This window comes from Balaenoptera musculus, chromosome 5, assembly GCF_009873245.2.
Source record: "Balaenoptera musculus isolate JJ_BM4_2016_0621 chromosome 5, mBalMus1.pri.v3, whole genome shotgun sequence".
Classification (NCBI taxonomy): domain Eukaryota; kingdom Metazoa; phylum Chordata; class Mammalia; order Artiodactyla; family Balaenopteridae; genus Balaenoptera; species Balaenoptera musculus.
In genome coordinates this window covers 71,728,889-71,972,681 of record NC_045789.1, presented here as the reverse complement: position 1 = coordinate 71,972,681, position 243,793 = coordinate 71,728,889, and the positions used below count along the sequence as shown (strand labels likewise).

The window sequence follows — 243,793 nt, the reverse complement described above, 5'->3', positions numbered from 1 at the left end:
AACTACCATTATTTCAAATTAATACTCTCATTTTAAAAATATGTTTTTAATGACATATTAAAAGTAACTTGGTTCTATTACATCTATCTATTACATTGGTGACACTCTACTTCATAAATAACGTTCCAAAAAATTTCCAGCATGCCCATGTTTTCTTAAACAAGTTTAATATATATATATATATATATATTTAAACATACATTTATATTTTATATGTACAAATTGCTATTGGTCGTTCATATCACATTATGTGGCTTTCATATCATGATGCTTTATAACCCTTCAGGGACTTCACTCAGTTCTTCAGTATATGACCTGGTAAAAGGATGAAACATAGCAGACCAATAGATAGATAGATGATAGATAGATAGATAGATAGATAGATAGATAGATAGATAGATAGATAGATAGATGATAGATAGATAGATGATAGATAGGTAAGTAGACACACAGACTTTGTTTACTTGGTGTTCTAAACAGTTGAACTCATATCCATGAATTAAATCAGAAGCCACTTGAAAGTGTTATTTGAAGGAAGTGTTCAACTGACAAAAACACAGAAACTGAAAGTTAACTGTACACAAGCTAGGACCCTCTCCTCATGAAAGCTCCTTTTAAGAATTATTTAAGGAAGTTTATAAAGTATTTTTCCCAAGTATTCCAAGTTAAATGCTTGGTGTAGTTTTATCTGCCTTAAAATCACTTGGTTGTTAAGATTTACTTATGAGGTTTATAGGGTAATGTTAATCCAGATAATCTTTTTTCTGATAATAAACATGATTTGGTCAAGTTCCCACTATTAATTCACACAAACACAACCTTCTAGCAAGGAGAATAAAATCACATAAAATAAAACTAGATTATAGAAAAAGATCAAACTGAATATTCTCTCCATTCTGGAATTTGAGCAGAATCTGTGCTGAAAATAACAGTTTGGGGGCATATTGAAGAGTTTAATATCAATTGATCTATTTCCTAAAATTCTATGTTAAGAGTCTCTCAGTCCATCTTAAGTCAGATAGAATAAACAACACTGAACAGAAACAAGCTGTTTTAATGTTTGTAGGTATAAGGTCCAAATGTACATTGAGATTAGGCCTCATTACCATCTCTGCTTCATCTAGAACTAAAACTTTGATGAATACATGAACTATTGAAAGTATACTTCTTACCAGCACTATCTAGTATCAACAGTGTACAGAAGATATGAGAATCCTTTGGCAGGGGAGCACCATGGACACCAAACTGCAAATTCTGGGGGAGATGGCACTCTGTATCATCTCAACAAAACAGCACACATGACTAAGCCAAATCCTACATTTGTAATAGCCCCACTGAAATGCAGCTTAAAAATTAGGGAAGCATTTTCTCATATAAGTACTCTTCATAATTCAAAAACAGGGATTCCTTGTAAACAGGGTCATCAGGACACAGGAAATGCACTCTCTAAAAGGTGTGCTAATGCATGCAGACACTTTAGCTCTCATTCAGGCTTCAGAAGTTTCCATCAACATTCAGTTTGCTAACTCAGGGATATAGGTAGACATTCTGCATGAAAGAGAAACACCTAGACAGAATGTGGTAGTCAGAAAGTATCAATATAGCTTAAAAGTCAGAAAATATTATTGTTCACATAGCAGGGAAGTCCAGGAATTGATTGTTTTCAGAGAAGGGAAGATGGCTTAGGATATAATGGTATTTAAAATAGTGTTTGCAGATAGTAATTACTGCAAAGTGGAGGTTAGTAGATGAATTTTTAAAATATTTCCTATAAATTTTAAGAATTTTTGTCAAAGTTGTTGAAACAAACTTTCTTTAAAATCACAACAATCGCAAAATTGATATTACTGTGAAATGTAATGTGGATTCAGTTCCGCTCAAAATAGGTTTATTGAGTCCTATTAAAGAAAACCCAGAACTGGACAGCAGTTAAAACAGTAAAAACATATTTTACTCAGGAACTACTGCAATAGAAGAAAAGAGACCTCAGTATAGAACCAGACTCATTTCCGAATACAACAAGAACAAGTAGGGATTGATAGCCAAGGATTGGGGTGGTGGTCAATGGATGGAAAATTACTGAGAGGAAACATCAGGGGTAAGGAAGGATTCTGGCTAAACCAACTTAACAGGATTCTTGCTGAAGGCAGGCCAGGCTGATCAGATATTACCTGGGAGATAGTGGGGGATGAGGAATTTGATCAGCTATTGAAGGTGATCAGATATGGAGGGTAAGGTTCTGGCTAAACTGACAGCAGGATTTTTGCTAAAACTTGGCAATGCAAAGAAAAACAAGGAAGCCCAAATGTTGGGACTAGTTGAGAAGATGACTCAGAGGATCCTGTCTAAAATATGGTCAAGGAGAGAATCTGTCAACACATACCAGATACAATGTAATAAAACAATTGCAGTAAGAGGTAAGAAGAAAAATAAGTTATGATTGCTGCACAAAAGAATCTAACACTGAAGCAGGGGAGATATGTCACTTATTTAAATATGGTCATTAGCTCTGGACCAAAACTATCATTAAAATCATGTTGCCATAATGGTATAAATCACCAAGGTCCTAAAACCCCACCAAGTTGGATGGCAAACTTGAGCATGACCCGCCAAGGATTTCTTCACCATTGTCTCTAGTGAGTCTCTACTAGAGGTGGTCCCTGCAGTTCCAGAATCTACAGAGTCCCAGCATCAAATCTTTTCCTGATGGCCTCCAGTAGTTCTGAGAGCACATGATCTTCTTCAAGCCTCTATTATGGTTACTACATAGCTTGGGAGGGGTGTGAAGAGTCTACACTTACATTCCCATAGCAGAGCTCAGCTTAACATTTCATGAGACTTCAAGGAAGCTTTAATACCAAGTGTAGATATTCTCAAGCCCGCAAGCCCAGTATTCACACAGCACTTCCAGGCTTGGCTAAAGGCTGACTTCATGTGGCAGGGACCAGTGTAATTCTACCCCAGGTACACCTGCATGTACTAACATCTTTTGTGAAATGTCAGATCATACCTTCCACATTTATCCTTCCCACCTGAAGGTCTGCCTTCCAAGTTCTTATTTCTTCTCCTACCTTATGCTTTTTCCAGGAAAACTTACAGAGGACTTATTTGCTCTATTCAGGCAAAATACCACCCCTCCCATCATCAACAGTGTGTCCTGATTCTCTCTCTACAACTGGATAATCACTTGAAAAAACGATTCAATTGTCCATTTTCCCAATGCAGAGTCATTCACCTTATGTAGATTATCAGCAGTTAATCCAGTTTGAGTTACCACAAACTCAATCTTTTTTTGGTATAATCTCTTTTTCTTTTCTTCAACACATTCATTTTTTTATTGAAGTATATTAATTTACAATATTGTATCAGATGTACAGCATAGTGATTCAGTATTTTTGCAGATTATACTCCATTATAGGTTATTACAAGATAATGGGTGTAATTCCCCATGCTATACATACTATCCTTGTTCTTATCTAGTTTATATATAGTAGTTTATATCCATTAATCCCATACCCCTAATTTGTCATCCCTGCTTCCCTCTCCCCTTTGGTAACCACAAGTTTGTTTGTTTTCTATATCTGTGGGTCTATTTCTGTTTTGCATATACATTCATTTGAATTATTTTTGAGGTTCCATATATAAGTGATATCATATAGTACTTGTCTCTCTGTCTGACTTGTTTCACTAAGAATAATATTCTCTAGGTCCATCTATGTTCCTGCAAATGGCAAATGGTGGTATTTCATTCTTTTTTATGGCTGAGTAATATTCCTTTATATATATATATATATATATATATATATCACATCTTCTAAATCCAATCATCTGCTGAAAAGTTGCTAGAAAACAGTACGATGACACTAATATACCCTACATCTAGATTTACCTGTTAATATTTTGTCACATTTTTTCTATCTATATACAATTTTTTTTCTTTAACCATTTGAGAGTTGATTGCAGGCAGTATATAACTCTTCATTTCTAAACATTCTGGCATATACCTGGTGAGAACAAGGGCATTCTTCAACATAATCACAATGCAGTTATCAGCAGTTATCACACATGAACATTTGACAGTCTGTGTTAAATGTTGCCAACTGTATCAATAGTGTTCTACATAAAGCTTTAAAATTTTGATTTATGATCCCGCATTGCATTTAATAGTCATGTTTCTTCAGTCTCTATTAATCTAAAACATGTCCTCATCCTTTTTGTGTGTTTGGGTGACTTTCTTGAAAAGATTCCAGGCAGTTATCTTGTCAGAACATTTTTTTCACACTCCCTTCCGTAGACTGGGGTGGAGTTCAGGCCCATGTGTCCTTCTTGGCATCTGGACTTCTTATCCCTTTGTGAGCACCTTGTTATCACACGCCCACACAGATAAACATCACCATACGAACAAGCAACACTTTATACGTGGAGTGCACTCCATACCCGCACAGGGGAAAAATAGAAAGAAAATTCTCTTAGTTCCAAATTAAGCCCCCAACATCAAAAAAAAAAAAAACCTACCAAGGCAAAAAGGCAGAGCTTCAGTTCATCCAAACAAACAATTTGCATCACAGAAAGATAATTTTCAGTTTAAAAGGGCTTCATACAAGTGACTTGTTGCTTTAGTTTTTTTACAAGAATTATAGGTGGGTACTGCCTGCCTGCACAGTTATATAAATAAAATACTTATACTGATTACTAACCTTTTTTTCTTTATTAAGGATAATTTGTTTTAAAAGATTGTTGATGCTTCTAGCTCTTGAAAGGCAGAAAATGTTTATGACTTCATTTTTTCCCAGATATTACTCAAAGTTTCCCCAAATCTGTGGTCAAATTTCAGCCAAGGTATCCCATTACCAAAATTTAAATAAGACAGGATACACTGAGAAATCCAGAAGAAAAAGAGACTGAAAAAAACTGGGATGGAAAGATAGTACAGGGCTAGATATAAGGATCCAAGAATCAGAAGTCACACTCAAATGACAAATAGGGGGATTTACTAGTTCATAGAACAAGAAGCTCCAAGGAAGTGAAATTCTAGGGTTATTAATCTAGCAGCTCAAAGTTATCAGTAACACCCAGGTTTTTGCCATCTTCCCACTTTGCCATAATCAGTTAGTCAGCTTACCTCATAGTAATATGGCTATGGTTCCTGATATCAAGTATTCCCATGCCAGTGAAGGGGGCGGAAGAAGTGACTATCTTTCTTTGTCTTTGTGCTTAAAGAACTCAGAAACTTTTCTCAGAAGTTTTCAGACATCTCTTCGTATCTCCCTGGCCATATTTGGGTAACATGCCTAAACCAGAATCCATCATCGGCAACATTTATGGGACCTGATAACTGGCTTAGACCCATAAGGATTTACCAAAGCACACGGGGAAGTGTGGACATAAAACCAGAACAAAATTTAGGTTCTACCCACAGAGAAAAAGTTGGGAATAAGTGTTAGGTGAGCTACATCTTACATCCTCTAAAATGTGGTATTCTAGACCTCATATGTTTCTAACAATATGATTATAGGAATTTATCAATCCATTCCCCATTCTCCTCTCTGAAGACATGGGAATTCACAAAGGAAGTCAATGTCTTTCCAAAACAATCCAATCTTTGACTACCAACCAGGTAGAAAGAAACTTACCTTTTTGCTGTGAAGTTGAAAAGATAGAACATCAAAAAAGCAGAATGGGGCTTCCCTGGTGGCGCAGTGGTTGAGAGTCTGCCTGCCAGTGTAGAGGGCATGGGTTCGAGCCCTGGTCTGGGATGATCCCACATGCCGCGGAGCAACTAGGCCCGTGAGCCACAATTACTGAGCCTGCGCGTCTGGAGCCTGTGCTCCGCAACAAGAGAGGCCGCGATGGTGAGAGGCCCGCGCACCGCGATGAAGAGTGGCCCCCACTTGCCGCAACTAGAGAAAGCCCTCGCACAGAAGCGAAGACCCAACACAGCCATAAATAAATAAATAATTAAAAAAAAAAAAAAGCAGAATGTTCAGAAACCAATCTTTTACTTAACACCTGGCAAGTTATACCAATTGTGCCAGCTTTAAAGCCCAGTAGCAGAGAGAGAAAATATGGCATACTTTTTAGATATCCATACTCTGGAGTCAGTCTTCTATTATACAGGAGTGTATAAGCACTGGCTCCCCTAGGCTTGTGAGAACTGATGGTTCTGGTGGAAGTGCTCTACAATGATATAATGACGGGTTACAGGGCATCCGTGTTCAGCTCAGTGGCACCACATTTGTAGCTTGGAATCAACCATCATGAGCGTATTAATGCCACAGAAATAACCAAATGCTACAGCTCCAGGCTTCCCTCTCCCTCCGGAGATCTGATCGTTAAACATTCACCAGAGAACAATTTCTTATTCAGCTCCCTCATTTTCTTTAGCTGGATAACTTTGAGCAACCTATCCACATATTCCCTTATTTGCCTTATCTGTTGGTACTAAAAATACCTACCTCATAGATGAAATATGTTTTATAAAACACCTAGCCATCTGTTAGAGATATCATAAATACTCAATAAATATACATTACTTTTTTATTACTACAATTATAAAAGTGAGGTTGTTTGTTTTTTTTTGGTGGTCATAGTGCAATGTGAATAAACAACATACACAGCAGACACAGTCCCTTCAAACCCTGAACCTTCCAACAGTGCTTGTTCGATCCTACTAAAAATATAGAGGCAAATACACTCAGCAAGAGCATTAACAGTTAGTGCTTTTAGCTTGCATTTTCTGCTTTCCTTAGAATTCAGGCACCATAGAGACTATTTTTCTAGAAATCCAGGTTTGGTGCCATAGCCCAATTATGAAGCATTGATTTGGGGTGGGGAATTTGGTTTAGTTAAATGGGATTGCTTGAAGGCACTTGAAAGGAATATAGGAGACCTAGGTTCTTTTTTTTTTTTTTAAACATCTTTATTGGAGTATAATTGCTTTACAGTGGTGTGTTAGTTTCTGCTGTATAACAAAGTGAATCAGCTATACATATACATATGTCCCCATATCCCCTCCCTCTTGCGACTCCCTCCCACCTTCCCTATCCCACGCCCCTAGGTGAGATCTCCCTGTGCTATGGAGCAGCTTCCCACTAGCTATCTATTTTACATTTAGTAGGGAATATATATGTCCATGCCACTCTCTCACTTCGTTGAGGACACAGGGAGGGGGAAGGGTAAGCTGAGACTTAGGCTTATGCATATTAGCATAAGGCCTGGTACATACAGGGCAGGTAATACATACTGTGTGGTTTTCTCACTCATTTATTTACTGCCTGAGAACATTTTATTTTTTATTTATTTATTTTTTTTATAGAGTTTTTTTTTTTAATTATTTGCTTTATTTATTTATTTTTTCTTTTTTTCTTTTTTAATTTTATTTATTTATTTATTTATCCATTTATGGCTGTGTTGGGTCTTCGTTTCTGTGCGAGGGCCTTCTCCAGCCGCGGCGAGCAGGGGCCACTCCTCATCGCGGTGCGCAGGCCTCTCACCGTCGCGGCCCCTCTTGCCGCGGAGCAGAGGCTCAGCAATTGTGGCTCACGGACCCAGTTGCCCCGGGGCACGTGGGATCCTCCCAGACCAGGGCTCGAACCCGTGTCCCCTGCACTGGCAGGCAGATTCTCAACCACTGCGCCACCAGGGAAGCCCGCCTGAGAACATTTTAAATCAAAATGCAAAAGAAGAATGATTCCTAACATTTACTGAACTCCTCTGTATCCTGGCAGTGTTACATGCATTCTTTAAGCATTATCTCAAGTATTCTTCACAGCAATATAAGTTGTTGCCATTTTATCTTCCAGTTGGTAATGATAAACATTATCTGCATTTATGATCCACAAGAGTGGAATGACTGGGTCAAAACATATGAACATTTTAAGGCTCTTGACAAAAGTTGTTAAACTGATTTTTAGAGAAGTTTGTAATAATTTACACTACTACCACCGCACACCCACACAACTGTTAACATTCATTTTTATCTTTGCTAATTTTAAGGGTAGATGTAGGACAGTATTGCTATTTTAATTTGTTAAATGTAATTTATTTGGTTACCAATGAGTCTGAAGGCAAGGTCCTTGGCTATCTGCCCTGCACATGTCTTGTCTCATATGCCTCCATATGCCCCTACTTCTTCGCAGGAAGTTGCCAAGAAGCCTCCAAGAATTCGTGAGTGTTTCAGCACCATCTTACAGAAAGATCTTAATTGTGATGGGTGCCTTAAAATTGTTCAGGAAACTCATTTTATTTTTAGTTAAAAATGTATTTGCACAAAATTCTTCAATAACTCCTGATGACCTTCAAGAGTAAGCCCAGACTCCCTCTTACAGTACAGAAGTCACTACCTTTGCTAGCCGCCACCTCACGTCCAGGGTCATCTCTCCCCATCCCTGCTTCACACTTTATGGTCCAACAACACCCAGCTGCCTGCAGGTCTCTACACGACAGTGCTTCTCATTCCTTTCTCTTGGCTGACGATCTCCCCTCTCCCTTGGCTATGTTAGCTTTCCTGCTTTTCCCTTTCTTATTTTCCTCAGCCTCATTCTATCTGACAAGACCCCATTTCTATTCAGCATTATTCAACAAATTTTTATTGTACTGTTTTTCTGGGCCAAGATATCACCCTCTCTGTAAGTACTTCACTAGTGACTAGATTGAGAGACCTTCCTTCCTCTGGTTCCCTATAGCAGCCTGTGGTTACTTCTGAGTTAATTATCCATCTGCTCGTGTCTCAAGGTTAAGACAATGAACTCCTTAAGGGCATAGACCAAGTCTTCATCTTGTATTCTCAGGAACTAACACAGTACCAGTGATAATAACATGGTATAGATGTTTAATAAATATGTTTAAATAAATAGGTGAATTAATGCCTGAGTAAATGAACAATTAACCTTGAGCAGGAAATATAACATTTCTCCCTGGGAAATGGAAGGGAAAGAAGAAATACTAAAACAAAACAAAACAAAACAAAACAAAGAAGAAGAAATACTAAGTATGATGAGTATCAGTGAAGTTTCGGAAGGAGCAAAAGAAAAAACTCTCAGAATTTAATGTGGGAAAGGATTTAACACAGGGTATTAGATCCCAGAGAAGCAAAGACTTGGGGGGTCGGGGTAGAGTCAAGCAATCAGGAGATCAATTAGGACAACAGCCAAACTGAAAATAACAGTCAAGACTTTATTCACTTGCTGTGACAGTGTAAGCAAGGGACAAAACAAGACATTGGCTCCCCAATGTTTCCATTTTTCCCCATGGAGTGGCACCAGCAGGGGTCAGGCATGGATGGCAGGAATCACATCACTACTGAGGAGTCCAGAACAAAAAGCTCATCCTTCTTTATGGGTCCATGAGCTGGCAGGAGGGACTCAGAGAAGAGGTCAAAGTCAAGTAGAGGAGTGCCTTAAGCAAAGTTCCTAATAAGGAGCAGGAAGTGCCTTGAAGTGTGAAGACCCCAAAGCCCCTGATAAGGTGACCTCTGATATGTATATGAGTGTGGCTGGACCACAGGAGCCTGGGTCCTTGGACTGTCACTCCCTACAGAGAGCTTCAAGGCCCTGGCTGTGCAACAAGTCTGCTGTGTGGAGTGCTTCCCCTCAGGAGGCCCGCTGGGCAAAACCTTGTAGTTGCCTGGGGATCAGCCTGAAAGGTCAGCTAGGATTCTGACCTGGAGCTGAATTCCTCTGAGGGAAGCCATTAGCATTCAAGAGTTCAGTTTATCTGGAAATTGTAGGAAAATGCCAATGCTAATCACTTGCCTGTAGCATCAAATTGGAAGATGGGTGAGAGAATATCCAGAAGGTGAAAAACCTCCTATTTGCCTTCTGCCAAAGCCCTTGTTTGCCCACCACTTAGGAGGAATAATGGTTTCTGCTTCTCTTCCACCTGCTACCCCTTGCGTGAAAGACTTATTGGAATCTTACTTGGAATTTTGGTAGATATAATTGCCAGGTTTCTATGCCATGTGATACAAAGTAGCACACAAAAGGAAAGAATGATTCTGAGTTGTCAATAAACAAACAAACACAGTGCGTAAGACAAAATGTTGGGATGGAGGAATATTATTGCTAGATAGATGCAATTGTTGTCAATTAGACAAGTATAGAAATAAAAATTGGAATGGGTGACCGCTAGAGGACATTGAGAATTCAGAGTGACTGGGAGGAATGGGAGAGTGAGATGACCAGGAAAAGTCCAAGTGATCACTTCTAAAATGTGACTAGGAAATTCATAAAATAATAGATAACAGAAACTTATAAAGTGAAACATTTAATCTTATCAGTAATCAAAGAAATGAAATAGACACACACAATGTTTGGCCATTTAAACTTACAAAAGCTTGTAAATGCTATCAGTGCTACTTTTATATAAGCTATTCAAGGTACCAAGTAAGTTATTCTTACTTCCACTATTATTGGAATCTGTTCTCAATGTTCTCAAAGATTATTTGTCAAAGTACATGCAGAACCTCAAAACTTATTTTCTTTAGCTCCCAGGTTCTATCTTTAGAAATTCACTCTCGAGAAAAAAAGTTTGAATTGCTGGTCAGTAACAACCTAAATATCCAGCAATAAAGGAAAGTTAAAAATAAATTGCAATGTGTCTAAAAGGGGGAACGTTATGAAGCTACTAAAAATTAGGCATTGAAAATAAATTCCATGACGTGGACTAATTTCGTAATAGTAAGGGGCATTTTGTAAAATAATATGCATATTTTGTCTGTTATTTATATAGAAATGAGATTAGAAGGAAAAGCACCAAAATCTTAATGACAGTTTTTTCTGTGATATTATAAGTGTCTTTTCCCCTCACACTGTTATTTTTTGTTTGCTTTCATGAGTTCTATAATGAACATGTTTTACTTTTATAAAAATTGAGGTGCTCTGAGAACCCATTTGATATTTTAGTTTATAAACTTGAAATCAAACAAATCAATATTGTTATACGATTCTCCAGTTTTCCAGCAGCTCCCATCGGACCACGTAGGAAATTAGGAAACCAGGAGTTTATATTAATCTGAGGTTATATGCAGTTTAGCAAAACAAGTTGGGAGAAAGACAAAGGGCTTAGAGAGTTGAGAACGTGAGACACCATGATATCTGACCTGGATAGAAACAAAAGTTAAATGTCTTGGGGGTGGGAAAAGAATACTGGGGAAAAAGGAAAGAAGGAATTGAGGAACTGAGAATACTAACGAAAGTTTTCTCTTGAGATGGATCAATTCTCGAAAACAGCAACGTCCAGAGTGTGGCTATGGTAGTAGGATGGGAATGGAGAAGAAATAAAAGCTGCTGCAGTCATCAAGGATCTCAGGATGGAGTGCAGGATACGCCATCCACACAGATAAGCAGGACCCTTGTGAAAACAGCAGGACACAGTAAGGACCCCAAGTCCTCAGTGGATCCAAAGGCGTTCCCTGGAGGAGGGGTGACAAGAAAGAGGGTACAGACATGGCCTGAGAAGCATGAGGAAGTGACAGGGGGGGAAAGATGAGAATTACAGCATTGCCTCCAAGTTTGAAGTTCTCAGAATGTTTCTATTTTTAATTAAAAAAAAGAAACTTTGATTTTTACCATTTTTAATTGTCATCACTCCTTACAAAAATGTGTTCAGATGTAACCAATTTTCCTGTGGTACCTTTATGATTACTTAGCTTCTGAAGGGGAAAAATTTATAGTATCAGTTAATTTACTTCCCAGCTATCATTGCAGTGATTAATGACTGGCCACACGAAGGAGTGTGCTTTTAATTTTTTTTCTCATTAAAATTGTGCAAGGAATGTTGACAGTACCAATTGTACCTTAACAGGCATTTCAGGTTCAAGAATAGTTGAGAATCATTCTGTGGATGGTTGCTCCAGTGAATAGATTTCAAATTATGTGAAATTGGTTTCATGTTAAAAGTTGCAAGAGTTTGGCCTAAAAATACATTAATCTTATTAAATTGTTTAGTGGCTTGGAGTAGCGGCTTGAAGTTCCCTTTGGACAGAGCTAGATAAGGGTAAGGACGAATGAGAAGACTGCTCTCATCACCTACCCTATGTCCTGGGATAATGCAAAGGAATTCTCTAAGGCAGTGATCCCCAACCTTTTTGGCACCAGGGACCAGTTTCATGGAAGACAGTTTTCCCACGGACCCACAGACCGTGGGGCGGGGCAGGAGGGGGGGGGTGTTCAGGCGGTAATGAGAGTGATGGGGAGCAATGGGGAGCGGCAGATGAAGCTTCACCCGCTTGCCCGCCGCTCACCTCCTGCTGTGCGGCCCAGTTCCCAACAGGCCGTGGACCAGGGGTTGAAACCTCTGCTCCAAGGTTATGGTAAACTATCCAACCTCAAGGTGGTAAAATGGGAACAGGGCTTCACTGAAGCCAAAGGAGCATAAAGTTAGCTGATTCTACTTCTAGCTAGAGTTCCCATCAACATATTCTCAGGTAGGAGCTCTCTATCCAAGACGTCTTCCTCACTAACATTTCTAGCCCCTTCGTGTTCCTCCGTGGGCTGTCTTATTGCAACCCAGGAGCCTGGACTTCTTACACAGTGGCTCAAGGCCTCAAAACCCAGGCAGGATGTAGACACTGTACAGAGAGGGAAGGAACTGTTGGCAGCAGCCGTATTTCCTGGGGGTGGACGTGGGAGGGTGGAGGCTATGTCATAAGGGGTATAGGAAATAGTTGTTCTTAGCAGATTGAGGAAGAAATTACAGAATTACTTGGAAAAACAGGTGATATGATATAAACAAGCATTAACTCTGTGGTGAGGATATAAAACTGATTAGACATGAAGAGTGTTACGAACTGAATTGTGCTCTCCACCCCCCCCTTCCAATTTATATGATGAAGTCCTAAACTCCAGTACTTCAGAATATGACTGTATTTGTGTATAGGATCTTTAAAGAGGTAATTAAAGTAACAATGTGGTCATTTGGGTGGGCCTAATCCATTATGACTGGTGTTCTTGTAAGAAGAGGAGATTAGAACATAGAAGACACAGACCAAGGAAAGAACACGAGAGGACACAGGGAGAAGGCAGTCACCTGCAAAACAAGGAGAGAGGTCTCAGAAGAACCTTAACTTACTGACACCTTGACCTTGGACTTGTAGCCTTCAGAACTGTGAGAAAATAAATCTCTGTGGTTGAAGACACCCATTCTGTGGTACTTTGTGATGGCAACCCTAGCAATCAGTATCAGTAATACAATCAGTATCCTCAAGATACTTAACTCCACTGAAGGTGTAGACAGATAAATAGGGGTAGACACACGATGCTATGGGAGCATATGAAATAAATAGGCATTGTATTCTCTTGGTTTGTATTTTGTACTTGCATAATGTCTCATTGCTTTTTCTGATAGTAAAATGAGACATTCTACATAAAACCCTGAAACATAATAGATGCCCACTATATATTAATATTTGTTCTTAGATACTTCCTTCATGCCTATTGTATAGACACATAATGTTTTTTCTCCTTCTACCCATGGAAGGAAAAAAATGTAGAACGCAAGAGTGGAAGAGTCTAAATTAAAAAAATTCCATTGACCCACACCTCTTGGCTTTATACCCAGAGTATGGTGACCTGGCCTGGGTATGTCTGGCTCATGTAAGAGAGAAGCCTTTCACAACCAAATGGCTGCTAGTTCTGAAGTTCTATGAAGCTGCGTGCATGATCCAGAATGATTCTGATGATAATCTTAAAATATTCTGGATTAGTACATTCTGCTCAAGTTAAAAAGCACCTTCTCAAGATTAAACTATGAAAACAAAGATTAGTAAATAGAATTTCTCATTATTTTTAAATAATATGAAAATATAATGTTTAAGCAAATTCTAAAGGCTATTTAAGGAATCTATTTCATCAAAGTTTATAAATGATGGAAGGTTTATTGAAAAGAGTTTATGCCGAAGGGAATTTATCCTGGGAAATCTTTCTAGAAGTGTTATATCTAATAAGATCAAGTAAGTATTAATGCATATCGTTCATCGGGGAGAAGTTATTTATATTTCTGATTTCTTGTTTTAATTTAGCATTGTTTCTTAATAGTACTTATGACTCAGGGCAGATAAATAGGGTACAGGTTATAGGTATGCAAAATATCATACCAGGCTCAATGACTCCTTACAGAAGCACAAGCCCAGGGTCATGTCCAAAAAGATATAAAATAAATGCTTCTGTAGTCAGTGTTTACAAAAATTATGCTGGGAATAAAAACGTCCTTGCATATTTTATATATTTTTGGACTTGCTCCAGCAATCTCTCTGGGCAAATGAAGAATATAAACACAGAAATGCTAAACAGCATTTTGAGGTCTCCACAAACAATCACACTCTGAGAAAATCCAAGGAATTTGAAAGAATTCTATAGAAGTTCCTCTAATACACTTTTTTTTTTTTTAATTTTTTTTTATAGCTACTTTTAAAATTTTTATTTATTTATTTATTTTTGGCTGTGCTAGGTCTTCGGTTCGTGCGAGGGCTTTCTCTAGTTGCGGCAAGTGGGGGCCACTCTTCGTCGCGGTGCGGGGACCGCTCTTCATCGCGGTGCGCGGGCCTCTCACTATCGCGGCCCCTCCCGTTGCGGGGCACAGGCTCCAGACGCGCAGGCTCAGTAGTTGTGGCTCACGGGCCCAGCCGCTCCGTGGCATGTGGGATCTTCCCAGACCAGGGCTCGAACCCGTGTCCCCTGCATTAGCAGGCAGATTCTCAACCACTGCGCCACCAGGGAAGCCTCTAATACACTTTTGATCTAAGAAAAACATTGCTTGTACTTGTACTGGTTTCTCTCACCTCGCCTATTCAATAAATTACCCCTCCAAGGGAAGTTCAGAATCGCTGTTTATCTACAAGGCCCACACTTTTTATTAAGTAAGGATGATTCCCCTAGTTACCACATTTTAAAAGGCAAGACAGGCTGAGGCGATGTGCACTCCTCACTGGTCAGTGGGAGGACTTTGGGCTGGTGTTGTTTCTCTCTCCTTCTGCCCCTGCCTGCATCCCACCTCTAGGAAATATTTAACGTGGTCTTCTTCACGTTCTGCATCTATTCTAGCATGGCGCCTCCCTCTCTACTACATTACACACCATCAAATACAGTCTCAGAAGGTTTGCTGGTGGGACAGATAAAATCCATGTTCTTAATTTATCCCCAGAGTTTGGGAATTACACTTTAGTTACCAAAATCCTCCCCTCAGATTACATTCAGTTTCAAGTGCCATTTTTTTGGTATTGCTTTGTGTGATGATACCTCCACAATGACAGTTTAGGTGTTAAGCGTTCTACACGTGACAGCTACATTCAGTACAGTCATCTTCTTGGACGATGTAGAGAGTACATTTATTTAAACCCTCCATACTATGATAACCTAATTTATACTCCAAAGGTTTGGTAATACTGAGAGGAAATACTCACTAGTTTACTAATTCCTTCGAGTTCTTGATTGCAAACAGCAGAAATCAACTCTGGTTAATATAAAAAGAGAATGGGATTTATAAGAAAGACATAGGATTGATCATAGAACCAATTTTAGGGCAAGAGAACCAAGCTCGTGAAAAGAGCATAATTCAAAAGAGGCCACGCAGAGAACATAGCTCAGGTCTGGTCAGAGAGGAAGTCTAGTCTAGCAGGTATTAACCCCAGCTACATATTCCCTGCTTCTGTTTCCATGAGTATTTCTAAGTGTCCCTCTGTCCTTGTATCACTTTATCAGCTTTCCAAGTACTGAACCAGAGGATCTAATTGGCTGACCTTTGTTCACATGCTACTAGCTTCCAAGAATCAACTGCCTACTTTGTTTTCTGCTTTGGGAGATGAAGAACACTATCAATATAATAAGGATGTTCAGATGCTTGGGAGCCAAATAATGAAACTTCAGCAAAGACCCTCTTTCAAATTCATAAAATTGTGTTAATATTTGTAATAACACAAAAAATGTTTAGCTGGCTTTGACATGATCTCCTCACCAGTTGCACTACTATGCTGAAATAAATGTTTTCCACTAAGTATGTGTATCAGTTAAGGTCATCATTCTTTACTTATAATTTCATTCATGATATATGGAATAGCAAATAGTATTTCTTATAATCTCATCCCAGAGGATCTATTACAGCTGTGGTAACTTTCCATTTATTGAGTAACTACTATATTCCAGGCACTAGGCTAGGTCATTTATCTGCAGCATCCTATTTAGTCCCCAAAAGGACTTTGCAAACTCTGTATCACTCACTTCATTTTTTACATGAAGAAAATGAGATTCAGAAAGGTACATAATGGTCTCAAAGTCACTAAGCTCTTTACAAGTAGAGCCAGGACTAGAATCTGATGCTGAAAGCTCAGCCTCTGTGCACTGGTACCAAATCAAATCTTGGAGACAGTTTTGGGTGAAGCAGAAAAGAATAGCTTTATTGCTTTGCCAGGCAAAGGGGAACACAGCAGGTTCCTGCCCTGAAAAATTATGGGTCCCAACCTGGGAGGATTTGATGAGGAGTTTTATAGCAATAGTTCAAGGGTGGGGTTGCTGATAAGATTAAGGTGTGTGCAGGGCCTCCACTCCTCTAATCTGGTCTCAGGTAATCTTATTGATGAGTTTCTCTGCTTCCTTTAATGTAGCCTCAGGTGGTCTTTCTCAGGTATGGAGAATGCTGACATCTTAAAGAGCTTAAAGACATTGTTTATGTGTATCCCTTGAGGTGGAACCAGGATCCTGCCCCAAGTTTGCACTATTGTTTCCTGGCTGCCCCTCGCTTGTCTCTGCATCTCTTCCCTTCTCAGATTAGTAACGGTTAGAATCTGCCCTTTGGAACTCAGGGAAGGTCATGGGGCCTGGAGTCAAGAAACAGAGGGGCAGAAAGGCTTCCACGCCCAGGACCCCCACAGGGTCCTGCTCGGTTTCAAACATAGGATTTCCTTCCTTCCTTCCTTCCTTCCACTTTTTCTTTCTCCTACATCAAAGTCCTTGTTCATGATATTTTCACTGCTTTGCAGTGTAGAAGCCTGTGAATTCCACCTTCATGAAAGAAGTCTTTTTTTTTTTCCTGAAAATATATATTTGGTTACCATAATCATGGTTACCATTACTGTTCTGGGGCCTGGTAGGAACTGGGCCTCATGGCAGGAGGTGAGCAGCGGGTGAGAGAGTGAAGCTTCACCTGCCTCCGCTCCCCATCGCTGGCATTACCACCTGAACCGTCCCCTCCCCACCACCCCCGTCTCTGGAAAAATTGTCTTCCACGAAACTGGTCCCTGGTGCCAGATAGTTTGGGGACCACTGGTGGACTGCACCCCACAGACCTACAAGCCCTGTGCTTGACCAGTTCCAAGACTGAAGAAAGAGCCTAGAGTCAGCAATAGAGACATTAATGGTTTAATGAATCGGGGGAGCATTCATATCTGAAGCAAGGTCGTGGAGCAACACCCCACCGTGTGAAGTGGACGGCAGGCAGGCCATGGTGGCAGTTGTTGCTCCTGGGGGAAGGGGAGATGGCCAGTTACAGTGGGAATTGACATCAAGTTGGCTCATTGGTTACCAGGGAAACTAGCAGAGGGGCCCATCCCTCACAGCCCCTTTAATAGGAACAAGCTGGGCCCTGGGGCAAGTATGTAGGAAGGTCAGTCATGTGATTGGGGTGTAAGTGAAGCAGGCACTGGTCAAGTAGGGGATGTACAGAAAGCAAGAGAACAGCCATCTTGAGTGTCCTAACTATACACGTATAGTCTGGTTGGCTTTTTAAACTTTAAAAAAAAAATCTATATTGTGATTTATAAGATAGATAGAAGATAGATAGATAGATAGATTCGGTCTTCATCCCCATTTTTAACACAGAGCTCCTGAAACCTTTGGAATTTATGAGTGCAATAAAAAAAAAAAAACCTTTGGAAGTGATAAGTGCAATTTGTTATGCTAATTAGGTGACTTTTGGACCTCACCTAAGCTGGTTGCCAGGAGAACCAACCATGTAATTAGAAGGGTGTAGCTTTCAGTTCTGCCCTCCCACTTCTGGGGAGGGGAGAGAGGCTGGAAGTTGAATCAGTCTACAATAGTCAATGATTTAACCAACCATGCCTATGTAATAAAGACTCTATAAACACCCAAAAGGATGGGATTCAGAGAACTTCTGAGTTGGTAAACACGTGGAGATTTGGAGAGAGTGGCACACTTGGAGAGAGCATGGAAGCTCCTTTTCACCATACTTTGCCCTACACATCTCATCCATGTGGATATTTATCTGCATCCTTTATCATATTCTTTCATAATACACCAGTAATCCAGTAAGTAAGATGTTTCTCTGAGTTCTGTGAGCCACTCTAGTAAATTAATTAAACCCTAGGAGGGGGTCATGGAACCTCTGATTTATAGCCACTCGGTTAGAAGTACAGGTAAGAACCTGGGCTTGGGGCTGGCATCTGAAGTAGCAGAAGGGGCAGTCTTGTAAGACTAAACCTTTAGCCCGTGGAATCTGATGCTATCTCTGGGTAGATGGTGTCAGAATTGAGTTGAATTCTCAAACTTCCTGCAGATGTCCAAGAATTACTTGTTGGTGGGGTGGGAAACTACCCCTCCCTCCATACATAGAAATTTGGGTCCCAGATCACTCATTTAAAATCATTCCAGACTTCCACTCAGAAATAAAAACTGATTTGAAAAGTTATAGATCCTTCATTATGTCACTGAAAAACAGAGCAGACCCCACCGTGCTCTAAGAAAAAGTGGAGCAGGAGATTGTCAGTATGGTTTTATAGTTGGCTTTCCTTACTGGGAACCAGATCAGAGTAGAAAGGCATCTGTCATCAGACGTCACAAAGGCCACTGCCCTAGTTAAACTGTTGTGAACTGGAGCACTTGAGTCTCAGTAATTCAGGACTTCTATTTTCAGCACACGTCCCCATTCATTCTTGTAGAAATGAAGGCCAGCTCTTGACTCCAAATGTGCCATTTACCTTTCACATATAATCTGTAACTTTCATCCAACCAGTAAAAACAGAAAAGTGAAAAAAATGTTGCATTCTCAGATAAAAGAAGTTGAAAGTGTTTGAGTGAAAGGGAAAGGGAGAAAGTTTGCTAGTGTCTATTCAACCAAAAAAATACATTTCTAGTTGTGTACCCTAAATGTGCTTCCTTTCGCTTTATCATTTTTTCTGTAACGCATCCTACTGACCATAAACAGATATCACCATTAACAAAGGAAAATACCTCCATTCCATACAAATGCACATAACGCAAACACTACTTGCAATGAGGGAAAAGGCCTATATTTTGCAAGATTTTTCTATTCAAATGCCACCTAGATCTGAATCTGCATAGCTTATTTCAACTAGAGTTCAGAAATGGACCCAGGAGTCATGCAGGTATCTCTTTAGTCCTGTTAGATACTCTGGATTCTTCTTCTATCTTATTATTGTATTATTTTTCCCTGGCAGGTAAAACTCTTTGCCTCTGTCCAGTATTGGCTAAGGTCAAGGGAAAAGGATGATCTGAGTAGAAGAGGTAGTAGACATGTTGACGGCCATGGGAAGATGCAATTAGGTTTTTGCTCAGTAACAGGAGGGTTATGTTGTGGTTATGGACACAGGAATCCAGCTTTCCTGATTCAAATTCTGGTTTTTGGCTGAATAACCTTGGGCACGTGATTTAGCTGATCTGTAACTAGTAGCCTCATTTGTAAAACAGAGGTGATGATGAGAGCACTTCATAGAGGTATTGTGAGGATTAAGTGAGTTAATAAAGTAAAGCATCTAGGTCAACCCCTAGTAAGTCTTCAGTAAATATCAAAATTATGCAAATTTCATGCATACATTTTCTCTTGTTATCATTCTTCCAAAATATTTTCATGTAGTTACCTAGCATTCAACCATAGAGATAAACAATAATTGATTTAACTTACTGCCTATTGTAATATATTTTTGGATTGTTTCAATTTTTCACAGTTACACCTTTGCCTATTTTTTTCAGATTAACATTAAAGTCACTTTGTATTAAAGTATTTAAAGAAAAATATTCCTGGAATTTTAACTGGAATTATATTAAGTCTATACATTTATTTGGGGCACAATATTTTACAATGTCCAATTTTCTCATCCTGTGATTTAGGATATCTGTCTACATATCTAGTCTTCTTTAAAAGTGCCTCTAATATTTTATAATTATTTTTATAGAGATCATCTATATTTATTTTTACATTAATTCTTAGATATTTCATAAGTCTGCCATTATGAACTATTAAATGAATTTATTCCTATTTCTTACTCTTATGAAATATTTAGTATTTTGTTTATGGGGATTTTTATACAGATGTTATAATTTTTCATAGTAAAAAAATCAAAACTTTTTTGGGTATAACTGTTTTTATGCACAGAAAAATAATGTCAACCTACATCCTGAATTTAGAGCAATATTTGCCTATAATTTTCTTTTAATTAAAAAACTTTCTAAAAGGTAAAAATTTAAATCCATAATGTAAATGTACCTCTAAGAAATAGGACTATATACCACAGAGAAATCACTATAATAAACAGCATTCTTGCTTCATTTCCCTTAAGCAAAGGGTAAGAAGACCATCTTAGTCCAAATAGAAAGAGCAAGAACTTAAGGAAACTCCATGCTTTGTTAACAGGTTAATTAATGAATTATAAAGTACAGAAGTCTAACATTTACCACAGTGCTGCCTTCCTTTCTACACATTCCTCTTTAGCATTCTTCTCATACTTCTGTAATTATCTTGTTTATTTATTGTTTACTAGTTTATTGTCTATTTTTTTTCCCACTCCCAAAGTAATTTCTATTAGGGCTGCAGCCATGGTTGTCTTATTTACTACAATTATCAACATCCACTGCACAGGAGGAAAGATTTTTCTTTCTTCCCTTCTAGGTTCTTTGGCTGGCCAAATAATTAAATTGACATAAGATAGATTAACAGGAGAAAACAAATTTAATTTCATACACACAGGAGCCCCAGAGATATGAGACCTAAAGACAAGTTGAGCAACTGAGGCCTATATGCCATCTTGAACTAAGGAATGGGATAGGGGTCTGGAGCTTCAAAGGGGAGGAGGGTAATTCACAGGACAATCACAAGAGCAGATGTTTGGTAATTAGATACTTTCCTTGCCATATGGACAGGTCTTTCAAATAAAAAGTTATCTCTGTTAATAACTCTATCACACATTCCCCCTTGTCACCGTCTCCTTTCTTCTCCACATCCAGCCCCTGCACCTGCGTAACCAGTGTTTTCCTCTTGACCTATTATTCATAGCAGCACATAAATATCTTTCCATGTTTCTTACCTTAAAATAAAAATCCTTTGATTCAATATCACTCTTCAGTTATGGCCCATTTCTCTGGCTTTTAAAGGGGGAATGTGTGTGTGTGTGTGTGTGTATATATATATATGCACATATGCATACACACACGTCTTTATAGATATATACATGTATCTATAAAGATGCATGTAGGTTGATAGATCTGGTGATGGGAAGACACACTTTTTTTCTAGATGTTTCTTTCTTTCAATAAAGTAAGAAAGGTCATCAACTAACAGTAGGAAAGGAGTATTGGAGATTTGAGCAGTGAAGAAATGGTGTGAAACTATCGTCTCAGAAAGTGCAAAAGTGAATTTATCAATAGTAGGGTAATGTAATAGGACTCAAAATGTTGATGTAGCCATATAATAAAATAGAAACAAGTGGCATTTCCTCCAGTCACATTCATCTATTCAGGGAGCAAATGGCAAGGGTACTGAGGATATACATATTCAAGGGAGAAATTATAGTAATAGACCATGGCATCTAAACTAAGTAAGAAGGCAGTTAGGGCTTGAAAAAGTGGTGAGTGAATGCATTGTTCAAATGGGACCAAGCAATAGTTGTGAAAGTAAATGAATGGAAAGGCAGGAGATTCTTTGACTCTCAGGTGAATAAAACCCTAAATAACACCTCCCCGTGAATCTCCAAAGGTCCTGGACAGTGTGACTTAAACAACTTGTACACAGCTTGAACTGTCATAAAGATTTCTCAAAAGGCTCACTGTAGATTTCCTCTACCCAGTCAGCATATGATTTTATTTACCTACAATTTCTCAGAAATACATCCATTGAGAAAAGCAGGGTCCATCAGTGCAACAACTATATCCCTTTTTATTTTAAAGTATTTTAAATTGTTTTAATGCACCAACCAAAAAGCAAATCATCATTCAAACCAAACAGCCTATTAGAGCCCCATCCTTAAGTGCTGTTTTGTCTCTGCTTATTATTCTCTCAACAGTGATAAAACAGAAATCATATGACCAAATGTGAATGCCAATACATTTCCAGGATAATATGAGCGACAGACAAATAGAATCCTGTAATGCCATCTCAAATAATCTTCAGAAAACTGTTAGGAGGGCAAAAAGTCCATAAAGTAAGGCGCAAGGGTAGGCAATTAGAAGCTGCTGTCCTTCCATGGCCAAGGCTGAAGTGACAATTTTGGAGGCTGAGAGACTACACCAGCCAATGATGACCAGTGCCAACACAGTTCCAAAGGTGCCCCTAGAGCAAAGGCAAAAGAGATGGTTATCTTACACCAGGAGAAAAAGAGGTTATTGAATCACAGCTGCCTCTGAAATGTCCTTGGTACAATATTTATAACCACTTTCTCAATTTGTAAAATGAGGGTGAGGAACCATAGGAACTCAAAGGCCTCAGCTATTTAGAAAATTTTTGAGTCAAGTTCACCATTAGAAGCTAAATATTTTATAGGTTGGTAAAAACTCAGATTATTGGAAACGGAAGAATTGACCTGCTGTCACTCTCATGAGTCAACATTCAAATCCCAACTTCTGAAATTCTTTTACATAAACTATGTTTAGAGGCTTCTTTTACAGCTACAGATTTCTTTTCCCCACTTTCTTCCTAAATTTACCCCCAGTATGAGCAGAAAAATGACTGGACCCGCATTCCAGTGGGGTTCCTACTCCCCAGCGCTCCCAGGTCCATGTCCTGGGTTTTTGCCTGGGACGGCAAAGCCTGACACAGCTCAGGGAGGGCACAGATGAAGCAGTAAGGCACAGATGTGTGTGGCCTCCCACCTCATTGCTGAAGATCACTTTGGCAAATAAAGGTGTGGATTTTTATAATATCGAAATGGATTTGTTCAAACTGGTGTCTTCAAAAAGTAACTGTGGAGACAGTTGGTTCTTTAGGAAGAAATGGGAATGAAGCGACTTAAAAAAATTGCAAAGTGAAATGGTCATTAGGTCAAGAGCTGCTAACTACCAACATATTGTTCTAGTTACTGTCAAACTATACTGTCTCACTTGATCCTGGTTGAATCTGAAATTGAGAATTGTGTTTATTATTTGTGAGAATGACAGAAATACCTGCTTTTAATAATTGAACCAAAGCAAAACAAGTGAAGAAGTGTACAATAGAGCTTATAATGCCTTAGATTATAAACAAACCAAAAATATTTTAAAACACTCTAGTAAATATTACATTTGTTGGTTTACTTAATATCTATTAGAAGTAAAATTTAGAGTGATTCAATTTACAGGTTTTGGTGAACAAAAATGTGAGATTATATATAATTCATTTGAATGTTATAGTAATATGCCCAAAAAGGCAATTTCAGTTTAATGGTCTTAGGTGTCAGATAGCTTATTCCCCATTAATATAATTTAAAGGATTTCTAATTCATCCTTTACATTTCAGAATGAAAATCTAATGAAAAATGTCCGGACCTCTGATGATTCTCAAAATTCAAGAGTTGTAGTTTTTATTTTCTTTCCCTAATAATCTGGAGTCATTTAAGATACCCCAAAGCTAAACTTTGATGGAAATAATGTCTAAAACCTAGAATTTTTAAATGGTTGATCATTATAGTATTCTTTGGCAAAAGCATCTGACAAAATGGAAGTTGTAAAACTGAACTCTGTAGTAACTTGTCAAACATCTGTACCAAACAACTTAGTAAACAGAACAGCTTGCTAAGGAACAGGATATACAAAAAGTGGAATTTTTCCATGGACAAGACTCAATAAATACACCTCTAACTCTCATTGTACTTATACATTCAGTTTCCATTTTCTGTTGTATTCCTCTCTTTTAAGTGTTAAGCACTCGCTGATAAAGTAAGAGTTTGCTCTGTTATTCTCAAGACTATTGCTTTCAAAATGAAACCATATTAAAACAAAAAAAGCATTTCCATCTATGTCATTCTCAATAACGTTATGAAGAAAATATCTGAGATTATATCTAAACAAAAATATTGAAGTCTTTCTAAAATGTTTATCTGGCATTGGCAAATTCTGTATGTAATATCCTATCCAGTATAGTGTTGATAACCTAAAACTTGGATTATCCAAGAAAAAAAATGTGAATTGTGTCTCCTTTGGATGTGGAAGAATGAACACTGATGGCAAATGTTTATTTCTAATTGGATTTGGAGCATGGCAGGTGACAAAGGACTATGTAATTACTTATACTCTTCCCAACCAAAGTGGTAGTGATATGCACTGCCCTGGGAAAGTGCCCGACAGAAGCATATCTACTGAATCCTCATTAATATTTTTGAATTGCAAATACTATCTGCCCAGGAAGGAAAAAAGAAAAAAAAATTGACTGAGCATATATGCTATAAAGTTCTCTAGCAGTAATATCCTCATTAGGGTTCCTGGGAATTCTGCAGTGCAAGGAGTCCAGCTGAGAAAGAACACTTGCTTCCCTCCTAGAAGGCAGAGTGCTTGGGAGCTGAAGCAATTTGTCAGTGTGCACCAGGCACTTACTCTTCGTAATTCAAACAAGTGAATTTTCTGTTGTTGGTTATATTACCCATGACGATAGTTCATACTGAACAATGTGACAACTTACAAAGTGCCAATTTTAAAGATAACTTGGTTTAATTTATTTTTTAAAATCATCGAAATGGGAACAGCACCTGAGCCAAAACCGACCTACTTTCCTGAATCTGTATGTAGCTTGTAATAGCCAGTTTCCCCAATCCCACTACTAAAATGATCAGAAAGGGGCTAACTGTTGTACTGGTGTGGCAAACCCTAGCGACGATCGTGCATGTGGGGTCAATTAGCACACACAGACACTTACTGCAGTGAAAAGAAGATGGCACAGCTGGACAGGATGACCATGGGAAGCAGGCAGTATCCCAGAATACTCGCCACACAGCCATAGGACACCCCTGAAGAGCTCATCAAGTTTAGTAAGGCGTGAATACCTCAGCAGCCAATGGCACTCGTGCCATACACGTAACCAAACTGGACTTTTCCTGCCTGAAACAACGGGAAGAAAACGGTTTGAACATAGAACAAACATCCAGAAGAAATCAGACTGTCAACAAAGCAGAGAGCATTTTCGAATCAATCACCTCAATGCTGTTCATGTCTTTGTAGTGTAAGTCTCGAGACTGGGAGTTCTGGAAAAAATACTGCCTGTAATATGGATTCCGGTCATGAAAACAAACACCACCACCTGCCCTCCTGGAGCTATACGTGAGATGGCACAAGCGTGCTTATATTTCCAGATTTATATTTTTTTATCATAGATTGCCTACTGGGCAATAGGTACTAGGCATAGGTAAGGATATATTTTTCTCCCCATATTTGTTGAACAATTAAGTGAATGAATAAGTTAATGAAAAAATTCCAATTTAGTCTTGGAGATTTGCAAAACATATTAGTAATATTAGCAAACATCTGTCAGATTTACTATGTTCGGTCCTATTCTAAAGATTTCACATATATTAATTTATTTAATCCACACAACATAATTAGTTGGTACCATTGTTGTACCCATTATACACATGAGGAAACTGAGGTGCGGGGAGGTTAAGGAACTTGCCCAAGGTAAAATAATGGTAAGCGGTGGAGCTCAGCTTTGAATCCAGGCAGTCCAGCTCTAAAATTTAGGTCTTTAACACCTGCAGGAGCTCGAACAAGTCCTAAACAAGGGGACTTATTTAACCTTATTTAAGCCAGTATACCCCAAACTTATCCGACCCCAGAATCCTTTGTTTTCATAATGCCTATTACCAGCTTAACTGAACAGACTTTATGAAAAACTGATTTATATAAACCAACTGATAGCAAATCACAAAAGAGGTATTGTTAAAGGAAGTCAGTAGTGTTCAGGATAGACCGCTGACCTGAGGATTCATCAAAATAGCCATCACCCACAGAGCACTAGAGACTTGTTCCTGAACCAGCACAGTTAAACTCATCCAGGGAAAGTCACAATCTACTACTGATTCAACAGAAGATATTTTAATGTTTGCTACCCGAGGATGCCAAAGCTCCAGTAAAGAATGCATGTCATTTTTATATATACATTAAGCTGGTTAGAACTTCTAGAGAAAGATTGAGGAGGCTGACTCCGGTTTTCATGGGAATTATTTGAAAACAACAAAGGATCTGGTAAGTTGATTCAGAGAGAGAGCTTTTTAGCTGTCCTTTTTTCTGCTCCATAGCTGTCCTTATGTCTTACAGAATAAAGAGATATTTATTTTGTAATTAGTTAATGGAGAATATGACCATTTTAATGTTTAAAATTGTCCAGCTATTTTGAAATTTTCTTCCTCTGCAGTTGGGGAAGTTGATCACTACTAAGTTCTTTCACAAAATGTCCCTGGGCTATGTTGCAGAATTCTCTGCTGCATTAGCCATAATAAGTCCTCCTGGCTATTTTGTGAAATAATGCCAATAATGCTAATGGACATGCTAAAAGAAACACATCAGTTATGTACTGCTCTATTGGGTGAGTTTGCTCCACTTGGAAAATAGTGACAATTTCAAATCACTTTCATGTATTAGAGAAACATTCTACTTAATATTTTAATTGGGTGGGATAATTCTGAGGTAGGAATAGTTGTAATGGTGAAACACAACTTCCCTGTACCCCAAAGGACACATAGCAGGACCATGACCCTAACCAGTTTTGTGCATGGGGTAAATAGAGGGTGGATAAAACTAATTTGGTAGTAAAATTGTCCTTTTCCATATCAGTTACTGACCTCTCTCCTTATCTCTTACTCTTGTTAGTTTATCTAATTTGAGGTACAATTCCATCTGGCAGGGCCAGTCCCATTTTTTTAAGTTGTTTCAAATTCTAACAAGGACTTGTAATTGAAATGAAAAATAAATGTTCAATTTCTTTTTAAATTCAAAAAATTTTAGGTCAGCCTTGTACCACCCTTATTACTACATCTTTACTTGAAATACTTCTTATTCTTCTGATTATGCTTTTATATTGGCCGTGCATGTTCCTTTTCCAGATCACACTCTTAGCTCTACTAGAAAAATTAAATGGAGCCATAGCTTTAAAACGCTTGTGTTCATGGTTTGGGGGGTGAAAATAATTTTAAGAGGAAGAATAAGTAAAATTAAATTTGTGTTGAGCGTTTGAAGCAGTTCTTTTTAGTTTGCTTCCTTCAACATGAAGAAAGTCCACTAAAAGGTGTTGTGCCTTATATCATTATAAATCATAAAAGTGATCAGTATGTGACTATGGATCTTACACCTCCAGAGATAATGAACAGATTTGAATATTGTTTCTGGATTTAGTTTTGCTTTCTCTAGTACAACGCATATACCAGCCCATAAAATCATCTTCTACATTTTAATCTTAGCTATCCAGGGCAGGGTTAACAGTCTCAAATGGACTCTAAGTTAAATTTGGCTTTATTAATATCCAGTGGAGTTTTTCGGTCCTTATTGTTCTCCATGTATCAGAATCAATTCTGAAGTAACCACATCTAATGGTAAAGTTGAAGTGAAATTATTTGCCTAAAAAGTTTGAGAAAATATGCACTTTTACACATTCCCTAAAATTTCACAACTGAAACGAACCTTAAGAACCACTTATATAAACCTCTTTTTTGATCTTCAAAATGAAAAAAAATGAAGGCCAAGAAATAGGAAAAAAAAAAACAGGTTCAGGATCACACCTGGAGGCAAAGTTAGGGGCAGATCCAATTTTTCCACTTTCAGTTGAGTTCTTTGCCTGTATTGCTTTGCACTTAAAACAAAAGAGAGGATATTTAAATAATTCCAACTAACATTATGCACCCAAAAAAGATCTTAATGGGATTAATGCTTTCCTTTAAGAGATGGTAATAGTAATATTTTCTACAGAAAAACAAACAGCTGTTATATTACAAATTACCTGAAAAAGAAAGATGAGTTAATATATTAAATTGATTGTTTCTGACAATTTGATTAATTGACATGGTCTTACTTAGCAGCTTAATCTAAGATTATCAAATTACTATGACCAAGACAGAAGGGATGTTAGAGACTAAATTAAAACTCTGGTTGATATAGTGTTAGATTTGTAGAGTATTTGCATTTGCTGTAGTTCAAAGGAAGAAATAAGACGCTATAACTAAGTACAATTGTATTGGATAAATATGATGTGATTATTGACCACACTACAATGCAGAAATTAGATTTCTATCAGAATTTCGACTAGTATTAGGTAATTAATAATGAAAAGTGAAGACTCATTTAGTTGCAAATACATTTTACAGCTACTTTTGAGAAGTATAGCTGCATTAGGGAAGTGGATAGCTGTAAGAAGGGAAAGTGAAATGAATAGTTATTTTAAGGACTTTTCTTAGAATCTTTAATTTCCTATATTACCTCTCTTGCCAAGTTTAGCTCTTTGTGCCCTAATGAAACTGTACTTGTCAGACTGGCTTGACTATCTTGTTCATCCTCTGTTTTTAATGTATTGTCATAACCTCCTTAATACAAAATCATAGACCTTTCTCATTTCTTCTTTTTCTTCCCTTTTTTGGGTGGAGAAATCATTTTTCTAAACTGTAAGCTAGAATACCTTCTAAACTTAACCTAGGTGGAAATATGTTTTTCTTTTTTGATGACTGAATATCATTACTCCCAGAGTTAAAGAATGAAAGAGGCCCATACACAAGACAAATGGAGATGTCAGGGGAAAAATGGCCTTCATAAAAAACAGAAAACTAAAATGATAGGGGAAATATACAGGTTGAATAAACAAATCACTGCTTATCGTTGCAAGTCAATTTATTCATAATAGCCTAACCAGAAACAAGGAGACTCATCTCATACCTAACAGAATATTTGAAATAGTCTAGAGATAGATACACCCCAGCAATGAAAATGATGAGTAAATAGAGAGGATTTGTCAAGTGTCACAACAGAAATCTCACAGAAAACAAGAAATAAAATTTCAGCTCTCTGTTTCCCAAATCCATGTGTTCCTCCAACTTTTTCAGATTGACAGTCTTCTCTAAACAACAAAAAAGACTTAATTACAAGAAAATCATTTATATGATTTCCTGCTTTGTTGAAAATCTGTCTTGGTGACCTGATTTTTGAAATTCTATTTAAATTTACATTTTTTATCTGTTGTAATACATGATGGCAGTTTCTCTTTGTCATTATGGTTCCATTAAATATGTCTCTCTCACCAAAAAAAAAATGTAGTTATGAATTAAACAAACAATTTTCACTTCATAAAGTGATATACTTTCTTCCGTATTTACAAAGACCTCTTCAAAATGACATTTGAAAGGACATGCATTAAAATCTGGTACTTGGCTGTGGTGTATGCAGAAGTAGAAATATAATGCTGTAAACATGAAACTTAGATAAACCAATGTTAGCTAAAAAAAAGAAAAAAAAAGAAAGATGTAGTGCTTGCTTCTGTCCATTACCAGAAGTAGAGCAGCTCCTAGCACCCCACAGAACAGGATGGGCCCAGTGAGGTCTGTTTCATTCATAATGCTGCCATCTGCTGGCTTCAGTGGGTTTAACACTGTCAAAGTTTTTTGCCATATGTGATCAAAGTTAATTCCAAGTTCTAAAAAGAAGAAGGGGGAGGAGATAATATAAATATAGAAAAATAAACATGAGTAATATTCTTTAATTAAAGTTAACAAATATTATTTATTTATTTAGCACTTTAATCTGATTGTTATACCTTCATAGTTTAAAGTTCTATGTAATATATAGCAACCTTAAAACAAAAGACTTTTTTTCCCCACACAATGAGCTGAAAGATATATGTTAGAGAAATAATTCCATCAAGGAAAAATTTCCCTACCTTCTGCAGCAAATATAAGCTTAAAATGCAGCCAAAAATGAGGAAATGGACGTTATACAGTAAAAACAAAATATAATGGTAGCTAACAAACCAAAAGTCCCATCTTAATGCCCATTGAGATAGTTCTTTCTCCTGCATTTTCTATTGCTAACACTTTTGAAACTTGTCCAACCAAACATGCATAATTTTCAGTTAGCAGTGTTATCTAATCTAAAGACACTTAGCCTAGGTCTGGGATTTTACTTATACTCTGCCTGATGAGAAGAGCAATAACATGCTAGCCGCCTGAAACTCCACAGAGGAGAAAAGGCAATGGCTCATTCAGCAAGTAAAAGCAATCATGGCGTGCATACATATTTTAATAAGGTCAGTGCTCTGTGTTGTTGAGTCTGTGTATTCAGAGATTAAATTCTTGAGACAATTAACCTTTCCCTTTTATGAGTGGTGATGGTAGAATAAAATATCCAAAAGCAGTGGGGCTCCGTGTCCATGAGTCTAAACTCAATTAGAAATTTCTAAATATTTCTCCAATGCCTTGTTTTTCAAAGAATTCTGACTGCCCTTTTACAGACCCCACTGCTAGATTCTGCTCCTCTTATATCTTTTTCATTAAAAAGAAAAAAAACCCAGCCGTTTGACATCCACTGAATATAGAAATAAATGCCAACATCACATCAGTTACTTTTCTCACCACTCCTATAAAGATTAACTTTAAGATGCATCTGGAGTAGAAAAAAAGGACATTCACAAAGGAGAATATAACGTCACTACTTAGGAACCAGTAATCAAGCTGATTACCCTCCTTCTCTCATTTTAAATTTGAATACAGGTGAGGTGGAGGTTAGGAAAAACTGGAGCTAAACTACTATAAAGTACATACATTTGAGCTAAAAAGAGTGGAATTCTTTTCAACTGAATATTTTTACAGAATTTTGCTGTAAGCCTTACAAGATTTACATGTGTTGGTCTTACTGACATGCATTGAGGCTGGTACTGTTATTTTATTCCTACTTTGTGCATCAGATGGCTGAGGTTTGGAGTGATGAACTTTTCCAAAGTCACAGAGCCAGTAATAGAAAACTAAATAAATAAAATAGTCCAATTAAAAAATGGACAGAAGAACTGAATAGAAATTTTTCCGAAGAAGACATACAAATGGCCAACAGGTACATGAAAATGTGCTTAACACCATTAATCATCAGGGAAATGCAAATCAAAACCACAATATCATCTCACACCTGTTAGAATGGCTAACATCAAAAAGACAAGAAATAAGTGTTGGCAAGGATGTGGAGCAAAGGGAACATTTGTGCACTCTTGGTGGGAATGTTTATTGGTGCAGCCACTATGGAGAACAGTATGGGGGTTCCTCACAATTTTTTTAAAAATAGAACTACTGTATGATCCAGCCATGCCACTTCTGGGAATATATCTGAAGGAAACAAAAACAGGATATCAAAGAGATATCTGTACCCCCATGTTGAAAGCAGCAACTGCCAAGACATGGAAACCACCGAAGTGTCCACTGATGGATGAATGTGTAAAAAAGTTGTGAGATATATATATATATATATACATACATACATACACATTGGAATACTATTCGGTCATAAAAAACAAGGAAATCCTGCCATTTGTGACAACATGAATGGCCCTTGAGAGCATTTTTCTAAGTGAAATAAGCCAGACAGAGAAAGTGAAATACTGCATGGTATCACTTGTATGTGGAGTCTAAAAAAATTTTGTTAGGTCAAACTCATAGAGTCGGAGTAGAAAAGTGGTTGCCAGGGGCTAGGGATAGGGTACAAAACAAGAGGGTACAAAAGAAAAAAAAGAATGCTTTTAATCATATAGCTGTGGTCGAGTCAATGTGCATCTAATCTCATAAGGTTTGTATTTTTTTGAAGTGAGCCCAGTTCTCCCATGTGAAGGATTGTCTCCCTAAATCATTGGTACCTGCCATTCAACTTCCCTTCCCAGGATTTAGTAACCCTCTTTGGTCAGAGACAGGGTATAATTCAACTTCTTTTATAGTTGTGTATACCACCTAAACACCTTGCAAAGCTGACATTCTACACACAGAATACCAGGTGAACTTTCAATGATCGCCATGACATAGAGTGACCTTGCTCTAAAGGGGCCTAGACATTTTTAGAAGGTCAGCCAGACATTGCCCAAACTAGGATAGAAAGTGGATCTTTCACTCTTTTCACATCCAGGTTGACAATTGCTAGCCAACCCAAGCTTGAAAAGAAAGAATTTGGATTTAATTTGAATTAAATTAATAGTGAGCAAATCATTTACGTTTCAACTTCCCTTTTTATTTTCACAGTGTATTTATATATCTCTTAATGAACATACACTTTGGAGGATATGAGTAGTTCACCAACTTAAAATAGGTTAGAATGTCCAATGTGATTTTTAAAATAGCAGAAGATTTTAAAAATTGAGAAATGCTATAGTTAAATTAATTTCAACTGAGGCTTATGTTGTTTTCAAACTTTATTTTCAATTTATATATTTACGTTAACAATATGTTTTCAGTATTTACCACAATAAAGTGGCCTTTAATTCAAAATACCTTTCTCCTCAAAAAGCATAATCATTATTCCTGAAGAAACCCAGATGAAAATGCTTTATGAGACATTATTACTGATATCAGCCATTTATTTGATGGCATAATTAACTTTTGCATGTTTCAACATGGAGTCATGAAACAACGAATGAACATAAGACCTACTAAATATTTTCATAAGAAAAAATATTTTATGTGTTTTTTACCAAAATACATCTCCATAATATTTTGTTTTCAAATTTATTATAAGGTATGCAAATGAGATACCTATTTATCAATTGTAGATACCCTAATATAACAAATTATTTTACAAGATAAAAAAAGATGAAACTGCTGTGAAATTTGAATGCAAAATTTATTGTTTTGCTGTCATCTAGTGGTAGTAAAGTATACAATATATATGTTATAAAAATGAATTAATATGTTTGTTTTCTATGCAAATTGTGGCATTGGCCTTTCAAATATAAACATCAGGCTATGCTACAAATGTAAATACCAAATATCACAGTAATTTTTCTAGTCTGACAGATTTGAATTGACTATTATTCTTCAAGATGCATTTGTTAACATTGATTATACACGATCAGATAGCAAAGGTTATCATTCTTACATAAAACGAAACAAGTCTTTTAGACAACAAAGTACTTAAGGAATAAACGAGTGCACATTCAAATAGCATGTTTTTGTGCAAGGGATGTTAATTATTATAACTTCATAATTTTTAGGCTGTTTTGGTGTACGCTCAATAAAAACTAGCAAATGTCTTTTATCATCTTATCCTAGAAATCCTGCCTATGGTCTTTTTATATCTTTTAGACAGATGAGGCTTGAGGCTTTCACAAAGTCACCCAGCCTGAAGAACATATTGGATCAGAGTCTAGAAATTTCATAGACTCAAAATGCAAAATTATATCAGATACTCTCTCTTCTAATATACTATATATTTGGTGGGGATAATCACAAAGAGAAAACAAAACAATCTAGGAATTTCTCTGAGATGTAGTAGGAGGGGAAATCTAGTATATTTCCTATTTGAAATTTAAGAAGACATCATGGGAGAATGTATTTGAGTTTAGAATATCAGAATGGAGGCATCTGAGACAAGTAGAAAAGATTATTTTCAGTAAATGTTACAGGAAAAATTGATTAATCATTAAAGAAAAGAAACAAAGTTAATTCTACTTCATGTACTAACTTAAAACAATTTTCAATGAATCAAAAATTTAAGTGAAAAACAAAAAATAATTCAAAAATTTAAGAATCTACCAGAGGATATAAGCAGTATCTAGAGCTGGAGAAATATATTCTAAACAAAAGAGCAATTGGAAAGAAAAGTTACCAAGAGAAATATTGTGGAGTTAAAAACATAAACATGATTAATAAAATGACTATATGCCCTAAAATCCCATAAACAAATTAGATGGCAAGCACAACCTAGGAAAAAAAAGCTTGAAATACATATTCCAGACAATAATTAATATCTTTACCATATAAACATCTCTATAAATAAAAAAGGAAAGGAAAAATCTTAAGATTCCAATAGGAAATCTGGCAAAGAACTTGAAAAACAGAAAGAAGTAAAAACATGTGAAACAATAAACATATGAAAAAAACATATAAAACTGTCAATAAACATATGAAAAAAGTGTCTAACTTTTCTAGTAACCAAGAAATAAAAAGTATTATTTTTTGCCTTTTTGCCTATCAAATTAACAAAGACATTTCATATTCTACTATGGAGGTCTGTTGGCTCATTATTTTTCTAGATAAGCCTGACAGTGTAAATGACTTTTGACCCAGTAATCCCAATGTTATAGTTCCATCCTAAGGACAGATTCTGTACAGGTCAAAGTTTTTACTATGATATTCACCAAAGCATTATTGATTATAAAGAACGACCTCTATGGTAGATTTAAATTATGGTACTCGTATATAGTAAAATATTATGAAGTCATTACATGTCATATTTTCAAATAACATTTAATGACTTTAAAGAATGCATGTATAGAAATGCTTATGATATAAAGTAACTTTAAAAAATACAAAACTTTATGCCCATAGTATGATCCAACTTTTATTTTTAAGTATTTACCAATATCTTCATAGTCAAAGAAATATAGTATTTCATTTTTTAGTGTATATATATATATATATATTCACAGAAAAACAGAATAAAGGATGGAAGAAATTACATCAAATTATTAATGATAGTCATGTCTCAGAGACAAAATATTTGGTGATTTTTTAATATCTTTATTCATATGTTTCTATATTTTCCAAATTTCTATTTTGAATATAGATTACTTTTATAATTAGTCAATTGATAGGTTTTTTTTACGTAGAGATGTTGGTGGAGTCAAGGAAAATTCTTGATGCGAATAGCTTATACTTTTCAGGTGTTAGATATCCGATGCAGAGGCAAATTAGAATGAATTGGTTAAGCGTAATTGATCCAAAAACTTAACTGGCTTCTAAAGAGCCAACAAATCGATTATATAAATCTCTGTGCTTTTCTGAATGGTTTAAATCTTTCCTCTTTTATTAATTTTGAAGGCAAAGAGAGAAGAATGTTTTAATATCAGGTGGCTGTCTGTGTTCATAAGAAGCAAACAATGATCTTTTGATGTAAAATATTGGGAATTTTAACCTATCCCTTTTCACTGGACTACATACAAAAGAGTTAGAGCAGTTAGCCTGTGAATATTTCTCCTTGGCTTCCAAATTTAAATCTCCTTGAACTTTAGTTTTCTAGCATCATGTTGACATTCCTTAAGAACAAAAGCGGCAGATATAAATTGGCTGGATTAAAAAAAAAAAATCAATGGATGGAAGATGCCTGAAATCTTTGGAGGCCACCTTTAACTGCAAGGGTCCCCAGGTTTCCTTGCCACCAAGAGTGCTATTTACTGGAATCATATTCCTTCCCACTTAGTCGTATCTAGCTGAGATGTGCGGGCTCACATGAGCCAGGAAGGGAAAAAAACCTGTCTTTTCTCCATGACAACAAAAAAAGAATATTGAGAAACTACCCCCTTTGCTCCCAGGCAAACATAGCAGAAAATAGTAAGATATGCTGGTGGTTACTCTGATATAATCACTCTGCCAAAATATGTCTTCACTGTTGTCTAGATATGGTCAGGGAGTCCGCATTCAAGAAACAGTGAAGAAACATTTAAAAACTGCAAGACTAGCACAGCAATAGCTCGTATCTACTTCCAATCGTCCCCACACATACAGGAGACAAACTCCCAAAGGCTTAAGTGTGTTGGTCTGGCAGACTCTTGTTTATATGTGGAATAATCACATAGAACACTGTGTGCGGCAGGCTGACAGCGCACATTAAGAGCTGATTATTGCTATTGTTCTTTGAGCTGTACACACATTAATAGCACTGCCTTAACTTATCTTCTAGTAAAGGAGGCTCTTCATCAAAACTGTCAACGTAAGAAGATGGTGAATAATAATCCTGGTTGGATGCTGGCTGAAAGAATTGTCCCGCATAACTTGATGACACGAGCATCTCTGGTGGGACGAAGGCAGGCTGAGGCCGCTCACTGGCCTGTTGTCTAGAAAAAGGAAGATACTGATATTTACACATCTAAGAAAGGGATATTACGACAAATCAAGGAAGGAAACTACGATTTTCCTTTTATGATTTCTCCTAGTTTTTATGACTATTTACCCACGAAAGAATTAACTTGCTTGACGTTTAAATTTAATCAAAAAAAGAAACAGTAACTAATTGTGAGAAAACTCTCTAGAAGAATGATCCACATTGACTAACATGTATTGTTAATTTACAATGTGCTGGACACTCTCCTTCACATTTTCTCACGTAATTAAAACTCTGCAAAGTAAAAACCGTAGTTTTAATCCCATTTTACCGAAAAAGAAATACAGGTTCATGGAGACTGAATGACTTGCCTGGTAACACACAGTAACATTCAGGTGTTGGACTGTGAACTGAAACTGTCTTTCTGAGCAGCGCCCTGATCCCTACACAATGCTGCTTTTTCACTGATTTTCAGGGACATTCACCAAACAGGACATTCCCTATAAATCCGTGGAGGCAGCAAGTAAAAAATCATAGTCATACTAAGTGAAGTCAGCCAGACAGAGAAAGACAAATATCATATGCTATTGCTTATATGTAGAATCTAAAAAAAAAAAAAAAAAAAGATGCAAATGAACTTATTTACAAAACAGAAATAGACCCACAGACATAGAAAACAAACTTATGGTTACTAAAGGGGAAAGAGGGGGAGGGATAAATTAGGAGTTTGGAATTAACATATACACACTACTATGTTTAAAATAGATAATCAACAAGAAGAACCTACTGTATAGCACAGGGAACTATACTCAATATCTTGTAATAACCTATAATGGAAGAGAATGCAAAAGAAGAATATATATATATGTATAACTGAATCACTTTGCTGTACACCTGAAACTAACACAACATTGTAAATCAACTGTATTTCAATAAAAATTTTTTAAAATCAAAATTTTAATAGTAGTCAATTCATAGGAAAAAAATAAACACATAAACTGACCGTTGTCCATCAAGGAGTAGACTTTTTAGCTCTGGCTATTCCCAGACAGTTACTGACAATCAAATTATCTTTGAGAACCTGACTTAAAAGTCTTCCATAATTGGCTTCACTGTCCGTCTTTTGAAATGTGCAATTTAGTTTTGTTGAAGCACCATATTACAATATTTCCTTGATTGTGCTTTTATTTGGTTTTTATTTCACCACTTGTGTGAGAAAGTTGGAAAACAATCTTAGTACATAACTTCTTGCAGGAAGAGAAAGGAAGGAAGAAAAAAGGGCTCATCTGTGAGGTTATTTGGTCATTTCAAATTGTTTTTACCGAAAGGAAAGGGAAGGGAAGGAAAGGAAAGGAAAGGGAAGGGAAGGGAAGGAAAGGAAAGGGAAGAGAAAGGAAAGGGAAGGGAAGGGAAAGGGAAGGGAAGGGAAGGGAAGGGAAGGGAAGGGAAGGAAAGGAAAGGGAAGGGAAGGGAAGGGAAGGGAAGGGAAGGGAAAGGAAAGGAACATGAAAAGTGGTCCTTGATTTCCTTGATTACAGAGCATCTTAATTAGCTCTTTGAGAAGGTAAATACTGAAATTTTGATGATTTCTAACTCAACACATGATTCCAAATTTCAACTGAATTAGACCAAAATAAACACTGGACTCTGGCTGCTAGGATTTAAATATTACCTTTGTTAACAGGCATCTCCTATTCCTGTAAAAAATCATTTCAAATAACTGTGAAGTGAGTGCAAAAGCCTCCTTTAGAACGACTGGCAACATTCTTGGTCATATTTCCCTTCTTTTGCTTTCCAACTCTATGTATTATATTTCTGCCTGTAATGCTAGTCCCATCGTAGGGTGTATCCTGAACCAAGTAGAGTGTTTAGCAAACAGGACTCCTGGAGTCCAACTGCCTGGGTTCAAATCCCAATTTTATAATCTTAGGCAAATCATTTTACATTCTGTGCTTCAGTTTCCTCATCTGTAATATGAAGACAATAATAGAACTCATAAGGTTATGATGAATTAAATTAGCTGAAATAAATAAAGCACTTAGGTTAGCATGGGGCACACAAAAAGTGATCAATAAGCATTAGCTAAGTATATGTCTGCTCTTCTCTTCCCGAGACTGACACTGAAGCATTCCAGACACCTTCCTCACACCCTGGAACAGCATCTTCTATATTTGCAAATAGTTGTCTCCCAGTCTGCCACTTCCTCAGAGAAAACAACATTAATAGGAAGCCAAGAGTTTGTATCCCTTCTGTGCTGATCATCTCTAGCTTTTTCCCATTTTGGTTTCCCTGGAACACCTAGACTGACTTCGACAACATCCCACCCACCCTGTGTTTTCCTACCAGGAGAATCTCCACTACACTCATGCCTGGCTTTCCGTCTCTAAGCCATGAAGCGATGGCCACACCTGGCCCATATACAAACCCTCTGAATGCTCACTAATTCTTCAATATTCCCCTTTTCACCACCTATACATGGGGTTATACAGTTCCAACCAGCCTGAAGAGGCTTGTCTTTACTTAGATGATATTGTGTTAAGATACGGCATGGCCTCCAGCTTGCGAAAAATATTTAACTGTTTCTGAGGCAACAGGACTTAACATTCACCTTCCAATGTAAATACAGAAGATCGCTGTTAGAAGACTCAGTTATAATTTCTGTGGTTTCAGAATTATGTTTGTTGCACAGAGTCAGTTTTCTGTCGCATCACATAATCAATAGGTACATATTTTATTAGAGGCTTTGTTTTTCCAAAACTATATGGACTTCCATCATGAGGGTCAATTGATGCTCCTTTCCTTTGTCAGTCTGATCCCTGGGGGAATGGGCTTGTATGACATTCCCAGATCCTGGCTCAGCCAGCGGGTACACATAATGATGTGGCATTGACAGTGCCATTAACTATGTTTGAAACACTAAAGGAAGATCAGGTCTAGAGATTCAGAAAAGCTGATGATTCAGTATCTATCTGTTAAAGTCCCACTGAAACATTCAAAGGGAGTTTTCCATTTGTCGTCACCTTTCTGCAGAAACAGCTATTTCTTACTCTAAATAATTGGAATAGATTTCCCATTTCAAAAGTTGGGAAACTGCAGTGGGAAAATATAGCCTAGAAAACTGGCTGCAGTCACTGGAAATAACGCCTATCTGAATGACTGGATAGTTAAGTTGTTTTTTGAATGAGAAAACTCCATCTTGTTCATCCTAAAATAAGAAAACTTGTTTAAAAATATAAATATCTTCATTCATAATAAGCACAGTCAACCAGCTTTCAGATCACTATGTCATTCATTGAGCATAACAAGTGTTTTAAAAATGAGCTCTCATACTGAGGAGGAGGGAATGGGGCAGGGGACAGGGAGAGAGAAAGAGACTAATCGATTATAACTAGCTACTGGATTCCTATGTCTTTTGCCAGTATGATGAGCATCTTATTCTGATTTGGGGTACACTTTAATTGAACTATTCACTGTATGAATAAAAGATCAAGTTTCTGGAGTTATTTGATGCACACTTGTAAATCACTGACCTGACTCCATGTTTTACGTACCTCATAAAAGTACCACAGCTAATATGCCCTTTTCTAATTCCTGAGACTTGCAGTGTGGGTTGGAATTTAAATGTTACCACATCCAAATCAGGACTTGGATTTAAATGCTAAGCATCTGAAGTAGGCCAGGCCATCAACCTGATGCAATATAATCATAACTTGCCCTCACTTGGTTATATTAATTTCCACCTCCTTGTCATCTCGATTTCTGGTCAACATTGATATGTGCAATCAAATGGAGAAAGAAAACTGGGTGGGCTGGGGTGGAGGGAGAAGGCTGTGGTTTGAGTCCCTGCTTAAGGAGACAGTTTTGTCTCTCTCTTATTGGACTTTTCAGTTTCGTTTAGTCTGAAAATGTGGATTGCAGATGCTGCCCAAGTGCTTATTCCATCTGGAGAAGAGAAGGGAGAAAAGAAACAGCAGGCCACTGGAGCCTTTCAATAAAACAGGAGCACAGAGCTGAAAAATCCTATTAGATAGCTTTCATGTGGATTATATATTTTGAGTTACCATCCTGTAATACCTTCATGCTCAAACTACTCCCTGGGCCATCATACACTTTTCTGTTTTTTCTCGACCTTCCAAACTGTAAATCATAAATGAAATAAAATTAAGTTCTTTTTCTGTTGTTGGATTCAGCAATGATTGAGCCAATTCTAGACAGCTTTATCCTTTTCCCCCATTTTTCTTATAAATATTTTAAACACATTTAATTTGCCTGGTGATAATATTCAGATAGATAGGTAGATAGAGGTATGGATTGCTTTTCATTTTAAGAAGTTCTTATGGCAATTTGACTAATGCTAGACAACAAAGACTAGGGGCATGAATGAGATAAAATTCCAGATATTTAATTTCTACAGTTTTAAAAACATTAGTTACCAATGCCTTTCCCTATCGCTTTAGAGCAGTGGTTCAGCACGAGTAGTTAGGATGCAGCTTGTGAAAACGGCGCCTATCTGCCTGTGTCTGCAGGAGTCATCAGCCCATAAAAACAACGTCCAAATTGTCTTACGGTGTAGTTGGAACAGAAGAGTCCCCACTGCCTGTTGTATTTATTCTGTTTTTTCCTCCTTATTCTGGAGTTTTCAAGATACTTATCTGTGTTCGAAAAATAAACTTCAAGAATTAATAAATTTGAAGTATTTCTTATGTGGTTATTTGCCCTAAACTTGTTGGAATGGCACAGTAACCACACATCCCAGTTTGCCTAAGATGATCCAGTTTATTCTTATTGTACCAACATTGTTATTAATAGCACACATTTTACTCTCAAAAATGCCTTGATTTTACAATAAATTATATGCCCCTTAGTCTAGTCCAACAACCTTGGACTAGCCTAACCCCATTTTTTACTAGCTGTGTGACCTTGGAAAAATTCCTTAATTTCTCTGTCCCTTCTCACAGTTCACTAATCTAAAAGAACATCTAAAGAAGCAACTGCGTAACCAAATGCACGTTTAAGTGACTTGGCAACAGTGTCCATTGCTTCTGCAAACTATAGTTATATGAAAAAATAACATATATATTATAATGGTTTTACTTCAACACACACTTTCCTGCACATTACCACAATTGTTCTTCAGACAATTCTCACGAAGTAGGTATTATTAACATCCTTATTTCTCAGTTTAACACACTCAGTTGGGGAAGTTTTCTTTCCCAATGTGACAAAAAACAGATGCCAGAGCCAGAACTTGAACCAAATCCTTCTCATTCTAACTGCCCTATTTGGGGCACTAGTAGAGGGTAAATACTAAATTCTTAATCATTTTTAAAATTTATTTTCAACTCAAGTTGAATTGTCAACTCAAATAACTAACACATTCTGAATTATGTTTATCTCGATTTCAGTTAGGAATTGCCACACTGTATTATAATAGCATATTTAATTGTCCCCCTCTCCAACATAAATTTTTTAATTTTGTGAGGGAAAAGATTATGGATTTCTTCTTTATTTTTGGGTTTATAGTGCCTTTCTTAATTTCTGACACACAAGCAGGCACTCAATAAATATTTATTAAGTTGAATACAATCGGTTTCTTGAGCAGTGTCCTGGAAAATATCAGGTAAAAGGAAAATGTTTTCTGTCTGTCCAGGGCCTGTATTCATGCTCCCTGTTAAGTGATGTTTTGAAAAGAGGAGACAAGTCTTTCACCTATAAACAGGCCTGAGGCGATCAGGGGCATTCATGGAAAACTGAATTCATTTCTCTGCCCTTTCCTAACATTTCTTCTTGGGCATTTTACGGAGATACAGCGGGGAGAGGTTTTGCTTCCCCCAAGGGAACCTCCCTACCTGAAACCCCCTGTCAAAATATTATGACTTCTTAAAATGAGAACATATTTTCTCAATGTCAAGTACTTACTTTCTAGATCCATAAAGATTTCCATAGGCATTAGAATCATTATAACTCTGCTCCTGATTATCAATGTTATAATTAGATTGGTAAAAGTCGGAGTCAAATTGTCCCAAGTTTGACATCCTGAAAAATAAGAGTGAAAAATGCAGAAGTTTAGGAGTCAATGAAAGTTCCTTTGAGGTATTTACGATAATAAACAGATGCTCTGATTATGACAGGATTCCTATTAGAGAACAAGGTAGTCTTTGAGTGGGGAAAGGGTGTGGAAATGTATGCTAGAAAGTCATTTACAAAACCTATATCTTCAACTAACTTTTGTGAAGTTTTCACTCACTAGGACTGTGACTTTGACTAAATTGACTTTAACTGATCTGAAAAAAACCATTCTTCACCTAATACCTTATTCTCAGCAGTTTAAGAGAAAAAGTTTAAAAGTTGGTATACATCTAGAAAGTTTTCCCTTAAACAATGTTAGTTCCCCACTTTAAGAATATATATATAGAGAGATAGATATACATATATATATATATATATATATATATATGTGTGTGTGTGTATCTATCTATTTATATATATATATATATATCTTGTTGCAAGGCCAGAAAGCAAATAGCTAATAATAATAATATTTGTTTGATTTTCTCATAGAGCTTTAAAGCGTGCTAACATCCTCTCTTCTCCCCAAAACATAGACAAAACTCTAAAAACTAATCTCCTAGTTCTCCTTTATAATTCCTAAAAGGTGTTCAAAACATTTTCCTTTTCTCTTGCCCTGCCTGCTGCACCTGGGCTTATGCTAAGTCAGAGGGAGAAAGGCTCAATTCTGCTACAGGAACAGAGTCTATCTTTCCATACACTATCTACATAGTTTTTATTCACTTCTGGGAATGAAGAGGAGTGCATGATCTTGGTATAGACCTAACGGCTTAGAATAGCAGAGGGAAAAAGAAAGACTTGACAGGAGGAAAAGGTGAGGGAAGAAAACAATAGCAAAGTGAGTAATAGTGTCTCTTTGGATGAAAATTAGAGAATGGAGTAAAGAATCTTTTCAACCTGACAGATATGGTTTTCAACTCAATACTTTAACCTTTATTTTTTCTTTGAAAAGCTTTCTATTTCAAAAGAATGAATTTAAAAATCACTAGCAGTAATCCATATAATTATAATAAATCTATGGGATACTACTTATAATAAATTTCAAATGAAACTGCATAAACAGCCTTAGCTCTAAGGGCCTCATTAATCAGAAATATTCAAGTAACAGTTGTCAAATATATCAAATTTTTTTCAGCTCAGTAAAAATACAGAAAGCTTTTCTAAAATTAGATTCATACATCTGATATAATAAATCAAGATTTTTCATTAGTAATGTGTATAAAAGTAACTATGAATTATATAAACTAAAATCAGGACTAGGAGAGTGTTAAATCTTTTAACAACTTATAATTTAAAGAATTTAAAATTTAAGAGCAGAACTTTCTCAGTCCATGAAAATATGTTATTATAAAGCATAGAGAGTAATATTACTGGAAAATACAGTAAGTTTTCAGAACATGCAAAGCTTTATGTAATATGACTATAGGTATTAAAGTCCTTACATAACCCAGCTTCATATTTTGTTTAAATGCCAAATTTTTTAGAAGGATCAGACACATACCTTTATATTATTTTAGTCGAAAGATCCTCCAACAAATGTAGCTTTATTTGAGAAATTTTTAACAAATCAGCTCATGAAAAGATGACCTGCTGGCTATATATATAAGCTTCTAAATTTGTACTCTGACACTCTGAACAGATGCTACAGCCAAAAAAAAAAAAAAAAAAAAAGCCTGCCAAAAGCCAAACACAGTAGCTTGTAATACTTGTTAAAGTGTATAAACACAGTGAATGGTGTAGAGACAATTTGGTAAAGTAAATGGTGGATTCAGTTTCCTTCTGTGACTAATGTACCCTTAAACAATGATTTAAAGTCATTTATTTGAGGCAAACAATAAAGAGGCCTTAACACTCCTTCTGCTTTTTAGCCTATAAGAGTATATTCACCCTAGACAAGATTTCCTAATAATATGTAGTAAAAATCAATATATGGTACACGATCTTAGCATGACAATCTTAGCAACAATCTGAAAATGAGTGTTATCAATTTTATCCAAATCTGAACCATTCAATTTATATAAACAACGTTTAGGAAGACTACCCATGATCTACCTCTGATATTTTTCCCTACTTCTTACTTCCCCATCACAGCCCCAAATGGATACACTAATGTGATCTAGGAGCACTCCTCATTTATAGGGCATGTTCTCTCTCATTTTTGAGCCTATCTTGACCACTGAAAGGCACGTATGATATTGTGATTTATAAGAAAAATATATATCTGGTCATTCAGTTGACCAAAATACATTTCTCATATATATATTTGGTCTTTGCTCATGGTTCCTCACTCATAGCTCCCAAAACCCTTGGAATTTTCTAAGTGTTGAGAGTGACAAAGGTGTCTCGGTATGTTAATGAAGTGATTTTGGGACGTCACCTAAGGATGGGGGCTGGCTGCCAATGGAGCCAGTAATGTGATTAGAGGGTTGGAACTGTCATTCCTATCCTAACCTCTGAGGAGGGAAGAGGGTCTAGATGTTGAATCAGTTGCCAATGGCCAATGATTTAATCAATCATGATTATATAATGAAGCTTTCATAAAACCCCAAAAGGATGGTGTTTGGAGAGCTTCTGGATTGGTAAACATGTGGAGGTGCTGGGAAAGTGGCATCCTTGTGGAGAGGGCATGGAAACTCTGCACCCTTTCACCATACCTTGCCCTATGAATCTCTTCCATCTGGCTGTTCCTGAGTTATATCCCTTTCAAAGTAAACTAATAGTCTAGTAAGTAAATTGTTTTCTCTGAGCTCTGTGAGCCACTCTTGCAAATAAGTTGAATCCAAGGAGAAGATTGTGGTAACCTCTGATTTATAGCCCATGGGTCAGAAGTACAGGTAACAACTAACAACCTGGTCTAGCTACTGGTATCTGATGGGAGTTGGGGGGACATTCTGTTGGGACTGAGCTCTTAACCTATGGAATCTGACGCTATCTCTAGGTAGATACTGTCAGATTGAGTTGAATTGTAGGGCACCCACCTGGTGTCCCAAGAATTGCTTGGTGCTGCATGGGAACCACCCCCCTGCAACATGTTGGAATTGGTACCACAAATAATTCAGCATCAGATTAATTTCCATCCCAGGAAACCGCCTGAATTGGTTCCCTTTACATCTGAGGTTTACTTCCAGGAGGTTTCTCTCTAGTTCTGACCCAGGTACCCTGGCTAATACTCCCAACACCTATCTGGATCTGGTGGTTTTGTCCTTAATATCAACATCATGGCTGGAGGTCAAGTTCCTCTGCGATCTGCTTCTTGCTGACTTTCCTTTATAGAACGTGAGACTTCCCATGTATCTGGATCTCAGTAACTGAAATCCACTGTTCAAGGATAGATTATGTGGCATTTTAGAACTTTCAACCGGAGCCAACGGCAGAATGGTAAAGTAAATTTTTCCACATTATTTTAAAACATTTGGAATTTGAATTTCTTTAATCAGAGGTATCTTTTGCCAGGTCACCAGTCAGGTAATAATGAGTCATGCATTTTTTGAGGATCTATTGAATACCAGACTGTATTCTAGATGTTGTAATTACAGAAGTGGATGAACAAAATAGACCTGTTTCTGCATGTAGCCCCCTCCCTCTGATTGTCAGGGGTTGGGGGGGGTGGAATCGGCCTTTGGACGGGAGTCCCCCCCTCCCCACCACCATGCCGGTTGCCGGCATCCAAAATAAAGCAAACTTTCCTTTCCATCAACCAGGTCTCTTTATTGGCTTTTGAGCAGTGAACAGCAGGACTCCACTTTCAGTCACAGAAGGATGAATTGAAGGGGTCAGGACCAGAGCAGGTGCCGAAGTAAGGAAGAGAGCTCATTCCAGGGAAATGATGTGAATGAAGTTGCCTGAACTGGGGAGGGTCCAGTGCAGGTGGAGAGGACTAAACAGGTACAAAAGATATGTGGAAAGAAGATTTTATAGGGTTTAATTTCTATTAGATAAGAGGGAGAAGAGAGGGATAATTATTGAAGATGATTTCTAGAATCCTGACAACTTCCCCATCCTAGTGTATCAACATTATGGAGAAAGGCCAAGTTGCTATATGGTAGCCAAATTTAGATCATCATGCTTTCTATTCCTCCTTTCAAAGTTTTTTATGTGAGAACATAAGTCCCTCCCTGTAACAGCAAGGACTCAGAGTGCATTCTTTTTTCTGACGTACAAAGTCATTGAAGAGTTTGCCAAAGATAATATTTTCAATCTTAGTGCATTTAGTTAAATTTTAAACTTACTTTGTGGTTTTGTACTTTTCAACTTAGTTTTTCTTCATGAAAAACCAGCTTGATTAAATGAATTGCAGAAAAATGAGAAGCAAAAATGGCATATAAAAATGAAATTAATCTAAGGCTCAAGTGAACTGTAAGGCATGAAACATTGAAGACCAAATGACTTCATTCTCCTGACAAGTGCTTTAATGGACCATTAATACAGGCCAGGATACTTTGAAGCTACTCTTATACGTGTAACGCTGTATCTGTATAAAACATACATTTAAATATTTATTTCCATTAATGAATTACCCAATTGTTATAATGTATGTTGAAGGACAGAGTTGAAATTGATATTATAAATAGTCAGCCTGATCAATTGATTAATTTAGCTCATGTACTTAAATAATTATTTCTGGGTTCTGAATGATCAAAAAGACTAGATAATATGAATAAGGATTCTCACCCAATGTAAAGGGCACCATGTTCTACTCACAGCCACTTTCCTTTCCTTTCCCTTTCTCCTTCCCGCCATCCTTTTCTCCCTTTTCTCTGTCCTCTCTCTAAACTCTCTTCTGGGGTGATCTCATCCCTTCCCCTGGCTTTATAGACCATCTCTATAGAGAGAGTTCCTGAAGTCACATATGTAGCCCTCGCATTTTTTCTCAGCTCCAAACTATTCATATCATATAGACAATTCAAACTTGACATAATCCAAACTGATTTTTTTTTTTTTTTAAATCTCTACCTTCCCCAACCCAACTCTCTCTTCCCCATTTCAGGAGATGGCATTACGAACCACTCATTCAAATCAGAAATCATCTAATCCTTCAGTGAATTGTATTGATGCTATCTGTAAAATATATCTCCCACTAACTAATTCTCTCCATCTCAACGGCTGTCACCCTGGTGTGTGCTCCTGCGTTCTCCCACTTAGACTTCTGTTTGTAACTATTCAATAAAGTGAAATACTCCTTTTAAAGTAGCAGATCCAGTAGGTGGTCATACAAGTGTATGTAATAAAGACTGTAAAAATCATACCATTAATGGACAGTGATTTGCCAAATCAGGAAAAGGTTTCTTTTGTGGCGGTTGACTGCAATTTGCAGTGGGAATAAGGAGAAGAATCCCCATCTGTAATTTCTTAATCTCTCTCTGGTGATCTGTCAAGTGTCAAAAGATTGTAAATTGATCAACAGCTGTATCTGAAATAATTTGCCCTGTACCTGACAATTACGCATACATATTTTTGTTAAATTAAAGGATTAGGGGTTAGATGGTTGGATGAATAATCACTACTATTAATTTCGCCTACTCAAAAACCAGTATTTCAATTGTGTCAGTCTCTCTAAGAATCACATAAGATTATGACATCCATGACTGTAATCTTTCGATATAAAAATAGAGGCTCCGAGAGGCTGACTTCTGCACAGTCACACATCTAATATGTGACAGAGCCTAATCTGGGAAATCAGTTCTCTCACTCAGCCCCATTTCCTTTCATAACTCAGACTGTTTCCCCAAAAAGACTATCAATGGCTGTCTGAAACACTAGTTTTAGGATGTACCTGTTTGGAAATACTAAAGGATATTTATTCACAGTCTCCAACAAATTATTTTCAGCTGAACAGAGCTGCTAGTGAACCAAGAGAAAAATATGTCATCATTTTCTACCTCTGCCGAAAGACAAATGGGTTGTTTGTTATCAGTGTTTATCAAGTAATTATTTTGGCAGTCTGTATTGCAATTTAATGTGCGTTATACTATAAATTACTACTCTTATTAAGGCAGAAAAAAATACATGTTGTGTTCCATTACTTTTTAAAATGCATTTTGCTCAGTGTTCTCTACATGCTTCTTTTGTTAATACCACATAAGATTTGTTCCTGATCATCTGCCCTTTAAAGACCATGCTGCTTCTATTTTATAAGCCTGAAACTGCAGCCCTGAACGTTACACAGCCACATGAAAGAGGACATAAAATTCTGTTTCGTTGCAAGAATTTTAAAGAGTTCTATGTGTCCTATGACAAGAAAAGAAAAGAAAAGAAAATTACAGGGTTTTCTTTCATTAATGCTAACATAATTATCCCTGACTTTTAATTTGGCTATTTCTTGTTAGCTTCTACTTTTGTCTTAGAAGAAAAAATTGGAATCTGGCAGAATTATTACTGAACAGGTACAAGTTTTTAGTTTGATAGCAACTAACTGTTAGCAAAATATAATTTACACCTGAAATTATGAAAATTGATATGAGTAGTAGTTAATTTGTACATTCTTAGTAGCCATATTATTATAATACCCATTTTAAAGTGTAATAAATTAAATTTACATACAATATAAATTTAGCATACTGATATAACTAATTTTACAGGAAAATTTTCCTAGGAATTACATAAATTCCTCCACAAGTTATCTAACCACACAGATCCTCAGCTCCCTCATTCATAAAGCAAGAATAAAATTTTTTCCTTCCTCGTAGCTACTATGTATTTTATCTTTATCTCATGAACTTAATTTTATTTTTCCCTGTGTTTCATAATATACCTAAATTGTTAATCAGTAGATACATATATGTAATTTATATATGTGTATATATGTACATGTATAAATAAATTTGTGTATAAAATATGAGGATTAAACAGGATTTTGAACAGGAACAATTAACACAGGCAGGGGCAAGTTGCAAATGCTCAATAAATGTTATCTGTTATGATTATGATGATTACACTTGTCAACAACAACAACAAAAACACACAAAAAGCTGCAAATAAGAGAAAGTTTACTTGAGGTTTTAAGTATTGCAATTCAGGAGGCATAGATTGGAGTAGCAACTCAAATGTGCTCCGAGGTAAATGGAAAATGGCGGGGGTTTATAAAGACAACTTACAAGACTTTCCACAGAAGGTTATTTTTACAGAACTGTGATTGGTGTCGCAGGCATTCAGTCACTTGTTGGCAGCAGGTTGGTTGCTAAGCTGCCATCTCTAGAGAGTAAAGAAAACAAGTCCCAGGTGGTCTCAGGATGGCCTAATCAAAAGTTTATGTGGCGTCCAGATGTGGACATGTGTCAGTTCCACTTCCCTAATGGTCTTCCAGCTCCATTTTGACATAAATGACTCCATTTTTTTTTGTTCATGGCCCATAACTTCTAGGTGGAAAAGAAGTTGGATCAATAGAAGGTGCCTGTATTTACTCTTGTGTTCATTATTCACAGTCACTCAACACATAAATATTTTTAGTAAACTCTACTTTGATAGCACACAAACTTATATGAAAAATCCATTTTACCCAGAAGATGGTGGTGGATGGGAAGAGTACTTACATTGTCATGTAGACAGGTTGTGATTACTATAGACATAAAACATTTCTTCAGCATGCATCTCTTATTTTTTTATAAAGAAATAAGGTTTCTAATAACAGAAAGGCTAAGAATGAACTTTATTGCCAAGATACCCCTTATTATTTTGACTAAACTCCCTTAGGCACCAATCAGTAAAGACAAGCATATACTGGCTATATTGCTTTCATCAGTGAAGGGCAAACTCTTTCCCTATGCTCTGCCATAATTATACCTTTGCAACTGTACCATTACTGAGATTTTTTTCCAAGATATTCCAAGTTTAAACTGAATATTTTATTATATTCACTGGGTGAAGGTAGTTACAGAATTTTAAAAAAATTATCAGACATGGCCTATATCTAAATGTAACTGTCAATGCACAAATTCTATTTCATAAAACGATATGGCCACCTTCGTTTGGCATGAGGACCTCACGAACTACTAACAGCTTAGAGTTTTAACTTAATAGGACGTTTACTCAAACATTGCCTTGATACAGAGGAGCCCTATCAAGGAAAACTCTCTTCTTTGCAGTATTTATATTTTCATTCACAAACATGAGCTGGGGAAAGTAGCTACAGAGTAACAAAATAATATTTTGAATACAACTTTATTTTCTTTTAAAAAAATCTGGAGTCTCTTGTTTAAAATGGCACTAGGCTACAAAATTACTTCACAATTCCCAGCAGAATACCTATGGGGGTTTAGAAAAAAGATCAGTATTCCACTATCTGAAAATACTTGGAATCACCTGTTGCCGGAATCTAGGCAAAATTTCTATGATAAAGCTGAGGACTCTGTAGTGGGAAAAATTTTTTTTTGGTTTTTTTGCCCACGCCATGCGGCATGTGGGATCTTAGTTCCCAGACCAGGGATCGAACCCTGGCCACCTGCAGTGGGGCACAGAGTCCTGACCACTGGACCACCAGGGAATTCCCAAGAAAAATGATTTTAACCATTGAGGAACAAGTGCACAAGGACAGCCCACCCATAGAAATGACTTAGGAAGTTTCCTGAGACCCTTGGAGATCTAGATTTTACACCAATGCTGTGGCTGGACTGGCCCTTGGCATTCTTATGTTACCAGATGCCCTCAGCAATAATCACAGGAAACTTTGAAAGAAACAAGGTTTATTACTTACAAGTTCTGGAAATTACATAGCGCAACTGGGGCCACACAGAGAGATAGCAGGTAGAGAGAGAGAGAGAGAGAACGTGGGCCTGGGGTTCTACCTTTATTGGGGTCAAGGGTGGGGGACTAAGGAGTCATGAGCCCACTTTTTATTGGTGAATTTAAAACATTAGAGAAGGACTTTAAAGTGTGGGAGGAGAAAAAAAACAAGTGGCCCAAGTGGTCAGCTATCAAAACCAACTAAGGTCTCTGAAACAAAAGAGGGGATCAGGCATGGCGTGGCTCTTGAACTAATCCTGTGCCTGGCAATGTGTTTATTTGAGACAGCCATCTTTGACGTGGAAGCCTCCGCATTCAAAGCTTAAGTCAGGCACTTGCATTACAAAAAAGAAAAGACCCAAATGTCAGGGCTTACACTACAGTTATAGACTCTCTCAATTAAACTGTAGGGATTTTAGGAATGTTAATGTTCCACAGCAACCACATGAGTGGCCCAAGTGAGAAAAGGGACTGTAGTGGGAAGAAATATTGATTGTGAGGTTAGTTATAAATTGATCCATAAAAGACTCAAAAAGGGAGGCAGCATATTCACTGAGCAGATACTTCTCTGTTCTTTCAGTGGAAGTTGGTACAATTTTTGGACAGTAAGAATTCTTACACAAACTTTGCAACTAGCACATGTTCTTTTTGTTGCAATATGTATATTTGTAGTCGCTTATAAAAAGTGCATATGTGTGTTAGTGTCGTCTCCTTAATCCTAAATCTTTCACACCAGGGAGGAGACATCATTCATGAGAGGTGAGAATTACTGGGCTTCAAATCTTAAACTTCAAACCTAAAAAGGTACATTTGACCAAGAATGTTGCAGAGAAATCTATATGCAAGGCAGAAGATAATTGGAAGATTAGTTAGTGAGGTGGAATCAGAGCCTGGGGACTTTATTTCAGCTCTCTATGCTTCCATGTCTGGCCAGCAGATAAAGTTCTTGGTTCAAGGAACTCACAGCTGTGGACCCTGTAAAGGCACTGTCAACCTTTGCTTCTTGAACTCTTTCTTCTTTTTTCGTTTCTTGTTTATCTTCTTTCTGATGGACGCATGTTTTTCTTCAGCTATACTGAAACCATTTATTAAGTTATACCAACCATTCTGACCTGTACACCATTCCTTTTTCTTGAAGTGGTTTTGGATAGTCACGATCTCATCTCTTACAGACAGATTTTAGGCTTTAAGAGAGCAATGTTTTGGCTCTGATTTCCAAAACTCGGAAGGAAACAACAGAACCACTATTGTGATCATCAAAGTGAGCACAGAATTTACTGACTGGCAAAGCAAGAGAACACACACCTGTGAAAAATTCAATGAATAGTTTTCTGAGGGGAAACTGCAGGAAGCATTATGAGCTAGGGAAGTGGTGGGAGTTCATGGTGGTTATGTAGATGAGGATTGGTGTTTACTTTCTGGATAAAGCACAGGGGTACATAAGTCTCTACAAGGTTAGTTAAAAATAAGCCCCATGGTACATTGGTCAGGAAAGGGTCTTTCAGTTGTGCCCAGTGTTAAAGAGAAAACCACAGGGCCAAAAGGATATCACCTGTACTATAGCTGGTGAAAGTTCAGTGCACATGATGGCCTAATAGCTTCAGTTGGTTAGAAGCATTTGTGGTGAAACACAGAATTTAGGCTAAATATATCATAGACAATTACTGCTATAAGTTGAAAATCTTTCTTTTACGTATCTCATTACAGCCATAATTTACCACTTGCCCTAATTATATCCAGGGCTTATATTCCATCCTGGGACTATACTTTAGAGATTATTTACATTTGTATTTCATCATAGTATATAGCACAGTACCTGGATGCTCAATGAAAATTGTTGAATTAATGAAAACCAAATAAGGTAACTGAACATTTTTGTATCATTTTTTAGAATTTTGTCAAGATTAATGGATATGCATTATGAATAAAAATTGTGTAACAGGATTTCTTAACATTTTATCAGAGTAACATACTCTAAAATGTCACATAACATAGTGAAATCCCCATCAGTCTTAACTTTTCTCTTTTCTCAGTCATTTCCAATTTTCAGTTTATTAAAACTTTCACTTATATGTTTACTTCTCTGTGCTTCCAATTAACTGATAAATTGATTCAATGATAAATGGAATATCCACTATTCTTGTTCACAGCATTTAACAAAGAACACTACTAATGAATACACTCCCAAATTCATTTGACAGAATTGATTTTCAGGACTGACCATTTAAAATATATTTCTCACATCATGTAATGGCCTTTATAACTTACATGAGCTTGTTTTAGTATATATATATATATATATATATATCATGTGATATATAGATCACGGAGTTAGAAACAGTAATAACTCATAGTAATTAGCAAAACTGATAAATTAATTGATAACAGCAAATATTAAAGACAAACATTTCTATTAAAAATTAGATGCATCACACTCCTTGGTATTTACCCAAAGGAGTTGAAAACTTATGTCTACACCAAAACCTGCACATTGATGTTTACAGCAGCTTTATTTGTAACTGCCAAAACTTGGAAGTAACCAAGATGTTCTTCAGTCTGTGAGAGGACAAATAACTGTGGTGTATCCACACAATGGAATATTATTCAGTGCTAAAAAGAAATAAGTGATCAAACTATGCAAAGACATGTAGAAATATTACATGCTTATTACTAAGTGAAAGAAGCCAGACTGAAAATGCTATATCCTGTATGTTTCCAACTACACGATATTTTGGAAAAGGCAAAACTAAGGAGACAGTAAAAAAAAACAGTCAGTGATTGCCAGGGGTTGGGAGGAGGAAGAATTAATTAATATGCAGCACACAGAGGATATGGGAAATCTCTGTACCTTACTCTCAATTTTGTTGTGACCCTAAAACTACTCTTAAAAAATAAAGTCTCAAAAATAGATACAATTCAAATGTCATTAATAATTGTTTGATTAATTTTTTGGTTGGAGAAATAAGAAATTGTAGGTTATAAATGATTTCTGGCATTTATTTATTGCCAAAATAAGTATGTGCTTTAAATACAATAAAATCATCTGCCAAATCTTCCTTTTACTTTCCATTGCATCAGTGTTTCTGTATGGAAATCTGCTAAGCAAGTTTTTAGGCTGTGAATGTTAGGCTGTGGATATCACACTATGGTTCTCATAGAATAACAGTTATACCAACAGGCCTTTTTGGAAATGCTGCCTTCTAATTGTTATAGGCAGCATCTTACATGGCTCCCATTGGTTCCAGCATCTTGGTGTTCATACCTTGTACTATACCTTCCCTTGAGTGTAGTCTGGACAAGCAACTTGGTTCTAATTGGTAAAATATGGCAAAGGTGATGTGGTGTTATGGCTGTAATTAAGTTATTCTATCTTGCTAGGAGACTCTAATCTATTGCCTTCTTGATTTACACACTTTGATGATGCAAGTTGGCATGTGGGAGAGGCCCAGGTGGCTTGGAACTGGGAGATTTCCAGTAAACAGAGAGGTAGGAAGTGAGGTCCTCAGTCCAGCAGACAGGATCTGACTGCTGCCAACAATCACTGAGTGATCTTGGTAAAGGTTCCTTTCCCAGTTGTGACTTTCCATGAGACTCTAGTTCAGATGAAATCTTAGTTCAACAGCTTAATTGCAGCCTGGTGATAGGCTGTGAAGCAGAGAATCCAGTTAAGGCATCTTCACAAATCCCATGCACATATTCTGCATCTCTCATTTTCTAAGAAGGTCAGATAATTTATCTGGCAAGCCAAACCCGTACCCATTATAATGTCTCCTCTTAATGTCAGATACACTATTTCTCCCTAAATCATTTATTTTGACAAAGAAGGGAAATAGGAGACATTACATTCATCCAATGAAATGATACCAGAGAACCTACAGCTCATCTTTTTCTGGAAGAACAGAATCAAGTTTCTCCACTAAGACAGCCACTGAGTTTCGTTTCCGAGATTTCCCTAGCAATCATTTCTGCAAACCTGTAGGCTTGCATCCAGTAACACAAGCTGCCTTCTCCCCACTGTTTGACCTCAGTCAATTTAATTAGCTTCTTTGGATCTCAGTTTTCTCATCAATAGAATGAAGTTTTTGGACTGTATGATGTATAAAAACATCTCCTATAACTACTGAGATATTGCAGGTAAGTGTACCTTAAAAAATAAATAAATAAAAGACTACAATCTTAATGTATCCACAGCAGAAGCTTCTGATGGCAGACTATTACCTGTGATGCAAAGCTGTTTGATAGACAGCCTGAATGTGCCAACAATTTCTGCTCACATATTTTATTGCAAACTTAAATCTACTGCAATCTGCAGAGATGCTTTTCAGTAGAGCCCCTAGGCTTTTTTTTTTTTTTGACAGTTGTTTACTTTTTTCATCTTCTTAGTGCAACTTTAAAAAAGTTTATTCTTCTTATTCTTTACTCTAGATGTGACAATTTCTTTCCTTGGGAGCAAGAAAGAAAGAAGTTCTACAACTGCCAAAGAGAAATAAGCACAAAATTTTGGAAATGATACTGTCCCTAAGGTAACTAACTCCCTTTCAAATAAATGAATATTTATGTGAAGAGTTTAATAAATCTAAAACTAACATTAAGAATCAAAGCAATTAGAAGAGGACAAATTAATCAGCAAGTAATGATTCACAATGAAAGAATAAAAGATGTCAGGGAAGCAAAAAATAAAGCAGGTAAGAACTAGATGCTAATGTGGTTATCTAAGACAAAGTCACAGAAAAATTAATTCCCTTCAGGAATAAATATCTATTTTCCTTGGCATTTGTACACTTAGAAAGGCACTTCGCTGGGTTGTTTACGAATCCTTTCATCCCTGTAATGAACATTTATTGTTCCCCAGTATCCATCTTCATTTTTCTCTCCTATCAGCACCTAGTTTTTCCTTTGAAGAAGACCCTGCTGACTTTGTGTGAAAGCCATGTGATTCTGACCAGAGTGACAGTACACCTTCTGGTAGAAACATTGTAAGAGCTAATGTGTCTTTTATTGCTGTCTCTTATTTTGCTACTGTTGTACTTGTTGGGTTGGATACTTTTTCAGTTTAAACACTTCTAATTCTAATGCCTCCCCCCATTTTATGAAGCTAAAAATTATACATCAACATCCATATTAAATTACTTATAAGTAATTTAATTTTTTATAGCAAAATCCATCGAAACTCTTAATGAAGTCCTCTTAAATGAAATACAGTTGCTCACCGATATAGTTTTGGAAGAGGACATAACTTTCACCTTCTTCCTAGTGAAGCTGTATGCTCCCAAACATACGACAGTCCAAAGAACACTGGGCTTTCCCTTGGGGTTATAGAAGTTAGTTGACTGAGAACCAAAGCTCTGGGCCATTCGTGTGTGACTTACTTTGATGCAGGAGTACCCCATCGTCTCAGCAGGTCAAAGACTTTACACTGGGACATCAAACAGGTTTCTATACACCCCAAACAGTAAGAGTAAGAATGCCAAAGACAAGTCATTTTAGTTATTTCTAAATCCCTGAATCAATTTCTCATTGAGAAATTTGTGGACAATAAGCTTTGCTTTTAAGGATCTTTTTAAACCATAAAGACCTATATTCCATGAAGTTAGAAAGTAATCGGGTTGGTTTTTATCTGACAAGACCACCACAAAAGTTTCAACAGCGCAAAACGGAACAAAATGCTGCTTTTTCCCTTGTAGTCCTAGTGAATTTTTTAAACCAGTAGATAACACCTGTGATGAATGAAAATCAGAGACCAGTTGATACATTTCAAGTGTGAATCACGGACAATTATACTAATCATAGGATTGTTCTGAGGATTGAGGTAATATTTATAACATGCTTAGAAGAGTATGTGACAGATAGTTAGCTCTTTATAAATGTATATAAATAAATCATATCTATTTCATGTTTGCATCCTCATGGCTTAATACTGTACTCTTGGATACTTAAGGAAATTCCTGAAAAATGTCAACACACACCATACAAGCTATTCTGTGACTGTAAGGCTTGTTTTTCTTATTTCACAAAAGGATACCCTAAGATATGGCAAGTGCTTTTCTCAACTATTTTATTTTCTACTCTCTGACCTCAAAAACTCACTCAATACCACTGTTTTTGTTTTATTACCTTTTTATACATGGTTCCAAAACTCTGGCCCTGAACTTTTTCCCAAGCTCCATTTACAACTACCTGTGAGATATTTAATATCTATGCTTCACATTTTGGTAAACAGCAATTACATTCTCCAATCTAGCAGAGTTAGAAAATTTGGATGCCTCCCTCTCTCTCTACATCAAATTAACTCAGTTAATTCTATCTCAAGATGTCTACCAATCACTCCTTCATCCCTATTTGCTCCAGTGACTCCTTCAGGCCCTTACTGTGTCTCACCTAGATTATAACATAGAAGACTCTCCTCTCTCTGCCTCTGTTTCTCTCTCATTACTTCATCCACTTTCCTCTTCAATTCATTTACACACCATTGTCATAGTAGGCTTCCTAAGGAAAACCTGTGTTATTTCCTTACAATCACTTCTGCACAGAATGATAGTGAAATGTAAGTAGCAAAGACCCTATCCAAGGTCCTTCAGAAACTTGGCTGAAATTGTTCTTTCCATATATAACACCAACCAATTTTTCTCCTCTTTTCCCCAGATACTTGCTATTTTCTGATATAAAAATATCTATAAAGCCTTAATTTATGTGCACAATTTGAAAAAAAATATGAAACTCAAAAAAATAAATCACAGAAGACTTAAAAAACTAACTGAAATGTGAATTCCAAGCTGTATTTTCCACTGTAGACATGTTGGGGCACCATTTTATCCTGTTAATAGCAACTCTGGAGATCCAGATCCTTTGTTAACATCATGTGAAGTTGCCCTAAGTTTGTGTGTGTACCTGTGATAACTATTGAACTGATATTAAATATTTATTAATGGTATTACTAATGTTAAAAATGCTCCAACATATCAGTAACTTTGAAACAGAATTTAGAGGTGATAAAAATTATTGTTTATATATATAATTTTTAAATTTATTATTCCCTCTCTTATGGGCTGAATTGATATTTAAAGTTCACATGTTGAAGTCTTAACCCCTAGTACACCTCAGAATGTGACCCTATTTAAAGATAAAGTCTTTAAAGAGGTAATTAAGTTAAAAACAGGTCATTTGGGCTTCCCTGGTGGCACAGTGGTTAAGAATCTGCCTGCCAATGCAGGAGACACAGGTTCGAGCCCTGGCCCGGGAAGATCCCACATGCCGTGGAGCAATTAAGCCCATGTGCCACAACTACTGAGCCTGCGCTCTAGAGCCCACGAGCCACAACTACTGAGCCCGCGTGCCACAACTACTGAAGCCCGTGTGCCTAAAGCCCGTGCTCCACAACAAGAGAAGCCACTGCAATGAGAAGCCCGCGCACTGCAAGGAAGAGTAGCCCCCACTCGCCGCAACTAGAGAAAGCCCGCATGCAGCAACGAAGACCCAACACAGCCAAAAATAAATAAATAAATAAATAAATTTTAAAAAAACAAAAAAAACAAAAAAAAAACAGGTCATTAGAGTGGGCCCAAATCCAATATGACTGGTGTCCTTATCAGAAGAGGAGATTAGGACACAGACAGGTATTGAGAGAAGACCATATGGAGACACAGGGAGAAGATGGTCATCTATAAGCCAAGGAGGAAGGCCTCAGAAAAAACCAACACAGCTGACACCTTGATCTTGGACTTCTGCTTTCCAGAACCGTGAGAAAATAAATTTCTTTGTTTATGCCACCCCCTCTACTGTACTTTGTTCTTGCAGCCCTAGCAAATCAATAGACCCTTCAAATATGTTTAAAAACATAAATACAATAGTTGAAGATGACTGTACTATGCAAGAATGTAACTTCCCTATTATACATTCCCTTCTACGGGGAAATGAGCCTCCATTTATATGTTTTTAATTATGTGTGCTCTTCAGAAACCCTTGCCTCAAGTAAAATGCCGAGGCTCTAATCTTGGCCATTCTCCTCTTCTGAGCATTAACTCAATGTCATACCTTTTTACTCATTTACCCTCGCTCAGCAGAGTTTAATGGAGTGGTTAAGGGACGTAGACTCTGGAGCCAGTCCACCTGGGCTCACAGCCCACTTCATCACTAACTCTGTGACTTTAGGCAGTTACTTAAAAAGCCTGGGCCACATTTTTCTCAGATACGTGTACAGTAGAAACAATCATAAGGTACCTGCATTAGAGGGCTCTGTAAGGATTGAGTTGGTATATACAAAGTGTGTAGAATAGTATTGGGAACATAGTAAGTACAATTATGCTGGCAATGATCCCTCTGTTTGATTAGGCTCCAGTTATCTCTTTCAGAAAAACTTTTTATCCTTCAAGGCCCAGAAAAACAATACCTCAACTTTGAAACTTATAGTGACTCCACTTCCCCTTTCTTCCCAGGTTGAATACTAAAAGGTATTGTAGAGGTATTGTCAAAGGTATTGTAGAGGTTAGAGCTTTGGTTTTTAATCTGAATTCAAATATAGACTTTTTCCATTTACCTATTATACAATTTCAGACAATTTGCTTAATTTGTCTGAGTTTGCATATCTAGTACATTACATGACAGGCATGCTCAGTATTTTTCTAATAAATACATATTTCATCTTGGGTCTGGGAGTATAATGTCAACCACATAAGATATTGCAGTATTCCCAAAGTGTGGGACTAATGGAGGTACCAAGATAATTTTAGGTTGAACATAGACATGGCATTAAGGACACTGAATCATACAGGAAAAATTCTTCTCCTTTCAATTTTACTTCAATACTGCTGATTAGGTCAAGAAGAATTATCTCAGTTTGGTGCTATGTTTTAAAATTCTTTAATGCTTATTCATCCCCATTTTTAATCAAGAGAGATTCTGAGCCTTTATCAGGTAACATTTATTTAGAATTGAATCACATTTATTATTAATTACACTTATTTTTACTTTGAAATTTAGGACAGGTCACAGTGCTTTTTCCATTTATAGAAAATGATACAAATTTTTCTTTTAAAATAAACTCATTCAAGTATAAAAGGTAAGTTGATTTAAAGAAAAATATCACGTATATAATAGCGGTATGATGACATGGTGAAAATCATTGAGGATAATATGCAAATTATTGAAATTTGGGCAACACTAACTTATATGAACTATTAGAAACGATTGTGTTCAATACATTTCAAGGTAGCTATTAAGTTCATTCTGTAAGATGACAGTAGCAATTAGTGATGTATCAAGTATTGTTTTAATTTACAGTAGTCCCAAGAAATAACTAGAAACAGTACAATGGTGAACTCAATACAGCCGCTGCTTTTCTTCTGCACCAAACCCTGCATATTGCAGAAATGTCCACGGGAGATAGTGGGAGACAGACACTAGATGTGGTATACAGGTCTCATTATCTCTTATCGTTATCTTCCACCTTAGAGCTCTGCCCGCCCCACAAGGTAAACACTGTTGAAGTGGTAACCCGAAGGTGATAGAGACTGAGGGCTTTCAGGATGTAATTTTTTTCCACCTTCACTTCTGGCCCAAACTTTCCTAGGATACATTATTGCAATAAATTTTACTGCCCGTTTCCATTCGGATGCACTTCAATACTAGCGATACCGCAGACAACATGGAGAATACACCTCAGCTTCTTTAGCGATATCGGAGACAACATGGAGAATACACCTCAACTTCTAGATTTTAAAAGTTACTCTCGTACTTTGCCATTTGGTAGGTTAACCCCCAAGGTTTCGCTAAGAGCACAAGTAACACTGCCCGCGAGAGCTTCCCTCACGTGACTTCCTTACAGCTCCGCGCGGAGGCACGCTGACGTCAAGACGTCATGCGACGTCCGGACGTCAGCGAGTCGCGGAGCGTCTTGGGCGTCCTGTCGCGGTCGCTGGTTGGGTGGTGCTTCCCAGCTCAAGTCTTCCTCCCTGCTTCCGAAGGCGTGTTTGAATCCTGCCCTTAGCGGGGGCGTCTTGGAGGAAACGGAGGCGGGGGTGATGGCGCCGTCGCTTCTCGGGACCCTCTCCTGACGATTCTGTCACGCGGGGAGATGTGGACGCTTGCGGGTCAGGGCTGCTGGCGCAGATGCGCGCTCGCGGCCTGGGCCACCCGGGCGGTGCGTCGGGGGCTGCCCGCGCCTCGCCCCGCGCCGACCCGGGGAGCTGCAGCCGAGTCCAAGCCTCCGGACAGGAGCTACAGCTCCGCGGACCGCAAGGTGACCGCCCCTGAGTTTCTCGTCAGCCAAGTTTTAAAACTTGGGAGGGGGCTCCTGGCGAATTTGGGAATGTGTCGGCCTTCCTAGGACTACCTGTGAACGGAGGCTGCGCTTCTGTGAAGGGCGCGGGCTCCGCTCGGGTTTCTGACTCCGTTGCTCACCAGTGTGACCTTGGGCAAGTCACGCCCTAACTTTCCTCACTGGTGATATCAGAACTCTTTTATTGTTTATGCGAGGTGCTGGTCTCAGCATGTATTTAATTTTAAAAGCCTACTGGGGAAGCTGCTCGTTCCATTTTCGTGCAACTTTTTAGCCGTGGGACTTGGGCAGGTTCCCTGACCTTTCTGTGACTGTTTCTTCCGTTGTTAAATGAGATGCTCATAAAACTCCGAATGGCTGTTTGTGAGGCTTGCACGGTGTAAGGCACAGACCTTTTCGCCCAGTACCTACACCGTAAGGAGTGCTGGGTATACCGTAGCTTCTGTTTGTTTTGCTATTTCGTTTTGCCTCAGCCGGAGCAGGCTTGTGCAGTTCTGACTGTATTCCTGTGGTTGGAGGAGGTGGGACTTCAGCGACTCTAAAAACTATACTGTCTGATAACTGTGAAGAGATACAGTTTAGGCAGTAAAGTAACTGAACGCAAGTTATGAGTAACTGCGGATTAAAAAGACTATAATTATTCGGTTTTACCCTTTTCTAAAATGCCTGTGGAATGTAAAATGGATTTATGTTGCAATTCCCAGATCTTAAAAATGGTGCAGGACTGTATATCTTTCGAATTGAATGGTGGGGGGGAAATCCACGGGGCAAATAAATCAGGTTTAGTTTTTTTGCAGAATTTCTTTCAGGCGTAGTTGCACTCTTATTGTGCGCCCTGTATTGGAGCACTTACAAAAAAAGGAAACTTAAGCTCATGAGAGTTGTGTATTTCATTGTAATTTCACTTTTTTTTTTTTTTGCTGGTAGAAGATAAAAATTTGATTGGAAAAATGAAATGTTTTGAGTACAAAAAACTGACATATCTACTTAAATACCAGTTTTTAGCAATTTGCAGTGAGTCTCAGTAAAACAGTAAAGCTGTATGCAACTAAAAATCAGAAGTTAACTTTTCAAAATACTTTAAGAATTAAAGTGATAAATAAGAGGCTTTTTTTCCTGATGTGATCTTTTTTTTTTTTCCTTCTCTCTCTCCAAAGAAGTTGTCAAATAACAAAATCATCTAAATTGAACTTTTGAAGGCTCTACTAGGAGCACAGATTTTTAAGTAGACTGTTGATTAAATATGTGATGGGGGCGAAAACTTTTCCTTTTATTCTTTCAGCTTCTCTGTAGCTTTTTTGTTTCAAGAGATTTTGTTAGACCAGGTGCTCCAAGGCAGTGGTAGCATTGGTCTGAGGCCTGTTAGGAACCGGGCCGCACAGCGGGAGGTGAGGGCCAGCGGGGGGAAGCTTCATCTGCCGCCCCGCATCGCTCCCCATCACTCGCATGGCCGCCTGAACCTCCCCCTGCCCCCCATCCATGGAACAATTGTCTTCCATGAAACTGGTCCCTGGTGCGAAAAAGGTTGGAGACCGCTGCTCTAAGGCTGTAGAGGAGTTCTACGTATCTTGTGTTCTCCATTCATGAAAATACATTCAGTTCCTCATTGGCCCTCGAGTGATGGAAATATTATGAGACTTATTTAGCTATATGGTCACCTTTGACAGTGAAACCAATGTTTTTGATGGTCCTGTTGTAATCCATTGCTTGTAATACGACTTTAGCCATACGTCTCTTTACTGTCAGAGGAATAATATAAACAATATAAATGCTATAAATGAAATTGTTCTAAGAAGACTAAAAGAACATTCTTTAATTTAGTATACTTGTTTCATATTTTGCACAATTTATACTCATAAATGTAATATGTCTCTCCCCTTTCTAGGAAAAAATTGATATGTCTAGATTCCCTGTTGAAAACACTAGAAATTTCAGTATCATTGCACATGTGGATCATGGCAAAAGTACTTTAGCCGACAGGCTCCTGGAACTAACAGGTATTTTCATTTTATATTCTATACCTAATTAATGGCAATGAATAATTGATAATTTTACCATGCTTTTTAAAAGTTTGGTTTTAATTGTATATGCAGTATTGTCTCTTTTTAAAAGCTCATAGAAATATCAATAAACATTTCTATTTATAGGGGCAATTGATAAAACAAAAAATAATAAACAAGTTCTTGATAAATTGCAAGTGGAACGAGAAAGAGGAATCACTGTTAAAGCACAGACAGCGTCTCTCTTCTATGATTATGAAGGAAAGCAGTACCTTTTAAATCTCATCGATACACCGGTAAGTTTAATATCAATTTTTTCTCTATTATTAATTAAGATCAGCCTTGTATTAATACTGCAAACAAATCCTGTTTTCAGTTTTTGAACTGAACATTAAACACCTCACTTTGCTTTTTGTTTTCTCAGTGTTCTTATGTTAGTGTAAGTTGTTTCACAAGCACAGGCTAAAAAAGAAACCTGTTAACTTTTTATCCAGTGGAGTCAATAGATTTACCATAATGCCCCTCCCTAAGAAACATTTAAACTCTAACATTTAGAGGCATTAATATTTTTTGTTTCTCAGGGCCATGTTGATTTTAGTTATGAAGTATCCAGGTCACTCTCAGCTTGCCAGGGTGTTTTACTTGTGGTGGATGCAAATGAGGTAGGTACTTTAATATTATATGACGTGATATGCTATTTGGTTGTTCCAGGGTTTTCCTTAAAATGCTTTGGGAAATAGAATTTTTGTGTTTGAAGAAAATAAGATTTATTACTTAAAGTTATGTTTTGGTCCTGTTAATTTGAAGTTTTATTACACTAAACTTGTCTGTGAAGTTGACTAGTTCATCCTTTTAAAAATGTTAAGCTGCTCAGAGGAATTGTTCAAGAGATTTTTGAAGTGTGTCATGCTATATATACATCCTACCAAAAAAACCTCAATTTTAAGCAGTTCTTAATCTGAGGTTTCAATTTTTTTAGCAGAACTTGAAAATAAATCTTTATTTTTGAGGTCATTTTGGGTGTTTTTAAGGTAATAATTTGTAAAGTGTTAGGCTTAAAGAAACATTGTCAGTAACATTACCAAGTTCTCTGGTATAAACATAACCATAAAAACATATTGAGATGAGAATATAAGACCTATGATATACTATTTAAAGTAAGCTTTTGATATATTTCGGTTTCTCACAGACTCTTCATTCAAAACCCAAAGATTTTTTTGTTGTTGTGTTAAATCTTCCCTGAGCCTGTCAGGGAGAGTCAGCCTCTACCTTACATACGTATACTGGGCTTTACAAAATGTGTCACAGGAGTCCTTTGGGAGGCTTAGAGGTCCTTAAGGATCTGTGTTTTACTGCTTTGTCTCCAAAGCGTAACACAGTGCCCTCTAAAAACATTTCCTGAACTGAAAGAAATTTTCACAGGGAATGATCCAGATGCATGGAAGTATGGATACCATAGTTTGCCTTGTACCTTTGCTTTTGATGAGGATGTGTGGAATGGTCTTGAATTACAACTTTTGCCATAAGTGGTAGAATGATCATCTTAGTGTCTTGTGTCTTGGTATTTCCAGGGTATTCAAGCCCAAACTGTAGCAAACTTCTTTCTTGCTTTTGAAGCACAGCTATCGGTAATTCCAGTCATAAACAAGGTAATTTGTTAGCACAACAATGCTATTTATTATTTTACTTTGTAAACTATATAAAGGAAAAGAAAAGTCAAAAATCTGCGTGTAACTTTTGGCTCCCCACAAACTTAACTACTAATGGCCTACTGTTGACCGAAGCCTTACCAGTAGCTTAAACAGTCTCTTAATACATACTTTGTATGTTATATGTATTGTATACTATATTCTTACAATAAAGTAAGCTAGAGAAAATAAAATGCTAAGAAAATCATAAGGAGGAGAAAATATGTTTACAGTACTCTATTTATCAATACCCTAAGTTTATGTCATCTGTTTATAAGGTGAATCATCTCTCAGTACTTACATCAATATTGTCTTAGGTGATACAAAATACCGTAGATGTTATATGTATTACCGACACTAGACATCAAAAAATTAAAACATAATGTGAAAAAGAACTTCATATTTATTTGCAGGTGTAATGATTCACGCATTGATAATGATGAAGCAGAAATATGATTGCTTTATAGTATGATACTGTATGTGATTCCTTAGTGGAAACCCAGCATATACACTAATGAATGAATCCTTATAAAGTTTTTATGGCATACAGTATTACAGTCACATTCATAACGGTATTGGAAACATTGCTACGTTTAAAAAAATATGCTTATATATAATTATAGGCTGATATGCAGTTTCTCCAGTTATGAGAAGCATACTGTATGGTAATGTAATTCTTTGAAAGCAAAGTTATAAAACAGTAAGAAAACCAACACATTATTAATTTTATGTTAAATATCACTCATCTTATGCCTTTGCTAGGGATAGGCTATCCACTCAATACAAGTCTTGCACATGATGTTCTACAAGTGTATTTTTACATATTTATTGAAAAAAAATCTGCATACAAGTGGACCTGTGCGGTTGAAACTTTTGTTATTCAAGGGTCAGTTGTATATTGGTGGGATTTATTTCTTTGAATTGCATATGATAAAATTGCAACTCAAACTCCTATACCCTGGCATGTAGTTGAGAAGATAGTCTCCCTGAATTACATGGAGTGATGGGGGGCTGTTTCTGTAGTAAAGGGCAGGGCAGGCACAATAGTGTGTTGGACTAAACTATATAAAGGAAAAGAAAAGGACCTTATGAACTAGGATGAAACAATGTAACACAGGACACTTAACAGTTAAGTGCTAAACTGAGCACTATTGATAAAGCTTAACTTTTATATTTTAAAATTAATAAATTAAGAGTCTTAATTAAAAATCTGCATGGCATTCAGTTTTATTTTTTGATATTGAAGTTAGGTTTAAAAGAAGCAAGGTTGCTTATAGGTAAGACAGTTTGTTGTTATAAGTTACATCTAACTTATAAAATCGGTTTACATGGTGTTATTGAACTCTTCTGCCTTGAATAGCTAAAGTTTCATGCTTGCTCTGCTGTCTGCCTATTTTCAGTGGCCATGCTTGTTAAAATTATATTGCCTTTTTCTAGATTATTCTTATTTTAATACTTTTGAAAATAAAATCATAAAGGGGTCAGTTAGTTTAAAAGCAGGTATGCTTTCATCTATCTCCAAATACCACTAATATATAATACATTTTAATTTAATTATATTAAGACATAATGAATTTTTTTTTTAAGATAGATCTGAAGAATGCTGATCCTGAAAGGGTTGAAAAACAAATTGAAAAGGTGTTTGATATTCCAAGTGATGAATGCATTAAGGTAAAATACTTTTTTTCTTTTTTTTTAGAAGACTTGGTTTTACTTTCAAAAATCTCAGGTAATTGGCCTAAGTATATTATTATCTTACAGTTCTACAAAGTTCTTTTTACTGATATTTCATTTGATCTTTGCCAAAAATCCCTATTACGTGGTTAGGACAGATAGAAATTACTCTTATGATACAGTTGAAAGGACTAAGAGTCAAAGATTTTATCACTTTCTTAAGGTTATAGATCTAGTTAGCTAATGTGCCGGGACTAAAATGTAGGCCTCCTGCAACTCTGCATAGTATTATTTCTTGTATGCCATTTTGCCTCTATGGAAATATTCTCTTTGAAGAGCAGGGCCAGACTAATTTCAAGGCATATGTACATATCATTCTTGGAAATAGATTTTATTTATATCAAAGTTGATACTGTTTTAAATTTGAATTTTTAAATTTGCCTTTTAAATGGTGCTTTGGGTGTTAAATAGCCATCGCTGAACTGTGCTGTGCTATGTGCTTGTGTAGTGAGTCTGTCAGTGCAGTAATATAATGTTTAGCTTCCACTTTCAATCTTGTTTGAGTTTTGAAAAAGCAAGTTTCAGCTGATGAAGTGTTTTTTTTAAAAATTTTAACACATTGGATGATTATATAAACTTGGTAATAACTAGAAAAAGCAATAATTTTTTTTCTTGGATATATATGTAGAATTTAATGGTTTTTATTATGAAGAGGGACCTCATTGTAAGGCAGTTCTGAAATTGTAGTATCATGACTTGGATTATGTTATATTGAAGTATAATTAACTGTTCAGATTTTAGTAAATTTTTACAAAATTCATTCATATACTTAATTTGGTGTGTGCCGGGTAGGGACAACAGCAGTGAACAGTACAGGCAAGACCTCTGTCTCGTGTTTATATTCTGCTTGGGGAGGCACTCACTGAGTAAGTAAAAAGAGAAGTAAGTATAGTAATTATTGAATGAGACACATGTTATCAAGGAAATACATTCAACAGAGTGTATTGTTCCAGGTGGAATTACCATACTTAACAATGAAAAAAGTCTTTTTCTCAGAGAGGAGCAGTGATGCAGAGTAACTTAGGGAATTCTTCTCTGATGAACTGAGACTTGAAGAAATGAAGAGTTGGGAGAAATGCATTTCTGGAAGAGGAAGGAGCAAGTGTAAAGGCTTGGCATGTTTGGCAAGGTTTGGCATGTTTAAGGAACAGAAAGAAGGCAAGTTAGATGAAACAGCTTTGTAGGATTAGGCGGGAATCAAGTCATTCTGGGACTCTTGCTGTGCTAAAGCGTTTAAAATTTTTAAGATAATGAAAGAATTTTAAAGCAAGAGAGGAAAATAAGCTGATCATTTAGGTTGCCTTATAGAGAATGGATTAAAAAAGGGTAAGAGGAGATACGGGGAAACCAGCTTGTAGTCGTAGCCCAGGTGCAAAATGGTGGTGGCTAAGTATGTGCTGCTGATGTTGAGGAAGTGGGCAAATTAGATGTGTATTTTGTGGATACAGTAGATTTTGCTGGTGTGTTATGTGTAGGGAAGTGAAATAAAGAATCATGGAGGGTTTGGATTTGAGCAACTGGTTGAATACTGATATTTGTTAATATGGAGAGGACTCGGGGAGGAACAGACACAGTGGGAAAATGAAAAGCTGTGTTTTGGACATAGTGGGTTTGAAATGTCTGTTAGACATCCAAGTAGAGATATTGAATAAATCTACAATTCTGGCATTTGTGGAGAGGGCTGAGTCGAAGATATTTAAGAGTCTTTGGCATGTATGTAGTATTGAGGCCACGGAAATGGATGCCGTTTCCTAGGGAGGAAGTGTAGGTAGAAAAAGAGGTCCTAGAAGCCAGACTACATTATTATCAATTTGTAGGGGGTTTTGAATAAGAATTTGAGAAGGATTAGAGAGTAGGATTCAGAAGAGGAGGATGCGAGGATTGAGTTTTCAGAGAGGTGAGAATACACATTGTAACAAGAGAGAAGGCAAAGAGTTTGTGTATACAGGTGCAGATGGATTTGTATGTTTGGGTAAAGGAGTTTTTGATGTTTTCTGTTTCCTTAAATGAAGTAAGAGGCAAACGTATCTGAGAGTGAATTGGCCATAGGGAAAATGTGTAGATTGAAAAGGAAGGTGGTGTGAATTATCTTAGTGAGCGACAATGTGAATTTAGTAAGGGATGTGTCCTGGGACTACCAGGAAATGTTAACTGCACATTGAGATCTGTGGTCATGAACTTACAGAAACCAACCAGACCAGTTACTTGACTTTTCTCCAGCAATGTTAAGCTGCTCTGATTATAGGCATAGAAAAGGCACATAGTTGGATGCAGTCACAGTTGAGGTTTTACCAACTGCTTATGATAGAGAATAAAAAGTAGTTAAACAGAGTGATTACAAACAGTGGACCTTTGGAGTCTCAGCTGGGAAAAGAGGCAGGGGGCTGAATGGATACTGAAAAAAAAAAGTAGCCTATTCAGTGGATTAGAGGTTGTGATCTTAAAGGATTGTTGCAAAGAATGTACTAGAGTCTAAAGCAGTGGTTCTCATTAGGTGGTAGTTTTGCCCCTCAGGAAACATTTGGCAATGTCTGAAGTCCTTTTTTGTTGTCGCACTGGGGGATGGATGCTACTGGCATCTTGTGGGTAGATGAGAATCCATGGATACTGTTAAGCATCTTACAGTTCAGAGAACAGCCCCCCAAACAAAGAATTATCCAGCCCAAAATGTCCTTAGTGTCGAGTTGAGAAACTCTGATCTAGAGGGACTTTAAAGGGTAAGAGGAAGTATTCACGGAATTGGGTTTGAAATAAAGATTTCAGAGATAGTTCAATTACTGGTAATGACAAAGGTGAGTCAGATGCACATGTGTTTTGAGTCTTCTGTATTTTCAGTGTGAGAACAAGAGTAATAATATGCCCTACAGTTAACCTGTATGATATCCACATACATTGTTTATTCACACAGCAACCTTGAGGTTTAGGTAAAATATGAATAATCAGTTCATTTATCAGATGAAGAATTTGAAGCTTAAAGAAATGTGTGTTGTTTGAAGTCATTTATTACATGTGGAGTGATGATTATAACCCAGATTTTTTTGAACTCTTAGTCCACTGTTCTTTCAATACCATAATCAGAATGCTTTTGTAATTTAATACCAGAGAATCACCTAACTGTAATGGAAGGGCAGTTGTTGATACATAATATGCTTTGTGCTTCCTTTTACCAAGTTCTTCAAGCAAATTGATAACTTTTAGAGTTCTTTTTCCCTTCTAATTATAAAGCTCAGTCACAAGAATAGAAAAGTGAAGCCTTAACTTTTTCAATGTTTGTTTCACATACATATTTTTAGATTTCTGCTAAACTTGGAACGAATGTTGAAAGTGTTCTTCAGGCAGTCATCAAAAGAATACCCCCGTATGTATTTTGCTCTTTTTATACTATTTGTTTAACAGTACAAGGTCCATCAATTTGATCTGCTATTTTAGCTTAGTAGCTATGGCAAATGTACTCTTTGCAGTTAGTGAGAATAAATTTTTAATTTATTTTTAGTAACATACAGAAGGCAAATACAGTATAGAAAAATAAAAGAAAAAAGGATGATAGGGATCTCTTAACAATTATTGCAATAGACTTGAATACATTGGTAATTATTGTTTTTTTCTTAATCCTGAACAAATATATTTCATCAGTTTCATAAGTAATTTAAAAACAGTCATTTAAAATGTATTTAAAACTTGAGGTCGAATTAAAACTAATATAGGCATTATACCTTATAGAAAGGTCCTTTTATTTTGGCTGTCAGTTAATCAACCTTTCTCAAGTACTAGAATAAATTAAGCATAATATTTGAGTTAAAAAGGCATTATATTAAGATTTTAGTTTATTTATTTAATTTTAATTTATTAGTGTTTGTTCTTTACTTATTTTTAATAGTCCTAAAGTGCATCGCAAAAATCCCTTGAGAGCTTTGGTATTTGACTCCACCTTTGACCAGTATAGGGGTGTGATTGCCAATGTAGCATTATTTGATGGAGTGGTTTCCAAAGGAGATAAAATTGTATCTGTGCATACTCAAAAGACATATGAAGTTAACGAAGTAGGAGTTCTGAATCCTAATGAGCAGCCAACTCACAAGCTGTAAGTAATCTGCATTAGTAATTAAAAGACACTTGTATGTGTTTCTGTCACAGCCTTTCTTAACTTGGTGCGCTTAGAATGATCCCAATTTGGTAACTTAGAAAAAAAACAAAACCTGATTATTGAATGCAACTACATAGTGAATCCTCTTTCACAAAGAATCTCATGTGTGAGGGACAGTAGGAATTTGATGTATTTTTTTATTCCTTTTGACTAGCCACAAGTAATTTTATATTCTGGTTGCAGACTGGGTCCAACATTGATGTACTTGATGAGACAGTGAAAGAGATAGTTCTCTCATCCATATCCATATCCATACTGGGTATCAATTTTTGACATTTAATTTTTTTGTAATTAGATTTTTCAACATAAAATAGTGAAGAAAATTCGATAATTGTTTTCTTTAGTGTGGAACTCATGGTAAAACTTTGATTAACAAGAATTTATGGAGTGTGAGGTTAGCAAGGTAGTGTACATTATAAAACTGAGTTCTGAGTTCATTTATAAAACAAATATTTATTGAGTGCCTATTCCATCAGTACCCCAGATACTAAGATAGATTACCTTGGGCACATAGTTTTCGAAGGTCTTTGTTTCATCATTTGTCAAATTCAAGATATGAACCAGGTGACTATATAGGTCACACTTGATAGTTTAATGTTTTATGTCTAAAACTGCACTATTTTGTCATTTTTTATGTAATTGAAAGTCATAAAGTCTATTGTAATTTTACTCAAATATTTCTAAGATGTGTCTATATTCTTATTTAAGTATAGTTGATTTACAGTATTATATTAGTTTCAGGCATACAGCATTATGATTCAGTATTTTTATAGATTATACATTAAGAGTTATTGCAAGATAATGGCTATAATTCCCTGTGCTATGCAAAGTCTGTCTATATTGTGTCGCATATATATTGACAATTACTGCATCTTTAGTAAAGATTTTTGTACCTCATCCTAAATGGAAATTATCATTTAGGAAGTTTGCTTTAAAAAAAAAAAAGCAACAACTCTGAAATCTTGGATTTGCTCTTTTCCTGCAAGAGGCACATCAAACAGATAATCAGATTTGTTGAGAGTTCACGTTTTTTTGCTTGGTTAAAATTGTTCTTTTTTAAAGGACATTTGTAATATAATTCACTAATAAATATTACAAGGAGCGTTTTATGTTTCTGCATTTATCAGTTTCACTGTTGTTTAATATGCAGAGGTGGGCAGAGTCATTAAGAAGGTCCCTAGGCTTATTGTATTGCAGAGGTCCTTGGTAATGGATTCTAAGGCATGGGATGTTCTTCTGCTGACGATTCTTAGAGTTGAGAATTGATATGTAGCACTTAGTTTCAGTTTGATGAGGTTTTGTTTGGAAAGTGTGATCATTTCCTAGAAGAGTAGAGCTAATTGTGAGTATGCACATGAAACATTAAAACAGTAAATATTTCCATATAATAATTTTATTTAGATATGCAGGACAGGTGGGCTATCTGATTGCTGGGATGAAAGATGTCACTGAAGCACAAATAGGAGATACATTATATTTACATAAACAACCAGTGGAACCCTTGCCTGGGTTTAAATCAGCGAAGCCAATGGTATTTGCAGGTGAGGAGCGCACATATTCAAAGGATAAGGCCCAGTTTACTCTAAATTGAAATAAAAATTATTAGAAATACTCATTTTAAATAGCAGCTAATTCCTGTTAAAGTAAGTTACTCTGTTTTTTCTTAATTTTTTTTTTTTGTGGTTGTGCTATTTACATACCAGTTAATTGCATATGTATGGTGAAACTTTATGTGGGAGACAATTTCCTAAATTTTTTTTAGGACTTCTTAAAAATTAACCTTTTAAGCAAGCCCCCTGATATATTGGAAGAGCACAGTAATATGAACTTCCTTCTTGTTTCACTAGAGAGTAGGTCATTATATTTGAAATACTTTTCTCATTAGGATGTTTTTATTACTAAGTATCAGTGGACATTTACTGAGTGCCTTCCCCATAGCTGGCCTTTCTTTAATACTGTATTATACTAGTGTAGACGTGGCAGAGAAGAGTGTCACCTCATGTATGCAGAACTTCAGAACCTCTTATTTCTGCATTATATCACATACATTTGAAAAAGGAAGACCTGGTTGAAGGTCATCTGGTTACTCTGTACTGGGTATCCAGTCCTTGTTTTCTCCCTTTTGTATCTCTCATTGGGAATTATAAATGTTGTTTAACTCTCCCTGCCCCTGTTAAGACAAAGTCAGTCATTTGGATTTTGAAGTACTTAAGAGGTGAGGACTTGGGTTTGAGGTGAAAGAGAATCTGATGAATCAGTAGTTCTTGTTTTCATTTCTACCTCTGCTTTTTATCTGCTAATGGAATTTCATTTGTGGTTGTGGATGTCTTGCACTTTTGTTTCTTAAAATAAACACAATGTATTTTCCTAATAGGCTTAATTCCCATGGTTCTTTTTTGTTTTCTCTGTATTTTTTGCAAAAGCAAAAACATCACTTTAAGTGTGAATGTAGTGGTAAATTCAAAGTTTATGAAACTTGCAAAATACTTTGAAGCCAATTTAACTTAATATTTATAGTTTTCTTAGCAAACCAGTATTTTGGTCAGTGAAATACAGAAAGTAATTTAAAAGCTAAGCGATTAATTTTAAACTTGGCAGCAGCGCATATTAGCTTTTCTAGGCAGCGTTTCACATGTGATAATTAGAAATCATTGTGTCCCCAGGAATGTACCCTATAGACCAATCTGAATATAATAACCTGAAGAGTGCTATAGAAAAACTGACTCTAAATGATTCCAGTGTGACAGTTCATCGGGATAGTAGCCTTGCCCTAGGTGCTGGCTGGAGGTAAGATTCAGTTATGTTGTAGTGTTCCATTTTTATTGAAAAGTAAAGTTTAAATGGTTTATTGCTCTTTAACATTTCTGAAGATAAGTTCATATTAGTGTAAAATGAACTAAACAATGTCTGCCTATTTCTCACTGTGGATTCATATTCTGTGGGTAAGTTTTAAAGCTATTTTACCAATGGAAGATTTTATCTTATTTAATGAATTTATGTTAGCACTTATTATGATGTGATAGATTGAATGACTCTTTTGATTCACTCCTCCCCCACAAAGTAGCAGTATATTCATCAAAGAAAATACAGCCCGTGGGACATAAACATTTTGGAGTTTGTCTTTTTCTCCCCCAGGTTAGGATTTCTTGGACTTTTGCATATGGAAGTTTTCAACCAGCGACTTGAGCAAGAATATAATGCTTCTGTTACTTTGACAACCCCTACTGTTCCATATAAAGCTGTTCTTTCATCAGCAAAATTGATAAAGGTACTGTTGTGAGTCAGCATACAAAGGAAAACTCAATAAACGTATGTGTGTGTGTATGTGTGTGCAGAATACAAGAGAAATATTTTAGTACACCAGTAGCTGAATAGCTATTAAAACTAAATATTTCTTGATTAATAGTAATAAAAGTTGAATTACCTTATGATGGAGAAGTTACTTGAGAACTAATTTATGCAGTATTTTTCTTAACCTGATAAAACCTCCACATTATCAATACTAGTCTGTTACTAAGGGTAAAAAGTAGAGTTAGTTCTGAAAATACTGTTCTAAATTCAGCACAAAGATTAAGAGTATAATTTCGGTCATAAGTAATTCATCTTATGAAAAGTAAAGCATTCTCTCCTACGTGGTTGTAGGAAATTTTAGATTTCAAGTTAACAGTAGAGACAATATTGTATTCAGTCTAAGTGGCAATCTGTTCATTTTAAACAAATATTAACTTTGGCATCTGTAAATATTTTCCAACAAAATTAACTTGGGAAACTACTTACAGTGCCTTATAAGGGGCAGATTAAAATGTATTCTTCCATCATATTTTTCTAAGTGGTGTATACAATGTGTTTAGTAAATGTCAATAACCAGAATATAATAATGATGGTTATTAATGTTAAGGATTACAGTTGGAGAGTTTTTAATCTAAAGTGTGTTAAGATAATATTCTAACCTTTAAGAATTCTTTTGTTTTTATTCTAACACATTCAATAACAATAAATTCTAATATATATTATAAATAACAAATTTAAAAACATTGTAATTATTAAGATTTCTTTTTAACTATTGGTGATTTTTCTTATTTTTAGGAATACAGAGAAAAGGAAATTACAATCATCAATCCTGCACAATTCCCTGACAAGTCAAAAGTAACAGAATATTTGGAGCCGATTGTTTTGGGCACCATTATCACACCAGATGAATATACTGGAAAAATAATGATGCTTTGCCAGGTATAAATGTAATACTGTTTGATACAAAAGTAAACTTTAGTCTTCTCAAACAGTGGTACCCAGCTTAGGTTTTGAACTGTTTCTCTCGGCAGTGCACATTGAATTTAACAAAAGAAATTTTCATAAAGATCTATATCTTTATATATTTTACCTCTTTATACATGTAGATATACATATATATAATTACAGTATTTTGATTTTTAAATAAGAAAATAGAGCCAGAATTTTTGATCATCTGTGTTAGTTTATTTTAGCCTAAAGGAAAGGAATTTGATGCCCTTTTAACTTGAGTAGCTAAAAGTATAATTTCCTCTCGCCATTTGAGTATTTGAAATTGAGTATCATTTGAAAGATAATTATAATACTTTAGAGACCTTTGTTTGGAAGGTACTCCTCAGTTTGCTTTAGTTCTTGCCACATTGTAATAAATGATTTAATCCACAAATTTGATATAATCATAGTCCTTAAAAAGTACATACTTGAAATATTCTGACATATATTGAAAAGAACTCTCAAATGATGACTAGTGGACTTGAATTTTAATTGTCTTGTCACAAAAAAATTTAACTTTAGTCACTTAATTTCTCAGGGCCTAAATTTCTTTTATTTGTAAAATAAGAAATTAGAACTTTGACTTTATCTGTAGCTAATTTGATTTATTGTTAAATGAAATACTGTATAATTAAAAAAGACGAAGTAGTTTGATAAAGACAAAGGATTAAAAGCTTTGGTAGCAAGTATATTGTAATTGAGATACAAAGTGGTTCTTCCTGTATTATAAATATTGGTCACATGTTTTTACTAGACCATTAAAAAAATATTCCTTCATTTTGCCCACTCTTTAAAGTTGATAATTGACATCTTTCTATATTCATTAAATAAACCATTATTTGAATAGGTTATCATTCAATACATTTTTTATTCCCTTTTCAGGCTCGAAGAGCAGTTCAGAAGAATATGATGTATATTGATCAAAATAGAATAATGCTTAAATATCTCTTCCCTTTGAATGAAATTGTGGTGGATTTTTATGATTCTTTGAAATCTCTGTCTTCTGGATATGCTAGGTAAAAATTTAATGGGAAACTCTGATACCTGGACAAATTTTTTTGAAATATTGACCAGCAAGTGTTTACTAATACTCCACTTATTTAATCTCAGTGATCTTGAAGATGGTTGAGAATCACACTGTAAGGTTAGAAAAGCTTGGAGCAACCTTATAGGTGTTACAGAGTACTTGTAATTTGCTTAATGGAAGAATGAATTTCTTTGATTCATCAAACTATTACTCCTCTCTTAATGGCAACAATTTTAGTGCCCTGTTCATGAGAGTTGTACTCCTGTATGTCGATTAAAAATTATAATAATTTGAAAAACCTACTATGACCTCAGTGACACTTTTAAAATGTATTTGTATGTTATGTAATCCTAGGAGCATGTGTGTACATTTGGAAAATAGAAGTACATATTTAGTCTGTAAAAAATGCTGCGTGTGCCCCTGTATTTGTGAACACTTCAATAACTTGGTCTTCTCAGGAATAAGTGGTCTGCATCATGAAAACCATTATCTTATCCCATGAAAGTACATGGAGGAACAGCCTGGTAAAACTGAAGGAAGAGTATAGCATTGTGAGAGTATTTTTTGTTAAGGCAAATAACTCTAGGTGCCCTTAGTGTCCTAAAATCCTACATTACTGGATAGCATATACTAGGATATAAAGGAAATGTAAAATATAATGGGGAAGTTGATGGAAAAGTGAATGTTCACATCTGTAAAACTTGCATGAATGTGCATTCATACTTAAAAACAAAGGAAACCAGTGAAAAGGATGAGCAGATAACTTTACTGAAGGAGGACCTTGATCAGCAAAAGAAGAGATTTGAATATTTAAAGGGGGAAGTGGAAGATAAGAAGAGCAAGATGGAGGAAAAGGAACGTAATTTACAGATGGAGTTAAAAACTCAAACAGCAAGAATTGTGGAATTAGAGGAGCATGTTACTCAGAAAACAATTGAAATTGAGTCCTTAAATGAAGTTCTTAAAAATTACAATCAACAAAAGGATATCGAACGGAAAGAAATGATTCAGAAACTTTCAAAGAAAAATCCCAGCGTTTTGAAGAACATGCTACAGTGACCTGGAAGTTTACTTTGTGAAATGAGCTTTTCAGTGAAGAGAGTCAGCATAACTCATGATACAAAGGAATCTTCTTTGTTTATTTGTATTGAGAATTTATTTTTTCTAATACATCACCGAATTTTTTTCCTATGTCTTCTTTCAGACAAGAGCTTGAGCAAATAAGTAACAGTGTAATTTAAAATAAACTGAATTGAGGCAGCAAGTTGTTAAACAATTACTATAATTAAAGAATGATTACTAAGTGTTATAACACTTTTAACAAAAGTCTGTGAATTCTAGTTTGCATTTGGGTACCACTTTCTGAGTTAAGTGGTCTTAAAAATCTTTTAGCTTGGAAAATTAAATATATTTCACATTAAGTGAGAGAACATGGTTTATTTTGAACTATGTAAAAATAATTCCAGCTTCCAAAATTAAGGTAATTCTTACGTGCAGAAATGCATGTGGATAATTTTTCATATTCTAAAAAATTGAAATTCTAAGATTTTGGAGCATAGAAAATTATAAAGCTGTAAACAAGGTAGAAAGTCTAGGGACTAAGTCTTATGTCTTATCTCCTCTTATTCTGCATAGTACTTAACATAGTACCTTTATATAGTATATGATTAATGATGTTTGTTGAATAAAGAAAGGATTTTGGCAACACTTTAGACAGTAATCAGGTTTTAGAGAGTATTAGTGTCACTTAATGACCTTCCTGCTGAAAACCTTTCGAAGCCAAACATTTGCAACTCTAGGCACCGGTTTGTTTTAAAATTAAGGCAGGAGGAATACACATGTTCTCGTCCATAATTGCAAAGACATGAAAGCATAATTGAAATTTTCTTTCTCATAAGACATCAGTTTTGTAAGTTAAACCTGTTCTGATTAGCACTTTAAGCTTTGACCATATCGTTAATAGAAATAGTTGACACTTACTAAATGCTTATTGTGCTCAGCTAGGCTCTGTTCTTAACACTTTTTATGTACTAGGCTGTTCAAGTGCTTTACATGTATTAACTCATTTCATTCTCAAAAAAGCCCTGTGAAGGTTCACACTGAAGAGCCATATATGAAGTCCAGAAGTCTCATTTATTAATGGCTGCTTAGCACTGTCATAGCACTTATTTAACTGGTAATAGAAAACTAAAAAGAAACCCAACTCATGAGTCTGAGAATGACTCACTAGAATATACTGTTGTCTACAGCCAGCCAGCTGCTAGGAGGGAACATTGGGTAGGTGACATTTTCTTTCAGTGATCCATTTTCCTAGCCTGGCTTCACAGTTTTTTCCCCTTCCTTCAGTAGAGCATGTTCCCCTTGATTTTTGTACCTAATTTCATAAATGCAAAAAGATGAGGAAGTTTGTTCCTTACCGTGGTCATGTAGATCCATTCATCTGAAATTTATATGTAACATTTTGTTTGAAAGTTAGATCTTTTGGGAAGGATATGGCGGGAGGTATAAAAAAGATATTTGAAAAGAAAAAATATGTAATCTCTTGGGAAATATAATGTTTATCTATCACTTGGACATTTTTCCTTGTTAGTTTTGACTACGAAGATGCAGGCTACCAGACTGCAGAACTTGTAAAAATGGATATTCTACTGAATGGAAATATTGTAGAAGAGCTAGTAACTGTTGTACACAAGTAAGTTGAATAGAAACTAATCACAGAATGTGAAAGTACCCACTTTTTGACATGTTTTCATTTAATTATTGGTTGCTCATTTTTATTTGACAGCTACATTTTGAAAACTTAAAGGTAATTAAATTTCCATGTACTAGTTTTTCCTTCCATTCTTTTTCCATGCTTCTCTTTCCAAACTGTTAAAAGGAGAACAGAATTACAATAGCCAAAAATAGTAGTGTCATGGAAAGAAGTGTTTCCCTTACCACATGAGACAAAGTAAAAGAAAATGTTTTTTAAACTATGATAAATTTAGAATTGAGAACAAAAAGTTTTTTATTTTCATTAAAACTTTTATAATAATGAAAAATGAAATCCCCTGTATCTTCAAGAAATAGTGGATTGGTTAAAATAAATTATGGGGCACCCATATAATAATCTATTAAGCCATTAAAATTATATTGTAGAGTAATATTTGGTGATGTAAAAAAAATGTCTATTAAGTAAAAAAGGTAGAATATGTCATAAACACTGTGATCCAAACTGTAAAAAACAATTAAATATAAATATGTATGCAGAAAAATAACTACAAGGATGGATATATGTTTAACAAACATTCTAGAATGTTTTACAGTGGTATTCTATGGGTGAGGGAAGCCCATCAAGGAATGGTTATTATTCTCTAATGTATGTTTTGCTAGATTTTCTGTAATAGATTGTTAGTTTTGCAATCAGAAAGGTCACATATGATTCAGAGATTAAGTGATGCTTATGTTAAACAAGTTCCATTTGTATCTCCTTAATAGCCTTTACATTGACTATGCATATTAACTAGAAAGCTACTTTAAATATTCTTATTTAGGATATGTGAATAACTGCATTTTTTCTATCTCAGAGACAAAGCATACTCTGCTGGCAAAGCCATATGTGAACGTCTGAAGGATTCTCTTCCTAGGCAGCTGTTTGAGATAGCAATTCAAGCTGCTCTTGGAAGCAAAATCATTGCAAGAGAAACGTGAGTTGAAATTCATTTTTGTTCCCTGGTTGGTTTTAGCAGTGATATACATAGAAAATGAAAGAATATTAAAAAACTTAACATTGTCCTAAAATTTATTCCTACTTACATTAAGAAACATTAATCTCTTAATTGTACTAAAGTGATGACTGTTACTTTGAATTACTTATACGACACTTTTGGGTGATAATTATTTAGTTATTAGTATATATGCTGTGAGGAGTTTTATTTCCACTTATTTTATTCAGTGACCCCACTAAATTTCATGGTTACCGGATTTCTGTAAAGTTTTTATGGTTTTATCCCTTTAAGTAGATTATAAACTAATAGGAACTGGAATTAAAAAGGTTTTGGAGGTAATTCTTCCAAAAGACAAAACTAAATTATGATTTTTACTTGAAGCATTTAATATCACTTCCTCAGAGCTAGTCAGGTTGTAAATTGTAAAGGTGAGAGAGGAATGCTGGTATCATGTTAGGCTTCAGGGGTGTGCAGTAGTCTTGGGATAAATTGTAAGCCTGTATTTGCAGTGAATTTCATTTCCTAACACCATTTTGCTTTAGTTATTTTGTGTTTCATAACTGCCCAGAGATTAGGCAGAGTGAAGTTTATTTATAATAAGGGAACATCCAGGAAAATGCAATTTGAAACAGTTAGCAAATAATCATTCAAACATAAATGTGCTGAGGTAGAGAATACCTTAAAGAAAAAGAAGACTTTTATATCTTCCTATGGAATACAAAAAAGTGGAGCTATTTTCAAATTTTGATCCTCCAAATTTCTCAGATACATTATAGAAGTAGTTTATTGCTGCTTAAATGACTATATTAAAATTATTTCATTTTCCCTGAAATGGGTTTTATAAAATATATTGTTCTTTATATTCCTAGTCACTCTTGACCCACATTCGGTAGAGTTAGTAATGAGATAATAACCATTTTAGTTTTTTTGGTAGTGGTAGTAGTAGTAGTATTTTTAGGTTGAGCTGGAAACGACCTTTTATAATTGTTGTAATCAAGCTCACACCATGCTTAAATTTGACCTCAAGACTGCCCACAAGCCTTGACCTTTTTTTATTCTTACCAAAGTTTGTGTTGATATTCATGTTGAATTAATTTTCTACTTTATTCCAAATACATGAAAATAAATACAAGAGCATTTAAGCTATCTAATTATTTGCTTACGGCAATTTTATATAGGTGTGATCTGATCTTAATATCTTTACTAAAGGGGAGATTGATTTTGAAAATAAGTACTTTTAAATAGTATAAGTTATGTACTTACACAAAACTTTCTCGTTTACAGTGTGAAAGCCTATAGGAAAAATGTTTTGGCAAAATGCGTACGTATCTACATGTGTTCTATTTTGTAATAATATATCTATTTTATAAGTTTAGAATCAGAGGGGGTATAAATACATTGGTTTCCATTGTTGGTTTTTATAATACCCTTTATCTCATCTCCACGTTTTCTTTTTAAATAGGTAAATTTCAGCTTGACTTTAATAGCGTACTCATTTAGATCACATTTTCCCATCTTTTTAAAATTTTCCTTATGTGCAACTATCTAAGAACATTTTTATAACAGTTATGATCAGGATAATGTTTTATTGTTTTAATTTATAAGGACAGATTTTGAAGACAATGACTGTGTCTTACAATGGGAGTTGAAACAAATTGAAATCCATCTCTCCTGCATTACTTTGCCAAGTTTGCTGTTTCGTCCATTAAAATAAAAGATTAAGTTTTTATGAGAATTAAATGATAAATGCTTTTTCTAAATCCTTAGCATAGGGACTGACACATTTAAGCCTATGTGAGTCTCTGTGTTAGACTACAGCTATATAATCTAAAATTTCAAGCCCTTGAATCAGTAAGGAGATGGGTAACTTTTCCTTGACATGCATAATGTTGTACTGGGTTTCCTTGAGGATCTTCATCTCCTTCCAAAAACAAATAAATAAAGCCTTTATCATTCTTTTGAGAAGACAGTAAAATTAGGATCTGCTTGGAGGTAACTTTGGAAGTTACCCTTAGGAAGACACTTTGCAGGTGTCTACTTCATGGATAATAATTGTAAAGTTTTTGTAATTGTATTGATGTCTCTAGGTAATTGTAGGATTATTTTTCTGTGGAGTGATTTGGACTTGTAGTTTTTAAAAATGTTTTTCAGTATGGTGGTGATATTACCCGAAAAATGAAACTTTTGAAGAGACAAACAGAAGGAAAGAAAAAACTAAGGAAAGTTGGCAACGTTGAAGTTCCAAAAGATGCTTTTATAAAAGTTCTGAAAACACAATCTGATAAATAATTGGTGGGAAAATATAAGGAATTTTCATAAATTAAAAATTGTGTATCTTTTAATTTTTCTTCGTAATTTATAATATGTTGAACACAACAGAATGAAAATTATAAAATTTGCTTGTTATTTTCCAGGTTTACAGTTTTAAATAACCTCTTGGCTTTTCTTTGAAAGAGAGTCATCGGTGGATAAGAGCATAGATTCTGAAGCCATATTGCCTGGTTTCAAATTTCTGTTTCACCACTCACTAGGCAAAGTGACGTTGGCCAAATTACCCTCTCTTTGTCTACTTACTCTTTAGTAAAATCAGGATTATTACTATTACTTACCTCCATAGGCTGTGAAGATTAAATGAAATATGTTTAAAATATTCAGAAGACTGCATGACACCTAGTCAGTGCTCAGTGAATCTTAATTTTTCAAGCATATTCCTTACTCACACTAAAAGGCCCCATACTTAAGATTCTATCTAGTTTCAAGCCCAAGATAAAATATTTTCATAATCACCTTAAGTATCAATTTGTTAGATGGATATATTTAGATGAAATATATGAATCTGTTATTAAATATTCAAATAACATAGTATCTAGACATGTGCTCTAGTTTTTCATAAAATTTTTACAAATGTTACTTTGAAACTAGACAGTTTACATAAGCATATAAATTAAGGATAGGGGCTGTCTTATGCTGAGAATTAAAATGCACTTGTGCAAAGTGATAGATGTTTGATATTAGCAGCAGCTGTTATTAATGACAGTTTAATAATTACTGCCTAGATTTCATAATTGAGGAGACTGAGTAAATAACTTACTTAAGGTCACATAGCCAGTAAACGGTTGTCTTACTTTGAAAACATGTCTACTCAGTCAATAAACAAACCAGAGGGCAGATTGTATTACAGTAAGATAAAAAAGACTATCAGTGATAAATTTTATACAAGGTTGTTATGAGATAATTATAAATTCAGATAGTGGGGATTTACCTAAAATTGTGTATGGAGGTTAAATAACCTGTGGCTTAGTCCTAGTTACATAAATTAATCAACTGTCTTCCCTATTTCTTCTAGCTCTGGTAGAACAGATGAATTATGAGATCTCATAACAGAAGTATCAATATTTTAGAAAATGGCAGTATTTTTGAAACTAGAAAAGCATTTTAATATAATTTCTAAGACAAGATGTTCTACCATTATTGCCAGGGGAAAGTTACAAGTTGGTACCTGGCACATAATATGTTCGGTGTGTCTACTATTTAGTATTTGTGTCTTATTAGTATGCTTACAGTTTGGATACTTTTCCCCTTTAACCTCTAACTTTTTAGGAAAGTTTTACTTGTAGTAATAGTAGTACAGAGTATTTTCCAGATTTTTTAGCATACTCTTAAGTTCTCTCCCCTGGCCACTCTCCTAAACATGACTGAGAGTTGTGTATCCCCCAGAGGACCTTATATTACTAAGATTTTTGTGTACGTTAAAGTAACATAAACTATTAGCATTAGAATAGCCACCATTTATTGAGTTTAATATGTGACAGCCACCGTGCTGAGCTCTATAGACAATTCCCTCATTCAAACTACATGGCAGTGGAGGTACAGGCACCATTACCATCCCATTTCACAGGGGAGGAAGCTCAGACTTGTGTATCAGTATTGTCCAACAACATCACAGCTCTTGACAGCTGGGATTCGAACAGTGGTTTCTTTCTCCAAACTCCAATTCTTAGCTACCATGCTTTATTGCCTCTTGTGGAAATATCTTCAGTAGACTTAGTTTTTTGCTTAACAGCAGCTTAGCTCCTGAGTTAGGGAGTTAAAGTGGCAGGAAAGCAGTTTGCTGTGGACCTTGAGTATATGGACTTCAAACTTAAAGGGCAGTGATGGAAAGGAGATTTTAGACTCTGTTTCAGCTAGCACATTTAAAGCACAGAAATAACAGCTGAACTGTGCACCAATCTTTAGCTTTTTCACTAAACTATATGACCTTCTAAGGTAGTTTGCACTAACCAATACTTTATTACCAGGCGTGGGACTGGGAGATAATACTGATTTCACTTACTGTTCAAAAACCATTTATAATACTTAAGGCTATTAGAAGTTCATTATCTAGAATTAAAGCAGCCTATTTTATCCTAACAGTCCTATTTTTTATTTATTTTTAGATTTCCTATTTAAATGTTTTAAGGAACTGTAAATACGTTTCAGTCACATAGGCAATTAAGCAGGTATGTAAGTGATGCTTCTACTAGGTGGACTTATAAAAAGCAAAATATGCAGAGAAAAGGAAGCATATTTCACTCCCCAAGGAGCAGAACTAAGAATGAATTATAGGCAGAGACCTTGTCCTTTAATTTAAATCTAATTGCATAATGACAACAAATAAAAAGTAAACGCAAGCTCATAGCTACTGTTAATTTGTTAGAATCTTTCAGATGTATGTGTTCAATTTCACTGTTGGAAATAAAATTTAGATAACTTACATTTGTTTATTATAAGCTTTATTTGAGTTAAAGATAGAAAACAATATACTTTTATAAGTATACTTTTATACTTTGCAATTTAATAATGCAAGTTGTTATGGCAATCTAAAATAGTTTACAGTAATTTCTTTTATATTATACTTCATCAGATAATCCTTTTAGACATTATATATATGTAAGGAATAAAGCTAATCATTTATGAAGTTTAACGATAATCAGAAAATTTTCTTCAAAAAAAATTTCCTTAAGTGTGTTGCTAGGTATAAAGCTCCTAATTGCCAAAATACTTAAATTAAGTGCATGAACCCAAGTCATTAAATAAAAATAAGAGCACATTTGTTTAAAAAAGTGCTACAGAAGGTGGTGCACAAAAAACATGCACTTATACATATTTTCCAAAAGGACATAAACTGTACTTTTAGGCACTGCCGTCTCTTCAAATTTTCTGTACCAACAATATATAGCAGGACTTTTGATGTCCAGATGCTACTGCAGGAAGATGACTAAGGCAACCACGTGCAGAAAGCTTGTGCAAAGAGAATATAGATAGCATTCCGGAAGTAAAGGCTTGCAATGATAGTGGTTTGATACGTGAAAGGCTTGGAGTGTCTTCCTGTGATTAAAAAATTAAAATCTAATAATGCCACTGGAGTCATATAAATTGTACTTTATGTACAGAATTGTCGCCTTTACAATGACTTAAAATTTGTAAACAGGCAGACATTTCATTTCTGTGCTATGTTATAGAGTGTGGCTTCTGTAACAACTAGCTGATCAACTGTGAGAGCCAATTACGTCTAAACCCTAGTATAAAATGGACACATTGTAAATATGGAATGTTTAACATATAGATATTAGACTTCAAAAATGACAATATTCAAAAATTCCCCAAGTTTTATCATATTGCATAGCTGAAAATTATCTATGTATAAAAGTGTTCTGTTCATTCAAGCAGAATTTTGATCCAGTCTCCTTCAATTTGCTTCTTTCATACTGTACAGTGGATCCACAAGTTTATTGTGCACATGCATTAAACCTTAAAGAAAAAAAGCACAGTTCTAGTTGTATTTCTGATTTTGAACTATATCTCATTTAGAAAACAAAAGATTTAATATTAAAATACAAGTATACTGGCTCCCATCTAATACAAAATAGTTAAATTTATTGGAAAAATGCAAATAGAAATGTTTCAGAATGTTTAGTTTTAACTACCTAGCAAATATCAATTTAGTTATTTATGAAACCATGGATCTGGAATGGGTACAGGTTCTTTGTGAGTAACCAGAAGTAGGGGTAGTTCTTGTCTTTAGAACTTCCTTCAGTATGACAAAATAACAAATTTGAATACTAATTACATCTAAAAGTCTGTTGAGTTTGACCCCCTGCCAGTTAATCTAACAGACTCCAACAAGGGGCTCAGAACTGTTGTTACATTAGTTCCCTAATATATTACCCTATCCATTCATCTGGCAAATTATTTTCTACTATTTTGACATGTGTATTTACAATAGGGGTTGATTACAAGCCACACAGAGAGGTTTACTAAAACAATAAGATAACCTAAATATCAATTTCCAAGTAAATTTAAATTTCATCTTATAATTGGTATGCTTGTAAACTGTCCTTAATTTTATGAAAGCTTCTTGGGAAATATATTCCAGTTACTCATGTCTTAACGCACATGTATCGTATTTCTTTGGGGAAATAAATTGTCCCAATTAATGAGCTAAAGATTTTATATTTTGGAGGTTAAAGAAATCAGTTAAATTTACCAGGTTGTTAAGAACATGGAGGTTGGGAAAAGGGACTCATAATGTGGTTTTCTTAGGAAATGGGATTACTGGATCGAGGAGACAGGGTACTTGTTAGTAAGAAGGTGTTCTTTGTCAGAAAGGCTGCAAAAGCACTCTAAAATCCAAACTGTGAAGGCCCACTTTTAAGAGATAAGCAAAGGGACATGCAAAGAACACTAAAGTATACATGTAGTAGGAGAAAAACCAGGAGTGGAACAGTCTTAAAAGGAGGAGAGAGAAATATTCACTCATGAAATTGAAAGAGAGAATGCTAATTAACTCAACAGCCCACTTCAGTGTCTAATCAGCACCTCAAACTTGTTAACAACATCCAGACCCATTTTCCCCTTCTAAACCATTTCTTTAAAAATATTGGTATATTGTGTTACCCTTTGATGAGCTGCTAAAGCCAGACAACTGAAGTTCACTGTTGATTTTTTCCTCTTTCCTTTTTAAATTCAGCAGCAGGACTGGTGGGCACTACTTTCTGATTACCAACTCAGCACCCTACTTTCATCACTTCCCATTGTCCAATTTTTCTAAAAACAGAAGCTAGATTATACCATTTCCCTACTTAAAATTCTCCAATTGCTCTGGTCACTTAGAATATAATTTAGATTTTATTCTGTTGTCTTTGTTTATCCTTCTGATCTCATGTCCTCCCCACTCTCCCCCTTTTGTGTTACACTCAACCCTGGCTTTGTTGCTATTACCTCAGAAAGGCTAAGACTGGTTATATAGTACAGGGTCCTTATATTTGCTGTCTCATTCAGCGTGGAATGCTCTTCTCCCTGAGCAAAGCATGATTATCTCCTTTTGGCTTTTTGGGTCTCAGCCCAAATGTCACCTTATAATGAATTACTATTTCACTTTCTTTAGAGCAATTTTCACTCTTAGAAAATGTTTTTCCTACCATGTCTCCAACTAGAAACTGAGGTCCAGGACCTTAAATTTACTGCTCTAAGTCCTGGGTCTATAAAGGTCATGATACATGGTGGAAGCTCAAGAAAAATGTACTTTAAAAAAATCTGTGAAGATTCAGTGAGATGGTCTCTGGAAGCTTTTTTTTAACTTAAAATGAATCTAGAACATATATTGTTAAAAAGGAGGCAGGAGAAAAGAAGGGAGCAGAGACCAAGATTCTGTAGTTCAAGGTCCTGAAGACAAAAGTATCAAGGGCACTGGCAGAATGGCTAGACATGAAAGGAAAGGATGCTTAACGATTAGGATAAATTTAAAATCTTGGAGGTAGGACTGTGGAGGGACTGAAGTTAAGCCTTCCATGCAGCTGGAGGGACAGAAGGGTCAAAAGGTTAAAATAAGTAATGGGAAGAGTTTGAAAAAAGCAAAACAAGGAGCACAGCTAACCCAGGAAATGAAAGAATTATGGATAAAAAGTACCAAACTAAGCATAAAGGCACTTGATCGGTTCTGCCTCCACCTCAGGTATATGGCAGCCATTTATCCATCTGGCCTTATTTATAAAATGGAGTAACCTCAGCTCAAAAATTCAAAAAAGAAAGCAACGTACTCAACATAGTGCATAAAAGTCTTATAATGATGTTTGGTTTATATGTCTGAGATAATGTAATCTCTGATACTTGAATGTTTCTATAGTGACAGTTCCATAAAGTTATATAACCCTCCCTTCCATGCTTACCAGTGCGGACAAAAAGCCTGTGATAAAAATCCGTGAGTATGTGGACAAACCAACAAATACTTCATTCATTGGACTGTTTTATGCAGAATATCTCCGAGGCTGGATTTGAAGCACACTGATTTATTGGCATTTGTTCTTTGCTCAAAAAATGTTAATACATAAGAATATTTTTCTCAGGGCTAATAACCCCTCCCCCCCAATACCCTTTTGAAAGGCCACTGATAACGCAAGCCCTCATTTGCCTTTTCACTCTTAATTTTGTTTTTAAAGTATAAGCTAGCCCCATTTTATCGGTATACTTTGTTCTCTATTAAGAGGAACTTTTTCTGCTACTGTGCTAGCTCATCCTTACACCTGTGCTGTTGATTATGGCATTTTCTTCAAATCTAAATGTTACCATCTTCTACAGCTCTCAGTCCCATCAGCTCAATTCAAGTTTTCAACAACTACTATCTATAAAAATCTCTCCCTTAACATCCCCTGGACTTCACAGTGATTTACATAATTTAGCACTTAAACTGAAATGCTTTCAGTGTCATGTGTCATCCATCTACCTGCCCAACTACCTAGAATTTACCAAGTGTCTCCAGTGTACTAGGTAGGTACCCTTTGAGATGCTGAACTATTGCAATGAACCAAAACTAAAGTCCCTACCTTCATGGAACTACATTTTATTTTCTCGAATCACTTAATGAGCCAGTTTTATGAAGAATGCCAACTACTTTCAGGCAGGGATACTTGTACTTCTTTCGGGTATAACAACACATGAGACAATGTACTTGAAGGCACTGTAACCCATGTTTCTTGGCTGATGACACTAACTGGAAAATATAGTTTACATTTACCAAAAATAAACATTAAAGGGTAATTTTTTTATACTGTGAAAGGTATCTGCTAATGAAAAATATTTACCAGATAATTATCTCTAAATAGAACCAATCTTATTTAAAACAATATTTAACTGAAAAGTTTAACAACCAGTATGTAAAAAGCAGCAAAATGGAGATTGGAGAGACCCAAGAGAGGGGACAACAAAGACACTGGTAATCTCAGCCATGTGGTTTAGAAGATGTACCTCTTCCAGGGAATCAGCTCTTTGAGGATCATTCTACTTGATATAATTCATCTATCATTCGCTTAAAGCTTTGATCATGGAAAGAAGAATACATCAGAGCTTAAAAACACGCAACTTAAAACATCAGGATAAACATTAAAAATCCAACTCCTTTGTAAAGTTTTTTTAAAACTCAACACTGGGGCTTCCCTGGTGGCGCAGTGGTTGAGAATCTGCCTGCTAATGCAGGGCACGCGGGTTCGAGCCCTGGTCTGGGAAGATCCCACATGCCGCGGAGCGACTGGGCCCGTGAGCCACAACTACTGAGCCTGCGCGTCTGGAGCCTGTGCTCCGCAACAAGAGAGGCCGCGATAGTGAGGGGCCCGCGCACCTCGATGAAGAGTGGCCCCTGCTTGCCGCAACTAGAGAAAGCCCTCGTACAGAAACGAAGACCCAACACAGCCATAAATAAATTAATTAATTAATTTAAAAAAAAAACATATACGTCACATTTTCTAAAAAAAAAAAAAAAAAAAACACTGGCTGTAACTTGTACATAACATAAAGCTAGTTCCAAACTAAAAATAATTTTGGAAATTTTAGTACTTGCTTTCTGAATAATAAGAGTTTACTATGACTAAAGGTAAAAACTGACAACGTTCTACACAAGAATGTGATAAAAATAAATAATTGCTACTTAAATCATAAACAGAAGTAAATTCTAATGAGTATTGATAAAAATGCATAGACTTCTGATGTTGCTTGAAGAAGAAAAGTTAAATATAATAGATTTTATAGTTGGGTTCAATCTGAATTCATTCAACCTCTATCAAGCTATTGGAGCTATTGGAGTAGGGCCTAAAAAGGATAAAACAAAACAAAAAAAATGTTCACCATGATGATGATGTCTTGAAAATATATTATCTCAGGACATAAAACATAGGTTTTATTTTTTAAAAAACAAAAAACTAGAATAAAACATTATTAAAATGTTTTCCTGTGATTTACTTATATCTTTCAAAAGATATATACTGAAATAAACTTCCATATGCTAATGATCTTTATTGTTTTAGATGCAGTTAACCTAGACTTCAAGAGCTAAATAATTAGAACCCTTTAAGATTCCTGTTGACACTTTTAAAGGGATAGCAGAAGAAAGAGTAGTGATGTGAATGGTATTTGAAGAATTACAGATTATAACTAAGGGATTCATTTCCTCCAGTATATCTTGCAGTGATATAATAATAAGGATTTGGGAAATACATAAAACTACATTTATAACGTATAAATTTATGAAGTCATTCTACCTAATATAAAAATACCTTACTGTAAAATGAGGTCTATATATAGCCCAGAACAATATCGCAAATCCATTTTTCTCCATATTGAAGGAGGCATCCTGACAGAGGCTGATGTCCTGAATCTCTTCAGAAATATATACAACTCCACTGGAAAATAATTTCTAAGTGACTTTAACATCCCTACTAAGCCTGTTAATTCACCTATAAATGGGATTATAAGAGTACCCATGTCATAGAGTTGTGAGATTTAAGTAAATCAGTAAGTATAATATGCTTAGAATAGCACCGGGTCAAATAACTATTGGCTATTTATTAAATGTTTACTTCACTAAAATGTAAAAATTTTCTGATAAAAACCAAACTGACAAAAATCAGACAAGTATAGGGGTTTATCTGGGGATTACTGGTGCTAGAAAATGGCAATGTTAAATGAATCTCCTCAAAACTGTTATTAAAATATGTGGATAATGACGATTCCTTCTATTAACTTTTTCAAGGAATCTAATATTTGTGACGAAACCTGGACTATATGGAAATATATGGGTAAAACGCCATCTAAGGGCTGTATCTTATTCACAACCCAAAACTGAGCTATTCTCTGCTTTTATCTGTCAAATTACTAACAAGCTAACAATTTTCAGTTTAATTTGGTATATTTGTGACTTGGTAAAAAACTGGTAATTTAACTGATAAAAATATAAATGACTGGAAGTAATCTAAGTGCTTAACACTAAGGAAACCTTTAACACCTTTTATTAGAGTAAAAAGATTTAAAATGTATTTTCATTCATAATATCAGTAGTACACTTATTACATACTTTGTGAATTACTGAACTATATATATGACTAATTACATATTTTCATATCAGCTATATAAATACAGGCGCTTTGTAAAGAGTACCTATTTATACAGCTTGTTTATGTGTATGTATTTATATGTGGAGTTGACTCAAGCAGGGAATGGCTTCTAAACTGGGTGTATTCAAGTGTCCTTGAAAATCTCTTAAACACCTATCACAGCAAGTATATATGGTTTTATATATTTTTATATATATATATACACACGTGTGTGTGTGTGTATATATATATACATGGTCTGGTAAAGTTTAAAAATTACTGAACTAGACTGTAGGAAGAAGCAAAAGGAAGATAAATATGCAGAAGTCTGGGCAAACTCCTGCTTACTTGCAGTTTATTCCACAGTTTGACATTTAGCAGAATTTATTGTGAAGATTAAATGAGATAGTGGGCAACCCATCTTATCCCCGATTTCATTCTAAACATAGCTGAGAGGTTAGGGTGGGACAGGTAAACACGAAAAAATTAGAAAGGACATATATACATTTCCTTTTGGGCTATTTAATCTTGTATATTCAATATGAAAGTAAAATATTTAATTTTGGATTTCAAGAAACATCTTGTTTACTGAAAATATAGATTGAAGAGGTTTTCTTCAAGAAAAAAATATTAGGAAATTACTTTGAAAGCTAGTATTATCTGAAGTGAGACATTTCTAATCCTCAGCACAGTGCCAGTTTTCATTAGGCCACAATGCAGGATGTAACTCCCCAATCATACTAAGTTTTAATTGTCATCTACGATGGAACATTCTCCCAGTCTGCTTTTGAAATTTCAGTGCTCACCTTTAAAGTATTTCACAGTTTTAACTCTTAATTCTAAAGTAGCATCTTCATCACATACAAAAATAGTTCGGGGATGTTGCTGGAAAGCTGAAACAGTCCACATGTGATTGACTCCTTCTTCTATTGCTTTGTAGAGAGCAAATGCCTTGTGTGCACCTGTTATGAGGATCATTACCTGAAAAATCGTGAACATTACTTGTCAATTCTTAAAACATGTTCCAAATGACTAAGAAGCTCTATTTTTTTTTTTTAAACAAAGAATTTAGCACCAATATTTTTCTGAGGGTTAAAATAAAAATAAACAGCTCCATATTTCTTCATAGTTCAAGGTATTTATTGCTGCTCTTTAAGGTAACAGGCAAGCACAAAGTGTATCTCTACTTCTGGCTGAACAAAGTAAAATAGTATCTTGTAATGGAGTATTATTGAATATACCATAATGCCTATGATAATTAACACATTAAATACTGATGTGCAAGAAGAGACCTGGGAGAATGAAGAAAAAGAAACAAAAGGGCTGTTTTGCAAAAGCAGAGTTACAGATCAACAAAGAATTTATATAACCAGGAATGATATACGAAATTGCTCTAGTCCAGATAAGCAATAGATATTACTTTGGAAAAGCAAAAGACTCTGAAATAACAGATATTTTAAAAGTAATCTAGAGAAATAAGCCTAAAGATTGTTTCATTGAACAGGTGCTATCTAAAGCTGTTTTGGAACAAAACTAGATTTAAAGAAGGGTTCAGAATCTACTTAAATGCAGGAACTGTCCTTTAAACACACATAACTTGAGACCATCCTTAGGTACAGAAAATCCAAGCTCTTTGTCCCAAATCCCTGATAGCCTATGAGATAAGTCAAAGAACGTGTGCAAATGTGAGTGTATAGGTGTCTGAATGAATCTAATCTTTAACATTTTTAGCAGTAAATCAATCTTGTTTTTACAAGTTAAACAGTTTATGTAATATAATAAATCTTTTACCATGATTTTTTTCATTATAATTTAAAAAAATGAATGTTAAAGTGGTTGTAATTCTAAAATACCTGTAACAACGTAAAAATTCTGTATTTCACATTTTATAACCAGACCTTCTAAAACAGGGAGGAAATTAAAGATTAATGAACCAGATATTACTGTATTTCTTTTATCAAGATCATTACTTTTCATTTTGAAGCTATATTTGATTAATATCAAAGCCCATGAATGAAATAAGATATGTATGAATTCCTACTGTTTTTATTGATACTTCTTGTTCTTAAGTATAGAGATCTAGGCTCAGTGAAGAATTAATATGCCGTCACCTATAATTAAAAGCATTTTTTAAAAATTAGCAATGCTTGATATAATAAGGTAAGCACAGCACTGATTAATGGGTTTATTAGTTTTCCTTACTGGAAATTAATATTTTTTTCTTAAGACTGATACCTGTTACAGAGGAGTTTGAAAAAAAAAACAACAAAATATTCAAGTTCTTTGCTCCATCCTGTCTTCTAATTCAGAATCTTTGGAATTAGGACCCAAGAATCAGGGTCCCTTAAGTGATTAGTATGCAATCTGGCAGAAGTCCTTATACTAGCACTTGAAAAGGCTTTTTAAAACTATTTTAACACACACTACATTAAATGAGAATATGTAGTGATTGCTGCACGATGGATATTTTCTGAAGTTTAATTTATTTCAAGAGTTTTAAAATGTGATTTGGTGGTTTCAAAGTTAAACACTGAACTTAAGCACTTTTCGTGAATTATCTCATTTAACTACCCACATCAACAGCGTGAGATAAATACTATTCTTACTCATATTTTACAGATAAGGAATGAGACACAGATATTATGTAACTTGCCCAAGGTCTTGGTAAGGCTACTATATAAACAAGAGGTCTGATTCCAGCATCCATATCCTTAACAACTACAATAAGACATATATAACCTTTAATTGAGAATTAAGAAGAAATATCTGGAAAATCAGAAATTGAAGAAAATTCCTCTTGGAATATAATTTGATGTTGATAATACGTGATTATTTCTACTCTATCTGCTCCACTATTCTCAAGGAGAGTATTTCTTGTATTGTGAAAAAGCTTAAGAGTAGCCCTATCTGAAACCAAATCTTAAGGATAAGCAGAAAAGAAAAGGGGGCATTTCAGAGAGTTATGGGGTGGTCACTAAAAAGCTAGAAATTTGGTAAGGCAGGGCATAGGGAAATGAAATGGCTGAAAACTGAATTTTGATAATACAGAGCATTTTATGCCCAAGATCATCTTGTGATGAAGCAGCCAGGAATCAGAGACTCTTCATTACATGCATGAGTAATAACTATGTTTTTGAAAAAAAAAAATTCAGGCTGTAATAGAGAACAGGAAAGGTAAAGAATGGAGATAGCCATGATTTAGGATGGGTTTGCAATAATCCTTAAAAAACTGATATAGACCAGAAGTAAGGCAGTTCCGATGGAGGGCTGGATCCTTATTTATCTCTAAGTTAAATGGAGGAATGTGGTGACTGATTAGATGTGAAGAAGCTGAGAATGACACATGTTTCAAGTTCAGATAATTTTCATGGAGGGTATTGCTATTCACCAAGGGAGGGAGACAATTTTGATAGAAAGATGAATTTAAATTTTGAACAGTTTAAGTATAAGGAGTCAATTGGAAATATGAAATCTGCAGCTTCAGAAAAAGAACTGGCTAAAGATATGTACTGGTAGTTATCACTGTATTGAGCATAGTTGACCTTTTTAGAATAGTACTAAATCTACCAAGAACAGGGTTGCAAAGTGTGACTGCTATTGATGTGTTAATTAAAAAATAACAAAAACACGCACACAAAAAAGGTCACTGCCTAGAAGTATGCATAGTGAATATGCAGTGCTAGGAGATGACACCCTAGGGAACAACTATATTCAAAAGGCAGATGGAGGAAGAAGAGCCAGGGAAGCATACTGAGAAAGAATGGTCAGAAAGAAAGAAGAATAATGGTAAAGGTTTATGATGGAAGAAATAGTCCATAGGAATAAATGATGAAAAGAGGCCCAGTAGGATAAGACCTGTAGAAAAGATGATGATCTTAACAATTAAGAAATCACTGGTGACTTCTGTGACATTCAGTAAGTCAACAAAATCAAAAGATTTTTAAGTTTTACTGGTTTTTCCTTATGTCATCACAAGAATAAACATTCAAATTATATATAATAAGCAATTCTAAAGACGCTATAGTAATTAAAAACAATTTGTGTCTTTTCTTTTGAAATTACCTTTAAAATATAAAGCATTATCTTTAAATATATCTCAGTAAAAACAAATTTTAATCCTTTGAGGGTAAATTTGGCTTTCGTCAAACAGCCAAAAGTCAATAAAAATCAGATCTGGTGGTTCAGGTAGATAGCCAAGCTGTGGATAGAACCAACTTTGTCCAAAATGAATTATGGGCAAAAGTAATTATTCAAACTATTCTCAACAGTTACTGAATACCTATTATGTGACAGGCAGTGTACTGTGCTAGATATACATGAGTCATAAACACTTGGAGATTATAAACTAATGAGGAAAGGTATTAAACAATGAAACATACAAAAACAATTACAAACTGCAAGAAGCACTATAAACAAAAACTGTGGTAAAAGAATAAAAGAAAATAATTTTGATTATAAGGATTATGGTCAGAAAATGGAACTCTGAAAGCTGAAAACTGGTGCCATTTTAGCTAAGCAAGGGCTAGAGAAGTAGAACATTTCACAATTAATTAACATCAGCGTAAGGCCTCAAAGCAAGGAAGGAGTGAAAATTGAGGGCAGTGACTTGTGTGGTTCATTACCTAGTGGACAATTCCCAAGTCTTAAGAAACCTATAATAACTTCTGGGTTGTCACTTCCAGGGTGTGTACAGAAGGTCCTCATTATCTGAGTTGCCAAAATGTGAAGATACTTATTGATGCACTGACCACTTAAAGATTTGTCTCCCATTCAAACCTACTTTCCATTCAACAGTGGCATCTGTCCCACACATGGATTTAAATTTTAAATATATTTGCAGTTATTGAAAATGACATTGAAGAACAGCTCACATCACAGTTAAAACCACTGGCAGATGAAAATCTGTACACATGAAGCCCATTAAAATTGAAGATAAAGAAAGTCATTAAGTATAATCATGTGATACTTGTTTCAAAAGAATGCTATGAAAAATCTAGCAGCACTATTTACAATAACCAAGACAATGGAAACAACCCAAGTGTCCATCGACAGAGGATTGGTTTAAGAAGATTTGGTACGTACACACACACACACACACACACACACACACACAAATGGAATATTACTCAGCCATAAAAAAGATCGACATACTGCCATTTGCAGCAACATGGACGGACCTAAAGAATATCATACTAAGTGAAGTAAGTCATACGGAAAAAAACAAATGCTATATGCTATCACTTATATGTGGAGTCTAAAAAACAATACAAGTTAATCTATATAAAACAGAAAAAAACTCACATAGAAAAGAAACTAATGGCTACCAACGGGAAAGGGGGTAAGTTAGGAATATGGGACTAAAAGATACAAACTACTATATGTAAAACAGATAAGTAACAAGGATTTACTATATAGCACAGGGAACTATTCAATATCTTGTAATAACCTATAATGAAAAATAATCTGAAAAAATATATATATAACTGAATCACTCTGCTGCACACTGGAAACTAACACAGTATTGTAAATCAACTATAATAAAGCACTAAAGTCCTTGGGAAAACTACTAAATAATAAAAGTAGTTTTGCCATAATTTTCTTTACAGTCATGCTGGGAATGAATACTGTGAGGTGAATAGCATCATATAATTTTGTTGGAAAAATCAAAAGAAAAAAAATCAATGTTTGAATAATTCTGTTAATTCTAAGAATTAGCATAAGAGTTGCACTGTAACTTTAATTTTGTTATATGTAAGAAATCTTTTTGCATAACTTTCAGTTTCATATTTTAGAACTAAGATTGCTCTAATTTTTTTTCAATTTATTTACTTGAAATTTCAGTCTTTAAAGGGTCTTTTCTCATAAACCAATTATCTTTAGATGAAAAACTCCATTTTGAATGACAGTTCTATTTGTGCATTCAAGTCTAGATATATTTACATTAAGATCAGTTACTTATTCACCATACCTTGTCTGTACTGTTTCCTCTGAACCTGTCCAATCCTGCTGCCAGAAGGGAATGGAGTTTTGGGTTTCCATATAATTTAACCACTTATAATCATGAGCTGACTATAATTTGGTCTGTTATTCTCAGGGCAGGAAATGACAGCCCAATTAAAAACTAAAAAATTTGAGTCTACTGTTCAGAACTCTTGCCTTCTTAAACATACCAAATTTAGAACAGATCCAGCCCTAAAGGGGTTCTTTTTCCACTGGAAACCAACTGAGCTATCCTCCTACAGTCAAGAATCACATTACACTAAATTATTCTAAGCCTCCAAAAGCAGTTTAATGTTAATTACGACTGCATCTTTGTTGCAACAGTCCTGTCACAAGACTATATGATCAGTGTGATTTTAGAACCTCAAACTGTTAAACAAGAAGAGGCAAGTAAAGCAGTACCCCAAAAGAGATGGTGCCTAATTTTTAGTTTCCAGCTCCAAAGACTTAATTTACTTGAATTCTAAACATGGCAATGAGCCTGACAGAAATTACTGAAAGCTAGACAATTTATACTGCAAATAGGATTAACCCAAAATAGCACTTATTTGACACCACAATTTCTCCAAAGTCTATAGACATCAAAGGAAAAACATCAAAGAACATTTAATTCTTACTTCTCTAGCATCCATCACTGTCCCCACACCAACTGTTAGAGCCATAGTTGGCACTTTTGATAAATCTCCATCAAAATATTTAGCATTTGCCAAAATGGTGTCCATTGCTAGAGTCTTTACTCTTGTCCTTGATACTAAACTGGATCCTGGCTCATTGAAAGCAATATGACCATCTGGACCAATTCCTTTCAAAAGAAATACATATACACACACATATATACATAAGTAAATAAGGTTTCTCAAAGTTCAACATGATTTAAAGACCAAAGAAATAGTCATAAACACGCTTACCTTGTTTTATTTGATAGCTGAATTTCTAATGCTGCAGTAAAAGATTTGTTCCTGTATTTGATTCAACAAGTATTTCAATGTTTTCCATATGCTTAGCATTGAGCTAGCATAATTCTAACAGCAAAATTAAGTTATCACTTTATAATAATATTTTATAAAGCAATTTCACATGCATCCTCTCAACAACACATATATTTAACCATCTTGTGATATAGTCAGATTAACCATATCTATTTACCTCATCTCCCCCTTTTTTTAAGCTCAAAAGGAAACTTTGATGCTAAAGGATAATATATGATTTGTTCAAGGTAATAATTTAGTAAGTACTAAGACAAAACTCAAATCTAAATCTTCTGATTCCTAACCCAGTGGTCTTTATATTCACACTTTAACTTGCTTGGTTCTAGTCTAGATGGGGCAGTTAACTACTGGACCTCCCTGTAGTATAGTTTCCTCACTTATAAAAATGTTTAGATTGGACAAGATATTATCTAAGGCAGTAGTTTTCTTCAAACTTTTTTGACTGCAACCTACTGCAAGAAATACATTTGACACTGCAATCTAGTACACATATAAATACAATTAAAACAAGAATTGCATGAAATAATACCCTTACGAGGAGCCATTCAAGCTACTTTTGATTACATTTGGTTTCATTAACAAAACGTACAAAGGGAAATGGTGGATGTGACTGACCATATTGAGTTCATGACCTAATAATGTGTGACAGCCACAATTTGAAAACTCTGCTTTAAGGAGATCTACTGCCAGCTGAAATATTCTAGGACTGCCTCTAAAATATAGATAAGAATATGACATTTCTTATTTGAAGGAAATTGGAGGTAAATCTTTTCATAAAATCAAGAATCTTTCTATGGCATAAGTAAATCAAGTTTTATATACATGGACCCTACTTGCTAGTCAGATTTCTGGCAACTTCAATCAAAAAAATAAACCCACAAGTTCTCTGGGTCAAAATACCTGTTATACTTATATTCTGCATATTTAATGATATATAGGTGTATCTTATTGGCTCTTAACACACAATTCTAACAACTTTTTCCCAGGCTACAACAAAGTAAAATATGACAAAGAGTAACCTGGTTTTGAATGAAGAAAGAACTGAAAACCTTAGGAAGCAAATATGAACTACCAAAGCACAATAGTCTAGGAATTTTTAACAATATAGGATTAATTTTTAATCTAGTACATAAAGCCAGACCTATATGTGGTTAATATGTATGGTTTGTTTCCACTATTAAGTATATATATGCTTGTCTATTTTAAATCATAGATATGCATCTCTCTCTAGATTTGTAAAACTGTTCTGCTTTTCCTCTTAAGTATACATCTGCCTAAATATTTTTATTTATATTTCTCTATAGAGGAAAGGATGGAACCAGGAAAATAAAGAGTTCCAGAAAAAACAGGAGGTCCTGTTAGTGGTCTCACCAGTGATTTGGGTCACACAAAAGTGTACAGCAAAGCTGAAATTATCAGGAATGGTTCATGATGGAGAAGGGTCAATACATTCCCTTACTATCAGTAACTATCAAAAATTGAGCTTTTCCTGATATAAAATTATATTTTAAAAATGTTCAGAATGTTTTACAAAGCCTTATAAAAATTTTCTTAAAAATAATCATGAACTCTAAACACCATGGTTAATTCTTATTCAGTCTTTTTTTTTTTTTTTTAATTTTATTTTATTTTTGGCTGGGTTGGGTCTTCGTTGCTGTGCATGGGCTTTCTCTAGTTGCGGCGAGCGGGGGCTCTCTTCGTTGTGGTGTGCAGGCTTCTCATTGCGGTGGCTTCTCTTGTTGCAGAGCACAGGCTGTAGGTGTGCAGGCTTCAGCAGTTGTGGTGCGTGGGCTCAGTAGTTGTGGCATGCAGGCTCCAGAGCGCAGGCTCAGTAGTTGTGGCTCACGGGCTTAGCTGCTCCGCGGCATGTGGGATCTTCCCGGACCGGGGCTCAAACCTGTGTCCCCTGCATTGGCAGGCAGATTCTCAACCACTGCGCCCCAGGGAAGCCCGATATCAACACCTTTATGAAACATCCCTAAAACCTCTGAGTCTGGATTGTGTGTCTTTCCTGTGTCTGTAGTTCTGTGGGCTAGAAGGTAAACTTCATGAAAGTAAGACTTTCTCTTCTTCATAACTGTATCCTTACTATTTAGAACACATGACACACAGGAGGCCCTCAATAAATAATGGTTGAATAAATGAATGGATGGTTGGTATTCTTCAGAACGTTCAGTATAGTTTTTGCCCCCTTCTACCCTGCTCTGCTCCCCTCACAACAGGGGCTAGACCAATCATAACACCCTATATCTCATATCGTTTAGGCAGAACTGTTGTGATCTAAGGACAAGTACTTAGGCCAAGCTGAAACAATCAGAATTTCTCTCTATAAATCTGAAACTTGACCAGGAACACAGAAAGAAAGAAGGCATCTAGAGCTGAGGCATTTGATGACAGCACTGCAGGAGAGGATCAGGTGAGTCCCTGCTTCAGTGATCTGAGGCTCCTGGTTCTTGTTCTTCTAAAGACTTGTTTTTTCCAACTCTGATATCAATTCTGTAAGTTACCCCAGAATCATTCCAATAAATTCACTTTTGGTCTCATTAGTAGACTACATTTACTTGCAAATCAAAGAATCTAATCGTGTAACCAAAGTAGAGGGTTAAAAATTTCCCCAGTGCCTTATTTCTACCTTTTAAACACAAATTATCTTAAGATAATTTTAAAGTTAATAATGCTTTTAGAGTCTATTTATAGATTTCCATGTTTGTGTACTTTATTGCTGGGTATGGATCAGGAACTGCATGATACACATTATTCTTTCTCCCAACAATTTTGTCATCAGATGAAGAACTTCTGAGTATGTATTTCCTCCTTTCTCCTTTCTACAGAGGGAAGGGAACTCTTGCTCCATTTCCCAGGAGTGAGCAATGGTGGATTAATACTCTGGAGCTCTTCTCTGGTCTTACTATTTCCAATTCAGGGAGGAGGAGTAGGAAACCCCATTCTGGCCTCAAGCCCAACCTGCAATCTCTAATCCAACTTTACCTTTAATAAAGCTGACATTTTGATCCCATTTGGCTCAGTTCTTAGTGTTTTTATTAACCAAACCCTGGAACAAAAGAAGGGTAAGTGGTAAGACCCAGATACCAAGCCTCATCTTGAATATCCAATGATAACAACCTAGATCAACGAAGGCGAAGAATCAAATGAGATTCTTTCATGAGACAGATCCAATATTAGGGTATCCCAAACAGGGAAAAGTTCAAAGAAAATGTAATAAGCCAACCCTCTGTTCCCTATACACAATTATGTGTCCCTTGGATAATAAATATAAACTGTCAGACCCTGGATTAGCTCACGACTACAATGAAGGTGTTAATGGAAGAGGAAAGGAAATCCTGTTAAATTTTTTTGCAAGGGGAGAACTACAGGAATTTTAAGACAAAAATTGGTTAAAAAACAAAATAAAGTTCTTTTTAGTAGTAAGAGTCAGTGATAAACATAAATAATTATGATTATGCTCCATTAGTTTCAAAGGTAGAACTAAGGTGGGTTATTGTGAGGAAATGCACTGAAAAACTTTAGCTACAAAGAAACAAGAAGTGGCTTAAAGCTATGGGGAAAGAAGAAAGTTTATTATAAATCTCTATAAAGGGAGATTAAACCTTAAACATTACGTTAAGCTAAAATATTTTCTGGAAAAAGTAGGCAAAAGGACAAAATGGAGTTAAAGAGTTCTTATCAGTTTTTTTCCCCCCAAGTAAATTCTACTTCCTGGCATTGAGACACCAAGGGATTTGTCACAAGAATCCTTATGTAAGGTCAATAAATTAACAGGAAAAAATAAGTCCTCAAATAAAGAAGTAAAAAAATACTATTTATGTTATCCATTCAGCCATTTTTAATACTAAAGTTTTAATAATTGCCATATCTTTTTGTATAATGGTAAATGAGTGAAAATATTTCTTGATAGAACTAAGATAAACAGTTTAGGTATATTATTTTACAGTAATTCTACTTGATTTTGGTAGAGTTTAGAAAATCTAAAGAATGCATGGGTAGCGCACACTCCTTAAACATTTTCAAATATCTACTGCCTTGGCCTTGATATTGGTAGGCACAAACAGTAATTATCTCAGAATTGAGCAATACGGACAAAACTGGAATGCAAATGTTTTCCAGGAATAGTGAAGTAATATTAGCAAGTTTTATTTAAAAAATAGATACTTTCTATTTTGAAAAGCAAACTAGTCTAACCATCCTGTCTATTTAAGAAAGTAATTGATATTAGTTCTGCTAGGTAGAGATAACAATTTCCTCAAAGAGAAAAACTTCAGTCTTGCTGGATACCCTTAGAGGTAAATCAGTAAAAGAGCAGGACATTCAATGAACTAAGGAAAAATTACTTCAGAAACTACACCTCAGAGACAGAGTGGAGTAACACTTAATGGATTACCAACTACATACCAAGCACTGCACAAGGCATTTATACATGTTATAATGTGGTTAATTCTCATCAATTCTGAAATGGTTAATATAATGCTGTTTTACAAATAACTTAATTATATTGAATTAGTATACTGAACTAATTTACTGAAATCAATACATTTCCTAAGATCTTACAGATAGTAAGTGGCCAAAACAGGATGCTAATTTTTGTCTGACGATAAAACTCAATTTTCTCCAAAGGCAACCAAACACCTCAACAATACCTGGCCACCTCAACCATAAATTAACCTCAGTACAGGTCTATTGAAGATCTAATTCATATAATTTTGAGCAGTCTTCTAATAAATTAATTATAAGATATACCTAGATCTAATGGATATATCTATCTCTATATATCTAATGTTAATTTAGAGCTTTAGTATGTTTAGTTGAATACTAAAGAATCTGGCAAAAAACAATTTGGTTTCAGTTTAGATGATGTACTATTCATATGCTTCACACTGATGGCAGAAAACCGTATTGTCATTACAAAGGAAGAGATTCTTTCACCTCTTTTCAATGGTAGATCATGAACACACAATATACATACACATATGTATGTTTGTGTGTGCACGTATATATATAAATTTCAAGTGGAATTTAGTTAATTAAACATTTACTTTAGAGTTTATTAAGACAATTATACAGCTTAATTCATATTAACTAAAGGCTGATGATAAAAATCTTACATTCTTAACTCATTTCTTAGTGAAATGAAGCAATATGAATGATCAGTAGAGAAATGTTAAAATCCACCTGTTCCACATGCAAACTTTCAGAGATTTAACGCTGTAATTTGATAAGAAAGCTGGGTTGGGGTTTTAAAGAAACAGTAAAAGAATAAGAGTATCATTTAGGAAAAGAAACATATCACTCGTCTTCTAAGATGTGGTAAACTATCAGTTCTAAAGAGGTAATTAGGCAGGGATTAGGACCTATTTCTCAAGCCATAATTTAAACAATTGCAACACTTGCAACATTAAGATTATTTTTTGATGAAAATAAAGTAAAATAGAAATCAATAGCTGAATAAATGGGTATTACAGACAGTCAACAGATGTTCTTTACATTACACGAAGGTAAGTTTTGGGGTTTTTTTATAGCACCTAATCCAAATATTAATAAATGATTAATGACAAAATGTTTTACGTACCTCCAACAAAAAGATCAATTCCTCCAGCTTCTTTTATTTTCTTTTCAAATGCATCACATTCTGCTTGTAAATCTGTAGCATTCCCATCAAGGATATGAGCATTATTAGGATCTATATCAATATGCTTAAAAAAGTTATTCCACATATAAGAATGGTAGCTTTCAGGATGATTTCTGGGAAGTCCTAAATACAAAGTTAATGAATAAAAATGTAACTATTTCCAGAAATAAATCTAAAGTTTACTTTTCTGATTAAGCCATAAATGCTATTTAAAATATGTAACATTTCTATACCATATTCAATTTAAAAGCATTTTTATATGGAATATATGCTTATTATGTGCCAGGCATTATTTTAATCACTGTACATGTACGTATTAACTCAATTAATATGTACAACGTCTATGGAAATAACTATTATCAATCTCATTTTATAGATGAACAGAAACAGAGAAAAGTTAAATTAACTTTCCCAGGGTCACAGAGCTCACAGAGGGGCTGGAGCACAGAAGTCTAGTTCATGTGCATGTAATCACTATATTACCCTTCTCAAATACAAAATTTTAACCAATAAAACTGATTTATGTGTTAAATTCAACATAAATTAAATGGTCACACAACTGAAATCTTGATCTACGTTCTTCCTCTGTTATTCCTATTTACATGCAAGGTATACTAAATTACAACAGTTCTTTGACAATGGCTCAGGCTACCGTTAAAAATGTGTACCTATAAAATTTAAATTTTAACACAGAGTTTATATGTATCACTGATCATTCTAGTTAAGCAAGGTCACAATCAATAAATTATAAAAGCTTCAAGGCTACAAATATAAATAGCCTTATATTTAAAAAATATTTTACTAATTACATACATATTAATTAATTTATCCCCACAACAACACTGGTTTTAACTTTGCCTTAAGAAAAAAAGAAAAAGAGAGAATGAGAAATGTGAATGAATTGGCTCAAAGTTGATGGAGCCAGGACTGGTAAGTGCCGTAGCTGAAGACGAATGCAAATCTTCTGATTTCTAGTCTCATGGTCCTTCTACTATGTCATGCTGTCATTACAAAAATAGTTTTTTTTATATAAACTCCCAACCCCACTACAAGGTAATACATTATACTCTAGAAATATATTCATATTACATTCAAAACAAATTTAAATAATGTTAATATTCTCAATATATTAATTTTATTTAAAATATAACATATCCAAATAATATATTCAAATAATATAGCTTACCTACATACTCATCCATGTTAAAGGTCTTCACATATTTAAAAGAAAGGTCTCCATTCTTGTGATATTCTATTAGTTTTTTATAACATCCTAAAGGTGTACTCCCTAAAACAGATAAAGATTCCATTTTCTAACATAACTTGAAAATCTAATTTAAAAAAACGTTTATATTAACCTTATTCTCTTCTTACTTAATGGTATTTTATATTTCTAATTTATTAGGCAAACAATTATTAATTTAAATACACATTCAATTAACAAATATATGTTGAATTAGTCTCTCTACAAGGTAACCTAAATTTTAGTAAACTAGAATTTGCTGAACAAAGCTGGGAATCTGTCAGCAGAAATTATAGCTTGGAAAATTATTCTTGTGTCATTGGATATTTGGAATTAATGGTGTATATTCCAGGATTAGAAACTTCTAGAAAGCACATGTGAATTAGAAGAAAAATAAACGTCCCACCTTTAGAGAAAAAACTTTATTTAGAGAGGGATTTGTAGCATAAATGATACATAAATAGGTCAAGTATTGACCATTCAGTGAAATCAAAAGGGAAACCAGAGCTGAATTTAAACACTGCCTCTACTTTCAAAATAGAAAGTGGCAAGGATTGAGTGAGGAGGCTTATCCTTTAAGTTTTTAACTGGAGCTCCTGTTTCTCATTTTGTGTTATTTTCAGCATATATCAGCTAAAATGTATAAAGTAAAATGATTTCTAGGAAATGGGATCTTGGCTTTGGATACTTCATCTGAGTTCTTAATGTTATTGTTTTATAAATGTGATTCTTTTATGTTTTATAAAATTAAGATCTGCTTGATAATGCTCCATGAAATGACACAATAAAGATAAATGAATTTAGCCACTTGAGGATGGCCTCCCTTTGTTTTTTAAATTTGCTGTATTTTTTCACTTTAACTACAAATTCGAAGACTAGATTGACTACATTCTTACAACAAGCAACCTGGCCCACACAATCCTGGTCAGAGTACTGGTTTCTAGTCCACCCACCATCACAAAACAAAATAAAACACCCAAACACAAAATTTCTACTCAAGAGGCAGGGAGAAGTATGGCAGAACTAAGCAGTCTCTGGCAAAAAAAAACACACCAGAAAAACAAAAGAACAACAAATACAAAAAAAATCTAGAGTAGTAAAAAGACTGACTCTCATTTAAGATGACAGAATAATAGAAGTGGCTAAATATCACACAGACAGGTTCACAGAACAGAAGACTAATAGGTTTTCTTGAAGTTAAGCACACATATTGTTTTAAATTGTCATTAATAATTTAAAATTTATGTGGTCAAACTTTACAATTCCTTCTCAAAGAACTATAGCCCACTAACATGAAACCTGGATAAAAGATGGATAAGTATGCTCTTCTTTCTTTTCTAGAAGCATAACAAATTTTCTGTGTGTATCTTTCAGTGTCAAGAGAATAGTTATAGGACTCCCTCCGTAATTGAAGGACATATGAATAAAAAAAGAAGTTGTCACAATAGTAATAAAAAACACATTCATTTTCTACTTTTTAATCAAAGTGGCTGAACAGAAAAAAAAAAATGGAAGATATGGTACAGGGTGAACTGGTAAAAGAAACTTCATTTTAATATATTTGCTTTGCAATACTCATTTACTAACATAACTAATTTAGCAAGTGCTTACTATGATTCACATATGACAAAGATTACGACTGTTTCTACCCTAAAAGAACTCACAGAATACGGATAGACAAGTACAAAGTAACTATAACACAAGGAAAAATATAAATATCCTATAAGAATTCCGGAGCAGTATAGTGAATCAAAGAAGAACACACTATAGTCTTGCTTGTTGGAGGAAGGATGAAAGATGGCATTTCAACTGAGTCTTTGAAGAAGTGAAATTCCCATAATCAAAGAATGGGTTAAGCTGTAATTGAAAATAGAAAAAAGATGGGGGAGGAGGTTCAGAGATGACACTTGTATGCCTACCATGTGCTAGATGCTATGCTGGTGCTTCATACATTAGCTAATGGAAATCTCACAAGTTTGGGAAATTGGCATTATCTTTCCCATTTTGAAGTTGGAAGAGTTGGGGTAAAAAAATTAAGGAATGTGCCAAATATCACACACACGGAAGTGAAGCCAGATATTCAAGAGATTCTGCCTGGTTCCAGAGCTCATAAAGTTCTTATTATACAGTATGCTAGCAACATGAGTGAAAGTAGAGCCAGCAAGTTCAGGTCTGTTCTTTGAACTACAAGCAGTGTAACCTGCCTACCCTGATTCAGTGTAGAGGAATAGTGGGAATAAGTCTGGGAGGCAGGTTGGGTGCACAGCATGCAGGCCCTTAAATGTTAAGCTTGTCAACATCACTTCAATAAATATATTACTGAACAGGGCTTCCCTGGTGGTGCAGTGGTTAAGAATCTGCCTGCCAATGCAGGGGACACAGGTTCGAGCCCCGGTCCGGGAAGATCCCACATGCCGCGGAGCAACTAAGCCCGTGCGCCACAACTACTGAGCCTGCACTCTAAAGCCCGTGAGCCACAACTACTGAGCCCGTGCGCCTAGAGCCCGTGCTCCGCAACAAGAGAAGCCACCGCAATGAGAAGCCCGCGCACAACAACCAAGAGTAGCCCCCGCTCGCCACGACTAGAGAAAGCCCACACGCAGCAGCAACGAAGACCCAACGCAGCCAAAACATAAATAAATAAAATAAATTTAAAAAAAAAGATATATACTGAACAGATATTCCCCAGAATTGTGTTTGGTGGGGCGTAATTACAACATAGCATGTTGTTTACAGAAATGTATGTTCAAATTTCAAAAGCATGGGGTGCGGGGAGGTAAGGATGGGGCATGATTAACACTGTCATTGGTCAATGAAGGAGAAAAGTAGAAAATGTTAACAAAGGTTTTCCAGAGATATACCCTTGGCAGATGTATTATTAGGCAGTAATACTATCCAAAATAAAGCAGAAGAATTGTATATCAAAATACACAAAAACATGTTTAGCACTGCTGGCGTTTATGGCTCTGAAGCCTTTCTGCTCCCATACTCAAATTACTGTTTATTTCTTCATAATTAAGACAAAGTGATTAAGGCAGCTAGTCTGAGCATGGCCCAGGTTTACAGAAGGCAAACTGATACAGAGGCCATGTTCAACCACTGGGGCTCACATATCAGAACTGTGAGTGCTGAGGGGGCCCATTTCTGGTGTGCACAATTTAAAAAAATTCCTCTTTGCCATTCTTACCAAGACCTACTGCCATGGACCGAAAAACAAAAAGCAAAACAACAAACAAACAAAAAATCAACTTGGTGAGCTAACAGTATCTTTCATGGAAATTATGCAAGTGAAAAACAATCATGATTGTAGCTTTTCTATAGTTGACATGTATGGGGGGAGGAGCAAGAGGAAAAAATACTGTTTAAATAAAACACACTTATGAGAACCTTAAATTTACATAGTGTTTACAGTATACAAGGGACTTGCTCTTATTTGAGGTTCAAAACAGCATTGTAAGCTATTAATTTCCTTATCTTCCTTAAAAGTAAGGAAAACAAGAATTATGGTGTAGAATAAATGCCCTTCAGTCACCAAGAAAGTAGCAGCTCTGATTCCAGGTCCAATACTCTTTCCTATGTAAGTCAACAATATCAAAGTACCATGAATCAGTGACACCACTTGGTTATTTTTTAAGAAAAACTTTAACCGAGAACTAAATCCAATAAAGTGTATAATTAATGCTTATGTTCATTCTGTCATGAAGACATACCTGTCTTCAATTTTTCACCTGTAATACTTCTAAAATAGAAAATAATCACAGAAATAGCAAAGGGCTAATAAGATAATATGAGGCATATGAGGTAAAATTAAGAGGCAGCTGTACATATTTTAGGTACCTCTTAATGATCAATGAGAAGGCTAATCTCCCAAGAAACTGCATGAATAGTGAAAGCAACATCCCTAAATACAAACAAAAGACTACTAGAAAAAGTCACAAAAAATATCATGACCATGACCTGAGCTATATTTCCTTTTCCATTCTGGAGTGGTAGGTGAGACAGAATTTTCACAAATAGTAATGAAACTTAGATACCAGATATGTCTGTATCTATGTATTTGACTTTATATCCTAACATGTTAAATCAGTGATACGTCAAGAAATAAACAGGAAACATATTTTACTAAGAAAAAGCCTTCAATCCCACAGCCTTGAGTACCTAACATGGAAAAAAATGGTGCATTACCTGTTGGCAAACCCAGTGTAAAATATCTGTCCTGTCCAGGTCTGAATTGAATGATGCGATTACAGATGTATTTGGCTGCCCATTCACTAGCCAAGTCATAGTTATCAAGAATTACAAGCCTCATTATGGTGATGCACAGCTTCCAGGACAAGAAGTTCAAACCTGAGAAAATTCCATCGTAGAGCACTTTAAGTAATTTACAGTCAAAGAGAAGTACAATACATTGATGACTTTAAAAAGGACAGTACTTAAGAAAGACATGCATGTATAAAAATACAATCTGTACTTTTAAAATAGTAATAATGGCTGTTCTCTTTTGAACGAACTTTGGGTTCTGGGCAGTGGGCTAGGTCATTTAAGTACAAATATTAATTCTTACAACAACCTTCTGAAGTACATACAACATCCAGTTTTAGATGAGTAGAGGGACTGACATAATTCGACTGAGTTCACACAGTTACTAAGTGACAAAGCTGAAATTTTTATCAAGGCAAATTTACCATAAAGACATCACACTGCACTATCTCTACAGGTACACTATATAAAGCAACATAAAACAAATCTAAAGGCAAACAAAGCAGCACTCATTTATTGATTGCAAATTAATGGTAGTAATGATTACTCAGCACCTTTTGGGTTACTTACTAAAATCCAGAACTCTCCCTATGAATGATGTAATAACCAAACCTCTCTTCTGTATAAAAGTGATACCTGCACTTTAAAAAATTTCAATCAATACAGAAAGATACAAAGAAGTTAAAAAAAAAAAATCGACCCAAATCCTGCCACTCCGAAATAATGCTCATTACTATTTGGTATACATCATTCCAGGTATCTATCTAATGCACACATATAAATAGGATGTATAGAAATAATTTCTAACAATGGGATCATACTAGACATGCTATTTTTAACAAAAAGCATAACGAATTTAATTCTTTCTGCATTAAACAGAAGCAAAAGAAAATAAAGTGAACTAAAGAAACTGCTGATCTCTGGGGGACAAAATTCTTCACAAAAAGCAATTTCAGTTCCTAAAAGAATATTCTCAGGTTAAGAAAAAATATTATACAAATATTAGGAGATCAGCATCATTTAAAAACTATATGATTCCATTTTACACAACGTGGATTGACCTACTACCATGAAAGATGTGAAAATTGCATTCTTACACTTCCTCCCACCCCGATTTCTGTAACATGTATTATTTTATACTGCCAAGATTTATAACATTTACAATGTGTTCTACAACCATAATTCCCATTTTTTAATTCTTAGTTTTATATTTAAATGGATTCGTTACCCACACCAATCCTTTCACAAATGGCTTCAGCAGTCCTGAATTCTGTACCCACAAACCGTACATACAGAAGTAAGTCAAAATCTTTCCATTAGTGGGAGTAGGAGGTCTTATTACAATGAAAACACTGAATCTAAATATGTCCTTAAGAACATGATGATTTAGATTCTGGCATAACAAAAACTTACGATCACCATGATCTAGAGTTATGGCACAATAACAAGAGATAAATATCATTTACAGACAATAATTTACACAGTAAGTCATAAATTCAGTCCAACAGGTGGACTTGGCCTCCATTTAAATTCATCAGTAATCTAATGGCACAAACAATTTCAAAGTTACACCAAAGAATCAGAAACATTTCCTGGCTGTTTTAACCATCAAGAGATATACTTATCTCTAATAAGAGTATTCAGCAAAATGACTACTGATAAAAAGAGAAAAAAAAAATCCTGTAAGGTGAGGAGGAGGAATGGCATTAGAGCTTTCCAAGTGTCTTCTGTGTTTTGGGGCATGCTATTTCTTTTCTCAGTTCAACACACTTGTGAGGGAGGGCCTATTAAATGTCAAGCACTAAGCTCTGTAGACACAAAAATGACAAAGATAAGGATCCTACTATCAAAGGGCTTAGACTCACTTAATAGTCTCTGGGGCAGAACTTATCCTCATTTTTCAGATAAAGAAAACTGCAACTCACAAGTTTATTACTGAAGTTATAAAGCTATTAAGTGGTGGAGGGTCTATCTGACTGAAAGATACATGCTTCCCAAAAGTGCCATATAAGGAAGAATCACTTAGGATGCCTGTTAAAAAGATTCCCCGGACCTTTCCCTGGACATGGTGTTTCAAAAGATATGAAATGAGGTCCACGGAATCTGCACTTTTACAAATATCACAGGTGATTCTCACAATCAGGATAAATTTGGAAAATAACATCATACAAGATGACTTCATGGCACAGAGGTTCAAGTAAGTCTCTCAGACCAAGGACAAGCACGTTTTGCTTTCTTAAACTCTTCCGCGAGTCCAGAGTTCGGTTCCAAAGGTCCCAAATGAATCACCTCACCCAGAGAAAAGTAGAATGTCACATGTGTTCAGATTTTTAAATGTGTCTTCTTCCAGTTTTTGCCAATCCTCACACATCTGAACTGCTGCTGTGGTCGACCATTCTCTGACAGCTTGACCCGACAACACTCAAAAAATGACACAGCACCACCCCTGCCCTCATCTTCCTCTGGTGCTGATTCATTTGGGGTGTGCGTCCCTTGGACAAAGAGCTGCCAAACACAAACCTCAGAACTTTAAAGCTGGATGGGAACTTCTAGACGACTTGGGTTACACAACTATTTTAGAATCTGTACTAGAATCTGGAACCTTGGCTTCCAGAATCCCTGCTCTGCGCTTTTTCACTACAACACACTACACCTGACCTCAAAAGATTCCTGAAGCCCGACCAAGAAGGGGGCTCTCAGAGCAGGGGTCCAGGTCAGGGTCCCGACGAGGGGCGAGAAGCAGCAGCGAAGGCTGTGGTCCCTGCCCGGAAGGCGAGGGCTGCAAACTCACCTCACCTGCCGGGCCGCTGGGCCCGTCTCTCCGCAAACCCTAACGAATGCAAATGAGGATGACTACTACGAATTTGTAACAAGTGTCAGGAGAAGACCGCCAAAGAGCAGGGGCCAGGGAAGCCCCGTCCCGAAGAGGACGACCAGTCAAGTTGGAGGGGAACAAAGCTGGGGACACCACGGCCCCCGCCTCGAGGCTCCCGGGACCCCCATCCGCCCCGCGTCCCCGTCTCCGCATAGAGCCCACCGGTGGGTGCAACGACCAGCCGAGTCCCCGCCCGACTCCCCTTCCTGGTCCTTCCCGTGGACTCACCCGCGGACCCACCAGCTCTTCCGACGCTGGAACAGCGGGAACAACCAACAGCCAGTCAGCCCGGAGAAACACCAGCCGGCGAGAGGAGCGTGAAGCCTAAGGACCCGGATGTAAATCTAGGCGCTGATGGGAAGGCGGAGCGGCCTGCCGGTACTGCGCATGCGCGCGGATGCTGAGCATGCGCGCGCCTCTGGCTCGCTGGGGTGAGCTGCATAGAGGTCCTTGTGAGTGGCGCGAGACCGGAAGTCTTTACTTAACGTGAGTCTCAAGTTATTGGGCCATCACCTCGACTGTGTTCGTTTTTCATCTCTCAGAGGTTGAATGGCGGTAGATTCTTTGGGTTTATGAGATTTAGCGTGTAGGACTACAGTGCTCATACATAAGCATTACTTTAGTTGCTGCTTATAATAGCAATATGAATTCATGTCTCTCTACCCCAAGCTATTGAATGTCTACTTTGCAAGCACAATGACAACTAAGCGCTTTTTATCAATAAGCTCATCAAAGTTAAATTTAACATGCTGCAGAAAGGCAAATATTGGAGCGGCTCAGTAAGCATAAACTCTAGAAGGAAATTCTGACGAGATACGAACTTGTGCTGAGATTCTAGGAAAGGGGTAGAGGAAGCAGAATCTGCTTTGAACTGAGTATCATAGATCTTTGTTCATGAGGTGGGTGGAAGGAAGCAGGGCTGGGGAAGTTATTGTTAAGAAAGCAGCAGTCACTCAAAGGAAGGGTCGTGTGGCCTCACCAGGTCCCGTTAGAAACACTGTTTAGAGTTCTGTTAGGAACTCAGTCTGACTACCAGCATGGGGTGAAAGGCAGACTCAAGTTTCCTTGGACACTACAAAGTTAAGATAAATGTGTAATGCTATGATCCCAAATTCCTTATCTGAAGTTCTGCACCGGGGTTGTAAATCCATCCTGCTTCTCTGGATCAAATGAACCCCCCGGGCTCACATTTTTTAGGCAAGAGTAGAATGTTCCATTCTCAGATAAAACTTCAAACAGCAAAATTTCTCACAAACTGGTACTAGGGGACAGTTTTTTAGCACTATAGCTTTGAGTTAGTTTGCAAAGACAGTTTTAAATACCACCCCAGTACTATAATTTATCATCTAACAAAAATCTAGTGTGCATCTACTGTAGTCAAAAAGACCTGCAAATAATAAAAAGAGCCTTGCAGGGAATATTATTGGAGCATAGAGGGATATTTGTGAAATGTATTCTTTCTCAATGGTTTTACTTCTTCATGTGTTTCTGACACTAGAAAAATAAGTTCTGTCCCTGCTATAAGTGCTGACAATGGTTAATTCTGCTTTGATTGCACTGTTTCATGTCCTGTCTTCCTTTTCTCCCAAGTTGGTATTTCTCACCTCTTGCAGCCCATATTCCATGCTTTGTATAAGATTAAAGCAAGAAATTACTGCCATCAAAAGCAAAATATTTAATACTAAACAGAAAAAAATTGTTTTTGACAAGGACAGGGACAAGTATGCTGAGTCACTCATTTTTCCATTCAATAAATATTTACTGATTATGTGTCAGACACCAGCATGAGGAAAACAGACACACAGTCTTTGCTGTCAGTGAACTAAGAGTCTTGTGGGGATACAGACATTACCCAGCAAATCCTAATAAGGGAAAGTAGTCTCAGTCATGAGACTCTAATTGAGATATTCCTTTATGTTTGGGGATGACCTGAGCATAGAAAGAACCTGTGTCTTGTCCTCCAGATAAAGCCCCAAGGAATGATAAGATTAACAGAAAGATCCTCTGAACCAAGGTTTTAGATGAAGAGTTTGGTAGGAAAATTTTAACAGGCTATCACCCAGGGAAGGTGACAGATTTACAGTGGCATAAGAGCAGTACAGTAGAGGTAGCTAGGTAGGTGACAGTAAAATATGCCTGATGACAGCCCTGGTCTACTACAGATCACAAAGAGAAGCATCAAACAGCAGTCATACCCTATTATCCTGATAGCTGGCACGGAGCTGAAGGTAGCTGATACAGAGCCTGAAATAGTGCTTCAGTCAACATGTATCATGCAGATGGAGGCCGATGGATGCAATGGTCCAGCCACCGCAGGGGATCTTCCAGGTCCCAACGGAGAGGGGTAAGGGACTGAATAGCACCGTGAGTATGGGGTCAGAAGGACCAAGACAACTGATGGTTGCTAGGTACTTTATTTAGAATTTACTGAATCTTATATAGACAGAAGAGGAACTCATTATTAGACAATAATCCCATGGAATTGCTTATCGTCTCAGTTCAGTCACTACCACAGACGTCAACAAGTTTACAACAACTATCCTTGAACATTATCTTCCCTTAACCAGGCTCACACACAGCCCCCAGCCATAGGGAACAACCAGGACTCTCAGTTCCCTGAGGTCTCCTGGCTTGAGATAGCTTTACTAATCTCTTTTACATTCCTCAGGCCTGGGAAAAAGAGTGCATTCCAAGGTAAGGGCTTTGCTTTTTGTGAGAGACATACTGTCTCCTCCAGGAGTTACCTCCGGCTAAGACTGCATGCTTCCCACAGATGGACAAAAGATGTTTCAGCAGACACCAATGGGGATATATACTGAAGACCAGAACGCAGAGGAAGAGATACCTATCCATTAAGTGGATGTCAGAGAGGAGAAAATGGCCCCATAACAGATGCCTTCACTGATGTAGATGCCAATAGCCTCCCCACCTTAGATGCCATCCTAAGTCAAAGGTGGGGAAGAGGGATAGAAATGACAGAATTTACATTTGAAATGACTAAGGAAACACTAAAACAATTAAATGAACCTGAAAGATAACTGTTTTAAGTTTCCTGCTCTCGTGAGAATGGGGCTTGAGGGAGAGATTTAAGTAAAAGTTACATTAAAGCTGTATATTATATAGAGATATTACAGAAAAATAAGAAATGTCACATTGGAATTTATGACCTATGCAATTTCTATATGCTACAAAAGCTTTTAGCAGGGTATACCATGATCAGATTTGTATGTAAAACAAAAATTACCCTGTATGCCTGTAAAGAATAGACTGAAGTTGGGTCAGGAGTAGATCAGGGAAAGCTGGATTTTGCCAGAATGAATACAGAGGGGGATACTGTAAGCCCAGGAAATAGTTTGCACAAAGGTATGCAGGCAGGAAAGTAAAAGGCATATATATGGAATTCTGAATGACTACCAAGTGGCTAAGATAGGATGTATTTCAAAAACTAGAGAAAATGAATCTGGAAGGCTATGCATAAAAGTTGGACTTTGTATTGTAAGCAGTGAGGAACCACTTAAGCTTTATGAGTGTAGTAAAAGACTAGCAGATTGTGTTTTAGGAATAAGGAAGTAGAATGGGTGGGGATTGTATGATAGCAGCAAAAATCCAGACACAAAAAGACTCTAGGCTCATTTTGTATTTTCCCTGCCCCAGCTATAGTACTAGGCATTTCACTAATCGCTGAGAGTTTTTGGTTTTGCTTTGTTTTATTTTGTTTTTTATCAAGAATGTTAGGTTTTACCAAACACTTCCTGCATCTATTGAAATGATGGTGTGGTTTTCCATTTTAATCTGTTGGTGAATTATGGTGATTGATTTTTGAATATTAAATATACCTTGCATTGCTGAGATAAAGCTGACTTGGGCATGGTTTTTCTTGTCATGGTCATGGACTTTCAGTCAGAAGCAACTAAACATTTGCCTGGATAGTTTTTGACAAATGACTCTTTCCCCAAGAGTGGCTTTAGTACTAGGCAAGAGTTCTGAATTAAACAAAATAAAACAAGCCTTTCAGTGGCTTCTTCCAAAGTTCTTCTGTCTTAAAGAGAGAGGTAAAATAATAATGGCTGTTTTGGGGAATGAGGGTTTGAAAGTGCTCCAGCCCAGTTTTTCTCCCTATAGTACTTGGAATGTAAACTTTTTTTTGTTTTTCCCAAGGCTACCATAGTTCTGGGAACAGGGGATGGGATACGGGTAAGTTAAAACAAACAAAACTGACTGTTCTTATTGATAGTCCTCCAACTTTCATGAAAAAGCCTCCCAGGTTGCTGAAAGACTTTCAGTAGTCTTCACAGTTTTCAGAAATGTAGATTTTTATAGTTTGTCAGTTTTCTTTTTGTTTTTATGGGGGGATAAATTTTTGGATATCCTTACCCTGCCACTTTTGCTGGAGTCCTCAATTGATTACTTTTTTTTTTTTATAAATTTATTTATTTATTTTTGGCTGCGTTGTGTCTTCATTGCTCCGTGCTGTGCGCGGGCTTTCTCTAGTTGCAGGGAGCAGGGGCCACTCTTCGTTGTGATGCACGGGCTTCTCATTGCAGTGGCTTCTCTTGTTGCAGAGCACAGGCTCTAAGCACGCGAGCTTCAGTAGTTGTGGCAGGTGGGCTCAGTAGTTGTGCCTTGTGGGCTCTAGAGCACAGGCTCAATAGTTGTGGCGCACAGGCTTTGTTGATCCGTGGCATGTGGGACCTTCCTGGACCAGGGCTCGAACCTGTGTCCCCTGCATTGGCAGGCAGATTCCCAACCACTGCGCCACCAGGGAAGCCCTTGATTACTTTTTGAGTGAGCATTGACAGTTTGTCTTTCAAGGATTTTTAAAATTTATGTTGCCAAAATTATCGGCATAACACTGTAACATTCCGTTGTTATCTGTGCAATCCTTAGTGATTTCACCGCTCTCATTTCTGATATTGGTAAATTGTATCTTCATTTTTTTTCTCCCTAATCACAGTGGTAAGATGTTTATTAATTTAATTGATCTCTTCAAAGAACCAAATTTTGGATTGATTGAGTTTTGCATTGCTTTCTGTTTTCCATTTCATTGATCTCTACTCTGATCTTTACTATTTCCCAAGGTCTGCTTACTTTGGGTTGAATTTTCACTTCTTTTTCTAGTTTCTTAAGTGGAAACTAAGATTATTGTTTTGCAACCTTTGTTATTTTCTCATATATACTTGTAGTGCTGTATATTTCCCCTCTTAGAACTGCTTTAGTGGCATCCCACAAATTTTTATATCTTGTCTTTTCATTTTCATTCAGCAGAAAATTCTTTCTAATTTAGTTTTTGATTTCTTTTTGACCCACAGGTTATTTAGAAGTGTATTCTTAGTTTCCAAATATTTGGGTATTTTCCAGATAGCTTTCTGTTTTTTATTTACTTCATTTTTCTTCAAAGAACATCCTTTGTATGACTTAATTCTTTTAAAATATATTAAGAATTTTGTGGCCCAGAATATGGTATATTTTCAAGTTCATTAGAAAAAAAGATGTGAATTCTATTTTGCGGTGGATTACCCTGTTAGGTAAATTAGGTGAAGTTGGTTGATAGTGTTCAAATTTCCTATATCTTTACTGATTTTATGTTACTAATTTTATGAATTAATGAGAGAGTAGTGTTGAAATTACAGACATTTGCGTATTTTTTGTTGCCATTTTATCAGTGTTTGGTTCATGTCTTCTGATGCTCTGTTATTAGGTATGTAAACATTTAGGTTTATTATGTACTCTTGATGAATTAAATACTTTATCATTATGAAAGGATCTTCTTTATCTGGAGTAATGTTCTTTGTTCTGTAATCTTCTTTGTCTGATATTAGTATCATCATTCCAACATTTTTTTGATTAGTGTTTGAATGGAATATATTTTCCATTCTTTTAACTTATTCACATCTTTATGTTTAAAGTTTAAGAAAAAACAGATTTATTGAGGTATGATTGGTATATAAAAACTGCACATATTTAAAGTGTACGAGTTGATGAATTTGGGCATATGCATACACCTGTGAAATCATCATCATAATCTAGGAAATAAACATACCCATCACCTCCAAAAATGTTCATATGTCTCCCTCTTGCCTTTAGTTAACATGAGATCTACCCTCTTAACAAAAATTTTAAGAGTGCAGTACAGTATTGTTAATGTAATAGGCACTATGTTACACAGCAGATCTCTAGAACTTGTTCATCTTACATAACCGAAACTTTATAAACATTGAACAACAAATTCTATTTTCCCTTGCCCCTAGCTTCTGGCAACCAACAATCTATTCTCTGCTTCTATGAGTTTGGCTATTTTAGATACCTCATATACATAGAATCATGCATTATTTGTCCTTCTATGACTGGCTTAATCACAATGTAATGTACTTCTAGTTCATCCATGTTGTTTCATATGGCAGAATTTCCTTCATTTTAAGGCTCAATGATATTTCATTGTATGTGTATGTCACATTTTATTTTTTATCCATTCATCTGTTGATGAACATTCGGATTGTTTCCATAGTTTGAATATTGTGAATAGTGCTGCAGTGAACATGGGAGTGAAGGTATCTCTTGGAGATCCTCATTTCAATTCTTTTGGATATATACCCAGAAGTGAAATTGCTGGATCATATGGTAGTTCTGTTTAATTTTTTGAGGACTCTGTTTTCCATAGCGGCTACCAGCAATGTCCAAGGGTTCCAATTTCTCTATATCCTCACCAATATTTGTTGTCTTCTTTGTGGGGGTCGAGGGGATGATAGCCATCCTAATTGGTGTGGCAGGATAGCCACTGTGGTTTTGATATGCATGTCCCTCATGATTAGTGATATTGAGCACTTTTTCATTTTGGTCATTTTTATGTCTTCTTTGGAGAAATATCTATTCAACTCCTTTGCCAATTATTTGAGTCATTTGTCATTTTGCTATTGAGTTGTAGGAGTTCCTTATATATTTTGGATATTAACCCCTTACCAGATATGTGGTCTGCAAATATTTTCCCCCATTCTGTAAGTTGTCTTTTCATTCTGTTGATTGTCTCCTTTGCTGTGCAGAAGGTTTTTGGTTTGATGTAGTGTTGCTTATTTATTTTTGCTTTGCTACCTGTGCTTTTGGTGTTATCTTCAAGAAATCATGGCCAAACCAATGTCAAGAGTCTTTTCCCCCATGTTTTCTTCTAGGATTTTTACAATTCAGGTCTTATGTTTAAGTCTTCAATCTTTTTTGAATTGATTTTGGTATCCATTTCATGATTTTGCATGTGGATATCCAGCTTTCTAAGCACCATTTGTTGAAAAGACAGTTCTTTCTCCATTGTGTACTCTTGGCTCCTTTGTCAAAGATCAGTTGACCACTTATACTTGGGTTTATTTTTGGGTTCTCTATTCTGTTCCATTGGCCTATATGTCTATCTTTATGCCAGTTCCATACTGTTTTAATTACTATAGTTTCACATTATATTTTGAAATTAGGAGGTGTGATGCCTCCAGCTTTGTTGTTCTTCCTCAAGATTGCTTTTGTTCTTTGGGGTCTTTCTGGCTTAATATCACTTATAGGTTTTTTTTTCTATTTTTGTAAAAAATACCATTGGGATTTTGATGGGGGATAACATTGAATTTGTAGATTGCTTTGGGTAGTATGGACATTTTAACAATATAAGTCTTCCAATCCATTAACGTGGATGTCTTTTCATTATTTATGTATTCTTTAATTTCTTTCATCTGTTTTTTGTAGTTTTCAGTGTTTTCTAGTTTTCAGTCTTTCATCTGCTTGATTAAGTTTATTCCTAATTACTTTATTCTTTTTGGTACTATTGTGAATGGGATTGTTTTCTTAATTTCCCTGTATGGATAGTTCTTTGTTAGTGTAGAGAAACAAAACTGATTTTTACCTGTTGATTGTATACCCTGCAACTTTACTGAATTCATTTATTAGTCCTAACAGTTTGTTTGTGGAGTCTTTAGAGTTTTCTGCATATAGGATTAGGTCATCTACAAACAGAGATAATTTACTTCTTTCTTTACATTCTGGGTGCCCTTTATTTCTTTTTCTTGCCTAATTGCTCCCACTAGGACTTCTAATATTACATTTAAAAGTGGCAAGAGTAGGCATCCTTGCCTTGTTTCTGATCTTAGAAGAAAAGCTTTCAGCTTTTCACCATTTACTGTGATGTTAGCTTTGGGCTTACTATATATGCTCTTTGTCATATTGAGGTAAATAACTTCTATACCTTGTTTGTTGATAATTTTTATCACAAAGGTGTGTTGAATTTTGTTAAATGCTTTTTCTGTATCTATGATGATAATCATGTGATTTTTGTCCTGTATTCTGTTAATGTGGTATATTATGTTAATTGATTGGAATATGTTGCACCATTCTTTTTTTTTAACATCTTTATTGGAGTATTATTGCTTTACAATGGTGTGTTAGTTTCTGCTTTATAACAAAGTGAATCAGCTATACATATACATATATCCCCATATCTCCTCCCTCTTGCATCTCCTTCCCACCCTCCCTATCCCACCCCTCTAGGTGGTCACAAAGCACTGAGCTGTGTTGCACCATTCTTGAATCTCAGGGGTAAATCCCACTTTGTCATAATGTATGATTTCTTAATATGCTGTTGGATTCAGCTTCCTAGTATTTTGTTGAGAATTTTTGCATTTAGTTCATCAGGGGTATTGGCCTGTAGTTTTCTATTTTTCTCTTTTGATTATTTGTGTCTAGTATTTATTATTTCCCTTCTTCTAATAACTTTGGGTTTGGTTTATTTTTCTTTTTCTAGCTCTTTGAGGTGTAAAGTTAGGTTGAGCCCTTTTCTTATTTTCTAATGTGGGCATTTATCACTATAAACTTCCTTCTTAGAACTGCTTTTGTTCCATCCTTGTTTGATTTATTTGTTATTCAAGAGAGTGTTGTTTAATTTCAACATATTTGTGAATTTTCCTTCTTCTGTGATTTCTAGTTTCATTCCATTGTGGCCAGAAAAGATATTTGATGTGATTCAGTCTTCTTAAATTTGTTAAGACATGTTTTGTGACCTAATAAAATACAGGGTATTTTCCACCTCAAACACTGTAGTTTTCATCTCTAAAAATTTGATGGGAGTTTTTTTTTATTGTCCATGTTTCTACTTAACATCTTCAATCTTTTCTTTAGCTTCTTGAACATATAGAATATAGTTAAGATAACTTTTTAAGGTCCTTGTCTACTAAGTTTATTATTTGTGTTATTTCTAGATCTCTTTCAATTGATTGATTGGTATGTTTTATTCTAATTGTGGGAACAGGAACTATGTCTGTCTCTATGAGTGCCTCTGACACTGTTTCCTCTAATCTTTTCAGGTGGTTCTCTCAGTCTCAGATAGTTTCCTTAGCTGTGTTTGCTGATCAGTACTCAACTGAATACTCCAGGGGAACACTCTTCAGATCTTTAGAGTTCTCTCTGTGTGCATCTTGCTTCTCTGTGGTACTCTGCCTTGCAAACTCTAGCTACCATGGCTTCCCTGGATTCTCATCTCTCAACACAGAGACACCATGGGTCTCTGCCTGCATTTCCTTTCCCTATGCTACAGTGTGGAGACTTTCTCTAGACATTAACCTGGGACAATTGTAGGACTCACTTTTTTTGTTTCTCATCACTCAGGGATACCTGTCCTTCATTGCCTGATGTTTTGTGTCTTGAGAGATGTTGTTTCATTCATATTTTGTCCAGCCTTTTAGTTGTTTAAGTCAGAAGGGTGAATCAGATCCCTCTGACTCCATCTCAGCTGGATTTAAAGAATGGTTGGATCCTCGAAACACAATTTAATGAATTCTTATTACCCAAATTCTGTCTAATTCTGAAAAGTAAGTTGCTGTGGCTAGTGAAAAAGCAATAAATTTTCTTCTGCTGGTTGTTACAACCTATTTGCTTCCTATAAAAGTAACTATTAAACTTTCAGAGACTTCATTGAAAAATCATTATCAGGAATTACATATTGCCATGTCAAGCATAAAACCTGATAGAAAAAAAATGTTATGTTCATGGAATCAAGTTCAAATTTCTCAGAAAATAAAAATAAAAAGATTTAATTTAGAAGTTTTATACCAATTAAAATTTAATATCTTTCTTAATACTTTATAGTTCATTTTTTTGTCTGACTTATGTAATATGAAGAAATTAATAAAATTTTCCACTAGCCTGACATAGATGCCCTCAAAACTCCTTTAGTTTACTTCAGTGTGCTGTACATATTTGATCTTTCTCTGTGTCCCATTACATGAAAATGTTTGTAACCCCTCACATGAAAAGTGAGTCTAAATCTTGAAAGACGCTTTGCTATAAGTAGCAACTGTAGAGGTGGGGATGGGTATGAGTGAGCTCATGACTGTTGGTAGGGGGCACCCAGAAAGTTTGTGTGTGTGCATAAATGTGTGTTTTAGTTTTCCTTGTTGAGAGGTATAATAAAAGCAAAAGGAAGGTCAGATTTGATTTAGAAAGGAGATCATTTTATAGTCATCATTGCATTACTAGACATCTTGTAGCATACTGGTTGCAAAAATGGCTTCAATCCTCTATCTCTCCTTAGATCCACACTCTATCTATTGTGACTGTGCTTGGAGGTGGCTTATTTTACATGATTGTTATAGCAGTTGCTAACTGATACACATCTGTTGTAATGCATTGGAGAAAGAATTCAGTAATATGCGGATCCTTCCACACTCAAACATGTTGGCAAAGCTCTCACAGATGTTAGATATATCTGCTGAGGTGGGCTTCTTGACTCCCAAGCAAAGATGTTGCCTTACCTTTTGAATCATGCAGGAGTGAATGTTTGTCAGATCAGGTACCTTGGCTCATGACTCTGGTCTCCATGGGCAAGGCAGGCAGTGAAAGCTGCCCTAAAATTTCATAAGCTTTCATTCATAATTTTAGCCAGATATTTGAATATACGATAAAATGAGGCAAAGCATTCCCAGGGCAAAGTGGAAAATGCTCATATCATCCATTTTTAAAAAGAAATATGATACATAGTCTGAGAAGGCAAATGGGGGATTTAGATTTTTAATGTAAGTGGGGTTTTGAGTCAGTCATTTTGTTGTAAAGAGAGACTGGGAAACTTGACTTGAAGCTACCTTTGCAGAGCAGGCTCTTTGTTTTAAATTAGATTTTAGGTTTATTTAGGGTTGTTTGGGGTTTGATATACTTGGAGGAGGGGTTAGAGTCACCATGCATAAGACTAACCTTAACTAGAGGTCCCCCAACCTCCAAACACTGAGGTAGAATAAGAGAATACTCTTATAGTAAGAATAAAAGGGGTTGGGCAATTGAGTAAATGAGAAATACACAGTGGTCCTCACACTTAGGAATGAGGGGACAACCTCCTGATAATTGTTAAGGGTGAAACAATAGTCTATGTGTAAAAGGTAGAATGCTAGAATGGATGATTACTGATTTAAATGTTTCACTGAAATCAAATTCTCTTAAGATCTGCCTACTATGGTTTATATCTTATCATATCTGCTTTTATTATAGAAAGTTTCATTCTGGGCCATATTGTCATCTATCTGTAAGCCATCACAATTAAGTTTCTGCTCCTTTAAATTAAAACAAGAACTTTTGTTTTCAAAACCCACAAAAACTAAGTAAAATTTAAGAAATTTATGTCAGCTCTGAGATTTTCAGAAGATTTCTTTAGAAAAGATTCATAAAAATGCAGATGGTAAGAATATATAGTTAGATTTAGGGAATTTCAATTTTAATAACATAGAGTAAAGCACTGTCTCTTGTCTATAATTTAATAAGGAAAATTTTCCTGGGATCATAAACTATGAAATTATAGCCTCAGAGGCTTCTCAATGACAACTAACACTAAGATTAAATAAGAGCTTTAGAGTTAAACATCACAGCATCATTTTATTGAAGATTATATCTTTGTAAATAGTAGCTATAAAACTAAATCAATGGATTATGAAATTTTTACCACTAGAAGTTAAGGAGAAAAGTTTATGGGCAAGCTGAATCAATAATTTAAGATTGTAGACTAAAGAAATTAGTGGCAATATTTTTTAGCTGATAAAACTATTTGTACCGTATAATGAAATGCTAAATCTTCATACAGAAGTTTTCAAATGGAATGTAAACTTCTGTAATAATTAAAGTAAGTCCTAAATAATCTCCATGAGGATAGGGACCTTGTAGGTCTTGTCCACAACTGTGGACTCAGCACCCAACCTAGCACCTGGCCCATAGTGAGTGTGTGATGTTCACCGTGTTGTACTGAATATTTCAATTTAAAGTTGGAGCTGCTATGCTACACTTAGACACAAGAGGGCATGATGGAACCTGGTATAGGACAGGCTGTGCTGATTTTCTTATAAACTGTGGTTTTTGTTTTTTCCAGTTGTTCTTTATGAATAGTAGGTCACTCTGGCTGACCTTCTATAGCATAGCAGTAACATATAGTAAGGACTATTAAAAAGCTGAAATTTACTGAAATTTATATTTACTCCTATATAAAACTTAATAACTACTTTCATTTATAATCTTCATCTTCTTATTTGATCTCTGGGAAGCATTTAGTACCATTGGCCTCTCTTCAATCTTAAAATATTGCTCTCTCCTCTTTTCTTTTTACATTCATGGACTTTCCTTTTCAGTCTGTCAAATGGGCCTCTCTTTCCAAGATTCCCTCTTTGACCCTCTCTGTAATCACACTGTGTCTGGACACTTTTGCTCTGTGACTTCAGTTATATTGTCCCAAACTTATATAACTCTAGCTTAGCTCTCAGTCTTGAGCTCTAGACCCCTATGAAACTGAGCTCTGGGCTTTCCAACTAGAAATTCAAATGTGTTCAAAGATATCGCATCACTCCCTACCCCAAACCTGTTTCTCTCGCATTGCTTCGTCCATGAATGACAGTACCATCCAGACAATGGTCTAAGCCAGGTGTCTAAGCAATCATTTAGAGTTCTCCTTCTTTCTCAGCTTCCACATCTAATTAGATCCTCTGGGAGACACTATTGGTTGTCTCTCCAACAGCCAATTCCAACCTTCTCTTCACTATTGTTAGAACCTACCTCCCACTATAGAGGCTGAAAGAGCCAGATTTTGTTCTCTCAACTTTCCTTGCATTGAAGGCATGGGCATTTGGCCCAATCTGATTAATGGGATTCTAGGAAAAATTTTCCTCTCTGATTAAAAAACAGAGATGCCTGTACAATGGAGGTCTCCCCTTCTTTCCTGTTATGGGCATTGCTGTTTGAGGATCCAGTGCTCAAGGCTGCTGCTTGAGACCATGAAAAAGAGAAGAACTACGTGGAGAAGTCAACCTGGAGTTTGACGGGCATGTGTCAACTGTGCCTGACTACGTTCTTCTTATGTAAGAAAGTGACTCCCAATTACTTTCATACTTACACTTGAAATTTTCTGACTTAATGTTGTAAAGATACAGCTTGAAGGCCAATTGACTTTAGCTCCTAAATATCTCTTGAGTCTGCCTCCTTCTTTCAGTCCCTTGGTTAACCCCTCTGTTGGGCCTTTTTTATTCTTGCGGGGATTGCTGCAACAACAGCCTGACTGATGTAACTTCTTCCACTCTTGTTTCTTCTTCTCCAGGACCACTTTCCCTCTGATATCAGAGAGATTTTAATTTCAAACTTCAAGTCAAATCACACCTCTTCCCTTGTTACGAAATTTTCAGTGGTTCCTCTTCAATAGTAGTTAAGTGATCAGACAGTTCCTAAGCTTCAGCTACTACTTCAGCTGCTAGATCGACTTCCCACATTTCCATAAATGTGGTTGGTAAGGAAACAGTGAGCTTAAGTGGATTGAGATGTTTATCACTCATGAGACATCAGGCAGCACGAGCTTCCCCTTTGCTCTTCCCTCATGTCATGGGGGCGATGCAGAGTGGATCCTGGTGGACCTTGCAAACATACTGGATGTAGGTCACAGCTGAGCTTAGGAAACCAGTTTTTTTTTTTAAGATTTATTTATTTATTTATTTAATTTATTTGTGGCCTCATCAGGTCTTAGTTGCAGCACGTGGGCTCTTTGTTGTGGTGCGTGGGCTTCTCTCTCTAGTTGTGTGTGGCTGTGGGCTTCTCTCTCTAGTTGTGGTGCGTGGGCTCCAGGGCGCATGGGCTCTGTAGTTGTGGCGCGCGGGTTCCAGAGTGCGTAGGCTCTGTAGTTTGCAGCACACAGGCTCTCTAGTTGAGGTGTGCGAGCTCAGTAGCTGTGGTGCGCCAGCTTAGTTGCCCCGCAGCATGTGGGATCTTGATTCCCTGACCAGGAATCGAACCCACGTCCCCTGCATTGTAAGGCAGATTCTTTACCACTAGACCACCAGGGAAGTCCCAGGAAACCAGTTTTATAAGGGAGTTGCAAGCTGCAAGCCAATCTGTCTATTCTTTGCTTCCAAAGGAGACATTACCTTAAGTATCTTCATCAGGAAACAAATCTGTCCTTAAACCTGGAGAGAGACACTCTTTTAGTCTCTGAGGATGTTTATTGTATAAACATCCTTGAAAAGATAACCTGAGACATGCAGAAATGCAATGCAGAATTGTTCCCAACAAATAGGAGCTAGGTTTGAGAATCAAACAGATCTGGAATTAAGTTCATATGTTAATTTATATTAAATTAGATGGCTTCCAGATTTATTTCTCCAGCCCCAGAGTCTTTTCCCTAAACTCTAGTCCTATATATCCAACTTCCTACTTGACAATTTCTAGTTGATTTGAACGTCTGATAAGAATATCAGTCATACAATATCCAAGTCTAACCTCCTGGTATTTACCACGAAACGTCTTCCTCCCAAATATTAATGACTATTTACCTTTCTGGTTGCTCCAGCTTCAAATCTTGCTGTCATTTTTGTCTCCTCTCTTTCCCTTACACCCTCATATTCAATCCATCTGCAAATCCTGTTGGCTCTACTTTCAAATATATTGAGAATCTGACAACTTGCCACTCTTCTACTGTTATCACACTTGTACAAAACACTACCTCCTGCTGTCTGAATTATTGAAAACATCTTCTAACCAGTCTCCCTGCTTCCTCTCTTCAGATTGTTCTCAGCATAGTAGCCAAAGCGATCCTGTTAAAACATATCCTTCTCCGATCAAAACCCCATTTTCCTATCTGGAACAAACACCAAAGACCTGACTGTGAACTACAAGGTCCTGTGTGATCTGCCCCCTCCACCATTACATCCAGATCTCATCTTCTGCTCTTCCCTTCTCTCCCTCAGCTTCAGCCACATCAGCCCCCATCTCAGGACCTTTCTACTTGCTATTTGTTCTTCCTTACATGCCTTCCCCTTAGATATCTGCTCGTCCAACTCCATCACTATTTTTAAGCAATTACTCAAACGTTGCCTTCTCTCATGTATTCTCTGCCTACTTGACAAATAACATCTCTATGCCTAACAAGCATGTCAAACTTACCATGTTCAACAAGAGGGCCTTCCTGAACATCTTACTTAAAATTTCAGTCTCTACCACCTTCTGTTTCACTTCCGTGTTTCATTTATTTCTATCTGCTAAACTGTGTGTGTGTGTGTGTGTGTGTGTGTGTGTATAAAATATACTTAATTTTTATTTTCTTTGTTTTCTGTTTCCCTCCCTAGAGTATAATTTTCTTGATGGTAGGTATTTTTATCTGCTGTCTTCACTACTGTAATCTCAGCATCTGGATCACGCCTCTCACACAGTAGGTGCTCAATAATCATTTGTTAACTGAATGAGCTTTGGCTTTATCCCTTATTTTCCACAGGCTTTGGAAAAGTTAATTAACCTAAGCCTTATCTTTCTCATCAGTAAAAAGGGAAAAACAATAGCACTACCTTGTCGGATTATTGTGAGGGTTAAATGGTATAATGTGTATAAAAAATTTAACATGTATAGTGCCTGGCACACAGTAGGCAGTCTGATTTCCTAGGGCTGGAGGTACCTCGCCATCCCCCTTCCAGTTTGTATTAGCCATGAATCCTCATAGCATTCTGTGTCTTACATTGTACATTAATTGTTGAAGTTATTGTCTAATTGTTGTTTGTCTGCCTAGCTTGGTGTTTGACTTATAGTAGGAACTGAGGGGAAGAAAGTAATTTGGTAGGTTACAATATCCTTTAAATACATTATCTAATTTGATCCTTAGAACTAACCTGTGTGGGGAATAGACTGGTAAAATCATAAGAAAAAACTGAGGTTTAGCGGGATTCACAGCATTGCCAAATCTTATCTGGTGATGATTTTGTTGTTGTTGTTTAGATAAAATGAGTCTCACATTTTCTAAATGGTACTGAAATGAAAGCATTTTTGAAACAGAAGCAATCCATATACCCATGAACATTATGTGAGTTCTTCAATTCCCAATTGTGTTGGACCTTCCCAGGCTTAATTTAAACACATTTTTACCATTTTGATGAAATTGTGTTAGAAGTGAGATATCACCTTTATTCTCCTCATTCTCTGTGCTTCACTTATATACCTATTATTGGTAGATCAAACAAAAAATGCCTAATTTTGTTAAGTAGTTTGTTCTTAAAGAAGAGATCAACTCACAACACAAACAACGTTTGTCTTCTCAAAAATAAAATATAGCTCATTATTATGTGCTGTTTGAGGATTTAAAGATATATCTTGCTTCTAAATTATGTCTGAATGACATTAATTAAAATAACTGTGTAATCAGTATTTAAATATTCATTAAGTCTTTGCTAATATCTTTTCTAGTAATTGTTTTGACAAAGTAATTTATAGAAAACATCACTATCTTATCAATTGAAAATTATCATCTTACAAATAAAGATAGTTTGGGAGTACCGATAGGTGATTGAAATAGGAAAGATATTTGACAAGGAGGGAGCAGTTTCTTGGCATCTGGGGAAAGCTGGAACGATTTTTCTCTGTGTATTAGTTTCCTGTTGCTGCTGTAAAAATTACCACGAACTTAATAGCTTCAAGGAGCACACATTTATTATCTTATCATTCTGGGAGTCAGAAGTTTTCAGTGGGCCTCATTGGGCTAAAATTAACGTGTCAGCAGGACTGCCTTATTTCCTGGCTGTTCCAAGGGAGAATCCACTTTCTTGCCTTTTCCAGCTTCTAGAGGTTTCCTGGATTCCTTGGCTCATGGCCCCCTTTAATCTCCAAAGCCAGCAAAGTCTTTCTCATGATGCCATCTTTCTGGCTCTCACTCTTCTGCTTCGCTCTTCCACATTTAAGGGACTGTCATGATTAATTACATTGAGCCCAGCTGGATAATCCAGGATAATTTCCTTACTTTAACTTCAGCTGATTAACAACCTTAATTCCATCTGCAACTTTAACTCTCTCTTGCCATGTAATGTAATGTTCACAGGTCCTGGAGAGTAGGATATGGACATCTTTAGGGGCACATTATTTTGTCTACCATAGTGGGTAACTCAAAGATAGAGGCCTAAGATTGTACCATATAATTATGGTTGTTTGTTTAGGTAAGGAGTTAAGGGGTGAATACACACTACAATTTAATACTTGCTCACATCTCAGCTTGCTATTTATTTTAAGAAGTTATCATTTTAGAAAGTTCTGATCATGCTTTGTGATCCAGATTGAACCCATAACTGGCAATTACCTTCTTTAATAGTACTTATTTTTCTGCTGGCTTGCCACTTTTATTTTTTTTAGCAAATGATTTTGCAGTTATCAATAATATATGCCAATTGGATATGACTGTCTCATACTTGATATCCCTTTCTTGTTATCTTCTGGCAGGTAGTGAACAATGTTATTCATTATACTAATTTTAGCTCATATAGATTTCTACCCACCACCAGGGGAAAGGGGTTGCATTAGAAATAGCAAGAGATGCAAAAACAAATAAACAGTAGTTTTCAAACACTTAAAGCATTTACAGAACTTTTTCTTCAAATTATATATTCTGTGGAAGTCTGTAGACCATTATTTGAAGCACATAAAAACCGAACTGTGTTGTTGGCAGAGAGAAAGCTCTAACCTCACTCCTCACTTTCTTGGCAAATCCATCTTGAAAAAGAGTAAATTCATGTGCCCTCAGGAAGGGTACTAGGAAGTTAAAGATGAAACAGATAAAAACTTTTATTTTGTATTTATTTTTTATTAAAAATGTTTTCCCCAGCTTTATGGAGATGTAATTGACATATAGCATTGTGTAGGCTTAGAGTGTACAATGTAATGATTAGATACGTGTATATATTGCAAAATGATGCCACAATAAGGTTTGTTAACACATCTGTCCCCACACACAGGTAAAATTTGGGTGTGTGTGGGGAGAACTTTTAAAATCTACTCTCAGTAATTTTCAAATATACAATAGAGGATGGTTAACTATAGTCACCATGCTGTACATTGCATCCCCAGAACTTGTTCATGTTATAACTGGAAGTTTGTACCCTTTGACCACCTTCACCTTTTCCCCCCATCTCCCACCCACTGTCCCTGGCAACAAATAAAACTTTTAGTAGAAGGCAGAGTGTCCAGGGTAGACAAAGAGTGAGGTACAATGTGGTCTGGAAGTCCAGGAAACAGAAAAATCATAATAAGCTGCTGGAATCTGTGGTGCTGAAGTCATGACTTAAAGTTCAAATAAGATTTTGGACGAGCCAAGACAAAAAGGAAGCAGCACAGCAGAGAGTAAAGAGGTGAGTGAGGGCAAAGAAACCAAAGAAGACAGGCCATGTTTGTGGATAGCACATAGTTCATCTGGACACCAGCATTGGCTGAATTTAAGAGAAGACTGAGAATCTGAGTCAAGACATGGCATGGGGCAGGCTGGGGAAAAGCCTTAAATAGCAGAGTGAAAAAAACTGGGTTTATTTGCTCATGGGAAACTTGCACTAAACACTGGAGTCAGGAATTAGAAGCAGGTTGGATTAAAAAAGTGAAGCTCATTTATAAAAAGCCATTGATAGCATGACAGTCTCCTTTGAACTAAGCAAAAAATGCATGTTGGTGAGCCATGACGACTACTTTGACTTTCTGTCATGCCGTGTAGTGTGTCCTAGCTTGTGACAATGAATGTGCTCAGTCATATCTACTGATCCCAAAGATTTTCTTCCTTACAACCCACTCTGCTATTTTTTGTAATAGCACACTTGAAATTTTCCTATCCCTAGAAGGGCATTTAACTTGGTTTAAACATAGAGTTCAGTGAATATAAAGCCTATTTTTTGCGATGTTGCATCCTTGACAATGGTTTCATTGTGGTGAATTCCCACAGGAAGATCGATTTGGCAGATGTGAGGAGGACTTTATATGACTTCAGACCTCAAAGGAAATCACAGCTTATTTTCATACATTCTGTCAGTGTTTGTTATAAAAGCTTAGTAGATTCCACTGTCATATCGTACAATGTATAGTTTTTCAGTAACAACTTTTTCTTTTAATTGAGTCTTAAGCTGAGTATTTCTACCACATTCTTTCAGTTGCTATTGCTATGTTATTTGTGTAGATTTCTGGTTCACACCACTGGGAAAAACATGCATGGAAACTTTTATTCACTTTCTGGGGAAAACCCACCAGTGAGGGGCCCTTTTGGCCCCATCTCTGTAAATGGCACCATCATCCCCTCAGTTTCTTAGGCAAGAAACCAGGGAGTCATCACCGATGTTTTCTTTTGCTGTCTCCCATTAATTAGATTTTTTTTAGACGGTGAAAATTATCTGCCCTCTAGGCTCCCCACCATTTACAATGTGACTTTAGCTCCTCCCATCAAGAGATAGATCTACTTCTCTCTTTGAATTTGAGTAGGCCTTGTAAATCTTTGGAGAAACGCTTTGTAACTTAACTGATTAATAGATGTGCTATTTCCAAGCCTAGGTGTCAAGCAACCTTGCACATTTCTGCTATTCTCACCTATACCACCTATACCTCTGTTCTGCCACCATGAGAACAGACCTGGGCTAGCCTGCTGAAGGACAAAAGACCATGCACCATGAATTAATTGATTCATCCCAGCTAAGGCCCCAGACATGTAGGAGAACCCAGCCAAGATCAGCAAAGCTATCTTACAGCTGATCCGCCATGTGCTATGTGCTGTGAGCTCTCTTACAGCTCAGTTCACTGAGACACATGAGCAAGGTCCTTCCAAACTTTCCTGGCCCTAGCTAATCCATCAGTTTATGATTTAAGTAAATGCTTGTTATTTTAAGCCACTAAATTTTGTGTGGTTAATTATGCAACGAAAGCTAACTGATATATCCTCCTTCACTTAATTGTTCTCTGAGTATTATAGCTTTTAATTTATAAAGACCTTTACCTTAATTAAATTACCTTTACCCCGCCTTAATATAATTTCTCTGCATTTCATTTTCTCCTCCTTTACTGCCTTCTGTCTCAATTTTAATCCCACCTCATTTCTACTACTAAAATAGTCATGTTATTCTTCTACTTAAACCCCTTTAATGGTCATCATTTTCAATGGAATAAAGCACACACTGCTGAAGGGAGTCACCCTGATGGCTATGAGCCCAATTTATTATGTCAGACTCCCTGGCTCCCTCACTTTCTGGCTGTGTGACCTTGGGCAAGTTACTAAAGCACTCTGTGCTTCAGTTTCCTCATGCTTAAAATGGAATAAAAACGAGACTTTGCAAGTAGAGTCTAGAATAGAACCTGGCACATCATAATTATGCAAATTATATGTACTACAATTTTTACTCCTTAGTATGAAATATAAGACCTTCTGTGAACTGGCTCTTTTATTCTCTCTCTAAAGTTGTATGTCACTATGACTTCTTCACGACCCAAGTCAAAGCCCTTGGTTCTTCCAATATGTACCATGTTGTTTAAAGCCTCCATATTTTTATTCATGTTGCTTCAATGTTTTGAGTGCCTGATTCCTGCCTCTCTTTTCTCTGGCCTCTGGTCCCCTTCTCTGACTATATGAACTTCTTCTCTTTCAGTGCTTGCCTCAAGCAGTGCCATCTTAATGAAGTCTTTTCTAGACTCCACTGGTATAATTAGTTATGCCCTGATTCATGCCCCCATAGTATCCTGCCCATACTCTTTGCATGGTATGTATTGGCTTATACAGTCCAGACTGTCGGTTCCTTTTAGGAAAAAACAGTGTGCTATTTGTTCTTGTTTCTCCATCATCTAGAACAATGCCTGAAACATAGTCTGAACTTCAGGAATGATGATTACAAACTTAGGACACTATAAAGACACAGAGGAAGTAATTGAGAAGAAATGAATCAGGCTCTAATTTTCTGTTTCCAAAATGCTAAAGCCACAGGTGCTCTTGGAGTGATTGCAGATAACTATAGGCAAGGAAGCCATTGGGGTGGGGCTGAATGTAGGCAAGAGTGTGTGGGTAGGGCACTTGTGGGTAATGGTGTATATCCTTGTGGATCTTGAAAAACTTGGAAGATGATAATATAACTAAAACACTAGGGAAAAGCTGAAGTCCAGGAGCATGGCATTACTAAAGACATGTAGAAACTGCTTACTTTGGTTAGAGTAGACAGGTTCCTACCATTTTAGCTACTATGAATGAACGCAAGGACAGTTTAAAAGTTGGGATCTTTGACAGTAAGATAATCTTCAAGTTATGTATGCTGTGTTCTAACTTCATGCTTTTTATATATTTTTTATTAATATTTTCTCTTCTTATAAACTTAATGTTCTTAATGTTCTTAAAAGGAATGATGGGGCTTCCCTGGTGGAGCAGTGGTTGAGAATCTGCCTGCCAATGCAGGGGACACGGGTTCGAGCCCTGGTCTGGGAAGATCCCACATGCCGCGGAGCAACTGGGCCCGTGAGCCACAACTACTGAGCCTGCGCGTCTGGAGCCTGTGCTCCGCAACAAGAGAGGCCGCGATAGTGAGAGGCCCACGCACCGCGATGAAGAGTGACCCCCGCTTGCCACAACTAGAGAAAGCCCTTGCACAGAAACGAAGACCCAACACAGCCATGAATAAATAAATAAATAAATTTAAAAAAAAAAGGAATGATGGAATGCTTATGATCATATATGCTAATGGACATAGTATCAGGAATGTTGGGATGGGAAATATTTCATGAAGTTGATTTTTCATGCATTTAGTGAGCCAAGTTTGTGATTCCCAATGATTAAAAATGCACTCAGTAGAATCACTGTTTGCAAACCAAACTTCATGTAATACTTCAATGGAGAAAGTTGGAACTCTATATCAGTTATACAGTAACTCCCCGTAGCTTCTCCCCCAACAACTGGAAACCATCATTCTACTTTCAGTCTCTATTATAAGAACTTCATATAAGTGGAGTCATATAGTATTTGTCTTTTTGTGATTGGCTTATTTGACTTGGCTTAATGTCCTCAGGGTTCATCCCTGTTGTAGCATATATCAGAATTTCCTTCCTTTATAAGGCTGAATCATAAATCATTGTATGTATATAACACATTTTGCTTATCCATTCATCCATCAATAGACACTTGGGTTACTTCTAAGATTCAGCTCTTGTAAATAATGTTGCTATGAACGTGGGTTCATAAACATCTCTTTGAGACTCTGCTTTTAATTCTTTTGGTTAGATATCTAGAAGTGGAATTGCTGGATCATATGGTAATTCTATTTCTAACTTTTTGTGAAACTGCCATACTGTTTTCCACAACAGCTGTACCATTTTACATTCCCACCAACAGTGCAAAAGGATTCCAATTTCTCTACATCCTCACCAACACTGTTGGTTATTTATTTATTTGTTTGTTTATTTATTTATTTGTCATCCTAATGGATGTGAAGTGATGTCTCATTGTGATATATATAGGGTGAAATTTCACTGTAATTTTGATTTGCATTTACCTAATGTTTAGTGATGTGGAACATATTTACATGTGCTTATTAGTCATTTATATATCTTTGGAGAAATATCTACAGAAGTCCCTTGCCCAGTTTTGAATCATGTTTTTTTTTTTTTTTTATTTTTGGAGTTCTCTGTCTATTCTGGATTTTAATCCCTTATCAGATATATGATTTTCAAATATTTTCTCTCACTCTGTGGGTTGCCTTTTTACTCTGTTCATAGTGTCTTTTGATCCACAAAATTTTAAATTTTTCATCAAGTTCAGTTTGTCTCTTTTTTCTTTGGTTGCCTGTGCCTTTGGTGTCATATCCAAGAAATCATTGCCAAACCCAGTGCTATGAATCTTTTACCCTATGTTTTCTTCTAAGAGTTTTATAATTTGAGGTCTTATGTATAGGTACATTTTGAATTATTTTTTGTATATGGTGTTAGATAAAGGTCTAACTTCATTCTTTTGCATGTGGATATCTAGTTACCTCAGCACCATTTGTTGAAGAGACAGACTGTCCTTTCCCCATTGAATGGTCTTGGCTCTCCGGTTGAAAATCATTTGATTGTATAGGCAAGGGTTTATTTCTGGGATTTCTATCTTTTCCATTGGTTTACATGTCTGTCTTTATGCCGGTACCACACTCTTTTGATTATGGTAGCTTTTTCATAAGTTTTGAAATCAGGAAGTGTGAGTCCTCCAGCTTTATGTTTTACACATTTTTGTGACACCCTGATCCATGGGCGCACTTAATGGATCCTTCAAACACTTGTGGATTTAATGATGGAACTGCAACTATCATCTAATGTGGGACATGCTGGGAAACTTGCTCTTATCTTGCCAAACCTAGAATAATTTCCACAGAACTATTTTCAACAAGAAAATATCAAACATATTTTTCATACTATAAATTATTCCAAATACTGCTTACTGGTGAAGAATGAATTGATTTATTCTCACAGCGTTTTGCCCTCTTTTATATTCATTAAAATTCAGGTGATTGGTATAACAGAAAGAAAATCTTTTTCAGTTTAGTCATGGATTCTGAGCATAAAGTTTTTCCAATGCTAGAAAATTGATCTGGCACCATTTCTTATCCATAGCAAAATAGCATGATCTCTTTATTACAGTTTTGACTTAACATTATGGTATGGATTAAAAGTCTAAGGGACTATGATAGAGGATGTTAAGGTTGTATTTAGCAATGCCATGATATAAAGATATGAAGACAAAGTGATTAGAATCTAGGGAAGTAAATATCAGAAGTGATATGCATTATAAATCATCTTAGTAAAAGAAGCCTAGGGCTAGGCATTCTAGTTTATTTGAACCATAATTTTCTGTTGTTTTAAATTTATGAGCATAATATTTATCTTTTGCTTTTTTTTTCTGATTACTTAAGAGTTTCAGAACTTTAAGGCATCTGAAAATCATTGTATTAGTTAAAGTAAGACTTGTGTGCTGTAATAAGAACTAACAGTAGTTTAGTGGCTCATAGTTTCCTTTTCCCTCATGCTGTAGTCTGAGATGAGCATTCTAGTTGCCTACAGCTGTGCTCTGGGCAATCGTTCGGAGTACCAGCTTCCTTCTACTTTGTTTTTAATGATTCCCTCGGGCATGTCTTTACCAGCTTGAGTGCGCTGGTTTCAGGCACTTCCTTTCTTTTGTGTGGGAGTTGAATACAGGACTCTCTGTGCAGATTTTAGGGGTGGGGGGGTAATGTCACTTCTGCTGACATTCCATTGGTGAGAGCTCTGTCACTAAGCCACACCTGGCTACAAGAGGAACTGGGAAATAAGGTCCTGGGTAGGCACTCATGCCAGCTATAGCTCTCTTACTATGTAGAAAATGAAAAATGAATTTTGGATAACAAGCAGTGTCCTTCTCAATCACCCAGACCGAAGCTCTCAGTTTCCTAGTGAGGGTTAGGGAGACTGGAGAGCAATTAATCACTTACCACCTATGTGACCTTGGACATACAGCCTTTACCACTTATCAGCCATCTGACCTGGACTACCTAACCTTTACTGCTTACCACGGATGTGACCTTGAATACATAATTTCTACCACTTACCACCCATCTGACCTTGAATAATTAACCTCTGTCATTTATTTATTATAGACATTGGACATATAATCTCTACCATTTATGTGACTTGGTCTCATGACCTTTACCACATAATACCTTTATGACCATCTTGTAATTTCTACCACTTAACACCTATGTGACCATGGCCTATAACCTCGATAAGCATATTTTTCTCATCTTTACCTCATAGGATTGTGTTAGACAAGGTAATTAATATAAAGACATTAGAAAAATGATGAGCACATAGTGCTCAATAAATATATGCTGCTGTTGCTGCCATTACCACCATTGCCACTCATGTTACTACTATTTGTATTACCTAGCTAACAGAAAACTAATAAACATGATAATTAATGAATGTTTCAGGACCTCCAACTTATTAATATAGAGTTTAGTTATTGCTAAGCATAGAAATGCTCCTGAATTAAAAAGTTATAGTCAATATAATGTCACCTTTACAAGCATTTAATATACACACTTTAATAGTATGTAGTAGTTATAGTCTCAGATTAAATGGGAGAGTAACACATTTGTATATTCTGGTTCTATTTGCCAGTTTTAAGATTCAGTGACTCGTTTATTGGATATTGGTCCTATAGGAGAAATTAGAACATAAAAAGATAATTTATTCTGAATATAATATTAGAGTTAAGTAAGCTATCAATGTATTTTATTCATCCTTTTGTTATGCTAACATCCTAGGGAAGCTAAGTGACCCTGATGATTATTAGCTCAAAGCATAAACCATTTAGTTGGAAACAGAAGTCAAAGAACTAAAAACTCCAAGTAGCTGTTTGCCAGATTTTCCAAAATGAAATTCAGTTAATTTGTAAATAGGTCCTTAAATGCAAATGATTTATTCCTTCCTGCATGGAGCAAAATAACTTGGACAGTTGAAAAGTCCTTATGAACTAAAGAGTAAACAAATCACTATCAAAGTCAGAATGCATTTTCCTATGTTTTACAGACATCACAGCAAAAATTTTAAGCATTCAACTTCAATTGATGCCATAGCTTGCTTTGTCTTTTCTCTAGATCAGTTTATGTATATATTACCTAGAGTTCCCTTACAAAGTGTGTTGATACCTCAGTTACCCTAAATGAGAGTTCATACTTGTTGATTGCATGTACGGTGTGATTTTCAGAGAGACTATCTATCTGTAAACGTGCAGTTTTTGATGTATATTTTAAAGGCTAGCAATAATTCAAAGAAATTTTCATAGAATGCAGAAGATCCTTGATATTTGTAAATTATGTGTGTGCGAGCACACATACACACACACACATACAAATTTAATGAATTTATATTCTGTTGAAAATGAACCTGAGAATGAAATGAAGTGTTATTGCTGGTGATGGAAATAATGAGAAGATACAAAGTGACTTATTAGAAAATAGAAGCTTGGACTAAATTAAGAACAAGCAGTCAAATCTGTGGTGGCTTGGCTGATGTCATGAACAAGTCCACCATGTGTTTTATGCAGAAATGTGAAAATAAGAACCCTGAAATTATTTCAGTGAGTGCTCCAGGAAGAATTAGGTTTTATAGGTTTATTAGTGGAAACATTGAGAGCTGTTTTGTAAAATCGATAAGGGTATGAAAATACACCAAATTTTTACATTTAGTTATGATATATTGAAGTAAATTATGTGCATTATAATATTTAAGGATTTGGGGAGTCTTTATAGCCTCAGCTTATGTTCTCTGCAGTGGCAATGTTTATTTAGCAAAGAATAATCATTTCACTCACCACTGATCTCTTAGTCATTAAACACATACTGTCAACCTGTAAGCCTAGACATTGGATTGTGTTCTGTCTGGATTTTGCTGAAGTAGCACTAACATGAAAATGTAGTTTAAGGCCAACTATTTAAAAAAAAAACAACTCTAGTTTATGTTTATAGTTACAGCTTTTAAATCAATATTCAAATTAATTGATTTTCAGAATATACTGAAAGTGAAAAATGTGTCACTACAATTAGAATTAAACAACAGTGTGTATTTAATTGTGCACAGTTAGACAGTAACTTTCTAATTTTCATGAGAGATTTCATGGAAATGCAGGTGAGAATCATCCAGTTTCTTTCATTTTATTTTAGTAAAGGTATGTTTACTTGAAACTAATATTCTACTATCAGTCAAAACATTTTCCTGAGTAGTCTCATTTTATTTCAGTTCTTCAGTTTGCAGATACTAACAAGTTTTACCCCTGGGGGTCGCTATTTATCTATATTTTGAAAAACCAGTTTCTTGATGAAGTGATGTAACTGGATAACTGTTGTGTGTGGTTTACAGTTTAAAGAAACATTGCTGCAGGAAAAGTCTAAATTTAGACCAAAGTTCCTAGGGACTAAAATACCATCCTTTGTAAATTAAGTGATTCCACAGAGCCAATGATTTTTCTAGAGATTTCATGGAGAGATAACTAAATAGTAATTATGTTCAAAATAGCCATGTATGTATTTCAGGAGACTTAAAAATGCTTTACCAATTTGAGGCAGTTACGGGCTGGATGCTTTCCCAGCCCCCAGGGAATGATGGAGGAGACATGGGGCTGGGAAGAGGACAAAGGACTCAGGCAGGAGAGCTAGGTTCTACTCTGGCTCTATTTTTCACTGGCCAGGGATCTGATCCAGTCTCTTTTGCCCAGCTTTTCCCTTTGTAAAATTAAGGTAGAAGGCTCTCCATTATTTCAATACTCCCTTCTGGTCCTATCTTTCTAAGAGCCCTAATCATTATCTGTCAGATTTTAAAGTTTTCAGATGAAAGGGAATGAAACTATTTTTACTCTTTCATCTCCATGGTAGACAAATTTCAAGATAGCAAAACAAAAGTACTATTTTTTTTTTTTTTTTTGTGGTACAGCAGAATGAAATGACTATCACTAGAAGATTTTCTTTTTCAGTGATGTGAAGGGGGAACTGATAACCTGGAAAGTTTATAGCTTTTTAGGTCAGGTTCAGTGCTCTTCATCAGTTTTGCTTAAAGAATTATTATTTTATCAATGCCTATTTTTTTTTCAATTATTCACTTGGTGCTGATTGATCCAAAAGAGTAAAAAGTCCTGGCCCAAGAGCTTCTGGATTCTTTTTCTTTCCCAACTTACAGCCAAGAAAGCTTCACTCTCAATGAACTGCGTACCCTTCATTTTCAGGCTTGGTGCTCTTTCAGTCTCCAGGACTAGTTCTGTGCCAGATGTCCCTTGATCCTGTGCCTCTGATCAATGATAACAAAAATACCTAGTGTTTGTAGCACACTCTAAAAAGAATTTTACACATTAAATTTTTTTTCATTAACAACCCTGCGAAATAAAGCAAGTAGTATTACCTACCTAATTTTGGACTTCTGGAAATCAAGATCCAGAAGGAGTAAGTGATTTATCCAAGTGATTTGTGCAGTTTATAAGCTAACCATGAATTGAATCCAGATCTTCAGTCTCCAAATGTTTACTTTCTGAAGATCCAGATTCTCTTTTACACTAAGTTCAGTTCACAGAATTCTGTTCTGACATGTTTTCTCGTGTTTGAGGCTCTGGACTAGTAGATTGTCTTACAATGCCATCTATTATGGGCTGAATTGTGTCCCCACAAGATTCTTATGTTGAAACCTTAACCCCCAGTAACTCAGAATGTAACTGTATTTAGATAGAGCCTTTAAAGTGATGATTAATTTAAATGAGGCCATTAGTGTAGGCTCTAACCCAACTTGACTGGTGTCTTTCTAGGAAGAGAAGTTTGGACACACATAGAGACACGAGGGATGTTCATTTACAGAGGACAGACCGTGTGTGGACAAAGCAAGAAAGTTGACCATTTTCAAACCAAGGAGAGAGGCCTGGGAAGAAAACAAACCTACTGACACCTTGATCTTGGATGTCCAGCCTCTAGAACCATGAGAAAATTAAGTTCTGTTGTTTAAGCCACTCAGTCTTCTGTGGTGTTTTGCTATGGGAGCCTTAGCTGACTAAGACACCATCCATCTGAAAATAATGACCTAGTATCTAACATGCCAAGCACTGTGTTGCTCTCTGGGATACAGAGATAAACGATATAGGCCATGTCCTCAAGGCCCTCATAATCTAGTGTAGTGTGTGCTTACAGTGGTGATCTGTGGGGAGGGGGAAACAAACAGCTAATACTGTAAGGTGCGCTGAGTTACGACAAGGAATCCATAGAGAATCATGGAAGTACAGAGAAGGAGGCTTTGTCTCAGCCTGAGTTAAAATGGGGTAGAAGTAGAGGTGGGGAACCCAGAGAAGGTAACTTGAAGAGCAGTGAAAGTTAAACATCCCCTCACCCCACAAACTATTTCATAGGATCTAGTCATGGTCCTGAACTCCAGCTGGTTGAAGGCCAGTTATCTGCTAAGATATTCTTGATTTCAAATATGTACGTAGATTTTCAGGATTGTTAGCCTCTGGATTTTCTTTTCCCTTACTCTGTCAACAAACCTAACACAGCTCTGATACCTACTGTTTGCCTGAAGTACCTACACCTTCCTTTCTGTCAAAATCCCTTTGGAAGCCATGTTTTAGCACATCCAACTGGTTCTTGCCATAGCTTGTGAAAACTTGCAATTCTGTGTTCTACACATGTGATAATTTCTCCTGTCCAGCAGAAGTTAACCAGGCCATTGTAGACCTTGTTCTAAGATGTAACAGTATCTGTATAGAATAATCAAACCAGACTATAGGCTTCCTACCAAATAGCCCTTATCTATGGGAGCATCATGAGTTTCTGCAGCTCATCTTTATCTAACTGTCTGTAGAAAATTAGAGATAAACATGATGTCATTAGTTTGGCTACACTGCTGAATACAGAGAAAATATTGTCTACTGTGAAATATGTTTACAATGTCCATAAGTAATGTAGGACTTGAGAGAAGATGGCATCATGGAACTTGTGGTTACCCATATGGAAAATTTTTTATATCCATAAGGAAAAAGTTGGATTTAACTCCTTCTTTACACCATACACAAAAATTAATTCTAGGCATCTTTTAGATTTAAGTTTCGTAAAATAGCAAAACTTTTAGTATAAATAAAGCACACCTGGAAGAATTCTGAGTATCTTTGAGACTAAACTTCACAACATCGTCCTTTTTGTCTGCTTGTGTGACCGTGCATTGAGTAATGGTAACAAGGCATCCTGCACAGATATCTGAGCACATTAAGAGGAGTGAAGGTTCTCTTCAGAAAGAGGGAGGAAGCTGGAGCTTCAGACTTCAGCATGAGCTGCTGCTGAGTTGAAGCTCCATCTGCAAAGGCTTGTTCCATCTTGTTCTTGGTCTGCAGCCATAGGCTTGGCTTAATTAGAACGGTTAGGGGACAATATTTTGAATGTGGCCACTCAAAAAGTGGTGCTTGTAGCCTTTCTTTTGAAAAATTATTTCTTATTTTGAAGACAAGCTAAAGATTCTTTACACTGTTGTAGGACACACACCAAACAGTGACTTACGTTTTCACAGTCTTTTATAGGTGAGTTGTGAACTTCTACTGTTAACACTGATGGCTCTCACCTAGCACATTTTCCTCGCATGGAGCTTAGCATCATTGTGGTGGAAATGGGATAGGGGAGGGCTCTTTTATGTATCCAGAACTAAGGCTTATGCCTTATCTTGTGCCTGGTAAATTGTATCCACTATGAATATTTAAATCAGAAATCTAGGGTACCATCTATTTCTGGAGAGGCCCTCCAGTTAGGAGTTCATAGTTATGCTCTAAGGGAGGCTTTGAAAAAAGTCCTTCAATACTGCCACTGTCATGATGAGGTTGGGTGAAGGTAGCAGGACTCTTGAAAATACTTCCGGCTACCTGATGTGCCTCTCCTGTTGCTTTCTGTTGTTTTACTTCCCCCCATGCTGCTAATTTGTCTTCCATTGCATGGTCTTTCCTGCTCATTCAAATAATCTTTCAAACTCAGTTTTGCTGGAAAATATTAAATGATACTTTATAAACCTAAATAAATGACAGCAGTCTGGATTCAAATATCTAATCCTTCAGTAAAATCTGTTAGCACCACTAATTGCCAGATTTAAGGATACTATATGTTGCTTTCTCTGGATATCAGTGAAATAGTTTTTATCCACCCTCCATCCCTACTTCCTTCTTTCTGTCCTTCTTCAAAAAACAAATATTTTTTGAGAGTCAGTTATTTCTAAGTAACAAGAATACATAAGTGAACAAAATTAAGTCTCTCATTCAAATGGAATGACATGAATAATAAACATTAAAACATTAAAATATAATATCAAATAATTATATGTATTGTTAATGAGGTCATCGAGAGGATGTGACTGATGGTTAACCTGTGAGCTGGATCCAGGCAATTGGAGGCTTAACCCCTCCCCTGTCCTTGGAATGTATGCTCAGCTCACCCATACTAGGAGCTGCTTTAGGGATGCAACCCTGAGAGAGTAATGTGTTGTTGAGACCATCTGGACTGAATACATGACTGAACCCCATCAAGGCCTCTATATAAACGCTTAAGATGCTTGTGGGCATGTGCCGAGCTCTACTCATCTTGAGGTTGCCCAGGACAAGCCTTGTATGTAAATTCTCTTGCTTATCAAAACTGCCACCTGCCAATCTGGAGCGATCTGCCTCTTTCTTGGGTCTTTCTTTACCTTCCCTGTACAGGTGCCAGTTTCAAATTTCACCATGGGAACTCCTGAGGTTGCAAACCAACAATTGGTGAGCCAGCCAGGGGACTGAAGAAATGAGTCTTGGGAAAGAGGCATCCATAGTAGAAATCTGGGGGTGGCCATTGACCTCTAAGTGGGGGAGGGCTGGCCTGTATGCTAGATGCTTGTGGACTGCAGAGCGAGTACTAGGATGCCCCACAAACCCAGGCTGTTTTGATGCACCTCTTTGAGGAACTGAAAAGAAAGGAGACAAATGGCTGTGCAGTGGGCTGGCCTCCACTGTGGGCAGGTCAGCTGGACACTGATGCTCAACCAGAGGCCGAAGCATGAGTTAGAAAGTTAAAAAAAAGAGCTGAGGTTAGAGAAGGTTGTATGGTTGTCCACTGCTCTGCTAGCTTCAGGGCTGGCAGACAAGGTGGGAAAGCAGGATAATAAGTTGGAGACCTTAGTGAGATGTTTTGCAAAGCTAAGGAGGGCACAAGGTGCCACAGATTAAGGTCCAAGCACTTGTAACAAAACCTGATTGAGACACTAAGAGGTGAATCCCTGGAAAGTGATGAGAGTGAAGAGGAGGATGTTATGGAGATTGACAGTGAAATGGAAGAAGCACCCCATGTTGTCTGACCCCTAATATAGAGGAGGGCATAAACACTGCAATAGCAACTCAGCCAGCAGGGCAGCCCCCAGTTCAGGAAATGTTCACGATGAAAGAGTATGCATCCACTGAGCTTATTGATATGGCGGCCAAGTTCCAACAAAAGGCCAGGGACCGTATCTAAGCATAGCTAGTATGGCTATGGGAATTGGGGGCCATGGCATTTCTCTAACCAGGAAGGAGGCAGAGAAAATGAGCAACACCACCACACATGATGCCCACCAGCAGCACCTGCGTGGTAGTCAGGAGGTTCAAGGGACTCACTTCCTTATAGATTGGATTATTTTATCCTGCAGGGAGGCTTGGCCCAATGAGGGCCTGGAAATCTATGGAGGAGGAACAGATTTTTAGGGAGGTAGGAATGAGACAGGCCATCTACACCCCTGTCTTTGAAGACCCTGATTGGGCCACATTCACTGTAGGAATGAAAGCCAAGATACTCCAGTTCTCCTCAGCACCTGGTATGGGACCTGATATTCATGCTGGCCTAGCCATAGGACAAGACGTTTATGATGTTGGACAGTCCATTGCTGATCTGGGGGAAACTGACAAATCTTGGGGACAGGTATGGACTGTGGGAAAGACCCAAAACAGAGGGAGCTTGAGAAGCCAAAATCCTATCCCAGTTGGCTGTAAAGTGTCTGGTAAAGGTAACTGGGGGCAAATGTGGTTTGACCTCATTGCTGCAGGGCCCCCACCTGAAAAGACAGACCAGCCACCCAACACTGTGTTTTTGGCCTGTGGAATGCCTTAAAACCTGAACAACGGTTCAGACCTGCCCCAACTACCCCTAGTGCTCCACAGACCCCAGCAGAGGCATCATGGGATGAGTGCTTCCCATGCCCTGGGTATAGGATGCAGGCCAAGGTCGCCTCCAGGTGAGGGCCATTGGGAATGATTGGGGCCCCATGTTGAGCTCACTATTCACTGTCCCCCAGCAATAAACAAAGGGCTCTGGTTGATACTGGAGCCAAATGTACTCTAATCCGTATAACCCTCAGAAGTTTCCTGGCCCCCTCAGTGCCATCGATGGTTATGGAGGACAAACGGTTATGGTCAGTAAGGTTCCTTCGATGTTGCAAGTTGGGTGTTTTCCCCCATGGGAATACAAGGTTTTTATCTCTCCAGTGCCAGAGAGCATAGTGGGCACTGACATCCTACAAGGTCAAACTCTGCCAACCTCTACTGGAGAATTCCACCTCCAGTTTAAAGTAATCAAACCAGTGCTGAGGGGAAACACCAACTGGGAACTGGTAAGTCTACCACCCCAAGGAAGAGTGATAACTGTCAAACAATATAAATCGCCTGGGGTTAGGGGGAATAAGGTAATAGGAGAAATTATCCAAGAACTGCCCTGAACAGGTATTGTACACCCTGCCCGTAGTGCTTCCAGCAGTCAGGTATGACTGTTGAACAACAGTTTCAAAGATGAATAAACAATTGTAATAGAAGAATAAAGGAAGGTAAACATAGGGTGACTGGTGGAGATGGGGGGTTAGGTGGTGCTGTTTTATAGGTGGTTGTCAAGAAGGTGACATTTGATCAATACCAGAAGGTAACTAAGGAATGAGCCATGTAGATACCAGGAAAAAGAGGATTCTGAGCAGAAACTAGCAAGTGCAGGTGTCCTGAGGTGAAGTTTGCTTGGTGTGTTAAAGCAACAACGGAGTCCAGTAAAACTGGAAGAGAGTGAGTGAGCCAGTAGTGGTGGTCATAAGGCCCAAGAGATGTCATGGATTATAGGTAATGGATTTGGGGATTTACTCCAAGTAAAGTGTGAAACCAAAGGAAGGTTTCATTATATGCAGAAAAATTTTTAAGATAGATTTTTACTAAACTTTCCAAAATTCCTAAAATTGCTTAACACTTCTAGTTCCAATTCTGCTGGCTTTTATAGTCATAAGTGGAAAGAATTAAACTTTCATGTAGTAAACAAATATAGATAAACAATATTCTGGGGAGATACATGATTTCCCAGAAGTAAATGATAATAACATTCTAAATTGATAAATAATAGCACTATAACTCTATTCTGGCTGTTCTGAACTATGTGTGGAAGCATTTGGGCACCGTCAGTTACTGCCAGGAGTTAGGGTGAAACTTGAAAATTATTTAATATTTCCTCTCATAATAAGCATTATGTATTTAAGCATTACCAAACACTGTCAAAATAAATGTGGTATTTTCCATAGTGAACTTGTAAGACCAATCTTTGCTCTGCCACATACTTACTCTTTTACCTTGAGCAAATTCCCACAGCAACCTTTGAGGCTCAGTTTTCTTTATTCCTAGCATGGGCATCTAGGATCTAATTTACAGATAATGTCTGTTAAGCACTTACCCCAGTTTTACCACATAGTAAACATTAAAAATAGTTGTAGCTACAACAACTATATTGTTTTTGGTCTCTCCCAGTATTGTTGCATATTGTAACTAAAATAGGTTACAATGTTTGCATTCTGTTCACTAAAGCATACTTATTAATGTTTATTGATATACTCTTAATTTTTTATAAATTCTGAGGATCCAAAAATAATATGTACAAGAATAAAACAAAGAAACCCCATAAACGCAAATAATTTAGACAGATAAGCAATACATTCTTTTATACAAATCAATTAACATGAAATTTTAATTTCAGAATAGCCAGCCTTTGCTTAGTATTATTAGGACTTATTTTGTTGTTGTTGTTCAAAGAATGTTTGACAATGCCTATTTTTTCTTGACTCATCTGGCATTTTGCTGATAACATATGTTCAAAAATGCTTGGCAAAGAAAGTGTGTGTGTGTGTGTGTGTGTGAGAGAGAGACAGAGAAAGAGAGAGAGAGAGAGAGGGAGAGATTTAAAAAGTAAACCACAATTGGGACTCTTGTACATTGCTGATAAGAATGTAAAGTGGTGCAGCCACTATGGAAAACAAAATGGCTGTTCCTCAAAAATTATTATGTAATCCAGCAACTCCACTTCTATGTACATACCCAAAAGAATTGCAAGCAGGAACCAAAACAGATACATGTCCACCAATGTTCATAGCAAACATTATTTACAGTAACCAAAAAGTGAAAACAATCCAAATATCCATCATCAAATGATTAAACAAAATGTGATATATACATACAATGGAATATGATTCAGCCTAGAAAGGAATGGAATTCTGATAAAGGAATGGAAATGGACAAACCTGGGAAAACATCAATACATTTGAAATAAGCTAGATTTTAAAAAATATTGTATTATTCCACTTATATGAGTTGCATAGAATAGGCAAATTCACAGAGGCAGAAAGTCTAACAGAGGTTACCAGAGGCTGGCAGAAGGGGAAAATGGGGAGTTCTGTGAAATGGGTACAAAGTACAAAGTTCTGTAAATGGATAGTGTGATGGTTATACAACATTGTGAATGTACTTAATCCCATTTAATTTTATGCCTGAAATGGTTAAAATGGTAAATTTTATGTTGTATATTTTACCTCAATTAAAAAAGAAACAAATAGTCTGTTTAGAATTTTCAAAACCAAAATATCTTCAAAATAAATTGGCTAAATATTGCCCAGATAATACAATTATTATTTAGTGATACATGTTGTTTTATACATTCAATTATTGAAAATTTATTACATATTATGGTTGTTTGCCCAGCTCATTTCCTAGAACATTACGTACTAAGCCATGCAGTTTTGGGGAGAGGAGTATGGGGTATTCATATTTTTACACCCTCCAGAATTGTTTTAACCTATCATGGTAATTTTGGTGCCTCTTGTCACAGAGATTGCTTCAGAGATGGGTAGTTGCCCAGGCAGAAGACAACATATTAAGGGTTACAATATTAATGTCTATGAAAGGAGCATAGCTGTAGACTAACTACCTCAACTACTGAAGGCTTCCGTTATCCAAGAAATGGAGATTTGACTGTGTTATGGACATTTTTTTTTTAAATTGAAGTGTAGTTGTCTTACAATATTTCAGGTATACAGCAAAGTGATTCAGTTATACATACATACATATGTGTATATGTATATATACATATATGTGTATTCTTTTTCAGATTCTTTTATAGGTTATTGCAAGATATAGTTTTATCCTTTTTTTAACATCTTTATTGGGATATAACTGCTTACAATGTTGTGTTAGTTTCTGCTGTATAACAAAATGAATCAGCTATACGTATACATATATCCCCATATACCCTCCCTCTTGCGTCTCCCTCCCACCCTCCCTATCCCACCCCTCTAGGTGTTCACAAAGCACTGAGGTGATCTCCCTGTGCTATTCAGCTGCTTCCCACTAGCTATCTATTTATGTCAATGCTAATCTCTCACCTCGTCCCAGCTTACCCTTAGGTTATTGCAAGATATCATAGCTGTTGAATATAGTTCCGTACTGTACAATAGGTCCCTGTTGTTTATCTATTTTGTATATCCATTAATCCCAAATTCCTAATTTATCCCTCCCTCTCTCCCCTCTTTGGTAACTATGAATTTGTTTTCTATGTCTGTGAGCCTATCTTTGTTTTGTAAATAAGTTCACTTGTATCATTCTTTCAGTTTCCACATGTAAGTAATATCATACGAAATTTGTCTTTCTCCGTGTAACTTACTTCACTTAGTATGATAATCTCTAGGCCCATCCATGTTGCTGTAAATGGCATTATTTCATTCTTTTTATGGTTGAGTAATATTCCATTTTATATATATAGTCCTTTTTTTTCTCAAAATATATCACAACTTTATAATAACTGCAATTCCATAAATTTCTCTGGCTATTAAATGTTACCATGTCTTAAAAATTCTTACAATTCTTACAGGAGTACTGTTTCAAAATCAAGTTATAATTTTCCAGATATAATAAACAAGTTACACAAAAACTGCCATTTAATTTTATTGGTACACTTACTAAGTTGTCCCAAGTTTGTCCAATAAAGGTCTTTTATTAATGATCATAAATTCGTTTGAACTTTAAATTTTCCTCTTTTATAGATAGATATGTACTCATCTGTTAGCATTTCTTTTTCTTTAAATTTTAAGTACTGTATTTATAGTTACTTTTGTAGGTTTTTCTTTTTTGTGTATTTGGTTTTTTATTGAAATATAGTTGATTTACAATGTTGTGTTAGTTTCAGGTGTACAGCAAAGTGATTCAGAGATATATATATATTCTTTTTCAGATTCTTTACCCTTATAGGTTATTACAAAATATTGAGTATAGTTCCCTGTGCTATACAGCCTTGTTGATTATCTATTTTATATATAGTAGTGTTCATATGTTAATCCCAAATTCTGAATTTATCCCTAAGCCCCCTTTCCTATTTGGTAACCATAAGTTTGTTTTCTATGTCTGTGGGTCTATTTCCTTTTTGTATATAAGTTCATTTGTATCATTTTTTTTTTAAGATTCCACAGATAAATGATATATATATTTGTCTTTCTCTGGCTTACTTCACTTAGTATGATAAACTCTAGGTCCATCCATGTTGCTGCAAATGGGATTATTTCATTATTTTTTATGGCTGAGTAATATTCCAGTGTGTGTGTGTGTGTGTGTGTGTGTGTGTGTGTGTGTGTGTGTGTGTATACACCACATCTTCTTTATCTGCTCATCTGTCGATGGACATTTAGGTTGGTTCCACGTCTTGGCTGTTGTAAATTGTGCTGCAATGAACACTGGGGTGCATGTATCTTTTCAAATTATGGTTTTCTCAGATATATGCCCAGGAGTGGGATTGCAGGATCGTATAGTAGCTCTATGTTTAGTTTTTTAAGGAACCTCCGTACTGTTCTCCATAGTGGCTGTACCAATTTACATTCCCACCAACAGTGTAGGAGGGTTTCTTTTTCTCCACACCCTCTCCAGCATTTATTTTTATAGACTTCTTGATGATGGCCATTCTGACTGGTGTGAGGTGATGCCTTATTATAGCCTTGATTTGCATTTCTCTACCACATCTTCTTTATCCATTCGTTTGATAGACATTTAGGTTGCTTCCATGTCTTGGCTATTGTAAATAGTGCTGCAGTGAACATTGGGGTGAATGTATGTTTTCAAATCAGTTTTCCTACGGATACTTTTATGGCCTAGCATCACAAAACACAACCAGTCTATACTAAAAACTATGTTCCAGGGACTTCCCTGGTGGTCCAGTGGTTAGGATTCTGTGCTTCCACTGCAGGGCGTGCGGGTTTGATCCGTGGTCGGGGAACTAAGATCCTGCAAGCTGCATGGCCAAAAAACCCAAAACCAACCAAACAAACAAAAAACCAAAAAAAAAAACCCCAAAACAAAACAAACAAAAAACTATGTTCCAAGTAAATTCACTGGCACGTTATGAAACATTAGAGGCTCACCTGTCCTCAGGAAAGGTGTCAGTACTTTGGTATTTTTTTAGAGTTTAAAGATAACTTGAGAGCTACTAGAAAAACCACTGGCAACAGAGGGAGAAGCATGTGAAGCTATAATAAAATTACCTGTGTTTCCTTTCTCTTTGTTTAATATGCTAAATGCAGAACAGTGCTGGTTGTATCCCTAGGTTCATTTAACCTAAACTCTGTAATTTTGCCCAAGAACATTCAGAACAGACAGTGTCCACCTTCCCCCGCAGCCCCTCTTACTTAAAGCAAGAGAATCTTCTAAAGCAAACAGAGACAAATTGTTCTCAGTCTGAAACTAAATCACCTTTGGTGGAGGTGGAAAAGGCCTTTGACTACAAAGAATACAATAGCCAGTTATTTTGGTACTGTTTCTCTGTTCAGTAAGTGCAGGCTTGTGTCCTTTCTCCTCCCTTCCTCCCTTTTTCCATTATCTGTTGAAAGAGGAACAGCAAAAATCAAGGAAGATAAAATAAAATAAAGTAAAATAAAATCATGGGGACAAATGATTGAATCAGATATAATCTTAAGGAGGCAGAGTTTAAATTCTGGTTTTGATGTTTTAGTTATACAAGTGTACACAAGGTTCATTTTGGTTTAGCTTTTGTAAAGGTATATACTTCTGTATTCAAGGAGAAGTATTAAACTAGAGTTTAGGAGGTGAAATTACTTTCTATAAATGTATGGAAAGGAGGTTTTCATGGAAGCATTACCAAGCAGGAGTCTTAATTCAAGGCATTTGACCACTATCATTCTGTGTCTAATTGGGGGGAATAAATTACTGAAAATTGTTATACGTTTTTCCAAATAGTGCTTTGGTAAGTCACAAAAAGACATTCAAAGGGACACAAATTGTTGAAGGTTTTAAAAGAATAAATAGAAGTAACTGGAAACTAAACCCAGCAAAACTGTTGAGCAGATGTGGGAACTACCATTTAATAGGGATTTTGGAGAAATGTGGTTTCTCACTACTCTTCACTTGAACTTTGAGCAATTGTTTTGTGCTTTTTAGCTTACATAATGTACATGACTTCAAATTTCCTGTAGACAAGGGAACATTTCTAAATGTTTAGAAACCTAACAGCATGTCTAGAGGAATTATTTCTCTAGGATTAGAAAGAAAAGGGAGAATGTGCTGGCGGTGATTAGAAGAGTTTCTGTTCCTTCAGAAGATGATCAAAGTTTGTAATGAAAACCTCCCTTGCAGCTGTCCAGCAAATGTGCTGGGTGTGTGGTAGGAGGGGCCAGTGTCAGAGACCTGAGGCTCCACTGAAGATCTCCCAATCTAAGCGACCCAAGGTGGCTCAAGGCTCTGGATAAATGACTTACTCTGCCTTGATTGTAACTCCTTTTCCACCATTTTTTTCATTTAACTGTATTTATTATGCAAAGAAAATGATGATAAGAGCAACAATTCTGAAAGAAATGCATTCACTCAAAAATCCATCTCTTAAACCATTTTTCATTAGTTTTTTTTTTTTTTTTCCTTGTTCCTTGACAATATTCATTGTTCATGTGCACCTAAGTCATTTATAAGTAGTTGTAATCACTTCAAAGATACGGTTTTGAATTCACCCCAGTATTTCACCCCAGCATCTGTTTATGAGAATTATTCTATGTTCCCATTAGTTTTAAAATAATCTCATTAATGGCCATGACTGCCTGTTTCTGTAGTATTTGACAATTAAGTTTTATCAGTCTTTTGTAGCCACAAATAATATTAAGAAAGGTACTATAAATCCCTTTTTAGAGAGTAAATGTTTTTGTAAAAATATATGTCAGAAACCTGAGGTACAGGGTGAGACATTAAAGCTTCAAGTAAGACCAAGACTTCTGAGAAAGGGCAGAAGAATGTGAAAGAGACATACAGGAGAAATTATTGAGCCTCCTTGTGAGACAATGGAAAGTTAGTGGGGAAAAGAGCCAATAATACTGATATGTTCACCATTGTTTAGCTTTTTTTCCCATTTATTATTATTTTATTTATTATTTTTAAATTTTTCTATTTTTTCTCATTTTTGTTTTCTTATTCTTTAATTTTTCTTATTTTTTTCTTTATAAAGATTTAAAGAGGAAACATATGATAACAATTGTTCTTGATAAATATTGCCAAATTATTTCTAAAATAGTTTCTCATTGACTTTTCCATTAACATAAAATAAGAGCAATCAATTCCTCCAAATATTATTAGCAGCCTCCATATATTACACAGCATTTAAATGAACTCAAGAGAGTTTATCATGGTGAGTATAGGGTGAGGAAAAGGATTGCCTGAATTGCTTTGGAGATAAAGACAACCGAGTGGATATATCTGACTATAATTATATTTGCTAGTTGTACTGTATCCTTCATTACCTAGCTATTGTGTTATTGGTTAAAAATCTCTCCTCTAGGAACCTCTTCCCGTCCATTCAAATGGTTGCAGTGAGAGTTGCCATATTATTGTTACACAATTTTATTTTCCATTGTCACCATTGGTTGGACCAGAGATGAGACTTTGACCCATTTGGGCCATTGAGTTCCTTCGCTGGGAATGTAGGTGAACACTGGAATCAATTTATCCTTGTTTCCAAGATTGTAATATGGGAGACCCATGGGTTATTGGTTGTTTGTTTTATCACATGGATTGTGAAGGAGGTGAAGCTTGTCTGCAGGAATATCATACAAGAGGAATATCTAGAGAGAGAAGCAGACACCAAGTGGTGAAAGAAGCTGATGGCACTGGAGCTCATGTTCCAATTCTTTCATGATGTTTAAATCTTGAATTCTCTCTTCTTTTCTTACTTACTCTTGAGGCCTCTTGGATAGATGCACAGTACCACTATGCACTTTTCTGCCTGTATGGTGATCTGCTGGGGAAGCTTACCTTGGAATCGCATGCTTCTCTGAGATGAACTTTGCTCTTGGTTAAGCCTCCATTAACTATCAGTTAATTCTATTAGCCTCTTGTTATTGGAAAAATAATTATCCTCTAAACTAATTCACAATAATTTGCAAATACAGGTTAATAGTTTAATGTACATTCCCAAACCTGGTAAATCAGAATTTTCCAGAAAGATATTACAATTTTCTATTTCTTTGTTATGCCAGTTATTACAGAGAACTTAAGGAGAATCACTCAGCAAAATGTGAGGCATTGAAATAGTCTGGACTGGCCTCTCTCTATTTTCTGCCTTTCCTTTCTGCCTGCCTCTCTCTCTCTCTGGACCGACTACCTCTCTTTTCTGTGCTGCATATTTCTGCTTTTCCTCAGCTGCCTGTATGTGGTCCAGGCAGGTGTGTGTGGGGGGACCTATATACAAAGCTGATAAGTAACTTCCATATTTGGTCAGAACTGAACAATACAACTCCACTTGGACTTCATGATCACTCGGTAAAAAGTAAAGTCCCAGGAGCCCCTGCTAACACCAGTCTTCACTCTTCATCTACTTACAGCTTGCTATATCCTGACACAGTCACATGATAAGTATGTTTCACTTTTAGATCCACTGCTAACCAAGGTAAGTCTCTCAATATTCCCTGTTCCACTGGCTGAGGGAGACAAGTCTGATTCGCAAAATTTATCATTTCCCCTGACCATGAGTCATGTACGAACTCATGGATTGGCTACCTTGGTGTCAGGTGCTCAGTCCTGGTCCTTTTCCAATGACAGGAAGTGTGGATTTACAGAGAGTGAACTCTGGTCACCTAGGCATAACAGAAATACTTTTAGCAGAGGGACTGGGCAAACATGATATTAAATGATTCAATTTTTTAAGTGAAATCTCGATTGATCTTAACCACAAAATGAGGTAAGAAGAGATATAATTTTTTTAAATTTAAAAGATGACTTAATAAATTTCTTTCTCCCTTCCTTCCTTCCTTCCTTCCTTCTTTTGTACAAATGTTCACACACACACACATACACACACACACACACGGTCTAGATAGTTGCAGTTAATGATCCTAATTTTTCAGAATTAACCATGTAATAACCCACAATTGTTTACTCAGCTCTTTGGAGGCATGCTTAGTCTTAACTTTCTGTCTTTTTTTTTTTTTGTCTTCCCCTTCTCCATCAGGAAATAATATAGGATAACACAGTAGAAAGAGCACTTAGAGACCAGCAACTTAGATCCCCTGACAATCACCAACTAGCTAATTGTCTTTGAGAAGTCATCTAGGTTTATCTAACACACTCTCTCTCTCTCTCTCTCCCTCTCTCTCTCTCTCTATATATATATGTATATACACTATATAGTATATATATATTACAGATATATATACATATATATAATATATATGTATGCATATATTTATATTTATAAATATGTTATAATATAATAATGTTTATAAATATATTTATATTTATCATAGACAAAAGGAAAATGTGATGACTCTAATACTCAACACATGTATTTATAAAATTGTCAATTTCTCAAATATAAATTACTATGGGTTCAAATTTTTAAGCAGCAATACAAAAATGAATAAATTATCATTTATAAAATGTACAATGTCTAGAAAATTAGGAAGACTGTCTGTCCCCAAAGGAGAATAACATTTCTATTTATTGAGATGAAGGAGCTATTCCTTCCATGGGTCCTCATAGAGAAGGCACCATATAAATGTAATAAAACATATTTCTAACTGTCTCCTGAAAGTAATTACAGAAGTAGTAATTTCTGTCATGATTAAGGGAATGGGCTCTGAAAATTGCACTCAAGTTTTCATATCACCATTTTCAAGCTGAGTGACCTTGAGCAAATTACTCAATCTCTTTGTGGCTCTGCTTCCTCATTGTTAAAATAGGGAAAACAATCGTTGTTCACCCAAATGTGTTGTGAGGATTAAATTAAATCTCGTGCTCATGATTCTTAGAATATTGACTGGCAAATAATCAACACTTAATAAGCTATCGTTATTTCTGAAATACAGTTTATTATTTTTTAAAAAATTATTTTAAAATAGAATAATAGCCTAACACCAAATTGCATTTCTGTCACAATAAGGTTTTGAGCAAGCCAAATGTTTCAGAGTTCTGTGACAATCAGACCCAATCCAGGGAGATACTTGAAAGTAGACAAATAAATGGACCACCTGTTCTTCAGACAATCATCCGTAAATAGTTTTGTTCAACTCAGTTTGTGATAGCTATTGATCAGCAGTAATTTTGTGGTTATACTCTTTGACAAGTACTTGGAGTGCAGTTTTTCTGAGTTAAGTGCAAAACTCATGTTTTGAAAGGGCTAAAAGACAAAGTTGAGAAGCTCGATAAAAGCACGTGTCTTAATAGAAACCCTCTATCTCTGCATGGAGATGGCCAGAGGCTACCTGTGGGAAATAACAACATTCTAGTTAAAATATAATCTGGGGTTTGACCCAGCATCTAGATGGATGTGCGATTGAGGCTCACTCATTTTTAATCAGAAAGCAGAGGTACAATGATTTCACCTTGGAATGTTTTGAAAGCAGGTATAAACAAATGCTCACCTCAGCCGTAAATAAAAACTCTATGAGTGAAATCCTCACAGAATATTTAACCTTGAGCAATATCCCTTTCTTGTATGTGCACCAAATATATGCCAAAGTAACTGAATGGATTTAACATACTGTATAGGTTTATTGATTAAGAGCCATTTAAGAGTTATAGAACATGTACTCAAAATAATCATTTTGTTTATAGAATGTTTCATGGTACAGTTTATGTTTAAAATTGCATAAACTGTATAGTCTACTGGCTGTAGACTAGATTGCTGGAAGGCAATGGTGAAATCAGGAAGATAAATTAGGATGCTGTAGCAGGAAACCAGGTGAGACGTTTATGGCTCACAGTGAAGCAGTGCAAGGATTTGTGAAAGCCCCTGATAGGGAACCCACAAGTTTCATTCCCAATCCTGATGTTCATATCCCCAGTTTCAGCTGACTCCTTCAAGGAATATGAGAAACCGTAGTTAAAAATGTCACCAAATGATCTTTTAAACCTTAGCAGTGCATGTGTGCCTTGACTGGGACAATGTACTTTTTAAAACAAACCCTACACAGCTTGCCAGGGATCTGAACTGGGATCAGAAACCAGAGCTGCCAGTAGTAGGAGTAAGGTGACAGTCCCTTTGCAGTTGACACTGATACCGATGGCCAAACTACCCTTTTTTTTGCTAATTTTTTCTGTGAATTCTGGAGATTTAAAAGTTCACAAAACTGTCAAAGTGAACATACAATTACTCGGAACTCCAAGTCTCTTACTGGAAAATGATAGAGAAAAATTCCATCATGATTCTTATTTTTGGCTGTCCAACTAGCCATGTTTCAGAGGAGAAACCATAATCTTTGAAGCTTACTTTCCAGGGAAACTACTACACTAAAATTAGAAGACTTGTGAATCAGTATATTTACATTGCCCATCTGGCAATATTAGGAAGTATTACCGATACAGAGCACTCTTTAAAGGCAGATGAGGTTATATTGCCAAAATATTAATTTTAAATTCAGAACTTTATTAAGAAGTTGGAAGGGTCTGAAATTTTATCCTATTTGCACGCTAACATGTTAGCCTGCTACAGTTTCATGGATACTGGTAGGAGACATGAAACTCTTGGGTCAGAGACAAAGGATTTTATTACTCTAGGTGTGGCAAACGGCATGAGCCTTAATTTGCATTGACCCCTTGCCCGACCTCCCACCAAACCCCACAGGAGCCGTGCAGACGTGGGCCCAGGTGGGTGCTGTGCAGGCAGTGCATTTGCACCACAGCTGAGGGACCTCAAGCTTAGTAAACCTCAATCTTTTGTAAAACGGATGCAAGCAAACCTGTCCAATCTTTGCTCTAAAGGGAGATATTATCTTTATCATACTGGACAGTAGGCAAATCTGCCCTCTGCTTCAGAGGCAGTATATCTATCTTCCATGGCTCTTTGCTATCCAAACATCCTTCCAAAGATAGCCCAGTAAAAGATCTATCAGTCACTCTTCTCATAAGACATACAGAAATATGAGAGACATATGGAGAATTTTGTCCGAACAATGTTTATGAAAAAAGCCACACAAATAGCACCAAAACACAATCTTAACTATGATAAATTTATCTTCATTGTAAAAATTTTTGTTATAAAAATTTTATACCCATCAATGTCTGGTGTTACACTTATATCTCATTTGAGCACCTGGGTTGAGAAGCTATTTGGTATATGATGTAGTTAGCTTAAATTGGGCTCTTCCACCTTGATCAATCAAGAACAGACAAGTGTTCTTTTTGGGGTCTACAAAGCAGTAGAAGAAGTTCAGCCAGCCTTCTTTGTGACAATTCCATTCTGTCCCTTCCATCTGCTTCTGTCCTCCTCTTCTTGGCTTTTCACTACATTGATATACAGCTAGATTAAAGGTCCGGTAGCCTGTGGCGAACAGTAAGGGGGCTACAAAGAGAGGGCACATGGTGTTTTTTTAATTCCCACTATGTATGCTATTGAGAAAATTTATGACCATATTGGAAATTATATGCAGAAAACCAAAACAGCATGTTCTAAAAAGTAGCAATTTTCCTGAATTATATCCCATATTCTTTTCTCTGAACTTGGAAGAGATACTTCAACTGTTTATAAGTTAATGATAAATACTGTTAGCAAAGGATATCTGTATCTGTAGGTTTCTTACTGTGAATCTCGGTATTGTAGCTAATAATCCGTATATTTCAGAATTAATCATGTGTTAAGTTTCAGCTCCACAGTGGCTTTTGGTGTTTACTTGGCTATTTGGAGATATGTTTAGTTTTGCTTTTCTTTCTCCCGACTATTTAGCACTGTATTAAATGAATTGTAATTATTCCTTCCTCTTATTTCACCTTCCTATCCATCGACCTGACCACTAAGCTCACGCCACACATTTTAGATTTTTTGGTATACAGTGACTCAAATTAAAATGAAATTTCTGTAAAGTAAATGGAACATAAATAGATAAAAAGTGAGTTACTGTATTCTTTTTTTTTAGAGATAAATCTAATTTTCTTTTTACATTTTTTTGAGGTGGACCATTTTTAAAGTCTTTACTGAATTTGTTACAATATTGCTTCTGTTTTATGTTTTTTTGGCCACAAGGTATGTGGGATCTTAGTTCCCCAACCAGGGATCGAACCCGCACCCCCTGCATTGGAAGGTGAAGCCTTAACCACTGGACCACCAAGGAAGTCTCATTACTGTATTTTTTTAAGGCTAAAAATATATGATATATGATAATGGAAGTCACTAAAAAGAAATTGCTGTCAAATTAGGATTGGGTGAGTCAAATGTAAATTATTAGAAAACAAAGGGATGAGAAACACTTAAAAAGATGTTGTACTTATACAACTTACAACCGACTCTAAGTTGTATTCTAGTTTTAAAGAAACCTATAACTGGAAACCACAGAGCTTTTATTTAGTATGTGGTTTATTCATAAAGAAGGCACCGAATTACCGTTAGCAGACCTCTATATAAGGACTAGGTTTTGGTAATATATCAAAAGATTGGTGCAAGAGTATCTGTCTGTCCGTCTGTCAGTCTGTCCATCTATCCATCTATTTTTGAATCCTCCATTTTAACCAACATATTCAACTAAACGACACATCTTTCTGATAGAAGGTAGGAGGGCTTCCTTCTTCCCGGGTGGCAGTTGGTGGCATGGGCGCACTTCTGCCCCTTCAGAGGCTTTTGCATATGTATATTCTGATCCAGTTTGTGCTAATTTAAAAATATAATCTTAAAAAAAATTTTTTTTGGCCGTGCCATGTGGCATGCGGGATCCTAGTTCCCCAACTGTGGATCAAACCCACGCCCCCTGCATTGGAAGCGCAGAGTCTTAATTACTGGACCACCAGTGAAGTCCTAAAATATAATCTTTTGAGGACAATTTATTTCTACCCAAATTACTCGGGAAAGAGAGAGAATTCTTATACAAAGCTGGTCAAACTATGTATGTAGCATTGTTTTTGTTTTGTTCTTTGCTTTTTTCACTTAAAATTGAAGTGTGAACATTTACTCATATCATTTAGTCTTGGAAAATGTGATTTTTGGATTGCATGGCATTTCATCAAATACAGTCCCCTTTAAATTTACTTTAGTATCCAAATTTTGGACATTTAGGTTACCACAAATTTTAAATTTTAACAATTTAAATGATCAGATATCTGCTATGATTATCCCTTGTGCTTATGGTCCAATTATTCCTTTGGATAAATTACTAGAGGTTGAATTGCTGTATCAAAGGGTATGAAAATTTTTAAGGCTCTTGATATATGTAGCCAAAGTACTCTGTAAAGCTTATTCCAATTTAAATTTCTTCCAGCCAGTTTATTGCATCCTATTGAACAATAAATATTAACATCTTTATAATCTTTGTCAAATTGTTAGGCCAAAGTGGTGTTATTCTACTTTACTGTACATTTGGTTCTAAGGGGAACATTGCCTCACGTGTTTACATTTGTCATTCTTCTCTTGCCTGAATGCTACATTCTTCAGGAAGATATGATTGTCGTTTATCATGTTTACTGCAAATATCTTCCCAACTTATGCTTTGTAATTTTATGGTGTTTGAAAACACAAAACACTCCAAAAAGGCTAGAAGTACAGACATTTCAATGTTACTATTTAAATGCCAGATTTTTTTAAAATCAGGAAACATTTAAATTATTAAAGGGCTTGCTTGTAATTAACAGTAAGTAAATCAAGCAATCCCCAAATTACTTGATTAGAGTTTATGAGTTTTAAAGACCATCATAAAAAGGTGAAGAAAATGATGACTGATTATGGCTTTGCTGTAGCAAGATACTGCTTTTGTAGTGTGAAATATGATTACCCTCTTGAAAATCAGATTAGTAAATTTATTTTTCTTTGTCATTTAGCCATCCAAGAAAACCTCAAACATCCACAATGCAGTTATATTATTGACATTGGGTTGTTATGTCTTTTAGTTGTCTGTGTGATTTTCTGAAAGATAAGGCCTCTCTAGGGCAGGGCATACTACAAACATTTTTCAAAAAAAAAAGTAAAAGAAAACAAACAAAAAAAGCCTGCTGCATTTCTAAAACAAGCATGATATATATTTGCCAATTAGATTTAAAAGTAAATCTCAGAAGAAATGTAATCACTTTCATTATATGAAAAAGAAGTGAGACATAAATAGATATATAGCATGTGTTACACAGAGTAAATCATACATATTACGTTAGACAATCAAGTCCGTAGAGTAAAATGACTGTCAGATAAGCTTATATAACCCTGCATTTGTCTGGTGTTTCCCTTAGTGGTATCATTATGGTAGCTAATATGTATTGAGTGTATTCTATGTCAAGTGCTTTACAGGCATTATTTTATTAATGACACATTCACAAACTCTCTGAGGTAGATTCAATTAGTGTCTCCATTTTATCTATGAGGGAATAGAGACAAATTTACTTAGGTATTCTTTTATTTCTTTCAACAATGTTTTGTATGTATCAATGCACAAGTTTTGCACTTCTTTAGTGAAATTTACTTCTAAGTGTTTAATTCTTTTTGGTGCTATTGTAAATAGCATTATTTTCTTAATTTCATTTCAGGTTGTTTATTGCTAGTATATATGAATATTGTACAATTGATTTTAGTGTATTGGTCTTGTGTCCTGCAATCTTGCTGAACTCCTTTATTAGTTTTAATAGTTTTTTGGTTGATTCCTTAGGATTTTCTATGTATAAGAGAGTGTTATCTATGAAACAAGATGATTTTGTTCCTTCTTTTCAAATCTGGATGAATTTTATTTCTTTTTCTTGCCTAATTTACCTGAAATGAACCTTGGGTACAATGTTCAATAGAGTGTTGAGAGTGGACATACTTATCTTGTTCCGGATCTTATGTGGACTGTTGTCAGACTTTTGCCACTAAATGTGATGTTAGCAGTGCATTTCTCATAGATACACTTTATCAGGTTGAAGAAAGTCCCTTCTCTTCCTAGTTTTTTTAAAATTTATTTTTATTGAAGTATAGTTGATTTACAATGTTGTGTTAGTTTCAGGTGTACAGCAGCACAGGGGTTCAGTATATATATATTCTTTTCCCTTATAGGTTATTACAAAATATTAACTATAGTTCCCTGTGCTCCTTAATTCATTATTGTGCTCTTAACATTAGGGACTCATTTACTCTCACATCTGAATTTTAATCTATTATTGTAGACAAGGAGGTCTATGCCACCCTAATCCCAGTTCAAGGCAGGACTTGTTGCCCAGCTGTGGGCAGTGCAGTCAGCCAAGCACTTTCATATCTCAGTTCCTTTAAGGTTGGGTTCAGTTGCAGGAAGGAAACTTCACCAAGGTCATGCACTACCTAGGTATCTGCATTTGATGGCTGCGAAAGGCAGGTATACACAGGTCCTTTCTGGCCCAATGTGAGAAACCACAGCAGACAAACTTTGCCCCAGAGCTCTTCATTGTGTTCACTCTTCATTGTGTTCATTGTGTTCGCCATGATATATCTTTATCAGATATATCATGTTTTACTCTGTTTTCTGTCTGGTCCCTTTTTTTTCCCCATTCTCTTCACAAGTGTTGATCCCTAATTACTATCTTGAACCTCCAAACTACATTCCAAAGTCTACTTGGAAGGAATTAATCTACTAATAGTTGGGATCAGGAGTATCTAAGAAAGCAGGTGATAAGATGGGGTTTTGGGGCTTGATCACTCACAGCCTGACTGGTAATGAGGTCCTCATCACTGGTTATATGTGGAAGTATAATTGTTTAACTGGTAATGAATTGAGAAGGTGTGCCAATGGAAGATAATGTATGAGAAGTTTGAAATGTATAGAGAAAATAGTAGATATAAAGATAATGGGATTGGATGGGTATTGCTGAATTCCACTGGTGTTCCTCAGAAAGACAATAAAGATATGAGAGAAAATAAAAGGCAATAGAAAGCTAGTTGTGAATCCAAAGGGCATCTTCTTTTGCATACAAAGAAGTCCTCAACTCTTCTTGTTAAAAGTAAAAAAGTAAAAAGTTAGAATTTTAAAAGTAAGTCAAGTCTGTTATGGCAAGATTAGGACCCTGATTAGGAAAACCTGGGACCCTGACAAAAACGGATGGAAAGATCTGGGTGAATTCTCTGCAAGGTTTTGTTTCTCCAGACTCATCCAAGATGGTGTAAGCATCCTCCTTTAGGACTCTGCCTGCTATAAGACAGAGCACAAGGCAACATCTACCTCCTCCCCCCACCCTCCCCACCATGATCTTTTATTATCTCTCCTCCTGGCCATTCCTTTCAGGACTGTAACTAGGGTTAAGGGATAGCATACCTCTAGCACATATACTCTGGGTCTGATAATGGAAGAAGGGACTATACCAAAAAGGAGCAGTTAAATTTAGGGGCATATATTGGCAGGAGTGGGGAGAGTCTGCATGGGAGAAGATTCTGAGGTTGTTTGATCAGCATGGTCCTTAACATAAAATTGGATAAAGAAGAATTTATGGATCTGAGTGGGGATGGTGAGAACTTGCTATTAGCATGGCACCTAGAAGTATGAAAAAATTGACGGCCTGTGCTGAGTGAAGTTGAAATGCCAGAATTGCCATGCAGATGTTGGGGAAGAGATTAAGGCTCTGAAGAGTAGGAATAGTGGAATGGATATATCAATACTACATGTGGCCAAAAACCCCTTCAGACGATTATAATCCACAGGAAGGCTCAAAAGACACACCATTTACTAAGGCCATAAGGAATGTGCTGGTGAGTGCGTTAGCTTCCCTTAGAAAGTTCACTGGTGGGCTTCCCTGGTGGCGCAGTGGTTGAGAATCTGCCTGCTAATGCAGGGGACACGGGTTCGAACCCTGGTCTGGGAAGATCCCACATGCCACGGAGCAGCTGGGCCCGTGAGCCACAACTACTGAGCCTGCACATCTGGAGCCTGTGCCCCGCAACGGGAGGGGCCGCGATAGTGAAAGGCCCGCGCACCGCGATGAAGATTGGCCCCCGCTTGCCGCAACTAGAGAAAGCCCTCGCACGAACCGAAGACCCAACACAGCCAAAAATAAATAAATAAATAAATAAAGTAGCTATAAAAAATTAAAAAAAAAAAAAAAAAGTTCACTGGTGACTCTCCCCTGTAGCCAGGACTTAACGTAGGGTAAGACATTAACAACTAGGCTCTTTCATGACCATGGTGATGAGAGGATTCTGAAACAATGGAAAGTAGATGGTGGTGCTTAACCATTAGAAGTCAGAGTCTCAATTATTGTAGTCACTGGAGTGGCAGCCTGGAGAGCTTGACACGAAGAGTTGGGACGACAGTTACTTGAACACAGCATCACAGAGGGAAAAACATATGGGCATCCAGGAAGAGTACTGTTAAAATATATAACAAGAAGAAAATGAGAATGGACAAGCAGGAGGCTGAGACAGTCACCAAACAAAAATTCTCATTTTCAGACCAGGAATCCACTGACTGAAGAAGTTATCAGACCTCCAGGGGGAAGTATGCTGCAACACAATTCAAATACCTGCTATAATTATTCCTCCAGTTCTTCAGTATTACCTATGGCCATGAACTCACACAGTGACATACAAGGTAAAGGGGCATACCCAGGCATTTGAGAGCTCCTTGATATAGGGTCTGAGTTGACCTTGATACTCTGTCACCATGGCCCCCTGTTAGAGTGGGGAAATATGGGACCAGGTAAAAAATGGAATGCTAATCAAGGTCTGGCTTATGAGGGGTCCAAACTCACCTCATGGTCACTCATCCATTCCCTGACCATATAATTGGAATTGACATACTTGGCAGTTGACACTATCATACATTGGGTCTGTGGTATATGGGTTAATGGCCAAATGAAATGCCCCCTCCCCAGCCAAGATAGTAAATCAAAAACAATAGTACATCACAGGAGATGGAGCATGGATGGAGGAGGTTAGAGATTTAGGATCTAAAAGATGAAGGGGTGGTGGTACTCCTGTTAATTCATCAGTTTAGCCACCGCAGAAATGACATGGATACTGTAGGGTGACTGTGCATTAGTGCAAGCTCAAGTGAATAGTAGCTCTGATCACAGCCACCCTGCCAGCAGTAGTGACTTTCTAGAGCAGATTTACTCTAACCTTTACCTGCATAGTTAGGCTCCGCGTATATGTTAACTCTCTTGTCCTCTGTCGTAATGTAGTTGTTCCCCTCTAGGTCACACACTTTGCAGGGAAGCTCACAACTAGTGACTGAATAATTGAGCTCTCTAAGGCCTGGGCATTTTGGCCTGACATAGAACCCTGTGGGAGCCAATACTCCCTCTCGAGCTCCCCACCAAGTTGGACAAGACTTTCTCAGGCCTGCGTTGTAGTTAAAATTCTTCTTGTATCCAGTCCTGCTTCCTGTCTGTCAGAGATCCATGGATTTTTGTAATGTATTTTTAATCAAATTGTTTATATTGAAAGGGGGTGCTGCAAAAACCTGTTTGTTTGTTTTTTTGCTTGGGGCCCTGTACACTGTAGAGTCAGCCATTGGGTAACACTAGGTGACCCAAGATGACCCAATCCAGTCAACATCTTGGCTAGTCTTCTTAGTCTACATTTACAATTCTGCCAGAGAATTCTGGCATCTTATTTCTTCTCCCATATTTATGACCCACTACTGCCCACATGGTGTTGCAGTAACATTCATTCTTAATTTCTAGAAATGAGAAGTCTTACTTAATAAAAAAAAGTTTTACAAATAAAGGGATGGTCCTGAATGTAACTAGTTTTGACGGTTGTTATATTCCTTTTGTGTGTTCAGAAAGATGCCATTCACCTCTTTTCTGCTTCCTAAAGCACCTTAATGCTACTTTCTTGGCAGGCATTTAGAACACATGCACATAAACCATAGGTGAAAAACGGAATAGAGCCCTCTGTATTAATTTTCTAGGCAGCAATTTGTTGAGGTTGTATTGTTCTTATAAAACTATTGAACTACTGCTCAGGGTTGGCTCAGTTTTGATCGAAGTGATTGATTCCTTGGCAAGGTTTTCCCTTCTTCTACCCCATGCTGATAGCAGCTGGGTCAGAAACACACTCAGCATTGCTTTTGTGCTTGACAGTTATAGTTTTGGCCATGTTAATTACCATCCTGTCGAATTGCACAATGGGGACACTCTATAGCACTGAGAGTGATTATAGCCTTGCCTTCTTCAGGAAGACTTTATTGGAAACCATGTGCAATTTGTAATGAAAGTTCTAGTCATCCTTGGTAGATGTATCTTTTTTCTAGTATAAAATTCTATTTTACTTTCATCTTAACTAAATATTTTACAAGTTAGGTATATCTAGGGGTGAGATCCTAAGGGTCTTATGTTCTGTGGTCTGTGACAGTTAGGAATGAAAAAAATAACAACATTGTAAGGATGACTTATTCTTTTTTTTTTTTTTTCTTGGCTTCCCTTGTTGCGGAGCACAAGCTCTAGGCACGCAGCTTCAGTAGTTGTAGCACACGGGCTCAGTAGTTGTGGCTCACGGGCTCCAGAGCGCAGGCTCAGTAGTTGTGGTGCACAGGCTTATTTGCTCCACAGCATGTGGGATCTTCCCGTACCAGGGCTCGACCCCATGTCCCCTGCATTGGCAGGCAGATTCTTAACCCCTGTGCTACCAGGGAAGTCCCAAGGATGACTTATTCTTATAAAACTTTTAAATACATGAAATAAAATATATTTAAATGAAAAAATAATTTGCATCTTTATATTTAAAATATATTTTGTTCAAGACTACAAAAAACAAAAATATACAGCTCAGTGAATTATTCTAAAATGCAAAATGAACAACCAGGAAATCATGTCCACCACCAGTTACCAAACTCTGGATCACCAGAGTTTATATATGATGTGAGGTAGAGGTACATTTTGTTTTTTTCCCATATTTTATCCAATTGTTTCAGGGTCATTTATTGAAAAGTCTACCTTTCCCACATTGTTCTACAATGCTACCATTATTTTGAATTAAATGTCCATATGTTCATGGACCCCTTACTGGGCTCTTTTTAAATCACTCCAGTTGTCTGTTGGTATATCCTGGCATTAATATCACACTGTTTTAATTAAATGTTGCTTTAAAAATAAATCTTAACATCATGTGTTAAAGCAAATCTTTCCCCTTCTATCTTGAATAGTATCTTGACTATTCTAAGACCATTGCATTAAATTTAAATTTTAGAGTAATTTATAAAGTTACAGCCACAAATGCCCACTCCATTGTAATTGTGTTGATTCTTTGGCAGTTTGAGGAGAATTGAAATCCTCATAATATCAAGTCTTCCCATGAGTAAACATGTTAATCTCTACATTTACCTAGGTCTTCTTTAATTTCTCTCAATAATGTTTTATTGTTTTGTATGTATAGGTCTTACATATCTGCTATTAGATTTGCTATCAATATATTTCATAATTTTGATGTTCTGTAAATAGTATGTTCATTAGCATTTTTATTTTCTAATAAGTTAATGTGGGAATTTATGGAAATACAATAGATTATTCCATGTTGAATTTATAATAATTAACTTTTCTAAAATAATGTATCAATTCTAAAAACGTATGTATAGATTGTTTTATATTTTCTTTATATACTGTCATATTATAGAATAGTATGGAATAGCGGTTAAGATGGTAAGTTCTAGAAGTTGGCTGTCTGATTTCCAATTCCAGCTCTGCCACTTTTTGGGCAGGTCTTTGGTAAGCTATTTAAACTTTTCCGGTTTTGTTATTTTATCTTTAAAAATGCTATAATAATAGCATCTATCTTGTAAGGATTTTGTGAGGTTTAATTAGGTGCTGAGCCAGAGCTTCCTGAGGAAGTTAGCTAGCAATAACTAGGAAACCAGGAATGGAAACCAAGAATATATCTATATATAGTTAAATAAAAAATTTTTAGAGTAGTTTTAGATTTACAAAAAAATTGCAAAGATAATACATAAAGTTCCCATATACCTCTCATCCGGTTTCCTTTGTTATTCATATCTTACATTAATATTTATTTCTGTGCCAGGATTCTGTCCAATACCACATGATAGCATTTAGTTGTCATGTCTCTTTAGGCTTCACTAGACTGTGACAGTTTCTTAGACTCTTCTTGCTTTCAGTGACCTTGAGAGTTTTGAAAGTACTGGTCAGGTATTTTGTAGGATATCCCTCAATTTGAGTTAGGCTTATCTTTTTCTCATGCTTAGACTGAGTTTATGCATTTTGGGGAGGAAGACCACAGAGGTAAAATGCCATTCTCATCACATCATATCTAGGGTACATGCTATCAGAATGTTTGCTGTGGTCAATGTTAACCTTGGCTAGATACTGTTTGTCAGGTTTCTCTGCTGCTAAGTTACTTTTTTCCCTCTTTCCATACTGTCTTCGTTGAAAAGAAGTTACTAGTGCAGCCTACACTTCGGGAGTGGGGAGTTAGACTCCACCTCTTGAGGACACAGTATCTACCTAAATCATTTGAAATTCTTCTGCATGGGAGATTTGTCTCTTCTTCCCCATTTATATCAGTATGAACTCAGAAGTATTTATTTTATATGTTGGGTTATAATCCAATACTACTTTATTTCATTCAAATTGTTCCAGCTTTGGCCATTGGGAGCTCCTTTAATCAACTCTTGTGTCTCTTTGATAGATATATCACTATCAGTGTAGGTTTCCTTTTTCTTTTTAAATAAATTTATTTATTTATTTAAATATTTTTGGCTGCGTTGGGTCTTCGTTGCTGCATGCGGGCTTTCTCTAGTTGCGGCGAGTGGGGGCCACCCCTCGTTGCGGTGTGCAGGCTTCTCATTGCAGTGGCTTCTCTTGTTGTGGAGCACGGGCTCTAGGTGTGCGGGCTTCAGTAGTTGTGACACACGGGCTTAACTGCGCCACGGCATGTGGGATCTTCCTAGACCAGGGCTCGAACCGTGTCCCCTGCATTGGCAGGCAGGTTCTTAACCACTGTGCCACCAGGGAAGTCCCCTCTTTTTTCCTTTTGAGCCCTCATATAAAATGTGAAAAATTTAAAGTGCTTCTAGTGGAGAATATGAAAAACAATAAGCCCTGAAGAAATTCTAAAGGGGCGAGGCTCTATTTTCTTCAGAAAGGTAAAGTGAGGGAACACCTAATTGCCTTAAAGTATATGATGTGCTATATCTTACTTGTTAGAATTAGTACCACTAATCACAGTTCAAAGGGAAATGGACAAGAACTTAGGAATTTTTTTTTTTTTAATATGTAGTTGTGAGACTTTAGAATTGCCAAGGCAATCTTTCTCTGACTGTTACACTAGAAAAGAAAAAAGGGAATTCCCTGGCAGTCCATTGTTTAGGGCTCCGCGCTTTCACTGCTGAGTGCCCGGGTTCAATCCCTGGTTCCTGGTTGGTGAACTAAGATCCCATAAGCCACACAGCAGCAAAAGAAAAAGAAACTATAAAGAAGAAGAGGTTTTAGGGTAACTGTAGGAGGAACTAACTTTTAGCACGGACTTATACTATATTCCCAGCACTTTTCATCTATTATATCATTTGCATAACAGCCATCTTCCTCAGATTTTCTCTGCTTAAATTCTGGGGAATAAGTTCAAAAGTCTGTTGTTCTCATGCTACACCAACATTCTGTGAATCATCAAAAGCCAACTGAAGAATTTCAGGAAGCAAGAAACATTAGTTATTTTTATAAAAAAGAAGTCAAGTTATATCCAAATTCCATAGGAATGACTTTCTTGCTACTTTGCTACTCCTCTTTGTAAATTTCTAATAATAAGCAGTGAGGTACAAAGAATAAGATATAGGACACAGCTTGTTCCAAGTATATCAATTGTGAAGTGTCCTTTTCTCTTTAGTTAACAAAAGCACACCTCTAACTTCTGTAGTCTAACCTGCCGTTGCTGATAAACACGATTCACCAGTGAAAAGTGGTTCTGTGGACCTTTGACTCATGTGATGCATGATGCTCAGAGACTCCAGCTGGGGCCAATCTATTCTCTCTGCTGTGCTTCTGACCTTAGATTATCACCTGTATTTGGTTCAAGTAATGAGATTCTCAGGTGGAATCATACAGTTATTTTCCCCCAGAATTTAAGAAATCTCAGGGACTAGTTATTACCAGTCAAGGCAGGGATCCTTGGTTTCCAGGTCTCCTTGCTCTCCTGACAACTTAATAATTCCAATTTCTTGCTTCTGACTTGGAGCCGAGAATAAACTGAGGTTCTGCAGCTCCTGAAATATTTTCAAAGCCCCCAGACACACAAGCTTTCCCTAGGAAGGGTTTTTTAACCCACATTGAGAGATGTAAGTACCCGCCTGCATTTTAATGAGCCTTTTTAACACAATTTTTATAATGTTGGTATATTCGTTTCCTAGGACAACATTAATAAATTACCACTTAATTTGGTGACTTAAAATAACAGAAATTTATCCTCTCAGTCTGGAGACTAGAAGTCTGAAATCATGGTGTTGGCGATGCCATGCTCCCTGTGAAGGTTCCAGTGAAAAATCCTTTCTTGTTTCTTCCTAGTGTCTAGCGGCTCCCAGCAATCTCTGGCATTCCTTGGTTTATAGCTGCACTGCTCCAATCTTTGCCTCTGTCTTTACATGTTCTTCCGTGTGCCTCTATATGTATCTCTGTTTTTCTCCTCTTCTTATAAGGTCACCAGTCATTGGATTTAGGGACTGCCCTAATCCAGTGTGACCTCATTTTACCTTAACTGCAAAGATCTTATTACCAAATAAGGTTACATTCTGAGGTTCTGGGAAGACAGGAATTTCTGAGTACACTCTTCAACCTGTTATGCTTGGTTATTTCTTTTCTCAATGGAAAGCAAATTACGAGAACAATCAGGGGCAGGTTAAGGAGACTTATGAGACTGTACAGGGAAAACAATGAGAAATGCTGCTAACAACCTGACAGCGAGGGAAAGGTTGAAACTCCAAAACACATTTAGGATGCTTCGTGCACACTACATCAGAGTCCCCAAATGTATGTACATAATTATCCCATCAAGAACATGTTTATGTGGAGCATTGTCCCATTACTAGTTTTTGGAGGTCACTTTATAAATATTAACTTAATTCTTTTTTTATTTGAATTTTTTTAAATAAAAAGTTTAATTAATCTTCTTTTTTTAAAATATATCTTTATTGGAGTATAATTGCTTTACAATGGTGTGTTAGTTTCTGCTGTATAACAAAGTGAATCAGCTATACATATACATATATCCCCATATCCCCTCCCTCTTGAGCCTCTGTCCCACCCTCCCTATCCCACCCCTCTAGGTCATCGCAAAGCACTGAGCTGATCTCCCTGTGCTATGCTGCTGCTTCCCACTAGCTATTTTACATTTGGTAGTGTATATATGTCCATGCTACTCTCATTCTCTTTAATGAAACATTACTTTTCCGTAAAGCAAAATACTCCGAACAAATTTTTGACTTTCTGTTAATCTCATTTTCTCATCTAAAATGTAACCTTCTTAAGAAAAAAAAAAGATGATGGATGTATTATTTCCAGTATCAACTAGCATGATTTATCAATATTACCAAGCATTTATGGAGCATGTCCTAATTAATTAGAGGATTTGATATCATAATAGTTAAGAGGGCAAACTGCTAATAAACTGTCTGGATTTGAAGCACGGCTTTACACTTTACTAGCTGTGCTTTAGTTTCCTCATCTGTAAAATGGCAAATATAATAGTACCTATTTCATAAGGTTGTTATCAGGATTAAATGAGTATATAGATGTATGTCAATGCCTGTATAGATATATGTGTATATATATGTGTGTGTGTGTGTGTGTGTATTTTTATGATATATACATATTATATATTACATGTTACACAAGTATTATATGCTTGCTACCCAAAGTTCTAAGTGTTTTATTGAATCATGTCATATAATCTTCACATGTAACCTTTGAGTTAAGTATCATTTTTCTCAGCCCTATTCTGTAAATGAGAGAAAATGCTATTATCTCCCAGAGGTAAGTAATTTGCTGAAACTCCCACAGTAGAGTAGTTAGGATACTAATCTAGGCAGTCTAGTTTCAAAGCCTGTACCATTAATTATTACAAAATATTGCCTCACCTTTTATAGGTAATTATTTTTTATTTTATAGGTAATTAATAAGGACTTGTGATTAAGTAAGTCTGTGCTCTGTTTCCTGCTGGTTTGACTTATTCATAAACCTCTCAAATTTATGTTGTTCCTTAGTGGCTATAGGTCACTCTGTTAGTTGTCTATTGCTGCCTAACAAATTACCCCAATCCTAGTGGCTTAAAAGAACAATAATTGTTTATTATCTCTCACCATTTCTGTGGGTCAGGGATTTGGAACTGTTTGGCTGGGCAGGCTCTGGTTCAGACCCTTTTATAAGGTTGCAGTCAGATGTTGGCTGGGGTAGAGGTCATCTGAAGCCTGGACAGGACCTGGAGGATCCGTTTCCACAGTGGTTCCTTCCCATGGCTCCCGAGACTGTTAAAGGGAGGAGGGTTCAGTCCCTCTTCACGTGGGGCTCTCCACAGGGCCACTGGAGTGTCCTCACGGCATGGAGCTGGATTTGTCTAGAGTAAAAAATCTAGGAGACTAGTGAAAAAGTTCCAATGACTTCTATGGCCTTGGCTTGAAAGTCAAAAATCTTCTTTACTTTCGTTGCAAAGACTTCTGGTCTCAGAGATCAGCCCTGATCAAAATGCAGTAAACTGTATAAGGTATGAGGTTTATTAGGGGACCTTTTGGAGGCTGGATACCACAGTCACATGGCACAGCTTGTTTCCTTCTCCAGCCTGTTTTGGTAAGTCTCCTCCCTTTCTCTGGGGAGATGGCTCTTCTGGATTCCACAGTAACCTACCCCTTGAACTTACCTCTGCTTAGGTTCACAAAAGTGGGAAGGTGACACACCCAAGGACAACCAGGTATCACGTCCAACAATTTTATTCCTGCATGGAAATACACAGATTCAAAAGATCGTCTGTCTAAATCATCCAGTGAATACATGGGAAGATTGTCTAGAAATTTCTGTTGCTTCCCTGGTTCCTGCTCTTTTCACATCCTGGGTGTTCAGTTCTTTCAGAACTTTCTTCTTAGGTAAATCAGAGTTGGTGTTTTTCTTCACCATCAGAAAGTTCTAATTGACATAGCTACTTTCAGTAAGTACCCCACCCCCAAGGATAAAGTACGTAGTGTGTGTTATGCGGGTAAAACAATCAGGAAGCCTTTTTGTTGTTGTCGTTTCTTGGTTTCCCAGGCAAGGGGATCTTGTTGCTCTGGGAGATATGTGGTCCCTGAGATGAGCTTTGGCGACCTGAACTAGAAGCACCTTCTACCTCTTCTTTTGTCGGGTCCTGCCATCACAGACTCAGTACTGAAAGACTTCATCCCGTCCAAATCTGGGCTCACTGTTTATAGGAGTCCTGTTCATAGAGAATTTGTTAATTTAGTTAACATTTTAAACTCGTGATTTAGTCTTGTGTATATAAAAATCAAAATATGTCTCAATTTTATATACTATTAATATTTCATTAAATATCCTGAAAAAGTCAAAGTCTTTGGTAAATGTATGACTGCTTCATTTGCTGAAAGATTCCTACATACTAATGTGTACAAGAATTTTCCTTTGTTAAATAGAATTTCTTTAAGGAAATCCATTTCAAATGATCCAGTCTTCTTGATTTCATTATTATGAACAATGAACACCAACTTCTAAAATATACTTTCTCAGCTGGAAGTACATCTTATTAGCTTCGTCTTCAAAGCTAATAGAAATAGACATTATGTTCCAACCTTTTTACACCCTGAAAACCAAGCTTAGGGGAAGAAGGAATACAATTATGTGTGGGAAGGTAAAAACAAGGATAATAGTTTCTGGCACATTGTTCACTAAAAGTGTGTGTGTGGGTGTTCAAGACACCATCAGCTGAGAAGCAAGTATAAGAATATTCACGTAAGGTGCTTCCTAAATATTTTCCCACCAAATTAATGTGTTGCGGTCTTTTCCTGAAATGATTAAACGGTATCTAAATGTGATATTCCATGTAAATGAATCACATGTAACATGATGAATCAGGGACTAACAAGACAAAAGCTATTTCATTTGTATTTCATTTGAAGATGGGATTTCAGTACATTCTTAGTAGAAAAAACACCCCGGCTGCCTCCTGTCATTTGCACATGTTCTGAGTTTTGCGGTGGGTATTGATAGTCACCTGAAACACCCTTGCACACAGATACACACAGGAACGTCTGTAGGGAATACCAGCTTACTTTTGCACCCAGCCAGGTGCCTGCTGTTTCATGTGTGTAATGGCTGTATTCTGACTGCTGGTAGGGCTACTGCATGTGCAGGTTTGTGCAAATATCTGTGGCCATGCATACAGGTGCATACTTGTTGGCACGTTTTATTGTCTGTATGAGCCTTGTATGTGCCTTTGTGTATCTTCTTACATGTCTTTGTTAACTTAGTTATCCGTTTCATTCCATGCTCACTAGTTATTACATCCTCACACCCCTAGTATTTTGTTTCTTTCTTTCACCTCATCACCCCAATGCAGAGATCATGGAACACTTTTCAGTCATGTAAACCCTTAGATTAAATGACTATTTGAGAATTGAGTCCCTTTCTTCTCCCTCCCTTCTTTCTGAATCGTTCCTCTGTACTTTACAGAAATCTCTTCACTATTGTTGGCAACATCCAAGACACATCTTCCCTATTTGGGAGAGGAGAGGAGCAAAGAGAAATAACTGATAGTCTACAGAAGGGAAATATAAGTCAAAGAGATATATGGGTGGCATCTTTTCACATAGTGATTTTAAAAGTTACATAGAAGCAATATGTTCCTTTAGTCACCCAGCATTTATTCATTTTCTTCTATTTTCAAGGTAGCATTCTGGGTAATATTTAACAATGATAATGGTATGCAACTCTTCAAAATTTTCTGAAAGTTGTGCTAAAAGAAAAATATTTCAATAAGTGATTTATTTGTTCAGTAGAAAGATACCTCTTCAAAGTTAGTTCTGGTGGAAAGAGCTCTGGGTTTGGAGACAATATCTGCACAGAAACCCCAGCCCTCCAAATTCTGGCTTCTCCACACTGTAGCCACAATCTTTATTTTAGGATGCAAATCTGATGCTATTATATCTGCTTGTCCTTCAATCGCTTCTTATTGTCCTCAGGATAAAAATGGCAGTCTTTAACGTGGCCTACAGATCCTGCAGTCTGGCTCAGCCTACTTCTCTGATCATTTCTGCCAGTACTGCCCCCCTGGTGCTGTTTGCTCCAGCCACTGCAGCTGTAGTTTATTTACTAGACAATGCTTGTCTCTCAGGACCATTGCCCAAGCTAATTTTCCTCTCTAAAACACCTCTCCTTTCTTTGCCTTTTAAACTTCCTCTTATCCCATTTAAAGCAGATGAAGTGGATTCATGAAACAGATTCATGAAACCATGTTGCTTTCCTTTGGATCACTTATCTCCATTCTTAATTGTATATTTATTTGTGTGATTAATGTTGGCCGCTCCCACTTGACTATCTGTGTCCATGACCATTGGCTCCCCTGTTCCTATCACTGTTTCTGACACACACATTTTTTGAAAAGTTGAATGATTGGAGGAAATTATTTAACTGATCTGAAACAACGTTTCACCAAATATAGAATGAGGATAATAGCTGAGAATAGAATGGTAGATTAATGGAGAGAATGTGCATAAAAGGTTTTCAGAATGCTATTAAATAAAGGATAGGATAATAATTATAATTATAATAACTAAGAGGAGTTGCTATTCTAATTAATTTGATCAATAGAGAAGAAGTGGTGTTGTGGGTGTGAAGATAACTTTAAGAGAAATCATTGTCTTCTTGAAGGAAGAAAACAGTAAGAGGAACTTCTATATCTGTATTTCTCCATCTCTCTATCTCTATCTCTAAAGATAATTGAGAAGGAAATTTTAAAAATGAAACTTCCTTCCTCTGTCCTCACTTCTAGCTGCAATCTGCAGTTGTAACCACTTTAAAGAATTTTTTTTTTTTTTTTTTGGCTATATTGGGTCTTCGTTGCTGTGCGTGGGCTTTCTCTAGTTGCAGCGAGCGGGGGCTACTCTTCATTGCTGTGCGCAGGCTTCTCATTGTGGTGGCTTCTTCTGTTGCGGAGCATGGGCTCTAGGGTGTGCGGGCTTCATTAGTTGTGGCACGTGGGCTCAGTAGTTGTCGCTCGCGGGCTCTGGAACACAGGTTCAGTAGTTGTGGCGCACGGGCTCAGTTGCTCCACGGCATGTGGGATCTTCCCGGACCAGGGCTCGAACCCGTGTCCCCTGCATTGGCAGGTGGATTCTTAACCACTTTGCCACCAGGGAAGTCCCTAAAGAATTTTTGTTTTCAGCTCATCCGTGGTTATCACTGACTCCATAATTATATGTTATTTCTATTTCTTCATTTATCAACTTTAGACAGTATAGATTGAGTTTAGATCATCACACTAGCTCCCACTTTTCACCTTTCTAGTGCCCAACTGTTATTATTTATATTATTTATGATTATTCTAGTATTAGATTTATGACTTGAAATAATATTCTTCCACAAATGTTTCTTCATTCATGTAATTTCTGAGTACTTATTGGCCTCACTTTACACAAGATAAAGAAAGTGGTGTACTTAACGTTTTTCTTTAATTCTCTTTGCCCTTTCCATTTCCTAAATTCTGTCAGCCATACCATTGTTTGATTTTTGCCAACTTATATTCTGTTTCATTTTTTCAAGTTTTATGTTATTGTTTGTGTTTTCACTAATGGTTCATTTAAAAACTGAACACAAATCAACCTCATAAAACAGTAACATTATGTAAATGAGATGAGTATTATGCATAAACAATATTAAAAATAAATAAATATTATTTCAATCAAAGTACTGTAAGGGGACCCATTGTAAAGCAGATGTAATCCTACGTAACTGAAACTGCCAAACAAAAGAGAACATTCCAAGTTCTTAATGCTCAAAATCATGTTATATTTTAGTGTTCAATATGTAGTTTATGAGTTTCTTATTCAGCTTTTTGTTCTCCAAAGAGTTCCTAATTGTATTTCTTATTACTTGCAACAAAACATCCCCATAAGTTTAGTCATATTGGTAAAAACATTCAAGATCTTAATAATACAGATGTTGAATGGAATCCATCTTCTTAAGGAAATTTTTAATAGAATTCTGACTTCCTGTTTTCATTTGAACAGATTACACGGAGATTACATTGCATAATTTCAGTGAATCCAAATGTGCGTCACTTTCTTGATTTTTTTTTTTACTTTTCCATAATACAAACTCAAGTTTTTTATAAGATGCCTGCAAGCAGGTAATCATTCTTTTTTTTTTTTTTTTTTTTTTTTTTTTTTTTCTAATTAATTTATTTATTTTTGGATCTGTTGGGTCTTCGTTGCTGCACGGGCTTTCTCTAGTTGCGGCAAGTGGGAGTTACTCTTTGTTGCGGTGCGTGGGCTTCTCATAGCGGTGGCTTCTCTTTGCTGCGGAGCACGGGCTCTAGGCGCGTGGGCTTCAGTAGTTGCAGCATGCAGGCTCAGTAGTTGTGGCTCGTGGGCTCTAGAGCGCAGGCTCAGTAGTGTGGCACATGGGCTTAGTTGCTCCGCGGCATGTGGGATCTTCCCGGACCAGGGCTCGAACCCATGTTCCCTGCACTGGCAGGCAGATTCTTAACCACTGCACCACCAGGGAAGCCCCTGGGTAATCATTCTTAATCCTGAAGTTCTGAAAATGCTTTTAATTTCTCTTTAAATTTGATTGTTATTTTGACTGGATATGGAATTCCAACTTCAAACTAATTTCCCTCAGAAATTCTAAAGGCATTGTTCTATTGTCTCCTCGCCTTCTATATGGTTAATGAGAAGCTTGATACCATATTCTTTTTCCTTTGTAGGTAACCTAAACTTATTTTCTAAATATTTTAAATATATTCTTTCCATTTTCATGTTGAAATTATACTAGGATTTGCAACCATATGGGTTAACTTTTCATTCATGTTTTTGCATAAAGTATACGCTTTCATTCTGGAGATTGTACTTTTCTTCAGCTCAGGAAATACATAGTTTAAAAAAATTTTCTCTTCCTCCCATTTTATGTCCTCTTTTCTAGAGTTCTTCTCAGATATTTTCCTTCCTGTATTGATTCTCCCTGTCTCCTTACCTTACTAATTTACATCATTTTTGCTTTTTTGCTTTATAATTATTCATTAATTGATTAATATATCAATAAATACTTATTGAAGACATCCTAAGTGAATATTGAGCTCTAGGCTCTGTGAATACAATAGGAAACAGGCAAAATTCAATGCCCTTACATTATACGGTCTTACACACCCTAGTTTAGGTATTCTGAGAGATATCCTCTGCTCTGTCTTAGAGAACAGTAATTTTGTCTTCACCTATGTTTATCTTATTTTTTCCTTCTGCTGAAATTTTAAATGTCAGTTATCATATTTTCAATATATAAATTTTTTTCTTCTATTTTTTTCTTTATTATGGTCACCTCTAGTTTTATGGTTTCAGTGTCTACTTGAATAGACCCCAAATTGCTTATTATCTATCTCTCTATCTATCTACCTACCCATTTCTACTAGAAGGGCACAATCTCAGTGCCAGGGTGGTATGCATAGTGAGGATGGAGCTATAGGAACTCAGAATTTGGTTACAGCTATAGGGTCTAGGAAAATGGAGAATGTGAACTTGTACTTCTTGCCTCATTTAATAGACTTTCCCTAAGTAGGAGGTAAACCCAGAATCTGTTTCTCCAACAAAGATGTGGAAAACCAAGATTTTTTTTTAAACAACTCTGAAGTTACTGGCCAGCTTGTGAATTCTGTCCAAAATTAAGTCAATGATTTCCCTGTCAATGGTTCAGTACCCTTGGGCATAGTTATTGGCAGAATTTTCTTTGCCAGTGATGTGCCACACAGGGTGGAAGAGCCATTGGTACAAACTTCACTAAAAATGTGGGTTTCACGTCACAAACACTATAGTAGGCCCTCCTCAACTGCGGTTTTGCTTTTTGTGGTTTCAGTTACCCGTGGTCAACTGTGTTCCAAAAATATTAAATCGAAAATTCCAGAAATAACAACTTATAAGTTTTAAATTGTATGCCATTCTGGGTAGTGTAATGAAATCTCATGCCATCCTGCACTGCCCAACCTGGGATGTGAATTATCCCTTTTTCCCATGTATCCTGCCTGTTAGTGACAGTCACTTAGTAGCCATCTTGGTTATCAGATCAACTGTCATGGTATTGCAGTGCTTGTGTACAAGTAACCCTTATTTTGCTTAATAATGGCCCCAAAGCAGGAGAGTACTGATGCTGGCAATTCAGATATGCCAAAGAGAAGCTGTCGTACTCATACTGGCAATTTGGATGTGCCAAAGAGAAGCTGTAAGGTGCTTCCTTTAAGTGAAAAGGTAAAACCTCTTGACTTAATAAAGAAAGAAAAAACTCCTATGCTGAGGTTGCTAAGATCTACAGTAAGAACAAATCTTCTACCTGTGAAATTGTGAAGAAAGAAAAAGAAATTTGTAATAGTTTTCCTTTTTGCACCTTAAACTCTCAAACTACAGAAGTTATAGCCACAGTGCATATTTGAGAGAGAGAGGGAGAGTCACATAACTTTTATTAAAGTGGAGTTGGTCCTTGAACAACACCAGGGTTAGGGATGCCAACCTCATCGCAGTCAAAAATCTGCATATAATTTTACAGTCAGCCCTCCATATCTGTGGTTCTGCATCCAAGGATTCCGCCAACCTCAGATTATGTAGTACTGTAGTGCATATTTAGTGGAAAATCACCACGTATAAGTGGACCCGTGCAGTTCGAACTGTTGTTCAAGGTTCAACTGCATATTGTTATAATTATTCTATTTTATTACTAGTTATTGTTAATCTCTTACTGTGCCTAATTTATAAATTAAACTTTATCATAGGTATGTATGTACAGGGAAAAACATAGTATATATAGGGTTTGGTATTGTTTGCCATTTCAGGCATCCACTGGGGGTCTTGGAACGTATCACCTGCAGATAAGAAGGGGCTACTGTACTTTGGAGATGTGCTCTCTATCACCCATCTCACTGAAGGTGGTAAAGGAGTCACCTCCCCTAAACCACAAGAGTCTTGTTGCTTGGCTCGCTGACGTGTTCCAGGCAGTAGAGTGCCCAGCAGTCAACTGCCTGTCTGGGCACATGCTAGCTAATGTTGTGGAGTTGAATGTATGCATGTCGCTATGGGTTAGGAGATGAAGCTAGCTGGAACAGACACAGTGTCCTGGTTACCATGCCAACCAGCTAAGGTTTAAGGTAAGTAATTTACTCAGAATTTTTTTGGAAGTTTTATTTTATCCTCCAAATGATTTATTTTAATTTAGAGTGTGTTACTCTGTTTGCTCACGTTGGGATTTCTTTTTCCACGTAAGGAGGTCCCCAGATCATCTCTGGTGATACTTAGTTCTTTGCTCACGTTTATTGAATGGTGATTAGATTGGTCAGCATAGGTAGCTAGAATGCAGGTTTCTTTTAATTTAATTTAAATAGGTTCAGAAATAGAATGGGGGAGACAATAGACCAAATGATGTAGAATATTTTAAACATATAGCCTTAATTAGGAAAATAGCTAAATATAAATAAAGGTGCTGTACTGTTTCTGAATAATGACACTGTTGTCACCATCATTATGATTGACCAATATTTCCTTCTCTGTAAACATTTGAGTTCACTATATGTTGATAAACTCTAATAGAGAGAAGGATATATTGGTTTAAATATTGGTTTAGATTAGATAGAATCCCTGTCATAAGAAGATTTACAGCCTAGTGGAACTAATTATCATTCAGTAACTTTGGAAAATGCATCAGTTTGTCAAACCTGGCATCAGTTTAGCACCAAGAGCAAATATTAAATAATGAAGATGGTTTATTACAAAATTCCTATGAGTAACTATTTTAATTTCATTTACAAAAATTTTCAAACATACTTAGGACAGAAAAGGAGCAAAATAAATGCAAACAGTTTTATGGCAATTCTTCCCCTTTTGCCACAAGAGATGTGCTCCATTTATAGCCCTTTAAGTGCTGGCTTTAAAATAATGTGTTGCCATATTTTATTTGCTCCTTCATATGCTCAGATATAAAATACCAACATCAAAGCAGTAAATACTACACAGAAGATATTGATGGAAACAGTAGCATAATACAAAAATATAACTCACTTTTCCTCTTTATATGGGAATATTGGAAAACAAATCAAGTAAAAAGGGGAGTTCTGTGAGAAGGGATATCTTTTAAAAATGTGCCAATTAAATCTTCTCTTTTAGTTCTTCTTTTTAAAGGCTGTATTTTTTTGTTTGTATTTCTTCACTTATCTCTGTGGCATGACACTTGCAGAAAGTAATATTAAAACTCTAACTCACAAGATGAGTCCTATGGATGCTGGAACTAGTCCTTAGAGGTCACAAAGGGTGATTCTCCCATCACTGTTCCTCATTTCATTTAATATGCAAATAGCTCCCATGGTTTTGCTCTCTCATAACTTCTCTTCAGTGCTTTCCAGAATTATTTTGAGGCACACATCATTATCAAAGAACAGTAAAAAAAGGTTTCAGTTGTTCATGACAGAAGATTAAACTACATATCTATCTTATACTGTAGCCTCTTATGTCTTTTTTCTCAATTGTTATTATACATTGATATTTTTATATTTTTCTCTTCCAACCTGATTTAAAGTAAAAGAATATACTTTGTGTAGTTTATCTTAAACATTTTCTTTCTATTCAGTAGTGATAGGTAAATATAATTGAGTTTGATAGGTTATCTATTTTGTTATTGCAGAATTCTGGGCTTTCCTTAAGTTGTCAGAAGTTCAAATCATCTTTGCCTAGATGCACAGTCATTGCTTAGATTGCCCCAAGTAATTGGATATGGAGAAATTTCTATGAATCTTGGTACGACTCCTGGTATATATGATAATAATGTTTATTTTTCTTTATGTTTGTTCAGGGTTCTAAACTATTCACTGACTCAGTAATAAGCCACCAACACTGGCATGTCTTCTTACATGTACACTTCATGATAGAAAATGACTGTCAGGATTCTTATGCCAAGGACCCCACAGTCCTGTTCCAGAGAACAACTTACTTACTTGTGATGAGGGCTCTGGTACTGAAGAGACAGGGCCTCATCCTAGGAAGCTAGAACTATTCCTTTTCCAGAGTCTAGTCCAATGAAGTCTCTGAGATACCTTGACTCATGAAAGAAATCCAGAATGGACAGTGTGGGTTTCTCTATAGACATGTGTGCCAGATACTCCAGGGTGGAATGAGAGTATTTCTATGCCCTAGGAAGTGAATGTTTTACTGAAACTAGTTATAATTCATTGAAAACAACATGGTTCCACTATGGGTGCATTAAATACCCAGTATAAAGAGTCTGTCCATTTGTCTGTCTCTCTCTCTTTCTGTTTGTTCTTGAGAGGGTGAATTGATATCTTTATGAAAGCAGTAACTTCTTTGACACTCTCCTTAGTACTAAAACAGTACTTCTTTCCTGAAACCTTGGGACATTTAAATGTTCAGCTCCATAGCTTGTCTAGCTGTACTTTGTTGCTGTCACCAGAATCAATATAGTTGCTTCATGTTTGACTAATAACTCCAAAGTCTGCTTAGTGTTGTCCTATTATGTGAATCTGTGTAACTGTGTTCTAATAACCATTATTGTTTTAGCTCAGCCAACTGGATTCTATTGGAATTTTTATTGCTCTCATGACTGGCTATGGTATATTGGTATATCTGCTCACTGTGGGCCACGCTTAGTTCTATCCTTGTCAGAGTTTGCTATATGTAGCAATAAATCAGAGATTGTGTATATAAAACTCCTTGTAAGAAATTCATTAATTAAAGCCTATTGAGGAAAAAATGACGCTCAGGGGCAACAAGTGTTTCATAATACTACATTCCATCAGTTTTTCATGTATTAATATCTCTGAAATTGGTTTTCGTGTTACAGTCAATGGCATCTTAGATTTGATAAAAAATGGTTTCATCTACCAGTCTTCTTGTATCCTCAAGCATTCTATATCAAAGATGCAAAGACTAAATTGGGCCAGAAAGTTTAGAAAATGAATTATATGAAGAACCTTCATTTCTGAAATGAAGCATCACATCATTTTGGGGATACTAGAGATGTTGCGACAATCCCAAGAATCATCATACTCTAAATCAGTAGGATATAAATCAGACCCTGGGTTATAACAATGTCTATTTTTTAAGATCCAGCCAAGCAGGGATGATTGGAATGGAATTGCCAGAATTAAAACACACACACACACACACACACAAAATCACAACTGGCACGGTATTGCGGTGCACTGACAGATGTTCAGAAAAGTTGGAAATAACTCTCATTCAAATAGGAAAATTTCAAAGTACAGTGTTCTGAACAAAAAATAAATAAGTAATAAATAAATAAAGGGAGGCAATGACCAAAACAATCTAATTTTTCGACCAATATAAAAACTTAATAAGGGAGGAAATCTAGCCATCTTGTTAAGCTCACACACAAACCCATCTTATGTTGAAACTGCTCAATCACAATAAATTAAAATAAAAAAGGCCATTAAAAGGATGCTGTTCAAGCCCTCTAGCTCTTTTCAGTGGGTGACCTTCCCGTCCACTGTTGGTTGCACAATTACTGAGAGCCAGTGAGCACAGATTCTTTGTGTTCTGCCAGCTTTTGAAGTGGATAAGCTAAATCCGCCGAACCCTCAGTACTCAGCATTCTGCAGAGTTGGCATCAACAATGGCCGCAGCTGATGACATTACCCCGTAAATCGTGCTCTGCACATCATTCAAGATAGAACCATTTTTAAAAAGAGAGGCATATCTTTGACTTGACAGGCCTGATAAATCAAATCTAAGTTTCAAAGCCAGGAGTAGATTCAGTGAAACCATATGAAGCCAAGAGCTGGTTCAGAGAAGCTATCTAGTAAAATTAAACTTATTTTCAAATGTCATAGATATGCTTAAAAGTCCCATTTGGTTGGACTGTAATAATGTTTTAATTAATTTGTGTACCTAAATTATAACAGGAATAACACAGAAAATTCAAACAGTTCATAATCTCTGAGAGTAGATGTCCTTATTTATTACTTGGGATCAAACTAGATCAATGATTCTGAACTTGAAGGTAAAAAATAGCTAGAAGTGTCTCTCTAATTTCTATTGAACAACATCTGTGATTAATACGTGCAGGGGACTGTGGTGAGATGGAAATGCAGTGGCTGGATGTCCCTCACGGGGGGACTTGTTCCAGCTATCAGCGGACGGTGTCCAGCTGTGCGCCCCTTCAGTGTCTGCCTCAGCTAGGAGTGCTGCCTCCCTCAAGGCATGGGCTTCCTGAAGCAGTCCACATCAGTGGCTACTCACGGTGGGGTCTAAAGGCCTGGCCATCTTGGTTCACCAAGGAGTGGGCCATCTGTGCTCCAGAGCTCTGCACGGGGTTAGCTGAGGCTTTGCGGGGACTGCGTTGCTCTTCAACTGCCCTCTCTGCTCCACCCTGCATCCTTCCCCTCCACATACGTTCACAGTCATCCTACATGCCACATTCTTCCTGTGCCTGCTTCTAGAAAACCAGCCTGCAACAGAGGAGCATACAGGAATGATCTGCAAGCAAAATGTCAAGCCCTAGCTCTTCTCTGAATATGTCACAACAAATAGTTCAACCTGCAGAGGGCTTTGGTGGGGTAAAAGATGGCAACCCATGGTGTCTACCCCTCTTTGCTCCAGGAACCAACTTTCTCACTCCCCTGCCAGAAAGAATTGTATGTTATTTCCTTCTTTACCAGACACTTACCTATGAAATGATAACTGTTGGGAATTTTCCTTATTTTGTGTACTAATTTAAAAATCTGGCTGAAAAATAATTTACCTTTAGGGGAGACAACTCCAGAGGAGAGAAATGTACATGTAAGCTGTTGCAGAATGACTCCTGGGCTGGTTTACTGTTAACAGCTATTTCAGTACTCTCTACTCCACCTGCTTATTTCCACTGAATTAAGCAATCTTAAAATTACGCACGAGAAAAGTAAAGAGGCCTATTTATTTAAACAAAAATGGAAAAGTAAGGATACTATTAATCCAACCCTGAACCTCCTGCTCTTGGCTTTAAGGGAGGTGATTCTCCCTTTGGGAAGCTTCTGTGTCAGGGCACAAGTGGGTGACAGTGAATGGGATGTGACTTGGTTGCACAGGGCCCCAGTTTGCTGTGCTTTATTCTCATTCTTATGAGGAAAGTTAAGAGGCTGAAGGTGGGTCTCAAGGCATTATCCAAATGTACACCATAGCAACCTATTCTCTGATGGGGATTCTTTCAGCTAAAAGCATTTTCTCTTTCCCTCATGTTTCTAGTCCCCCAATACCTGTCTATGAGATACAAAACTTCTTGTAAATAGCTCCTCTCCTCCGAGGCTAATTATCAGAAATGGGAATCGAGACATCTCTGATAGCTTCAGTTACTTTTAAGTCCTGATCAGAGGACTGAAAATCTAATTTATTCAATGCCTTCATTTTTTTAGTTACATAAAATAGTAAATAACTAGGAATATGATACATTCCTCTTGCCAGATATATTTGAAAAGGAAAATATATTTATTACTGAACCCTGAATGTATCAATATAATTTCTCTATTTTCCTTGAAGAAAAAATCAAACAAACCACAAAGAAATTGCTATACTTGCTCTACCATTTTCTCCTAAACCCAAAGAATATCTATATAGTCACAAAAGGGAATTTAACTAAGTAGCCAGTGAGGTACCTCTTCCTACCCCACATCATACATGGCTTCTCAACTACTCACCTGTACTTTCCAAAGAATGTGAGAAAGAGACCACTGAGATGAACAACCATGAAATTCTAAGGAGAAAGGTGACATTGATTTTGTTGGAAGCAAATGACCCATACTTGAACCTTAGAGCAAGACTCCTAGAGAACAAAATTCTCTTGGCCAGTTATTGTTTTCCTTAGTCTTTTTTTTTTTTTTTTTTTTTTTTTTTTATTCACACACACACACACACTGTATTTTATTTTTACAAGAGATAAATAGACTGACACCAAGCATTGTACATGGATGACCACAACAAAAGCAACAATGATTGCAATTACCAAACATGAAACACACTCATACTATGTCATAATATTGACATTCAGTCCAGTAATCCTCCACTGTAACAGCTCCTTTACTTTGCAGTGAAAATTGATTTGTATATTCTTTGCCTCTGAGTCCTTGTGGGATTTTTTTTTTTTTTTTTTAATTCAGACAGAAAGTCACAAAAATTATACTCATCCTCATCAGTTCACTCAGTCCCATGTAATTAATTTTTTTTTTCATCTTGATCTTTTGTTAGCACTTTTATGAGTTCATCAGTTTTTCATTAGAGTTCTGAAAATGCTTATTCATTCAGTTCAGCAGTACAGTCAGTTACCAGAAACCTGTACTTGTCAGAGTCTTTTCCATGAATTTCTTGAAGATGAAACCCTTTTATAGGAACATATTTGCAAAATCATCAGAGTACACCCAGAACTGTCTGTAAATGACAAAAGACTTAAAAATGACCACGGTTAAAGATTTGATGAAAGTTCATAATAATGCAGTTGACAAGAATATTAGTTATTTCTGAGATATACATTTTAAAGTAATAACTAGGATTATTACTTATAACATTATACCAGAACATATAAGATTTTTAGAAATTTCATGTAATGTCTGAAACATTTATATTAACATATTTCCATACATATTTCCATACAAATACAAATATAAGATTTTTAGAAATTTCATGTAATGTCTGAAACATTTATATTAACATATTTCCATACATATTTCCATACAAATACAAATATAAGATTTTTAGAAATTTCATGTAATGTCTGAAACATTTATATTAACATATTTCCATACATATTTCCATACAAATACAAATATAAGATTTTTAGAAATTTCATGTAATGTCTGAAACATTTATATTAACATATTTCCATACAAATAATCCAATGAAAGTTTAGTATTAGTTGTTTTGTTTGTTTTTTTATACTGCAGGTTCTTATTAGGCATCAGTTTTATACACATCAGTGTATACATGTCAATCCCAATTGCCCAATTCAGCACACCACCATCCCCACCTCACCGCAGTTTTCCCCCCTTGGTGTCCATATGACCATTCTCTACATTTGTGTCTCAACTTCTGCCCTGCAAACTGGCTCATCTGTACCATTTTTCTAGGTTCCGCATACATGCATTAATATACGATATTTGTTTTTCTCTTTCTGACTTACTTCACTCTGTATGACAGTCTCTAGATCCATCCATGTCTCAACAAATGACTCAATTTCGTTCCTTTTTATGGCTGAGTAATATTCCATTGTATATATGTACCACAGCTTCTTTATCCATTCGTCTGTTGATGGGCATTTAGGTTGCTTCCATGACCTGGCTATTGTAAATAGTGCTGCAATGAACATTCGGGTGCATGTGTCTTTTTGAATTACGGTTTTCTCTGGGTATATGCCCAGTAGTGGGATTGCTGGGTCATATGGTAATTCTATTTTTAGTTTTTTAAGGAACCTCCATACTGTTCTCCATAGTGGCTGTATCAATTTACATTCCCACCAACAGTGCAAGAGGGTTCCCTTTTCTCCACACCCTCTCCAGCATTTGTTGTTTGTAGATTTTCTGATGATGCCCATTCTAACAGGAGTGAGGTGATACCTCATTGTAGTTTTGATTTGCATTTCTCTAATAATTAGTGATGTTGAGCATCTTTTCATGTGCTTCATGGCCATCTGTATGTCTTCTTTGGAGAAATGTCTATTTAGGTCTTCTGCCCATTTTTGGATTGGGGTGTTTGTTTCTTTGATATTGAGCTGAATGAGCTGTTTATATATTTTGGAGATTAATCCTTTGTCCGTTGATTCATTTGCAAATATTTTCTCCCATTCTGAGGGTTGTCTTTTCGTCTTGTTTATGGTTTCCTTTGCTGTGCAAAAGCTTTGAAGTTTCATTAGGTCCCATTTGTTTATTTTTGTTTTTATTTCCATTACTCTAGGAGGTGGATCAAAAAAGATCTTGCTGTGATTTATGTCAAAGAGTGTTCTTCCTATGTTTTCCTCTAAGAGTTTTATAGTGTCCAGTCTTATATTTAGGTCTCTAATCCATTTTGAGTTTATTTTTGTGTATGGTGTTAGGGAGTATTCTAATTTCATTCTTTTACATGTAGCTGACCAGTTTTCCCAGCACCACTTATTGAAGAGACTGTCTTTTCTCCATTGTATATCTTTGCCTCCTTTGTCATAGATTAGTTGACCATAGGTGCGTGGGTTAATCTCTGGGCTTTCTATCTTGTTCCATTGATCTATGTTTCTGTTTTTGTGCCAGTACCATACTGTCTTGATTACTGTAGCTTTGTAGTATAGTCTGAAGTCAGGGAGTCTGATTCCTCCAGCTCCATTTTTTTCCCTCAAGACTGCTTTGGCTATTCGGGGTCTTTTGTGTCTCCATACAAATTTTAAGATGATTTGTTCTAGCTCCGTAAAAAATGCCATTGGTAATTTGATAGGGATTGCATTGAATCTGTAGATTGCTTTGGGTAGTATACTCATTTTCACAATGTTGATTCTTCCAATCCAAGAACATGGTATATCTCTCCATCTGTTGGTATCATCTTTAATTTCTTTCATCAGTGTCTTATAGTTTTCTGCATACAGGTCTTTCGTCTCCCTAGGTAGGTTTATTCCTAGGTATTTTATTCTTTTTGTTGCAATGGTAAATGGGAGTGTTTCCATAATTTCTCTTCAGATTTTTCATCATTAGTGTATAGGAATGCAAGAGATTTCTGTGCATTAATTTTGTATCCTGCAACTTTACCATATTCATTAATTAGCTCTAGCAGTTTTCTGGTGGCAGTTTTAGGATTCTCTATGTATAGTATCATGTCATCCGCAAACAGTGACAGTTTTACTTCTTCTTTTCCAATTTGTATTCCTTTTATTTCTTTTTCTTCTCTGATTGCCGTGGCTAGGACTTCCAGAACTATGTTGAATAATAGTGGTGAGAGTGGACATCCTTGTCTCGTTCCTGATCTTAGAGGAAATGCTTTCAGTTTTTCACCATTGAGAATGATGTTTGCTGTGGGTTTGTCATATATGGCCTTTATTATGTTGAGGTAGGTTCCCTCTATGCCCACTTTCTGGAGAGTTTTTGTCAGAAATGGGTGTTGAATTTTGTCAAAAGCTTTTTCTGCATCTATTGAGATGATCATATGGTTTTTATTCTTCAATTTGTTAATATGGTGTATCACATTGATTGATTTGCGTATATTGAAGAATCCTTGCATCCCTGGGATAAATCCCACTTGATCGTGGTGTATGATCCTTTTAATGTGTTGCTGGATTCTGTTTGCTAGTATTTTGTTGAGGATTTTTGCATCTATATTCATCAGTGATATTGGTCTGTAATTTTCTTTTTTTGTAGTGTCTTTGTCTGGTTTTGGTATCAGGGTGATGGTGGCCTCATAGAATGAGTTTGGGAGTGTTCCTTCCTCTGCAATTTTTTGGAAGAGTTTGAGAAGGATGGGTGTTAGCTCTTCTCTAAATGTTTGATAGAATTCACCTGTGAAGCCATCTGGTCCTGGACTTTTGTTTGTTGGAAGATTTTTAATCACAGTTTCAATTTCATTGCTTGTGATTGGTCTGTTCATATTTTCTGTTTCTTCCTGATTCAGTCTGGGAAGGTTATACCTTTCTAAGAATTTGTCCATTTCTTCCAGGTTGTCCATTTTATTGGCATAAAGTTGCTTGTAGTAGTCTCTTAGGATGCTTTGTATTTCTGCGGTGTCTGTTGTAACTCCTCCTTTTTCATTTCTGATTTTATTGATTTGAGTCCTCTCCCTCTTTTTCTTGATGAGTCTGGCTAATGGCTTATCAATTTTGTTTATCTTCTCAAAGAACCAGCTTTTAGTTTTATTGATCTTTGCTATTGTTTTCTTTGTTTCTATTTCATTTATTTCTGCTCTGATCTTTATGATTTCTTTCCTTCTGCTAACTTTGGGTTTTGTTTGTTCTTCTTTCTCTAGTTTCTTTAGGTGTAAGGTTAGATTGTTTACTTGAGATTTTTCTTGTTTCTTTAGGTAGGCTTGTATAGCTATAAACTTCCCTCTTAGAACCGCTTTTGCTGCATCCCATAGGTTTTGGGTCGTCGTGTTTTCATTGTCATTTGTCTCTAGGTATTTTTTGATTTCCTCTTTGATTTCTTCAGTGATCTCTTGGTTATTTAGTAACGTATTGTTTAGCCTCCATGTGTTTGTCCTTTTTACGTTTTTTTCCCTGTAATTCATTTCTAATCTCATAGCGTTGTGGTCAGAAAAGATGCTTGATATGATTTCAATTTTCTTAAATTTACTGAGGCTTGATTTGTGACCCAAGATGTGATCTATCCTGGAGAATGTTCCGTGCGCACTTGAGAAGAACGTGTAATCTGCTGTTTTTGGATGGAATGTCCTATATATATCAATTAAATCTATCTGGTCTATTGTGTCATTTAAAGCTTCTGTTTCCTTATTTATTTTCATTTTGGATGATCTGTCCATTGGTGTAAGTGAGGTGTTAAAGTCCCCCACTATTATTGTGTTACTGTCGATTTCCTCTTTTATAGCTGTTAGCAGTTGCCTTATGTATTGAGGTGCTCCTATGTTGGGTGCATATATATTTATAATTGTTATATCTTCTTCTTGGATGGATCCCTGGATCATTATGTAGTGTCCTTCCTTGTCTCTTGTAACATTCTTTATTTTAAAGTCTATTTTATCTGATATGAGTATAGCTACTCCAGCTTTCTTTTGATTTCCATTTGCATGGAATATCTTTTTCCATCCCCTCACTTTCAGTCTGTATGTGTCCCTAGGTCTAAAGTGGGTCTCTTGTAGACAGCATATATATGGGTCTTGTTTTTGTATCCATTCAGCCAGTCTATGTCTTTTGGTTGGGGCATTTAATCCATTCACGTTTAAGGTAATTATCGATATGTATGTTCCTATGACCATTTTCTTAATTGTTTTGGGTTTGTTTTTGTAGGTCTTTTTCTTCTCTTGTGTTTCCCACTTAGAGAAGTTCCTTTAGCATTTGTTGTAGAGCTGGTTTGGTGGTGCTGAATTCTCTTAGCTTTTGCTTGTCTGCAAAGCTTTTGATTTCTCCATCAAATCTAAATGAGATCCTTGCCGGGTAGAGTAATCTTGGTTGTAGGTTCTTCCCTTTCATCACTTTAAGTATATCATGCCACTCCCTTCTGGCTTGCAGAGTTTCTGCTGAGAAATCAGCTGTTAACCTTATGGGAGTTCCCTTGTATGTTATTTGTCGTTTTTCCCTTGCTGCTTTCAATAATTTTTCTTTGTCTTTAATTTTTGCCACTTTGATTACTATGTGTCTCGGCGTGTTTCTCCTTGGGTTTATTCTGTATGGGACTCTCTGCGCTTCCTGGACTTGGGTGGCTATTTCCTTTCCCATGTTAGGGAAGTTTTCGACTATAATCTCTTCAAATATTTTCTCTGGTCCTTTCTCTCTCTCTTCTCCTTCTGGGACCCCTATAATGCGAATGTTGTTGCGTTTAATGTTGTCCCAGAGGTCTCTTAGGCTGTCTTCATTTCTTTTCATTCTTTTTTCTTTAGTCTGTTCTGCAGCAGTGAATTCCACCATTCTGTCTTCCAGGTCACTTATCCGTTCTTCTGCCTCAGTTATTCTGCTATTGATTCCTTCTAGTGTAGTTTTCATTTCAGTTATTGTATTGGTGATCTCTGTTTGTTTGTTCTTTAATTCTTCTAGGTCTTTGTTAATCATTTCTTGCATCTTCTCAATCTTTGCCTCCATTCTTATTCCGAGGTCCTGGATCATCTTCACTATCATTATTCTGAATTCTTTTTCTGGAAGGTTGCCTATCTCCACTTCATTTAGTTGTTTTTCTGGGGTTTTTTCTTGTTCCTTCATCTGGTACATAGCCCTCTGCCTTTTCATCTTCTCTATCTTTCTGTAACTGTGGTTTTTGGTCCACAGGCTGCAGGATCGTAGTTTTTCTTGCTTCTGTTGTCTGCCCTCTGGTGGTTGAGGCTATCTAAGAGGCTTGATGGAAGGCTCTGGTGGTGGGTAGAGCTGACTGTTGCTGTGGCAGTCAGAGCTCAGTAAAACCTTAATCCTCTTGACTGTTGATGGGTGGGGCTGGGTTCCCTCCCTGTTGCTGTGGTGGTCAGAGCTCAGTAAAACCTTAATCCACTTGACTGTTGATGGGTGGGGCTGGGTTCCCTCCCTGTTGGTTGTTTTGCCTGAGGCAACCCAACACTGGAGCCTACCGGTGCTCTTTGGTGGGGTTAATGGCAGACTCTGGGAGGGCTCACGCCAAGGAGAACTTCCCAGAACCTCTGCTGCCAGTGTCCTTATCCCCACGGTGAAACAGAGCCACTACTCGCCTCTGCAGGAGACCCCCCAACACCAGCAGGTAGGTCTGGTTCAGTCTCCCCCAGGGTCACTGCTCCTTCCCCTGGGTCCCGATGCACACATTACTTTGTGTGTGCCCTCCAAGAGTGGGGTCTCTGTTTCCCCCAGTCCTGTCAAAGTCCTGCAATCAATTCCCACTAGGCTTCAAAGTCTGATTCTGTAGGAATTCCTCCTCCCGTTGCCGGACCCCCAGGTTGGGAAGCCTGACGTGGGGCTCAGAACCTTCACTCCAGTGGGTGGAATTCTGTGGTATAAGTGTTCGCCAGTCTGTGAGTCACCCACCCAGCAGTTATGGGATTTGATTTTACTCTGATTGCGCCCCTCCTACCGTCTCACTGTGGCTTCTCCTCTGTCCTTGGATGCGGGGTATCCTCCTTGGTGAAGTCCAGGGTCTTCCTGTCAATGATTGTCCAGCAGCCAGTGGTGATTCTGGTGCTCTCGCAAGAGGGAGTGAGAGCACGTCCTTCTACTCCGCCATCTTGGTTAATCTCCTTCCTTAGTCTTTTTGATCTCTCTCTCTGTGTTCCAGTTTTGCCTGGGAATTAATGATTTTTGCATTCTCCTGCTCATTCTTAATCTTTAATGGTCAATCCACTTTTAGGGAGAGGGTGGCAGTTAACTGCTCTGCCTTCTTTGCTCCACTTTTCCACTACAACAGTCCCTTTTCACTCCTACCTTGCTATGAGACAGAGGTATACTGTTTTAGTCTTTTGTGTAGTATTAGTAATTCTGTTTTATAGAATAAGAAAGCGTTTGGTTAGCTGTGTGATCATGGGAAAGACACCTCATCCCATTCAAAATTTTGGTCAGGAAAACTAAGTATTTGCAGAAGGAAGATTTTAATACTGGGAAGAAACTGCTTTAAAAATTATTGGAAAAGCTGGAGGAGTAAAGGTCAGGGAAAGCCATCACTCTAATGTTCTCTGATAGTTTTCTGTGAATCAGCGTGTTACTCTTGTTATCTGGCTCAGGAAATTCAGAAAACACATCCATGATGGGCACAGCTGTATTGAACACCAAGGCGGGTGACTCATGGGAGGACACCTGGGGGCTTTAGCAAAACTTCCCATCTGCAAAGCCCACACATCTGACCATATAGAAGGAGAATAATGGCCTGTGTCTTTCTAATAAGTGCCTCTCATTGGTGAAATCTAAATAGGAACCGCGATAAAAAGGTTTCTAGTACATGTAGCTTGCAGGATTCTTGGTTCCTTAAGCTTTTGTTTTCCTCTTAATAAATGCAGTGATTTGTGTATTCCTGCCCGGTGTTAGCTAAGAAAAATAAACTTACCTCATGTTACTAATATGATGGCCAGATCACAGCCAGTGGGAGTAGCCTCAACTAACTTCATTTTGAATAAAAACGACAGTCGTTCATAATGAAATCTCCAAATACTATGGATACAAGTGCCTTTGTTCAAAGACATGCTTGGATCAACAGCGGGGATGATTTCCATGAAACTGCTCATGGTTTGACTATTGTAATTTGAGAGGGAATAGTTTTTCTCTAGTTCCTCAAAATAATAGTTTTTGCAAGGTTTTTATGCTCTTTTTAAAATAAGTTAAATTTAGTGTCATTCAGTGTCTTTAACTCTCTTTTTTCTTAAATCTTCTATGATTTATAAGCTATTTCAAGAATACAAATATGATCTGGAGTTAGACGTTTCCAGATTCTGAATAATTGCTCCAGGCTCTATCTGCCTCTTCTTTCCTCTTCCTACTACTTTTCTCTTTTTCACTCTTAAGTCCTATCTAAATGATCAGCAAGGCCTCCTGCTCTAGGATGCTCCCGACCACAGGTGGGTGATATTTAAGCAGCCGAACCTCGGTATTTAGTGGCTTAATATTAAGTTGTCTTTTCTGCTTGACCATCCATGACACAGCTCACAGTTTTAGTAAATGGGCTTCAGGACGGTTCCCTTGCATGACTTTGTTTGTTGGTTTGAGTTTTATTCTCGGGAGAGGGAGGCAGGCCAAAGGCTATCTGCCTCTTCCTTTAATCTACTCAGGCCTCCAGTCCAGTGACTCCTGACATCTTGCCTCTTTACTTCAAGAGTTACTAATCTGCTTGAACGTGTGATTTTTACCAGATATGTCCAACCACCAGCATAACAATAAAAAATGAAGAATGTTATTGGTATGATGAAGTTTAGAGAAATTGCTAGATGGGCACAGTCAGAAGGACTACAAGGTTAGATAGTTAAGGATGCTGGTGAGACAGAGACTGAAATATGAATTCTCAAATTGGATTTGGAAGAAAGTACAGCTAACAGGATTTATAAATTTGGAGAAAATGGATGTATCAGTCAGATTCTAGTAGAAAATAGAATATAATATTCTTAAAAGAGGTAAGAGTTTATATACTAATATTTGGGCAATTAATAAAGCATGGTAAAGCTCCCAAGGTCTATCAACAGAAGGGAGTTGTTACGTTCCCTAGGCCTAAAAGATTACAGAAGAAGGTAGTGGAGAGAGAGAGAGAGAGAGAAAGGATGAAACACACAAAGACAAAGTGCGGGAGGGAGAGGTAGAGAGAAAGGATAAGAGAGTTTAACTATTGGAGAAGGTGGCTGAAAATAGAATATGGCCTTCGGTATGAAAAGAGACAGAATAAATTCCTCATCTCATTCTCCTGCCACCCTCTGATTTCATGCCTAAGGCTCATTGACTGAATCCATCCAAAATCAGGGTTGCAAGGGATACTGACTGGTTGTGACAGTGTATCAGTGAGGCTCCTGGTACAGAGTCCAGGTGGCAGAAAAGCAGAATATAAATTTGTGTGGGGTACAAAAAATACCTGGTACAAGGAAGGAGTCAATTGATATGAGATTTTTTTTTTTTTTTTAGTGTAAAGAAGTGTGAAAGGTATGGTATTTTTTAAAATGGTGGCAGAGACAGTAGGTTTTAAACATTCAGTGGTGAAGCAGTTTTGGAGAGTGACAAGTTCTAGTGTACATTCAAGTGAGTGGGCTGATAAAGCAGAGAAGGAATGAAGGTCATTAGGCTTGGTCCTGAAGGTAGAGTGAACTATCCTAGTTTGCTTGGGATGAAGAGTGTTCCGGGGATGTTGGACTTTCAGTGCTAAAACCAGGAGAGTCCTGGACAAACTGGGACAGTTGCAGGCAAGTTGTGACAGTTGGTCAAACTTCGTGAAGGTTAAGTGGATATTGACAGGAATTCCATGCAGAGGGAAAATGTTAGCCAAGGTACAGAAACAGTAGTAGGGAATATTTGCAGGAACAATGATACGCATTTTGGCTGGAATCTAGGGTAGACTTAATAGGAAGGGTAAACAAACTGAAAAGTAGTATCACTAGTTTATGCAAGAACAAGGAACTTGAACTCTATGCTATATAATCAGAATTTGAGTTTTCTAGTATTGATGTTGAATCTAGCTGACCAGTTTACAGGTGACACAAATCATACACAGGGATAGATCCTGTGTATACCTTCATATAGCAGTATACATTTTTTTTTCTCTCCTTGTGATTGTCTGTGATTTTTGTCATTCTTATCAATCATTCAAACTATCTGAAGTCTTTAGATAAAATCTGTTAGTGCATGTTTTTATGTTTCTATGGTTATAATTATCTGAGAACCTCAAAATTTCAAATCTAGCCTTTTTTCAATCATCAGAGGATCCAGTAATCAGTAGGATTGAAAGAATTAAAATACAATTTCTCCCCTAATAGTCAAGTTTTAAAATCCCAGGTAGGAAATTAGTGCCAGATAATGCCAGATGTTGTCTTAAATTTGGGAAAACACAAAAACTGAAAAAAATCTGTCATTTGAAGCAATCAAATCAAATTAAAAATGGAAACGGCCATTATAGTTAAAATAACAATTTCTTTTCCTATTTTAAATATGATTTAAAATTATGAACTGCTATTTCACATGATCTAAAATGCTTCATTATGAATCACTTTTTAAAAAACCTATATCATATTAATATTGATATTGAATAATAGTTTTGTTCGTGGGATCAGTCAGTTGGCTAAAGTGTTCTTTAAATACTTCCCAGTCACACCAGAAATCACTACTTTTGTAAAAGCGGCGTAGCAAGAAGAGATAATTTGGGGAAGTAGATGAGGGTGTTCTGGGATTATGATGGGATTTCCATATGACTTTAAAGCCCTCACAGATAGGCAAGCATAGCTCTGTTAAAGTGGCTGCTTATGCCTAGGAATCTAACCAAAGTTACAGTGCTGGAAGCAGGTCTGAGGCTATTTCTCAGGCTTATTTGCCTTTGAAACTCAAAGAGAGCGTGTCATGTCAGGTTAAGTAAAATATCATCATCATGTCCACAAAGTAGAATAGGAACATTACTATATGAAATTGATATCATTTGGTGTGTTGGAAAGGTGTATGTTAAATAAATTCTCTCTATCTAGAATTTTTTCTAAAATGTAGTCTGGAGAAAAATGCTTGTTAATCATATAATGCCTTGTACATCTTGAGCTCTTGATCAATGTATTTTTAAAATGTTAATTTTGAATGTCTATTTGCTGTCTTTATGCTTCACACTTTAACCAATTCCTCACTGTGGCAGAATTGCCTGAGAAACATAATGCAATATTAATCAGTCCTAGATTTAAATAACACAGGGTCATTCCTGTTTTCGGAGGTGAATTTTTAAAAACTTTTTTGAATAAAATAAAATAACAGGTCATTAAGAAACCATCTATGTTTTAAAATACTGAAAAGTCTAAGAGTTCAAAAAAAATGGTGCTAAAGTGCCAATTACCCAATTTATCAATTATTTCTTATGTTAATATTTTCCTCAGGTGTTAATAGGCACATTAAACTTTACAGAACAGAAGAACTGGAGAATATTTCTATATTTATCGTTGTATTTTCCTAGGTTACTGCGTCCACTCTACAATAAAGAACTCTGAGCACTAAGTAAGAACCAATGAGTAGGAGTTACAGGGAGTTCGCATCGTCCTGGTGGAACACCCGTAAAACCATTATGCCATGTATATTCTTGTTGAAGTATTTAAACCACTTCTGAGTTTCTATTTATCGGTTTATTTATTTATGATTTTGTTTTGGTTGAATGAAAGATTCTTTAAATTCTACAGTGCTTTATAATTTTCAAAAGTTTCACGCACATGATTTCATATGATCCCATAATAACTTTTTTTTCCCCTTCCCCTATATTGCTCAAGAATGCATTGACAAGAGCACAGCCAGGCCAACCTGGACTAAGAGAGATTGTGACTGAGATTCTAGGCTGCAGGAGACAGCTGGCGAAGCTGCTCAGCCAGCAAGGAGAGTACATTCTCCAATGCCCTCCTCAAATGTGGCTAAGATGATTGTATATAAAAAAAAGAATAACCCAGAGGGTATCTGAGACCTTTTGGCAGATAGATTTCATCCCCCTGTTCCACCCCATCTCTGCACTTGAAGGGATTATTCAAGGTCAACATTTGCTAAGCCGTAGGAGAAAAGTTGGCTTTTGGCTGCCTACCTGGATTATATTGACATTTTCATAACTAAAAGAGATTTAGTTGGGGCATTGGCTGCCTACTTTGATTATATTGACATTTTCATAACTAAAAGAGATTAAAATTTTTTTTCTCCCATAGTAACAAAAATCTGCCCAGAAAAATCTTGCCTTTTTACCGATGATGATAGAGGTACTTCAATTGGCAACTCTTGTATAAGTTGTAAAGTTCCCTGTAACAAGGTCAAGGTAGAAATCAACTTGCTTCTTTTTTGGTGTGTATTGGAAAGTAAAAATCTTTTCCCTTCTTTTTAGGTTATAATTTCTTCAACACTAGCAGTTTCACATTGCATCTAATATTACACAAGACATATCTGTGATTAAAAGGTGTGAACTAATGTTTACTCAGAATTTTCCAACTCCTTGATCCTTTTTCTCTCTCACAAGATGTAGCAAATTCTTAAAGTTACAGCATTGAACGAGTTGGAGAGTTGAATCTCAATCCCTAAAATCAAGTCTTTCTACATTGTTTTAAACATTATACTACAGTTACCAGAAATATTCTTTGTTGATTTCTTTCACTAGGAAATTTAGAGGATTTGTCAAGACTGGCTTCAGAGAAAGGAGTTTTTGTTGTTTTGCTCTAAAATAAATATTCTGAAGCTTATATATCCAGATGTATAGGGGAGTTAACTGCAAAAAGCTTAGTGGTGGAAGGAAAATAAACTTTAGCTTGGTAAAAGGAAAATTATTGAATATGATTTCCTTGAGTCATTTGAAATGGTGATATGTGGAGGAGGAAATAGGTTTATTCTTTTAGCTTCAAATGTTGTCAGAACTAAGGAAAGTTAGTGGATGTCTTAGAGAAGGAAATCCAATAGAATCAACCATGGGCTTAAGTAGACCCTAAATGATCATAAATTGCAGATATTATAGATTTTTATATTGAATGAAAGGTTGGACAATATGCATATCAAAGTATTCTCCAACTTTAAAACTCTAAGATTTCATAAATTTCATAATTTGGGGAAGATATAAACTTAATCCAGAAAGGTGAACATTACTCAGATCTTTTTTGAAACTTTTTATTGGAGTAGACTTCAGAACCCATGTCTTTCCACCATGAGAAAAATATTATTTATAGTTACAAAAATTTCTTTCTTGATTTTCATCCTTTTCTTCCTCTATGCACATCTTCAGACTTCTTTTCATCTTACTTCTTCCCTTTCCACCTGTGATGCATATGGGTTCATAGTACTCAGCAGGTCTTTGAGCCAACAATCTGGATGATCAGACAGTTTCTGTGCTGGTATTGGCTTTTAAAAAAAAAGTCTTTGGGGAACAGAGGCTGTGATATAGACCCAGGCCCAAGATGTACATTCAAATAAATATGGGTCTTGCTAATGTATGTTTTGTAACAATAAGACTTAGCCTCATAAAGCCAGTCATGAGAGTTTCATACTTTTAAAATCCTAGGATTCTTATGATCTCTATTATCATGGATAAATAAACAAAAAAATTACATTCCTAATAATTCTAAAGTTCATCTAGCCGTAGGAAACACTGTTATAACCAAAAAGCTTACCACAATTTAAAAAGTCTCTATCATTGAATTGCTTCTTTATGTTCCTTTTGTTCACAGAAAGCTCTTAAAATGCCAGCGTGAACTCCAGAATGAATAATACATCAGGCCACATACCCTTATAACTCATGAATACTTTCTTATATCAACTTTCTTTTACATAGCAGAGAGCAGTGCCCTCATGAGTTTGGGCATAAGAAAACCATGCTATATGGAGCAAGAGTAAAGGAGAGCCTGGAGGGCAGGACTGCATACACACAGAGGGCCAAGGAGGTCTTTGGCAGCTTAGGGAATAGCATAAAGTCACTGCATTGCAGGTGGGAAGAAGAGTCCAATGGGGATGGATATGAGTTTGTCCCTTACAGAAGACAAACTCAGTTGGTCAAAAAGTACTTAAAATTAGTGCTAAAAGGTCTTTCAGATCTTGTGTTATCTCTAACAAGTTGCTTAGCCTATATAAGCCTATATAAGCTTCCTTATCCTCATCTGTAAATTAGAAATAATTCTACTTAACAGTGGTTAGTATTTAGATGAAATGACGTTAATGAAAGCATGTTAAATTCTTCTGAGTTATGCATGAATTAATAAATAATGTTCTTAGAGGAAAACATAGGAAGAACACTCTTTGGCATAAATCACAGCAAGACCTTTTTTGATCTACCTCCTAGAGTAATGGAAATAAAAACCAAAATAAACAAATGGCACCTAATGTAACTTAAAAGCTTTTGCAAAGCAAAAGGAAATGACAAACAAGACGAAAAGACAACCTTTAGAATGGGAGAAAATATTTGCAAAAGAATCAACGGACAAAGGATTAATCTCCAAAATATATAAACAGCTCATGCAGCTCAATATTAAAAAAACAAACAACCCAATCCAATAATGGGCAGAAGACCTAAATAGACATTTCTCCAAAGAAGACATACAGATGGCCAAAAAGCACATGAAAATCTGCTCAACATGACTAATTATTAGAGAAATGCAAATCAAAACTACAATGAGGTATCACCTCACACCAGTTAGAATGGGCATCATCAGAAAATCTGCAAACAAATCCTGGAGAGGGTGTGGAGAAAAGGGAACCCTCTTGCACTGTTGGTGGGAATGTAAACTGATACAGCCACTATGGAGAACACTATGGAGGTTCCTTAAAAAACTAAAAATAGAATTACCATATGGCCCAGCAATCCCACTACTGGGCATATACCCAGTGAAAACCATAATTCAAAAAGATACATGCACCCCAGTGTTCACTGCAGCACTGTTTACAATAGCCAGATCATGGAAGCAACCTAAATGCCCATCAACAGACGAATGGATAAAGAAGATGTGGTACATATATACATGGAATATTACTCAGCTGTAAAAAGGAACGAAATTAGATCATTTATAGAGATGTGGATGGATCTAGAGACTGTCATACAGAGTGAAGTAAGTCAGAAAGAGAAAAACAAATATCGTATATTAACGCATATATGTGGAACCTAGAAAAATGGTACAGATGAACTGGTTTGCAGGGCAGAAATAGAGACACAGGTGTAGAGAACAAACGTATGGACGCAAGGGGGGAAAGTGGCGGGGGAGTAGTGGCGGTGTGATGAATTGGGCGATTGGGATTGACATATATACACTAATATGTATAAAATGGATAACTAGTAAGAACCTGCTGTATAAAAAAGTAAATAAAATAAGTAAATTTAAAAAGTAAATAAAATTCAAAAAAACAAAAAAAATAATGTTAATAATGATTATTATTATCTTAAAATTGTATCTGAGGTCTGAATGATATGTGAAACAATTAACTAAGAATTATAGTTAAGAATTAAACCTAATTACACTACTGAATATTTGAGGGAAATAGCAGTTTCTCCTAAGAAAAAGCTATAATCCTATCAACTACCTTTGGAAATCTTAGTTCTATGTGAGCAATTTTATTTTTTGTGACCTGGAATTTGGACAGAAGTTCTGGCTGGGAGGTTGAGACAGGGGAAAACAAAGGGTAAGCAATTTGTTGTTTTTAGCACAGCTGAGTATCAGACTGTCTCCACATCGCAATGTTTTCCTGATTCTCCAGGCTTGCCATCCCTACTCCCTATTTCTATTTTATTTTATTATGTATTTTAAAATTTTACTTTATTTTAATTTAATTTAATTTTATTTTATTTTTATTGTAGTAAGAACACTTAACATGAGATCTACCTTCTTAACAGATCTTTAAGTATACAATACAGTATTGATAACTATAGGCACAATTTTGTGTAGCAGATCTCTAGAACTTACTCATCTTGCATAACTGAAACTTTATGCTTATTGATTAGCAACTCTCTATTTCCCTCTCCCTCCCAGCCCCAGTAACCACTATTCTATTCTCTGCTTCTACAATTTGACTATTTTAGATACTGAATATAAGTGGAATCATGCAGCATTTGTCCTTTTGTGACTGGCTTTTTCACCTAGCATAATGTCCTCAATGTTCATCCATGTTGTTGCATATTGCAGGAATTCCTTCTTTTTTAAGTCTGAATAATATTCCACTGTTATATATACCACATTTTAAAATACATTCATCTACTGATGGACCTTTAGGTTGTTTCCACATCTTGGCTATTGTGAATAGTGCTGCAATGATATGGAAGTGCTAGCATCTCTTCAAGATCCTGATTTCAGTTCTTTTGGATAAATACCCAGAAGTAGAATTGCTAGATCATATGGTAGCTCTAGTTTTAATTTTTTGAAGAACCTCCATGCTGTTTTCTATAGTGGTTGCACCACTTTGTATTCTCACCAGTGGTGTCCAAGTGTTCTAATTTCTACACATCCTTGCTAACATTTGTAATATTTTATTTATTTATTTTATTTATAATAGCCATCCCAGCTCATGTGAGGTAATCTCATTGTGGTTTTAATTTGCATTTCCCTGATAATTAGTAACATTGAACATCTTTTTTATATGCCTGTTGGCCATTTGTATGCTTTGGTTAAATAAATGTTGGCTGACACTGGGGAACTGGTGACCTCAAAGATGATGTGGTAACTGGCGGTTGACTAGTATCTGGGGCCTTGTGGGTTGCTCCCAAGATACAATAGTTTTTCACCAGTGCTATCATCTCTTAATATCACTTTCTAACCTGCCCCTACCCAGTCTCAGAAGTTTAAGAAATAAGATCCTTACTTAGGCATATGTGTTAGTCTTATTTAACATTGGTTCAACTTGAGCATATATTCAATTGATATGTATATGGGTGCAGTACATATACACTAGGTATCCTGTTTTAAATGCATTAATTTCTAGAAAAACCATAGCATATGTCCAAAATAATAGTCTCTAATCCTACACTTGACTCTTCTATAACTTCTAAATGTACTTCTGAGTGTTGTAGAGCTACAAATACTAGTAGCACAAAAAGTGGCAATAGTATTCTTTTACTCATATATTTTATCTGTGTATCCATTTCTACTGACTGAAAAAGCTAAAAAGCAAAAAGTCAGGAACTCCATGTTTCAGAAAGCTCTTTTGTTGTCTTATGTGTTGATGTTTATAATATTAAATTACAAGGTGCATTTTTTCATCTTCAATTGGAGAGTTTTCCTCTTGTATTTCTGTAAAAATTATAAGAAATTCTTAAAAAACAGATTTATGTGTGGGTTGCAAATTGCTTAGTTGCTTAGAAGTGCATGCTATTTTCAATACATGAATAGTAGTTTTCATAAAAATCGTTAAGAATTAATCTCCTCTCCTGTGTCCTCACTATGTGGTGCTTTGAAATATCTACCTAATTAGAGAAATTCTTATCCCCAAGTGGCAAACTGACCTGCCCCATTATCTACAGGATAATTTTCCCTATCACTGATGTTTTCATTTACAGTAGCATGGTTAAGAGCTGGGGCTCTGAATCTATAATTCATGAGTTTGAATCCAACTCTGCCATTTATTAAGTCAGGACTCAGATTTGATTAATACACTCAGGATGGTTCTCTCTCTGTTCTGATTGTTAATGCCCATGTTGCCATTATATATATATATAGTTAATTAATTTTTATTGAAATATACTTGCTTTACAATGTTGTGTTAGTTTGTACTGTACAGCAAAGTGAATCAACTATACGTATACATATATCCCTTCTTTTTTGGATTTCCTTCCCATTTAGGTGACCACAGAGCACTGAGTAGAGTTCCCTGTGCTATACAGTAGGTTCTCATTAGTTATCTATTTTATACATAGTATCAATAGTGTATATATGTCAATCTCAATCTCCCAATTCGTCGCACCCCCCTTTCTCCCTTTGTATCCATACGTTTGTTCTCTACATCTGTGTCCTTATTTCTGCTTTGCAGATAAGATCATCTATACCCTTTTTCTAGATTCCACATATATGCATTAATATACAATATTTGTTTTTCTCTTTCTGACTTACTTCACTCTGTATGACAGTCTCTAGGTCCATCCACATCTCTACAAATGACCTAATTTCGTTTCTTTCTATGGCAGAGTAATATTCCACTGTATATATGTACCACATATTCTTTATCTATTCCTCTGTTGATGGACAGTTAGGTTGCTTCCATGTCCTGGCTATTGTAAATAGTGCTGCAATGAACATTGGGGTGCATGTGTCTTTTTGAATTATGGTTTTCTCTGGAAATATGCCCAGTAGTGGGATTGCTGGGTCATATATTAGTTCTATTTTTAGTTTTTTAAGGAACCTCCATAGTGTTCTACATAGTGGCTGTATCAATTTACATTCCCACCAACAATGCATGAGGGTTCCCTTTTCTCCACGCCCTCTCCAACATTTATTGTTTGTAGATTTTTTGATGATGTCCATTCTGATGGCTGTGAGGTGATACATCATTGTGGTTTTGATTTTCATTTCTCTAATAATTAGTGATGTTGAGCATCTCTTTTCATGTACATCTTGGCCATCTGTATGTCTTCTTTGGAGAATGTCTATTTAGGTCTTCTGCCCATTTTTTGATTGGGTTCTTTGTTGTTTTGATATTCAGCTGCATGAGCTGTTTGTATATTTTGAAGATTAATCCTTTGTCAGCTGCTTCGTTTGCATATTTTCTCCCATCCTGAGGATTGACTTTGTCTTGTTTATGGTTACTTTGCTGCACAAAAGCCTTTGTTTAATTAGGTCCTATTTGTTTATTTTTGTTTTTAATTTCATTACTCTAGGAGGCTAGGAGGTAGGTCTAAAAAGATCTTGCTGCAATTTATGTCAAAGAGTGTTCTGCCTGTGTTTTCCTCTAAGAGTTTTATAGTGTCTGGCCTTACATTTAGGTCTTTAATCCATTTTGAGTTTATTTTTGTATATGGTGTTAGGGAGTGTTCTAATTTAATTCTTTTACATATAACTGTCCAGTTTTCCCACACCACTTATTGAAGTGACTGTCTTTTCTCCATTGTATATTTTTGCCTCCTTTGTCATAGATCAATTGACTCTAGGTGTGTGTGTTTACCTCTGGGATTTCTATCCTGTTCCATTGATCTATATTTCTATTTTTGTGCCAGTACCATACTGTTTTGATGGCTGTAACTTTGTAGTAGAGTTTGAAGTCAGGGAGCCTGATTCATCCAGCTCTACTTTTCTTTCTCAAGATTACTTTGGGTCTTTTATGTCTCCATAAAGATTTTAAGATTTTTTTGTTCTAGTTCTGTGAAAAATGCCATTGGTAATTTGATAGGGATTGCATTGCATCTGTAGATTGCTTTGGGTAGTTTAGTCATTTTCACAATATTGATTCTTCCAATCCAAGAACATGGTATTTCTATCCATCTGTTTGTGTAATCTTTGATTTCTTTCATCAATATCTTATAGTTTTCTGAGTACAGGTCTTTTGCCTCCTTAGGTAGGTTTATTCCTAGGTATTTTATTGTTTTTGTTGCAATGGTACATGGGATTATTTCCTTATTTTCTCTTTCTGGTCTTTCTTTGTTAGTGTATAGGAATGCAAGAGATTTCTGTGCATTAATTTTGTATCCAGCAACATTACCAAATTCATTGATTAGCTCTAGTAGTTTTCTGGTGACATCTTTAGGATTCTCTATGTACAGTATCATGTCATCTGCAAACAGTGACAGTTTTACTTCTTCTTTTCCAATTTGGAGTCCTTTTATTTCTTTTTTATTTCTCTGATTGCCGTGGCTAGGACTTCCAAAACTATGTTGAATACTAGTGGCGAGAGTAGACACCCTTGTCTTGTTCCTGATCTTAGAGGAAATGCATTCAGTTTTTCACCATTGAGAATAAAGTTTGTTGTGTGTTTGTCATATATGGCCTTAATTATGTTGAGGTAGGTTCCTTCAGTGCCCACTTTCTGGAGAGTTTTTATCATAAATGGGTGTTGAATTTTGTCAAAAGCTTTTTCAGAATCTGTTGAAATGATCATATAGTTTTTATTCTTCAATTTGTTAATATGACGTAGCACATTGATTAATTTGCATATATTGAAGAATCCTTGCACCCCTGGGATAAATCCCAAGAGATCATGGTGTGTGATCCTTTTAATGTATTGTTGGATTCTGTTTGCTAGTATTTTGTTGAGGATTTTTGCATCTATGTTCATCAATGATATTGGCCTGTAACTTTCTTTTTTTGTGATATCTTTGTCTGGTTTTGGTATCAGGGTGATGGTGATCTTGTAGGATGAGTTTGGGAGTGTTCCTCCCTCTGCAATTCTTTGGAAGAGTTTGAGAAGGATACGTGTTACCTCTTCTCTAAATGTTCGATAGAATTCTCCTGTGAAGCCATCTGGTCCTAGACTTTTGTTTGTTGGAAGATTTTTAATCACAGTTTCACTTTCATTACTTATGATAGGTCTTTTCGTATTTTCTGTTTCTTCCTGGTTCAGTCTTGGAAGGTTGTACTTTTCTAAGAATTTGTCCATTTCTTCCAGGTTGTCCATTTTATTGGCATATAGTTGCTTGTAGTAATCTCTTAATGATCCTTTGTATTTCTGCACTGTCACTTGTTACTTCTCCTTTTTCATTTCTAATTTTATTGATTTGAGTCTTCTCCCTTTTTTTCTTGATGGGTCTGGCTAAAGGTTTATCAATTTTGTTTATCTTCTCAAAGAACCAGATTTTAGTTTTATTGATTTTTGCTATTGTTTTCTTTGTTTCTATTTCATTTACTTCTGATCTGATCTTTTTGATTTCTTTCCTTCTGCTAACTTTGGGTTTTGTTGTTGTTGTTCTTTTTGTTCTTTTTCTTCTTTCTCTAGTTACTTTAGGTGTAAAGTTAGGTTGTTTATTTGAGATTCTTCTTGTTTCTTGAGGTAGGATTGTATTGCTATAAACATCCCTCTTAGAACTGCTTCTGCTGCATCCAGTACGTTTTGGGTCGTTGTGTTTTCATTGTCATTTGTTTCTAGGTATTTTTTGATTTTGTCTTTGATTTCTTCAGTGATCTCTTGGTTATTTAATAGCATATTGTTTAGCCTCCATGTGTTTGTGTTTTTTATGGGGTTTTTTTTCCTATAATTGTTTTCTAATCTCATAGCATTTTGGTCGGATATGTTTGATATGATTTCAATTTTCTTAAATTTACCAAGGCTTGATTTGCAACCCAAGATGTGATCTCTCCTAGAGAATGTTCCGTGTGCACCTGAGAAGAAAGTGTATTCTGCTGCTTTCAGATGCAATGTCCTATAAATATCAATTAAGTCTATCTGGTCTAATGCGTCATTTAAGGCTTGTGTTTCCTTATTAATTTTCTGTCTGGATGATCTATCCATTGGTGTACATGAAATGTTAAAGTCCCCCACAATTACTGTGTTACTGTCGATTTCCCCTTTTGTGGCTGTTAGCATTTGCCTTATGTATTGAGGTGCACCTATGTTGGGTGCATAAATATTTACAATTGTTATATCTTCTTCTTGGGTTGATCCCGTGATCATTATGTAGTGTCCTTCTTTGTCTCTTGTAATAGTCTTTATTTTAAAGTCTATTTTGTCTGATATGAGTATTGCTATTCCAGGTTTCTTTGGGTTACCATTTGCATGGAATATCTTTTTCCATCCCCTCACTTTCAGTCTGTATGTGTCCCTATGTCTGAAGTGCGTCTCTTGTAGATAGCATATATATGGGTCTACTTTTTGTATTCATTCAGCTAGTCTGTGTCTTTTGGTTGGAGCATTTAATCCTTTTACATTCAAGGTAATTATTGATATGTATGTTCCTATTACCATTTTCTTAATTGTTTTGGGTTTGTTATTGTAGGTCTTTTTCGTCTCTTGTGTTTCCCACCTAGAGAACTTCCTTTAGCATTTGTTGTAAAGCTGGTTTGGTGGTGCTGAATTCTCTTACCTTTTGCTTGTCTGTATGACTTTTGATTTCTCAGTTGAATCTGAATGAGATCCTTGCTGGGTAGAGTAATCTTGGTTGTTGGTTTTTCCCTTTCATCAGTTTAAATATGTCCTCCTACTCCCTTCTGGCCTGCAGAGCTTCTGCTGAAAAATCAGCTGTTAACCTTATGGGGATTCCCTTGTAGTTGATTTGTTGCTTTTCCCTTACTGCTTTTAATATATTTTTTGTATTTAATTTTTGTTAGTTTGATTAATATGTGTCTCATTTTGTTCCTCCTTGGGTTTATCCTGTATGGGACTCTCTGTGCTTCCTGGACTTGGGTGACTATTTCCTTTCCCATGTTAGGGAAGTTTTTGATTATAATCTCTTCAAATATGTTCTCAGGGCCTTTCCCTTTTTCTTCTTCTTTTGGGGCCCCTGTAATTCGAATGTTGGTGCATTTAATGTTGTCCCAGAGGTCTCTGAGACTGTCCTCATTTCTTTTCATTCTTTTTTCTTTATTCTGCTCTGTGGCAGTTATTTCCACCATTCTATCTTCCAGCTCACTTATCCGTTCTTCTGTCTCAGTTATTCTGCTATTGATTCCTTCTAGTGTATTTTTCATTTCAGTTATTGTATTGTTCATCACTGATTGTTTGTTCTTTAGTTCTTCTAGGTTCTTGTTAAACATTTCTTGTATCTTCTCGATCCATGCCTCCATTCTATTTCTGAGATCTTGGATCATCTTTACTATCATTACTCTGAATTTCTTTTTCAGGTAGAATGCCTATTTCTTCTTCATTTATTTGACCTTGTGAGTTTTTACCTTGCTCCTTTGTCTGCAACATATTTTTCTGCTGTCTCATTTTGTGAGACTTACTTACTTTTGTGAGACTTAACTTACTGTGTTTATGGTCTCCTTTCCACAGGCTGCCGGGTCATAGTTCCTCTTGCTTCTGTTATCTGCCCCCTGGTGGGTGAGGTTGGTCCAAGGGCTTGTGTAGGCTTCCTGGTGGGAGGGACTTGTACCTGTGCTCTGGTGGGTGGAGCTGAGTCTTTTCCCTCTGATGGACAAGGCTGCATCAGGTGGTGTGTTTTGGGGTGGCTGTGAGCTTAGTACTCCTTTATGCATCCTGTCTGCTGATAGGTGGTGCTGTGTTCCTGTCTTGCTGGTTGTTTGATGTGAGGTGTCCAGCACTGGAGCCTGCAAGCAGTTGGTTGGAGCTGGGTCTTGGTGTTGAGACGGATACCTCCAGGACAGTGCATGCCAATTAATATTCCCTGGGCCCGGGGATTCTCTGGCAGTTCAGTGTCCTGGACTTAGCACTCCCACTGCAGAGGCCCAGGCCTGATGTCTGGCTGGGGAACCAAGAGCCCTCAAGCCACGCCATGCAGCCAGAGAAGAAAGGAAACAAACAAACAAACAAAACCCAAGAGAAACAGAAAGAACAAACACACAGCAACAACAACACAGCACACACACACACACACACACACACACACAAGAAGAAAGAAAACAGACACACCAAATCCTTGACAAATGATAACAACAGATCCAAAGTAACAGAAACAAAGAAGCAGACAGAAAAGAAAAAACAAAAAACAAACAATAGAAAAACAAGAGAGCAAACAAACAAAAGAATTCAAAAGTAAGAACAATCGATAAGGACTAAACTAACAAAAAAAAAGAAAAATAAAACAAAAACAGAAAGCAAACAAAAAGCAAAGAAAACATAAACACATAAAAGCAATCAAAAAAAAGAAAAAATAAAATAAAATTAAAAACGAAGAACAAAAACTAGGAAAAAAACCAAAACAACAAAAATGTAAAGTAAAATAGAAAAAAATTTTAAAATATATTAAAAAAATAAAAATAAAAAATAACAACAACCATAACTGAAGAAAACAAAACAAACAAACAAAAAGTAATAGTAATAGGAATATTTTCCTGGGGCCTCCTCTGTCAGTGTCCTTGCTCCCACAGTGAGCTAGAGTCAATCCCCGCCTCCCCAGGAGGTCTTCCAATACCTCTAGGCAGGCCTCTGGACCTTCTGTGGGCACGGTGGGACCAGCTCAGACTCTGACCTGGCCCAACTGCCACGTGTACTTGCCCCCAAATTCCACTGGTGCTAAGGCTAGACTGGTCTCAGTTGTGGTAACACTCATTGTCTATTTAGGTATTCCACAGATGCAGGATTTACCAAACCAGTCGCGGGGATTTAATCCACGGCTTGTGCAGCTACAGGGAAAGATTTCCCTTCCTCTTCCTCAGTCACACTGCCCCTGGAGCTCAGCTTTGGTTTTGGCCCCACCTCTGTGTGGGCACTACCCTCAGGCATCTGTTCCCTGCCCAGGTGAGAGGGAGCGAAAGCAGTGGCTGATTGGGGCATACTTATTCCCTCAGGCCCGGGAGGGGTATGGCAGCCACAGTTGGGGTGTGTGCAAATTGCCTGAAGCTGCAGGGACCGGCAGGCAGTTGCAACAGACTGGGCTGTGCTCGCTCTGGTGGGAGTGCCATTATATATTATGAATATTACCTCTGACCAGCTGTATGACCTTGGATAATTTACTTAATTCATCTGTGTCTCAATTTCCTCAACTGAGGGATAAAATTTGTATCTATCTCATTGAACTGTCATGAGAATTAAACATATAAATATCTGTAAAGTGTTTAAAAAGTTCCTGTCACAGAGTAAGTGCTTAATATATGCTTTTATCATCTTTTATTTCCCTCTGGCTCCTTCTGATCTATGTCTCTCTCACTTTCTCCGTCTTCTTCCTGAACTTATGCTCTTACAGAATGTAAATGTGAAGAAAAAAAGGGAGGGAGGAGAAAAAGTTAAGGTAGGGATACTAGCTCTGGGGTTATTTCAATTGTCTGTTCATGACGAAACAGACATGAGACAGAAGAGCCTTATCAAAGGGAGTAGCTGTGGGAACAGAAAGCAAGAACTAATGATAATAGCTGACATTTATTGAGCATTTACAGTGTGCTGGGCACTGTGATTTCTTAAATTTATTCTGCCACATATTTTGTTCTAGGTATACCAATCAACAATTTAAGGACGCTAGAGTTTACTGAGGTTAAATAATTTGACATCCAATCAGTGACAGACTTGAAATTTTAATCCAACTGTTTGAGAGTCCCAAGCATATGCCCTTAACCACTATATATTACTTCACTCAAGGCATTGGACCTGAAGGACTCAAGGGAGTGTAGTTGATATGGTTTGAGTCATTTGAAAAAGCCGTCAGAAGATAGTATTTTAGGTTTTTGACTTATTGTTTCAATAGCCAAAATGAAGGCTTTCATCTGAAGCAGCTTCCTTTTTGATCTCAAAAAGCTGTAGGAGTCTTATCAACAACAAAACACCTGTCAGTGATAAAGGAGGACTCATTAGCCTTATCTCTGTAGACCGGCTCAACCACTAGCTACCTGGAGTTGTCCCATACTATTTTATCTGGGCACAAGATGGTAAATGGCAAAACTGCCCTTTAAAAATAACTCTTTTCCTGTAACTCTTTCTCATCCTTGCTATTTCCTGGTCACTAGTATCTGAGGAAGTTAAATAAAGCTTGCCTGCTTTTCCTCTGAAGGAGAAGCGATGACAGATCCCTTTTATAAATAATCCCCTTCTTTGCACAAAAGAATTGTCACTCTTAATATAATTTGTAGCAACTCTTACTATTTATTTCCCTGAATTCACACATTAGTTAGGTCAATCATGGGATCCACACATGAGGGGCAGATGATAAACTTGAATTTCGGTTGATCTAATTTTTCTTGATTACAAATATTGGAAAGGGAATGAGTTTGGGAAATAAGTACCTCTAAATAGATTTCTATTTTATATGCACCATATAACATACTATACTCAAAGGTTTAAGATGAAAACCAAAAACATAGGTATACCTGCATCACAGACCTTATATTGATACATATGTAAGAATACAGATGTTCATGTATACAGTTTTGTTAAATTGTATTTATGAGTTTTGGATAAATTCAAGAAATTATATAAAATGTCAAGGTCTTATAAGAGAATTTTCTTTTTGATTATCAACTCCTGTCAATGCAATGAATGTTTCTCTTTTCCTTATAGATTTGGTAAATTTCCCCCCTAAGCTAAATGTAAAAGGCTCACTTTTAAGAGTATCCATAGTTCAGTCATATCTGATAAATAAATAATATTTTTATAACTTTTATTTCATAAATATGTATCAAGAGCCAACTATGTGCACTCTCCTAGTCACTGTAAAGAAAGCAATGAGAAAAACAGTCTCTTTGCCTACAGATGCTAAATTTGAGTGAAGAAAGACAACAAAGAAGCAAACAAGTCATATGTCACAGTGATAAGGGCTATGACAAACAGTGGGGCTGGGCAAGGGTGATAGCTATCAGGGTGCTATTATATATCAGGGGTCTGTGGTCAAGAAAGTCTTCCCTGAGAAAGTTCTTCACCTACCTGTGTATGAACAAACCTTTTTGTCTAAGACATCACTCTTCTCAAAAGAAGACATTTCAGAAAGGAGGCAACAGAAAGGAAACCAACACCTAAGCATTAATGGAACTTGAACACAAACCCCATGTTTACCTAGATCATGTAGAGGTATATATATATTCCTCATGTAGCGGTGTATACGTATATGGATATACACACACACACATATATGTATATATATATATCCTATTAGTTCTGTTTCCCTGGAGAACTAATATATTCATAATGGACTTGCTACAGTTTAAAAGAAAATATATCTGAGGTGGGAATGTGGCTTGTAAAACAATGCAATAAAGTAAGTAAACATAATCATGACAAAATGTTTTCAGGAACATTCAAATATAAGTTTTTATTTTCTTATTAAAATACAAAAGTAGTTATATTTTTCCTGCCAATGCACTATAGTATAAGAGACAAGAGGATCTCATATGAGTACATCAGGCAATTTTGGAAAGTTCACAATGCAGTAGAATAAATGTCCTTAACTCACATGGATCTGGGTATTAGCAAACAGAAACAAATAGCCAAAGTAATAGGTGAGAAAGTATGTGTATTAGATATGAACTAAAATTGTCCTGTAATCATTTTGCCAACACTAACACAATAAATAACTAGTCTAGCAGGGTGATCAGCATGGTCTATAGAGCACTTTGGGGCACAGAAAGATATAAATGAATCATTAGTACAATGAGGCCAGAAGATCAATTAAGACAAAGTAATTATATTGATATATTTATGCTTCAGTTTATTCTAAATTAATACCCCTGGTTGCTTTAACAAGTCCAAATGAGTTTAATATTGATAAATGTTGTAAATATCTTTTTTTCAGTAATAGCTTTATTGACTTATAATTCACATACCATAAAATTCACTTTTTTATACTGTGCAATTTATTGTTTTTTAGTATATTCACAGAGTTGTGAAACATTGCCATTCTCTAATTTTAGGACGTTTAAATCACCAACTAAAATCACACACCCAAATGAAAACTCATGCCCATTAGCAGTCACTCCCTATCCTAACTCACCCTACCCCTGCTCTCCCAGCCTTATACAACCACTAATTAATCTATTCTCTGTCTCTACAGATTTGCCTGTGCTGGACATTTTATACAATATGTTTTTTTGATTGCTTCTTTCACTTAGCACAATGTTTTCAAGGTTCATCCGGGTTGAGCATATATCAATATACCATTTTATATATATATAGAGAGAGAGAGAGAGAGAGATTGAGAGAGAGACGTTTGTTATAGGGATTTGGCTCACTTAGTCATGGAGGCTAAGGAGTCCCATAGTCTGCCTTCTGCAAGCTGGAGAACCAGGAAACCCAGTGGTATAATTCAGTCTGGGTCTGAAGGGCCACTAGTGTAAGTCCTAGAGTCCAAAGGCCAGAGAACCAGGAGCTCTGATATCTGAGGGCAGGAGAAGATGAACGTCCCAGCTCAAGAAGATAAGAAGAGAGAGAATTTGCCCTTCGTCTGTCTTTTTGTTCAATTCAGGCCCTCGACAGATTGGATAATTACCCACTTTGGTGAGGCTGGATCTTTTTTACTCAGTCTACTGATTCAAATGCTAATCTCTTCCAGAAACACTTTCCTGGATGTACCCAGAAATAATGTTTTACTGTTATCTGGGCATCCTTTAGCCTAGTCAAGTTGACATGTAATAGTAACCATCACAATAGGTGATTGTTCCACAAAATGGACAAAATATCCCTAATGTAGGACTGAAACAGAGATATTGCTCCTGGGAGTGCCCTAGAGCCATATTATATGTACAGGTGGCTAGGTAGGTAAGCACGTGTATGTTCTCTACTTTATATCCCATAGTATGTTATTTTTTATGTAGAATTTTTTAACCTTCTTTGTGTCAACTAGGGGGCACGGGCAAAGACTACAAATGACACAAGGTTAGGCTCAATGAAACTTACAGGTGCAGGGCTGGTAATGCATGTTTCTCTCTTGGGCAAAGTGGGGCTATGTGCTCCATAGGTTTTGCTCTAGAAGAAAACCTGTTTTCCCTGCTGCTTCTCATACTGGAGATTTAAATGAGGGTAGGATCATCTTAACTGGAACACTTTGAGTTAATAATCTGGGTTTCAGTTTTGCTGGCATGAAAATTTACAGTGTTCTCTGGTGCCTCTCTGCATATCAGCATTAGTTTTAACTGGAGGCCTTATTGCTCACATCCTCCCAGGTCAGAGACATGATTCCTAGGCTGCCTGAGGAATTGCTGTAGGGATTATCCAGGGAACCAACTGGTTTTTTTGGGGTTTTTTTTCACCACTTTCCATACTACTTTGAAAGTTATCTAAAGTCCTCTCCCCAAATTTGTCAACATTTTGTATAAACTTAATCTCCAAATTGTTTCCCAAATGTTTTATCCCAATGTAAAGTTACTAAAGAAATGAGTATTGGGAAACATGAGTTATATAAATCTGGCCCTGCCTGAATTTCAGAGCTCGAGGGTCAAGTAAGTTCTGTTAGATTCATTTCATCACTAGTAAGATGAGGGAGCAAGACAAGATGATCTCTCATCTCTTACAAGTCTGTGATTCTCTAACGGCGTGCAGTATGGATAAATTTACTAAAGGAAACAACTCTATTTCTATGTGTCTAAGCAGATCACTTTACAACTTTTTTATTGAGAATGTCTCTTTTTATTCCAGATTTCTCTTTACCTTATTATTCCCGTCTCTTAGGAACTGTAAGGTAACAAAGCAAGAGATTGGTATAGCTTGCTTTGGAAGATAATGCATTAAATTTATCTTGCTGTATTTTAAATCACTAAATCCAGATGACTTTACCATAATTGCATCTCAAAAGTTCACAACACTGCTGTCATATAGACTTTCTCTCTTAATGGGTATAAAATTGGCTACAAGAAAATGAACATTATAACACTTTATATATACAAAGGCCAAATCAGATGTCATTTGTGTAGCTATCTCTAGTGAAATAATCATGTAGTGTAATTAGCACTGTATTGTGTTAATTCTGCCTGCTCTTAGGGAACACAGACTTCTTAACATTGCTAATAAACATCTAGAAATGATCTCATTTTCGATAACAATGGTAAAATGGCCATGTCTACTTTTTTTCCATTAGTGTCTGTTTATGGGCTTGAGTGAATCATTGAGTAGCATAATAAGATATTTATTATTTATCAATAAACTTATAAGGTGAACTAGGCAATAGGAGTGTCTCTTAAATACAAATTAGTTTACACCACAGAAACAACTCTTTTCAGAATGAGTATGAAGTGCTGATAGTATTTCAATAAGAAAATTCTCAAGATATTTTTTCAGTCATAATACACTTTTGCAAGTACCCAAAATGAACTGTACTTATTTCAAAGGCTTTACCATTATTTTAACTTAAGGAAAATGCAAATCAATGTAAAACAGATTTCTGAATCTGATTTTAACTGTGTGTGAAATTCTACTTAGAAATAGGTGGTGTTTGGCAGCTCCTTTGTAAAGCGGCCTCACAGTGGGACCTTTAGAACTGAAGTTTTCCTTTTTCCCGACAAGTGACAGTGAAAATGTCCTTATATTGGGTCTCTACTGGGAAGTATCTGCAAAATGTCACAAAGGCACTACGTGAAAAAAATTGAATGAGTAAACTGTAATTCTAAATGGACAACTATAGATTTTTCTGGGCCAGTTTTCTCAACTTTTGACACTATTGACATTTGCACCCTATAATTCTTTGTTGTAGGGGGCTGTCATGTGCATTGTAGAATGTTCAGCAGCATCTTTGCCCTCTACCCATTAGATGGCTGCCCTCTTCTAGTTGTGACAATCAAAAATGTCTCCAGACAAGATCAAATGTGTCCTGAGGAGGCAAAATCTCCCCTCCCTCCCCGACTCCATTTAATACCACTGTTTTAGGCAAAGCACTGATGTAACATGTCTTCTCTGATTTGGATGCTGCCGTACTGTCCTGTTAGGGGATCCATTGTGGTAGGAACTACTTGAGATGAGTTGTATGAGTTCTTTATGTATTTCGATATTAAGTGCTTTTCAGATCTATGATTTGCAGATATTTCCTCCCAGGGATGACCAACAGTCTTATGTGTATAGAAGGATGGTTAGTTTCGTTTGTATTTCTGTACAGGTACCAGGGAGCTGGGACGGGTCCTTGATTGCTGTTTGGCATTCTGCAGGCTCTTTATCCAGGTTGTCTGAAGAGTATAGTATCATCTGTAGAAAGTTGGATTATAGTCCCGCCATTGGCAGTTTCTGAAAAGACTACTAGGGAAAAGACCATTAGGTTTCTACTATCTATCTCTTCAAAGCTCTGTAGACATCACTAACACTCTCCTCAAAGTCCTTCCAGTTTCTTCGCATTTCCTGGGCACTCCCCTCTTCCCAAAGCCGCTTCTCTAGTTTTTTCATTTTTATCATGGAGGGGCTCCACTACAAGAAACCAAAATCTGTTTGGTTATTCATTGCTATATAATAAGTTACTCCAAAACTTAGTGGCTTAAAACAATAATGAATTTTTAATATCACACACAGTAGTAGTGGTCAGGAATTCAGGAACTGCTTAGTTGAAGGGTTCTAACTTGATACCTGTTGCGAGTTTGCAGTCAAGATATCAGCCAGGTCTGAAGTCACCTGAAGCTTTGACTGGAACTGGAGGATCCATTTCCAAGACAGCTCTCTCACATAGTGCTTAGTAGGACTCTTTAGCCTCTTTCTAGCTGTGGGCAAGAGGCTTTACATGGCTTCCCATAGGGCTGCTTGGGAATCCTCATGACATAGCAGCCGGCTTCCCATAGAGCAAATGATCCAAGAGGCAGTAAGGCAGAAGGTAGAAAGTCTTTTATGACTTAATCTTGGAAGTCACACGTTATTTCTGCCATATTCTTTTGATCACAAAGTCAGCCCTATTCAGTGTGTGAGGGAACTACACAAGGGTGAAATACCAGGAGGCAGGCATCACAGGGTACCATCTTGGTGGCTGGCTGCCACAATCTCTTGAGTTTGTTTCTGTTGTTGGTTTTCTCTTGACTCTCAGTCACATTTTCTGCCTCTCTGCATGTCAAGATTCACTTGCATGGTGGGCTTTGTGTTGAAGCTCCAAATGACACTATCTTTTTTTTACCTGAAGTTTTGCCTTTCCTCTATTGAGCAGGTAGAGTAAGGGGCTCATTACCTCAATCTGGTTTGCGACTGGGTTGGATCAGGGCTGGACTGCAGGTTTGCTGAGATTCTGTCTGTCTTTGATTTTCTTTCCTCTGATGTGTCCTGTCTAGGCTTCTTACCAAGAGCCTGGTGAGTCACTGTCTCCTTTCTGAAAGATAATACATGTATCATGGGGAAAATCTAGTTGCATGTTTAGGATTCGTGGCATTTCCAATTTATTATGCCAGTGCTTCATGACTTTCAAAAGCTTTTCTGATTTCTCTCTACCTCAGAAGCATACCTCTTTGTGCTCCAAGCCATCCTCAGCTCACAGCCAGAATAGGCGAATATCCCCCCAGGAATAGGGCTGCTGGCAACCCTATTACAAAAGAAAATGTCCAGTAACAGATCGCTGCCTCACAGCAGCTCTCCCCTTTTTGATATTCTGAAGTTTCAGTTCATCATTCCTCCTTCCTACAGCTCTCTGTAATGCTTTGGCATATATATTGAACAGCTTTTCCAGTGTGGGGATCCTGTAAGCTATGCAACATCACAAACAAGACACTTTATTATTGTACTGTCTGCATATGCTTTTAGGACATATTTATACAAATTTGATTGTCTTCTTACTAAATTTAGTCTTGAAAACTAAAGTTACTTGCTATGGCTCAAATGAGGAAATCAGACTTGGAAAATAATGGCACATACTTGTCATAATTTCCAACAATTCCTAGCAGTTATGCTAATTAGAAGTTTCCTGAGGCCCTTGGTTTGACAACTGAGGTTAAGTAACTGTGTTAATTATAGAAACCAGAAACTTACAAATCTGAATGGGTCACTAAGGCCACACCTTAAGAATAGAGTACTTCTCATTAATTACACACATTGAAACATAAGGTGTCCTTTCTAAGATGTGCAATTGCTATTCTTTTGAGGGAATCACAGAATCAAAGACCTGGAACAGATTTCAGGGATTACCTACGAGAATTCTATTCACTTGCAGACACCCACTGGTCTGCCATCACAAGCCCAGTTAGAACCTAATTGTTTTTGTCCCCCTTTTCATTCCTGCCCTCACACCTTCCTCCCCACCACTTGTCATTATCTTTTACTGTACCCCATTCTGTTAAACTAAAATTAGTCCCCTTTCCCCTTCCCTTCCTTTTCTTTCCTTCTACCATGTTTTGTGGGAACTCATATTTAACATCACCAAATTTCTTGCTTTTCCTGATACACTTCTTTCACCTCTTGAGGTTAACTGAACCCCAGCATTTTTCTCACGACAATTTATACTCACAGCATGCTTTCAGACTTTGTGTTATCTTTTTGTTTACATTAATGTTAGACCCCTCAGGTGCCCCACATTTGTTACTCTCTCTATGGAGGACCCTCGTCTAGATGCTAAAATCTAGAACAGGGATCAGATAGCTGTCTACTTCTGAGGAGGGCACCTCAGGTAGACATCTGCCACAGTGCTGGGAATATTGTGTATAGTAGACCCTCACATTTGTTGAATTAACTAGTGAGTGAGTCAATAAATTAATTAATTAAAAATGGGGCCCATATTTACTGTTCATTTTTCTCACCTTCTTTCTCTCTACAACTTTTTTTATAATTTGTCTGTCCTTTCCACGGGAATGAATTTCTCAAAAGGTTAAAAATGACCTTTAGACTATCAGATTGCTAAATCCAAGGATCCCCTTTCATAGCACGTCCTACAAATTTCTTTGGCCTTTCTCTTCACCTTCTTCTTTGGCAATCATCACACGCTTCAAAGGAAAAGAATGCTTCCATTAATTCCTACTTTTTTTTTTTTCTTTGCTGTTAGAAAGAAGTGATTCCTAAAACTCTTATGATAGACTTTTAAGCTTTACTTTGGTAACTTAACATTGTGTAGCTTGCGGTAATTATAGTTTTATATTATTTCTTATTTTCCCTCTTAGATTGTGGAGTCTTTGTGGTTAATAATAATGACTAATATTTAGAGACCAGTAACAGGCATTATTCTAAGTGCTATATACATAATAACTTAGTCTTCATAACTCTATAATTAAGGTATATTGTTGTCATTATTTTCACTTTATGGAGGAGGAAACTGAGGCCAAGAGAGATTAAATAAGTGTTCAAGGTCGTGTCGCTAGTAAATGACAGAGCCAGGAGTAGAACACACACAGTTTGGCTCAATAGTCCATGTGCTTACTTCCCACTATGCATCAGCCTCTCGCAGCATGACCTGCATTTTATTACTCTTTGTATCCTCAGCTGCTAACTCGGTGCCTGAGATGTAATGGGTACGTAATACATTTTTTGAGGGGGGGCATTAGATTGAATTATTCATGTCAATCCCTTTACTTCACTTCTTTGAGAATCACATAGGCCTACACAGAAAAGTCAGGACTAAAAGTAAGATCTCTAGAGAGCTTCTTCAGAACTCTTTCTACTGCTTGTAGAGCATCAGAGAAGTAAAAGATATTAGTTTTATTATCAATAAACTTTACTTGACGTGAGTCTACTGACAAATCCTTGATATGTTAGAGTTCAATACACATTTTTTCAGTTTCAACTTTAATTCTAATCACATATGTCTCTCAGTTAAATTGGGAGTTAAGGTTTGATTTCTGGTTGCAGATCTGTCACTAATCGGTTGAGTGACCCTGAATAAGTCTCTTTACCTTTCTAAGTCTAATAAGTTAAGTGTACAAATTAGGTTAAAATGATCTTCAAATTTCTTCCTGCTGAAATTCTTTTCATTTTTTTATTCTGTATTCATAGCAACCAAGTACTGATTCCTTGATGGAATCATTCATTTAGCAAACATATAATGCCTACTATGTGCAAGAGATTGTAGACCATCTCCAACAACAGGAAGACAGAGGAGAAAATTAACATATTCTTTTGTATTATCAGGCTGCATGTTTTTCTTGAAATATTCCTTGATATTCATTTGAAAAAAAAATAAAGCCCAATTAACTTTTCTGCAGCCTCCTGGGCTTTAGATATTTATGACTTTAATTATTTTTCCAAATAGGTTCATCCCTTTGTACAATTCGACTTGTTTTCTCTGATAAGAATCATTTCAGTAAGTGTTCTGTACACAATTGTCTTAATAGTGTATCTCATTTGGTGGGTAATCTAGGTAATTGTATAGCTTTATACTTGAAAATGAGCTTCAGGTATTATAGGGAAAAAAGCCCAGTTGTAAGGAATGGGCCCAAAGGCCATGTCTGCAGAGTTGGAGCATCTGGAGTGCCATGAGCTCTAGTAATTGCCCTTACAGTGATGGCTCTGCTATCTGTTCTGTTTCCATAGACGGGGATGCTAGGTGACTCTGCCACATTTCAGAGCAACAACTTTGTAATTTGCCTGCTTTTGAAATCTTCTGATTTCAACACATCACATTCTTAATTTAGCCATTAATATTACTACTGGGTAGTAATATTAACTGCTACTTATTAAATATATAACTATATGCCAGATGGTATTCTGAATACTTTTTAAATATTACCGCATTTAATTCTGACAGATCTGTAAGGTGGATTTTATTATCATTCTGATTTTACTTATGAAGAGTGTTAAGCAGCTTGCCTAAGGTCATATAGTTTGTAGCGAGAAATAGAGCAGGAATTTATATCCCAGTCTGACTAACTTCAATCTATTAGGCTTTATTCTAACTACCAAGTACCATTTTAACTCTTAATTACGTATTATTCCCTAATTCTCTCCATATAAATCTTGTTTTCTATCACTGACTAAAGCAGAGCCTCTATTTAAACCAGCTTTGTGAATCTACATTCCACTTATTTTTTTAAGATATGTATAATTTTATACATGAAATCTAAAAGTTTTAAAAGAAAGATATTAAAATATAGATGTCAAAAATCAATGTTATTTCATTCCAAATTTTAACTTGGATGTCTAAGTTCTTATATATGGGAAATGCTGCCATTTCACGAAATGGTTTTGGAACTAATTTTCCTGTGGGAACACTTTCTTAGTATTCATTTTCCTGTTTAGGCATAGAAAGAGAAAATGCTCTCATTTATGCACAGATAATTACAGTATTCACATAACCTTTAGAAGTCTTTATTATTATTTTCTTTCCCTTCAAAGTTTCTGTATTCACTGAATTTATATCAGCCTAAGCACAGGGAATTCTTCCAGCTTGCACTTAAACTAATTTCTGAGAGAAAGCAGCATAATTTATACCTTATATTGCATAGTATTTATGAAACTGCATTTATTAAAGCTTTACAGACAAATGTGTTTGGGCTTGTTGGCATTTTTTCCTGTTTGGATGGATTATTGAGTGCTGATTTATGGCAGTCGTCCCTCTGCACTAGTAACACTAGTAACAGGGAAAATCCTGTAAATACAACATTTGCTATAGAAATATGATTTCTCAGCCTCTCTTTGATATAACAAGTTTAGGGGTCTCTTACTTTCTTTTAACATAGTATCTATTAGAATAATTTGTAGCTTCTTATTTATCTTCTGTCTGTATAGTGTCAATTAACATGCAAACCAGAACAATTTTTCCTCATTACCTATTCCAGGGCATTCAAAGGGAAACAGTATGGAGCAGGGCAAAGATATAGGCTATGGAGTCAAAATACCTGGGTTCAAATCCTACTTCTACTATTTTCACACTGTATGACCTTGGAGTATGTTAATTAACTTCCTAAACCTCAGTTTTCTCATCTTTAAAATGGGATTAATACAAATCAGCTAACATTAATTGAACACTTAACATATGTGAAACATTATTTTTAAAGCTTTTTATTTAGGAACACATTAAATCCTCACAGTAGCCCTGTGTGGAGGTGCAATTATCACCTCCATTTTACAGGTAAATAAACTAAGGCACAGAACAGTTAAGTAGCTTGCTCAAGCTCTTATGGGATTGTTGAGAGGATCAGGTAACCAACAGAGTGCTCAGCAAGTAGAAAACACTGAAGAAAGGTGTTTTCCCAGCACCTAGGAAGAGCTCTTGGTCACAAACTTGTGTACCTTTAATAACAGATAAAAGGAGTAGAGGCTGTTCTTTACTCTCTACAGAAGTACTTGATTGACTAGGTTAAAGTTTCTGGAAACTTGACAGAGACCAGTCACCTCGTTTTATATATGAAAAAGTGGATACCTTGCCAGGTTACATGACTTGGCTAAGATTTGGGTAGTTCAAAGATTAGAATCCAGATTTTCTACCTTAACCCTGGGCTTTTTCTCTCCCATAAGCCCAATGTCATAGCTCCTCTCATTGCTATCAACTTGGTTTGGGCAATTCATTTTTTAGTTAGAAATATCCAAGGTCAAGGAGATGGCTTGTCTTGTCTTTCTACTTAGTGAAGACAAATTACATTGGTACCAGAGTTACGAACTTTTGGCAAGAAACAAATAAAGTGATGTATATTTTTACTTTGTCACACATAGTCACAATTTATATTTGGTTATGGTAATGTAGGTAGCTCCTTTATCATTGCCTTTCTCTATTGGGAGAGTGTGGAAGATCTATTTCATTAATCATTTACATTATCTAATCAAATTATATAAATTAACTTTCTTATTTAGTACTTTCTCTCTTTAGGACACCATGTAGGAAACCTAAATGTCAGATAATGACTCTCTAGTAAAGGGTCAGACAAAGCAGAAAACAATGAACATATCCAGGGTAAGCAATTTTTTCTAAAGATATGAGAAACATCTGAGATTCATTTTCAGTGGTTGTGATTTGCTTTGTGGTTTTGAAATGAAGATAGCAATAGTACTTCAGAACTAAAACCAAACACAGACCAAAAAAAGCCTAGAAATTTAGGCTTGTGAGGAGCATTCCTATACACCCAAGTTCAAAGTTACCAGTTAACCTTTAAATGTAACCAAACTGTTTCAGAAATGGTGAATGTCATGGCTAATGTAACAACTGGTCTTTATGTGTGTCATGTACATTCAAGAATTCTCCAGGTCCCAAGGGCAATTGAATTGATAGATTTATCTTAACCTTTCACATAAACTCGAGCTTACATTGAATTGGAACATTTTTTTCCCTTGATGTTCCTTTCTATTCTTTGGTTGAGAGTGATCATTTCTGTCTACTGTTACTTTCTCGGGATGACTGGATGTAGATATTCACAGTATAAATCAGATTGTTGGAGGTGCTATAATGATAGTGATACTAAGTGAGATTAAGTGAATTCAATCAAAATTGATCCCTATTCCACCACAAAATATAAAAATCAAGTTTCTTGGAGTTTGAGGATTTTTATATTAGTTTTATCTGACTCTTTCCCCTGGTTTGTTTAATGTGTAACAATTTTATCTAATATAAAAACATGAATTTAGTTTTTTCTGGTTATCATAACTGAATAGATACCAAATATGTGGCAAATGGCATAATCTTGGGGGTTAAATGTTTGGAATCTTGCTCTGGAGCAAGACTGCCTGGGTTTGCATGCCAGCTTTGTCCCTTACCACAAGACGTTGGGCAAATTACTTGTCTTTTCTGCGCCACAGTTCCCTTATCCATAAAAGGATAGTGTATGTACACTGCAAAAAGTCATTATGAGGATTAGATGACTCCATCTGTGTTAAGTGCTTAGTATTAGTACCTGGCACAGACTAAGGGGAGGTTTGCTATTATTATTGCTTTAACTGGCATGAATTACCATGGAGGCTGAAAATGTTTTTGTTTCTTAACCATTTATATTTCTTCTATAATTTCTTGCTCATATCCCTCGCCCATTTTCATTGCCATGTTCTTTTTTTGTCTTATTGATTTTCAAAATGTGTACCATTTATTGACATACTACTTTGAATATCATTGAATGTCATAGGTATAGAAAATAATAAAGAAAAATTAACCAAGCATGTACAATGTCTGAGACACTGTGCTAGGTGATGTGCAGAATAGAAAAATGGATTACATGATCCCTTTCCTCTAAGTGATTTTTAACATAGTAGGGGGAAAAGGAAACCTCCAAAATAATGTAATGTGTTATAATAGAGCTTTCCATATCTGTGCTTTTGGTACATTGATAAGGATGACATTAATTCAGATCAGAATCATCCCAGAAGGTTTTTGGAAGAGGTGGCATTTAAGATTGGATTGAATAGTGGGCAAAATTTTGAGATGCATAGGTGGCTGGACCAGGGCATTCTAGTGGGTTAAAATAATGAGGCAGAAGACAAGAATCGGGGAATAAAATACTCATTTAAAGAACTTACTTTTAGATTTTTTAATCTTTACATGACACTTGTTTTCAACAAAGCAAAGTAAACATCGTGATCACTGACCCCTTAGAACTTTGAATCATAAGGAAAGATAGGAACTGTACTTAACCTAAGACTAATTCAGAAACTCAAACTAGTGGTGTATATGATCCATTCAAAGCTGCAGTTTACATTAAAAGGCTAAACTAGATGCATAGGACTGACAACATACACAAAATGACCATATCTTTTTGTCAGTATTGAATAGAAAAGATAGATTATGGCAGTTCCAAGGCTGTAAAAATCTAGAGGGATAACAGCCAAGGTTTTGTTGTCAATTCACAAGGGCAGATTTGGAAGAAACCCATCAGCAATCCTTGATGTATTTTAATAAGCAGGGTGGGGCTGTCCTGTGCATTCTAGGATGTTTAGCAGCATCCTTGGCCTCTATCCCCTAAATGCCAGTGGCACCTCTCCCAACCCCAGGGCTATGACAAATAAAAATGCCTCTAGAAATTGTTGAATGTCCCTTTGGGGGCAAAATCTCCCCTGGTTGAGAACCACTGGAATACAATATACAATTATTCCTTTATTTCAAATCTCTTTTAACTGTTTACCATATTCTTGGGCAATATGTTCAATTTTTTATGGTTATAATACCAAAGACCTATCATTTATTGAACATATGCATAAAAGAGTTTTTTAAAATATATGTATGTTCCATACAAAATGCATTCCAAATGTTAAAGCTTGGACACATACTTTGGAGTGTCAATACCTTGGTACAAACCAAGCTGAGCTCATTTTCTGAATTTATCTACATATAGCAAATGCCTTACTTGCAGCAACTTAATATTCCTGTTGTGAAAAATCAAGCAGATTACTCTAACTTGGGAAACTTATGGAATCACCTTTTCACAAGCCTTATATTTTGAAATAATTTCAGAATTAAAGAAAAGTTGCAAAGATATGTACAAAGTATTTCACATACCTTCACCCAGATTTCTCAAATGTTAACATTTCACTACTTTGAGCTCTCTCTCTGTAAGTAGATAGCTAGATAGATAGATAGATAGATAGATAGATATTTATAAAGATATAGATATAATTTTTTAAGACCCATTTGAGGATAAGTTATACATATGATGCCCCTTTACAACTAAATACTTCCATGTTTATTTCCAAAAACATTCTCTTTTGTAACTACAATGCAATTGTCAAAACCAGTACTAATATCTAATCTTTAAGCCTTATTTAAATAATGCCAATACCGCCAATAATATCCCATCTAAGATCACACATTACATTTAGTTGTCATGTCTCTTTAGACTCTTTTAATATGGAACAGTTCTTTGGGGTTTTTTTGTTTTGGACTGAATGTTTGTTTCCCCCCAAAATTTGTATGTTGAAGCCCTAACTCCCAGTGTGGCTGTATTTGGAGACTGGTTCTCTAAGGAAGTACTGTAATTAAAGTTAAATGAAGTCATAGGGTGGGGCCCTGTTACAACAGAATTAGCGTCCTTACAAGAAGAGACATCAGACAGCTTGACTCTCTCTCTCTCTCTGTCTCTCTCTCGTTCTGCGCACGTACAAGGAAAGGCCTTGTAAAGACATAGGGAGATGGTAGCCATCTATAAGACAGGAAACCAGCCTCACTAGAAACCAACCCTGCCAGACCTTCATCATAGATTTCAGCCTCCAGAACTGTGAGAAAATAAATTTCCATTGTTTAAGCTACCCATTCTATGGTAATTTGTTTTGGCAACCTGAAGCTGACATACAATGACTGACATTTTTGAAGTATACAGACCATTTACAGTGCTTAACACTTAGATTTAATATCCATAAAATCTATATCAGCTAAAGGGCTATTACAATGGTACAGGCAATACATGATTGTGGATTGGTCTAAGATGACAGAAATGGCATGGTGAGATGGTTTATATTCAGAGTTTATTTGATATTAAAGCCAACAGGCTTCCTAATGCATTGGCTATGAGGCATGAGGGAAAAAGAAGAGACCCAGTTTCAGCAAACATAGCAGAAATCATACCTCCAAATGGGTGCAAAATCAATGACAGCTTAAAGACATTACCAATTTCTATTTTGAAATAATTTTCAGTTCTAGTGATATAATGTTTTTATATATTGCCAATATAAGTTTATTGAATGAAAGATGGTTGGTAGGGTGAATAAATAGCTTCATTCATAGCAAATTTTTATTTCAGGGTAAATTTAACTCTAGGAGTAATCCAAAAGCCATAGGGTAAATAAGTTAGATAACCACTTTAAGCAATAACATTTTCAGCCAAAAATGTAAGTAATGACTCTGGTTTCTTTGCACTATTCTTAACCTGATTCTGAAAGCAATTCCAAGGGAGAGTTTTCAAAAAAGCTTTAAAGCAATAATAGCATCATTAGCAAAAGTGGCTATATGTTAAAGATTATTCTTCTTTGAAAGAAACAAAACTCAATAATATCTATAGATAATGTAATAGCTATTTATATCTGCAGATATAAATATCTATGTTACATCATTTTTCATTATTTTCATGTCTCCTCTCCCCTGGTAGAAGGCTAAACTCTTTTCCTTCATTTTTTCATTTTCTAGATGTGGCTATCTCTAGGGTACCCTGGTGTGGTACTCAGAGAAATGTCTATACCTATACCTATATCTATATCATCAATCTCTCTATATATATATATTTGTATCTATATTTATATATAATCTATATTTATATACATATGCCTAGATATATATGACAATTATAAAGAGGCCTTTCTTTTTCATCTGATAATTGCTATTGCATTGCTTACTAGTTTCTGTTTGATTCATGAATCTGGAAAGAACTTAGAAGTCATCTACTCAAACTCTCTAATTTAGTACATGAGGAAACTGATTTTCTTCCCCCAAATACCTTTAACCAGCATTACATTTAGGATAAGAACCCAGGTTTTCTGTCTCCTGGTGGAGTGCTCTTTCTAATCTATTAGAATGAAGGTTACAATAGTATTCAGAGGAGGAAAGTTATTATTAGCATTGGAACTTAGTTTGGGAGTTTGAGGTACACTAATTTCTGCTGTAGATATTTTGGAAAAAAAACAAAATACAGGTCAGTATCTTAACTTCAGAGGATCCACAAAAGGGTCAGAGTTACAAGCAAATCCATTGCTCTAAAGCCTGCAAACTCAGAATCAACAAGTCACACTAGATAGTGTTAAGACAGGTGAATTGCAATAAATTATGAGCTAACAATAGGGCTTTTCTCACTGAAAATGATTACCTCTGTAATTAGGGGACACTAGTGTTCTGTAAAATACCCATTGGATATTCTTAATCTGTAGATGGGTAGAGAGAATGTGGAGAAAAAAGCATTTCTTGAACATCTGTTGTTTGGCAGTCACTTTTCATGCATTAGTATTGAACAAAATTTTAAATTTATTGAAATTCTGGTTCCAAGAGAAATTTTAAATAAAAGTTCTGAGTTGAATATTTATTATTTTAAAGTCATTAATTCATACTTCTACATCAAATAATGGAGTAATGCTAAATGACTAGTAAATTACTGAAAATATAAGCTAAACATTGTTATATTGAAATTTCCCTATTAGAAATAAATTATGGTGAGTTAAAGTATTATGTCTTTTGTTTTTTTCATGAAAAAATTGATCAACACAGTTGATTATTATTCAACAAATATTTATTAAGTATTTGCTCTGAGCCCATTGGTGGCACATGAACTGTTTAGAACAGGATCCATTTGTCTTAGTCAGCTTGGGCTGCTATAGATTGAGTATTTTAAACAACACACTTTTTTTTTTTCTCATTTTTTCAGTTCTGGAGGCTAGGAAGTCCAAAGCCAAGGTGCTGGCCTATTTGGTTCCTGGTGAGAGCTCACTTTCTGGCTTGCAGATGGCCGTCTTCTTGCCATGTCCTCACATGGCTGAGAGAGGAGCAAGCTCTGCTGATTCCTTCTGTTTTTATAGAGACTAATCCCATCAAGGGCCTCAACGTCATGAACTCATCTAAACCTGATTACCTTCTATAAGCCCCACCTCCAGTTACTATCACATTGGGGATTAGGGCTTCAACAGATGAACTTGGAGGGGATATAAACATTCAGTCCATAACACATATCAGTGTGTTTTCTTCCTTGATGGAGCTTACAGTCTTATAGAGAAAAGCATAAATAAAAACTTCTTGTGACCACTGTTATAAAAGTGGTAGAATAAGGTCCATAAGAGAGAAGAATGGGGAATCAACTTTAGGTACAATTTTCAGGAAAGCCCACCCTAAGGAAATGTTTGAGATCTGATGGGTCCTGGAGAGCCAGCTTTGCAGAGGGAGCTGGGCAGAGTTGTTCAGAGAGAGGGAATGGAGCTTCACTTGCTAAGGCACCGAGGAGGGAGAGATTGCAGTGTGTTTGGGGAATGAAAAGAAAGATTTCTGTCTAGGGCACAGAGAGATGGGCTTGCAAGAAACTGGAGCCACAGCCCAGATTGTGTAGGATGTCCCAGACTGTGCCAAATGCAAATAGATACTACCAAGTTTGAATTTTCAAACTTCACTCTGTTTGCTTTGATAGACACTAGAAAACTTAACAAACAAGATCAGAATGTTGGATGAGGAAAAGAAAGAAATACAGTTTGCTAATTTATCTCTTGTTTTATATAAAAATAGGCTGTTCTTGTTTTATTGGAGAAACATAGAAAATATTTTAATGATAGGCAAATATTTTTGGAACAAGTGTTTGTCAAGAAGCCACCTAAAAGATCACATAATTCATTAATAGTAGACCCTACATGGAGCTTAAGCCCCCAACTTCTAATCTGCTTTCCTTTTTACTACATTGTTATGTTCAGAGTCAAGAGGGGAAAACAAAGAAAAACCTCTACTGAAAACTGGGCCCCTAAAAACATGGACCCTCTGAGCACAGTTTCCTATTCTCCTTTGTGAAAGAATTTCCATTCTAAAATGGAAACTGGAGGATATAAAATGAGAAATCTCACATATGTGCCCTCAGGAAAACAAAACTTAAAGACTGAGAGACTGATTTCCCATAAAAGCCTGATTTACAGAAAACTGGTAACATTTGAATTTTCTTAAATAATAGGGAGTTGGTCAGGGGTTGCCTCATATCAGCCTTGGGAAATTTTCCTAATGCTCTCCAAAAGCATGAGCGAGAAATGATCCAAGTTGGGTTGATCTCGTAAAATAAGCGGAATTGAACTTTTGTTTGTATGACTGGACTGCTTTTGTCTGCTTGGGGGACTCTTCAGGGCTGGTCTCCAGTTGTTTTTGATTTTTAACAGATTCTCACTGAATCCCTCTTTACATTCTCTGCCCAAAAATACGGCCCCCCTGAAAGTTGAATGGACTTGCCTGCAGCTTGCTACAGTTTGTGTGTCCCAAATTGCAGTTCTTCTGGTATTCCCAGATAAAGTCATCTTTTTGAAAATTTCGAGCTTGCCTCATTTTACCTTTTTATTTAGGTCAACACTCCCTTATAGACCCTGTTCATGGTGTTCTCTCTGAACCCTGGCAAGCTACTCCAGACCAGCAGGAAGAAGCACTGGTTTTCTCACATACCTAAGTGCTGGTTTAAATCTCTGGTAAATGGCAAGCTGGGCTCTGCTCTGAGGCACCATCTATTCTTCTGATTTTGGAAATGATCTAAGGGATTTGAAATATTCCATTTCATCACATGTAAAAAACCAAACACAGGTTCTTGTGCCCAACGCACAGTGAGGCCAAACAAATCAAAACATTAGAGTTTGGAGCAGAGAAAGGTTTATTGCAGGACCATGTAAGGAGAACGGGTGGCTCATGCCCCCAGAAACCCCCAAACTCCCCAAAGGGATTCAGCAAAGCATTTTTAAAGGCAAGATGAGAGAGGGGGTCACAGGGTTTGTGATCAGCTGGTGTAGGATTCTCTGGTTGATGTTGAGGTAATAGGGTGGTTAACATGGGGCTATATGCTCATGATCATCAAGTAGTTAATTTCTTCCATTTGGTGGTGACTTTCAGCATCTGAAACACTCAGGAAATATGCATGAGATACTATTCTCTGGGTACTTCAGAAAGGAGATACAGCAGAGGATATGGGGGAGGGGTCTGTCCTGGGAAGGCCCCATGGGGTCCTGCTCGGTTACAAGTAGATAATTCTTTTTTAACTAGTGACCAATATATTCTTTGAAGACGCACAGTTTCAGCTTAAAGTCAAAACAGAGAAACAGCTCAATAAGGTTAATTCTGGCAGGAAAGAAAATTTTATTTCATAATGAAAACACACTTGCAAAAATGTTATATTTTTCTATCTTCTTTGTTAAATACATTTGCCTAATTGAAGGAAGGGACTTTTTTCTTTTTCCTGAAAGTTTAAATGTCCATCATATCTAAATAGAAGATAGGACTGCTTCAAATGCAGTATTCTGTTTGTACACAAAACATTTCTTCTGAAAGGTTAATAAAGGCATGTTTTGGATCCATAAGCATGATGGATGTATATACTCTCTAAAATGAAAACATTCTGTGAAGAATTATATATATCTTAAGTCAGTTCTAGTATAAATTGGAGTATGGGAAATTTGCAATGAATTTGAAAAACGCTAGCCTAACTGTTTTATCTTTTCCCTAACTTATCTGGTAAATTGAAGCAATATAAAAGAAATATACTTACATTTAAAAATAACTATCTGAATTGAATTGATATAATTTGAGATTTAAAATGTTTAAAGGGCTTGGCTCCAATAAGTTAATTCTTAATAATTTTTAATCACTTTCTTTTTTCTGCAAAATGGGAAAATAATTTGCATTTTAATATACATCATATTCCTTAAACACAAAATTCTTTAAACCAATAATGCTCAGAGGGACAGATGTTGTTTATTTCTTCTAAGGGCCCAGAAATGAGACAGCTTGAAGGCAGTGTTTAGATAGGCACCAGCTAGTCAGTTTTAGATATGCTTCCTTCCACGGTGTTCTTTCTGCTGTAAATGAAATGGTAAATGTATTCAGTCTATGAGTATTTATTAAGCAACTACTGCATACCACACATGGTGCTCGATACTACATATATGACTATGACATAGCACTTCATGGAGTTTTTAATAAGTTCCATTTGGAATAAAAATACTTAACATTTCAAGTGAGTACAGTAATTATCCCTCATTTTTTAAAAATCAGGTTTCTTATTATGAATTATCCTGTTGTATACTATATTTCTTCTTTTTATAGCTTTATTGATGTAAAATTGAAACATAATAAGCTATATATAAAGTATACAAATTCTATACATATAAAGTATACAAATAAGTTTTGATAAATGTATATACTTTGAAACTATCACCACAATCAAGGTAATGAGCATATCTTCTGTCCCCAGAAGTCTCCTCTTGTCCCTTTGTGATCACTTCCTCTTGCTAATTCCTTCCCACCCCCCTACTCCCAGCCATCCCCAGGCAACTATTGATATTTCTGTCACTATATTCTAGTTTATACTTCCCAGAATATTATACAGTTCTAGTATGAGTTTTTCTTTGCTGTGGTTTCTTTTATTGAACATAATTATTTTGAGACTCATTCATTTTGTTTCATATATCAGTAGTTCATTTGATTTTATTGCTGTGTAGTATTCCAGTGTATGGATATACTACAATTTGTTCATCCATTCACCTGTGGATGAACATTTGTGCTGTTTCCAGCTTTTGATGATGATTAGCAAGAAAGTTGCTATGAACACCAGTGTACAATATTTATGTTTATGTGCACAGATCTTTTTGTGAACATATGATCTGATTTTCTTGGAAGTAGCTGTTTGGTATGGCAGCTGTACATACAAGTTTTTTAAAAATTGCCACACTTTTCTAGATTTGTTGACTATTTCCTGTTTCCACGAGCAGTATAGGAGATCTCTAGTTACTCTACATTCTCACCAACACTTGGCATAGCCAGTCTTTTTAAATAGTGAACCTCTGGGGTTTGAGTGGTATCTCATTGAGGTTTTTAATTTGCATATCCTTAATGACTAATGATGGGCATTTTCCATGTGTTTATTTCCATGTTGCCATCCATATATCTTCTTAAGTGTCTAATTCAAACCTTTTGCTTAATTTAAAAATTTTTGTTGTTTTCTTATTATTGGGTTTTGAAAATTCTTTATGTATTATGGATATAAATCCTTTATCAAATATGTGACTTGCAAATAATTTCTTCTAATCTTTGGTCTTTGTATTTATTCTTTTACTGTCTTTCAAAAACCAGAAATTATTAATTCTGATTATGACCAATTTATCAATTTTTCACTGTATGGAAAATCTTTGCCTAATCCAATGTCAAAAATATTTTCTCCTATGTTTTCTTCTGGAAGATTTATAGTTCTAGTTTTTATTGTTAGGCCTATGACCTATTTGAGTTAGTGTTTATATATGGTGTAAGCTATAGATTGAAATAATTCTAATTCTTCTTCTTTTTTTAATATAGATATGTGCCATTTGTTGAGAGGACTGTCTTTTCTCCACAAAATTGCCTTTGCATCTCTTTCAAAAATAAATCCATTCTGGACCCTATATTCTTTGTCTATATTGACACCAATGCTATACTGATTTGATTACTGTAGATTTCTTTTAATACTTGATATCACCTAGTATAATCCTTCAAAATTTTTTAAGGATTTCTTTACTAAAATGTTATTTTCTTAGACCAGTTTTAGGTTCACAAAAAAACTGCAGGGAAGGTACAGAGTTTCCATATACCCTCCCGCCCACAAACATGCACAGCTTCCCCCATTATCAACAGCCCCACCAGAGTGGTGCATTTGTTACAACTGATGAAGCTACATTGACACATCATAATTACCCAAAGTTATAGTTTTACATTAGGGTTCACTTCTGGTGTTGTACATTCTATGGGTTTGAATTAATGTATAATGACATGTGTCCATCATTATGGTATCATACAGAGTATTTTCACTGCCCTAAAAATCCTCTTTGCTCAACCTATTCATCTCTCCTCGAACCTAACCCCTGGCAGCCATTGATCATTTTACTGTCTCCATAGTTTTGCCTTTTCCAGAACGTCATATTGTTGGAATCATACACTATGTATCCTTTTCAGATTGGCTTCTTTCACTTAGCAATATGCACTTAAGTTTCCTCCATGTCTTTTTATGGTTTAATAGCTCATTTCTTTTTAGTGCTGAATGATATTCCATATTTCTTTATCCATTAAGCTACTGAAGGACATCCTGGTTGTCTTCAAGTTTGCCAATTGCAAATAAAGCTGCTATAAACATCTGTGTGGACGTAAGTTTTCAAATTCTTTCAGTAAATACCAAGGAGTGCTATGGCTAGATTATGTGTTTAGTTTTGTAAGAAACCCCCAAACTGTCTTCCAAAGTGGCTGTAGCATTTTGCATTCCCATCAGTAATGAATGAGTGTTCCTGTTGTGCCACATCCCTGTCAGCATTTGGTATTGCCAGTGTTCCAGATTTTGGCCATTCTAATAGGTGTGTCGTGGCATCTCATTGTTGTTTTAATTTGCATTTCCCAGATGACATATGATGTGGAGCGTCTTTTTTATGATTATTTGTCATCTGTCTGTCTTTTTTGGTGAATTGTCTGTTAAGGTCTTCGGCCCATGTTTAAATCGAGTTGCTTGTTTTTTTGTTTTTTTTTTTTTAAATAAAGCTTTTATTTATTTATTTATGTCTGTGTTGGGTCTTCGTTTCTGTGCGAGGGCTTTCTCGAGTTGTGGCAAGCGGGGGCCACTCTTCATCGCAGTGCGCGGGCCTCTCACTATTGCGGCCTCTCTTGTTGCGGAGCACAGGCTCCAGACGCGCAGGCTCAGTAATTGTGGCTCACGGGCCCAGTTACTCCACGGCATGTGGGATCTTCCCAGACCAGGGCTCGAGCCCGTGTTCCCTGCATTGGCAGGCAGATTCTCAACCACTGTGCCACCAGGGAAGCCCGAGTTGCTTGTTTTCTTGATGTTGAGTTTTAAGAATTCTTTGTATATTTTGAATAACAGTCCTTTATCAGATGTGTCTTTTGCAAATATTTTCTCCAAGTATGTGACTTGTCTTCCCATTTTCTTGACGTGATCTTTTGCAGAGCAGAAGTTTTCAATTTTAATAAAATTTACTTTGTTAATGATTTATTTTATGAATTATACCTTTGGTGTTGTATCTAAAAAGTCATCACTATACTCAAGGTCATCTAGGTTTTCTCTTATGTTATCTTCTAGGAGTTTTATAGCTTCGTATTTTACTTGTAGTTCTGTGATCCATTTTGAGTTAAATTTTGTGGAGGATTTAAGGTCTGTATTTAGATGATGATGACTCTTCATTTTTTTTCTTTCTTTTTTTTTTTTTTTTTTGCATGTATATGTCTAGCTGTTCCAGAACCATTTGTTGAAAAGATTATCTTTGCTCCATCGAATTGCCTTTGCTCCTTTCTCAAAGATCAGTTGACCATACTGATGTGGGTCAATTTCTGGGCTCTCTATTCTGTTTCATTGATCTATTTGTCTATTCTTTCACTGATACTACACACTACCTTAATTACTGTAGCTTTATAGTAAGTCTTGAAGTCAGTAAATGTCAGTCCTCCAAATTTGTTTTTAGGTTTTTCGCAGATACTCTTTTTCAGGGTGAGAATCACTCTTTTTATTCATAGTCTTCTAAGAGATTTTGTTTGTTTATTTTTTGTCTGTTTTTAGGAAGGAATAGATATTGCATTTTGTCAAATGTTTTTCATGCATCTATCTAGATGATCATATGGTTTTACTTTTTTATTCTGTTAATATCGTGAATTACACTGATTGATTTTCATTACTAAACCAGTCTTACATTCCTAGAATAAACCCTATTTGGTCATGATATAGTATACTTTTTATATTTTTTGGATTTAATTTGAAATTTTTTTCTAATAATTTTTGCATCAATTTTTATGAGAGTTATTGGACTATAGTTTTCTTTTCCTGCAACATCTTTGTCTAGTTTTAGTATTACAGTAATTCTGGCTTCATAGAATTATTTAGTGTTTTCTATTTTCTGAAAGAGATTTTACAGAATTGGAATTACTTCTTCCTTAGATATTTGATAAAATGGTGACGCCATGTGGACCCTGAATTTTCTTTGTGGGAAGGTTTATAATTATAAATTTAATTTTAAAAATAAATATAGGGCTTTCAGTATTTACCCATGCAGTGTCAACTCCCAGTGTTTTCATTCCTCTGTGTTGATCCAGATTTTTACCTTATAACATTGTCCTTCAGAACTCCTTTAATATTTCTTGTAATACAGGCTTGCTGATGATGAAATTATGAGCTTTAATGTCTGAGAAAGCCTTTATTTTACCTTTGTTTTAAAATAATATAGAATTTTAGTTGATAAGCTTTTATTCATTACTTTAAAGGTGTTGGGCAAGCAAAGGGAAAAAGTACTTATAAAGAGATTGGGACTACGTAGAGTTTAAAAAAAATTTTTTTTTAAATAAAATATTTTGAGTAAAAAAAAAATAAAAATAAATAAATTTTTTTAAAAATAAAAGATCTTATAAGATTGGTTCAAGATGTTGTAGTAGAAGGACGTGCGCTCACTCCCTCTGTCGAGAACACCAGAATCACAACTAACTGCTGAACAATCATCGACAGGAAGACACTGGAACTCACCAAAAAAGATACCTCACATCCAAAAACAAAGGAGAAGCCACAGTGGGACAGTAGGAGGGGTGCAGTCACAATAAAATCAAATCCCGTAACTGCTGGGTGGGTGACTCACAAACTGGAGAACACTTATACCGCAGAAGTCCACCCACTGGAGTGAAGGTTCTGAGCCCCACGTTGGGCTTCCCAACCTGGGGGTCCAGCAAAGGAGGAGGAACTCTGAGAGAATCAGACTTTGAAGACTAGTGGGATTTGATTACAGGACTTCGACAGGACTGGGGGAAACAGAGACTCCACTCTTGGAGGGCACACACAAAGTAGTGTGCCCATTGGGACCCAGGGGAAGGAGCAGTTACCCCATAGGAGACTGAACCAGACCTACCTGCTAGTGTTGGAGGGTCTCCTGCAGAGGCAGGTGGTGGCTGTGGCTCACTGTGGGGACAAGGACAATGGCAGCAGAAGTTCTGGGAAGTACTCCTTGGCATGAGCCCTCCCAGAGTCCACTATTAGCCCCACCAAAGAGCCAGGTAGGCTCCAGTGTTGGGTCACCTCAGGCCAAACAACCAACAGGGAGGGAACTCAGCCTCACCCATCAGCAGACAAGTGGATTAAAGTTTTACTGAGCTCTGCCCACCAGAGCAACACCCAGCTCTACTCACCACCAGTCCCTCCCATCAGGAAGGTTACACAACCTCTTAGATAGCCTCATCCACCAGAGGGAAGACAGCAGAAGCAAGAAGAACTACAATCCTGCAGCCTGTGGAACAAAAACCACATTCACAGAAAGATAGACAAGATGAAAAGGCAGAGGGCTATGTACCAGATGAAGGAACAAGATAAAACTCCAGGAAAACAACTAAATGAAGTGGAGATAGGAAATCTTCCAGAAAAAGAATTCAGAATAATGATAGTGAAGTTGATCCAAGACCTTGGAAACAGAATGGAGGCAAAGATCGAGAAGATGCAAGAAATGTTTAACAAGGACCTAGAAGAATTAAAGAACAAACACCTAGAAGATTTAAAGAACAAACAAATAGAGATGAACAATACAATAACTGAAATGAATAATACACTAGAAGGAATCAATAGCAAAATAACTGAGGCAGAAGAACGGATAAGTGACCAGGAAGACAGAAAGGTGGAATTCACTGCTGTGGAGCAGAATAAAGAAAAAACAATGAAAAGAAAGGAAGACAGCCTAAGAGACCTCTGGGACAACATTAAACGCAATAACATTCGCATTACAGGGGTCCCAGAAGGAGAAGAGAGAGAGAAAGGACCCTAGAAAATATTTGAAGAGATTATAGTCAAAAACTTCCCTAACATGGAAAAGGAAATAGCCACCCAAGTCCAGGAAGTGCAGAGAATCCAAGGCAGGATAAACCCAAGGAGAAACACGCCGAGACACATAATAATCAAATTGACAAAAATTAAAGACAAAGAAAAATTATTGAAAGCAACAAGGGAAAAACAACAAATAACATACAAGGGAACTCCCCTAAGGTTAACAGCTGATTTCTCAGCAGAAACTCTACAAGCCAGAAGGGAGTGGCATGATATATTTAAAGTGATGAAAAGGAAGAACCTAAAACCAAGATTACTCTACCCAGCAAGGATCTCATTCAGATTCGATGGAGAAATCAAAAGCTTTACAGACAAGCAAAAGCTAAGAGAATTCAGCACCACCAAACCAGCTCTACAACAAATGCTAAAGGAACTTCTCTACATGGGAAACACAAGAGAAGAAAAGAACCTAAAAAACAAACCCATAACAATTCAGAAAATGGTCATAGGAACATACATATCGATAATTACCTTAAACGTGAATGGATTAAATGCTCCAACCAAAAGACACAGGCTTGCTGAATGGATACAAAAACAAGACCCATATATATGCTATCTACAAGAGACCCACTTCAGACCTAGGGACACATACAGACTGAAAGTGAGGGGATGGAAAAAGATATTCCATGCAAATGGAAATCAAAAGAAAGCTGGAGTAGCAATACTCATATCAGATAAAATAGACTTTAAAATAAAGAATGTTACAAGAGACAAGGAAGGACACTACATAATGATGAACAGATCAATCCAAGAAGAAGATATTACAATTTTAAATATATATGCACCCAACATAGGAGCACCTCAATACAAAAGACAACTGCTAACAGCTATAAAAGAGGAAAGCGGCAGTAACACAATAATAGTGGGGGACTTTAACACCTCACTTACACCAATGGACATATCATCCAAACAGAAAATAAAGAAGGAAACACAAGCTTTAAATGACACAATAGACCAGATAGATTTAATTGATATTTATAGGACATTCCATCCAAAAACAGCAGATTACACTTTCTTTTCAAGTGCACATGGAACATTCTCCAGGACAGATCACATATTGGGTCACAAATAAAGCCTCAGTACGTTTAAGAAAATTGAAATCATATCAAGCATCTTTTCTGACCACAAGGCTATGAGATTAGAAATGAATTACAGGAAAAAAAAGCATAAAAAACACAAACACATGGAAGCTAAACAATACGATACTAAATAACCAAGCGATCACTGAAGAAATCAAAGGAGGAAATCAAAAAATACCTAGAGACAAATGACAATGAAAACATGATGATCCAAAACCTATGGGATGCAGCAAAAGCAGTTCTAAGAGGATAGTTTATAGCAATACAAGACTACCTCAAGAAACAAGAAAGACCTCAAATAAACAATCTAACCTTACACCTAAAGGAACTAGAGAAAGAAGAACAAACAAAACCCAAAGTTAGTAGAAGGAAAGAAATCATAAAGATCAGAGCAGAAATAAATGAAATAGAAACAAAGAAAACAAAAGCAAAGATCAATAAAACTAAAAGCTGGTTCTTTGAGAAGATAAACAAAATTGATAAACCATTAGCCAGACTCATCAAGAAAAAAAGGGAGAAGACTCAAATCAATAGAATTAGAAATGAAAAAGGAGAAGTAACAACTGACACTGCAGAAATACAAAGGATCATGAGAGATTACTACAAGCAACTATATGCCAAAAAAATGGACAGCCCGGAAGAAATGGACAAATTCTTAGAAAGGTATAACCTTCCAAGACTGAACCAGAAAGAAATACAAAATATGAACAAACAGATCACAGGTAATGAAACTGAAACTGTGATAAAAATCTTCCAACAAACAAAAGTCCAGGACCAGATGGTTTCACAGGTGAATTCTATCAAACATTTAGAGAAGGGCTAACAACCATCCTTCTCAAACTCTTCCAAAAAATTGCAGAGGAAGGAACACTCCCAAACTCATTCTATGAGGCCACCATCACCCTGACACAAAAACCAGATAAAGATACTACAAACAAAGAAAGTTACAGATCAATATCACTGATGAATATAGATGCAAAAATCCTCAACAAAATACTCGCAACCCGAATCCAACAACACATTAAAAGGATCATACACCACGATCAAGTGGGATTTATCCCAGGGATGCAAGCATTCGTCAATATATGCAAATCAATCAATGTGATACACCGTATTAACAAATTGAAGGATAAAACCATATGATCATCTCAATAGATGCAGAAAAAGCTTTTGACAAATTCAATACCCATTTATGATAAAAACTCTCCAGAAAGTGGGCATAGAGGGAACCTACCTCAACATAATAAAGGCCATATATGACAAACCCACAGCAAACATCATTCTCAATGGTGAAAAACTGAAAGCATTTCCTCTAAGATCAGGAACAAGACAAGGATGTCCACTCTCGCCACTATTATTCAACATAGTTATGGAAGTCTTAGCCACGGCAATCTGAGCAGAAAAAGAAATAAAAGGACTCCAAATTGGAAAAGAAGAAGTAAAACTGTCACTGTTTGCAGATGACATGATACTATACATAGAGAATCCTAAAGATGCCACCAGAAAACTACTAGAGCTAATCAATGAATATGGTAAAGTTGCAGGATACAAAATTAATGCACAGAAATCTCTTGCATTCCTATACACTAATGATGAAAAATCTGAAAGAGAAATTAAGGAAACACTCCCATTTACCATTGCAACAAAAATAATAAAATACCTAGGAAGAGACCTACTTAGGGAGACAAAACACCTGTATGCAGAAAACTCTAAGACACTGATGAAAGAAATTAAAGATGATACCAACAGATGGAGAGATATACCATGTTCTTGGATTGGAAGAAGCAATACTGTGAAAATGACTATACTACCCAAAGCAATCTACAGATTCAGTGCAATCCCTATCAAATTACCAATGGCATTTTTTATAGAACTAGAACAAATATCTTAAAATTTGTATGGAGACACATAAGACCCTGAATAGCCAAAGCAGTCTTGAGGGAAAAAAACGGAGCTGGAGGAATCAGACTCCCTTACTTCAGACTATACTACAGTGCTACAGTAATCAAGACAATATGGTACTGGCACAGAAACAGAAATATAGATCAATGGAATAGGATAGAAAGCCCAGAGATAAACCCACGCACCTAGGGTCAACTAATCTATGACAAAGGAGACAAGGATATACAATGGAGAAAAGACAGTCTCTTCAATAAGTGGTGCTGGGAAAACTGGAGAGCTACATGTAAAAGGATGAAATTAGAACACCCCCTTACACCATACACAAAAATAAACTCAAAATGGATTAGAGACCTAAATGTAAGACCAGACACTATAAAACTCTTACAGGAAAATATAGGAAGAACACTCTTTGACATTAATCACAGCAAGATCTTTTTCGATACACCCTCTAGAGTAATGGAAATAAAAACAGAAATAAACAAATGGCACCTAATGAAACTTAAAAGCTTTTGCAAAGTAAAGGAAACTACGAACAAGACAAAAAGACAACGGTCAGAATGGGAGAAAATATTTGCAAACGAATCAATGGACAAAGGATTAACCTCCAAAATATATAAACAGCTCATGCAGCTCAATATTAAAAAGCAAACAACCAATCAAAAAATGGGCTAAAGATGTAAATAGACATTTCTCCAAAGAAGACATACAGATGGCCAAGAAGCACATGAAAAGCTGCTCAACATCACTAATTATTAGAGAAATGCAAATCAAAACTACCATGAGTTATCACCTCACACCAGTTAGACTGGGCATCATCAGAAAATCTACAAACAACATATGCTGGAGAGGGTGTGGAGAAAAGGGAACCCTCTTGCACTGTTGGTGGGAATGTAAATTGATACAGCCACTATGGAGAACAGTATGGACGTTCCTTAAAAAACTGAAAATAGAATTACCATATGACCCAGCAATCCCACTACTGGGTATATACCCAGAGAGACAACCATATTTCAAGAAGACACATGCACCCCGATGTTCATTGCCGCACTATTTATAATAGCCAGATCATGGAAGCAACCTAAATGCCCATCAACAGATGAATGGATAAAGAAGATGTGGTACATATGTACAGTGGAATATTACTCAGCCATAAAAAGGAACGAAGTTGGGTGATTTGTAGAGATGTGGATGGATCTAGAGACTGTCATACAGAGTGAAGTAAGTCAGAAAGAGAAAAACAAATATTCTATATTAACGCATATATGTGGAACCTAGAAGAATGGTACAGATGAACCGGTTTGCAGGGCAGAAATTGAGACACAGATGTAGAGAACAAATGTATGGACACCAAGGGGGGAAAGTGGTGGGGTGTGGGGTTGGTGGGATGAATTGGGAGATTGGGATTGACATGTATACAATGGATGACTAATAAGAACCTGCTGTATAAAAAAATAAATAAAATTCTAAAATTCAAAAAAATGAATAAAGTAATCCATATGTATATGTGAATTTTGAGGCAAAACTTAGCCAAACAACTGAAATTACCTGGAGCCACATGTAAAAATGTTGTCAGGGTAATTAGTTAATATAGACTTCTTTAATAAAATCTGGTCAGTCTTCAGCAATACTTATTAAGCTACCCTGTCTATATGACTTTGGGGTATCTGCTATAGACACAAAGGAGATGTACACCTTACCCCATAAAGCTTAACTTATATATGAAGAGAAAAAATAAAATGGAAACTATTTATTGAAAAAAATAATCATAAAAAATAAAAAGTAAAAATAAAAGATCTTGAGTAAAAATAAATAAATAAAAAAGTAAAGGTGTTGCTCCTCTGTTTTCTAGCTTCCTTGGATTTCAACAAGAAATCTGTTGCTTATCTTATTTTCTTCCTTTTTTTTCCCCTCTGTCTTCTTTTAAGATGTTATCTTTATCACCAGGTTCAAACAATTTGATTATAAAATGCCTTGGTGTAGTTTTTCTCACATCTCTTGGGGTTTGTGAAACATCTTGGAATTATGGTTCTATAGTTTTCTTCAAGCTTGGAGAAGTTTTGGCATTAGTTTCTTCAAATAATATTTGTCCACCCCACCTCCTTTCTTTCAAGGACTCCTATAACACAGGTATTTGGCCACTTGAAGTGGTCCCACAGCTCTTTTAATTTTTAGTGAGCTTATGCCTCTGGACTGTGAATTACCCAAGTGTTTCTCAGTCTTTTCCTCCCACCTCAGGTAGGACAAGTGGCTACAGCTGTGGGTATTTCTCTTCCCTCAGGTCAGTTAAGCCCTAATGATATCCACCTGGTTAGGCCCTGTTTACTAGCTTCTCGCGAGGCTGGGCCTTGTTAAGAAGAGTGCTGCGGTGTGTTTCAAGATGGTTCCTTTTCTTCTCGCCCTGCAGGAAGAGCAAGCGGGTTTTTTGTCAGATATTTACTGCGAGAACATGGTTGAGCTCTTGGAAAACTCAACAAAAAGTGAGTGAATGTTTTGCATTATTAAAAGTACTGGATATTTTTGTATTGTATGTATATTCTTGAGCTTTGTTCTGGGATAGTTAATTTACTTGGAAATAATTTGATCCCTATTGATTCTTGCTTTAGAATGTAGTTAGGTAGGATGTGTATCATTACTCTAGGGCCAATTTTGCCAAACTAGTAAGAGAACTTTTCTGAGTAGTCTACATGATGTCACTTAAATTCTGAGATTTTTCCATTCAGCTGGTGACTACTGTAGATTATTCCTTCTGATCCCTTTTCTGGGCCCCAGGTAATTTCTTCACATGCATGAGCTCAGGATTACCTGGCTGAAGTCTCTAGGCGAAACCTCCATAAATTTCTGGTGCTCTCTATGTGGTTCTCTAACCATCTAGTGGCCTTTCTGGTTTTCCAGCTTTACCTGCTCAACTCAGGTAGTCTGCAGAGCCCTCCGTGGTTTCCCTTTTCTTTGCCACATCATGTAAACTTTGTCCTTAACTACCTATGTATAATGTCTTAGAGCTGTGAAGTTAAAAATGTCTGGGAACTTCAAACTGTTGTTTTATATATTCCCTGTCCCACCCAGTGTTTTTTTTTTTTTTCTTAGTCGTTTAAGTAAGAGGGTACATCTGATCCCTGTTACTCAATCTTGGTAAGAAGAAAAATACCCCTCTTTTGAATTTTGTTTTTAAGAGTTATTTTGATAGGGTGGTTATGATTTATGTGTATGCAGATTTCTGTAACTCAGTGGCATTAAACATATGGATTATGCAAATTTAAGGTAGGATAATTTAAGAATTCTCATTAACTCTCTCCATGTTTAAATTTTACATAATGCAAATTAACTCTCCCGAAAAGAACCAAGAAACTTTGGGAACTGTGTATTTTCAAAACTTGACAGGCCAAATGGATTGTAAGTTATGT

At 36.4% G+C, this 243,793-nt stretch overlaps 3 protein-coding genes and 2 long non-coding RNA genes across 18 annotated transcripts; 3 read left to right on the top strand and 2 right to left on the bottom strand.

Moving 5' to 3' along the window:
- Positions 1–22,088: 22,088 nt before the first annotated feature.
- On the bottom strand, positions 22,089–43,849 carry YIPF7 (Yip1 domain family member 7). 2 transcript variants are annotated; one of them, XM_036853786.1, is made up of 6 exons: positions 43,750–43,849; positions 42,099–42,215; positions 36,032–36,192; positions 29,663–29,808; positions 25,060–25,241; positions 22,089–22,506 (listed from the first exon to the last, which is right to left on the bottom strand). In XM_036853786.1, exons 2-5 carry the CDS (start codon positions 42,212–42,214, stop codon positions 25,188–25,190), a joined length of 477 nt encoding a protein of 158 aa, XP_036709681.1. In that variant the 5' UTR covers position 42,215; positions 43,750–43,849; the 3' UTR covers positions 22,089–22,506; positions 25,060–25,187. The 2 variants fall into 2 exon arrangements, with proteins under 2 accessions (XP_036709681.1, XP_036709682.1); XM_036853787.1 differs by lacking the exons at positions 22,089–22,506; positions 25,060–25,241; positions 29,663–29,808 and having other exon boundaries at positions 34,786–36,192.
- A 16,214-nt stretch (positions 43,850–60,063) lies between these two features.
- On the top strand, positions 60,064–101,190 carry GUF1 (GTP binding elongation factor GUF1). Of its 9 annotated transcripts, XR_005020061.1 has the most exons (19): positions 60,065–61,200; positions 63,125–63,236; positions 63,387–63,535; positions 63,821–63,901; positions 64,811–64,888; positions 66,515–66,598; positions 69,955–70,019; positions 70,539–70,742; positions 72,207–72,346; positions 73,469–73,592; positions 73,941–74,073; positions 74,892–75,035; positions 75,969–76,102; positions 78,704–78,805; positions 79,680–79,799; positions 90,880–90,925; positions 99,513–99,672; positions 100,473–100,624; positions 101,040–101,190. XR_005020061.1 is itself a non-coding variant. In XM_036853646.1 (18 exons), exons 1-18 carry the CDS (start codon positions 61,036–61,038, stop codon positions 100,490–100,492), a joined length of 2,061 nt encoding a protein of 686 aa, XP_036709541.1. In that variant the 5' UTR covers positions 60,065–61,035; the 3' UTR covers positions 100,493–101,190. The 9 variants fall into 9 exon arrangements, 8 of the variants coding, with proteins under 8 accessions (XP_036709548.1, XP_036709541.1, XP_036709540.1 ...); XM_036853646.1 differs by having other exon boundaries at positions 100,473–101,190; XM_036853645.1 differs by lacking the exons at positions 100,473–100,624; positions 101,040–101,190 and having other exon boundaries at positions 99,513–99,848.
- On the bottom strand, positions 84,576–112,597 carry GNPDA2 (glucosamine-6-phosphate deaminase 2). 5 transcript variants are annotated; one of them, XM_036853654.1, is made up of 7 exons: positions 112,459–112,596; positions 109,281–109,442; positions 105,039–105,140; positions 103,793–103,975; positions 97,837–98,021; positions 92,026–92,200; positions 84,576–85,610 (listed from the first exon to the last, which is right to left on the bottom strand). In XM_036853654.1, exons 2-7 carry the CDS (start codon positions 109,402–109,404, stop codon positions 85,549–85,551), a joined length of 831 nt encoding a protein of 276 aa, XP_036709549.1. In that variant the 5' UTR covers positions 109,405–109,442; positions 112,459–112,596; the 3' UTR covers positions 84,576–85,548. The 5 variants fall into 5 exon arrangements, with proteins under 5 accessions (XP_036709549.1, XP_036709550.1, XP_036709552.1 ...); XM_036853655.1 differs by having other exon boundaries at positions 112,471–112,567; XM_036853656.1 differs by lacking the exon at positions 84,576–85,610 and adding an exon at positions 89,622–89,939.
- A 39-nt stretch (positions 112,598–112,636) lies between these two features.
- On the top strand, positions 112,637–133,907 carry LOC118896007. The gene is made up of 3 exons (XR_005020062.1): positions 112,637–112,716; positions 114,393–114,574; positions 133,861–133,907. It is a non-coding gene; the product is annotated as an uncharacterized LOC118896007 (long non-coding RNA).
- A 59,915-nt stretch (positions 133,908–193,822) lies between these two features.
- Positions 193,823–213,519, top strand: LOC118895474. Its single transcript, XR_005019956.1, has 3 exons — positions 193,823–193,833; positions 199,138–199,140; positions 213,449–213,519. It is a non-coding gene; the product is annotated as an uncharacterized LOC118895474 (long non-coding RNA).
- Positions 213,520–243,793: the final 30,274 nt, after the last annotated feature.

Coding starts and splice junctions, on each gene's coding strand:
- YIPF7 (XM_036853786.1), bottom strand. CDS start 42,214: ATGTCAAACTTGGGACAATTTGACTCCGACTTTTACCAATCTAATTAT. Junction 36,193..42,098: donor AATCTTTATGGATCTAGAAA/GTAAGTACTTGA, acceptor TCCTTTTTCTAG/ACAACAGGCCAGTGAGCGGC. Junction 25,242..29,662: donor TAGGAGCTGCTCTACTTCTG/GTAATGGACAGA, acceptor CCGTTGTTTCAG/GCAGGAAAAGTCCAGTTTGG.
- GUF1 (XM_036853645.1), top strand. CDS start 61,036: ATGTGGACGCTTGCGGGTCAGGGCTGCTGGCGCAGATGCGCGCTCGCG. Junction 75,036..75,968: donor AAATAATGATGCTTTGCCAG/GTATAAATGTAA, acceptor TTCCCTTTTCAG/GCTCGAAGAGCAGTTCAGAA. Junction 79,800..90,879: donor AAAATCATTGCAAGAGAAAC/GTGAGTTGAAAT, acceptor AACTTTTTCAAG/GAATCTAATATTTGTGACGA.
- GNPDA2 (XM_036853654.1), bottom strand. CDS start 109,404: ATGAGGCTTGTAATTCTTGATAACTATGACTTGGCTAGTGAATGGGCA. Junction 103,976..105,038: donor TAACATGGATGAGTATGTAG/GTAAGCTATATT, acceptor CTTTGTATTTAG/GACTTCCCAGAAATCATCCT. Junction 85,611..92,025: donor AACTGTGAAATACTTTAAAG/GTGAGCACTGAA, acceptor TTTTTCTTTAAG/GTTTAATGCATGTGCACAAT.